The 285,002-nt window shown below is 46.8% G+C and overlaps 10 protein-coding genes and 1 long non-coding RNA gene across 21 annotated transcripts; 6 read left to right on the top strand and 5 right to left on the bottom strand.

The window, feature by feature from the left end:
• Positions 1–911: 911 nt before the first annotated feature.
• Positions 912–12,743, top strand: perp (p53 apoptosis effector related to pmp22). Its single transcript, XM_018749577.2, has 3 exons — positions 912–1,252; positions 8,160–8,300; positions 11,380–12,743. The coding sequence occupies exons 1-3, from the start codon at positions 1,048–1,050 to the stop codon at positions 11,589–11,591; spliced, it is 558 nt and encodes a 185-aa protein (XP_018605093.1). The 5' UTR covers positions 912–1,047; the 3' UTR covers positions 11,592–12,743.
• Positions 12,744–24,477: 11,734 nt separating this feature from the next.
• Positions 24,478–35,675, bottom strand: tnfaip3 (tumor necrosis factor, alpha-induced protein 3). Its single transcript, XM_018749643.2, has 9 exons — positions 35,361–35,675; positions 33,432–33,779; positions 29,305–29,495; positions 29,067–29,208; positions 28,807–28,977; positions 28,528–28,708; positions 27,428–28,221; positions 26,870–27,090; positions 24,478–26,616 (listed from the first exon to the last, which is right to left on the bottom strand). The coding sequence occupies exons 2-9, from the start codon at positions 33,736–33,738 to the stop codon at positions 26,356–26,358; spliced, it is 2,268 nt and encodes a 755-aa protein (XP_018605159.2). The 5' UTR covers positions 33,739–33,779; positions 35,361–35,675; the 3' UTR covers positions 24,478–26,355.
• Positions 35,676–66,202: 30,527 nt separating this feature from the next.
• olig3 (oligodendrocyte transcription factor 3) lies at positions 66,203–67,150 on the top strand. The gene has a single exon (XM_018749414.2). The coding sequence runs from the start codon at positions 66,365–66,367 to the stop codon at positions 67,148–67,150; it is 786 nt and encodes a 261-aa protein (XP_018604930.2). The 5' UTR covers positions 66,203–66,364.
• A 40,373-nt stretch (positions 67,151–107,523) lies between these two features.
• Positions 107,524–117,394, bottom strand: LOC114910433 (uncharacterized). 2 transcript variants are annotated; one of them, XM_029251340.1, is made up of 3 exons: positions 117,324–117,394; positions 112,644–113,591; positions 107,524–107,789 (listed from the first exon to the last, which is right to left on the bottom strand). In XM_029251340.1, the coding sequence occupies exon 2, from the start codon at positions 113,284–113,286 to the stop codon at positions 112,672–112,674; it is 615 nt and encodes a 204-aa protein (XP_029107173.1). In that variant the 5' UTR covers positions 113,287–113,591; positions 117,324–117,394; the 3' UTR covers positions 107,524–107,789; positions 112,644–112,671. The 2 variants fall into 2 exon arrangements, with proteins under 2 accessions (XP_029107173.1, XP_029107172.1); XM_029251339.1 differs by lacking the exon at positions 107,524–107,789 and having other exon boundaries at positions 112,370–113,591.
• Positions 117,395–122,385: 4,991 nt separating this feature from the next.
• LOC114910432 (uncharacterized) lies at positions 122,386–125,760 on the bottom strand. The gene is made up of 3 exons (XR_003797631.1): positions 124,650–125,760; positions 122,999–123,076; positions 122,386–122,856 (listed from the first exon to the last, which is right to left on the bottom strand). It is a non-coding gene; the product is annotated as an uncharacterized LOC114910432 (long non-coding RNA).
• Positions 123,708–141,196, top strand: ifngr1l (interferon gamma receptor 1-like). 2 transcript variants are annotated; one of them, XM_018749476.2, is made up of 7 exons: positions 123,708–123,995; positions 137,083–137,203; positions 137,394–137,575; positions 138,255–138,412; positions 139,295–139,457; positions 139,588–139,706; positions 139,790–141,196. In XM_018749476.2, exons 1-7 carry the CDS (start codon positions 123,926–123,928, stop codon positions 140,135–140,137), a joined length of 1,161 nt encoding a protein of 386 aa, XP_018604992.1. In that variant the 5' UTR covers positions 123,708–123,925; the 3' UTR covers positions 140,138–141,196. The 2 variants fall into 2 exon arrangements, with proteins under 2 accessions (XP_018604992.1, NP_001348133.1); NM_001361204.1 differs by having other exon boundaries at positions 123,761–123,995; positions 137,391–137,575; positions 139,790–141,194.
• Positions 141,197–141,281: 85 nt separating this feature from the next.
• Positions 141,282–147,025, top strand: il22ra2 (interleukin 22 receptor, alpha 2). Its single transcript, XM_029251306.1, has 6 exons — positions 141,282–143,076; positions 143,188–143,326; positions 143,660–143,838; positions 143,946–144,115; positions 144,992–145,148; positions 145,625–147,025. Exons 1-5 carry the CDS (start codon positions 142,953–142,955, stop codon positions 145,139–145,141), a joined length of 762 nt encoding a protein of 253 aa, XP_029107139.1. The 5' UTR covers positions 141,282–142,952; the 3' UTR covers positions 145,142–145,148; positions 145,625–147,025.
• An 866-nt stretch (positions 147,026–147,891) lies between these two features.
• On the bottom strand, positions 147,892–167,558 carry map3k21 (mitogen-activated protein kinase kinase kinase 21). Of its 2 annotated transcripts, XM_018749627.2 has the most exons (11): positions 165,874–167,558; positions 156,500–156,680; positions 155,822–155,970; positions 155,421–155,596; positions 153,335–153,575; positions 152,563–152,685; positions 152,347–152,451; positions 151,531–151,681; positions 151,312–151,406; positions 150,441–151,154; positions 147,892–149,837 (listed from the first exon to the last, which is right to left on the bottom strand). In XM_018749627.2, the coding sequence occupies exons 1-11, from the start codon at positions 166,664–166,666 to the stop codon at positions 149,449–149,451; spliced, it is 3,117 nt and encodes a 1,038-aa protein (XP_018605143.2). In that variant the 5' UTR covers positions 166,667–167,558; the 3' UTR covers positions 147,892–149,448. The 2 variants fall into 2 exon arrangements, with proteins under 2 accessions (XP_018605143.2, XP_018605144.2); XM_018749628.2 differs by lacking the exon at positions 152,347–152,451.
• A 2,607-nt stretch (positions 167,559–170,165) lies between these two features.
• Positions 170,166–202,234, top strand: pcnx2 (pecanex 2). 5 transcript variants are annotated; one of them, XM_018749459.2, is made up of 34 exons: positions 170,166–170,531; positions 172,847–173,052; positions 173,630–173,747; positions 174,252–174,288; positions 174,855–175,970; positions 176,542–176,686; positions 176,888–177,030; positions 177,168–177,246; positions 177,638–177,773; positions 177,978–178,120; positions 178,230–178,383; positions 178,680–178,712; positions 178,814–178,985; positions 179,120–179,230; positions 179,504–179,595; positions 180,105–180,214; positions 180,317–180,428; positions 180,576–180,668; positions 181,172–181,322; positions 181,624–181,765; positions 182,603–182,780; positions 184,235–184,343; positions 184,931–185,060; positions 185,885–185,943; positions 186,202–186,417; positions 187,164–187,417; positions 188,502–188,735; positions 189,256–189,359; positions 189,488–189,632; positions 190,617–190,847; positions 191,897–192,171; positions 192,391–192,563; positions 193,058–193,485; positions 193,774–193,944. In XM_018749459.2, exons 1-34 carry the CDS (start codon positions 170,379–170,381, stop codon positions 193,942–193,944), a joined length of 6,153 nt encoding a protein of 2,050 aa, XP_018604975.2. In that variant the 5' UTR covers positions 170,166–170,378. The 5 variants fall into 5 exon arrangements, with proteins under 5 accessions (XP_018604975.2, XP_018604971.2, XP_018604973.2 ...); XM_018749455.2 differs by having other exon boundaries at positions 180,317–180,668; positions 193,774–202,234; XM_018749457.2 differs by having other exon boundaries at positions 180,317–180,668; positions 193,058–193,149; positions 193,237–193,846.
• Positions 202,235–202,753: 519 nt separating this feature from the next.
• Positions 202,754–223,710, bottom strand: rgs17 (regulator of G protein signaling 17). Of its 4 annotated transcripts, none has more exons than XM_018749461.2 (6): positions 223,383–223,710; positions 220,389–220,758; positions 212,572–212,702; positions 207,918–207,992; positions 206,562–206,793; positions 202,754–203,066 (listed from the first exon to the last, which is right to left on the bottom strand). In XM_018749461.2, the coding sequence occupies exons 3-6, from the start codon at positions 212,676–212,678 to the stop codon at positions 202,878–202,880; spliced, it is 603 nt and encodes a 200-aa protein (XP_018604977.1). In that variant the 5' UTR covers positions 212,679–212,702; positions 220,389–220,758; positions 223,383–223,710; the 3' UTR covers positions 202,754–202,877. The 4 variants fall into 4 exon arrangements, with proteins under 4 accessions (XP_018604977.1, XP_018604978.1, XP_018604979.1 ...); XM_018749462.2 differs by lacking the exon at positions 223,383–223,710 and adding an exon at positions 223,305–223,373; XM_018749463.2 differs by lacking the exon at positions 223,383–223,710 and adding an exon at positions 222,225–222,389.
• A 38,215-nt stretch (positions 223,711–261,925) lies between these two features.
• oprm1 (opioid receptor, mu 1) lies at positions 261,926–278,345 on the top strand. The gene is made up of 3 exons (XM_018749592.2): positions 261,926–262,298; positions 274,739–275,091; positions 276,241–278,345. The coding sequence occupies exons 1-3, from the start codon at positions 262,045–262,047 to the stop codon at positions 276,771–276,773; spliced, it is 1,140 nt and encodes a 379-aa protein (XP_018605108.2). The 5' UTR covers positions 261,926–262,044; the 3' UTR covers positions 276,774–278,345.
• The last annotated feature ends 6,657 nt before the right edge of the window (positions 278,346–285,002 follow it).

The following is a 285,002-nucleotide window of genomic DNA, read 5'->3' on the forward strand; positions in this document are numbered from 1 at the left end:
ATAGCACTCAAAGAACCCAGATTTAAATCCCACTTTCTACTGTATGGCCCCTGAGAAGGGCACTTACTCTGAATTGCCACAGTAGGTAATAAGTGGCAAGTCACTTTGGAGAGAAGCATGAGCTAAATAAGTAGGCATTTTAAGAAAATGTTTATCCTCCAGAAAATGTGTAAAAAAAAAAAAAAAAATCAGTTTTATTTTAAATTATTACTTTCAATTAGAAATACCTGAGAAATGTTAGCGATTATTATTATTACTACTAGAGCCATTGTTATATACACATGGGGTATAACATCTTGTCCTGTGCATTTTGAATGTTATTATTATCAGTGTTGTTGTTGTTAGAAGGGCAAAATACAGGAAAGGGAGTGGCTCCCATGCTGCAATTGCAAAGCGCAACACTGGTGTCAAACTTACACTTCATTACCGGTGTGGAGAGTGCAAATTACTGTGAGAACCGATTAACTGGATTACTGTCACATTTTCATAACTGACACATACACTTATAAGTTGGCTAAGTCCTCTAACACCTTGAAAGCAAGTTATAAATTTGCAAATTTGTGGCTGGAGACTCTATATTTAGCATTTACCCTCTTTTTACTTTGCATACAACATTCCGAATTTTTTTTTTTTTTTCTTGTTTAAGCTTAGTATACTATTTCCAGTCGCCTTGTGTGGTTTTATTCAGGAATCGTAAAGGGTTTGTCATTTTAATTGTCTAAACGCCCCCCCCCCGGTCGCCATGGTAACAGTGCTCTACACTGAGGAGGAGCGCGCGAGCTCCCCATTCAATACTACTGTAGTTTATTACTACGTGCGCAGCCACTGGCGCGCAAAGGGTGCGTAACCTGAGCCCGCGGCCATGCGGTGAGCGATGGACCCACCCTGGCTGGGGCCGAGCCCACACCCCACACCCCACACACCCAGTCCGACAGGTTCCTCCGCACGTTCGTTCCCACACATAAAAACCCAAAGGCGGCCGCGCTGCTCGTCGCCCTGTTTCGCCGCAGCCTCCAGTCGTGCGAGTCGCACCGCCAACCACCAGCCATGTTCCGCTGCGGGATCTCGTACCCCCGGTGCAGGTGGATCCTGCCTCTGCTGCTGCTCTTCGCCGTGATCTTCGACATCATCGCCATCGCCGCCACGTCCGGCTGGGTGGAGGACGAAGACGCCAAGTCGCACTACGCGAGCATGTGGAGCCAGTGCCGCGGGCGCAACGATAACTGGGACTGCACCTCGCTCATGGAGTTCTGTGAGTTCTTGTCACTCGGTGGTAGTAATAATAATAATGATAATGATAAATATGTCGAGATCCGGACGATCTGAGAGGTAATACAAAACTTTGTTGGTCAGGTTAGTTCACTTTTGCGGACTCGGATTAGATTATTTTAAACGGCAGTCTGCCCCAGGACCGAATTTCATTCTCTGTGATCCTTACAAATAATAAGGACCTTTGCTTATGTAAACATTAACAAAAGGAATTTATTCCCCCGTCCCATTCCTATTAAGACTGTCGACACACGCCGTATCCCTCCGCTGTCTCTCCTTATCTCTCGGAATTCAACTCGCCCACCTTTGTATCCTTCCGCCATCCACGGGCGCTCTCCGTGCTCCTCCGCCTGTCTGGCAGTTGCGGCGGAAGGATACATCCGCTGTAACACCTTTATGTGGGACTATCAGCGGACCAGTTTAGTAAATAAAACCACAGCTTTGGGAGAATCATGTGAAATGTTTTTATTGTCTAGGGTGTCTACTGGATGTTTCCTATTGGAAAAATAGGATATTTCTTCACTGGTACCAGGTATGGGCACTGTGCCGTGTCATGTCTAAGGCATTTTTTGCGATTGTTTTAGCACGCGCCCCCCTCCGCTGCGGCCCATCAGTCGTTGCTATTGGTTACGGAGTAAACACGCGCGCCAAGTGCGCGTGCCCAGACGCGCAGCGCTGGAAGGACCTTCGCACTTTTCTGCAGAACTTGTCAACACCCGTCTGAGCTCATGAGTTGAGCTGCTCCTAAATTGGACGTTAGTCACGCATAATGACTGAAAAACAACAACATCCAAACCCTTCTTCCCACTTATTGGCCTTTCAACTAAAGTACGCGGAACTTAACAATTGAGTAAAATTTGAGATTCTAACGTGAGCCGTCTTTTGTACAGATTAATGCTTTGTTTGTGACAATTCTGGATATAATTCAAATACTTGAGTGAGCGGTTGTCATGGCAACGGGCAAGCACACATTTTACATTTTCATGAACATATACAGGTATTGTTAAGTCTTTTTATCAGCTCCGTGTGGCCAAGAATCACAAATACATTTTTATCTCTTGTACATTTCTCATAAAATGAAATTTGTTGCTCACCCATAGGATGTTCTTATTTTCTTACCAACTTCTTTAGTGGTTAGAAACAGTAAATGACTAAAGAACGTTTCCCTACATCTGTCTGCGTTGCCTTCTACATATTTTCTGAGATTTAAAATTTGCTGCTCTCTGACTACGACTCTCGAAACATTTTCAGTAGGAAGTGGAAGATGCCAAAGATGCAAAACATTGTTTGCAAATGATCACATTCAGTTTTTCCCATAAATCATTTTTAACTGCAGTTGTCTTAATGCAGCCAGTGTGCTGCAGTTTTTTCTATTTTTGTTTAATTTGAGTAAATGGGTATATTAATATGAGGAGCATGACTGATTTTGGCAGTACATCACATTGGTAAGTGTGTTTATGGAAACGTGCAGCTTGCCTCCGTTAAATACCCTGTGCAGCATTAACGGTCGTGCAGCATACAGCTTCGGTGATGTTTCGTTTCCATGAATATTTCAGGTGCCCACAGGCCATTAGAAAGGTGTTTTTCCTTTAGCAGAGGAATAGGTCAGCTGCCACGCAGTCATTGCCTTCATTTCTCTGTTGTGTGGCTGTTTATGAATAGAATGGCCAAAGTACAGCTTTAAAAATAACTTTTATAAACTATAGAATTCATCTGAAAATGCAAGAAATATTTGGTTGAGACTCTGAGCCAGTTTTATTTTCCTGTTTCTCATTTATATTGACTTTATTTTCCTTCCTCCACTATGATCTTTAAATATGACTCTGTTATTCATCTTAACTGTTGCGTATTTCTTTACATTTTTTTTTTTTTTTTAAACTTTTGTATTCTACGCTAGGCATGCCGAAGCGATCTTGTTGGGATGGGAGCTGTGCGGAAATGAATTGAACCGAATTATTTGAATGACAGGTCGGAGGACTTTGATGTTCAGCGTTGCTCTCGAGGAAGAATGAAATCGCAGGGGTCTTGAAAACTGCGGAAGGTCTTGGAAGCCGTCAGCATGGATGCGGCCACTTTCTCGGGACGTTTTACTCCTCAGCCGCCCATCCTTATGCGGGGAGAAGATACGAGAAAAAGAACAAATCTGCGAAGCGAAGTTTGCATAGGCAAAAGCAGTAATTGAGTATCATACAATTTGAGGCTGTGTCCACATGGCCGATTACATTATTGGCAAATGCTGGTTATTGAATCGAAATCAGGATGAGAGGAGGCAGAAAGAAAAAGAAAACGAGTAGTTTCCTTAGGCCTAGAAAACAATATTCTTGCAAACACATCCTCCTCATGGCACCGTAAATAATTTCTGCGTACTTCCGTGTTCTGCGTTTCGTCTGCGTGGTGCAGCGTGCCATTTTTTTTTTTTTTTTCCCAAAGTTTGAAAACGTTGCGTTTTGGGCGACCTGTTGTAGACGACCTGATTTAACCAGCTGTGTTTCGTATTTGGTGTTTCTGTACGCAAAATGAGCAGAAAAGCTAAATGAGGCAGTTGTTGGAAAGTTTCGCTTGGAAGGCTGTGTTTGTGTGTGCATATAATATATATACACATATATTTTTAGTAAAAAGCTTTAATACTGCGGGGCGCAGTGGGTTGGACCAGGTCCTGCTCTCCGGTGGGTCTGGGGTTCGAGTCCCGCTTTGGGTGCCTTGCAATGGACTGGCGTCCCATCCTGGGTGTGTCCCCTCCCCCTCCAGCCTTTCGCCCCGTGTTGCTGGGTTAGGCTCCGGCACCCCGCGACCCCGCGTGGGACAAGCGGTTTCAGGTGTGTGTGTGTGTGTGTGTGTGTGTGTGTGTGTGTGTGTGAGAGAGAGCTTTAATACTCGCCTTGAATTCAACCTGCAAAACTGTGGTTGCCGAGCCGCGAGTAGAAGAGCTCCGTCTCACCTGAGGGAAAACGGGGCCAGGTGTGTCCCCTTCTCCCGTTTACAGTATGCATTATATAACAGATGAAATGCTGTATTTGATGTATTGCAACACAGGGCGTAAGGACAATGACATGACATGACCTCACATACACTGTTGGGTATAAACTCTGTCTGTTAAATAAAGAAATTACAGCAGTCAGTGAATCTTTTTTTTTTTTTTTTTTTTTTTTTTTTGAATGCCTTTATTTGGATGAATAGTTTTAACATTTTTCCCCTCTAGCAGCATTTACGGTGGTATAACATTCCGAATTTTTTGGTCGCTCTGCTGCCGGCCGGCGAATGCGAACGAGCTCCAGCGGAGAAGAAATCCACGTATCCCGGAATTCCGTGGGCGCGACGAACGGGACTTGTACGGAAGGCTGGCCTGCCTCCGTACGTTGAATTTCACGGCCCCGTTTTATCAGTTGCTTGCGGTCGTGGAGCGAACGGGACGGGCTGCATCCGAGGCTCGGGATAAGATTGTGCGCGCTGGGTCAGTGTTACTCGAACGTGTTCCGATGAGTGTTACTTGATGCCGCTAACTCTACGTTCCCTACGGACCTTTTATTTATATGGACCCCGGGAGACAGCAGGGCCTCTGGGGTTAGTCCCTGCTTAATGATGTGCAGCTCTGGTCTACATTCCCCACGTTGCCGGGAATGTGTTCGCTCCTAATATAGAGCCCTCGGCAAGCGGAGCGAAAGTCGATAAGAAGCACAGGACCCAAATGTCGAGAAGGCGGAAAGACAACCTACGAGTCCGATTTGGCGCGACGCGTCGGAATTTCATCCAGGGTCGAGTCGGGGCCGAGCAAATGGGAATCCTTTGCAAGTTAACGCGTCGGCGGAGGTCGACAGCTGCGCTTTTGCGGTACTCGTCCTTCGGCGCTGAAGGGTTCTTTCAGCAGCGGCTCGCGTTCCAGTTGCGTGAATGAAGTTGCCGAAAGTTCGCTGCAAATTTAAGCCTTTCGCGAGCTGTCCGAGTGTGTGGAGCGCCACCGTAGAAATAGTTTCATTTATGGATGCGAGTGAGGCAGTTTGGATGTGAGATTTTTTTTTTTTTTTTTCCTCCTCGGATTCCCTCCCAAATGTGCACTGGCTACTGGAAGTCTGTATTTTATTTATTTATTTATTTATTTTTTCTTTCTTTCTAACTCGCAGTCCATAGAAACACAATAATGTAGACGCTCGTCAGTTTATTTACAGGTTACTTTCCGAAAAACTCTTGGATATAGCTATAATTATTAATCGGTCTTACGGGTATTTTTTTTTTATTTTATTTTATTTTATTAACTCCGAGATTCACTAAAACAAGTCTTAAACTTTCATTTAATGGTCCAGCGCAGTGTTCGCCATGTTGAATCGCGGCGCTACCATTCTCTTTGCGTGCATTTTACTGCCACCTACTGGCTCGGAGGGTAAGCGCAGGGAGCGTTTGGCCCGGAACACACAGCTATTTTAGGGATCACACACACTGTCAGAACCGCTTGTCCCATACGGGGTCACGGGGAACCGGAGCCAACCCGGCAACACAGGGCGTAAGGCTGGAGGGGGAGGGGGCACACCCAGGACGGGACGCCAGTCCGTCGCAAGGCACCCCAAGCGGGACCTGAACCCCAGACCCACCGGAGAGCAGGATTGCAGTCCAACCCACTGCGCCACCGCACCCCCTCATTTTAGGGATCAGATAAGTGAATATAAAGATATTACAGAGTTTCTCGTTCATTTATTTTTTAAGTCGACCGTTATTAACACAAGGAGCCAGTAGAGTTTAATTGCTTTATAGGAAATCTGCTGGACTGCAGCCTCTCCACCCTTTCCAGCTCCTCCCGTTGCGTACCGTCCCTCCGAGCAGATGGCTGTCTTTACATGGAAGCCTACTTTGCCCAGCCCTCTGCAGGAATGAAGTTGATCTCCTCCTTTGGGCGCAGTTTGTCCTTGCCCCCCCCCCCCTTTTTCTCCTCCGCTATGAACTTCACCCTGGCCTGTGTTGCTAGTGCAGCCTTTACAGTAATTGCTTGCAAGCTGTACTGGGAAACAGCAGCTGGAGTAGTGATTTGAGCCAAAAGCCTGCAGACCAAAGGACCCAGGTCCTCTTGCGGTACCGCTCGATCAAGGTAATTATCCTGAACTGACACAGTTTAAAAAAAAAAAAAAAAAACAAAAAAACTGCCCAGCTGCGTAAATATATGTATATTTGCAAGTAACGTAGTGTACAAACCCAACATTGTATGTTGCTTTGGGGATAAAAAAAAAAGCATCAGCCAAGCAAATAATTATTAAGGTGGCAGCTATCGATTGTCTGCCGAGTTAATGTCTCATGGGTGGTTTTGTTTTTTATTTTTTAATCATTTTGGAGCTTTGCGGGTTCTACATGTGACACTCTGACCAGTTAATATGTGGCCTCGCTGAACGTCCTTTTCTGTAGGCATCGTTTTGTGTGTTAAATTTCTGTTTGTAATAATCTGCCCTGTGTTCTCTGACACCTACCTTTCATAGTGCTATAAGTGTGAGGTTTTTTTTTTCATACCCCATTGTGTACTTTATTACACCCCCCCCCCCCCAAAAAAAAAAAAAAAAAAAAAAAACCTGTTTTTGCAGTTGATGGGTCTCACTCTCCTCTGAGGCCTGTGTGTTGAGGGCAGGGTTCCTGTTGTGTTGAAGGCGAGGCGGGGCTCACGGAACTCGTACCGCAGCGTGAAGTTTCGCCCAGCCTTCGGCGGCTCCGCGTCGCTCGTCCGCCAGCTCGCGCCTCGAGAGGGCCGTCTGCCGAAAGAAGCCTGGCCCTCGGACTCCGATCCCGGCGGAATGTCTGACTCGGGTGACGAGCGTTCGCGCCTTCGTGCCCCGGCTGAAGTCAGAACGTTAAAAATTTCCCCCCCTTCACTTGGAAGAATCGCATGCTATAATTTTCGAAATGACGGTGCTCCTGGCGGCGCGTCGGCTCCGGACGGTCCGAAAGCCGAACACCTGCTCAAGTCTCAATCCCCATTAATCCATTCGGGATGTAGCAGGTTTGGCAAATTCCAGCATAATTAGCGTGTTATTTCAGATTTAGGTGGTATTTGCAAAGGGGAGAAATCTCAGTACATGTATGTATGTGTGTGAGTGTATATAAGTGGGTAGACCGTGTGTGTGTGTGAGAGACCAAGCTTTCTTTTAAAAAAAAAAAAAAAACAAAATAAAGCAGATATGTTTTTGGGGGGCAATTTTATTGGTCCCGAGGGCCTCGGTCATGTTTTTTTGTCAGGTGGAAAAACAGTCATACAAATGGCAGCAATCATACAAATACTCACAATACATGATTCATGTTTTCGCTCATTGCCGGTGCCCGTAACCGAGGGTGGGGCGATTTCATCCGAAGCCTTACCCTTCTTCCCTCTCGGCTGTTTTGCGCTACCCGAGCGGGCTTTGTTTGAATTTGCCAGCAGGCTGTCGGGTCAGATCCCGATAACGCCGCGCCTGCGGGAAGGGTCGAGTCCCGCTCGCCTTACTTCGTGATTCGAGGCGTGCGTTGCCGATGACCGTGCCGGCTGCGGTCCTGCTCCTCTGTGAGAGCGCTCCTGTTCCGTGTCCTAAAGTGGCGCTCCGGCGTGGGTTCGACGCCAGAAGTCGGTGTAATCGGGTGCGTGAAATACCGGCTTCGCGCTCGGCCTCTGTTCGGCAGCCTTCCTTATTGTTTCCCTCCTCCTCCATGCACGGCATCCGCTGAATACGCTTCGTTACTAAACTGTATTTGGCATCCGAAGTGCCGAGAACTGGCGTTCGATGTAAAACCGCACTTTCAAGTCTGGGGTTCCGTCCTTTACTATGGTGAACGGCGCCGCGAAAGGCCTTTGGGAGTAATGGCACAAGTTCCGTCGGACGGAGGCCGGGGAGCAAACCGGTTTCGGGTGGTGGGAACCTAACGGCTCGGTTTTGTGTTTATTCCAGCGTGGGCGCAGGCGGTGGCAGCGCTCATGATCCTGGGCCTCATCTTCCTCATCATCGCATTCATCGTCTCCTTCCTGGCCCTGTGCTGCACCCTCAATATCACCCTGCTGCCCGTCGTGGGCGTCTTGCTCTTCGTCCCCGGTAAGCTTTCCGTCCGATGTCCGGTTTGAGCGCGAGCATGTTTGAAATGACAGCCGGCGGCGAAGTGGTCACGGCTGCTCCCTTTGGATCCAAAGGTCACGGGTTCGAATCCCACCTCCAACCGTAGCGCCCTTGAGCGAGGTAGGTACTTGCCCTATATTGCGCCAGTAAAATTACCCAGCTGTATAAATGGGTAAAACAGTGTAAGTTGCTTTGGGGAAAAGCGTCAGATGAATGAATAAATGTGGATGTGCCTTGTGCTACATTATCAGTTTAAAATAAAAAATGTACTCCTTACCAGTTCTATATATAGGGCATTGTGTGATGCATGCTGGGTAAACGGCGGTGATGGACTAAGCGACTGTACTGGGAAAATCACCTCTCCATCTCTCCGCCTGCGGGTGAAATGCGCTTTTGTTTACTCCGAGTTGTACGTCGTTTTGGTCGAAGCCCCTGAATGAATAAACGTAAAAGTAAGAGTGATACCAGAGTGGCTTTGCCATTGCGTGTGTGCAGCAGAGTTGCTGCAAAACAACGCGCAAACAAAATATTTTATTTCGGGTGCAGGATCTTGGAACACATTGTATAGCAATAAAAACATGGTACATTTTTTTTTTTTTTTTTTTTTTTTTAAAAGGAAAACTATAAAATGCAAAAGTGAGGTTCTATCAGACTCAGTGATATTAGTGCTTTACTAGGGTAGACTTTTTTAATGCTATTCTTCAATCGTAGCTGGGAGCGTAGTGGCGAATGCTTATGCCTTTGGACCCGAAGGTCGTAGGTTCGAATCCCAGCTGTGGTACTCTTGAGCGAGGTACCTACCCTAAATTCCTAGGTATCCAGGTGTGTAAATGGGTAAGTAATTATCATTTTGGAGAAAAGCATCAGATAAATGTAAGTTCGTAGCAACCAGCGTAAGAGCGCTTTTGACAGCTGTGCTTCGGGGTAAAGTTTCTACAAGGCCGAAGCGCCGCGGTTCCCTTTAAAGGAGCTCAAGAGGTTGTTTCAGTTATCTTTCGGAATTTTTCGGAGACGCCTTTCCTCAAAAATTAAACGGAAGGCCCGTCGCAGGGGTGCGCGAAGGCTCCGGAAGCTTCTCGGCAGGACCTGTTTGTTCGCGGAGCCGGGAGGCGGACGAGCGCCGGGGTGCGGCGCTCACACGGGAGCCGTTTCGGGCTGACTCACCTCGCCGGCACGGCCCGCCCGCACGCACAGCGGGATGAGTCGCCCTCGCTGCCTCTCCCTTCGCGCCGCCCCGCGCAATTATGCCTGAGCGTGCACGGAAACGCCGGCGCCTGCTTGAGCGAAGACGTACGCGTTCGGGACGAACGGTAGTTTCGGGCGTGTCGTAATGTGTCACGCGGGACGGCAGGTGGTGCGCTTGTTAAGGAACCGGCTTTGTGACGAGGGCGGCAAAGTTCCCACGTGTCGGAAAATGTGCCGAAATATCGTTAGTGGCGGTCGAACGCTCGGTATCGGTATGATTGGTAGGGGCAGCACGGTGACGCCTCGTCGCATGTCCCTTTTTTCCATTTATTCATCGAGCAGACGCTTTTGTCCAGAGCAGCGTACATCTGAGAGAACAATACGAAGAGCGCATTACGTAAGTGGAAGGAAATGTCTAAATGCAGACCGGTGATTTTTTTGAGTACAATTAATTTCTCACACGCTGTGTATAAACCAGCATAGAATATTACATGAGTAACTATATAGGATTTTTTTTTTTTTTAAATTTTATCAAGATGCGGGTTTGAGTCCCACTCGGTCTATGTGGAGTCTGCATGTTTTCCCTGTGCTTACATGGGTTTCCTCCCACAGTCCAAAGATGTGTATTTGGAGTGAATTGGTGACTCTAAGAGCGGGGGTGCGGTGGTGCGGTGGTGCAGTGGGCTGGACCACAGTCCTGCTCTTCGGGGGGCCTGGGGTTCGAATCCCGCTTAGGGTGCCTTGCGACGGACTGGCGTCCCATCCTGGGTGTGTCCCCTCCCCCTTTAGCCTTACGCCCTGAGTTGCCGGGTTAGGCTCCAGTTCCCCGTGACCCCGTACGGGACAAGCGGTTCTGAAAGTGTGTGTGTGTGTGTGTGTGTGTGTGTGTGTGGTGACTCTAAGTTGCCCTTTGTGTGTGTGTTGCATAGTGATAAAACATATCGGCATGAACACTGCAATCAAAGTCAAACTGCTGTCCCCAGGAGACTCTTCCCACCTGCGTGCGCACTCCGATTCAAAGTCTTCCCGACTCCAGGCCTGCGGGGCATCGCTTCGCTCGCCATTTCGTTCGCGCCCGTGTCTCCGAACCCTCTTTGTATGCGTCTTCGGAAACCGGTTTTAACAGGTTCCCGGCAACCGCAGATGCGAAACCCTTCCCACGCTGTCTAACTGCCCTGGTCAAGCTGTCAGCTCACCTCTCCCATTTTTTTTTACTCCCTAAAAACCCTTGAGCGAGGTACTTACCCTGAATTGCTGCAGTAAAAATGACCCAGCTGTATAAACGGGCAAATCAATGTAAGGAGCTCAACGCCGCTTGACCCCTGGCCAGCCGTGTCCTCGGAGTGCCGTCGGTCAGTCCGCGGGTATAAACGGAAGAATACCGCGGTACAGCGGCCGCGAGGGCCGGGTGTCTGTCGGCTTCCGGCCGAAGATGAAAGTTCGTCATGAACAAAAAGTGCAACCAGACATGATGTCATTGCGAAAACAAAGGCGAGAGTCGCATGTATTCATTCAGCTGACGCTTTTCTCCAAAGCAGCGTGCGCTGATTTACCCATTCGGGTGGTTTTACCGGGGGCACCTTAGGGTAAGTACCCTGCTCAGGGGTGCTAGAAACGCAGCTGAGTTTCGAACCCGCGACCTTTGCGTCCAACTGCCCTGATACCGAGATTCTGTTAAATGCGTATTTTCAACCGCGCCGCTTGGCGACGCACGCTTATGTTGAGCGTGCGGCCCCGGGGTCGAGCTTCGAGCGCCGAGCTAAGCTTCAGCTGTGGATCCGCTCGCCTTTGGCTGGTGTCGAATCCAAATTCCCAGCCCCTTCCCACGCGGTGCGAATGACCTCTCGCTCTCCCCCCCCCCCCCCTCCCCCAGTGGTTCTGCAGGTGATCGCGCTCATCATCTACCCGGTCAAGTTCAACGAGCTCATCTTCGAGGGTCACTACGACTACACGTGGGCGTACGGCTTCGGATGGGGCGCCACCATCCTGATGCTGGGCTGCAGCGTGCTCTTCTGCTGCCTGCCTCGCTACGAGGATGAGCTGACGGGCCTGGCCAAGACCAAGTACCTCTACAGCTCCGCCTAGAGGCCGGGGCTGGTCCTGCAGCCCCAAGGCTCACCGAGGACAGGAGGACGTCGCCGTTGCGCTTCCCAAATCCTTTCGTACTTACGCTGCACACATCTCGCAATACACGTTTCACCAGCGACCCCGTTTTATGGCCCTGCTATCCAGGGTCGAGGGAGTTTGTCTTAGTTTTTACTGAATGCGTTTGACCAAAGAAGGTAAACATGGTGAAAATGACACGGTGCAAACAGTCGGTAGTCGACGTTTCAGCTGTCAGAATTTTCCCGTCTTCTTTGGTTTTGTTGTCTGAGGGCCTGTTTTGGGTGCCGGAGAGCGCCTTGGGGAAAAATTAAGTGCTCTTAACCTCTACTTCCTTATACTAACCCTTTATACTTTATTATGCTGTATTTTTCAGTTCTCTGTTTTATTCTTGGATCGAAAGCAATACATATGTAAAGTGGCTCAGAGTGTGTTATCTAGTGGCACTCTGGGGATTTCATGATATTCCTAAATGTAACTGTTGAAAACCAGGAGTGCAAACGTGTGTATTTTGAAAAGCATTTTTTTTTTTTTTTTTTTTTTTTGCACTGCAATATATGATGAACCGCAGCTTTTAACGTGTGTGTGTGTGTGTGTGTGTGTGTGTGTGTGTGTGTGTGTGTGTGTGTGTGTGTGTGTGTGTGTGTGGCATTCCCTGCCGCGTCTTAAATTCATCAAATCATTAGTCCGTTGCTGATTGTTACACACAGGACTGTTCGTTAACTTCGAATTCATCGGTTTATCGTACGTTCCCTCCAAAGGCTGTCTGGGAATTTGTAGAAATATGACTGTATGATGCGGTTGTGATTTTTTTTTTTTTGGGTACTTCTTGTCAAACGTGCCTTACTCCCGCTAAGGAGCTCTCTGTTCCAGAAATGACTACTGAATACTATTTAAAATCTCACTGTAATGTAGATACCGATTACGCATAATGGAACAGACCCTTTTCGGCTAGGATTTATATACAGTATGTGGTCTTAGGGGTGACAGAATATTTCATACTTCCTGCTAATGCTTTAGGAACTTTGCAGATGTTAAATCGGAACGAAAACAGATTTTGAAATGTGTGTGTTTTTTGTTTTTTTTTTTTGTTTTTTTTTGTTTTTTCCAATAAAGTGCTTTTTCAGACAATGTCGGGATGTGCCTCATTACTCATCGTGGCTCAGCTCACACAAACAGGGCAAAAATCCAAGTGACTTGTATCACACACTGAACTAAACACGCGAGGTGTGTTTTGTGATCATTTGAACACACCTGGTCTGTATGCGATTAAAAACAACAGATGTGAGTTTGACGTGACGAAACGTCTTGTTCTGATGGTAATTTCTTGGAAGTGAAGCTTTAACTTTAGACGTAGTACATAACTATTACATTATGTACATGAATTATATTGCATATAAACGCACTGGCTCAATTTACACACATTTTGGACTGGAACGTTGTTCACAACATGTTCTGTTCATAGTTCCAACTTTTGGTTTTACCACCGAGTCATCATCAGGAATAATAATATTGATGTCTGGCAATTTAGTCACTGCTTAAGCTTCTTAACATCCTCAGAAATGGTTATAATGATAAATAAATGGTAAGACTAATTTGTAGTTATTATGGTAACTTTGAACTGTAATGGAAGATAAAACCATAATGACTGGAAATAAAAATGCCATCTCCAGAAACTCTTATTAAATATTACTGATTGTTGTGGTTTACAGACCTGACACTGGGAAGCACTTTATTTTTTTTTGTTTTTATTGAGAGGAGTCTAAACAACCATAGTGCCGGGCAAGAGAACACGCTCAAAGGCTTTAATTTAATTTGAACTGAACGTCTTTTCGTTTCATTTTCTTCCGCACCGAGATGTCTGGACTGATTATTAGCATCAGTCGGATCCGTCTCTCGAGTGTTAAACTAGTGCTGCGTAAAAAGCACCACGAACAGCGTGTTTCAGATTTAGCAGAATAAAGGAAGCCACAATAACCTCGTCAGTCAAACTCCTACCCAGCAGTTAAATTCTTGAGATGGATGAAGTTCCAAGTGTCATCGGGGTGTTTTTTTTTTTTTCTCAGGTTTTCAACTTTACTACTCTTTTATTTCCATTATTTAGGATATATCCCATTTTTAAAAACCTGTTCTTTTGCAAAAAGTACATTAAATTCCAACCGGTAATTATGAAGTGAAGTAGAAGTGACTCACCTGTAATACTCTAGAATATAATATATAAAATTTCAAGTTACTCTGTAACTACAGTACAATAATACATTAATTTATCACTTAATTGTGGCTCTGGAATGGCAACATTTGAAGGCACCGTGTCGCCTTTCACTCGCAATGAGTACGACCGGGTTTATCTCCACATCTGCCGCTTGTGACACTCCTGAAACGGTCACACCCATGGAGGGTTTGAACTTTGCCTAGTGAGACCGATGCTGCTCGGTGGGACCGAGTGAGGTGTGTATGGCCAGCTCCGTTGTTCCTCAGATGACTAAGAAATAAAAAATGTTTGCTTGCTTTGGCAGAAGAACTCGCCGGTGTGGAGACAGATAGTAGAAGCGCAGCACACTTTAGACGGTACGCTTCCCGCCCTCCACACGGCCCGAGATGGTCCCCATCAGTCATGTTTTACACTCAACGTCATTTATCCTGGAGCAGCTAAAATAAACTAAACGAATACATTTCTGACCACATTTTTCTGCGCTGAGAGTTCGGACCATTTTTAATTAAAAATATCAAACGTCTATTTGCAAAAACGTGATTTATCCACAAAAGATTTATAAATAAGGCCCCCGAAGCCCCCCGACACTCAATAACCTGCCACTCTGTGTCACCATTATCTCGGTGACACGGAGTGGCAGGTTATTATCTCGGTTATGAAATCTCGGCTGGAAAAACGATCTCAGCGTTTCTCGCAATTATCTCGGTTGGAAAAGCAGACAGACAGGTAATATGATGAGCACAGAGAGATTGTGCTCATTGTGCTTTTACTTCATGGCACCACAGGTGTCATGTGTCACTTCTGCCCTGTCACTTTTTCAGCACCATTCCGAATGACCACTAGATGTCACTCTTTACATACTTTTTATACCCCGGAGAGAACCAGGCAATGAGGCCAGTCACTTACCCCCTGTATGCTCTATAAAAGAGTCCCTCTTCTCATCTTGTCATTGAAACTCTTACCAAAATAGATAAATACCTTATCTTTTGATAAAAAGAACTGTATCATCAATCGGGGTGGCACAGCAAGCAGCGCTTCTGTCTCACTGCGCCTGGGTGGGGTGAGAGGACACGGGTTCGATCCCCGCTCGGTCTCTGTGGAGTTTGCATGTTCTCCCTGCGTCCGTGTGGATTTCCTCGGGGTGCTCTGGTTTCCTCCCACACCTCCAAAGATATGCTGTTCAGGTTCCCCCATAGTGCGTGAGTGACACAGAGCGAGTGTGTTCCACTGACGTATGGATGAGCGACCCGGTGTAAGTGGTGTATCTAGCAGTGTAAGTCACTGCGGTGAATAAGGTGTGTGGGCTGATATCACTACATAGTTCATTGGAAGTCGTTTAGGAGGAAAGTGTCTGCTAAGCAAATTTATCTAAGCACATATTTACCAATGAGTTACAGCAGTGTTTTATTTCGTGCTCCGTCATCGTGCCATTTGTTGAATTTGCACATTTCGATAGACCTGCGCTATATTTGTCGGTGGCCCCATTCGGACTTTCAGCCGTATCTGCTTAAAGGAAATAGGTCCTGAAACATCGCTCTGTTCGGTGACGGGGAGGGGGAGGCACACGCCACAGTTAGCATGACAGCCAAAAATAGCGAAACATTAAATGGGTCAAGGGGCGCGGTGGTGCAGTGAGTTGGACCAAGTCCCGCTGTCCAGTGGGTCTGGGGTTCGAGTCCTGCTTGGGGTGCCTTGTGATGGACCGGCGTCCCGTCCTGGGTGTGTCCCCTCCCATACGGGACAAGCGGTTCAGATGGTGTGTGTGTGTGTAAATGGGTGGAAGACAAACATACATGGAACAATATGCTTTCCTGGACAAGTTCCAACGGCACCTAAACCACTTACACCTTCCATTTTCGGTTGCTTTTACTGGAGAAGGAGTTCAGGTTACACCCAGCTACACCCAGCTACACCCAGTTTCTTGACCCTTCGACTCACATTCCTAGTAAAAATGACACCCGTTAGTATGTTACTTAATAGCAGGCTGCCCAGATGTCATCGGATTAAGCGAAGTTCCCTGTTTAAGTCCGATTTGGGTCTGCGGAGGGTTGCCGGGTGTGTACATATTTACATTCTTTGGCAACAGCCGGGTTACCAGACAGTTCTGCATTCAGTCTGATCACTTGCGTCAAACGATGTTATTCTGAAAAAGCACCTCGCAACTGCCGGAGAAGCATTGCCATGCGTCTCTTAAGCCATAGGCCACAAATGACACTTCCTTCCTCGTGACCCGCCGCAAAAAGAACATTTCGCATTTCAAAACATTTTGTGCCGTATGTCATCGCGCACCGCTGTTTCTGAGCTGCGAAAGACGGGCGGCAGGGTTGGCGGGTGAGTGAAATCAGACATCTGTCATGATTTCCCACAAGATCTTGCAAGGAAAGCATACAGATTAAAATGCGCCTTCTTTTGTAATGGCACTGACCCTGCGAAACGCAGCGGGGCCAAGTCATCTGTAGCGGACAACATGCGCGTAACAAAGAGTGCAACCGCGTGCATGTGTTTTTTTTTTCTTCTTTGTCATCCCTGTCTCCAGAAACACCTTGCTGAGGAACATATGACAGAAATTTACCGCCGCATAAATCCCTAATGGAACCGACAGATGTTGTTGGCAACAGTGACTCGCACGTCGTGGCCGCAGGGCCGGCGAGTGAGAGAAGCACCGTCGTTCTTGGGATTTTGGACGGCACCTTTACCTGCGTGCGTGATTTGTTTATTTCACGTAACGAGGCAAAGAGAAACTATTCGAAGCGCTATTAAAATTCACCAGAGTGAGAGCGCAGCGGCCACAGGGGCGAGTCCCGGGAGGGTGGCGTCAGGCGGTGGGGGGATGAGATCAGGGTAACACTGTCCACATGAATGGGCTTTGATGACTTGGTACTTTACTTTTTGGACTTTTAGGTGAAAGCCTCGGAAGAGCGGACCTACAACTTTTACTTTCGTTTAGGGGTGAGCGTGTTGCCAAGGAGTCACACTTCTCGCTCTGTCTGGCAGCTGAAGCTGAACCAGCGTGAACAGCCGAACGGCGCGGCGAGACGAACAGCATGCGGATTAGACCTCCTCCTTCTACGTGAAGATCGCGATCACGGCCGAAGGAAGACTGACCCTCCAGCAGAAGACGGACCCCCGTTCTCTCGATGTTGGCGTTGTCGAAGGGACGGTCATCGTCTCCTTCTGGGAGGGACAACCCCCACGCAAGAAAACTTACAGGCCACGCTTAGACAAGAAAACGGATGAGATTTACGGGATCTATCCCGCAGATAATTTTCCAAAAATGAGTCACAGCCCATGCTCGTGACTCGCGACTTGTTAACATTTGAATACCAACATGCAAATTGCACTTGCCCTTTTTGCCCTTTTTTTTGTTTCGTGTCAGATGCACACGTGACTGGCTTTCATTTTTGCTCTTTGAAAATGTCACTTCTGATAAGAATCACATTCAGGGGACCAGGGACCAGGAGGTAGGCTCGCTTAGAGCAATCTGCCACCGTTTCCCTTAAACCGCTTCATCTTCCATGTGATTTTTTTTTTTGATGTCTTGAGGAGTTGTGCTTTTGAGAAGGCTCAGTACGGCGAGTTCCAGATCACGGGTGCTTTCCGGTGCTTCTGAAACCCTTCAGGAATGTTGGGACATTTCCCTCGACCCTCTCGCAGCTCTTAACCCAAAGTGGTCCATTGTCACAGCGAGAAAGATCGATCAGATTTTCTGGGCAGGAGAACCAGTGTTTCAGTTTCAGCTTCACCTCAAAGACGAGGATCTTATTGACATCCATCAAGTTAACAGACATCATTTTCGGGGCAATTCCGGGGACAGTGGCACAGTGGTAAGGGTGTCTCACGGGTTGTGGGTTTGGGTTCAGCTCGGGCCGTATGGCGTTTATCCTGTTCTCCCTGTGTTCGCACTGCTTTTCTTTGTGCGCTCTGGTTTCCTCCCACAGTCCAGAGACATGCGTTTCAGGTGAAGCGGTGATTCTAAACTGCCCATAGTCTATGATTGCACTGCAACGGACTAGGATCCCATCTAGGGTGTACCCTGCCTCATGACCTGTGATTCCTGGATTGGTTCTGGACAAACACAACCCTGCACCGAACAAGTGCTTCTTGACAATAGATGTATTGGAGTGTTATACATTTATACAGAGGGTGCGGTAGTGCAATGGGTCTGGCTGGTCTGGGGTTCGAGTCCTGCTTTCAGCGCCTTGCGCTGGATTGGCGTCCCATCCGGGGTGTGTCCCCTCCCCCCTTGGCCCTGCACCCTGTGTTGCCGTGTTAGACTCCGGCTTGCCACGACCCTGTTTGGGATGAGCGGTTTCAGACAGTGTGGGTGTGTGTATTGATATGTAGTATGTATTTATTCAGCTGACACCTTTTTCCAAAGCATCTTGTATTTACACATTTAAACACCTGGGAAGTTTATACTGGAGCAATTTAATTACCTTTAATTTTACTGGGGGAGTTTAAGTACCTTTCTCAAAGGGACTACAGCAGGAGGAGGGATTCAAACCCAGGTCCTCTGAGTGCACAGGGATGTGATAGAGTGAACATTTTGAGAGTTTAATTTTACAGCAAAACCATTTGAATTACATTTATTCAGGTAACTGACAGTTTTTTCCAAAGCGATTTACAATTATTTGCCCATTTACATAGATGGGTAATTTTACTGGAGCAATTTAACATAAGTACCTTGCTCAAGGGTATTACAACAGTAGGTGAGATCTGAGCTGGCAACCTTTTGGACTCAAAGCGACTCTAACCACTACACTATCAGCTACCCCACAGTTTTTTTTCAGTTGACTATACATTTACATGTATTCATTTAGCAGACGCTTTTGTCCAAAGCGACGTACATCTCAGCAAAAGTACAATTTATGCATTACATTAAGAGAAGGGGACATAGCTGCAGACATGAAAGTCTCAAGCAAACCTAATTTGTTCCCTACCTCTTGCTGCACCGAGGTTCATCGTTCAAGTAGGTGCATAAAACACAGGACAGAAAAATCCCGATACCCACACCAATTTTTTATTTTTTTTTAAATTAAATATTATAAGATTCACAAATGAGCAGTACAATACCAGAGTAATGGCTGAATAAAGGTTGTATCTGGGGATGCTTCTGGAGTTACGATGCGTGAACAGTTACACCATAAATGAGCTGGAGAGATCTTGGGCGAAGTGGATCTGGAAAAGGTGAGTTTTCAGACCCTTCTTGAATATAGACAGAGTTTCTGCAGTTCTTAGTGACAGGGGAAGGTCATCCCACCACAACGGACCCAGAACCGAGAACCTCCGAGCTTTGCCTTTCGTGCGCGGGACCACCAAGTGAGCCGAAGTTGATGAGCGAAGGGGGCTGGTTGGGGTGTACCGGTTGATCAAGTCCTGTAAATAGCCGGGTGCAGTTCTATTGATACATTTGTAGGCAATAACCAGGGTCTTGAATTTGATCCGGCAGCTATAGGGAGCCAGTGCAGAGAAGCGAGTAGAGGAGATACATGGGAGCGCTTTGGTAAATCAAACACAACTCGTGCAGCAGCATTCTGTAGAAGCTGCAGAGGTTTGATGGCATTAGCCAGAAGGCCACACAGAAGAGAGTTGCAGTCGTCCAGACGGGAAGTCACCATGGCCTGGACAAGTAGTTGGGCGTAGTCAGTGGTGAGGTAGGGACGGATCCTACGAATATACTTGACAAGCGATGTTTGAGGAAATCCTTGGAAAAACTGGCCATATCCTATGTAATAGAAACCTGTTGTGAAAAATGCTCAGGGAACGACTACGATGGGACCATGGTTGAAGCTCCTCCGGCGTTCGGCGGTCAAGACCTTGGCATTTAGGGTTTCTAGGCAATGGGTTTTCTAGGCTCCCGTGTAAAGACACACATGACTGTTGAAACCAATAAAGTCAGTGGGAGCAACATACCTCCTCCAGGTATTTCCCGTCATGATTTTAAAGGTATTCGACACAAAATCGGACGTGAGCAACATAGGATCCTTGTTTAAAACGTCTGGCCTCTACAGAGCCCCGAGCTTGCCGACAGAAGTGAAAACGTTGCAGCCCAGTTCCTATTCTCACAGCCGTTTTTTCGTACCTGCAAACCAGCTGCATTTCTGCTGCATCACGTCTGGGGCCGCGGATTTTCCAGCTTGTACTACGGTACTGAGCACAGCGTGGGAAGCTCGTCCGCCTCCAAATGGATCCACTACAATAGCTTCTTCGGTGAACGTTGTCTGATGAAACTGAAGGAAATGCGGCGCGAAGAGAATCCCTAATATTTGTATGCGACGTTTTTAGTGCTACGGTCTGTCTATATTTAGCTTATTGTCATTTCCTTGGTGACTAAATAAAATGACCAGGTAAATTTAAGGTTCCACATGGTGAAAAACCCCGATGTTAAAAAGGGAAGAGGAACTTTGACCCTCTATAAAAAAAAAAAAAGACATACAGACGACAGGAGAAAAAAAAGCATATTAATCACCTTCCCCTTTCATAAAAGATGGACTTTTGGGAGAGAACCTTTTTCTTCCTTTTCAGTACGTGCCGCTGATCGTTGTGCAAATTCAGAGCTAACTTCCTGAAAGACCATCAATGAAATTGTGTGTGTCGCCATGAGGAAAAGCGGCAATCTGCAATGAATGTGGGCAACACTGTTTCAGCGGTGATGACATAATTTTATCTTGTGTGTCCCATTCATGCACAAATATAGAACCGTGCCAGACGGTGGGTACATGTGCTGAGAGACACAGTAATATCGCAAGGTTGTGAGGCGTGTGTGAGAATTTCAAGGACGTTTTCTTCATGACGATTACATTTTTATGCGACCGATGAATAACTTCTCGCGTTTCCTTAACGGAAAGCGTATCATTAGTTCAAGCATTTTTTATCGTCTAAGAGAAATAATTATTTCGTGGAAACTTCTGTCTTTTTGAAATGCATGATGTTTATTCGTGACTTGTTTTAGTAACATCTTGATGTCGAATTATGGTTTCTTCCCACAGTCCAAAGACATGCTGGTCAGGTTCACCCATAGTGTGTGTGTGTTCCACTGATGCGTGGATGAGTGACCCGGTGTAAGTAGTGTATCTAGCAGTGTAAGTCACCGCGGTGAATAAGGTGTGTGGGCTGATAACACTACATAGAGTTCATTGGGAGTCACTTTGGAGAAAAACATCTGCTAAATAAATATATATTTAAAAAAAAAATCACTGAGGGTCTAGGAGGGGGAGGATGGCTGAAATTTATTCTTCAGATAATTTCCCCAAATATGAATCTGTAAGACTTCCAAGTTTGCTATGATGATAAATAAATTAAATAAAGGGGTCACATTTCTGTGTTTATTTTCCCATGTAACGCAAACCAAAGGAAATCCTGTGTATTTGAATTCTTACTCACATGAAGCCAAGGCTTCTGTTGAAACTCACACAAGTTCACAAAGTTCATGTGGTTTTGTATTAAGCCTGCAGGGTACGATCAGTGACCAGCGATCAGGGGGATGGTTAAAATTATATACGCACACAAATTTTGTCTTTCATAGAAGAAATCCCAGCCAGCGACTGGAAGATGCACGCCGGGAGATACGTAGCCCGCAACACAATATCTCAATCCATGCATCTGTTCTAAACACACACTGGAAAGCACCTTTGATAAGCCAGGCCAAAAAAAGAAAAAAAAAAAAAAAATGCATGTCGTTGCTGAAAACTTATCAGCTCCCCATTCTGGATCGCGTTTGTTTCCTGGCCTCGCTGATCTCTGACTGACCGCAGGGACTGAGAAAGAGTTCTCTCCACAGCTTTTGCTCATCTGATGTGAGATTGTGCTCCCGATAAGTGAGAAATACCCGCTCGCTGCATTGCTGCTATATAGATATCAAACCCCTTCTTGACCCCAGTGGATCTTCAGCAGGTGCCCATAGAACCACTACCAGGCTTCAGGAATGCATCTTTGCTTAGGCCTGAGTCCGTAACAGTGATGCGCACACAGCCCCGTGTCTCCTTACAGCCTGGTCCCGGTGCACTGTACACCACGACTCCTGTGGCCTTGCTGTAGGAAGAGCTCTCCATTTCTTGACTTATTCGCTGGAGCTCTTGGTTGGACTCACCTCAAGAGTCCTTTCCCCTCCTGTTCAGCCTGAAGGTCTCGGGCTCCTGGAACAACAGACAGAACCGAAAGCGCGGCAGAAGAGCGGTTGAGACGGTTCAGGGGCCAACGGCACAAAGGCAAAAATCCCAGCGTGAAATGGTACGAAACGGTACGAGTGTTCAAACTATGAAAGTCAACGGGAAAAACGGGCAGCGCGGTGGTCACAAGAGTCACTTAGCAGTTGAAACGGCTGGGTTCGAACCTCATCTCGGGGTGTAAGTCCCTTAAGCAAAGTACTTATGTTGAATTGACACTGTAAAATTACTCAGTAATATAAACGGGTGACTCATTTTAACAGCCATGTGTATAAACCTACGGTCACAAGTGACGTTAGACACAAGAAAAGGGTCCGTTGAATAAAAAAACCTCAGATAACGACTCTTTCGATGGCTGCTGCCTTACCATGAACAGGCAGTAGATGGTGCAGTGTTTAGAGGCGTCACGTCACAATGGAAAGGCCCGGGTTTGAATCCCTGCTGCTGCTGCCGCTTCCGCGATACCCGTTAGCAAGGTACTTACCCTTAAAAGCCCCGATAACAATCAGCCAGCGATGTAAATCATCGCAGGCGGCTCGGCGTACCAACTTAATATTGTAAACCGCTTTGGGGAAGAGAAAGCATCAGCTACATAAAGGGTAAAACTATTGCTCTGCATACTGAAGCGAGCAAGTGTTGACTTTCAGATGCTCTGCAGCGAGAGCAGCTTTGGCTCAATTTCAGACTTCACCTGTTAATGATTTATAAGAGCCATTAATGACGTTTTGGGAAGTAACCGATCGGTAGTTCCACGAGACGTCAGGCGCGATCAAAACGCTCTTGGTGGTTTACGTTCGACAGCTTCGTCTGTCGGCGAAGTGTTTTCGTCGCTAACACAGACGGACTGACTCATACCGTCAGCGTATGTGTGTCAGTGATGCAAACAGAAACTCCCCGATTATTCACATTTCTAGCCGGGCTTTAAGGTTATTCACCCCGAGGGTCCGGTGCATTTTTATTCACAAAAAGCTTTCGAGAACGGTTACGCGGCGTAGTAGGTAAGAGTGACGTAACCGCTCGCGCTCGCGGCGTGGCGATGGGCGCCGGGAGGTTTCCCGCGAGCGCAGCAGAACGGCGCTCTAGGCGGCCCGGCGGGCTCTCGGTCAAGGTCAGGCCGCAAATCCGCTGCTGCGATTATTTTAAGGGGCCCACGCCTCCCTTCACCGCGCCCACGTCTCCAGCGCCGGCCTTCCCCCGCAATGGCAAGCTTCACCACTTCCCCGCCGCAAACATCCCCGCTCTCTGAACGCCGGTGACAGCGGCAGCGGCCTGAGGAACACTTTCCTCTCCTCTGCGTGATTCAGCGCTCTCACAAGGGGAGGGGGTTTGCCTGATATCACAGAAAAGGGCTTTCGGGGCTCGGGCCTCGGTGCCCGTGGGCGGACTCTCAGAATTACATTGGAGATGAGAAAAAATTACAGGTGAAAATGTCAAAAATGTCCCCAAAAAAAGCAGCCGGCGGTGAATGCCGTGGTCTCTTATCTGGCGCATTCGTCGTGCGTTACTAAAAAAGAACGGGAATTCTGACATGACTTCAGCTCCCCCACCGAGGGCTGTCAGACCGAGGCTACGAGAAGCCCGTCCGCCGTCACACGAACGCAGGTGACCTACTTTTAGAAAAAAAAGCGGTTTCCTTTTAGAAGAAAGGAAGCTCTTAGAAGAACAGGCACCGAAAAGAACGTCGGCCTTTGAAAGCAGAGACGAAGCCCTACGGCGGCGACACGAGCGCCTTAAAAATGTTCATTCGGGATGAACGATCGCACGTTCGAATTCCGTCGTCCTTCGCGTGTAGGACCGATCGATTTAAAAAAAAATAAAGGAATAAAATAAAAACACGGCAAAAACCTCAAGCCAAGAACAGAAATCAACATGACCCCGATGACATTATTTCGTCGATTCAGGCGAGCCATATATTTCACGGCCAGTTCCCGGAACTGCTCGTAAATTACCAACGAGAAAGGACGCGATGAAATTCTTTTAGCAGCGATCAAAAATCCTCCTTGGGCGTCTCCTGAGAAACATTCAGATTGTAGGGTTGACGATAATGAAGACGAATTGAAATCGAATGACTGAATCTCTGCATATACACGTAGAAACAGATATATAGATACATACGTATTGAAAATAATTGTGGCGTAGAGTTGAGGCCCGGTGGTTTTCATGGAAACCACAGAAGAACACTCACCGTGAAACCTCGCCGAACGTGTGACGCGGCGCCGGATGGAGATGTCACGGGTCGTGGGACGGACCAAGGGCTCCGCTTAGGACCGGCAAAGACTAATGGATTTAAAATACAGTTTAGGGATGAAAAAGCTTCGGATTTGCTCCGACTCGCAACTTCCTTCATTTCCGTTCCCTCTGACGAGCGAGAAGTTCATCCCGTCGCCCGTTACGGCCTGAAAATGCAAAGCGAAGCAGCCAGTCGAAAGGAAAGTCTCACATGTATTATTAAAAATAATTTATTTGAGATTATATATAAATAAAGTGGTGCATTACTGATATTTTTCACTGAATAAATACCAAACAAAAACAGCTTTTCGAACAATACGGTTCAAATATTTTGTCAAGAAATTAAGGTTTTTTTTTCCTTGTTTTTGTCTATCCATGGAATGTTCACACCGAGGTTAAAAGTAGTACCACCCTATATTCCAGAACAGCTTATAAAAGTACTGTGCAACATTGCAATTTGATGGATTGACTTCACATCCACAATGTGTATGTAAATACCTTAAATGTCTCTGTACAAGTTTGCGAAGGATCGCCCAGTTTGCGGCCACTTTCTAAACACCGATATCTGTACATAGGCGCTCTTTTACCTATCGACCCGGTTCAAAACGAAACTACAGACAGTCCAACTACTACTTTTTTCCAGAGATATATACTTTACAGGTATTCTTCTAAGTTGCCAAGATCGATCGTAAATGTAGACTTGCCTTTGCGAATATGCTGTGCTAACTGTATGAGAAAGGAAAAACGAAAAACAACCAGACTGCAAAACACACCGGACCAGTTTTTCAACGATCTCGGCCGTGCACGTGCGACACGTTATCGACGAACGCGACACGCCGCAGCGCTACGGACACTGTGGACTGTTGTGGAAGTACAGAAGTGAAAGCGAAACGAAGGGCTCGCAAGGGGGAGGTGAGAGCAGATGTTGGGTATGGGGTGCTGGTGGTGCTGGTGGTGGTGGTGGGGAGGGGGGAACAGCTGGATATGAATAGGACAGGTAGTGGTGGTGGTGGTTGAGTCACACAGGTGTGTTTACCTTCCACCTTCCAGCCCCCCCAACCCCCCACCCCCTCCACGATCCCTCAATCGAAGCATCAGACACACCAGGGATTTTCTCTCCAGGGTTTGTTTCCTCTTTCCTTCTTTGACAAAGGGACTTTTACTCTTCTTTCATGTGGGTAATTCCCTTAATGTGATTAAGACTTCATGGTTATAACATTAATTACACTGCGCACATGGTTCAAATAAAACATCTGCAAAACCGACTCAGTTATTACTTTAACTCCTTGCAATATGTAGCCAAACCCTCTTTGGATCCTCCTCGTCGAGGTAAAAGTTACCGTTTACGCGGGCCTCGTCACGTGCTGGGATCCATTTTTCTGGGGGGCGGTTTCCGAATCGGGGCCGGATGAATTCCGCAACAAAGAGAGGGGACTGCCTAGTAACGTTCTGTCTTGTGGACTACCCTGCACGGGACTCGTTCGCAGGTTCTCGCGGCATTCGCGTTGCCAACCTGGGGCGAAGCAGCCGACTCCGATAAAACACATACACACAAAAGAAGCAGGCATTTTAAAAAAAAAAAAAAAAAAAAAAAAAAAAAAAAGGTGTGTCTTGGACACTTAAAAAGGACGGCGGCTCTTGAACCCAAAAACGTCACAGAATCTCTGCGGTTTAACTGTTGAGTGTTAGGTTTTAGCACGATTAGCACCATCATCCTAAACGTGGGGGGTGGGGGGTGGGGCCGGCCCTGGGTTCGCACGCTCCGTCGTCGACTCCAGGCAATCTGACTGACACCTCGCGTAGAGCTGCAGGTCACCGGCCGCGCAAACGGCCACTCCTCCGCACGGGCTTTCGGTCCGGCAGGCTACGCCGAGGCCGGAAACACCTTTCCACGTTGCGATTGCTAACTTTGGTCACAATGTCATGTGTTTATATAACAAAAAAAAGAACAAAAAGTTATAGCCATTCATTATGCTGCACGTGGCAGTAAAACGCTAAGTCAGTTCAGGTAGACCACTCGAACCTGATGCGCTCCTACAGCAACAAACAGGTGGAAAGCACAAAGACGCCAGATTGCATGATGGGTAAACGCGTGGACCGCTCGCCCGGACATCGCCGGACGCCCCTCCCCCCCTCGAGTTCAGCCCCTGTAGATCTGCATGAAGTGGGCGCACTCGTTGCAGTAGCCGTGCTTCTCCTGGTTGGCGTAGTGGTCGCAGCAAACGGTCCGACAGCGCTGCTTCGTAGCCGCCGCCTCCTCGTGGGCGTGGCTTCGGTGCCCCTCCCTCTTCCCACGCGACTGGCACTCGGAGCAGAGTTCCACCCAGCCCGGATGGGCGTTCCTGCAGCCGTTTCGACCGCACCGCACCTGGCCCAGCGGTGCCCTGGGCTGAGCAGCTCTCTGAAACGGAAAGAGAAACAAAACTGAATCGATGCAGCGGAAAGAGAAAAGAACCTATGGAATCCGATCGATACGACGCAATCAGCGGCACAGAAATACAATCGAGAGAATAGAACCAGCAAAATGCAAACGGAACGGAATCTGTAGATCCAAGTGTGCATTTGCTTGGAAAAAACAACGAAGCCAAGTGAGTAACACTTGGTGGTGACCAGGGAGGGTTAAAGTTTGTGAAGGTTTGCTGGGGGGTGCTCACCATGGCCAGCGGTGGGGACTGGGCCCCCCGGGAGCTCGCCTGGCACAGACGCACATCCTGCTCCTTCACAAAACACTTCTTGCAGTAGCCTTCGTAGGAGGTGCGGCCGGCGGCTCCGCATCCGGCTCTCCGGCACCGCGAGGAGTTGTGCACGCCCGGCTCTACGCAGGCCCGGGTGGGAAGGGGCGATCGTTGCACGACCGCTGCTGCGGGACCCGGCCCTGGAGGAAGAGAAGAGCACGTGGTCAGCGAGAGAGTCCCGTGGATCAGCGAGAGAGTCCCGTGGATCAGCGAGCTCTTGCTTCCACCACGAAAACACCACAACGCCAAACTTTTATCTTGTGCAAAAGATGAGCTATTCTTCACGCGGTATTAACCTCTACACTAAAACGCTCAATGACCGCTGCCCCAAATGACCGTCGATGATTGTTCGATGTCAGAGACGGAAAATACGCGGCGAACTCATCTTGGACGTTAGAGAGGTAACTACTATGCAGCCCATCCGGTAAAAGCGCCCGTTTGCGGGAGGGCCATGCTCTGCGCCGCATCTGTACTTACGGTGATTGATCTGGTAGTCTTCGTAGCATATGGAGCAGAACCCCAGCTGCTCCGGCGTCCCGAAGAAATTGCACCCGGATCTCTTGCACATGCGAACCAGCGGCAGTTCCCGCTGAAGTCGGGGCACCGCGGATGCCACCTCTCTGCTCTGCGGCACCCATTCCGCCAGGGAGCGCTCCGCCCGGGGCGCCTGCGGCTGCGGCTCTGGCCTCTCCTTCACTGTCCTCTGCAGGCACGGGGGGCACAGTCCGTTGAAGAGGCGGAAGGCCTCCTGCTGGCACGCGGCGCAGCGCTCGGCCCCCCAGCTGCCCCGCTGGAGCAGGGCGCTGTGGCAGTGCTCGCACAGTCCGTCGTGCTCCACGCTGAGCGTGAACAGGCACCCAGGCGTCTTGCACTTCATGGCATGTGTCTCGCTGTACAGGCTAAGGCTGGGCGCCGTGGGGGGAGCTGAGCGGGGGCTAGTCGTGGCCACGGCGGCAGCGACAGGCGGCGTGGTGCGGGTCTTGGTCTCGGCCTCCAGGACACGAGGCTCCGGATTCCTCTCGGCTCGCCGCTTCTCGTAACATTCGTGACAGTGCGGCTGCGTGTCCACGGAGATGTAGAAGGTGCAGCGAGGCGTGGCGCAGCGGATCTCGATGAGCGAAAGCTGCGAGACGGAGAAGGGCGCGGCCCGCTGCGCTCGAGGCTCCCACGCCGGCTCCTTGTCCTCCTGCCAGCACTTGTACTCGTGGTTGACCAGCTGCAGGTAGTCCTCCATGAGGTTCATGTCTTCTGGAAGATTCCCCTCATCCAGCCTGCGAAGACCCCAAACGAGCACGTCAGTACCGACCCCCGGTCGATGATGGACACGCCACTACGCTGAAAGAAATGCCCGAGGGTCTTCACTTCGGGCTGCCCCTCTTTTGGCAGCAGCTTTTCTAAGATCCCTTAGCAACACGGAGCAGGCTATCAACCCTGGTCCTCTTGGACCTCCTGTAGGCCTTCCCGCTGCTCCACAAAGCCTTCGCACACTCCTGCGCGAAAGGACCAGGGCTGAGAGTCACCGGGCTAATCCCGCTGCCACGCGGAGCGACCAGCGCACGGCTCTTGCTCGCACTCACCTGGCCGCGTTGATCATGTGCGTGGTCCCCTGGCTGAAGCCATTCACGGGGATCTCGATCAGCATCAGGTACTCCTTGAGCAGCTTGTCCTTCTGCAGCTGCTCCTTCTCGATGAGGAAGTGGACCTTGAGCTCCTCAAAGACTCCCCTCCCCTGGTGGCACAGCGGCACGGCGCGAATCTCTGCGCGAGAAAACAAAACGGCCGAACGGTCAGCCGGGGCGGCGCTTAACGCGACGGGAACAGCACCGCGTCCCAGAAGCCACGGAGCTCCGACGCACCTGGGCCGCTGTCCTGAACGGTGATGAGCGGCGCGAAGTGCTGCGAGTCGTAGCCGAGCACTATGGGATACTTGTAGCAGTCTCCCGGCGGCCAGTGCAGCGGGAGGTATATTCCGCCGACGTTCAAGGGGGAAAAGGAAGAGCCCGACTTCATGCTTCTCAACACTTGATCTGCGGAGCCAAGAGCAGAACATTTCAGCCGACGCCGCGAGTTTGACCACACAAACGTCACAAAGGCGGCGGACCCGTCGGGCCAATACCTGCGATGACGATGATGGGTCGGCGCAGGATATTGCACAGGACAAAAATGTGAATGTCTTCCAGCGACTCATACTGGAGCCCTTGGGAACTGCTCTCTGGAGACGCCATCTCCACCACCTTCTCCCACTCCTCCTCCCAGTTCTGGCCACGAGGGAAGGACAGAAACGAAACGGTTGTCATTGGAGCGCCACGTGGCAACAGCGACTCGAGAGGCGCCGCCGCTGGGGTACCACTCACTAGTGTGTTGTAGCGCAGTCCTGTCTGCGTGAACTCCTGCGACTGCAGCAGTTCCGTCTGGTAGCGCAGGCGGAAGTTGCGAGTGTCCGTCTCCTTCAGCGCCCCGTATAGAGCCTTCCGGAGGACCAGGTCCGTGTCCTGGACTCCCAACATGTACTGGGAGGCGGCGTGAAGCAAGCAGTTCCCATCCCCTGCGAGACACCATGCAGAACACGGTCAACGAGGACCACCTGAAGATCATCCACGTACCCCCCTATTCTACGCTCCTCAACTCAGAGCGGTAAAGGCACGCACACGCGTAGGGACTTGAGCTTTCGGACAAGGGGGAAAAAAATTTCAAAACTGCCCCATCCGTTGTACGTTCCTGTTGCTCTGATAAAAAAAAGGACGACGGAACAATGGGGATCAAGACATGAGGATAATCGCTAAAGCAAAGGGACTTTCCACACGGCCGCTTCAGCTGTTTTATGGTACGGCCATAACGTGTGACCGTGTGGCACTTAATCGGCAAGTTAATGCCAAAAAAAAAAGAAAACAAACACGATTGCTGACGATGCGGCCAAGCGCGCTGCGGGTCAATCGGCCGAGAGGCAGATCTCCAACACGGGAATGTTGTTCGCAAGAGTTCTACCTTAGAAACCAGTCCGCCCTGGTCGCGAGCAAACAAGTAAAGGAATCCAGTTGTTCAGGATACTCAAGACATCGTCTTATCGGGCTAGAGGAGAGCCGTTTAGTCTGACGGGTCACATGACGCGTATTAACGCCTGCGAACCGACTGCTGGGCAAGGTTCGCGCATTTACAGCCCGACACGTCGGCCGGTGACGACGCGCGGCCAAAGAAACCGAAGCCCCGCGAAGCACGAGAAATCCACGGAACCTGACCCGACGGTCCGACGGCGCCTTCGTTTCGCGCTACGTCGAGCTGCTCGAAACGCGCAACCGAAACGCGAGCCGGCGGGCGCGTTGCGGCAGCGGCCCGTCGGTCTCATGCCTTCATTAAACGTTATCGGTAGAAATTTTGCAAGGTTCGACTGCTAGGCAGCGTCTGAAACACGCTGGCGTTTCAACTGCGCTGAGGAATTTCCCTACGTGCGGTTCGCTCTGACTAAGAACTGGGTGGCCGCCATTGTACTTTTCCTGCCTCCCCCTCCCCCTCCCGATCTCCCCAGAGACATAAGAGCAGTGAATTAGCGCTGGACTTTCCAAAGGGGCGGGGCTTGGCTCTGCTGGAATGCCGCTTCTTCTTTGCAAACCCGCCCAGGAACCGGCCAAAAAAAAAAAAAAAAAAACATCCCTGTTTCGTTCTTCCTACGGTCGAGGGTGAACCGTGAGAGCGCGAGGAGCTGTTCCAGAGCCCCGCGGACCCTCCTTCTTCCCCTTCGCTCTGCATCGCGAACCCTGGGGACAGATGCATACCCGCCACCTAGGCTCCTCGCCGTGCCGCAAGGACACACGGCACGCGGACACCTGTCGCCGGCCGGGCCAGGTGTAGGGGGGCCGGGGGGGGTTAGCGGGGAAAGCACCCCAAGGTGTCGGTGGCTACGACCCCGCCCAGCTGCTCACCCAAGTGGGACGGATGGAAAAACTGAGAAGACCGAGAGATAGCGTATCTGGGGGAAACACCCCCTCGACACTGAGTTCTAACAACTCTATGAATTACCAAAGCCTCTTTGTAGTCTCACTGCAGGTTTAATGTCCCTGCTCCTAGCCTGCGTCTCGATGTACGGCATATACGTGCTTGGAAACGAGCGCTAAAAATAAAAGTAAATGAAAAATTGCCAAAAAAAAAAAAAAAAAAAAAGTGCACGTTTACAGCAAAGGTAACTAGTGCATTTAAAAGCATTCTCATTATTAAAATTGGAGCCTTGTGCTGCCTAATCCGGGGGGGGGGGGGGGGGGGGGGGGTGCATTTTTAACCATTATAAACAAAGTAAATGGAAAACTTCCTCTTGCTACTTTGCTTTGTTTTCACTTTACGTCTGTACATATTCGCAGCATAACGTCGACAACAGGAACGTGGGGCGGGGAGGGAGGGGGGGAGGGGGGGGGAAGAGAGATTTCCACGGGTTAGAGGAATCTTCCGTTGGCAAAGAAAACACTGACTTCCGCACAGGTCAACCGTGTACTGCATGATGGAACATAAACAAAATCAAAAAAGGGGACTGATGTAAATTTGCTGTTGTTGCTCGCAGGATTAACACGAACGGTTACCGTCACGGGGGAAGGAAAACAGCCCGCGTCAAGATCGCAGGTACCGAACGCATAGCTAAGGCGCCGAAATTTCAGCTCACGTGGCGACTCTCTCGGGGAGGGCGTTCGATCCGAGTACCTTTTCCACCCCGACCTACCATCTCGAGCCTCAACCCACCCACCTTCACCCTTCACAAGGCTCTCAATCGCGGGTCGCGTCTCACCAGCTCATACCCACTGAAATACAGTACGACGTAGTAAAAACCGCGCGCGCTTTTCTAGACACCTCCAGTTTGCGGCCGACTGCCGAACGCACAGCTGGACGTCTTTTTTAATAACATTTCAGCGCGGTATGAATGCTTCCATGCGATAAGCGTTTGATGCATCTCTCCTGGATTCGAACCAAAAAGGCACCGACAATGGCCAAAAGAGAGACCGAGGCGACCACATGACACGCATGGGACACGAGTCACGGAATACCCCTCGAGGGGGTCCCGATTAACGAGCCCACATCGTTGCGACCGCAAACAAACGTTTCATTTGCAGCGCGAACAAAGAGCGGACGGAGCCCGGGACCAGAACGCCCCTTAGTCATCACGGTGTCACGAACCAGATGCAACCTATGAAGAGACGCACGTGTCACTGGACAGGGCTCTCGCCATTACTTAAAAAAGGAAATTCCAGGCTTACAAGGAAGGAAATCCGTGTCATATCCAGGATATTTCTCGATTTCACAAAAGTTACCGGACACGTTTTACCCAGTTTACCGGCATCACCCTGCGTGGGAATGTTTAAAAAGCACTGAAGAAGAAGGAGAGAAAAAGAAAATGGTACTTTACGACCATTATTCTGGTAATCGAACAGCAGCGGTCACTTTCTCACGTTACGTAAATATCCACCAAGGAGGGAATGGAAGGGTTTTCCAGCCACATTATTTAGCAACGCACACAGTCAGTTAAGGGTTTGGTACTTATTTTACAGTCTTCCAAATGACTGCGTGTCTTTCGCATCGTACATTCCCTCGCGACCCAACCCTCGTGGCGCTGAGATTTTACCGGAAAGCTCGCGCTCAGCTAACACCTGGCTAACGGAAATGAGATCTTCAGCACCGCTCTCTCCGCATTCGGGTTATTCGCGACGGGCAATATTCAGAGGGGACCTTCGGTTCTGAAACGTGGTTTGAAAGACCGTGCGAGTAAACGCTTTTCCCACAGTACCGATTCAAGGGCAAATCTCGAAGCATGGCGTTCGGCAGCGGCGGAGGGGGGCCGATGACGATATTGGGTTTTCCGCCCAAATAAGGAGGAAATGTACTGATGACACATGACAAAGGGGTCCGCAACAAACCTCTGCGACAACAAATGTGCGTGGGACTGACTCAGCAAAGGTCTCGGTCAAGACCTTGAAACATTCGCAGTTCCCCCCCCTCCCCCCCCCCTTTCAAAGGAGACAATTCAGAGTAGCCCACAAACTGAGCAGTCTGTGACTTTGCTGTGCAAATGTTCCGCAGATGTTCCACACAAGTCCAAGTTAAAACTTCAACCCAGGAAGGCTGTAAACCTTACAGCGGTGTTAAATGCATACAGTCGTGCTTCAGGCAATGAAATGATTTAAAAAAAAAAAAAAAAAAAAAAAAAAACACTTTGACTCACCGGCTAGTCAGAAACATACTCATGTCAGCAAAAAAAAAAAAAAAAAAAAAACCCGTCTCCTTTGCACAACTGAAGTTTTAAATAAACGAGCCTACGTGCGACAATGCATCATGGGTAAAGACAGGGATGATGGCACTTGTGAAATATGCGCGCTGGTTGTCAGTTTGAAATCAAGACAGAGCACGCTGACCCATGCTATTAAAGGCAAATTTTTTACATTAAATGATTACGGACACCCAGATCATGCTGCGGTGTTCTGAAAGGCAAGGAGAATGTCGGCAATACCGTTAGTCCTGAGGGGCACCAGCTTCCGGACCTCTCGGCACCAGTTGAGCCTCTTCTCCTGCTCGAGGGACATCTGCATGGCGCGGTCCAGAACAGCAGTCTGGACTACTTCGCGGAAGGCCTGCGGGAAGTGCCCCATGCGGATCATCTCCACCGTGTGCCGGTGCATGCTGCGCAGGTGGGGGATGATGCCGCCGGTTGCGGAGGGCTTCACCACGTCGTTGGGCACCCGCTCGCGGATCTTCATGGCCTTCAGCAGGTTGCTCACGAACAGGAACTTGGGCAGGAAGTTCTGGCCTTGGGACATGGTGCTCTCCTGGGGAACGTGCGCGGGAGCCTGGGGAAAAACTGGAGAGGGAAGATCCGACAGGCGTGGGTAAGCGGGCAGACGCCGGCGGCCCTCGACGTTAACCTGTCTTTTACTAAGGGCAGAGTCACCCGGTGGGTAACGCCGGAGCGGAGGGGGGAGTAATAACTAAAATGTAAGGGTTCTTTTGTGCTCTTTCCAGAGTAAGAATTTCCCTACACCCTCCGCCTCAATATGGCAGCACATGACGCCTTCTCAGACCTGGTGAATTCCAAGCCGGTTCGCAGAGGGACGGCTCGGCCAGCTAAGAGTAAGAATACCCAGGCCCACTCACGTCCACGCAAAGCAACGCAAGCGCTGAGAACAGCCATCCAGATGTTTCACCGAGCGAGGCAGAAGCCACAGAACTGACTCACGGGCCCTCGGGCCCATCTAAGGTTACAGTACAGTACTTTCACAAATCACATCTCGCGCCACCGAGCCACCCTGACCCCAGTGGGATTCTCATCCCTCCGCTCTCGATCCAGTCCCCCCCCCCAAAAAAAAGACTTCAAGTGCTTTCCCAGATGGAGGAGCTCAACTTGTGGGGCTGGAGAGGAGACGCTATGCACTTGGCAGTCCTCCTGGAGATGTGAAAGGTACAGCTAAGACGAGGTGTGGTGGGTGGGGGTGAAGGAAAACACTAAATGGGCATTTCTGCCCCGATACGTTAAGAGAAGGGTGGCAACAGCTATTAATAGACGCGTGTGCGCGCCGTGTCTGCGCCGCTGACCTAAGTGTTAAGTCACATCATCGGCGTAAAGCCCCGACTCACTTCTTTGGTGGAATTTTAATGTTTTGCTCTTTCTTTCCAAGCCATTCCCCCCCTCCCAACCCCAAGCGCTCAGTGGGAGCAGCCTCGAAACGGAAGAGTGACACGCGAGACCTTGCGATGCGGACAATGCCGAAAAGGAAAGGAAAGGAAAGGGCTACATTGTTGCATCCGCTGACTCCGACTGTCACTCATCATCATCATCCCCATGATCGGCGCGATCGTCGCGCCTGAAACGCCTCGCGAGGCGCGGCGCGGTTATGCGGAATCTCAAATAGCAACCGATGGATGGTGCACAAAATCATGAATAAATCAAATGCGAACAAAATAAACTAACAACAATAACAGCGGCGCCCATTGTTCGGGCGAGGAGGAGCCATGCCCGCCTCAAGCCTGCACAACACACGCGTTTATGATCCGATCCTCCCAGCGGAGAAATCATGCATTAGGAAAGGATGTTTACGAAGCCCTTTTTGATCATGTGTACCTGCGCGCGCTGCTGCTCGCGCTCACCACCACCAGTCCGTCTGCATTGTTGTTGTTGTTGTTGTTGCTGCTGCTGCTGCTGCTGCTGTTGCAGCCGCGCAAAGGCGGCAGACAGACGCCTCGCTCTCCGAACAAATCATGGCGAGAGGTGACGTATATATTGTATATACATCCCTTGTTTAATAAAAGCCCATCATCAATGGTAGTGATCCCGAAAGAAAAATACAAAAAATACAAATAATAAAATCCAAATGATGCCAGCCCGATTTCAGCTCTAAGGGTCGCCGCGTCAGCCGCCAGAAAAGGGTTCTGATTTAACTCTTACCTGTACAATATGTCCGCGTGAACAACACACACACCGCCAGTCCTTATAGAGACGCTAAGAAGACAGTCGCGCTGCCGCTCGTTTCGGTGCCGCCGCTGCGCTCCGCACCGCCATTAAGCTTCTGCCATAGAATCCGCTTCGTTTCACCATTTAACTGAAAGGACGAACCAGAATCCGCTCTCAGTTCTCCTCGGAAAGGCCGTGGGGATTTCCACAGCGCGGGACTTTCCGCGTCGGTTTCACAAGCCAGTCTGAAAGCGGCCTGCGGTGCCAAGTCACACCGCTAGGTGGCGACAAAGTAGAGGTAGTGGGCACTCTGTGCGCTGAGCGCACGTTGCCCCCCCCCCCCAACTTTATTAAATTCCATCAAGTCAAAAACACCCCAAAACACAAGACACTACAACAGATCGTCATCATACTTCATTAAAATGCTGATAAATTATTCACTCATTTGCACACGTACTTGTCTTTCCAAATACAGACAGTGAAAACTGGAGAGGTTAAAATGATTATAAATAGCCATTAAAAATAAAAATTGGGACTTTAAAACCCTTTGCCTTTAAAAGCGTTTTAAGAAAAACAATACAAACTTATGAATAATCCGTAAGTAAAGTATCCAAGCATAATCTTAAGAATGAACGCTCCAACATCATTTTCAATATTAAAATGCACAAACATTTCTATAACACTGAGACAGACACATTTAACACATAATTAAATATCAGATGCTGTAAAAACATTTTAAAATCAACATTCAAACAATTTCTACAAACAAAAATTCACCTCCTCTCCAGCTGCCAGGTGGGACTCTTCCGAAGGGCCCTGACGAACTGAACCTAGGGGGAGACACCACCCAGGACAGATCAATAACCAATAATCCCAAATGACTGGGTATCGCTATGAAGGAGCGGGGATCTTCTTGGTCCTTTTGGGGGGTTGCAGTCAAAATTGAGTTCTCCACTGCAGTACAAGTGACTGACCCGGCTTCCCTCCCGTGCCTCTTCTTTCTCTTCGTTATTCTGAAGAAGTCCTGTGCACTATGACGAGAAGAGAAGTACTTGTCTCTTCCTCGGCCAAGGACACCACGAAAACACCCAGCAAAGAAGACCCGGCCACAGTGGCCTCAAACAACCGTTCTCTTACCTCAGCCTCCGCTGCTGGTTCCTTCTGCTCCACTGTGCCGTCAGACGAAGGCACAGTTCCTCCACCATCCCCCATAAACACCGCTCCGGCTCGCTCCGCTCTTGCATAGGGTGGCTTGCTGCGGACAGCTGCAAGAAAAATGATACTCTCCCCTGCACCGGGCACAGCGGCGAGGGCCTGCGCAGTCTTTGGCCAGGTGGTCGATCTCCAAACTACACTCACACTTCATGTTTTTTGCAGTTTCTACTGCTGTGTCCCTGGCCGAAACACAAATGGCAGGAGGGAGGCTGACCCTGGTAAAATAGGTAGTTTTTTGCCTTGCCTAAGGTGAAGTATGCCAGAGGGTGGCTGAACCTATCCATTCCCAAAGGTCAGGATGCAGGCAAACTAAAAAGCTTCTGCGTCCATCCTAGATGCCCAGAATGTCCCGCTCTTATTCATCTCCAGGGAAGACATCAGCGAAGTCCGCCAACACCAAGGGGTCAAAGACATAGACAGTCACTACTCTTTTATCAGTCCTCCACTAGGAGCAGCTTAGCAGGCTACGTGTCTCCAACACCCTTCGATAATGTTCCTTGGTTGCCAGTATGATGTCGTAGAAAGACGACAGCCAGTTCCTCTGAACGCAGACAATGTCCTCCAGTCCTCCAGTCCTCCAGTGGAAGTCACAAGAGTCCGAGGACGAGCTCTCGAATGAAAGGTATCTGCTCGGGAAATCCATCAACGTCATCCCGGTTCCTCCAGCGGAAGCAGATGGTGTTCTTCAAGGTCTGCATCCTTCAAACCGCCATCCTTGCTGCAGATGACATCCAGTCGTCCTCCCCAGGGGTTGCCGACATCTCCAAAACCAAAACTGTTCTGGGTTATCTTGAGGTAAAGACACTAAAAATAAAATCTCTGCATTACCTTGCAGAGTTGGCGAGCCAGCCAACCAAAACCCTTCTCCACACACACATATACACACACACACACACAATCTGAAACCGCTTGTCCCATGCGGGGTCGCGGCGAACCGGAGCCAAACCCGGCAGCACAGGGCGTAAGGCTGGAGGGGGAGGGGACACACCCAGGACGGGACGCCAGTCCATCGCTAGGCACCCCAAGTGGCACTGGAACCCCAGACCCACCGAAGAGCAGGACACAGTCAAACCCACTGCGCCACTGCACCACCATGCTCCCGTGCCCCCCCCAGAACCCTTCACCTCAAAATAAAATAAAATCCTACAAGGGAGCAGAGTTTCGCCCCAAGAATGCTGCGGTCAGGCCACACACAATCCCATGGTAGGTTCCACTCTGCCCCCAGCTAAAATCTCTGGTACTGCACTTTGATCTTAGCCAAAAGGCAGAGAAGCGCCGCTTGTGTTTGTTTTTGTAACAGTGCTGCGCCCAAAACCACGGATACACTCTTATTTAAGACACGCTAACCAACGTACGTCACAACGACACTTGTAGCCATGGTGTTAATTTATGAGGCGAGGAAACAATATAACATGTTGGATTTTTCCCCCTCAAAAGATCAACGGACATATTTTAATTGAAGTGCAATAACAATTCCTGATTTTTTAGTTTTTAAGTTTTGAAATTTATTTAATAAATTGCCTTTCCCAGAATTCAACACAGACAAGAAGTTTTGTACAACAGCTTTGTACATACCACTGAATAGCACATCATTTGGATAAGCCTAATTTAAAATGGGAGAGTGATATTAAATTACATTGAAGGTAAAATGTTACTAGCATCCAAAACTATATTCCTATGAGTGAAGAGTGTTAGGCAAAAAATGTTGATTAGACATGTTTAATATTCCATTTAGGCTCATGATCACTGTGACTCTGCACTGGTTATGAGGTTGTCCACAATGGATGCATGGATATTATTCTGTTTTACTCACAATCATTAAATATTGTGATTAATCTTGACTTTCGAAAAATAATTATTATTTGATAAATTAATATTATATATAATTGCTTCAAACAATAAATTGTGTTCTGTTGTCCTAACTGACTTTATGTTTAGTCAAAAGTACAAAACTATATGAAAATATCAAAGTTCCTGGTATATGACACTATCATACTTCATGTACACTGCTTTCCATGCAGATGAGAAATTGTTGCTGTAATACCTTACTGGAACACTTGCTGGTCATCAACTTCTTCTGAAACTGTAATACCCCAGCGTTTGTGTATTCAGGGTTTCCGTGTAGGAAGTGCAGAACACTGCAGAGGATTTATTTCTGAGGCACCTATATTCATACAGGGTTATAATTTTACAAGTTTCATTCCAGCAGATTATGGGAAAAAAAACACTTCCTTGAAAGTGCAACTTTTTTATTGTCCTGGAATATTTCATACGCCTTAATCATTGATTTATATGGACCACAAAAAAAAAAAAAAAATTTAAAATGCACTCTCTTCCAGAAAGCCTTTCAGCAGCTTTTTTTCCTTACTCTTGGTGTTACCCATGAGTCACTTTTGAAATTGTTTTAATTACCAGTCATCAATCTCTTGTGACATCCCAAGGATTCCCCTCACATACACTCCCAGTAGCGAATTCCAGAGCACCTCAGCTACAGTTTCTGAGTAAGCATAAACAGCAATGCGTTCAACTTTCTAAATATCATTGCCATCCACACTGCTCTGCTTTGTGGGATCTCCTTGTCGGTGCTGATGCGTATATAAATCTCACTTCATGCGGGCAGCAATCTGACAGAGCCCTCTGGAATGTGTACACACACACTAGAAGCTTGTGACTCATCAGAACTGAGGAAGCTGAATCATTCTTAAGAAGTCTATACATCACACAAGCTATTCCAAGCATTCCATATGCCTATGTACATACATTCATCTTTTGTATATTTTGCTGTGAGGTTCAGTCTTGGAGTGAACACATTCATGTCTTACTGCCACCTGGTGGTATCTCATACTACCTACATTAAGTGTATCCACATGTAGTGTGTGTGTGTGTGTGTGTGTGTGTGTGTGTGTGTGTGTGTGTGTGTGTGTCCCAAAAAGTTACATATTATCAGCTGTCTTTTGTAGCCTCTTCCCCCCACTGCTGCCAAGAGACAACCTAAGTGGTCAGTGTTGAATACTCAGTTCTGGATATGCCCTTGTCAAGGAGGTGTGTGTGTGTGGTGCAGCATTTGGAAACCATTAAAATTCATCTGGAAAAAAAAAAAAACAGGGGACTTCACCATATAGCCTCAGACGAACAAAAGTGATTTTGGAGTGCAGTCAGGAAAGTCACAATGCTGGGAATTTAAATCGTGACACGTATCCTTACCGTGAGAGTGTGCCATGTCTGCGGGGTAGTCTTCCTGGTGAGAGGGAGATCGCGGGGGGGACTTCCTGAAGATAGTCATCCTGCAGATCTTGACCTACCGCATTGACTGACAGGGAGTTTCTCTTTTCTGGGTCATTGACATTGACACCTTTATGTTTCCGCTGGAGGAAAAGATGAATAGCTGAGAGGAAATAAGCAAAGAAACGCGAATGCATGAATTTATGTGGCAAAATGTAAAGGGCCACGAAAAAGAAAACGTTTAAATGGTGTTTTCCGGCACGTTTCCCTTAATTTATTTTAACTCTTCTCTTCAGTTTAAAATATCCTTCAACCACTCCAACAGTCAGACCACTTTGACTGCCTTACCGTGGTTAATACAGGGGTTTCAATGTCTGGGGGTTTCCCCGAGGTGATGGGCGCCTAATGAACGGTTGGCGCAGTCAGTGCAGTCAGGAGAAAGAAATACGGGTCTGATCTTTATCTCTCTGGAGATCACACTTTGAGCTCTGGCCACGACAGGAAGAAGTCGACTTTCAACATTTAACACCAAACCCCGAACTGCACCCTGCTTTTTATTTTCTACCAGCAACTATTGGTGAATTAGTCAGTGATGAAAGATCAGTGAAACATGAAAACTGGTGACATAAAATAAAGCTGCATGATAAAAGTTTTAATACTGAAATTTTCTATGATCTCTTCACTTCAAGGGCCACCCGTGGCTTTTAATCTGTTGTTTTGAGACATTTTTATGTATGGGGGTTTCTTAAAATTTTATCTGGATGAAAAATACTGCATATATCCGGTGTTTATATTGTAACATCATGCACGAGCTAAGGGCGCTCCCTTCGAGCGGGAACAGACATTGATTGTACATAGTTAATGTAAACAGGGGTTTCTGGGAAATGTACATAGTTGTGCAACCATAGAGGGGACTGCAAGGGTCTATAAGCAGTGAGCTTCTGTTTGAGGATGTAAGAGGATCATTTGAGATGCAGGTCCTTGTCGAAAAGGGAAAAAATGTAGTAACTTATTGTTTTAGGGGATTTGGTAATGTTTATATTGTATTTTAGAAGAAGTATTTTATATCTTTTAGAGATGCATGTATGTGATATGATGTTTCAGGTTAGGCTGCTAATGGGGGATGGTCCTTTCATAGGTGTGTTGGTGTGTGGAAGATGTAGGGCAGTTGCATTTTTTGAAGCCAGGAAAGGGATGCTTTTTTTCTTTTTCTATTTTTTTTTTTTTGTATTTTGACTGTTTGTTATTGGAGAGAGACTTTATGTGATTGTATTTTGACAATGTATTTCAAGTAAAGATCTCTTAGTAAGTTTTGTTGACCAACCGAAAGAAATTTAGTTGTTTTTAAATTTGTTCAGTCGTGACTTTGTTGAAACTTATTTTTAACTGTGTGTAATATTAATAACTTTAATCTAGTAAAGTTGAAGTTAAAAACAAAAAAAAACTCTTATTGTTTTATTTTAGATTTTATTATTGGCATGAGAGTTTTTAGAAAAGCAGGTGCGCGGTGGTGCAATGGGTTTAGCCGGGTCCTGCTCTCTGGTGGGTCTGGGGTTTGAGTCCTGCTTGGGGTGCCTTGTGATGGGCTGGTGTCCTGTCCTGGGTGTGTCCTCTCCCCCTCCTGCCTTATGCCCTGTGTTGCCGGGTTAGGCTTTGGTTTGCTGTGACACTGCTTGGGACAAGTGGTTTCAGTGTGTGTGTGTGTGTGTGTGTGTATGTGTGTGTGTGTGAGAGAGAGAGAGTTTTTAGAATTAAAAAAAAAAAAACAAAAAGAAAAAACTCTTCTACAGACAGGTTCAACCGTGGTTCAACTGAGACGCGACTACTGCTAGACAGCATTACTTCCATTGGCCCTCACAGATACCTCTGGCTATTTTCTGGTGTTCCAATAAAAGTTTGTGGAAAACAGCTTCTGTGCGTCATTCTTTGTCCCCATCAAAGTCCAACTCTGCCCTCGCTACAGTATGCACTTGTGTACAAAATAATGTGATATTTACTCACCCACTGACCTCAACCACTTTTCCTAGTCCGGGTCACGGGGGTCCGAAGCCTGTCCCAGAATCACTGGGGGCGAGGCTGCGGGCGCTACACGCTGGGCGACACGCCAGTACTTCGCAGGATATGATATTTATTCAACTGAAATATAAATACAGCACCACCCAGAGGATGAAATCCCAACTAATGTGTAATTCGTTGCTTAGCTACAGTTTTACCAAAAGTCACTTACTGTATTTGACCCATTGTTTGTACAGAGTTTGACCCATTTGGAGTATACGACAAGATATTATGGATCTTGGTGTTTTCAAGGAACAAACCGAGGGTAATTAGTTTGACCAAGGGTATTACAGGAGAAGAAGGGGGGGATTCGACCCAACAGCCTTCACGCTCCTCGCTTCTCGCTTTTCAAAAGTATTGCAGAAGTTTGTTCAAATAAAAAAAAGAGTTACACCAAGTAGGGGTTGCGGCGGCGCAGTGGGTTTGGCAGGGTCCTGCTCTCTGGTGGGTCTGGGGTTTGAGTCCCGCTTGGAGTGCCTTGTGATGGACTGGTGTCCCGTCCTGGGTGTGTCCCCTCCCACCTTGCTCACTGTGTTGCCAGGTTAGGCTCTGGTTTGCCGCGGCTTCAGCCAGGGTGCGTGTGTGTGTGCATGTGTGTGTGTGTGTTACACAAAGTAGCCTGCAGCAGTGAAGTCAACGTTAGTGTGTGATAGTCTTGCAGTTGTATACAGTAAATAACAGGAGGGGGCAGCTGGTGGTGTAGTGATCAGAGCTGCTTCCTTTGGACCCAGAAGATCGCAGATTCAAATCTCACCTCCAGCTGCAGTACCCTTGAGCAAGGTACTTACCCTAAATTGCTCCAGTAAAAATGATCCACCTGTATAAATGGGTAAATAATTGTAAGTCGCTTAGGAGAAAAGCGACAGCTATGAAAAAAGACATACTCTTGAACTTCGCAAGAAGCTGGAATCATGTCAGACTTTCAGCATAAAAATAACTGGCGAGGCTGTATTAATGAAATGCATTATTGGACGTATATACACTGTTTTTCGGTGGAACCAGCGCGGACTGATGCGATCCTACCTGTGGAGGTGAAAGAGAGGAGTTGCAGATACGAGAAAGTGCCACTAGGTGGCGGACGAAGCCTATTTCTAGGTATTGAGCGCAGGCGCCCAAAATTGCAAAGTTTTGCTCGACTTGGCGGGTGCTGTACATGGAGGTGTTCATAGACTCCAGCAAGGTGTACGAGGACAGATGGTAACAGATCATCCTCATTAAAAATCACAACGTTTACCGGCGTTTTTCGCGAATAAACCACGAGAGCAAGCACTTCATCTCAGTATTTAGAGGTTCCTGCGCTACCTGCTGTTTTACGCGCTGCACTTTAAACTCGTTCGTCGCCGAGTCGGTGCAGAAACTTCGCAGTTTGCCAAAAAAACAAAAAAAAAGTGTGAAACCCTCCTCTAAGACTGCAAATGGAAATAATGCACACACGACGGGCACCGATGAATATTAAACTGCAATTCTCCATTTAACACAACTGTTAAGAAAAAAGGAAAAAAAAAGTCTTAGCGTTTTGGAGCACGTGAGCTGTACGTAGTCTATCCACAGGAGGGTAAAGTAGTTAACGTCACTTCATGGGACGCTTCTCTCCCGAAAATACAGCAAGAAATAAGTCTCACTGCAGCGCAACTGAAAAATCGTACTCAGTAAAAATGTAGTAATCAATAAATATAATTTAAATGAGTTTTTTTTTTTTTAAAAAAAGAAAAGTCTTAGATATCCTCTCTTAATACCACATGGAGAGTGCACAAAAAGCTGCATATATCATATATAGGAAATTAAACATTATAGAGATGCTCCCCGCAAATTGACGCTCAGTTCTGAAGCCGCTTTGCGGGCGCGTCGCTGCGTATTTTTAAACATATTTGTGACCAAGTAGAAAATCATGTAATCAGTTTTTGGAATATCTTTTGAATTGTAACAATTTCTCGACGTCGACTGCAGAGAGTTGTATGCAGTCCGGGGAAAATGAGTAACAGGCTTGATGCGCATTAACGAGGTTTTCTTTTATTCTAGTGCGAGAAATTAATAATCCCCGCACTTTTTGCTCGTTTTGCGGTACAAGGGCACACTTTTCTGCCTGGATTTTTAAACTGTGATAAGGAGACGATCGCACAGGTGCCTCACTTTCCAAACTCTAAACTGCACATTTTTTTTTTCTTTTATTAAAACTGGAGGAGTCTATAAAAAAACCAGCCTTTGATCCGTGCTCAGTCAGTTTACTACTAAAACATTTTTATAATCAGACTTTATTGTTCATTCCCTCCTTGTAGGAGATGCGCCCATGTTCATTTTTTAAAAGGGCAAATCAGCCATAATTCAGTTTACAAACTGCGGAATGCCTGGATGAATATTCATTAGGGTCTCTCGAGCCGGCGCGCGCGCCGTGATTCATTAGGCACATGTAAATATCATTCACTTTAATTGCCCCTAAACTGACTCAACATAATGTTGTCATTAGCAAATTATTACTTATTTGTGCAACTAATGGTACAGTATGGCGTGCATGTTAAATCCCCCACATATATGATTGCAATTATAATCCCCTTTTTTTCAAGGCCCTTCTCCTGGTTCGCAGAGCCCTGATGGATGGCGAGCAAAAGGCGGTGGGATGGTAATGAGAGGATGCTGCAGAGGATGGTTAGGGCTGTCAGGCCTACAATTAAACAAACTGGCACTTTGATGGGCTCAGGGTCTCCGTGATCGCTCGCTCGCTCGCTTTCCCTTCCCCGCAGCCCCCATTACACACTTTACATGCAATCCACCCCCTTTATTTGCAGCAATTATGTATATTACTGTTAATAACTGGTGAGAAACAAACTTTGCAATCAGTTGCCTCCGCGTGGCCTCTGCTTATATTTATGACATCAGCCCGGCACAAGACCACGCAGGTAAATTCTCGGATATTCATGGGTTCGTTTTAAATAATCAGTGACTTGGCAGGGGACGGAAAGGCTCTATTCCTCAGCACACATACAGTACACAGTATATTAGATGTGTGTGAGTGTCACAGAAAGAGTGTGTTCCACTGATGAATGGATGCGTGACCCAATGTAAGTAGTGTATCTAGCAGTGTAAGTCACCTTGGTGAATAAGGTGTGTGGGCTAGTAACGCTACATAGTATCCGTTGTAAGTCGCTTTGGAGAAAAGTGTCTGCTAAGCGAATAAATGTAAATGTAAATGTAAATGTAGATGCAGTATTAGGACAACTGTCTCAGTTCAATCATATGTCTGAACATAAGTGTTTCATATTTGCAAAACCTCAATGACATGCCAGATAAAATCATAATAATACGTTCTTGATTATTAAAATAAACATTTCATTGATGTACTTTGCACAGGTTGACGGCACAATTTTACTGTGTTTCGCTGTAAAACTCAGGACCGGTTTTCTCGACACGGGTTCTTGTCATTCTTTTACTAAACAACATTGCAAATACTGTTTCTTCATTAAAAAGTCTTTTTTAGCCAAACACTAGACTTACCCAGTGTGGATAAAAGGAGTCTGCACAGTTATTTTTATACAGATGTGTCAAAGTTATATTTACATAACCTGTCCAAAAGTACTGGTGTTCATACAGGATATTGGTTTAATTGACTGTTAGTGTTGCACATATTAAAGTATATTATCAGTAAAACTTAATTAAGTTCCTGCACACTGGAGAAATTAATTCTTGCAATTAAGGGAGTTATTTTAAAAGTGTAATGATACTAACATTGTCCAACACTGTAACCACATAATTTCCAGAAAATGGGATTAGTACAGACACTCTATTCATGTATAAATCTGAAGAGCACATAAGCCATTGCTGAATAAAAATAAATAATATTCAAATCCAAACTAATCCTGGATTTTTATTTCGTCAGTAGACTTCCTTCCAAAGAAAGATTATCGCTTTTAACGACTGAGCGGAGGGCCAAAATAAATTATTTTAAGGTTTTGTAAACACTAGCGACTGAGAGGAAGTGTCCACAGAAATACGGCTGTAAAGTATTAAATTTATACCGTTAATTAAACATACTTTAAACCTGCACAAAGAACAGGCTACACATGTGCCCTCGGTGTGATTTATCTGCTCTGTTTACCCCATCCTGAAGACCGGCCACAGTTTCAGTGACTGAACAGATGTGAGCTAGTTAAGAGAATTGTTTGCTTTTCCCATTTACAGCAACAAAGAAAAGCTTTTGAATTAAAATTAATGGCCAACTCCTATTCATTTAACAGATATTTACTTACTTAAAGCATCTTAGAACAGTGACAGAATTATTTACTTAGCTGGCAAAGGATGGATGGCTGATGAGTGTCTTTGAAATACTGAACTGCTCTAGTTTCACTGTTTCTTCTTTAATGTAGCTGCTGGTTAAAGATTAATATTTAAGTAAAATCTGAAAATGGGCAGAAACATGCAATTCAAATTATTTTGTTCCTCTTTAAAAATCTTAACAATAGGCGTTTATAACGAGCAAATTCACCGGAAGTCATTAGTACCTGATGCATTTAAAAATTATACACATTTTTGGTTTAAATGTTAAAATGTTACAAGGCATAAGGTCACCTTGCATTGTGCATAAGGTTAAAAAAAAAAAACATTTAATGAAAAATCCGAAAGTAAAAATGAATAACACTTCAGTCAAGAACTCAAATATTTGTGATGTGTGACAGTTTCAGCACAGATATTACATCGAATATTTATTTGAAAGTGCAGTATAATAAAAGTAAAAAGTAACAGATTCATCGCCTTCAGATTTCCCATGTTTGCATTTCAAGTCTACGTCAACGTTTCACTGAAGCTCGAGAAATAAAAAAGAACTGATCTGTTTGTATAAGGATTTTATCACAAATTTTCACAGAATCAGGAGAAAATACACTGAAAAGCAATTTAGGCATTTTTTCAAATACCAAGGAGCAACAACAACAATAATAATAATAATAATAATAATAATAATAATAATAATAATAATAATAATATATTAAATACAGCGTCCCATGGTCCATCTATATGAGCTATGTGCAATTCACATTTTTTGCATTGCTTTTGCATCCCACAAGGTTATGTGGCAGAAGACAAGAGAAAGTCTACACAACTCTTGAATCTTTACTGTTCTGTGTGTGTGTGTGTGTGTGTGTGTGTGTGTGTCACCAATGGACAGCTTAGTGCATCCTGCAAAGCACATTCCCTGCAGGCCCAGGTTCCAGATTGGAGTTGAAAAAGGAGCGGAAATCTCTGAAAGAATTCCTGAAGATTCTTCGCCCTGGAAACGCAGGCAAAAGCTCACATAATAATATCACATATAAGTTGGAACTAGATTATTTTGGGTATTGCGAACTTGGCACAAAGAAGGAAACTTCCCAGCTAATATTTCCTCCTCCTCCTCTAATTCTCATCATCTGTAAAACAGTGGTAAATCTGGATATTATTTCTTCGGAATTTTTCTCCTTAAGCAAGATTTCTCCACTTCTTCCAGTGCCGAAACACACGTTACAGCCTTTTATCACGACGTGAGGTCAGACGACGAAATAAAACTAATAACTGCGTTGAATTCTGTTTCGGTTCAGTCTGCTTTTGTCGTTTCGCAGGGTTTACCGCGGAGCGCGTATCTCAGTTAACAAAAGGAGTTCATTTCCTTGCGAAGGTTTTCCCAGCTGGTGTTTTTTCACAGACGGATATTGTCAGAGGAGCTGAAGAAGAGACCGATACCCGTGCTTTGGTCGTGCGTTTTTGTTTTTCCGCCCCGTCTCGCTCAGCAGACCGAAGCATTCAGCAGTCCGGGCATGCAGCACAAGTTGGCGATAACAAGGCTGCGAGCGACCGCGGCAGAACCCGAAGTCGTAATTGGTGCAGGTTCCTGCGGTTCGGGAACGGGAACGTGTTCCGGGGACAGCGGCGACCATGTGCTTGATAAGGCTGTATTGTTAAATTTACTTTTTTTTTTTTTTTTTTGGTTTTACAGGCCTCCTTGCTCACGCTTCACCCCGCCTTCCCTAAATAACAAATCCTTCCAATTCCCCAAACCCAGTGTCACAAACATGCAAATTTTTACAACCCTGCAATTAAGCTGTTTGGAGTTTTTTATGGGGCCAGTTGCGCTTTGCACAACAACCATGACAAAACAGGCAAACAAAAAAAATTGGGGGGGGGGGGGGGGCATAGGGGAGGGGGGGCCTAATAAAGTAATGTGATGGATGAGGCTCTTTTCCCAGAGGGTTTGACACCATGTAAATTGGCTCAGACAATGCATTATGGATAAGGCGGTTGAGATTATTGCTTGTTAATGTGCACCCACAAAGCTCACACCACCCCCGAGCACTCTGCTTCTCCTCCGGCAGGGACATGGTCTCCTCCTTGTCGGGGGCACGCGGGTCTTTAGGTGCAGATGGAGAGCGTGAGGAGGCCGCCGCCACAATCTGCCGGGCGTTGGTGTGCGCTAGTGTGTTGGGGGTGGGCGGGTGGGGGGGACAGAGCTGTGGCCATATGCCTCGGTTCTCCCTCCTTCTGTCGCCGGCCCGGTGCGCCCCCCCACACGCACCCCGCACCCCACAGCCCACCCCCCCCACCCTAACCCACGAGTCCATTCTGTCAGGGGAGAGTTTAGGCCCCTGCAGGGAACAGGCCTGTTAATAGGCAGTTTTACTCTGGGATGTGGCAGCGGAGGCGAGCAAGCATCCTTCCTCTAAATGGCCTTGTCATTTCACCTGTGGATGTGCAGAGAGAGGAGGAGAGAGAGGGGAAGGTAGAGATCCTCCCGCCGCGGAGCGCATGTCTGAGAGAGTTCGGCTCTCTGCGACACACACGTGGCAAATCCTCCTTGGAGATGCTTTAATTATAATGAAAATACACATTAATATTGATAGCTCATTTCAGCAGTGAAACCGGGCGTTTATCTGTAAACCTTAAGACTTTTGGATTCTTAATGATGTAGAACAACTTCTTGATGAGAAAATGTTGCATTTTACAGATGGATGCTATTAGTGGTTCTGGGAGAGCAACCCGTGAGATTTTGATCCTTTTACGTGGCGGCACGATGGTGCAGTGAGTAGCGCTGCTGTCTCATAGCACCTGGGTGGTGTGAAAGGATGTGGATTCGATCCCCGTTCAGTCCGTGTGGAGTTTGCATGTTCTCCCAGTCTGCGTGGGTTTCCTCTGGGTGCTCTGGTTTCCTCCCACACTCCAAAGACATGCTGTTCAGGTTCACCCATAGTGTGTGAGTGACAGAGAGTGTGTGTGTGTGTGTTCCACTGACGTATGGATGAGTGACCCAGTGTAAATAGTGTATCTAGCAGTGTAAGTCACCGCGGTGAAAAAGGTGTGTGGGCTGATGACACTACACAGAGTTCATTGGAAGTTGCTTTGGAAGAAAGCGTCTGCTAAATAAATGCAATGTAGCTAATACTACTCAGAAAATCAGTTTTAATAAAGCTTTTGTTGGTTGATGTTCCTTTCATTCATGAATACATTTTGTAATAAGAATAGGAGTTTTAAATAACAAATTTAGGTATCCTGCTGCATGTACAAGAAAGGTCCTGTGCATGAGGGAAAAAATAACAATAATCATTGTTGGGAAAACTTATAAAACCAGCAGTAAATGATGCTAGGCTAAATTATTGTGCTGTAGAAAAAAATGAAATTAAGATAAAAATGTAGATGTATGCTTTAGATTTAGCAATTTTTGCCCGTCCGTCCTTCTAAAATAAGCGCTGAAACGGCAGCATCAGTTTTTTCCCATTAATGCCTATAGTTTATCTGTTTTTTTTTTTGTGCTTCTGTGGTCCAGTCCTCTGGTTCTCACACCCACGCGTACACCCACGCACGCTGCGCTCGCGGCAGTTTCTTCACCTGACGCAGAGCGACGCAAGGCCTCCCGCGACTCTCGCCTCCAGCGGTTCAGGTGACGGTCGGTGCTCACGGGAAGGCGACGCTCTCTGCCGCTCGGGAGCTCCGGTGTGCCGCGCGTGGCACCGCGAACGGAAGCCGTGTGCCGCATCACGTCTCGTTAAACGAGCAAACACAGAGCGTGCGAGGTTCCTCTCGCACCACCACCGCCACCACACCGGCCTGTCATGTGCAAACTGTTAACGGGCCAGATCTGCGGCATTATTCCACACCGAAAAGAGCCTACCTATATAATGGCTTAAATCTCTTTCAGCTTCTCCTTACGCCTCCAGAGAGAGTCGGGATTGTGTTGATTTGAGGGATTTTATGCACCATATGGTGCTAATGCTAGACACCTTCAATTACCCGTATGCAATACTGATGCAGGCCTTAATGGCGACATCATTTTAGCTTGTTTATCTAATGCGACTGTTAATGTAATTTATAGCGGTGGAAAAAAAGGCAGAGAGTCACGTTGCGGCAGTCCTAACGCCGCATGCAAAGGAGCGGGGCGTAAGATATGCCTGTGGCCCCGTCGACTCAACTTTTCAGCAGTAAAACAAAACATTTGCATCTGACGGAGCGGCTAATAAATGGATTATTAGCATTTTAAATATGTGCCGGAAAACTCCAGCGCTGCGCCCGCAGGCTTTTACAACGTTTGCTCTCCCAACACTGAACCCGCTCACTTTATGTCTTATTTACTGTGCTTTCGGGCATAGAAGTGCACTTTCGGAGGAATATAACAGAAGGTTGCGGGACAAAATTTTCTTGCGTGACATTCGTGTAACGGTTTGCGCCGTCTCATATGCCAGAACTGGCCGTGCCAAAATTGATGGGATTTTTTTTTGTTTGGTAACCCTGAGTTTTTGTACTTTTCATGCTGGCGTTTGCTTCCCATGTTGGTTTTGTAAAAAAAAAAAAAAAAAGAAAAAAAAAAAGCGACCAAAAGGTTGTGGGGGGGGGGGGGGGGGGGGGGGGGGGGGGGAATCTGCAGCCCCGCTGAGCATGAGGCCGCCTCCTTTTTTTTGCCTCGTTGCTTTAAGTGTGTTTAAAGCACGCACTGGGCCGATCTGTGAGGTTCCAGCGAGGCCCGTTCATCTGGCCGGGTTATGGATCTGCTGACAGACAGCTCTGTGATGGACGAGCAGGAACACAGTAGCGCTGAGAGCCCAGCGAACGTCCAGTACAGATGGCTCTGCTGAGAAAAAACAAGGGGAAAAAAAAAAAAAAAAAAAAAAAAAAAAAAATCTCAGCTCAGTTCCAACATGTTTTGTTTCCAGGAATTTTATTAGTAAAACAGCAATGTGCACAGCACACGTTATAATCAGAGAGAAAATGGGGAAAAAAAAAAAGAAAAAAAAATCATGCTTAAAATGCTTTGGAATTTGTCGTGTTGCGTTTTCTCCGAAGTTTAACACGACACCGACAGCGACAGAGCCGTGCCCACGGTTCCTTCTCCCTCGACACGGTCAGGATCCAGATTCTTAATTCTTGGGGGGGGTGTAATACATGGATAATTTAAAAGTGAGCACCTTTTAGATGGCCCAGCACCACTGTGGTTCCACATCCAGAACGTGGTACCGAACGGCTCCTCGCCGACCCGCGGCGACTCTTGGACTCCGTCTCGCGCAGCCGCGTCATCATCGACTCCGACCGCAGTCCTCCGCTTCTACAGCGGAGTGCGAACGTCTTGTGCCGGTGCGCACGTGTGAACGAGTGCGTGTGAGTGACAGCGTGAGTGGCTGGGTGCGTGCGTTCGTACGCGTGTGCGTGTGCGTGTGCGGTCGCCGGCGAGTCCGGTCCGGCGATACGTCGTGCCGTGCGTCTACGTGTGCGCGCGCGCGCGCGTGTGTTTGTGTGCGCGCTGTCGCTGGCGATCCCCGTCCAGTGCTCAGGCGTGCCGTCTATGCCACTCTCACCCTATTAGTATGGAAATGAGGCTCTAGTGTGACAGGTGGCCTTACAACCAACACAATTAACTTCCTCCATTAGGCGATGCGCTGACAAAACAGATGCAGCACAAAAACACGGGCGCCGAGAGGGGGAGGCGCGTCACACAAGGCCCCCCCAGCCCCCCCCCCTTCCCCATTAATTGGGCGGAGCAGCAGGATTTTTCAATAGCCCTAAATTATCCCCGCACCTCGCACCTCCGAGGGAGAAAGGCGAGAAAGGCTGGACATTCCACAATTTTGAGACATCTTCCCGAAAGTCTGAAGTTTCAAGAAAGCAGCGGCGGTCGGGGATGCGCCCCGCTCTCTCGATCTGTTCCCCTCTCTCTCTCTCTCTCTCTTTCCCCTCTCTTCCTTGCTGTCATTTAAGGGGCTCTCTGAGGAATCCATTTATTTATGCAAATGAATCATTTCTTTGAAACATTTTCCCCGCACAAAAAAGGGATGATTTTGCTTTGACAAGAACTGGCGACAAATGATCAGAGCGAAAGCCCAAATTGCACCAGTCCCTATTAGAGGCCTATTAGTTATTCATTTATGGGTGAAATTCAAACGGCCTGGGCCATGAATGAATTGGCAAGGCTTGTTCTTTGCACTTTTATTATTTATTTACACATCTACCCATTTGTTTATTTATCCGCGCCATCTGAGAGGAGCGCGGCTATCTGGGAGCGTATGTGAAACGCGAGCGCTCCGCAGATGCCGCGAAATAAAAAGTTTGCGACGAGATAGACCTCAGAAACAGCGATTTGGGGAATATGCAGCCGCATGCTCCTCTGCGGCCCGTATCGTCGTAAAAAAACCGAGCGGAGCATTCAGCTAGCACATGCTTAACTAGAGTCTAGAGTATGGTGCGTATTGCGTCAAAGTCATAAACTCATAAATTTTAATTTTAAAGGGTTCTGAGACCTTTAGGAAGAGCGCAGCTACTGGCAAAGCAGAGATATTTAACACTTTCTATACGCTTTTATATTCCGCACCTTCAACAGAGATTAATTCATCACTGCGGCTCATGTACGTACGGGATGAGCGCGTTTTAGACGAAATGATATTCAATAGGACATCGGGCATCATTTCATAGGCAATAACTGACCGTTTAAAAGAATATGCTCCATCTAATAACATCATTTACACTCATTAGTCACCAAGTCCTGGGAAATGCTCATTTACGCTCCTTTTTTTAAAATGAAGCCCATTTCCTTAGAACCGCGGTTTCGACGCCCACAACGTTGCTCTGAGTGGTGGGCAGAGCGGTCGTTGCGTCTTCCGGGTCAGTTGTTGAAACCCCGAGGTCATTCCAAGTGCCGTGAGCTTCGAACCTGTCGCCCGCGAATGGGGAGCAGCTTCACCGGTGCAGGCTGCTGGTCGAACGCGCCTACGGTCTGCGCGGATGAAGCCGGCTTGCGGGCGACTCGCTCCTTTAATTAGATAAGTATTAGTTTAAGTTTGCCTCCTAGCCACCCCACCCCACGCCACGTCCTGCACCCCTGCATCCGTGAACTGGTGAGTCTACCTGACAAGCTAATGGGCCGTGACAAGTGAGTGTTAATGAGGTGTAGTGACACAGTGGTGGGCAGGGGGCTCCCCGGGGACCAACGGAGAGCTGGGAGGTGCAAGGGGAGAGCTGGGTTCTCTCTCTCCCTCCAATGTGAAGGGTTCATTAGCTATAATGACTACATGATCCCGGCTAATGGTGCTCCGGGTGCCCACCATCGAGATTAAAGTGACTGACAGGGAAAAGCAGGGTTCACATGGCCTGATGTGGCCCTCCCACAAACCCCCTGCACCTCCCTCCCCCCCCCCCCCCCGTTACTCTTTGATGCATTAAAAAGCTGGGTAGCCCATCGCCGCTTATTTAGAAGACAGATTTACTGAGAAATGACAGCTTACTATCTAGCAGAAAAAGGCAAAAGATTCACTACAGAACTAATTATACAGCGATGGTGATGATCATACATTATTAATATTATTATTAGTATTTGTGGCAGTTATAGTAGCAGTAGTAGCAGACGTACTAAGAGTAGCGGCAGGATTTTTTTTATTAATAGACAGCACCGGGTCACGCCAACACAGAGAGAGGGGGAAACGGCGTACAGAGAAACTGCAAGCGCTCTACATCCATACGCATGAAACGAGGGAGAAAGGTGACAGTACGTCACAGGTACGATCACACAGCAGAAGTTCCAGAACAGCGTCCAGACAATCCGGAATTCCTGCAAACGATCAGATGGACGATATTTTAATGTTTTTACAGTAGAAGAAAGTTGAACGCTTTCGCCGTCCACGTATTTACCGAGGAACCTTCTAGCAGCCTGAGCTCCATTACGACAAAAAAAAAAAAGGAATACGGGTCGTGATTTAACAATGAAATAGAGGAAAACTGGATGCTGATTAAATAATAGTACGAGTTTTCACGCCTTCAGACACGGGCTCGGGGTTCTCTTTTCTTTCCGGCGTCGACTTTCTTGTCGCCATTGTTTGTTTGAAAACAGCCCCCTGAGTGAGGGGTGTCAGCCTCATGTGTATGAAGGTGACAAAAAGAGAAACCTGGGGCGGGGGGACATGAGGGCTAAAGGGGAAGACAGGCCACCAACACTCAGAGTGTATAATTAGGTGACCTCGTCGTGCCCATATTCAGCAAGAACTTCAGATAGACAAGAAGGCTCGTGTGCCTGTGTGTGTTTGTGCAGATCGATAGGTGTAGATATTCAGCATAGTTCTGGCCTGATCTCGGAAGCATTGGGCTCACGTCATGCGGATAAGTGATAAGTGATGATTCACTTTCAGATGGAGGAATCTGTAACCTATTACGGTCTGAGCGATGCTATGCAGGTGGTGAGTACTGCTGCTGTGCCCTTGAGTCGGGAACTTGAGCGGAATTGTTGAAGTACAATACATCTGTGAGTTGCTTAGAGGGAGAGCCATTAAACTGTGTTAAATAAAGAAATAAAAATTACAGGATCAGAAAACGCCGTGCCTTCAGGATCTGCGTCGGGATTGAGGGTGGTGATAAAAATGGGCAACTTACTGATACATCGGACCCCCCCATCGAATGTCCACTTCCACTGAACTGTCCCCACCTGCAGGTTTTACGAGGACGCCAACGGCAAGGTTAGGGGTGGGAGGCCAACCTTGGGATGGTGTGAAACAGCCCATAAAACAGCAACACTCCTCAAAGAAATGACTAGCGCTGCAGGATGACTCCAACGAGGGTTTTGCACCGATAAGTCCAGCCCCTGTAGCCTGTTCCTGTCTGGGATGGAGCAGGACTACGGCGGCTTTCATTCTCCGGCTGGCCCCCGTAGAGTGGCTGCAACAATGGATGGTCACTTCACTGCAGACGAGGGGCTGCGGCAGCGGAGGGGATCAGGACCGCCCAGCCACTCGAAAGAGCAAGGGAGCGAGAGACGGGCAGACGAGGAGAAGAAGGGGAAGAAGAAGAAGGACCTGGCGAAGCACTTTGATTGGAAGTGCTCTTTTGACAGGATCAAGAGCGTTTTCCTTTTTTTCCTGTTTCCACCTCTCGGAGAGAGCCGCCGAAACATCTGCATCTCTATCCCGCTTTTACCTCCCACCTCGCCGATCGAGCTAATGTGTGATTAATGAAACAACCTCTGTCGGATTGACTGGTACAATGGCTGGCGGGCATCCCCGTGGGCCGCGCCCCCGCTGAAAGAAAGACCCTGTCTGCCTTCCATACATGTAACCCCATTCAAGACCAATGCGCCCCCGCCTCTCACCGGCTTATCTGTCCGGCTTACATCTTAATCTCTTCTCCCTGGGCCTGTCCTTGGGGTGGGGTGCGTTGGGGGTGGGGGGAGGGAGCCTCCCATGCAAGCCTTCATTTTCTGGTCGTCCGAGCCCATTGCGAGGGAACAACCAGACACCAAAATGACATACAAAGCAGGAAAGAGGCCTGCCGGGCTGAAACGCGGTCTGAAAGGGGGGAAAGGGGAGACGGGCGATTGTCCCTGCTAAAAGGGACAGTTAAAACAAGGCGGTTAGGGGCTGTCGCTCCGTCGGTACCTTGGGTTTTTAGCCCTTGAAGGAAAGCCAGTCACTCTGGGGGGTGGACGGTGTCCTGTCAGACCTGAGAGAGTTAAATCCAACACCGAAGGGAGCTCATTTCGAAGACCCACCATATACACTCTCACATAGCACAGTAAATGTCACCGTTTTCGCTGTGCTCTTGAAGACTGGTGGGTCTCTCTCTGCTGCCGCAGCTGAAATGTCCTGCAGTGCGGAAGTTTGCAAGACGCTACTGTTGTCAAGTTTGAGGGCTTTGATGGCATTTCTGACACGCTGACATGAATTCTGAATTTACCGAGGGATCAATAAAGTTTCTATCTATCTATCTATCTAATCTATCTATCTATCTATCTAGAATGCGTTGTCATATTAGATGTGTTATGAGTTTTATGAGTCAGCCCTGCTAGGTGTCTGAAAATGAGCAATTTCACATTTTTTTTCAAGAGCTCAAATTAATTTTCCAGCGCTGACCCATTTCTATGAAGCTGCACAAGGAAATATTGAAACGTGTGCTGATTTTGGCTTAAGGTCAAACCCTTAAGAATGAGGGAGGACAAACGACCACTTACTAATGTCGGCATAAAAACTCTTTAAGCAATGAACTACATGAATCCGGAGACATTTTCAGAGACGCCGAGATCTTTGCTGTCGAACCGTAAGTCATTTGTCTCCTTGTACTGGTAGTTTAGTAGACAGAGGTGTCGCCGTGTTGTTGAAGGACCGAGGATTGAATCCCACCTCCTAGTGAAGTACCCCTAAGCACAGATCTTACCCTGGAGTGTAGTTAAAATTACCTTGCTGTATAAAGGGGTTAATCACTGTAAGAAGTTTAGTAGACTTACAGAGTACAAGCTACTTATAATTACGTAAAAAGTATGTGTAAATAGGTTAATAATAATAATAATAATAATAATCTGAAAGGCAATCATATTAACCATATTAAACAACTTTTCACTAACTGGCTCATCTTCAGATGTTACTATTACGGTAGTCGGCCAAAGCAAAGAAGGAACCATTTGAATGCATTCAAAACAAAATGTCTTGGAAGAGTATTTCCTAAATTCTCAGAACATCTTTAAAGAGTACTAATGGGTATAAGTTTGTATGGAAAGTTAGCAGGTGCCTTTGAAAACCAAATCGCAGCTAATGCTTCAGAGAGCTTAAGAGAGCAGGGTTCTGTCTGAACTTACGATTAAAAAAAAAAAAAAAAAAAAAAAAACAACATGAAGGTGCATATTTTGCACTGAAATGTTAATTTGCTTTGTTTTACCTAATTAACGTGAATTTATCCTTTAAACAAAACAACTCCCCAAAATATTAATTAGAACCTACATATTCATAGTAGATCATCTCTGTGTGCTGTCTAATTAGAGAGCTTTTATTGTTTGATCATCTTGAAGTTAATTAGATATTTCAAATTCGAAGGCTTGTTTATCAGTTATATAATGTAGTGGAGCATCTAGGAATGCAGCGCAGTATTGATATTTAATCTTCAAGCGACAAAGTTTTTCATAATTATTATGTCTGAATTCATAAAGTCGTTGCAAAGTTTACTTGGAATACCTTTTTTTTTTTGCTCAGAAAGTCTGAACCATAAAGAAATTATAAAAAAGTTTTCCTGCATAACTTAAAAAAAACAGCCGACAGAGCCCATGGTCATTCCACTTACAGTTTATGAATATGAAATATCAACAAAATAACTAGCTTTCCCTTCCGCCATGTCCTTTTTTCAGTCCCCTCCATGCACTTTAAACGAAACAGCTTCATAAATGTAAACTAAAATCTGCTTTTACGTGCATATCAAGGGAAGTGTTTCTACAAATGATTCCCCCCTTCTTCCAGCACAGATGACTAAGGCCAATGACCTTGACACCTGTCCAGCCCGACCGCTCGTATTGTTTATCATCCCTGACCAAAGCCCACAATTCAGGCCCGTGATGCTCAACTCTGTCTGCTTCCATCAATGAAGCAGCAGCCCCAGACAAAAGGCGGCCTGGTTTAAAATCGTGGTCGCTGCCAATTCATCCCCAATGTAACACTGCTGAGGCCCTTTGGGTTTCATAGTCTTGCCGGCCACCCCGAAGCCGGTGAAAGCATTGTTTAGGGTGCTGATAATTGCTTTGTGTCTCTCCTGAAAAGACCTTCAGTCTGACTAGCATGTTGGCATTGGATGAAAATGTGCTCACGATTCTACGGGTAAAGGCTGCGTCTGTACAAGAGGACAGGGTTCATTTGGTTACGTATAAATACATTTAAACATTTCTGTAATTAAAATGTGTAATTAGATGTAATTACAACCGCTTAATATTGTACTGTATTTAGAATATGGATATGTGTAACCCTCTTTAATGTCATACTCTGCTGTGATCGTCTGCCCCAGTTTGGCTTTTTTTAGTCTGTGACGTAGGGGAAAAAAATAGTACAAAAGTGAATATCTGCGGATATGCAATACAACAAATAAAGGAAAAAAAAAGTAATGACTAAGTGGAAATTCATAAATTGGAGGTACAAATCAAAAAGTCAAGTACATACTGAAGCCATCCCATTAGTCCAGAAGGTGGCTGCAAGCAAAGGCTGAACGCGTCGAGACGCATCTCGAAAGGAAGGGACATTGGGTGCTCGTCCACTCTTCGAGGGTACGTACTCAGCCGACACGACTTCGCAGCAGCTCCGTCTTTGTTCTCCGGCCTGCTACCGAGCGAGGCGGCCTTTTCAGCGTCTCACAGCACATCATTACAAAGACGCTTTGCCTTCCTGCTGACAGCACTAAACAAGGCCATATCTGTCAATAGCGGACCGCGTTCTTTTTTCAAGGACGTTGAAAAAAATCCACGGAACGACTGTTACCGCTCGAGGTTGAAGCAAACTGCCGTTATAAAAACCTTCCGCCTGTTTCCAGATGTGCGCCTTTCTATCTGTCGTCACGTTTCTCTATAAGACATTTTACCGCACTTATGCTTTGCTAGAGGGGGCGTGGTGGTGCAGTGGGTTGGACTGGGTCCTGCTCTGCGGTGGGTCTGGGGTTTGAGTCCCGCTTGGGGTGCCTTGTGATGGACTGGCATCCCGTCCTGGGTGCATCCCCTCCCCCTCCAGCCTTTTGCCCCGTGTTGCCTGGTTAGGCTCCGGCTCCCCGCGACCCCATATGGGGCAGGTGGTTTCAGACAGTGTGTGTGTGTGTGTGTGTGTGTGTGTGTGTGTGTGTACTTTGCTAGACCCGCAGGATAAAGTTCCCAAAATCCCAAAATGAGCATGGTTTAAATGTTCCTGTAAAAAAGGAGGAAAACATCACACCATGTAGTGATACCTTTTAAGTAATCTTTATGAATTATGATTTTCCATCTTTTCTTACTGGAAAATGTCCCCATGATACAATAGACTATATAGGTGGCTATAAGATGCATTTTTATGGTACATATGAGCGTCTTATAGGCACACTGTACAGAGTGTATTATTCACCCTGTCTATAAATGGCAAGTGCACACAAGTACCGTACCACAGTGGGCTGGTACTACGTGCCAAGAGGAAGACAGCATATGTGATCCCTGATAAGGGCGTGCTGTGTGTGTGTGTGTGTGTGTGTGTGCCCGCTCCATTCATCCAGTAGGTGCACATTCCACAAGCCCGACACCTTATTGTCGTTTGCGCGGATTTAATGCTTCCGCCCACTGGCTCCGTTAGAGGCGCGCGGAGCCACGCGGGTTCAGCTCCGCTTAGGCGATAATTGCGGCGAGAGTCGCTGTGGACGCGGCGCGCGGGCCCGCTCTCCGCCGCAGGCGTTTCCGTCACGTAGCCGCGTCTCGCGGCTGCCGCAACTTGCCAGAAAGCGGGGGGCGCGTGCGGTCCGGGGCCCGACACGCGCCGGGCGCCTCGCTGGGGAGCGGGAGCGGACGCGGGGTCACGAGCGGCGCGAGCGCCGCGTGATAGCGCGCGCGAGGCGGGTTAGAGTGGCGGAGGACAAGAGATTCTCCTCGGGGCGGTTTAGCGGCGCGCGTTAACGATGTGGGCTGCGCGCAAACGGACTGTGACGCTGCCTGCTGGAACCTGTGCTCAGTCCGTCCATCGTTCCATCATCAATAAACTTTTATCACTTCATTGATTGGCCAAGTACATCTGCACTCAGTTCCATGTGGTAGGAGCTCATTTTGACAGCAAAGATCAGATTTCAGACACTGAACAACATTAAAGTAACAGAGCACGCGCAAAGTCGTTTCAAGAAACAATAAATACTAGGCAAACTGCAAGAATTATCACAACAGTGTGTAGGAGTATCCAAGCCTTGCTGTATGAGAATGGAAGTGGAAATCGCAGTGGGAATAAATATTAACAGGTTTAACAGGTGACACTTTAATAGATAAATCACTTTAGCGTATGTACAGCACAATTATTTTAGCATATATACTATGCTACCAGCGTAAAATCTTAACTCTCAGTCCATTCAAGTGTTGTATGCATCATAATGTGCACCCCAGAGGTAGATAATGGATGTTGGAAAAGCTGTTTTGGTGCCTTTTTGCTTGAGTCCTGATGGCCCTCTGCTGCTTCCCAGAAGGGAGGGCCGTAATGGATGGGATCGGATGGATCTGCGATGGTCTCGCCTGCACACAGCATCTGCTCTTCCAGTTCAAGGTCCCGTTCGTCTCATATATATATTGGTGCTGAAAACACCTGTGGACTTCCTGTGAAATACGGTGGGTCCTTGTTGTATAACCTCTTTGGGGTGCCTTAACCACGTATGCTTCCGAAGGCATTCGTGTTCCCTTTTAGAGCAGGCAGAGGGCTTTCACACTATGCCTCGCAGCATCTGGATGGGCTTTCCTGGCACTGCGGGATGCCTGTGCACCTGTCACAGCCAGGCCAACCCAGTCTGAGTAGGTGAAGGGCATTCTCACTCTTCCTTACAACATCTGGATCAGCTGCTCGGCGAATCGTCTTCACACCCTGGGGGGTGCGAGAACGGGCCTGCTGGAGCCGGGCATACCCAAGCCTGTTAGCTTTCACTGCTGCTGCACTGCAACGCTGAATGGCGCCGAAGACCTCAATTGGGATGTTCCGCTCGACTGGTTCCCCTCCGGGCAGACGGGACCCTGGGCCGATGGATCTCTCACTGGGAGAGGGGGGAGAGGGACCCTAAGACCCCTGTCTGTGCTGAAATGGGGTGAAACTTTAATCACCGCAATCAACATGTAATCCAAACTGTTGTCATTGGTTTTCTTTTCATGCTTTCTTTCTGCTGGTCAGTAAGAGGACACCGTTGCCCAGAGTGATGATTATGTACATGATGAGCACATTTTGACTTATGATGGAAACGGGAGCTAAAGAGACAGTAAAGGATCATGCAGAAAACAGGGGCAGAAAGTCCTAGGGTCAAAACGTTCATATGACGGAAACTGGATTGCATGCATAAATTTCATATTAGGTTTTTACGAATATTGAATCTACGCGTTTTTGGCACACTCCCATGCACCTATTTGTCGGCTATCTTCAGAGGAGCTTCTCTGAAAAGAGAGAAAGCAGATTTCTTCCACTGCCGAACTAGACGGACCCAAAAAGACCACTGGCCCAAGACGGTATTGAGCTGAGCTGGGGAGAGCCGGGAGCGTGGGGAACACGGAGTGCAGGACAGGAAGAAAGAGTGAGCTGGGGGCTGCCCAAATGAATTCAGCACATTAAGGGCTACCTGCTGAGATGGTGTCGCTGAGTAAGAACGAATTAAAAAAAAAAAAACCAATTTCGGCCCACGTCCCAGTGGCGGTGGACCCTGCTGGCTGGCGGGAGGGTGGGAGAGAAGTTGGGGGGGGGGGGGGGTGTCCCACTGGGTGGGTTTCCTGCCCCAAGCCAGTTTGGGGTAGGTGAGCCCCCCCACCCCCTCCCTTGCACATCTCCACTCGCCCCCCACCCAACAGGACAATGACCCTCCCTACATACACATACACAGAGACACACTGAGACACACACTCCCCCTGCCCTTACCCTTACGCCCCCCTGCTCCTCGCACTGACTCCCTCCCTCTCCCCATCTCTCACACTGAGACATTTTTCCACATTGCTCGGATTAGGAACACTTTCACTTAGATCTATGTGTGCTGCCCCCATGGACAAAGGGACGCTTGGGGACGGGATTAGTAGGATTAAAAGGGATTCACATATGTCCAGTTCAAGCAATTGGTATTCAAAGCTTTACACTTTCAAATGCCACCAAGAGCGAGCAAAGACGACCAGGGCTTTTCTTTGCATTTCAGCACCTTTATGAGGAAGGAGTTCTTTTTTGTCCAAACAATGCCTTTCTGGATACACATTCTCAATATTGGGGTGGGGGGGGGAACTAAGGGGGGGGCGGAGGGTACTGCCACCAAGAGGAATATTAGAATCAGCTTTTTTTGTGGTATGGGATGCATAAAAGATTTTTTTTTAACAAAAAGGATTGTATTACATACACAATTTTATTTCTTTGTCAAATGAGACACAGGGAGAGGTTCTCTCACTTCATGCTCGCATGCAGATGGTTGAAAGACTGCGGCACTGAATAAAGTATGGGGACAAACATCTAGAAATCTGCATGATTACACTTTTGCCGCTGATGTTGCTCTCCAGGAACTTTCTCTGACCTGCTGTAGTCTTTTAAATCCGCAGGTGAGTCTTTGGAAACATTTCACCGAGGCCCTTTCACACTTCAGCAACAGGCACTGAGCGCAGTCCGACGAGAGAATGACAGTGACACCGACACACAGTGCGGTTGTGCAACTTTCAGCACTTTCAAAAAGTTTCCTTCTTGCCTTATGTAAAAACAAAAAAATCAACTAAATAATCGCAATTATTGGCACAAAGCTTAGCCACATCTTGACCGTCTCCTTTAACACAGAACTTAATGTTTGCATTGTTTACCTCTATTTGAACCTAAAGTACAAATTTGAAAAAAGCGATATATTACTTTATATCATTTACAAATGAATGTCTTGATGTTACAAGTTGGCTTAAATGTTACACTTCTGCCTTTAGCTACTGCTGCTACAAATGAAGGTTAATGAAACGGACCTCATTCTCGGCATTGACTGGGTCATATGATCACTGTATGTCCTTAGTTTTAACACGATCTTCTGTCCTTTTTCAACCACATGTTTATTACGTGATCTTCCACCCACATTGTGGTGAAAATCAGGTGTGTAAAGTTGCGTGGGATTGAGGAGCACTGAGGCTCCACACCTGACTATGTATGTAAACATGAGTACGGCAGCGCAGCGCAAGGGGACACATCTATGGCTGAGCTCTGATTTATTCCAAACACCGTGAAAAGGATTTTGATGAACTGATGATGACATGATGGCCTGTGAGACACTGAATGCAACAACATTCATTGAAAAACCATTACATCCCAACAATATAATTACAGAACACTTACTCTGAAACATTTTTGAAAGAACTCTTTTGTGGGATCACTGGTATTACAGCCCTGGGTTAAAAAGTAATTGTCTCATATTCAGGACTTCCAAATAACTCCATCGGTGGAGAAAAAGTTCATATGTGTGTTTTGCAAACTCATATATACTAATGCTGAATATAGAGATTTTCAGGTTTGGGGTTTTTAATGTAGCTGTTTTGTAATTGTTTTAATAGTTTTGAAATATTTTCATCTTTCAATTACACTAATCAATGGGGTTAAGAAATATTGTTGTATTGTGAATTCAAAATACGTATTACTATGTTCTACTGCATATATTTTCAATATATGGGAGGATGCAGTAATAGACTGTTCTGGACTATACTGGAGCAAAAACAATATCCCCCTTTGATGTATTATAATGCGATATAGTCAAATGTTTTGCATAATGTAACCGTTGTCCTTCCATGGTAAAATGTATTGTGCGACCCATTAAATTCTCTTTTAATATATGACAAGACATATTTTGTAAATTAAACTATGAGAACACTTTCTTCTGAAATATTTTAATTGAGACCAGCGCGTCCGATCGTGGTTCCGGAGACCATCAGTCCATCATTGACGAGCAGCGCGCGCAGCTCCTGCGCTGACACTGCTGCACGTGTGCATGGGCTCGAGCGTGGGCTCGCGGGCTGCCGCGGCGGCGGCGCTGGACTCGAGAGCTGGAGGCGCGCGGGGCTCTCCCGCGTGCGGACTTCCCGCCTTTGCTGGAGAGGAAGGGGGTCAAGAACGCAGACAGCGCGACACACACACACACACACACACACACACACAGATACACACCTCCGCGCGCGCGCGCGCGCACGCACCTCCTCCATCCACTGCACTCAAAAGACTCAAAAAGGTGGATTTAATGGATTTGCCCCGTATTGTGGCCGCTCTTTCCCTGTTTATGATGACGAATTTATTGCCCCTGGTCACAGTGAACATGGAGATGTGTAAAACAGCAGTTGGGGCAGTTGTGGCAGACAGGGCACCGCCGGGGGGCAAGAGGAGAAAGTGCTCTCAGGGAGAGGAAAACAGGGATCCACCGCTCAGTTTAGAAAAATCAAACCATTCAGCGTGAAACAATACATAAGTAATAGTGCTATTGTCTGTTAATAAATCAGAACCAACGATAAATACATGCTGAACGAACGGACCGTAAGCAGATTCAGTACTTGTGGTTACATCAGAAATAATAACATTATTATTATTATTATTATTATTATTATTATTATTATTATTATTATTATCATCTTAACTCTTCAAGAAACAGAATAGCAGATAGTCGCTATAAATTACAATGCTGTGCATACATTTTTTTTGGCAGTGCACGTGAATTAAGATTGAAGTTGAATGTGACAGTTCTGCTTCACGAAGCACCTTTGGTTTTTACCTTTTAGAGACGTTTCTGCAGAGTTTACCTGTTCGTGTTGGCACAACACCGATTATTGCATATGCAAATTCAGGCACGCGGCAGTTGCAGCTGCACTCAGTAAAGCAATGTGTCCCAACTGAGTTTCATCGGGATTTTCACTGAAACTTCATTTAAATTGCCTGTCCGCAGCAGATGTCAAAATCATAAACTTGGAAGCACGTAGATAAATCTTAAAATTGGTGGTATTGCCTTGGACACATAAGATTTTAAATAATAATAATAATAATAAGAAGAAGAATAAGAATAATAATAATAACAACACTTTTCCTGTTAATTATGATTTTCAACCTTTTAGAAATGTGTTTCACCATCAGATATCTTTTGCCTTGACTTCAGTTGTTCACTGGACAACTTTGAATTAACGCTAAAAATGATTTTACGTACAGACGCCGCGGTTATTTACTTGTTGAACCAACGTTTTCGGACTTCAGGGCTTCACCGCATGTGAATTTGATTCCTGCGCTGCAATTTGCGGCCTTTTCCTTGAACATAATGGCAATGACTCCCACCGAAAATATAACCATGAGGTGCACCGTTTAACCTGCTCATCGCCGGTGCAAAGACGACTTCAGAGCTGACAATTATTACAGATCATACATATGGCTTGTCATATTTATATGTATATACGTGTAAAAATGTAATTATAATGTATTTGCTTAGAGGAGGGCCAGATATTTGAAAAATGAGTCATAAAGCAACCCGTCATCTCTCACACCCCCTAAAACTATATGAACTTTCGAGCGTCTTGGTCAATCAATCAATGTGTCCATCTACCAGTATTACAATGCGAAAAACTGAGCTCTTGAAAATATTCTCATAAAAACACATCATTAAGAAAAGACTGTTTGCTTCCTTAACGTATTTACTAGGGTAAATCGTAATCCGGTTCGGTCGCAGTTAATACTTTAATCCGTGTCTTAGTTTATCGAAATTAAAGAGATCACTCGTGAGTTACCCAAAAAAACCAAACCTCGTCTTCCAGAACATTCTCATAGAAAATCTGCAAAAGCCATTAGATTACACAGGAACCACCTCGGAATTTTACTGCTATACTGTATAATACTGACTACAATTTGGATAACCTGCACACACATTAATTTTGCATCGTGAGCATGGAAAATTACAGAACAAATCAAATGTCATTTGAATAAGAGGCACTTGAAAGTCATAAGTCACACCTCATATCTCAGATTGGGTTTAGTTTCAGCACAAGAAGAGAAGAATAAAGACCAGTTTACCACGGTGAGTGTACTGCGTGGGCTCTAACCCGACATGATTATTTCTGCAAAGTGCACGAGTGTTTTCGAGTTGCCCTGGTTTCGCAGGATCCACGCCTGAAGTGTCCCCCCCACGGTGGGGGCACAATGAGTGTGAATGGACGCTCCTCGGTCAATGGGACAGTGAAAGCCCACCGCCCCGCGCGACGGGCACGTCATCCTAACGAGGCCGTTATGAATAGGGGGGCTCCTTTTGTTTCCGTGCTCTCGTGCAGCTCTATAAATAGCCGGATCCCCCCGGTCAACGCGACGCAGAGCGCGAGGTGCACCCGCGAGACACGACCAGGGGAAGAAAAAAAAAAGAAAAAAAAACAGAAAAAAGAAAAAAAGAAAAAAGGGAAAGGTAAACAAAGCGAGAGAGAGCGCGAGCCGGCGGTGCGCAGCGTCACCCTCTCGAAGCGCGAGGAGGGAACCTCGGACCCCAGACGATCAGGTGATCGGGCGGAGAGTGACTTCAAAACTAGAGGCAGAAGCAGAGAGAGAGGAGCGACCTCCTACCCGGCCGCGCGCGCTCATAAAATGAATTCAGACTCGAGCTCGAGCAGAGCGTCCTCGCCAGACATGGACGGGATCTATCTGCGAGAGCACCAGCTGCAGGACGCGCGCCTCAACTCCGTGTCCTCCACGCAGAGCGAGCTCGCGCAGAAGATGAGCACCGAGCACGTGTCGCGGAGCGGCGAGAAGACGCCCGCGGGCACCAAGTACAAGCTCAAGAAGCAGGTGACCGAGCAGGAGATCCAGCAGCTGCGCCTCAAGATCAACGGGCGCGAGCGCAAGCGCATGCACGACCTGAACCTGGCCATGGACGGGCTGCGCGAGGTGATGCCCTACGCGCACGGGCCTTCCGTGCGCAAGCTCTCCAAGATCGCCACGCTGCTGCTCGCGCGCAACTACATCCTGATGCTCACGAGCTCGCTGGACGAGATGAAGCGGCTCGTGGGGGAGATCTACGGCGGGCATCACTCGGCCTTCCACTGCGGCTCCGTGGGCCACGCCGGCGCCGGCCACGCGGGGCACACCGCGAACCCGGGTCACCAGGTGCACCCGCTGCTCGGGAGCGCGCTCTCCTCCACCACGTCGTCCACGCTCTCCACCACCTTGCCGGGACTTACCTCCATCAGAGCGCCGCATTCGCTGCTGAAGAGCACCCCCACGCCCCCTCTCCAGCTGGGCACCGGGTTCCAGCACTGGGCCGGGCTGCCCTGTCCCTGCACCATCTGCCAGGTCCCGCCGCCCCCCCACATCCCCATAACCTCCACGGGCTTGACAAGACTGTCCACGGAGAACAAGGACGTGATGAAGTGAAAGAAGGACACTTCGATTCGAGACAAACAGTCAGACTAAGAAACAATAATCTAAAACGCGCCCCCCCACCCCACCCCACCCCTCACATGCATTGTTCTCCGAGGAGTTTTTTTGTTTTTTTTTTTTTTTCAAATGGACAAGACGCAAAAAGTTGATGCATGCGCGCGACTCACAGTCTGTATGTTTGTTTTCCACGCGAAACCTACATGTTCTTCCTTGTAACAAGGATTTGGTTAAAAAGACATTTTCAAGGTAAATGTTCTGCTGACTATTTAGTGTATGAAAAACCTGCATTAGACGATGTAAATATGTTTTTTTTGTTTTTTTTTTTTTGTTTTTAACCATCCGAGAAAAGTCGCGTATATAGAGCGCACACACTGGAAAACAGAATAATTCCGTGGGAGAGAAGAGCCGCAAAATGAGTTATACGTGTTTTTCAGTGCTCTTGCTGTTTAAAATAAAGCGATACAGAAAACAGGTGAAACATTGTATTGTGTGAGAAAGGGGTTAAAAAGGTGCATGCAGGTTTAAATTCATTCTTTCTGTGACGGGCTAAAGTTGAGAGTGAAGAATACTCAAATGCTCCTTGTAACAAGGACTGTGATGTCGCATTCTCAACGAAAAAATGGGACGAGATGATTTATTTCCATGGTTATGTATAAATATATATATATTATATATACTGTTCCACAAAATAGAGTGAAATTATATGGGTTTTGTTCTGTGTTTTCGTTCGATCCTGAAAATAGTTTTATCCTAGACAAGTGACGTCATCATGTGTCAATTCATATTTTTGCTTTGATTTCATACTTTTACAGTTTTAGCATGGATTCGGTGGTCAAACGGTTATAAAGCATGTTTGTTTCGTTGGGAACATTTTGTTATGCTCAGAGATAACTTCGTGTCTTTATTTTTGTACATCCTTGATTATTATTGAAATATTTATTATTGCCCAGTGTTCCTGGATGAAATTTCAACCAAACTGTTATAATAAAAAAGAAAAATACAAATATTTTTTGCCACTAATGTGCCGACTGTCATCCATACCATTATTTTATAACATCTCATATATTGGTGTAGACAGTGTTCCTTTCCTACTTCCAGTGATGATTTATATACATATAGGTAATGACAATAATACAAACGCCTATATTGTAATTCTAAAGCATATTTAAAATTTTGCAAGCCGACAAACTGCTTGAACAATGCACTTAATTAAATTTACACATAGGAAATTTCAGCATTCCTTAAAGAAAACTGTAACTAATTCTCAGCAATACTACAAATACATAGTGTAAAAAATATTTCAGACATTTTTCTTTAAATCTTTCATTCTTATCTGGCGAGGGAATAGCTGTATTTAAACTTTGGAACTGTGGAGATCAGAAGTTACCTTGAATAACTAGAATATACTAGTCTAGACTTGAATAACTGTAATAAACCGAATTCAATATCTGATGCAGTTTTTACTGTACCGTATTGTTTACAGCTATATATCTATATATACACATATTAGGAAATTAGTTTTTTCTTTCACCCCAAAAAGGTTTAGTGGTAGTATTTTTGGCTTTTTAAAACAAAATAATTCATTCTGTACTACAAAAACTGAAAACTGACAACTTCTCAGCTGACTTTATAATGTATAAAAATAATATTTTGAGATTTTTCAGACCAGTATATGCAACGTTATAGACACGCTATGACAGAAATTAGATCGAAATTAGGATAAGGGCTCTACCGTGTATTGCAATATCTTATTCATCTATTTCCATAAATGCGGAGATATCTGAAATAAAGAGAAAAGACTTCTTACTTTTTATGAAATTCATAACAATCACGACGATTCAGTCATCTTTTGATAACATTTTTCGTTCGTTTTAAATCTCAAAAGTCAATATGTATGTGAGTTTTGTTTTTTTTTCTTTCTGTTAGCGGTGCTGTTAACGGCGGTGGCAGTTGTAGGATTGCTGAGGGTTATTGCAGAAATATTAATGAAATACATGTACTTATATTAGAATAGCATTCACACGTGATGAACAATACCTGTAAAAAAAAAAAAAAAAAAAAAAAAAAAAAAAACATTTTCCAGCAAAGTAACCATGCGAATTTGTCCAAGGGAGTCAAATTAAAAACACTATATTATTTGAGTTGAATTTATTCAGCGAAATGATACATAGGCCACTTGGAAGTGAATCTTAATTATTCATTAATTTCGACTGATAAGAAATGAGTTTATATGTGTTGATTAAACACACGTTTCAATCTGTGCAGCACTTTTCTTGCTATATTTAAAAAATATCTCTCTTTCCTTCCATTGTAATGGACATTATATGCAGTCCTGGGATTGGGAGACACATTGAAAACTGATGTGAGATGTTAAATCCAGAATGTAAAAGTTGAGGGAAATTTGGGGGACATCTGGGATCCTTGCAGTGTCCTGCAGCAGTTCACTTCGTCAGATCATCACTGATCCATCAAACTATCACATGGCCGCAGCAGCACATGGTCAGATGAGACCATCAGATCACATCATATCACCACACCGGCGCATCATCAGACCTCCATATCATCGCACCATCATGTCATCATATCATCAGATCATCACATCGCCAGATGATCAGATGAGATACGCAGCAGCAGTGTGTGTTTGTGGAGATTACAAGTTAATTGTTCTTGGGGGGGGAGGCGGGGAGCAGCACATCAGAGGCACCCTTCGGATTACAGGGCCTTAAATGCAAAAGATTATGCATTCAGACCTCATTCTTAAAACATGTAAATGAGTCCGTGGATTAAAAAAAGCCTTTTGTAAGTCTCTCGTCCCGAAGATTAAGTTCTTTCCTCAAAGTAACTGCTTTAAGTTGGCTCAGTGAATGGGGGGAGTTTGTATTACACTTTGTTTTAAAGAGACAAACAGTTACAGAAAGACCATCCCTGGCCAAAGAGAACGTGCCAGATGGGATGGAAAAACCGGGGGCAGCACAGCACCGAGGGGTCAAACTTAAATTTTACTGCAGTGGAGTTTGCCAGACGTGTCACAGTAGTTAATGAAACGAAAAGAAACAGGCCCCCCTTCAATGGACTACAAGTAAATTAGAACTTGCGTGGCTTTCCAGAAGTATTTCATTTTCCCCTAAGTGCGTGATCTGTTAATAAAAACGTGAGCGCATGCAATTCGCAAAAAAAAAAAAAAAAATGACACGGAAAAATGGAATCAACACAATGCTGCAATATTTAAACTGTGCGGGACTTTGGATGCACATTCGTGGCATCCAGTGCCAACGGCCGCACTTTTACGCTTCGGGTTTTTTATAATTATAATAGCAGAAAAAAAGTGCGCACATGGACGACACTCCAATGTGATACAAAGCAGGGCTTCCCGCACAATCCGATACTCAAAAAAAAAAAGAAAAAATGCTGCACATAAATACCATGTCTGAAAATGCTGCAGGACCAGGTACGAATTTTAAAGTTATATATATATAATTAGGTCTATACTCTGGGCTCCGTTTGGAAACCATCACATTTATAACTGGGCAATAATATGAATCAGGATCAGTGTGCAGCTCCCGCGGTTGGATTTGCTGGAAGAATCATGTATGTCGGCTTTGAACGCTCGAAATTAATAAAAGTGACGAAACGGAACGGCTGTAATGATGCAATTAATTGCGCGAATGCCGCCTTAGAAATAAGCATCAGTTGCGGCTCCGCGCTTCTCCTTCGGAGGGAGGAGCACGTGCTCGCGATCAGGTCCCCGCGAGAACGAGAACGACGCGGGTTTTTTTTTTTTTTTTCCACTCTCTGCGCTCGCAGATTATATTATGCGCCCGAAACACAACTTGTGGAGCGATCACGAATTCTTTTTTTTTTTTTTTTTTTTTTTTTTTTCTTTGCCCGGCGTCTGTCTGAGGAGCTCAGCGGAGTTCCCCGCTCTCATTTCCCCTCGAAAATAGTTTTGTTAAATTGTCAATGTAAACTGGGGCTAATTACGAATCCCTCATCGCGCATTTCTGCAGCTCGTAAAATGATCAGGTTGTTGGTGTTTTTCTCCCCACGTTCGTTCCCTTTGTTTCCTTTAATTACAGTTTTGTAGTTAATAAAGCGCGTCCCGGCAGGAGATTCATTAAAGATGCTGATTGCCATAACACCTCTGTGCACACAAGATTTGTTTTCTCCGAAAAGCCTTATCCCCCACATATAATATGACAGGTCTTCACTGTCGCAACAGTTTTGCTTGCAGCATCAGCGGCAGCGCACCCTAATTAATTTGCATAATCTCACCACGTGATCTCAAGGGCGACATCGGTGATTAGCACGCGCTGGACTGTTTTGCGAGCCTGGGTTTGAGCGCCTTCCTGCGAAAACATCATGTTACGTGGTGGTACAGCCAGCGACGGGCTGAACCCGGGTCTGCCTGTAGCCACCAGGTTTGCCTTTAATCCTTTAATAACCGCGTTTTCAAGGGAGTCCAGCACTGAGGGAGCACGAAAGGTATTAATTATGATTAATCAGAGTGCATTTCAAGTTTTCAGCAGTAGCATCAGTTGTCAGTGATGATGTGCATATTAATTAAATCGGGTCAGCTGGCTCTTGAGTTGTGTTTTTGAATCCCTTCTGCCCACCTCTGGAAATGATTATTTGTGAAGCAGAGTTTCCCTAGGCATCACTTCCATATTCACTTGCTTAGCTGATGCTTTTTTTCCAAAGCAGCTCACAGTTATTCACCCATTAATAATTATGCAGCTCGGTAATTCTGCTAGAGCAATTTAGGGTACATATATCACTCAAGAGTGCTATGATCAGAGGTGGGACTCAAACCAGCAACGCTGGGGTCCGAAGACAGTCTTTTGAACCACTATGCGACCAGCTGTCAAACACCACTCGCATGCACGTATCTCAGGCCCAAGTTTCAATGGGATGTCAATGCAGATTTTGACCAGCCTTTCTTGGCTTTTGTGGAGCTGATCTTTTTTCCATGATGGGAAACAAGAACAATGTCTGCACTGTAAGGAAGTTCCAGAGATGCACTTAGCAGAATATAATGGAGAAAACACCAATCCTGCCTTGTAATTACATTTACATTACATGTATTCAGTTAGCTAGCACTTTTCTGTAAAGTACCTTGCAATCGTAAGATACCTAAGAGATCTAGTTCAATGGGTTCAACAGGTGTACAGGCGTGAGGTGCTCAAAGTGTCATCAGCCCTGTTCTAAGGCTCGAGCCTTCCTGTGACATCATCAGGGTGGCTCAGTTTTTTACCCGATATAATTCAGTGCGCTAAATGTCGCTGAGGTCACTAAGTGGATGGAGATCCCCTCCACTCGGAGGCGAGCCCTGGCGAGAGGTTCCCCTGGTGAACAAAGGGAAAAGGCGACTCGATTAAAGTGACCCCCCCCTCCCCGAAAGGGGCGACAAATGGCCCGGCCGTGGTGAGACGACACACCTGTTACTGGAAACACTTTGGGGTTTACACTTCTGAGTGCGGCCTTGTTAGTCCCCGGGTCCCATCAAAAGGGGCCGAACAATGGACACGGAGGCCAACAATGCCCGGGGCCCCGGGCTAAAAGCTCCGGCGAGGGCCTGGCTTGTGCCCGGCAACACTGGAGGCAGCAATTGAAAATAAATTTCGCCTTGAATATGTGCGTCGGACGGACACCCACCCCCCCGGTCACCCACCCGAGGAACAAAGGCAGTTGTGGGGATAAGTTATTGACTCCTCTGACAGGCTGAATGCAGTCCATTATGCCTGCCAGCTCCTCTGTGCCCCGTGTCCCAGGCTGAATTAGGCGGCAGGTGCATAGGACGCCCCTCCAGCCCCTGCGGGAGCGCCCAGGGGCCGTCGTCAGCTGATTTCATAGACAAATGTTTGCATCATACAGCCAAAACAGAAAGCATATTTCCATCATCGACTGTTTTGCCACAGCAATTATGGCTGTGGCCAATTTGCATGTTAATGTTGCAGTTAAACTCGCGGTGTCTCCAGTTTTAGTCCAGGCGTGGATGTGAAAAGGTCATTTTTTTTTTAAAGGGAAAAATACACTTTATCGAGGTTCATGTGTAATAGTTCACTTAGCTTGGCCATTGGTTGTTCTTTTTCATATAACAATTTAGCTTTGTCTTCTACTGCAGCCAGAATAAAAGTTTCCTTAGGGATATTTCTGCATGATGATATTTCTGGTACAGTTTTTCGTAGAATCTTCTGGTGTTGGATTTATACAATAAGGGCAAAACGCAATAATGGCCAAAAGCTGCAACAGTTTTTAAGCTGATTTATTTTTCATATACTGTATCACTTAGCGCTGTAACTAGGTAACGTGTTTAAAGCTGTACTCAAGAAAGGATGATCACCTTCAGCGGATAATGTAAAGCTACATATGTGACACATGTCAATGTTTCCTTTTCATTTTTATCCCAGTACGTGTTGGCAAGTTCATTCATCATGCGGCTGTGTCTTAGACAGGGCAGTGTCAGCTGGAGCAAGCAGGTGCTTACAGTAAATATGCTGTAATATTAGAGTTCACCAAAGTCTTACAGTGTTAGTGAGGTCAACTGGCACCTTGTATATCGTAAGCTTTGGGTCTGGACCTGGGTTCAGATGTGCCAAAGGCTGTATGGTATTTACATGTTTGTGTGGGTAGGGGGGTGCGGTGGCGCAGTGGGTTGGACCACAGTCCTCCTCTCCGGTGGGTCTGGGGTTCGAGTCCCGCTTGGGGTGCCTTGCGACGGACTGGCGTCCCGTCCTGGGTGTGTCCCCTCCCCCTCCGGCCTTACGCCCTGTGTTACCGGGTAGGCTCCGGTTCCCCGTGACCCTGTATGGGACAAGCGGTTCTGAAAATGTGTGTGTGTGTGTGTGTGTGTGTGTGTTTGTGTGGGTTTCCTCCAGGTGCCCTGGTTTCCTCCTCCAGTCCAAAGTCATGCTTTTCAGGTGAACTAGCGACTCTCAGTTGCACCTAGTGTGTGTGAGTTTGAGTGAACGAGTGCGCGTGACAGCCGTAGCTGATATTAGAACCTCTGAGTCTCGGCACGTTTGACGAAAAATTTGCAAACAGCATCGTTCGCAATGCAGGTGAAATTTTTTCAGTTGCGCTATTAGCAAAATCCTGATTGATCGGGGGGGGGAAACCAATTTTAAAACGTTTCGCTTTTATTCGTCATTAAATTTGATCAGCTCGTAACAAACAGGGAGAATGATGTCGTATTCGATGGTGAGGCGATGCTACTATTTTTCGATCTTTAGCCCCTTAGGCTGTAGTATCACATTTGAAGCAGAAGACCTACAAGACACAGAGCGCAGAGGGGGGAAAAAAGGAAGAATTGACAGCCTGCTAACATATGTGTATTTCACTACATTCAAGGCAACTTTTGGTGAGAGAGTTTCCTATAAATACAAGGGAAAGAGTGTGTTGTTTATAGGAGCTGTAATGTCCTCCCACAGTGTCTGACAGATGGCGTCCGCTCGCTGGCCGTAAATGGCTGTCACCGAGTGTTTGTGTGTCTGCCAGTAGCCCGTGGCTCAGGGACTCCCTCGGAGAATGTTACTGTCCTGACACCCCTCGCAAACGCACCGTCCTTGATTGTCAACCGCGGGCGAGTACCTCCCTGTCCTCAGCCCTGACCCTTCGGCAAGCGAAACAGGTGAGAGGACCGTATACCCGAGGGTGAGAGGGGGTGGAGGGGTACAGCTATGAAGCAGGATGGGTAAAACACCAGGTGCTCCATATCCATCATAGTCATAGGCGACATCTTGCTCAAAGTTCCACCCAGAAGCCCTCTTTTAGGGGGGACGCTAAGTTTCAGGGGGTCTGTTCGGTGATCAATCACAATGCTTCGAGGAGCGGGCACATGGCAGGGCTACCCCTGGTATTTGCCCCCTTGTGTCAACCCAGAGCCCAGCTACCGATGGGCATGGGGCACTGCCACTCTCTCCCAACTATCAGGGGCCCTCGTGAAACAAAGAGGAGTGCAAGATATGGACTGGGGGGGAAACGAGGGATGCAGCCAAGAAGGTGGCAACAGAGAAAATATAGAGCGGACGTGAAGATCTCTGCAAGCACAGATGAACCAAAGCACATGCAGCAACATTACCAAAAAAGTACCTTAGATCAGCTCTGTTTGAGGATGAAGTGTCAGTGAAGCCACAGGAGACTGATGGGTTCTGGGATCGCTGGCTGACGCCGGTCCTTGTGGGCTCCGTGTTAATGGAAAGGATAAGCACATGGTTCAGTACCACAGTAACTCTTGTTAAGCATCACGCAGAGCAACCGGAAGGAGATATTGATGGTGAGTGAAGTTCTGGATGAAGTGAACATGGTTTGGGTGCGCAGTCCAACGGCAACTACCGCTCAAGGTTGAACTCATCGCTGTTCTTTAAATCGGCTCCCAAACTTGAGAACTTGGAAGCTCTGCTGCCTGTTCCCCTCCTTTTAGATCAGGGATCTTCACCCGCAGTCCACGGAGCCCTTGGAGCGCAGACTTTATATCCAAATAATGCTTTCTAACAAAAAAAAATACAATTACTAAGTAGGGACACTTTTTTTCTAATTGAAGGTATTTGTCTTATAATGATAAATCAGATGCAGTGATTTGCCCATTCTTATGGCAGGGTAATTTTTACTGGAGCAATTTAGGGTAAATACCTTGCTGAAAGGTACTGCAGCAGGGGGTGGGGATTGAACTTGGGTCCTTAAAAACTACTCTCTGTCTGGCACAGTCGATTGAAAATTAAATGGAATTTCTCCAATCCCGTTACTGTCTCTGTGAAGGTAATCCGCTCCGGAGTAATAAATTGATTGCAGTATTTTCTCGACATTTATTTATGGAATTTTTCCTTCGGGGGGGGGGTTGTTCACTTTCAATAGGCTAAGATCCTATGTCTTGGAGGGGGTCACGTTCATCCGAGGGCCGCACTTTCCCCAGAACGCATGGGGGACACTGGGCCTCTGGCGACAAGAAGGCACCTCGGGTTCCCCCGTCCCACAGCCACAAATGAGATGATTTCTGATTAGCGCAGCGCATGGCTTTGCCCCTGGGGGGGGGGGTGAGGCAGGGGGGCTGTAGGACAAATGAAATTGAGGAAAATTGATACAGTGAATACTTAATCGAAGAGACAAAAGGTAGTGCGGGCCGCTAATTAGGGGCGAATGGAGCGGTGTGTCTCGTGCGGCTCGTCCGGCTGACAGATCGCACCCAACCCCGCTAACGCGAAGCTGTTTAGCACCGCGACGGGCTGATGGGCTGACAGCTTGGCAAAATGTGGTTGCCGTAGCGCCACATGATGATTATGGAAATGAGACGGGCGCAGATGGGGCAGGGCGGGTCTGCGCTCCAATGGCGGCGCGGGGCTCGTCGTTGGGTCCGGGGCCCGGAGCGGCGCGCATGGTTGTGCGTTTCGCGCTCCGCTTTGGGATGAGGTGACGAGAGCTAGCAGACTTTTAAGGCCTTTAGGAAAAGTTTGCCGGGCTTCGCTCAACGCCCTCTGTGCCCCAGCGCCCTGGGTTTTTTTTTCCTTTTTTCCCAGATTCTTTTTCTGGCAAGGATGCAGTTGGCAAGGCTGGGTGACAGCGATCACGTGCCAAACGGAATCAGTCACAGTTGGTGGTTTTGATCAGCTTCACCCCTAAGCAGGACCCAACCGAAAGCTTGCGATAAAAACAAACATAAATAAGAGACAACATTTCTTGAAATGTAAGGCTTGCATACAGCGTCCCGCAAGCAGCAGTTTACTGACACACACAGGATGAAGCTGCTTGTCCCAACCGGGCTCGCAGCAAGCCGGAGCCTAGGCCGGCAGCGCGGGGTGCGGGGCTGGGGCGGGGGGGGGTCACACCCCGGATGGGATGCCAGTCCATTGCAAGGCATCCTGAGCAGAACTTAAACTCCAGACCCACCGAAAAGCAGGACTCGGCTAAGCCTACTGCGCCACCGCACCCCCCCACAGCAATTCACATTCACATTTACATTTAATCATTTTGCGACACACATCTCAGAGTAAACGAAGTGCATCACAGGTACAGATACGGTTCTTCACATCCAGCCAATGCACCTAAAGTGCAGCACTTTTATAACCTTTCAATGTAGGTTTTGCTCAGCCAGAATTCATAGTGGCCGGAATTCATCATGTTAAAACTTTGTCCATGGGTATACTGGAGAATATCGGCCCTGTTATGTCATTTTTTTGAGCTTCTGCTAAATGCATAACTTCAGCAGGGCAACATGGTGGCACAGCGAGTAGCGCTGCTGTCTCATAGTGCCTGGGTGGTGCAAGAGGATGTGGGTTTGATCCCCGCTTAGTCTGTGTGGAGTTCGTATATTCTCCTTGTGTCTGTGTGGGTTTCCTTGGGGTGCTCTGGTTTCCTCCCACAGACCTGCTTTTCAGGTTCACCCATAGTGTCTGAGTGACAGAAAGAGAGTGTGTGTGTGTTCCTCTAATGAATGGATGAGTGACCTGGTGTAAGTGGCGTATCTAGCAGTGTAAGTCACCTTGGTGAAGAAGATGTGTGGGCTGGTAACACTACATAGTATCCACTGGAAGATGCTTTGTAGAAAAGCATCTGCTAAATAAATAGCTATAAACCAGCCTTTCCAATCAAAACTTTATCTCAAATCTTTGCACATCAAAAGATTTTCGATTTTTTTCTCCAATTCTAAATTTTTTGCTGAAATCAAGCGTGTTTAGGCCACGTGCTGGGAAACGGAGGCCCTGCTTTGGGAGGTCGGGTGGCATTTATCACGTGTACTGATTTATCCAGCGTACTGCGCCGAGGTAACGGTGAACAGTTTACACTGTAGTATTTTACATTTACGAAGTGCTCCTGTGAGTGCGGTGACCAGCAACACGGGTTGTGTTTTTTTGGCAGGGAACGCCGCAAGGAGGCCGGCTTCGGCCCGAAGATGGGCGGGGAGCACCGGGTGTGTCTATGAGAGGACGCGGGAGGACGGAACTAATTACGGGCACGAATTAGCGGCAGTGTGAAAACAGAAGCGACAGCTCCGATGACCGGCCTGCGCCGTCGCCGTGGGCCAGGCCCATCATATGGACAAATCACAACTGATCTGGGGGCATAATGGCTGCCAGATGTTAGCGCTTTGTACTGCGCCGCTCCTCCGGGAGCTCGGCTAATCAGAGATGACACATTGGACAGGGGATGGGCAGGTTGCGCGTGTGCGTGCGTGTGTGTCCACGCATTCGGATGTCGGCGTAATCAATCAGCGCACCCACCGAAAGGGTGCTTATTCGCGCAGTTCTGCGTTTGTCTTTCACCCCGTAAGGAGGTGACGTTTACCGGTTCAAAGGGCGGTTCTGCTTACTCGTGCGTTGGGCTGTTGCTGTCTAGGTAGTTAAGCAGTAATTCCGATGCCCGATCCCGAGTTCTAGGTGTTTCGGCCACATCTCCCGGCCTGTCGCCCTCTGGGACGTGGCGAGAATCGGCCCACTGGCTGCCGATACCAACCCGCCCCCCCACCCAACCGGGAGACAGGCAGCAGATGCCGAGAGATCCGTGGGAGGCCTGTGACGGAATCCAACAGCTGGTCACCGGGACGGTTACAGGCGGGGGAGGTCCGCGCCGAGAGCCGGCGAGTCCCGAGTTCGGGAATTAAAACAAAGTCCTGTGTGCCGAGTACATTTGGTACCCCGACGTGCAGAATCCAGTCAGCTGGCGGAGGTGCGGGCGTCCCGTGTGAGTATGACTCCAAGAGCTGCCCGTTCTGCACATGTTACTCTAAAGTCACACAGTGAGATGCATTAACAGTCTCTGCCTTAATGCCACCACTTGATCTTCTTTCTTTTGTAAGAGACTATGGACAGTAGAGTGTGTCTCCCAGGAAAGCTTTTTGTTGGTCAGTTTTTTTTTTACTTTTTATTTTTTGTATCTTTTTGAACACTTAATATCTGTTAACAAGCCCTGTGTAAGAACTGCCCAACAAATGCCGTTAAAAAAAACAGTGGCGGTAATATTTTTGAAGGTAAAGCCCAGATAAGGGTGTTTTGGCAACAGGATGATAGGGGGGGTGGTGCCCTTAAGATAGGTGGTAACACTCTGGGTAGTGCTGTTCCCTGGGGATCCAGAGGTTGCAGGTTCAAATCTCATTTCTGCTCCTGTTACCCTTAACCAAGGTCCTTACCCTCAATTGGCCCAGTAAAATTACCTAGTTGTGTGAATGATTGTCTGTAGATCAACATTGTGAGCCACCATGGAGAAAATCATCAGCTACATGTACTGAAGAAGTACAAATAAAGTCATGAAAACCCTGACTTCATTATTAGCAGTAGGGTATTTAGGGGTAGCGTCCAGGGCTCGACTGTCCTTATTTTGGCTTGTTGATCCCTCCGAAGAACGATATTCCTGAAGGCAGACAGCCAAGCAAAGTGGAAGATGAAGATGCATCCCTGAGCATCTGTAAAATGTCCCTTTTGCTGACAGGACCATGTTTAATGTATAGAAAATGCTAGAACAGTTGAATACAAAAACAAGAGGATCTTTACGAATATTTGTCTGCAGGGTATCAACCAATGCTTTCACCACATAAGACCAGAATGAGTCCATGACTGGACGCGCGTGGTCCACCAACTGCCGAGAGGCGTCAATGACAGAATGGACCTCGCTCATTTCTTGCTTGGTGTAACAGATGTGGGGTTAAAACGGGCTTTTATTTTAAGATTGTAATGTAATCCCGGGTGAGCGCGGTTCTTTGAAGCCCAGAAGGTGTTTCCTGCCAGTTTGGTCTCATGTCCATGTCACGGCGTTGAAGACGTTCTCGTTTACTCGGAGTTGTACGTCGCTTTGGAGAAAACCATCTGCCAAATGTATGAATTGTTTATTGCGCTTTATGAAGTTCATTGTTTATTACAGTTATATAAGGCGGTTGGCTGCTGCGGTGATTTTGATCGTACCGTCAGCCTTCCTGCGGCGTTAGTTGCTCGAGCGGGAGCGATAGATCCGTCCTCGTCGGGCGGCTGAGTGACGTCGGCCGATCCCCCCAGCACGCTTGCATTTCAACTTGTGACGCCCCCCTGCGAGGACGGGTGGAGGGATTTGGGCGAAGGCGGAGTTTCGCTGTCATTCCCTGGCTGTGCACCTTCCACTTCCTCAGACTGGTCAGATCAATCAGATTATCAGAAAGGGGGCTTCCTCCCCATCTGGGTCCCCTCCACCACCACCAAAGTCTCTGGGACACGTTGAAGCCTCATTATCCCATCAGCCCACCACCGACAGCCTTTAAATGTACGGCACAGTCGCGCCTGGCTCTAGGGTTCTGGTCTGAATACCTGTGCGGAACTTTGTGCCGGAGCTCAGCCTGAGGAAGCCTTGGGTAAAAGCGAAAGACCGCAGCTGGCATGCTTCCCTTTGTCGAGTGGTCCGGCCATCCTGTCATCTCCTCGCACATCTGTGACACAGGACAATGCAAGAAGTTACCTTCTGCTGCCACCACACAGCTCCCTTTCACCAGAGAGAAGCCAGGGAGGTGTTACGTTACAATTAATTTTTATTCAGCTCACACATTTGCCCAAGGTGATTCCCAGTTTTAGATATGTAGGTTTACACTGATTTACACATATACACAGCAGGACATTCCTATTGGATTAATGCAGGGTAAGTACCTTAATCAAGGCTATTACAGCAGGAAGGGGATTCGAACCCAGGAGCTACAGACTGCGAGATGACAGCCCTAACTACTACACCACCTACTACTCCACAGCCAGGGTCTAATGAATAAAAAAGTATTTATCGCAGAAACAGTTTTCTAGACTATTAGTATCGTACACTTTGAACTCTTTGGACTCTGATTCATTTTTGATCCCGATGTCTTCTTCTTACCTTTCCTTTTTGTCATATTTAAATGTTTTGTAAATCATGTTTCAGATGAGTCAAAAATGTATTTCGTACATATAATTTCTGTCACTCTTATTTTAGCGTTAGACGTTACAGGTGCGCCGAGAAGCCGCACGTACGCCTGCCATACAGCTACCAGCCAGATAGATCAGTGTGGCCTGGTAGCACCTCTGGCGAGATCATAATGTGGGCGATAAAATTCTGGATGATGTCAAGATGGCATCAAGTTTGGGGATGGTGGACCCGGTGGATCAGAGAGATCGGAGGGGGTCTGCTGTCACTTTCCGTTCCGGTGGACAAACCCCTCATCACTCTCCTAACTGTACCCATCCGTCCATCAGAAAAGAGCTTCCTCTCCATCTGTCCCGCCGGCCCCCCCGCTGCAAGTCCATGGGGAGAAAAGAAAATTATTTTCCCATTAGCAACTCATTATCGGGTCATACATGTGCGACACGCTCTCCCCTGGATCCAGGTCTCATTGTTTGGCTGCATTTGAATACCTGTGCGGGGCCTTTGTCGGAGATCCAGCCCCTGGGCAGGCGAGGTCCACTGTTATGCACGCGTGCTGGGGTGTCTCCCGGGGCTTTCCTGTCGCCTCCTGTCACGGTGGCCGGCCCCACGGGGAGGACCCCACTCGGGGCTGTCGCAGGTCTCACGGCGTGTGGGGTGGGAAACAGGCAGACCCCGCCCACCCAGGTCCGGCCCTCTCCCGGTGGGGTCTCCCCGGCGTCCCAGTTACCTGCACGCTGGTGTGGCTGACGGCGCAAACAGATCTGGTGACGGGGACGTTTTATCGCCTGCTTTTCTCAACGGCCGGAAATGTTCCTTACAAACAGTACCGTGTTATTCCTCAGTTTAGTTCATGACACACTTAAGGTATTTCTTGCTAAAACGACACTTCAAGCTCATATGTACGTTGTACTTCGTAATGCTGAGCAATGATTTGTTTTCTACTATATTTAAAACAAGATTCAACCGAGAATCTAATAAACGATAAAAAATAGATCTCATATAAGCTTTCATCTATCTATCTATCTATCTATCTATTACATTATTTATAGATGTTGATCATGAACTATGTGCTCCATGTAGCTCCTCTAAAACCCAGCAAACAAAACGATAAAAGATGGAAAGGATGTCATTCCTCGGCTCTTCTTTGGTTACTGTGGGTCCAGAGCATTTCCACAAGGCGCCTTTCAAAGCGGGAAGTGTGAGCGGGGACCCGAGCGCACCGAATTCTCTGGCGCATCTCCGTGCCCGTCCTCGCACCCCCATCTGTCCGTTGTCTTGCGTCGGGGGGAGATGCGCTAACAGGGAATCTGTGCGGCTCCTGCCGTGCTGCCGAACTGACCAGGGGGGCCAGGGGCAGCTGGGGAAGATCCCCGACCAGGAACCCATTTTTCACCCACTTGGTTTTCACCAAAACAGAGGGAAAGCACACACACACACATACACACACACACACACACACACACAGTTCTAACAAATGCTCTTATATGAGAAAATCAGCAGCTGTGCAATACAGGAATATGAGGACGCTGCGGAAAAGCAGACATCTGTCTACAGGTCTTCTTTTGTGATAATTTGCACAGAAAAGTCGTTTCGCTCAACATTAAAAAGTTTAAGCCGATAGCCAGGAACACGTTATACATCCGCCGGCAGTGCGTCGGTTTGCGGAAAATATCGGAAGAAGAGCTCAGTGGATTGACACGCGTGGATGCTGTATGTGTCGAGGTGGAGCCTCGTGGTGCGTTTAGGACGGCGCTTAATGACTTGAACCTGAAGGTCAGCAGTTCGGGTCCCAGAATTGGGCCCTACTATAGTAAACTTGAGCAAAGTGTGTACCCGGAAGGGATGTGAACATAATCAGGACGAATAAATGTGGAAAAAATGAGTAAGATTCTGGAAATATAAGCAATGTTGCACTCATAACATTATAGTTACAAATTCACTTTTGTATCACCACATAACATGTTAATGTCATACCAAATGTGACACCGTGGGCAGTGGAGCATCAGGAGTTTGATGCAGGAGCTACGAGGCGCTGGGATAAAGGGGACCCCCTCTGCTCCGGGGGGCCCGCGGCGTGCTGCACGTCCATTGTGTGTCTCTCAGCGGTGCTGGGACGCGATCATCAAAGACCTCCGGCCCTCCTCGGCCCCGCGCTCCGTCCTCCTCCCAGGACGGGCTGCAGGCGCCAGGGCTGGCCCGCCGCAGAAGGCCCCTGCCGCACGGCTGAAGGGTGTGAAATCAGCATGATTAATAATTACAATTATTTGCAAACGTGCCAGCTGCTCCCAGGCTGCGAGCACGTTTGATTAATGGTGCTGTAAACTCTCATATCTATTATTTCTGTCTTTTAATTTGGGGGGGTTCAAGGCGGACGGGGGGGGCTTGGAAGGGAGTTGAAAGGACTGCCTCCAAATATTATTTTGTCTTTTCATTTTTGGGGGGGGGGACTGTGGGGTTGCGGTGGCGATGCTTTCGATTTTATCTCCCGTTCCCCAGCCCCTGTGAATCTCTCACCTATTCCCAAGTGCCCCTCTCTTAAACAGTGGCAACAAAAGCGCTAAAAACCCAACCCCCCAAAAAGAAGACAGGGACGAGGAGACCGCACCCCCCATTGTCTGAGGAGCCCAGCAAGCAAAACCCGACCCGCTGCGGAGGACAACGGGATGCTCGCAGGCTTGTTAGCACTTAGAGAGGCGGTGCAAGAGCGGCGGGACGCGGGGCATTACTCCCCCACCCGGCAGCGGGACACAACCCCGCCTTCTTTTCGACTATTTTACGCACTGAGAAGTATGAGTAAATGCGTAACTTTTCCGTTCTGGAAATATCACAAATATATCATAGGTATGGGTTTTCATTTTTATTAGAGGGGCATTTAAATCAGCACAGAAATGTCAGAATGATCAAAAATGATCAGAAAGAAGAGAACCAGCATCAGTAAATCACTGCAGTTAGCTTAGTATAAACACATTGTAAGGTGCTCAGAGGAAAAGAAACAGCTAAATGAGTAAAGGTAAATGAGCACTTTGGGTTTTTAATGCTGAGAGACACGGCCTTGTTACTTTCATTTGTGGAACAGTGACATCACACCTTGTACCCTGGTATAAACCGCATTAATGTCATGACTATCACTCATCCTGTGCGTGATACTTGTACGCAGCTCAGGAGAAGTTACCGATAATGACCTATAAATCTATGAGTCACTGTTTGCTTATGCACCACACTTATTGTTACCCATAAATTAGCAAGAAAGCGGTGAAGTAAAAACTGAGGAAAATTTTATTTCATTTTTTGCCAGAACACAGGACGTCTGGTCACGTGCACATAAATGAAGTTTCCTAGTGCCATCTTTGAAAAAGTGACTTCCAGCAATTAAGGCTTTTGGGACACAAAAAAATGCACCAAACAACAAACAAAGAGTATGAAAAATTCCAGATCATAGAGGAAGCTTCAGGCTGGAAACGCATTTTCAGAAAAAAATATTTTTTTCATTACAAATGGCTTTTGAAAATTCATTCCTTATACAGGAGACTCAGTGAAGAAATGTCAGAGTAATTATAATTTTGCAGTTAAAATATGTCTTTTTCTTCCAAAAAATATCTGTCTTTGTGCAACTTTGTTGTTGTTTTCATTTAATTATGTTTGTAACAGACTGTTCCTCATGCTCCAGGTGCAGGTCATTAATATTACCACTCAGCCTGTTGTCTTCCGACATCACCACTAGAGGGCGCCACCACAAATGCTGAGCACTCCGCAACAGGAGGCTTGATCGGAATGTTTCAGACACAAATTTAGATCAAAAATGGAAACATTATCAATAATAATCTGCATGAAGAAGCAAGTGTAAGCCACCAACTGATATATGACTGAAGGAGATATATAGTATTTATTGAGTGCATCTCTGAATGAACTGGTAGAGTAGTGGTTACTGCTGCTGTGTTTAATCCCCAAGGTTGCTGGTTTGATCCCCTTTCCAGCAATGTACTTATCCTAATTCCTTCAACGGAACTGGTAAAAAATTCTAAGCTGCTGCAGATAAAAGTGTCAGCTAAATGTAATTGAACTTACAGTGCTTTTACCCACTTACATTTAGCTGATGCTTTTCTCAAAAGCAACACACAATGTTAAGTTCCCTACAGTTATACAGCTGGGTAGTTTGCTGGAGCAATTCAGGGCAAGTACCTTACTAGAGGGCACCCAGAGGTGGGATTCAAACCCGTGACTTTTGGGCTCAGTGGAAGCAGCTCTAACCACTATGTTACCAGCTGTCCCAATAATTTCTCCAGCTAGTTGACTTTTACTAGAGTGATTGACTCTTACCCCACTGGTTTCCTGTCCAGGGTCTACCCCCCGCCCTCCATGCCTTCCACCCATTGATAGGCTCCAGACTGCCACGACCCTAACCAGGACAAGATGTTAACAGAAGCGAGTGTTGCAATTCAGGGTAAGGACTTTGCTCAAGGGCACTGCAGCAGGAGGCAGGATTCAAACCCAAGTCCTTCGAGTGCAAGGCGGCAGCGCCAGCGACTGATTCCGCATAAAACACGCTTTTCCGTTGGTTTAGCCGTTGCGAAAAAGGAAGGTCCCGCGCGCTCGAAGCCCAGTGCACACGGTGGCTCGGTGGTGCAACGCACACCCAATTTACCCCCATAATGCGTGGAATGAAAGCGGCTGTACTCACGCCAAGCGAGCACTTGGCCCAGAACCTGCAGGAAATCAGACGGTGCCTCGGCCAGCTGAGAAGGCCCCAGTGATGTGTCTATCAGCCGCAGGACAAAACACTTGATTAACACGGTCATTAATCACCATCAAAACAGTATTAGGCCTGATGATCTCCAAGCAGAGAGGAGCTGACAGCAAGTGGCCACAAACCTGTCCAAGACCTAATTTGATTACTATCCGACCGGCATCTGTGCCATTTCCGAGGGGTTCGCTTTTGACGGAATGAAACAGACAGGCCGCTCATGCGGATAATGGACATCTAAATAACATCCTGAGATCCGCCTCGGCAGGAGATGCCCGGGAACTTTGTCGCGTAGTTGGACGGGACGCTGCGGAGCTTGTTCCTTGGCTTTTTTTTTCCACACGTCGAAATGCGTGTTTTTTTAACACCCTCGACGCGGCACGTACTGCACATTTGAGCCCCGAGACGAGTGCAGAATTGTGGGGACAGATGAGATCTAAACCTGAAGCTTAGAAAAAGTAATGAGAGCTAGCAGATAGTGTGGAGGTCCTTAAATCAAAACCCCCTTTCTCCTCTCATACCCCCCAGCAAGGGACACACCCTCAATTGATACAGTAAGCACACCCTGCTGTATAAATGGGTAAATCAGTGTAAAGCTACTAATCTAACATTGTAAGTGAACTTGGACAAAGGAGTGAGCAAAATGAAGGTGGGTAATGAAGCTGTTTCTCTGACGCATATTTCTAATTCATTAAGACTTATTATTGGGGCAATGGGGGCGTGGTGGCGCAGTGGGTTGGACCGGGTCCTGCTCTCCGGTGGGTCCAGGGTTCGAGTCCCGCTTGGGGTGCCTTGCGACGGACTGGCGTCCCGTCCTGGGTGTGTCCCCTCCTCCCTCCAGCCTTATTCCCTGCGTTGCCGGGTAGGCTCCGGCTCCCCGTGACCCCATATGGGACAAGCGGTTCAGAAAGTGTGTGTGTATTGGGGCAATAGGTAGTTAGAACTGTCATCTGTAGGCCTTGGGTTCAAATCCCTCTTGGCGCCCTTGATTGAGGTTCTTACCCTGCATTGATACATTAAAATGCCCTGCTGCATAAATGGGTGAATCACTTCAAAGTTGCTTATGTAAAATGTTAGTTGACCTTGGGCACGGGTGCAAGCTGAACAAATGCCAATGATACTAACCACAGATTTTTGTATGCGTGACGGATAAAACTGGCGATGTAGAATTTGTGTATGTTTGACTTCGTTACACGGTCGTCTGGATCCCCCACATATCTGAACCGTTTCGCGGTCCCGCAGATTAGAGGCTGGAGCTGCGGGGTCTTGCGGCGCCGCAGACGCGGGGTACAGTGGAGGGAGGTGCGGAAGAGGTCCGGCGCTCGGCCCCTGGAACCCGTGGCAGACAGAATCGGAGCAGCTGCGACGGCTCTGACTGCGAAAGACTCGCAGAGTCGCTGACAGGTGACGGCGCTGCAAGCCGCCGCTCAGGACACCCGATGCGGTCGAGACGGCGCACCCGGGGCGGGCGGGAGGCTGCCAGTCAAGCAGCGGGTGCCCGCAGGCGTCCCCCCCATTCCTCCTGACGTGGCCTTGCAGATGGGCCCGTCCCCCAGGTGAGGCGGCTAAACACTTGCCATTAATCATTGCTTAATCCCAGCACAGGGGGAGGACCTGGGGTTAGCCATCATTTGGAAATAAATTGGGTGAAAAATAGCTCTGGCAATACGGAGCCTGTACCGTATTCCCCCGTGAGGCGCCGCAAAGTGTGAAAGCAGCCTCATCCGAGCCGCTAAGTAATCTGTCAGTTAGTTAAAGACATCATAATTCATTTTCCCTAATAGGAGCTAGAGTGATTACAATCGCGGCTGTTTGCTCCTCGCTTCTGATGTATCTATCTTCCTTATTTGCCTTTCACGCTTCGGGTGACGAGGATTTAGAGTCCTTCTGGAACAACAGGCATTGATGGGGATTTGGGCAAAGGGAATGTAAACTGGGCTCATTGGCAGAAGCAGATAATGAGGATTTTCCAACAACAGCCTGCAACCCAAATGAGACATTCAGAATATACTTCAGTATGTATGACTTCTGCTTTCTTATGTTCTTTTATTTATTTAATACATCTATGATTTTCCTACTGCCTCATTCAAACCGATATGATGCACCAGGGGATTCCGTTTCAATAATTATTAAACATCAGCAGCAATTTTAGCCTCATTCCGCAACAGCACACTGAGAAATTCGATATCTGGGAGCCAGCGTTTGCAACAAAACCACCGACCAGGGTAAAAATTAAAAACTGAAGGTTGTTCACAGCGTCTCCAGTACAGCTTGACATTTATTTGCTTTCTGTATTGTATTGCCATATCTTCCAGGGCCACTCCCTTGCCGGTCTGTCTGGGCTCGTCGCCGGATCAAATCGGGATTCTGCGAGTTGTCGCCTCTCACCCGGGTCCAGAGAGAGCCGCCGTGACCGACCCTCCACGCTGCCAGCTTACAGGAAGGTGTACCGGAGATGTCCGCAAGATGATTTATGACTGCAGGGACCCCGTGGTTCGTTGGCAGGGCCCACGTGAGTGTATCGGACTTCTCAGCCATCGTCCGTCGTGATGGGGGCAAAGACCTGGGGGTGTTTTTAATAAGGCTCGCCTTCATCGAGTTCGAATCTTGCAGCTAACAAATGTAGTAGATTTATACCAGAAACCTGTAATCAATAAACGTCTTTTGTCACGTATTAGTTTACTCGAACCATTAAGCCGTTGGTGTCCGTCGATGCCTTTAGTTCTGTGTCGATGGTGTGCGGAGTCGCACCGTACTACCGGCGTTGTGCACACAGGTCACACACACAGCCACATAAGAACAGCCAAACAAGCTGCTGGCCACCGGAAAACTGACCAAAGTAATGTTTTTAAAAAAAATCTCCCACTGGGGCTATGAATTTTTGCAGCTCAAACTTAAGTAGAGGCTATGTACCAAAAATGAAACACATATGTAGTAAAATGTTTGATTCAATAAAAAATAAATACATTTTTTGTATCCCTAGAGAAAAAGTGTAAATAAAACATTTTAAAAAGTTTGATTAACGTGTAATATTTTGGAAATATAAAATATTTCCACAGATTAAAAAAGAAAAAAAAGAAAGAAAGAGGAAAAATGTTTTGAGGAGTCTCACGTTCATACGAAAAGGTCATCATTTTTACATACCTACAGTAATTTCAATAAAATGCCGCACGGTGAAATGAAAATACTCAGATGATTGCAATGCTGCCAGAAATGCTGCATTTATGGCCCGTCTTTCAGCGTTTCTCTCACACCCCTAAAATGCTTCTTTGTCACTTTTTGTTGAAGACACGTAGACCCCCGGTGAAGAGTTGGTCCACATGACAAGTGGACCCACACTTTTCCTCTGATCTCCGCCCCCCTGTTGCTGAAGGCCTCTAATAAATAGGATGCGAAGGAAGAGAATACGCATTGTTTTCTTACCCCTGTCTGTTTTAGCCCCTTTGATTCAGCCAGTGTTTCCCCCCACAGTCAAGGGCACGTCGTGAGTCCTCATCTGTCACGGTGGGTGGGGGGAGGGGCATCAAGCTACCTGCTTTGCTTTGCTGTGATCCTTAAAGAAGCTTGCTGGACCCAATCTATCACCTATGACATGTGCTGACCCAACCGAGCCCTGCTGAAATACGGCCACACTCCCTCCTCCTAAAGGTGAAATAATCATTAATCCGCAACGATTGTCCAGCAGCTTTTCGGGTCGGTAGGGGTCAAACTGACCTCTGCTGTCCTGCAAAGGTCATCAAAGGGCAGCTCAGTGGGGACGATATAAGCACCCGAATGCTGTGAGAAAAAATACAGGGTCTGTTGGCCATACCTGCACTACAGAGCATTTATTCTCACTTTTCTCCTCTCAGGTAAACCATCTGGGGACAGAGCACGACTGTAAAATCATGATTTAAGGAAAACTCGGTGAAATGCTGTATATCTTCAAAGGTCGATCAATTGCACCCTAACAGTCAACCAAAGTAACCCTGATCTTGTCGTAAAACATCTGCAAAAATACACCAGACCAAATGTGAGTCGGGCAAAAGCTGAGTCAAAGGAACAGGAACCGCATGATATGTGCTGACATGTTACAATATATATATAACAGATATAATTTTGCTTCAGCAATTTTAAAGAAACAAATAAACGTCGAAAGAAGTGATGGCTTTGTGTTTTCGGGAACTGGCAAGTGTCCACAGAAGAAAAGAGAAAACATTAATAAATATAACATCCCTTTTCCTGGTCTCCTTGCTAGAACGAACTTATCTTTAGCCCTTTAATTATTAAGACAGATGAGCTACCCTCCTATAAAAAACATTTTAAAACATCAAACTACTGCTGGAGTATTCAAAATCCGTCCAGATAAAACTTGTATGGCATGAATTATCCATGAAGGATGTCATATGTAATGTAATGAACCACATATTGCTACGGTAGGCGACCATGACCATGACGAAAAAGGGTTTATTCCTCCTTCATCGCATTATCATTTTGTTAGCCACCTGCATAATCTCCCCCGCTGCTTCTATTACCAATCGGCTTATGTGGAAAACCACGACTCCTGCTCTTTGCGAGGATTTCCGGGAGCCAGCCGGGAGCCGGCCGGGCGCAGCGCGTGGACGTTAGCACGTTAGCGAAGCTGAGCGGGGAGGCCCGTGCTACACGACTCCGGAGCAGACAGAGTGAGTACGTAGGGCCTTCCATAAAAACTTTCCCATCGAACAGCGTCTTCTTTGTGACTCGAGAGGTCTTTGTCTGAAGACGTCTGATCTCGCGGCACGTAAATCTCTGTGTCGCGTCATCCCCGCCGCCGAATTCCGGGGCCCTCTCTATATCATATTCTGCTGGGTTGCCTGGATGGGACCGGTCGGAGTCGGAGGTGCGGCGCGCAGGCGGGTGGTCCAGACATAAGGGTTAAATGTGGTTCAGTTCAAAGAGGTCCTATCAACCCCAGGCATTAAAAGCACATAAGTTATGCAGGCTTTACGTCTTTCGCGGTGTCAGAACTGATGGAACTGCCGAGGCAAACCCTCCCTTCTGTCCTGCAATTGAACTTCATGCTTAAATGCTAAACTTGGAAACTACCAACCTTTCCCCTGTATCCCCACCACCCCTCAGCCCCCATCTGTTCTTGGTGCCATAACGTTCGCAGATTTAGCGGCGCTCGTTGCTCTCTGATATTGCAGTGCTCATATCCCATCCATTTTGCAAGACATGTAGTCAGGCGCCCGTGGTAAATTAATTTCTTATTTCTCAAACTCAGCAAAATTGTGCTGATGTTTTCTTTCTGGCAGTTTGTTAGGGATGAAGCGCTTCGTTGGTGTGTCAAGGCTTAATCGAATGTAGCTAACCGTTTTTCCGCTTTTTCTCGTAACCCGATGCTATGCAAAGCTAAACAAAAACGATCCTTCAAACCCCCAGTCCTTCAAATCCAAAACAGGAAGAACCACAGAGCTCGCTCAGTCGACCCGAAAGTCCAGTTTTAGGGCCAGCTGTGATTTTCTAACAAATAAGCAAAAAGGGTATCGCTGAAGTAGCCACTGGTGCAGATTCTCTATTTTGCCTGTGAAGTTAAAATGAAGAATATAAAGCTTTTAAAATTGCCAAGTAAATTTATAGTAGAGTTTAGCAGCTTAAGATACCACCCTTGCAAACTTGGCTGCTGGAAAATGGGATAGCTGGTAGCATAGTGTTTAGAGCTGCTGCCTTTGGACCTAAAGGTTGCATGTTTGATTCCCCTTTGGCTGTAGGACCCTTGAGCAAGGTACTTACCCTCAATTGCTCCGGCAGAATTACCCATCTACCTAAATGAGTGTCAGCACGTAATAATGGTGACCTTAACATTGTAAGTTGCTTTGAAGAAAAGTGTTGGCTAAATGGAGAAAATGTCTGATGCAAAAACTAATTCATTTTTTCTCATTAGTTCAGTTTAAGGCACTAAAAGTCAGAGACAGCACAGCTGACAAAATGTTTGAAATTATAAATAATTTTAGACCCTGCACTTGAGGTTTGCCCTATGTATAGAACACTGCTATACAAGGAAAAATAATAACTTCAATGCCTTCCTTGTTCCTTCATGAGAGAGACCCCTGCTTTATAATATGGCTATATGTCAGACCTCTTATATTTGGAATAGTAGTAATACAAACCATGATTTCGTATTTTCCTGACCTCAATCTGATAAAAGACAGCTGTGGAACTTGGGAAGAGCAGCAATGCTCCCTGTACATTTAAATGAAATATTCTCAGAATAAAAGTTATGAGCGCCTGCTCGCCGTGATGGAGGTAAAATTTGCACGTGTCCCACAAGCTTTCCCACAGGGCTTTAACCCTTACGGGTCGGTGGTATAAAACACGCACGCCTCCCACCCTGACTTGGTACCTGGTACGGCAGGTACGTCTCCATGGCGACGCAGAGTGGTCCCGAGCAGGCCCCCTGGTCTGTTCGGTGTCCAGCGCTAAAAAACACAGCGCTCACCTTTGACATGGATCCCTGAAAGGGAGTTTGTTTTCCGATTTGCACGGTTCATCCGCACGCAGGGGAAAACAAACACCAGTAAACAGACCGCTTGAGGTTCAAAGGGAACGCGAGAACCGGGGTCCCCCCCTCGGGCTGTGTTCACATGAGAATCAATCTGTTTTGAGTCTTTGAAGTGAAAGAAGCATAAAAGAATAACAGGGGTCGGTGTGAGACGGAGGCAAGGAATGGGGTTCAAAGAAATAGCGGAGGCCTGTACTGTACCTCTCGGCCTGTGAACACCCTCCCTGGCATTTCTCTTTCCCCAAAACTATATTATTATTTTTCATGAAACAAAACAATCAAGCAGACATCATTCATCTTCTTATTCAATGACCAGTAAAATTATTTAGAACGCCAACAGGTGCATTCTTGTTAAAACATTTAAAATGTGCTCAGTATTTCATTTTGGGAGATTATATACCGCGTGCGGAACTTAAATATATATATTTATTTAGTTATAAATATATTTTTCGAATTCTTTGTGAATTGTAAGTGTTCTGCATATGAAAATAATGTCTGAAAAGGGTACTTCCGAGAGTAAAATATATATACAAAAAATGCATGTGCAGGCGCTTGACAGTAGGATACATTTTTTTTCATATACAGGAGGTGTTTGTTTAATCATCATCTATTTAATTATTATATGTGACATTTTGCAGTAATCACATTTATGCAAATGCACCATGTTGTGCTCCAGGCACACAGACAAACATATACATACAATTAATAATATCTAAGTACGTTAATTACTGGATATGTTTTGTACAAGCATCAGGGGAACATCTAAAATATATTCAGAATTATTTAATGGGAAATAAATTAACTCTAAATTGTTAGTTGGAGATGTATCTTAAACTATATTTTCAATGCAGTTTGTGGAGTATTTACGTGGAATTGATTTTATTCAGATTAATTACCTAAAATAATATAACATCTTGGCGTAATAACATATTTTGTGGCGTGTTCTTAGGGTCAGTAATTCATAAATTCAGCTGAAATGCGTGATTAAAGGGCTGCTATAACGTGATGTATTGCTTTTTCAGAGCAGGGATTTTGGAATGGATGAATAAAAACGGCACACGCGAAACAGTTGCGCTTACTTTGTTGTCAGGCGCTTAATTCCGTCCGAAAGGAATGCTGTCGAATTCACGTTCCCCAAAAGAAGAAACCGAGATTTCTGACAAGAGACAACGAAATGGACAATGAGGGGGGTTGGGGGGAGAGGGTGTGTTTTTGTCTTTTTTTTTATTTCCCCACAAACATGCTCGAACAACACTTGGCTTTCTGCTAATTAAGCCGTTTTAAAAGGAGCTGGTTTAACAGTGACATCTTGGTGGGGAACGGTGGAGTCAATGGGCCGATACTGGGGGAGACACTTTATGCTGTGACTTTTGCCGTTGCCCCCCCCCCGACACCACACGTAGCCCCAGAAAGGTCTTTTCTGCTCGGTTGGCTCTGACGCGGTGACCCCGTACAATGAGAAGAATGCGGAGACCTGACCTCTTGGCTCCCAACAAAGGGGACAATCAGAGAATAAAATTTCACGGCGCTGTGCTCCAGGCCCTCCTATGCCAAGATTCCTCAGATATTTTTTTGGCTCCCTGGGACTGATACCCCCCCCCCAACCCGTGCAGCAATGCGGCATGGGATACGAAAGTAGCTAATGAAAAAACTCACATAAGGTTTCTTGGATCTCTCTGTTCTGTCCCTGGGTCAGCCATTGTTCCTGTTGGGTACCAAGGGTATGACGATGTTCACTGTCCTTGTCCCCATCCAATTTTCTGGCTTTTATATATTTTTGGGTGATTGAACATGATTGAGTTTAAACAAAAAAATTCAACTAACTTACTCATGGTGGAAATAATGGATGTTTTTTTTTAAACTTTGGCAGCCAAATGCTGAGGAGAAAAGCAATGACTTCATTAGTACCTTGACAAACCTAGACACTCGCAGTAAACTCAGTTTAGAGAACCTCTAACGTATTTCCTTTAGAGACGCTAAACAATCGAAACATTATCAACTGAAGCATCTGCATGCTGGAATGTCGACTGGATATTGTAGCTTACGTTTTATCCAGCAAAGCAGTTGAATTTTCCTATTATGTTATTTATGCTGATGTCAATTCACACACAAATTCAGCAAATGCCTGGAAACAGATTTTTTTTTAAAAAAATTGGTTGTAATCCAGCTACTATGGCTGGCTACTATGATGGAAGAGCTGTTTTCCAACTCCGAAATAAACATTGGTGAAAAAGCTGTCTTTAATCAGCCTTGATGAGCAGTTGCTTATGCTCACCGTGGCTCCGTCAGGCAGCTGCTCATCATTCTCGGGGATGAGAAAGGTGTGAGGGCTGGTAGGCAATTGGTAGCCTAGCAAACTCTCCTTTGCTAAATCTTCCACAGGCCACACAGCGTCTGTTCAATCTGACGCACGTCCAACTTTCTGTTTTGTTTGCGAAGACTCACACATCTCTTCAATGGACATACGAGGCCCTCACTGATGTTGGGCTCAAGTCTCCTGTGATGTGCAGTTGACATAACTTTTTTTTTTTTTCTCATCCAAACAGTTCCTTTTCTTTTCTCTCTCTCTTTTTTTTTTTTTTTTTAAAGAAACTGTCATCGCCACCTGCTACATTTTCGTGGCATCGCCAGGTTTTTTTTTTTCTCCCTCTTTTGCAAGAGCCATGTGTTGTCATAATGTAGCACCATTAAACAAAGTGTTTAGCGCAGTTTTAGCAGAGCCAAAACATGAACAACAAAGAATACCAATTATAGAGTCATTTATGTGTTTGTTAAGGCTTCAAATGGGCCCAGCTTTCTCTGGCTAGCCATATTGAGGAGGTCACGCCAAACATCTGAGATACAGTTTTATTACAGCGTGCGGAATGCCTCTCCTCTTTTTAATACATAAGAAGGGGGAAAAAAGCGAGTTCCTTGTAACAATTTGGCTCTAAATGTCTCCACACATTGCTCTCGCGTCTGTACCAGCATGTGTTTCTAGGATTGTTCTGGAAGGGAAAATGCCGAAACAGCAGGGAGCAGAAGATAAACAGGCAATTCGTGACTCATTAAAAAAGGCAATGGTGGCCAACATTGTAGAGGGTGCGAGGACCCCCGTTCCAACTGGGCTATAAACTTTTTCTCCACCAGCTGGGCCAAGCATCTGTCGGCCCGCGGAGCGGAGAGATAATCTGATGGAAACGACATCGGAGCGGGCGTTTAAGGAAGCTGACGCCTTACATAACCGCGCTGATTGGGCGTCCAGGGAGCCCTTCGGACAATGACACGGCGCGATGTCAGCCAGTTCTGGCTCGTCCCCGCGTTAGCCGCGTCCTTCCCGTTGGGCTGGGCCACGTCTTGGCTGAGTCGGACAGCTACGCTCTACCTTCTGTCTCAGAGTCCAGGCCATAGGCTCCAGACGTGGCCTAGGTGACCGGAGGAGGACGCTTCCGACCACGAGATTCCGAATACGTTCGTAAACCTTCCGTTTGGCCTTGTGCTGTACGCCGATAAAACATTTAAAACGACTGCAACTTCTGTGTAAATCACAGACACGTTATTAAAAAGCAATTTTCTATTTTATATAAAATGCGTTTCGTCCCCGCCGGGGTCCATAACGTCGGGCTGCGTGATGCGATGCTCCTTCCTGAAATCAGCAGTAAATGACGCTCACAAACTGCACACCACTCCCTCCCAGAAGAACTAAAGAAAAAAAAAAAGAAAAATCACGAGAAATTGCACCGGCGCCACTACGTGTGTGTAAATGCATACATACATTCATGCCGCATTTGTTTTTTCAACAGCTCATTAAAACTTCGCACTAACTGTGGGTCTGATCAGCGAGGAACCCTGACACCTGGCGACACCTGTTATGGGAAAACCTTCACAATTTCTACTCTTCCCCTTATTACAAACTTCAGCATGCTTAAAATGTCAGCATGACTTCAGAGCCAGCCTACCTTCCTCTGGAAGTAATGGGGATGTTTACAGCCCAATTAAGAGACACGCATACACCAAGGCATAAAAAATACATTATCCAAGGTAATGCCGTGTGCGGTTCCCCGCCAGCCGAGGAGCGCCTTACGCTTCCCGGGCTCTGCGGAGTAACAGTGGGGATCTCTGCGAATCTGCAGCGTCAGGGTGTAATTCGGAGTTTCGGAAACTTAACAGGTCCCCGAGCAAATCTTCGTGGAATACGAAAACATTAGCATATGGTTGAGGACAGCTCGGGGCTGAGAAGTCCATCTCCCCAGCGGGGCATTGCGGAGTGGGGTGACATTCACGTTCGCGTTCGCATACGGTTCCCCTCGGCCCTGTACTCCATTTTACTCGGGATGGGAGAGCGACGGGCGCTCGTTCCCGCCGCCGATTGGCTCCGGCTCTCCGTGACAAATGTTGCGGAGTGCAGCAGATCGGCGAAAGCTGCTTCTCGGCTGCCAAAGGTTGGGGCCCCGGCCGCTCCCCGGGCAGCCTTAAAAATCTGCTGCTTCACGCCCGTGAATTTCAATATTTATGGCGCCAGCCGAAACTGCCCTCTCCCCTGGGCGGAGCCGTGCCACTGCGCGCCCCTGCCAGCAGATGGGACGCAATATGGCCCGTTTTTCGGCGCGGACAGATGTGGAGAGCAGAACTCCCGGTGCCACCAGGGGCTGGGCGGAAGCTTAACATCTGGAGTTTGTGGCCGCCAGGGACACATTCCCCTCTTCTTCCTGGAGGGAATGGGCTCAAAACCACGAAGCCAAAGGACCGGCGAGCGCCAAGTTTCCGGGTCGGTGCGGACACCGTTGGGGTCGCACGAGTTTCCTCCGGGTTAGCGGGCGAAGTGGTGAGGCGGGCGCCCACTGAAGAGGGTGGGAGGAGGACGTGACTGCTCTGCCGCGCCTCCCCCCCCCAACTCAACCACAGAGTAAGAGAGTGTCAATCAGGCAAGAGCTGTGTGACACCGTCTGGTGCAACACGGGCCTGTAGCGGGCTGACGGACAAGAGCGTTTTCCCACCCTCTGTTAAAACTCTGCTCAGGACACAAAGACTGCGCTTCAGAAACGGCTCAGCTCACGAACACGTCCTTATTCTCCATTAAAGAGTTGCAGCGATATAACGGAAACAACGCTTCAATTAAATGCACCAGTATAGATGCAAGATTATCACTCGTCACGACATATCTATTTCATATACGTAGAATCGACTCCTATTAACCATTGGTTCAATGTTTAGTCTCCGACCCGTATGCTTTCAAGGCTTCTGCTGTTGATTAATTTCACACATTTGATAACTTCTGAAAAAAAAAAAAATCCTGATTCTTATAATAATAAAACTTTGCTGTCTAATTTGAACGCTTTTGAAAGAACTTGTTTGAGACACACGGGCCGTACTGAAAGTAAGCTCCCACCAAGAATGTAATGATGAATGTATTTTGCATTCTGTGATGTTTAAACATTGTACATCAGGCAAACATAATCATAGATGAGATGCTGTTGCCCAATTAAACAATAATGTGACAATTTTGCAGTACAGCAGGCAGTGGGCAATTACTGGACCTACTGATGCAATAACATGTTTTAAATGTGACTTGCTTTGTTTTGTTTTTTTTCTTTTTTTCTGGGCTGCAATGTAACACCAGAGCGAAATAGTGGCAGGTTATTGAGTTTGAGAGGCTGAACTCACTTGACCCTCTGGAGTGTGAATCCGGCGGACTGAAATTGGGTTACGCCCGCAAGTTGGAGACGCCGCTCTGAGGACTGCAGAGACATAATCAGATTGAGAAAGAGTTTGTGGTAATGGGACGTTTTACCTTCGTAATTACATCACGTTGTCACAAGTCCAGTCTCCTATTGCCACTGCATCCTTTCTGTCCTGTAATTTAGTATTTACAGTTACTATGCTGCAATGAGCCTCATGTATGAGTATTCTTCATGGCTATGAAATAATAAATAACAGCAAATCGAAACAACTCCCGAAAACCTTTTAAATTTCCACATGAGGGTTACTGAAGTATTATTATTATTATTATTATTATTAATAATAAAAATCAGTTATGTTTTCAAAGCTCACTTATTTATTCGCTTATTTCTCGTTGTTTTGTGGTTATTGAAATTCTAAGCACATCAAGTATTTGCCTCAAATTCGTTTTAGAGAACCGAAAGTGAAAAAAAGTATGTTTTTTATACGTGAAACTGTTATGGTTACATAGGTTTTTACTTTTTAACTACAAAGGGTAAAAAAGAAATGTTTTACATTTCGGAAGGTGTTCCATTAAATAACAATACGTGATGATAAAGAGAAGGAAAGGTGGTAGTGATAATAGCCTCAAAATGTGCAGTGAAAAATGTTAATGCATCATGCACAAGTTGCCTGCTTCTATTTTTCATTCTTTCACTCATCCGCTCATTCATTCATTCATTAATTAATTCATTCACTCACCCATTCATTCGCCTCATGTTGCAGATGTTAGGGGCATCAAAAATTTTCCCAGTGAAAGCTTGCAAACCCCCAGACTGTGAAAGTTTCCCCCCATTTTTTTAAAGGCGAGTCCAGAGGGAGCCCTGAGATTCGATGTCCAAGGCTGTGATGGAATGGTCCCTGATGGGAGCAGCGTTCTGCCCCCTCCCCTTCTTCCTTATGAATAATTAGTGATGTGTGTCAATATTGCGCCCCCATAGTAACCATATGGTTGGCCCCGGCAGACAGGCGATTGTTTGGCGCTGTGAAATATTGTGTTACCCCGCGAGTCGTGGAGCCAGAGAATGGCAGGGGCCGTTGTTAAGACTGACAGTTACATTGTGCGCGTGAATGGGGCAACTTCTGAGGAGAACATTCAAGTGGACCCAGACAGAATGTCCCGACCCCGGGCAGAATGGCCAATTTGACATGGTTTAGGGTCCCTTCATCTCCCGCCACTAGCCATTACACCTACCCAGAGGGACCCTCCTAACCTATGAATGCCTTTCCCATAGTAAAGAAGATCAAAAAAATCTTGTATATATATTTTATCATTGGAGGGGCGTGGCACGGCGGAGGGTAACCTTTGCGTGCACATTGCCATCGCGCTGCACACGAGGGGCTGATTTTACAATCCTTCCTTTGAATTAGCCCTAGGCGGCATTACCTGGACCGTATCGCACAGTAGTACACATCGCAGCAATGAAGAAAGAAAACCTGGTTAGGGGGCTAATTTACAGCTGCTTGGTCGTACGTCTGAATGGAGCGCCGGCTGTCTCTGTGCACACTTTGCATTTTTACCTATGTGGGTTTTCGCTGGGTGCTCTGGTTTCTTCCCACAATCCAGAGATGTGGTTTGGATGGATTGGTTCTGTGACAATGGAGCAAGTGTTTTATGATAATGGATGGATGGATGGGAAAGAAAGGAAAGAGATGTACCGGCTCCCAGTTCAATAAAATATGCAGACGCAAGGGGGACAGACGTAGAAAGGGTGGTAAACGAGAAATACTGGGCCGAACGTGGGAGATTGTCGACTCTGGACATCCCTCACGTCCTGGTTCAGTGAAGAGTGGAATGTTCTTCTCCAAAGTTCTCAGCAGATGAACATATGAAAACAGCACAAGCATTTCTGCTCTTAGAATAACCTCATTCTGCTGCCCAAACCTGTTCCAACTTACTCCAGTAGAAGGCGCTGTGCTCACCCAGAACTTCCATGGACCTTCTACAGTACCCCTGAGAACAAAGACCTCCAGAATGGGGGCGCACAACTGAAAGGGTCTCCAAAAGGGTGTGATGAAGAAGATCAGAAGAGAAAAAAGCAGAATCACAAAGACCCCATGTTCCAAGAAGATACAGACCGCCGTACCTGCGTACGAGCCTGCGGAGAGCCAAATTCCACACACACACACACACACACACACAGCTTCAACCCCATCCTGCATCCACGAACATAAATATGTTGACTCTTCCTTTTTGTCCGCTACGACTTCTCAGTTTTTCCTCTGAGAATTTTTTAACCACTTTTCCAAATGTGATTTGAAAGGCACTGCGATAGTTAAGAAAGTGGACCGACATCTAAAAATTGCCAAAGTCCTAAATCCAGTAAATCACAGTGCATTTTGTGCATTTTTTTCAAGTTATTTTAGCCTAAAGATGGCATTTTGCGTGCGGCACCGTATTGCAGGACAGAAAAAGCGCTCGTTTCGCTCTCGTTGTGAGCGTAGGTGTCCGACAGCGCTCGACTGCCAAGATCACAGCTCGTTCCGACGGGGGTGGAAGCGCAGAAGCGACAGGAAGGCGACAACACAGCGTCCCCCGTCGTCGCCACTTTCCCTGCTGCTTCCGTCGTCCGCCGCGTCCCGCCGGCCACTTCGGACTCTCACTAGAGCGGCCGGGTTGCGCTTCTCATTAAATGGCGCCGTGTGGTTGGAACGGCTACCGGAGAAGGATGGTTCTGATCCAGCACAAGGTGCTGGAAAGCTCCAGACTCTTGGTTTCTACTTCAACAGGCCTGTTCAACTGCCCTGCTTAAATCAGCCAGGGTTTATCCAGTCGCTTAACTACCCAGCCACGGTCCCCCGATAGGGCCGGCCAGGCCGTCCCCGCCAACCAACTGTTGATGCGACTGCTAAGGGTGTGGAAACAACAGTGTGAGGTCAAAGGTTATGCTCTTCTGACAGACCCATTGGCCTTATCCTCTCGCCAGTGGCCCAGGTTGTTGCCCCGGCCCTCTTGGATAAAAATGTCGAACACCCCTAACAAGGCGTCAGAAAGGGAAAGCATCCAGGGTGGAGCGGAGTGACAGGCCAACGCGCTCCCCGGAACAGCAGCCAATGACTAGGAGCCAGAGCTCCCGGACCCTGAAGGGCCGCTCTGGGCTGGACGTGTGTTGGAAGACTCCTGTCTAGACGGGCTGTTGTGTTACCTCACACAGGATCTACACACACACACACACACACACACACACGCACACACACACACACGCATGGACACCTGCACACGCACTCATAAAGTCTTTCAATTTTGATCCGAATGTGCAAGCGGAGAGCAAAGTTGCGCTCGCTGAGAGTCCTTTCAAATGCCAACCGCACCTTTGCGACGGGTTAAATGAGAACGCACAACAGCCCCCGCTGCCTTTTCTTCACCGTCGATATCGTCGAAGTGCTCGATGTGAAATAAAGCAAAGCCAATTACCAGGAAGGTGGTCTCTGGGAAATGAACATTGAAAAAAAAAACACCCAGCGTGATATTGGAGAATGCGTTCAACACGTTTGCTATTCAATTATGCTGTGTGCTTTCTATATGTTTTACGGTCGATGAATGATGGCGAAGCACGCCGGAGTCAAATGGAGTCGGAACCCGGAGCTGCTTGCGTTCAAACCGAGACCTTAAGTGGAATCCCAAAGCAGCTCCGCAGAGCAGCCGGCCTACTTGCGATATTCTCCAATGTGGAAAATGTGTTAGTAATCGCGCTTTTATCCAGACCGCTGGATTCTTTCGAGAGATCACCTGAAACGCGTGGGCAGCAGGATGTGAGTTTGAGTCCCACTGCTCTGGTACAGAACCTGTGTACAAACCTCACATCGTACGGAGGGGTGTGTCGATTAAACACCCACACGAGACAAGGCGACGCCACATTATGTGGTCCGCAGAGAGGATGGGTGGCTGTATCCTGCCCGAACCCCAGCATCTTTACGGAGCCTAACCTGGACGGGACGCCACTCCATTGCAAGGCACCCCAAGCAGCACTCGAAGCCCAGACCTACCAGACAGCAGGACCCGTCCAAACCCTCCTGCACCACCATGCCCCCCGCATAATAATAATAATAATAATAATAATAATGTGTGAAAGGAGCTCAGATCCAGCGAGGGCTAATTAATAAAACAATTACAGATCACTCCCTTTCCGAGAAGTTCTCACTCTTATTGGTGCCTTGCAAACAAGCCCCTGCGAGAACTTCTGCTCGTGAACCTTGTTTTTAAATCTCTGCCAATTCTTACGGCTGATACCAAACACTTTTCCTAATTGCAAAAAATCGTAATCCTAGTAAACAGCAAAAAGTTAGTTTCCCAAAAAATCTGATTCGTGCGCTTATAAACCTTCACCTTTGTCCAGCGTATTAATTATAGATCCGAAAAATGTCTAAAAAGAATCGAAAAGCTGCCCAGCTAAAAAATGTTTGAGCAATTAATTCGGCGAACAGAAAGCGAAAGGGCTGATTTCAAAATTCCGAAACGGTGTATTTTTCCCGTTCGTAATGAGTATGAAGGACATATAAAATGTACATCGGCAGAGAAGCGCCAGAGGGACGGTGGAGCCGGAAACCTGGCGGGGGCCAGGGTTGGCCGAACCCCTTCTGTAAGCGGTCACCTCGTGTTGACTGATGTCCAGAGCTCCGGATGAAGGCAAGGTGGACCCGCTCTTCCCAAGTACAAAAAGCCCAGGCTGTCCTGGAATGGCAGCAGTAGCAGCAGCAGCGGAGGGGGCCCAAGTGACCCCCCCCCCCCCCCCCCCCCCCCCCCTCACACTCCCAGCCCACACCCACCCCCAGCCTGTAGTTACCTGGGAGCCAGCGGCACGCAGTCTGAGTAATGTTCCCGTCACAAAGGGGTTTGACAGCAGAAGTGTGGAGAGAGTGATGAGCGCCCCCCCCCCCCCCCCCCCCTCCACCTCCCCCTACCCCCAGCAGCCCCTTCTCGTCCAGGCCTGGACACAGTGCCTCCAGGGCACGATCACAGCGGCAGGCCAACGGCGCGCGCCCGTTTTCAAAGTTTAACGAAAACGGAGTCCGGAGAATATTTCTTTTGTAAAGCACTAAAAGTACGAACAAATAAATGTTCGAACCGAACCGTATTCGTCATCCTTGCCCCAAACTTAAATAATGAGACCTTTGGGGAAATGTCAGCTCAGAGGAGCGGTGCACTTCCCGCCTTACCTCAATGGCTGTAATTCATTAGATCATATTAAAGTTCACGGGCGATTCGACGAAAGATACATTTTTCCGGAAACAACCGGGAAAGCTAATTACATCCATTAACAAATGAATCCATGGCCGTATTCCCGCAGCGCGTCAGAAATATTTCACTGCTCTTAACTCGAGCCGCGCGCTTCCCGACGCTCGCACCTTTCACCGTTCGCCGCCCACGTGGACGTCCAGCGGGATGATGAAACCAGACGCAGGATTCTGGCAAGCCCCGAAGCCCGTGAGCCGCGTGGCGGCGCGTTTTCGACGGGTCCCTCTGCGCTCCACCCTCAGCAGGCTTGGGCTCCGACGCCCCCGCGACTGCACCCCTCTCCCTCCACCCAGCAGCCCCCCGCAGGGATAAAGCGCCACTCTCGCCCCACGGGGTGAGCCGGCCCCCGGCCCCTTTTGTCACGCGCCCGTCCCCTGGCCTTGGGAACCGAGTGGCGGCGGTATACGCTTGGCTCTGAGCCGGACGCTCCCTTTGTCCACAGTCGGGCGAGGTTTGGGGGCGTGGGGGCGGGGGGCGATCCGGAGCGTGTCGTCCCGGCGCGCGCTCCCCGCAAGCAGCCGCAGACGGTGTCCGGCAGGAATGTTCCGGGCGCCGCCTGTCCGCCCGCAAGATGCAGAAAGCCGCTCCCCGTCGCTGTGGCAACAAGCAGGGCAGCGTGTATGAGCACATCCACCGAAAACCCCCAGCTTTGCGAAGCGCAGCCACGCAGGTTGGAGGAAACTAGGCTTTCGGACGGTTTCGAGGCCTGCTGGGAAATAAGCTGCATCTCCAAGCGCCTCCGAACATCAGCTGCAGAGTTTGTCCTACGTGACAGAACTTTCCGGAATGTGACACTGCTTCGCCCTGTGTATGCGCATGCACTGAGTAGCCGCAGCACTGCTCTGAAGGTCCATCGGTACGACTCGGGTTTTCACCGCATGGGAGGCACTTTTGAACTTTGTTACCATATTTACATTTATGTACATATACATTGTACGCACACATATACATTTATGTACATTTATTCATTCATTTATGTGATGCTTTTCTCCAAAGCGACTTACAATGTTAAGCGACTTGCAGCAACTTACCCATTTATACAGCAAGGTAATTTTCACCACACACATTCAGGGTAAGTACCTTACTCAAGTGTACTACAGCAGGAGATGGGATCCACACCTGTGACCTCTATGTTCAAATGCAGCGGCTTTAACTGCTATTCCATGCGCTGCCCCTAGAAAAAAGCCATGTTTGATTATTATTCAATTAAATTTAAGGGCTCAACTAAAGGGACACCCGGCGCTTTTAAATACTATTATTATTACGGTGTAAGGCTCATTCTGGATACACTACAAATGAACAACGGGCAGTGTTTGCTGGACGTGTTAAACTGATATCGGGGTGGTTTCCGGGTGTGTATTACAGTGCAAAGCGGATCCAGTCGCTCTTGATCCGGAACCCCGGAGAGAAAACCGCTTCACAAGTCCTTGAACCCATGAACACATCCCGAGAACTAAAGTCGGCACCCCACACCCACCCTCTCCCTGTCCCTTCGTTGCTGCGATAAAGATGTCACCAAGCGACCACGGGATCAGTTCAGAGCTGGAAACGGCGCGCGACACGATACCCAGCAGTCCTCGACCATGGTAACTAAAGAGGCATGTCGCCGGGCCTGCCGTTCTCCGAAAACGTACAAAATCACATCAATAAAAACTGACTTTCCGTCGCTTTGCGCCAGCGGGCCTGTGAAGTAGAGCCGCCTCCGTCGAAGGCGGCTTTTTCCTGCATAAATTTCCTGCAGTCGACAGCTCGGCGGTTAAGGGCCGCAGCCCACAAAAAAGGCCGATATAATATATAGCGGGAGGCTATGTGGACTGCATCTCCCCGGCACCAGGCCCTCATCTTCCCAAATTAATCACGCGATTTCAACAGAAAAACGTCAGCTTCCTGTGATGAAAAGGAAGCGAGGAAGAAGAAAAGAAAAACGCACGAGTGCAGGACTCCGCTTTGTTCCTCGTTCCCTTTCAGCTCGAAATCAGTGCGTCGTCTCAAAACGGCAGACGCGCACTTTCTGTCTCAGAAAAAAAAAGAAAGAAAGAAACAGTCAGAGTCCTTCTCAAGCGCTCCTTATTTTGCCAGTGTGTGAAACTGCGGCCAAAGGCGACCTTCCTGGGAGTGCGCGTGAGCAGCCAGGCCTTCATCACCGGGGAAGAGCGTCTCCAACGGGTAGCGCTGCTTCACCTAATGATCCGAGGCACAGTAATTAACCGGGCCATGAGCCTCGGCACCTCGGGACCCTCCCGGCGAACGCAGGCACCAGGGACGCCTCCGAGGCCGGATCGACGCGCGTCGTCTCCCGGAGCGGGTCACTCGGTGATGATTTATTAATCGTCTTACACGGGTTCCTTCATTCCAGGCTCTTCCCTCTGTTCCGTGCACTTTTGGCCATTTCCTTGCTAATTAAAAGGAGGGTGGGCCGGGCCGGGCCGGGTCGGGCCGCGGGGATGGAGAGCGAAGCGCGTCTGCGGAGAGGAGCAGCTGGCGGAAGGGACACACATGCAGGTTCACAGATCTGAGTCCAGAACGGCGCAGAGCTGCCCGTCTCTCTCCCTCTGAGTCTCCGCACTCTTCCGTCCGCCGTCAAAGCACGGACGCGCACCGCCCAGCTGAGCAGACTGCTTCCCTCTTCGCACCTGTACACTCAGGTCTCGGAGGCATCTACGCACCTCCGATAGGTTCGGTGTCGAGAGGGAGCCTGGTGAACTCGCTATTGCATAGATAGACCGGGCACCATGAGCCCTCCCTCTGCCCACTTCCTCTCCACATCAGAGACGGAAGCTGGGGGCGTAGTGGTCAGAGCTGTCAGCTCCAAGGACCCAGGCTGGAGTCCCCTTTCCTGCTGTAGGAAAGCCTGCTCTAGCAAGCCACTCGCCCCCAGTCAATACAGTAAAAATTACCCTGCTGCATGCAAATCATTGGTAGTAGCTTAACACTGCAAGTTGCGTTGCAGCAAAGAGTCAGCAAAGCGAATTAAAACGAGACTTTTCATGTCCAGCAACAGTTTTTTAAAAGATATAAATCAGATCGATTCATTTCAAATGTATATTTTCCAGGTATTAGTGGTGACACAGCTCTCCTTCAGGTCCTGAAACACGTGGAACAGTTTGCATAATGTCCTTGTTACTGAAAAATGCAGTAAAATAAAAGGCAGGTGCAAATATCAAGAGGTAGCTGGAAGATGGCGCATCCGCACTAATCCTCTTTGGTTAAATCGTGTGAGTTATTTCCCTTAGAAATGTACTGAAAGAGCACTTCCTAAATGCGTATTTATTGCATGCTTTCCTCCAAGGAAACTTACAACGTTAAGCTACATACAGCTATTTTCCCATTTACACAGGTGGGTAACTTGTACTGGGACAATTTAGGGTAAGTACCTTACTGAAGAGTATTACAAGTGGAGGTGGGATTCAATCTTGCAACCTTTGAGTCCAAAGGAAGCAGCTCTAACCACTACACCACCAGCTGCCCCATAATATATGGGAAAAATATTAAATAATAAATTATTTAAATACTATTGTTAAATATTACAATTATTAATATTAATATAACATCGATGAACAATATTTCCTATTGATTTTTATTATTATTATTATTGCTCTTGTTGTTGTAATAAATTCTTAAATAATTAAACACTTCTAAATTAGCACAGCAATATTGCTAAAATAGTTACAAAATGTATTTACTAGTCAAACTACATTAATGTGATATGTTCAAGACCTTTATTTACGGTGTGAGCTGAAGGTTATAATCCTTGAGTTTTAAAAACCCAAATGCATTTAATTCATGACAATAATCCTCATCTTTTGCACTTCTGGCTTTGGTTTGATGTAAATTAAAGTGAAAACAGAATTTAATTGTTTACTCTGCTAATACAGAGCTGCTTGAAAGCACGTGGACACTTTGTGTCCCTTTTTTTAACCACGAAAAGATTATTTAATAAGGATCACTGTTTCTGTGTGACCGAATAGGTGTCTAATGACCGATTCCATATGTTTCTTTAGAGCAAATGATGTTTGAAAAACAGAAACAGTGCAGGTGCAGAAGTAATATACATAAACCCCAAGTTGCATCGGTTAAACCAAGTAGTTAAGTGAAATCAGGCATGTAAATCAAAATAATTTATTCACCTGAAGTTTAAGATTTAAGATTTAGAATTATTAGCTTATTTTAACATTGTACATAAGAATAATGGCCATCCCAATGGGGTTCACATCCTTTCGAGCAGAGAATAAGAGAATATAAAATTTCATCCTGCTCATTTTTCGTAGAAGGGCATTAATTATAAGCCAGCTTGTTTTTAAAGTGTTTATTCAGAGCTATGTGTTACAGTGATGTGACCCTACAAGGTTGCTGGGGAAGCCTGTTGCTTCGCAGGCTGAGCTGGAAGCGCCGCGGACGTGGAGACGACACCTTCGCCCAGGTCCTTCACCCACGTCGCTTGGGCGGAAGATCAGAAGATGCCGCTGCTGAAGAATGGAGGGAACCGTAAGAGCGAACTCTGGATGAAAGCGCTGGCAAAGCTGCAAAACTGGAGCTCAAGGATCCGTTTACAGAACTGGGTTTGTTGCAGGCATGTTGGCTGGAGCTGTTGCAGTGAGGCCTGCGGGACATAGATGCGAGATCTTCAAACAAAGCTTATAGCACCACCAAGTGGCCGCACGTGGTACTGCACCTCTCGCATTTTTGTCTGGAAGCATCAGTTCAAAAATGACATTTCCACTGCTTTTTTTACTCCACGCTCAAAACAATTACTTCACATCTGTCAGTCTGTCCCAGACAAGGTCAGTTTGGCATAAAATTGCTTTACATAAAGAGCGACTTGGAAGTGGAACAAAACCTGACTCCTTCAATACCTTGACAGACAGAAAAATTGTTTCCCTCGTGATGCCCTTTAACGAAGAAGAATGACGTGCTCTTCAGAAGCGTACCGCATTAATCAGTACGCATTGTAAGCCTTGTTATTATTAAATTCCTTGTCGCTGCTTCTTTGCTGTCATTCTCTATAAAGGCACTACTGATGCAGGAAACACCCCGGCAATGTGACAGCTGCCATGAAGGGAGCGAATCCACACTGATTCACAGACAAGGAGAAAGGAGGCAGGATTTTTAGCTCTTCCCTTCCTCCGGCCAGGATATTTAAAACACTTACAGCTGCTGATTTCGGGAAGAGCGTCCCCTGCTTAGCCAGTTATTTACATAAGCTTATTTGCATATTCAACTTTAAGCCAGTGACTTACTGTGATTTACATATTTAGACAGCGGGGTAATCTTTCACTGTATCAGGTGGGTCCTTCAAGTGGAAGCTCTAACCACTGCACCACCTGCTGCCCTGCGAGCTGTTGATAGGGCCACAGCACCTGGGAAACAGGCTCAGCGGAGTCACAGATGGCTTGAGGGCAGCGTTTCCGTCTGCGAGGCCTGAACTCTCCGTCACTTTCCTTTTATTCTTCAACATGGGTGGGGGGGGAGTTTGGAAGCAGCGCGGTGAGTCCACAGAGGGACATCACTATCCCAATCTTCTCACCTCCCTCTGACAAAAACAAGCCTTTGTCAATCCTTTCTTTCTTTCATTATATATATACACACACACATACACACACAGTGACCCGCCGCAGCTCTCTCACACGCCATGTGCACGTCTTCGAATCATTCAGTGCCAGGGTGCAGCATGGGTGCAGGCTGCCATATGGGCCCCTCCCCAGGGAGGGCGCGCCGGACTCCTGGCACGAGCGGCGGTCCAAAAGGTCACGCCATGGCAGTCGGCCAGTTGCGTTCACCCATCTGTAGCACCCCCTCCGCTCCCACGAGCACCCCACACACGCAGTCATCTCCTCGATACATCATACATCTGTATGGTTTCTGTCGCCTCCCTTGTTTGGGATGAACGTCATCCAAATGGCGCTGCGGCGCTTTCGATGGTTACGGGAACTTTAGCAAACAAACAGAGGAGTCCTGGACTGGAACAGGCTCGGGAGACAGACGCACCTGTCCATTTGACAGAAACCAAAGCGAGAGCCTGCGTGTCCCAAGAGCGGGACCGACCCCGGTGCACCACGCCCGCGGCAAGCGACAAGTCGGTTGTGATGCAAAAACGCCCGTTTCCCACAGAGATGCCACAGTTGAGGCCGGACCGCAGGGACGACCCGCCGGGACACAAACTGGCCAGCTGCGATGAGGACACCGACGGTCCTGAGCTATGAGGTCAGGCCGCAGCGGCAGGAAAGAAAAACAGGGGGTTATAAACTGCAGTTTTATTGATCGCATATGGCAGTTCTTAAGCGGGGTCATCTGGGACTGATTTACCGAGACTCGGGCTGCTCTCAGCGTCTCACTAAGACCCAAAACAGGACTGCAGGGGTAAAGGGTGCAGTGAGGAACACAGGCAGTCCTGCGACTCACTCCAGTGACACCTAGCTGTCTCCGTACATTCGGTGCACCGATACTTAAATACGGTCACTTTATTACCCTTTAATAACGAGCAGTTCAGTTTTGCCTAAATTAATTCCATCGGTTCCAGCCTGAACTGCCCGATCAGAAGAGGAAAGTGGCTGAGCACATTTACGTTTTTTTTTCATTTAGCTGATGCTTTTCTCCAAAGCGGGGTATGGCGGCACAGCGGTCCTGGGTCTGGGGTTCGAGTCTTGCTTGGGCTGCCTTGTGATGGACTGGCGTCCCGTCCTGGGTGTGTCCCCTCCCCCTCCAGCCTCACGCCCTGTGTTGCTGGGTTACGCTCCGGCTCGCTGCGACCCCATATGGGACAAGCGGCTTCAGCCAGTGTGTGTGTGTGTGTGTGTGTGTGTGTGTGTGTGTGTGTTTCTCAAAAGCAACTTACAGTGTTAATATTCCTACAATTATTTTCCCATTTGTACACCTGGGTACAAATTTTTACTGGAGCCAAAAAAAAAAAAACTATGACTAATTAAGGTAAGTATCTTTCTCAAGGGGACTAAAGCCAGAGAGGGGATTTGGACCTATGACCTTTGGGTCTAAAGGTTGCAGTTTCGACCACTACACTACCAGCTTTCCGACAGAAACAGCTTCAGATCCGTTTTTATTTCACAGTTCGACGTGTAAAGAACCTGGCGCTAAGAAGCACATCGAACTTCAAACTAACAAAGTATAGCAGCCAGTTTGGCCCAATCTGACAAATATGGATAGAAAAAACTGTGAGTTGCAGTTGACAAACTGAAACATTTTTTACATGATCTATTTCAGTTCAGTGTATTTTTCACATATTTCAAATTATATAAGAGATGAGACAGTTGTTTAAAACCGTTTTACATGCTGGTTCATCTTAGTCTGGACACCTTTGTGTAAGTACAATATACGTGGCAAAGCCCAGATCTATTTGTCGTAAAAATGATGCAAAAAAAACTTCTTTTAAACATCTGAGAGAGTCGCTTTGAGAGATCCTGACTTCGATCGATTCGCACACAAGCTTCGTTTTACATTAGTTCTTTTCATTCGTAACCCGGCGTGTTTTGCGGACGACATCAGCGGAGGTCCCCCTTCGGTGGATGAAGTCACAAGCTTACAGCTCATGGCACGAATAATCAACATCGCTGTTTACATGCAGCCCGAGCCAGGGTCCGACTGGAAATACGCTTCCGCAAGAAGAAAGGGGATGTGTGCGGACGACGGTTCGCCGTAGCAAGAGGCTACGCTAAACAGGGCGGCACACCGGAGCGCTTGTCCCTTAACCGCAGGCCGCTGGAAGCGTGACTCCGAGGCAGACGGCGTCTCCATTGTCGGAGAAAAGTGCCTTTTTAAAGTAAATCCTCGCTTTTTGATAGCGCACCAGGGTGAAAGTCCCCATTCGCTGCCGGTCTTAATGTTTCGGGCGTTTATTACTCAGCTCTACTACGGTTATCTTTGACATGGCCCCTTTTTTTTTACCTTCCCCTAAGAGCCAGCATTATTTTCTGATATAAATTATTTAAATGCAGACTTAGTCCAAAGTAGTTTTGACAGGTGTTCCACGTTGCTAACCGGGGGGTATGAATAAACAAGTGAAGGGGTCAGCGGCTGCACAGAAAGGACAACGTGACGGTTGCCTTCATCTGCAACGGATGTTCGACAGCTGTAATGCGCCCTGCGGTGGAAGAAAGAAGGTACGCACGGCTTGCAGAGACACGGAGCCACACGGAGAGAATCGAAAATGAGATGCCTGGACCACGACCCCCTCCTATAGCCGGAGCACCAAAGCGAGCGAATTATTAGCACCTGAAACTCTATTTGGGCTAATTTACAATCCGACTTGAGAAAAGCTATTAGAAGCAGCAGTTTGCCTACCATGCAATGGACTGGCATCCCGCCCAGGGTGTACCCTCTTTAGCCTTGTGTCCAAAGCTTCTGGGCTAGGCTCCGGTTCATTCCAACCCCTGGTGGGGTTGAACAGTTATTGACACTGGATGGACGGATAAAACGATATTTTCCTATGGGGATATTTCTACAAGGAAAATGGATATTTTGCTATATACAATATATGGATTTTTTTTCCTTTAGGTTATTTTTAAAGAGAATTGGGATATTTTTTCACACTCACACATTGCCTGAACCTGCTTGTCCCAAGCAGAATCACGGCGACCTGGAGCCTAACCCAACAACACAGGGTCCAAGGCTGGAGGGGGAGGGGACACACCCAGGACGGGACGCCAGTCCATCACAAGGCACCCCAAGCGGGACCCGAACCCCAGAACCACCAGAGAGCAGGACCTGGTCAAACCCGCTGCGCCACCACGCCCCCTGATGGTTTTCTATAAGGGATATTTCTATAGGGGATGTCCTGTATGAATATTAACCCAATGGAAATTTTACTTTAGATATATTGTACTGTATTGCAGTGGTGTGAAACTATATAAACCTCTGATGATGAGGCAACACCTGAAGTCACACCTTGGCGTGTTCAGTGCCTTGTCATTACCTAAATTAAAGCTGCACAAATACTGGAGAGTCAGGTGTCTGCTGTTAACCACGGTAAACACGTGACATGAACAGAACGCCGCAGAGTAAAACAAACATCGCCACTCTGGTTGCATGACGGTTATTTTTTAGATTTCCTTCCACTTTTCCATAAGTACCAGGACATATTTTGGCTTCAGGAGAACTCTACCACAACACTTTTCTCCAACAAGGATTACAATGGTTTACCAATTTATACAGCTGGGTAATTTTCACTGGAGCAATTTAGGGTTAAGTACCTCGATCAAGGGTACTACAGCAGGGGGAGGGTTTTGAACCTAGATCCTTCAGCTGAGGGGTTGATTCAGTGGCTCTGCCCACAGCATGCCACCTTTCTGCCAGTCAGACTGAAGAACCTGGAATACACTGTGTACAACGTAAGAAGTAAACTGTAACGAAACTATGAAAGGTATTAAAAGAAACGCCCCTTTAAGAAATCTGTCTGCTTTGATGATTCCAGTCGACAAAGTCTCAGAAGGTGCAGTTTTGTTACCGTTGCTCGAGGTGACAAGGTGTGTTCTTCAGTAGAGAAAAGTCACAAACACGCTGGAAGCTTCCGGAAGCCTAAGCCGTGACATGCGAAGGCAGGGGAAAGGGAGGAACCCGTCGCTGTCCACGTTGGTGAGCACTGTGTACGCCTTCACGGTGGGCTTCCCTGCCAGGATGGACGTGTGGATGACGCCCACCCGCGACTCCTCCGGGTGAGGAGCCCCCAGAACGAGGTCGTGGCTCGGCCCTGCCCTCAGGAACGGGTACGAGACGGTCAGCCTCTCCAGCCGCTGCACGGTGAAGTAATCGTGGGAAGCAGTCTTGGCCGCGGAGGAATTGCATTTGACCAGCGACAGGTGGCGCACCTCAGAGCCGTCCAGCAGGAGGGCGACACCGAGCGCCGAGGTGTACCACACGGTCAGGCGCTTCGCGTGCACCAGGCCGTCGGTCCTCCACGACGCCGGTAGGGGCCGCTCCCTGCAGTCGCAGATGTTGGCGTCGAGCGGGCCGCAGGCGGGCGGTGCCCAGGCGCACGTGCACGCGAGCAAGCGGTCGTCCGTGACGCGGGCCAGCCGGAAGTCGGAACGCGGGAGGGCGGGGGCGGCCATCCACAGCAGGCAGGACAGCAGGGCCAATCCCACCGGCATCCCGGCCAGCCGCCGCTCGGCCCGCTTTGGTCGAGCTTCACTGACGGCCAGCCACGCCGGCGCCTCTCATCTCGGCTACAATGCGAGCTTCCTGGCGCCTGGCGTGCGGAGTGGGCCGGGGCGCTGCGCCGCGTAGGGAGGTGGTCTTTCAAGGAGGATAAACAGCTGTCGGAGGAGCCGAGCACAATGTCAAAGAAGCGCCGCCTGTCCTCCTTCTGCAGCCACCGCCGCGCTCCGCGGGCTGCTGGCGTCGAGCACACCAGCTGGGAAGGAGGGTCTTGGCTCCCTGACGTACACGTTATAATCTGGAAAATGGCAGAATAAACAGAGCATTCATTTGAAGTGCACTTTGTAAAAATTGTCAGCAGGCAATTTAAATGGATCTATTCAGAGACGATTCAGAGTTCCCGTTACTTTATATAAATATATATATATGTATATATATATATCTGTAGCTTTTAATGACAGCAAATGATGAGACAGCTTTAGTCCCAGTGGAATCTCGACAAAATGACCGCGACCGAATGCTGTATTACAAAGTAAAACGAGCAATTTTTAGTGGCTCTTAAAAAAATAAGAAAAATTAAGCAGCAGGTGACACAACTAAACAGGGTACAAGAATTCTCCAGGCGCAATCTGTAAGGCGAAAATGCGTGGTTAAACGGAGTTAAGGGAGTGTGCAGCCACAGTCCCGAAACTGCTTTCAGAGGGCTGAACGTTTTTAAGGAACAAGTGCGGTGCGCTGCTGGAAGAGGCTGGGAAGGTGACTTCCTGTTAACAGCCCACGTTCCTTTCTGTTCAGTCCGAGTCTGAGGACAGGGAGAGGCCAACTGGTCCCTGTTAATACACACACACACACACACACATTTTCAGAACCGCTTGTCCCTTACGGGGTCACGGGGAACCGGAGCCTACCCGGCAACACAGGGCGTAAGGCCGGAGGGGGAAGGGGACACACCCAGGACGGGACGCCAGTCCGTCACAAGGCACCCCAAGCGGGACACGAACCCCAGACTCACCGGAGAGTAGGACTGCGGTCCAACCCACTGCGCCACCGCACCCCCATCCCTGTTAATACACATTGCTGAGAAATAGGTGTGTCCGGTGTGCTTTTGATACATACTCCTATTGTTCTGGGTCTCCTCGACCGCACACACACACACACACACACACACACAGAGGCAGCCTTTTTCCATCCCTTGGCCGATACCGCAGTCGACCAGAGCGAGAAAATCAAAGTTCCACCAAGGACAACGTGAACAAGAACACGTTTCCGACCTCCGCGGTTACACGAACTCCCCTGTAGCGGTCGAAAAAAGTGCGAAGGAACACTCACTTGAACGAATGATGTCCCAACGCTTTGCCACTCGGTCTTACATAACTGCTGCAATAGAGTCCTGCTTTCATAATTCAGCCAAATAAATTTTAAATCCCTCCACCTAAAAACACCTCTTATGAGATTAAACATAACTGGATTATTCTTTTTTTCCCTTCGGTCAAATTTTGCCCTAAACCTGACTTTTATTTAATATGTTTATATATAACAGAGTAGTAAGAGAATTCTGGAATTTGTATTGGCCCCATCTGGAGTGAAAATACTCAGTTTTTTTGTGTATTCATACACAATATTCAATTTACTGTATATAATCAGATTTTTCATATCGGAAAACAGCTGCCAGTCAAGATCAAACTGGTAAACTACAGCTCGTTCAGCTTTCCCAAGGTCTGATGATCATGCTAGTTCTGAAACAGAAGACATTTGCTAAATTTAATATGGCCACGGCAATCATTTCTACCCACTTCGTGCTGTTGACACGAAAAAGCCTAAAACCGATTCGCACGATGTTTCAGTTTAGTCATTTTCACGTTTTCAAGGTTTTTTCTCCCAGTCAGTCCTTACTAGTATTGGTAACTAACGCAAAGTTTTCAAGGCTGAACAACCTCCCCTCTGCCACGCCCCAACAGACAGGAAGGCAGAGGTTAGAAGCTATTCCAAGCCACAGGCATTGTTCAGATTCGCAGGAAAGTCATTTCCTTACATTTTCATTAACCGTGTATTCTTTCTACATCGCGCTCAACTGGGACAAAGTGCTCAATGCTGAAAAAGTGAACCCTCTACTTCCACAAAAATAAAGATCTGAAAGTAGTATCGGAGCTGCCAGGGAGAAAAAAAACTTAAAAAAAAAAAAAAATCTCTATAACGGAAGAACAATGCGCTGACCTCTCCGCCATTGCAGAAGGGTGACTTTCCTCCCCGAGAAAATAATTCACGCACATGGGCTGAATTATCGTCCCGCTTTCCTAAATGATTAACACCTGCATCTGCTGTACGTTATATAAACGCAATAACGGCTACAGGGGCTGCGCTTCCAACGTTGCCAAGAATGAAGCAACGGCAAAAAGGACTGATCACCAGCCAAGGAGGCCTGGTCATGTCACGGTTCTGCTCTATTCTATCTGTTCCAGCTCCTTATATAAGAATTGTAGGCAGCTTCATTTTGCAAGCGATGCAGCGCAGCATTTAAGGTGTTCAAGGCGTTAGTTCGACAGTATTGTATCTGCTTTGGGAAACGGTTGACTTGAAAAGGCAGGGTCAGCTGCGGTGCGTGAAGACACACACGGTGCCGCCCGGGAAGATTCCAGTTCGACTTTTCTCAGGAAGAAGCTTTGCTTAAGGGAAATGATTCGTCGAAGGTCATCCCTTGAGCAAGGTACTCGCCTTAAATTGCTCCAGTAAACGTTACCTGGCTGCATAAATGGGTAAATAATTGCGGGTACCTCATAACTGTACGTTGCTTCGAAGGAAAGCATCACCTCAATGAATAAATGGAAGATGGAACTTGACCTTCTGCTGCTCTTGTATGTCTCCGCACAAAACTCACTTCTTTCCAAAGGTTTCCCCGTTTAATAAGGGTTGCTGCTGGAAACCAAAGAGCTCTTTTGCACTCTGCATTCTGCAGAATTATTCACATCTTACTCTTTAAGTGTGGACATTTAGAGTCTAGATCAGGTTCAAGGTCCTCAGCGGTTCAACAGCAGCCCACCCCTGGAGGAGTTACATGAAACCAGGCAATATAAGTTAACTAGATAAACCTGTGAAATTGTGTCATTTGTATTTTATTAAAAAGTGTAACAGTAATTTTCAAGTGTCAGTTTGGTTTTCTCTCTTCTGTTTGCGCACTTTCCCTGTTACATAATCACATACTAAACTGCTCTCTCTCTCTCTGTGTGTGTATTCATTTCCTTTAAAGGACTTATACATTTAGAGGGGTGCAGTGGGTTGGACTGGGTCCTGCTCTCTGGTGGGTCTGGGGTTCGAGACCCACTTGGGGTGCCTTGCGACGGACTGGCGTCCTGTCCTGGGTGTGTCCCCTCCCCCTTTGCCCTTTCACCCTGTGTTGCCAGGTTAGGCTCCAGCTCCCCATGACCCTGGATGGGACAAGCGGTTTCAGATGGTGTGTGTATGTGTGTGTGTGTGACTTCTACATTTATCTGATGCCTATTTACTCCTTCACACACAGCTGGCTAATTTCACTAGAGCAATTTACAGTAAGTACTTCCCTCAAGGGTCCTCCAGGCAGAGGTGGGATTCAAACCTGCAACCTTTGGGACCAATAGGCAGCACCTTCAACCAGTAAGCAACCAACTACCAACAATAAAACACCATCCTATCCTGTCCTACCCTGAACAAGCAGAAGGTCCTGCTACTGGACGAACCCCAAGTCGAACCTGAACCCTATGATCCCCACAGTATCATCATGGACCAAATTTACCTGTTCCCTCTTTAACAACAAACACCACTCCCTGTCTCGGGTAAAGGATGTAAAAGGACAAAGGTAAAAAGGTAAAAGACTGTAGGGATGAGGATTATACGATTTGACAGCTGTTTTTCAGCCTCCACCTGAAGCGCTGCAATTTTGCAATAAATAAGTCCCTCTGCGTCGCTCCGATTTTACTTCCCTGAATTTGCGATCGGTGAAGCCGGGCGCAGCCGAAGAGAGTGGAAAACTGTGAGAAGATTCCAGACATGGACTTACCCGTCGGCCGGAGAGGTCGGATGAGTCTGTTCAGCGCTTCTCTCCCTTCCCACGTCTGAAAAGCGTCTCTAGTTCTCAGTTGCGACTGGATGGAAAATGAAGTTTGGAAAAAAAAAGCCCTAATACCACTGAGATTTGTCATACGATACGAACGTCGTCCTTATTTGGCATTTCCAGCTGTAGTAAAAAAGCAGTAATACTACAGTGCGCATTAGATCAGTTTACCCAGATCATGCGGTCCAACACCACTCATCAAAGTTCTGGTATGAAAAGAATAAAAGAAAGAATAAATCACAGAAATCCATAAAACCAAAATATACTCGAGTGTGTCGACGCACTAATCCAGTCGTACTGAGTCGCGATCATGGTAAAGTATCACCGTGTGGACGCGGCACGGGTCAGACGCTCACTTTCGCTCACTTGTCTTTGTCAGGGTCCCGGTGGTGCGGAGCCTCTCCTAGAATGACTGGGCACCCCTCAGACAGTAGCTTTGAACTGACCAAACTCCCAGTGTCACTTTTAAACACATTCCTGTTATTTTAACACCAATTCTCACATCACATGGGTTTCATTTTCAAATAATTCGTTAAGCAGGCCTGTGAAAGTCTCCTAAATGTGTTCTTAGCCTTATAGCTGGTGCACAGCCTGGGAACCCCTGAGGATCCTCCAGGAGGAGCTGGGGAAGGGAAGGTTTGGGCCTACCTGCTCAACCTGCTGCCACGTGACCCTCTCCAGGTCAAGAGGTCGGCGGGACTGAGCGAACTCCAGATACGTGATGCATTTCCTGTTCGCTGCAGGTACGACTATCTCCTTGCACGCTTTTTCCATTGCGCTTGTTAGCCTGAAAACCTAGCGCGGTGATTTAACAGGCCTGCCGTAGGAGATTGTTACGTTTTATGTTATGTTATTATCATTGCTACTGTGTAATTGTTGGCGTCTTGTTGCCAGTGCTGCTTTCTTTTCACTTATTTGCATCTACTGTCTATTTTTTGCACTGTTCCCTAATTTATTTTTGCGTATTCCTGCATTATTCCAGTGTCATTTCCATCATTGCTTATATGTTTTGTCAAGAATTGTTGAATATATGCTGCTGTAACCTCATGCAATTTCCTCAGGACAGTAAAGTTTTTTTTTTTTTTGTCTAACCTGTAAATTACAAAGATGTGGCTTCAGTTGATACGATGGATGTGCCCTGAAGTGAAGCCCAACTCATAAAAAGCACTAGTGTGGTTTTCAAGACAGGAACCGAAAAAGTTTACCAGGGTCTTGTTCTGTGCGAGAGGTACAAACGCTGGGAGAAACATGCAAACTCTTCCCACCCTCAGCTTTATTTGAACAGTCATCCCTAACACTAGGAGAGCACCGGTTTCACCTACTGTGTCACCTTTACCAGACCGAAAGAGACGACTTTACTGGATAATTCTGGTCTGCTGGGCGGCACGCTGGAACAGTGAGTGGTGCAAGAGAACGTGGGTTTCATCCCCACTCAGTCTGTGTGGAGTTTGCCTGTTCTCCCCTGTCTGCCTGGGTTTCCTCTGAGTGCTCTGGTTTCCTCCCACAGTCCAAAGATGTGCTGTTCAGGTTCCCCATAGTGTGTGAGTGACAGAGAGAGTGTTCCATTGGTGTATGGATGAGTGACCCAGTGTAAGCAGTGTATCTAGCAGTGTAAGTCACTGCGGTGAATAAGATGTGTGGAATGGTGAGACTACATAGAGTTCATTGGAAGTCGCTTAAAGCCTGTGCTAAATAAATAAATGTATAATTAAGCAAGACAAGTTATGTAGTTCCATTCTTTATCACTAGATGTTGCAATTTCACAACTTCAAAGACACACACTCTTTCAGAACCACTTGTCCCATACGGGGTCACGGCAAACCAGAGCCTACCCGGCAACACAGGGCGTAAGGCCAGAGGGGGAGGGGACACAGCCAGGACGGGACACCAGTCCATCACAAGGCACCCCAGGCAGGATTCAAACCCCAGACCCACCAGACAGCTGGCCCCAGCCAAACCCACTGCACCAGTTAGTTTTGCTATTTACCAGTATTCCTATTATCCCCATCTATGTAATCCTGCTTATTTCTTCATATCACATCATTTTACTTTCATTCATGTTGTAACTTTTTAAACTGGCCTTTATTGTTCATCTATTCTTGTATTATTTTTGTGGCCCAAATTTACATTTTAAGATACAACCATTGGCACAGCTGGGTAATTTTACTGGAACAATTTAGGATAAGTGCTCAAGCATACTAGAGCAGAAGTGGGATTCAAACATGAGAGCTTTGCATTTAAAAACAACAGCTCTTGCCACTATGCTAGCAGCTGATAGTTATACTTTTTACTATAATAAGCTTTGAGAAGCTGCTTTTAAAGACAGTATTTAAGATAGTTTATTTCTGATATTATTATAAATATTCGTATATGTAGACAATAATTCAGTAATGATGGGAAAGGTAACATGTAAATTAATATAGATAGACATTATAGAGGGCGGTGCAATGGGTTGGACCAGGTCTTGCTCTCCGGTGGGTCTGGGGTTTGAGTCCCACTTAAGGTGCCTTGTGATGGACTGGCGTTCTGTCCTGTGTGTGTCCCCTCCCTCTCCAGCTCTGTGCCCTGCATTGCCTGGATTAGGCTCTGGCTCCCCACGACCCCGTATGGGATGAGCGGTTCAGACTCTGTGTGTGTGTGTGTGTGTGTGTGTTGGTTATCAGAATCAGAATCAGAATGAGCTTTATTGCCAGGTATGTTTGCACATACAAGGAATTTGTCTTGGTGACAGGAGCTTCCACAGCACAGACAGAATGACAGTGGCAAGATAGATGAGAAGATAGAGTATGTGAATAAGGGATAAAAAATATATAAAAATATAAAGTACCCAATATTACATACAAAAATAGTCACTAGTTACAAATGCAAGGGAGTGCGAGAAGAGATATGATGTGATAAAAAGTTATAAATATAAATATAAATAGCATTATGTATTGCACTGGTTTACTCTCTAGGGGGGGATTTTGCTGTTCATGAGGTAGATGGCTTGGGGAAAGAAACTTTTCTTGCGCCTGGCTGTCCTGGTGCTCGGTGCTCTGTAGCGCCGGCCAGATGGCAAAGGTTCGAAGAGGAAGTGGCCTGGATGCGAGGGGTCTAGAATGATTTTGCTCGCCCTTTTACTGAATCTGGACGAGTGCAGTTCTTGGAGAGCTGGGGGGGATGTGCCGATGATTCTTCCAGCAGTCCGAACTATCTGCTGTAGTCTTCTGATGTCTGACTTCGTAGCTGAGCCGAACCAGACGGTTATAGAGGTGCAGAGGACAGACTCGATGACTGCGGAGTAGAATTGCATCAGTAGCTCCTGTGGCAGGTTGAACTTGCTCAGCTGGCGAAGGAAGTACAACCTCTGCTGGGCCTTCTTCACGATGGAGTCTACGTGGGGCTCCCACTTCAGGTCCTGTGAGATGGTGGTGCCCAGGAACCTGAATGACTCCACTGTTGCCACAGTGTTGTTCATGATGGTGAGTGGGGATAATGCTGAGGTGTTTCTCCTGAAGTCTACGATCATCTCCACCGTTTTGAGCGTGTTCAGCTCCAGGTTGTTATGACCGCACCAGACAGCCAGCTCTTTAACCTCCTGTCCGTAAGCAGACTCGTCACCATCCCGGATGAGGCCGATGAGTGTGGCGTCGTCTGCGAACTTCAGGAGTTTGACAGAGGGGTCTTTAGCGGTGCAGTCGTTGGTGTACCGGGAGAAGAGCAGTGGGGAGAGCGCACAGCCCTGGGGGGCGCCAGTACTGATCGTGCGAGTATTGGATGAGAATTTTCCCAGCCTCGCTAGCTGCTGCCTGTCCGTCAGGAAGTTGGTGATCCACCGACAGATGGAGGCGGGCACAGAGAGTTGGGTTAATTTGGACAGGAGGAGGTGTGGGATGATGGTGTTGAAGGCTGAGCTGAAGTCCACGAACAGGATTCTCGCATAAGTCCCTGGTTTGTCCAGATGTTGCAGGATGTAGCGCAGTCCCATGTTGACTGCATCATCCACAGACCTGTTTGCTCGGTAAGCAAACTGCAGGGGGTCCAGCAAGGGTCCAGTGATGTCCTTCAGGTAGGCCAACACCAGTTTTTCAAGTGACTTCATGACCACAGACGTTAAGGCGACAGGTCTGTAGTCATTAAGTCCTGTGATTTTCGGTTTCTTTGGGATGGGGATGATGGTGGAGCGTTTGAAGCAGGAAGGAACTTCGCACATCTCCAGTGATCTGTTGAAGATCTTTGTGAAGATAGGGGCCAGCTGGTCAGCACAGGTTTTTAGGCAGGCCGGTGAGACGCCGTCTGGGCCTGGTGCTTTCCTTGTCTTCTGTTTGCGGAAGACCCGATGCACCTCCTCTTCGCAAATCAAAGGTGCAGGGGGGGGGGAGGTGGGGGTTACTGAAGGTGTTAATTGATTCGTGGAGAGAGGGTCTGAATGGGTGTAGGGTGTGAGACAGAGTTTATCAAACCTGCAATAAAACTCATTCAAATCGTCGGCCAGTTGTTGAGTTGACACGGTGCCGGGGGGTGGTGTCTTGTAATTGTGATGTCTTTCAGGCCTTTCCACACCGATGCAGGATCGTTGGCTGAAAACAGTTTCTTCAGCTTTTCAGAGTAGTTTCTCTTAGCCACTCTGATCTCCTTTGCCAGTGTGTTTTTGGCCTGTTTATACAAGACTCCGTCCCCGTTCTTGTAGGCGTCTTCTTTGGCCTGACGAAGCTGTCTGAGTTTTGGAGTGAACCACGGTTTGTCGTTGTTGTATGTTAAACGAGTCCTGGTAGGGATGCACATATCCTCACAGAAACTGACATATGATGTTAGAGTCTGTGAGCTCATCTAGATCGCTAGCAGCAGCCTCAAAAACACTCCAGTCGGTGCACTCGAAGCAGGCTTGTAAGTCCTGCTCTGCTTCCCCAGTCCATCTTTTAACAGTCCTTATTACAGGTTTAGCTGATTTCAGTTTCTGCCTGTAGGTCGGTATAAGATGAACCAGGCAGTGATCATAGATTATACATCTATAGATAGTGACAGAGATGCTGGGGTTAATAAATACTTCCTTTAGACAGTTACATAACAAAAAATAAATAAGGATGTATTTGGTACAGGCAGCCAAGTTCTGCTTGGATAACAAAGAGATTGACATCACCGCTGGCAGGAGCGACTTGGAACGCAGGTATGTGACCACGCCCACTTCCAGCATGATCTGCCACACCCAGCTCATGTGGGGCAGGTATTGGGCCATGGGAGGGCAGAGCTGATCTGCTATGGATGTAGATTTCTCGGCATTCCCGACTTTGCGGATTTATCTTTTTTGGGCAGCATGAGCCGAATCATCCAAGAAGCACTGATTTTCAAAAAGGGATGCGCGTTTATCGTCAACGTGTCTTATACTTTAAGTATGGTTAAAGAATAAAGAATGATCAGTTGAACAGGACTCAGATCTCCAGTACAGGGCATCAGGTGTGGGGCTTCAAGGGTTCGGTGGTGTTTCAGTGACCTCCTCGCTCTGCAGAAAAACACATTATTGAATGTAGAATTAATAAAGTGGACAGCTGGTAGCGTAGTAGTTAGAGCTGCTGCATTTGGGCCCAAAGGTTGCATGTTTGAATCCCACCTCTAGCTATAGTACCCTTGAGCAAGGTACTTACCCTAAATTGCTGCAGTAAAAATTTTCCAGGAATTCCAAGTAGCTCACTGTTGTAAGTCACTTTGGAGAGAAGCATCAGCTAAGTGAAAAAATGTAAATCCAACATTGTAAGGCGTGTTGAAAAAGGGCTTCAACAAAATTCATGTTGGACACCTGTACTTTTACTCCATTTCATCTGATGTAACAGTGGCTTGTCCTGACACATGTCACGTGATGTCAGAAACACGTCTTGGTGGCCTAGCTGAGAAATATATGAAGAATAAGTATGTAAATGATAGGTCTATACATATGATGATATGTGAATAAGGGAGTGTTTTAATAGACTGAGTGTAACTTCGGTCTATTCAATTGTACTGCGTTTTTAACGTTTTGTGTCCTCTTTTCATTACTAGCTGGCACATGCCAAAGAGCTTTCAACCAATTTGTAATGAATTCAATCACACATCCAGAAGTTGTGACTGAGATTGGAACCGAACACATTCCCGCTGTCCTTAACGACATTCTTTTTCTGATCGTGTCTCAAATACACTTTTCCTTCAAGGAAGCGATAAAAAAAAAAAAATAATAATCATCCACCACGTGTGTGTCCCATTCTGTGCGTTCGTGTTTGTACCCGATCCACCCGCTTCCTGGTCTCTCTCTCTCTCTCTCTCTCTCTCTCTCTCTCTCTCTCTCTCTCTCTCTCTCTCTCTCTCTCTCTCTCTCTCTCTCTCACACACACACGCGCCACCGCAGTCTGTACGGGGTTTTTCAGTGCGGGTAACTCCGGTGTCTTACAGGAAACACAGCGATCTGCCCGCTGTTCTCCCCGTGTTGTTATACTCCTATATAGTACAGTTACTGTACGACTGTCTGTTATACAGCGATCCCTCCATAAAACCGTTTATACGTGTTTGTTTTCGGAAGGAAAGAAAGCGAGGAAAACGCGATGGCCGCGAGGGCTGAGGCTCTCCTCGCTCTTCTCCTCCTGCTCGGTGTTTCCACGGCGTCCGTTCTCGGTAAGTGAGTCGGCGGCCTCGCTCGTTAATATCGTTTATTCGCGCGATCGGCGGCGTCGTGACAGCCCGTGCCTGGCGCTTTGTCCGTGTGCGGCGCGCGCTCGCCGTGCGATCTCGTGCGGCAACTCCTCGCACTGCGCCGCCGGGCGTCGCGCGCGCGTCTCGCCTCTCGCGGCCTGCCTGCTTTCGGGTTCGCGCGCGCCGTCGAGGCTGAGGAGCGGTCGGTCGGCGATGTTGGAGCTCGTCGTGGCCCTCGCGCCCACCACTCTGCGTGTGTGTGTTGTTTGCGCGTCAGGTGCTTGTAATAATGTTTGTGCGATACGATACGTGTGTGAACGATCGACAGAAAAACACGGTAGTGTACGACGACGGGTCGCGCTGTTACCTCAGACACACACGCGCGCGCGCTATGCGTGAAATCACACTGCCGCCAACACACACACACACACACAGTACACCTGAAAATCTCACTTTCACCAGCACACACTACATGTGTGAAGAAACACCGAGGCCTGAAATGAATCAGGTTGAATGACTGAAGGATCCGCGAATGAAACGGGACGTGTTGAAAACGTTCAGTGTCTCGTTCTGTTAATGACACACAGGTAGGTACAGGTGCGGGTACAGGTAAAAATGTAAATGTACACTACTCACCTGGTCACCTGCATCACTTCTCTCATTTCTGCAGTCAGTTTCATGAAGTACGAAAAAGGTTTTGTACAGTTTTTGGATTCCGGTTTACATTTTGTCACCTTATGATAATCATGATCTCAGGTTGATTGTAGCTTTAGGAATGGAACAGCTCTTCTTTGTTCTGCTTTGATACGGTTAAGGTTAGGGTAAGAGTCAGGGTTAGTTTTAAGGGTTAGGTTAAGACTAAAGAGTTAGGATTAGAGTGAGGGTAAAATTAAGGGTTAGTGTAAGAATTAGGGTTATGGTTAGTGTTAAAGGTTAGGGTAGAGTGAGGGTAAAAGTAAGGGTTAGGATTAGAGTAAGAGTCAGGGTTAGTGTTGGGGTATAGTGAGGGTTAGGGTAAGAGTTGGGGTTAGTGTTAAAGTTAGAGTAAGGGTTAGGGTTAGGGTTAGCCCACCCCTAGATTAACACTAAACTGAGAGGTTATCTCTGTGTTGTGTTGGACAAGGATGGGCTACTTTACCTTTCCCACATATGCTGTTTTGTATACAAGAGTTTCAAATTCCAGAAAGTGCAAGTATTTCCTTCATTTGAATGCCGTTTACTGAAATAAACATGATCAGTCTGTGCAGGTTGAACTGTAATTAGTTCCTACCCTGCGTTGTCTTCCGCTGCTGTGTTCAGTTACACAAAAAATGTATTTAGAAATTATGTTTTTACAATGACAAACTGCAGTATTTTGGTATGCGATGCCTTTGCATGTCTTTTCAACTATATTCTCACTATATTTTCAGTTTACATTTTGGGCTATATTTAGTTAAATTCAGTTTATTATAGAGTGCCCTTGTCACCCGAGTGACGGAGCTTTGAACAAGGTTCTATTATATTAATATGGCTCCTCATCTTACAAACGCAATTGGTATAGAAATTGTGTTCATAACCCAGTTTGTTTGTAAGTCTAAATTCACTTTGGCCACTAAGTCACAAGCCAATAAAGATACATAATATGGTTGTCCTTCAGTTTATTTCTATACTATTCCGTTTATGTATTTCTGATATTGCTTTAATTTGAGCAGCTGGTAGTGCAGTGGTTAGAGCTGCTGCCTTTGGACCCATAGTTGCAGGTTTGAATCCCCTGTCTAGCTATAGTATCCTTGAGCAAGGTACTTTCCCTAAATTGCTGTACTAAAATTACTCAACTGTATAAATGAGTAAATTGTCGCGTCAGCCACAAGCAATAATGAGATACTTGTAACCACCAGACGTCTGGGTCCAGATCACCTGGTAGAGCAGTGCAGCTGTTCCCAATAGTACAGTTGGGTATGAAGCTCTAAAAGGCAAACAAGAAGCCTGCAGAGTTATGGATCTTTGATAAGCTATTTACTGCTTTTGTTTGTGATCCTCTAACAGTCGTTCCCTGTTTACTTGCTGCTTTCCAAAGCTCTTGTCACAGTGTCACAAGTTTGTCTTGTTTGTGCTTGTCTACTGTACCGCGGTCCTGGTTCTGTCTCTCAGCCCTGTTTAGTCCATGTTTTGGTCTGCTTGTCCTGTTCCGTTCTCGGTCCTTGTTTAAGATGCCCCATGCTTCACTTTACTCTGTTTTACGTATCACATCTCCACTTTGGTTCCGAAGGTACTCGGTGCACTCATATCTCACACTCCTACATCCATATAGGAGGGTTACCATAATAAACATGTGTGTGAACAATAACAATAAGTGTTCCAATAACTGTAACCTTAACCTTGTAAGTCTCTTTGGAGAAAAACGTCAGCTAAGTGAATAAATGTTAATGAACACTGGATATGACATGAATAGCTGTAGGAAGCCTAACATCTAAATGTAGGGCATCATAATAACACGTCTCTTTGGAGGAAATCGTCAGCTAAATGAATAAATGTAAATAAATAGGACTTATTTGCAAGGCTTTTAATATCTCTTATCTACATTAAGATAAAAACTAAAAAATGTCAAATAAAAAAAATGAAAATGTTTTTCATCAATAATGACTTCACGCTGTTTTTGTGCGCAGAATTTATTATCTTGATATTGATTGCTGACTCTGACACTCGCCGGAGATTAGCCGTAAGCAACGTGGATGTGAGTGGAATCAAGTTGCTCGCACACCCCTATGTTGTTTGGGTGTGTTTTTCTAAACAAAAGTCCTTTGTTTGTTCAGAAACGTTAGAAAATAGGTACATGAAGAAAATGCAACGAAAATAAATAGTTGCCGAAATACACTTTCGTTTGCTCTGGTTTATCCGTTGCTTTGCCAAAAAAAGTGTCTGTCAAATGCATAATTGTGAATAAACTGGGTAAAAAAGGTTTGTGTCTGAAAATTCAAAACCTGACCCTTCAAAGTAGAGGATCCTGTGTATTTTAGAAAGTGTTTGTATGTCTGTGCACGGTTTGTAATTATGATGCCCGCGTTATTGAGCAATACATTGTGGACTTCTAAATTCTCGACAGACTCAGCAACAGGATGTCAGCCTGGTCATATTAGTTATGTCTCATATATTTTAGCACTAAGTATGAAAATGGGAGCAGACATCAAGAGGCTCTCTATCAGAGTGAGAAACAAGTTGCAGGGATCTTCTGCCTGGGCTTCTGCTAGGTTCAGGTCAGAGGACAAGAGAGGTATTTGCGTAGATATCAACATCTTTTGATGTAGGGTACTACTAAAAAACAGATGTTGGTTAAAGGTGTTTGTTCAGAATTACAGGATGTACTCGTACTGGGTGCGTGTGAGACGTCAGCGCTCGGAGAAAATAGGGTCATTGTGGTGTTTTCACATGTTGTGTCAAAACAAAGATCTGATGAGGGCTGCTTCTTCCAAATGTCAAGATTTGAACTTAACCCTCATGCTTGGTTTTACACTGTTTCATCACACTTTGTGTAAGAAGATTATGTGAATAATGATTTTCGAGACGTGTTAGAACTGCCCAAAAACATTCATTCTAGGTTCTTAGGAATTTCAGCGTTGAGGCAGAAATAAGCTTAAAAGGCAGCTTCATTACGAGTCTTTAGGATCTCCCTAGACGTACCCATAAGAGTCAGTCAGCTACACTGCGCCACACCTGTAGCTTCCCCCCTGTCCCCTTTAGGTGACTTCCACTCGCCTTACCTGCCTAAGCCATAAAACCGGCAGTCCACAGAGGAGCATGGTGTCCCAGAATTTACAGAACGCAAGGAGAAGAAAGGCATACAAGTGGAAATATAATGGAGTAAAAGGTGAAAATGATTACCATGTAGTGAATAATGTAATAAAAAGTAACAAGTGAAAGTAAATTAAAGTGATATAGGGAAAATATGGGGAAAAAAAACACATTAAGTACACTCCAGCAGTATTGCTTGTATGGTTTTCTGGCTTGATATGTGCTTCCAAAGTTGGGTCGAAAGTAGGATTGACACAATTCGTTGAGTAACTTGATCGATTTAACACTCTCAATTTGAATTTTCCGTTTTCTGCCTGGAACATGTGTTCCATTAGTTGACTGTGGTAAAACACCTTTCGTTGATCTGCCAATCATCCTTGCAACTTGTATGTGTGCATGGTTGTGTTCTCTGCCGATGTTCTAACTTCTTGGGCATCGGTTTTGCCTTCTACAGATCCCGAAAAGCCTTCCAAGAAAATATATTTACAGTATATTGTTAGTTGAAACCACGTGCCCTCAAGGTTTTCGTTATTCTGAAATGTAGTACTTACAATGATAACATTTGTACTTAAAATGATAAAATATGCAAAACAATGTTGATTTTATGATTTTTTTATTTATATAGTTTTCTTATCGTTTTTGGTTGTAATTTGAAGTACATTTTTAGTTCAGTTTTTTTTCTTTGAAACTCAAAATGTAATTATATGGCCTTTAATGGCTAAACAGGTTTACTTTGCTCCTTAGATTATATTTTTGTTTCTTTTAAATATGCTACTTGATTCAAAGGAACTGTTCACTTTAAGAAATTTGCCGTATTTTTTTCATCTTCTGTATATTCTTTTGTTATATTTTTATACGTGATTACTTGGATAATTGTTGGGACAATCTGTAGAGTCCTTAATTGAATGGTTTATTACTTATTATAAAATTACACTAGTATTATAAAATAGTTACAGCCCTAGACTGAAGTCACTAATTCCCTGTAGGTTAAAAGCCAAAAATCTGCAAGGTCTAGTTGACTTCAACCCTGGGTTTGTTGGGATTTGCAGCTCATTGTTCTTCATGTTGCTTTCAATGCATTTCTGTCCGACAACATAATGAGTTGTGTCTGCAGAAGGGGTCCATGGGTCCATATGTTTCACAATAGTACATTTCCTTTGTAAAAACCTCACTTCTCCGTAGCTGGTTTTCACCGATTGACACATTTTAGCATGAGAGTTTCACACACTTCTGCAAAGATTTATTTTCCTCAAAGCGGAAATGATCTTTTTAGTAGAATTACATGTTATACATGTTCAGCTAATACTTTAACCCTGTGGTTTGCAGCTTTTTTGTGTTTTCCTGATTTGTGTGTTAAAGGTCATTTAGTTTTTATTATTAATCATTCCTTTAGCTGACGCTCCTCTCCAAGGTGACTTTCACGGTTAGGTTTGTAGACTAGGCTACTTAGCCTTTGAGGTTAAATAGTTCTAATGTGGGATGGATTTCATACCCCGCTTCCAGTTTTTGCCACGTCAAACCTTCGTAACTAACCCGTGAGCCTTCGGATATTTTGTACCTGTTTTTTTGCATTTAATGACGTTAATTCCTCTTTTATATATGGTCATGTGACTAATTGTGACACACTTCCTGTCAGGCATTTTGTTGTTGCCTTGATCAAAAGGTTTTCTGCTGCAGAAGCTTCAGAACCCATTACAGCTGAATAGAAAATGATGACAGTGATGTTTCAGATGCTGAATTGGATTATATTAGTGATGTTTAAGAACAGGATTCTTCAGAAATAGGTGATAGCATGGAAGTGAACTATACCGAGATGCTGGTATAGATGGTAAGATGGTGAGGTTTTCACTTTGGAAAAATAAGTCGGTTTTTTCTATGTCAAAAAATGGTGACACTAAATGGAGTACCTGTCATGCTGGAAGACCAATTCAGTGGACTGAATCGCAAGTGCTGCGTCTGGTCAGGGAAAGATGAAGGCGTGATTGGGGACACGCAAGAGTGAGGCAATCTGCAAACGTTGTTCGGAGAGTAACGCAAAACTGCGGTCAGTGGCGCAAAGCTGTAGGTCGAAGAGCCGAGGATCATCCAAGACAAGGGCACTGGGACAAGGAGGGGAGAGGAGGAGGAGAGAGGAGTGTAGAGCAGCGGGGAGAAGAGCACGAAGAGCAAACAAGGGAGACGGGTCATGGAGCGAGTTGCGTCTTCCTAAAATGAGGTTCCGCAATCGGGTGTTTCCAGGCTGCTGCTTTTATACCCATCGTCCTTAATCTGCTGCAGGTGCAGTTGTTGGGCACACATTCAGGGGCGTTGCAGTACCATATAGCCACAGACACAAAAGCCACAATATAATTTCAGTCAAGATCGCTGTGCTTACGCTCGGTCTTGTACAGAAGCAGAGAAAATTGATGCCCACCGCTGTCTATTTACGTTCGTGCATTTGTTCAACAAAAACCACGTTACTTGAATCTGAAGCTTTAAAACCCACGTTATTTAATACGTGATTTCTTAGCGATTTAACTTCCAAAGGTTAACCATTTTGGCAATATGGGTAATACTTACTTCATCAGTTTGGCATAAATGTCATGTCAAAAGTGTCCAAAGACTGTTGTAGCAGGAATGGGATTTGAAACAGGGGCCTTCACAATGTAATGGTAGTCAAGAGAAGTTAAATACTGGTGGGAGATATTAGCATTGCTTGAACATGGGGGATTTGTTGCCTCTGTATTACAACTATGCTTATACAGAGCATAACATATGCAGGTGGTGCGTCTCATAATAATATATAGTACCTTGCTTCCTCAGCTTAAAATCATGGTTGGGATGGAAAGTGTTCATAATACATAAAAGCTACATAATACAGACATGCCTCCACTTATTTGCTGGTTAGCTTATTTGAAAACCATAGATAAAGCTATAATACTGTAATTAATAAAACTCTGGAATATTTCTATCCATCCATTGTGATCTCCTTTCCTCTCTGGGGTTGTGATGGTCTGGAAGTTATTGCAGGAAACGTAGGATGCAGCTTCGAACGGCATTAAAAGTAAACCTCAAAAATTCCTGAAAGTATAAAAGTATGATCTGCAGAAAGTCCTATTCAACCCCGATTTGCTGGACCACACATCCTGTAAGCTTTCGGAATGTTCGTCAGATTTTGGCCACTTGCAGTTTTCTTCGTTATCTACACAATAAATAAAAGCTCAATAGTAAATATGTCCGTCAGTTCACTTACGGTTTAGGATCTTAATCTTGGATATAGCTATAATCGACGAAAGTATCTTTTATGGTTTTTCGTTTTAAAATTTTAATTAACATCCCGTAAGCGTGCAACATTCTTCCTCTTGTTAACTGATCAACACTCAGGCAACCATACAGGTGCTGTAAACGCTGGGAAGACAGAATTAGCCTCACACTCCTATTGTGTTCAAGTGCGTTTTACTGCCAACTAATGGTTAGATGCAGAAATGCAGGTCGCCTCAGTCCGCAACAACCATGTTCGAGCAAACTGAACCGTGAAGGACGTACAATTGAAAATAAATTGGAAAATATTTGTATGTTAAATCCGAACTCAAATATTTTCAAAAGGAGTAACCAAGGTTCAGTTATAATTGTTACCAGTTTGGCATGTAACTATGTGATCCTATTCAGTATGCAAAGCAACAGTAGTCAAAAGGAGCCAATGAAAGCAAACTTTAAAACCACAAAGATGCCTACAATGTGGCGAAAAGCTCTGAATCCCCGTCTCATCGCGTCCTGCCCGAAGGTTGTGGTTCCACCCTGCGCTGAAGGTTCGGTTTGCATCTTCTAAATTTGACAGACGTGTTCAGGCTTGTGTACATCTCTCACGCCATCTGTCTGTTCGGCATGAGATGAGAAACCACTACGGTTAAGAGCCATCTGACTTGAATGGAAGCTTTGAGTCACCACTGCCTTTGAAATGAGCATCTGTGGACTTGTGACCTCAGAATATTCTTGTGCTTAATCCTTGGTCAGTTTTAGTTTACCGAGTGACATTTAAATTCTCTACGATTGTGTGCCCTTAATGGTTGTTGATAGCTTTAAGCCTGTTGAGCTTGAGCGCACCCCCCCCCCCCCCCCCCCCAGTGTTTCTGACTTTTCCCCCCGTGGTTTCCGTCTTGCCTTTGTTTGGCTTTGCATCCATTTGCAGGGCTTTTTTTGAACCGTCCAGCTGAACAGTTGTTCCCGCCCTTCCACCCTTTCTACAGAAGGCCTCATTGAGATCTTCAATGCCCCTGATTGACATCTTTTTAATGCCTAGCTGAGTTCTGTGTATGGACGGAGGGCTTTTCTAGAACAGAACCCAGCTGCTGCAAGCATGGGCTGCACCATGTTTGACTTTTTAAACAAAAAACAGAATTTAGCATTTGTTGGCTATTAACTGGAACAGCATGTCCTTCCTGGGAATCCCTGTGTGGTCGTTGTGGCTGCAGAATGGGTTTAAATCCTGGAAATTGCAAAGTTTCACAAACTCTTCGCACGTACTTCTTTCCTAATTTTCAGACTAAGGTCTCTGGACCCCGATACGAGCTCAAGGCAATATTTTGCAACCGCTCCAGGTTGACACATCTGCAGCGAAGTCAGCTTCCTTTGCACCTCCTTGGATGAGGACGTGACAAAATTTTTAAAATGACGTTTAAAATGAATCAAGGTCCTGTTCCTGTAAATTCACAAGTCACTGGAGCTTGTCGCTGCTCTTCCGGTGAAGTGTGAGCTGGCGGCACAGATGGAGAGATCTTCAGCGCAACGCTTTCTGTAGAACATCACGGTCTTTGATTAGAAGATACCTACACATGAGGACATGTTGTGAGCTAAAGCATAAAGAGAACAACAATGACATTTTTTTCCCCCACCTACTTATTTTACACCTCCGGTACAAGAGTAAAAAAAGAAAAAAAAAAATAAAGAGCAAAAAGAAATGCGGAGGGCTGACCTATATGAACACTGGGTTAACTTGCCTTCCATCTGATGTGTAGTTCTCTAAAGGGAGGGGTTTGGGTGTGAACCCCTAAAAGAGCATGGACTTCAGCGGAAGTGGTGTCCTGTGCTCTCATTTCCATTACAAATCTGGTGGGAATTCTTGACATTGCCGTAGCGGAGATCAGATGAGATACTGCCAACTTCAGCCGATTTGTTTTTTTTTTGCAGTGCAGAGATCGAGGGTGTTGTCATTTTTAATCAAACTGATGCTTTTCTCCAAAGTGACTAAATGTGAGGTTTGTACACTGACACCTACAATTATTTTAAGTACTTAGAACTGTGTCTGCTATGTCTGAAAAGGGTTTAAACGAAAAAGCTTGAGTGCAAGGACCTCAGCAGTTGAGTAGATCAGCTGCCCCCCCCCACACACACATCGTGTGCAGAGTTATTCTGGAGTTTATAAAGACGGCATTTATGTGCTATAAGTTGTAGTATACGGTACCCAGGTTTGACCTTAAGGTTGCTGGTTCACGTCTCAGACCCACTGCTGTAGAAACACGTAATGTGAAATAACCCAGGTGTCGAAATGGAAGTCTTTGGCTTTGTTGCACTGTCAGCAAAGTACGAAATAATAATATGGCACGTGTGTGAAGTAGCTCAAGTAAGTGTTTAGGAAGGATGGGATGGTCTGTCATACAGGTTGTCTCTGGGCTGAAAGAACTGGTGTTGGGGGGGGGGCTGATGGGGTGGCTATCAGTTTTGCGTCCTGGGGAAAACTGTGCATTAATGCTGCGTGTTGCTCAGCCGATATTTTATTTATTTATTTATTTTTTTATCTAAAATAACTGACATCTGAAACTCGCACTTCATAGTTTACTTGAGCAATTAAGGGTAAATGCCATGATTAAGGGAACTACAGTAGCAGCAGGAAATGAGGTTTGAATTGACAACCTACAGGTTTTAAGTAAATAACCTGACACTAATTTTTTATTTTTTTTTTTTTTTTTTTTACAGAGGTAGAAGTAGTGGTGGTGAAAAAAACACAGCTTTTACTCCAAAACTCTCAACACTATTTGTTTTTAGAGGTGATTGTAGTTCTTTTAAGTAGGGCCCTGTGGCATGTAAAGAATATGTTAGTAAAACAGTAATAAGCACTTAATACTCTTTAAGCCTTTTGGCTCTCATTAAATAAAAAGTGGTTTTTGAAAGTGAATTTTACTGACTTAGTGTCATAATGTCCAGTAAAGCGGTTTCTCAAATTGGGTGGATTCGTGACCTTTACCATGTTGCCCTCAGTACTACTTGTTTAAGGTGGTCAAGGTTATGTATGTGTTTGTCCATATTTACCGCAGTAGATTATGTTCCGAAAGCGTGGCTTGTTTGCATTTCCCCTTCTTTCCGAAGTCAAGTGAATTTTCTGTGCTGACTTGACTGTGTTTTTTTTGTTTTTCGTGCCAAAGTCAGCTGGACTTCCTCTCCGAATTGCACAATAACTGTAAAGGTGGAAGCAGCGTTGCAGCGGTGGTGTCCAAGCTCCAACACTCAGCAGTGCTGTCTGTCCTAACAGACACTTGAGATCAAATTGGCGTCTCCCGTTTATTTGTCCCCGCGTGTGTCGGCGCTTTTCAGGTTAACTGATTCCCTCCAGGGTACAACGGCAGCACCCTTAAGGAGCGCCTACTTTTGGCGCACACTCCTTCATCGCTTGGCTTCCTGATGTCCCGCTGCACCGCACCCCCCACCCGCACCCGCTTTCCCTTGCTGTAAGCGTTTAGGTGTGCTGGAGCGCGTAATCCACACCTCTCACCTTCTTGGGGGAGTTGGTGTTTGCGACAGGTTGCGACGTCTCCTCAACGGCACCCCTACCCCCCCCCCGGCGCTTCCTCTGTTCAAAGAAGATCGGTACCTTGCAGCCGCAGGCCAGCGTAGATAGGCTGGCACCGCACCATGTACTTGCGGTTCCTTTAGCAGTAGTGAAAATGGGACCTGCATTTCCTGTTTCAGCAGAGGCGCCTTGGTCAGCTGATGCGAACGCGGCACGTTGCACGGTGTCCCGTGGCTGCGGTTGTCACATCAGGCCACCGATGCCCGACCTGCGCCGCACTGTGTGGTTTCGCTTCTTGCTTTCTTGCGCTGAATAACTCGTAAGCTACATTTAAACAGGCGTTTGGGTTCAAATCTTTACTGCGTCTTTAAAAAAATCAGGTCGTCCCCTGTAATACCATGTTTTTCTCATGGGCTCGGCTGGAGCTCGCTGTGAACTCCTGTCTGTTAAGGAGCTCATTTTTGCATGCAGTGTAATCTGTGCATTTTTGCCTACGCTTTGGTTCACATCCCTTCTGTAGGAACTGGCAGAGTGTCAGGAGAGAAGTACATCAGAGCACTTATTAGCCGAAACACATCGCTTAAATGAAGCACTGCGGTGTAAATGTAAGGACACAGTGCTACAAAAACATTTTCCGTCACCTGGACCTGCAGCCTAAGTTTAATGTTCTGGTTAGGGCTGCTGCTTTTGGGGCTACAAAAGTTGCAGGTTTAAAAGGCATTAGCAAAATGTCATGTATGAGAGCATAATTTAAGAGTGAAACAGGACCTGTCTCGAGTCACCGTCTGCTCTCCATTACAGAAAATGCTGGACGTTAATCCATTTCTTCCAGATTAACATCGATTAACACTGTATTGCTCAAAGAGGAGTGAGGCCAAATGAAGTCAGTGTGTGTCCCAAGTGTCCATTAAGCACCCAGATTTCCATTTGCTGCTTTTGAGATCGACTTTTTTTCAATACCTACTGGTCATCAAAGCCTCTATTCACGCATTTATTTTTCTGCTTATGTGCATATCAGTGTGTGGCTTAATTTAAATGTTGTTGGACATAAATTATAGATGGCTGCTACAGTGTCCAGTGAAGCGTTTCTGAAAATGGACTGGGTTCATCATGTGGCACTAATAGGCTAAGAATTGAGTCTGCATTTTGCTGTACATTTGTCGTTACTGGAGTTACCGACAAATGTACTTTTTCGGTAGTGAAATGCATAGTGGTTAGAGCTGCTGCCTGTACACCCAAAGACCAGAGGTTCAAATCCCACTTCTAGCTGTAGTACCCTTCAGTAAGGTAATTATTTAATTGCTCCAATAAGACTGCCCAGCTGTATAAATGGCTAAATGGTTGTAAGTCGCTTCGGAGGAAAGCGTCAGCTAAACGGATCGATGTAACGAATGGAGAAAATGCCACGTACAAGTACAGCGATTCCGCTGCGAAATGCTGCCCTCTGGCGGAAAAATGCGGAACTGCATCAAACACAGCAGCCCACGCGCATAAGATGGCCTCTCGAGAGCTGCCGTTTCATACCCAAAATGTGCGCTTTGTTGCAAGCGACTCTAGTTATTCCCGCAGTATTAAGTTACACGAGTGGACGGAATTTGCCCACTTTCGTTGGTTTGCAGGATATTGAATTTGAAGTGATTTTTTTTTTTTTTTTTTTTCCTTTCTCCTCCCCCTCTTTGCCCGGGTAGATATTTATTAACTTCCAATATTTCAGTCAGGCTTTGTGATTTATGCATGAGATGATGCCTCTATAAATGAGATTTATGCATATGCGTATCATAAAAAATCGTATTTAATATCCTTAAATGTAACTGTTTGCTAAGGTATAGTAGAACATATGGTTTTTAAAACTACAGTATATTCAATTAATATTTTATAACAATACAACTGAAGATCATAGAGAATATTGGTGGTCTTCGTAGCTCAAGTGCGCAAGTCGTGTGGTTTGTGACATAAACCACTTGTGCAATGATGACGTCACCTAGACTGGTGATGAAACGTTTGCAACCTAAATGCCAAGCTCGGCGAACAACCGAACACCTCAACCATACAACTGTACAGACAGTGATTGTAACCCTACAGGTAATCGAATTAAAAAAAAAAAAAAAAAAGCCAAAAAAAAACTGATATAATGATAATCAGGAGGAGGTGTACTGGTTTGAGCTGCTGTCTTTGGTCTCGTAAGAACTAGGTTCGAATCCGAACTCGTACTATAGTACCCCTGATCAAAGTACTTACTCTGAACCGATGCAGTAAAATTGACCCGGCTGTGCAAATGGGTAAATGATCATTGCAAGTTCCTAACGTGTGGAGACGAAGAGTCACAATGGATGAATTCGTGTTAATGCAAAAGTAAGACTTTAGCGCCGCCTTGTGGCCGTTCTGAGTTATAGCCTTTTTAACTGGCCGTACGCAGCAGATGAAAATATTTTAAAGTAATTTCCTTTTATTCAGCTTTGAAAATGTCATTAAATGTCTGTTTTGTTTACAAGAAAATCAATACTTTTTTTTTTTTTTTTTTTTTTAATATCTCCTCAGCAATTCTGCCCCCGGTCAACGTGACGGTGAAATGTAAGAATTTTGAAAATGTTCTTTACTGGAACTACAGCGCATCGGCCCTACCCGCCTACTTTAACGTCAATGTCTACAGATATGTAAGGTAAATTATTTTATATATGCATAACACAAGTCTGTCCATCTTACTGTATGCAGAGGCCTAAGGCAGTTCCACGGGCCGCATGATCACGATGCCTGAGCTGGGAAGGGAGGAGTCACAGACTGTGATTGGGGACTTATTATGACCCCTAAGCTCATTTGGTCACCACTGCAACCTGTGTTTTGTGCAGCAGCAGCCCACACACAGTCGGCAGCTGCAGCAACACAACACAGCACTACTGCGACATCTCCGTGGAGACGAGGGAAGTGGAGGAGCACTACTACGCAACGGTGACGGCCACGGTGGGATCCAACGTGTCGTCGGAGGCCGACTCCACTCAGTTCACCTACTATAACTTATTTGATGGGCACCTTTGTGAGTTTTCGGCGGAAAGCACCTTAGACTCTGTGGACAAGAGTACGTACAGTGCTGCTTGAAAGTATGCAAAGCCCTTGTGTCCTTTAGTTTACCGCAAGACGGTTATTTGAGGAGAAGGATCCTTTCTCGTATCTATATACACTACTGTATATAAAAATATATTTATATTTTTATCTGATACGATAGGTGTGTAATGACCAGTTCCATATGTTGCTTTAGAGGACGCAATATGTGTAATAGAAACACGGAAGTAGCGCAGGTGCAAAAACAAATGAAGCTGCACTGGTTAAACCGAGTAGGTAAGTAGAATCAGGTTTGTAAATCATAGTCATTCATTGGTTATTAGTATTACTATTTAAGTTTATTTCAAGATTTAGATAAATTATACAAGAATAGTGACATCGCTACTGGATTCATATACTTTCAGGCAGCTCTGTATTTAGATTATTGTTATATAATTATTATTTAGTTTTCATGTTGTCCAAGGTAAAACACAGTGTTAGACACTAATACAGCTGGGTATCGAGGGTGTTAAAGCTGGTGGGTGTGTTGCCATCACTGAACACGAGTAACACTTCACGTTCCTCTAGGGTAGATGAGCACGGTTAAAAACGGGATTTGAAGACGAGATTTGTGGCAGGACCCTCTCCGACGGTGCGCGTTGTTCTCGTCCCAGGTGCAGTGGACTTCCCGCCCGTGAACGTGTCCTTCGAGGAGGACAAAATGGTCCTCTCGTTTCAGCACCCCTTCAGGTTCTACAGAAAGACTCTGAAGCATGTCAAGAACAAGGGAGAGTACAAGAAGTTCCATTTCTACATCAAGTACGGCAACGAGGTGAGGCAAACGGAGCTCTCGCGAGGTGTGAAGCCGTGTTGCTCCGTGCCCACGCAGCGTGTTCGACTGCGCTCCCGCTTTCTCCCCAGATCTTTTATTCAAAGTACTTCTGGGACATTAATTCATGTTACTTTGAGTTTAAGTAGACTAGTTACTGAAATGAGCAGCCGGTTACTATGGAGCCTTCATCGTCCAAAAGAAACACTGGATACTATCTAGTGTTACCAACCCACACACCTTATTTACCGCAGCGACTTACACTGCTAGATACACTACTTAGACTGGGTCACTCATCCATACATCAGTGGAATACACACACTCTGTTACACACTATGGGTGAGCCTGAACAGCATGTCTTTGGACTGTGGGAGAAAACAAGAGCACCCAAAGAAACCCCGCACAGACCCGGGGAGAACATGCAAACGCCACACGGACTGAGCGGGGATCGAACCCCCGTCCTCTCGTACCCCCTGGGTGCTGCGAGACAGCCGCTGATACACATTTATACAGCAGGTCGTTTTTAACTGAAGCAATTTCAGGGTAAGTATCTTGCGCGAGGGTACTACAGCCAGTAGCGAGATTCGAACCTGCGACCTTTGGGTCCGAAGCTCTAATGACTACGCTACCCAGCTGCCCAAACAGTTATGAAAAAAAAGTGTCAGCGATTGCATAATAAGAACAAAAAAAAAAAACACAAACTTCTAGCTTTATTTTTCTGGGAGCAGAAAGTAAAACTGCATTTAAAAAAAATAAATGCAAAAATTAAGAGTTGAGCATGAGGTTCTCTCAAACGTGCCTTGTAGGAGCAGGCTTTTCCACCCCTTGTGTTCAGAGATCGAGCATCGCGAGCGCACTGGAACGTCAACCTCCTTCCTTCCGCAGTCGACACACCAGACCTTCACCTGCGACCTGAGAAGCATCTGTGAGGAAGAGATTCTCATAAAGGACGGGGTGCAGGTTGTCCACTTGTGGGGGCAGATGAATACCATGAACCTCAGCACTTCCAAAGAGATCGTCGTCAACCTTCCCCGGAAAGAGAGAAACTGTGAGAGAGCCCGATTTTCGCTAACATTCATTGCTCAAAGGTGTGAAAAGGAAACTGTTCGCTGCACTACTGCACCTGTCCAGTAATTTCTGCAGTTCTTTCCCTCTCATCGTCGGCCTTGTTTTCACAGCTCTGATGATGCTCTACCTCATTCCTGCCATAATTACGCTCGTTCTGCTAATCGGCGGGATCGGCTTCCCGATCTACAGAAAACTGACACATTCCAGCACCTCCATTCCCAAGGCCATGGTACGTATCCGTCTCCTCGGGTGCCATTCGGACACCTTTGTGCCCAGACTGACTCGGAGTTTGTCTGCTCACGTTGTCGCCAGGCCTCCCTTCTCAGCACGTCGCCTCGAGGGGCGAGCATCCTCAGTCCCGAGAGGCCGAACACGGTGGTGGTGGTGCAATCTACAGACTCCCCATCAAGCGAGACCTTCCTCCTGCCCGACGGCGACTGTCCCCCCGTGGACGGCGCCCCAAAGGACGGCTCCCGCTTCCCCATCGGAGTGGGGATCGACAAGGACACGAGCGCGGGCTCCGGCGGTTCGGGTTCTGAGGCCGAGTCCTCGGAGGCGAATCGGAGCGTCTCGCAGGCTTTCGTTTCTGGCTACGACCGGCCTAAGCAGCTGGGGGTGGAGATGGCCCCGGGGGACACTGTTTTTGGGTACAGGGACTAAAAGCAGTCAGTCTTTTTCGGGAAACTTTAGCTCTGTCTGTGCTTTGCATGTGCCTCAAGTCCCACGTGGGGAGTTTTAGAGATTAGGAGTTTGGTTCTTGGGCTGCCACTGCAACAGCACCCCCTAGAGGAGTGACCTGGCATGCAGCAGGAGATCCCGCTCTCTTCAGATTTCCTTCACCATTGCTGTCATTGTACAAGATTAACAAAATTCCATTTCCGCCGATCCCAGAGCGCAATGCGACATACGCATACACGACATGCAGTACTGCAAAGCAGGGAGTAAATAGCACTGTGAATAGTAGCCAGTATAAGTAGAGGTTAACACTTTCATATTAAATGGGGAACAAAAACAGCTGAAATACAGAATAGTGACATAAGGAGAGAAATGTTGCACACGTAGGGATTATTGCTGGGAGTACATTTCAGATGAGTGCACTGTAACAGAGTTTATACACCTGACCGACCGCCTTGGGATAGAAGCTAAGCCCGAGTTCCGGTTGTGCGCTTCGGATGCGTCTCTATCGCCTCCCAGGCGAAAGGGGCCGACGTGGACCGCGGTAAAAGACGAGTCGGGTCCCCACGATGTTGGCTGCTGAGCTGTAAGCAGCGCCGCAGGAGGATGTGGACTCCGCATAACCTGGCAGGAGGGTCAAGCACGGGTTTGACCAACTGCGCTGTGAGGGGTGGGAGCGGTCATCGCATTATCCTGCATATCTTTGTGCTTCATAAGCCTGTAGTGTTTTACACTTCTATAACCGGCTTGTTAACCTGTTAACCACATGTACTTTTTCGTAAGTGTTACATATTCAAATGAGTCACTGTACAGTTGCCGCTCACGTATTATTGGACTTGTGACCGGAGGGTTATGGGTTCAAACCGCTGCTTCTAATGCAACAGCTCAGTTGCTCCGGAAACCGTTCAAATACGCATAACTATACCCTCTATTATGAGCTTACGTTTATTTGACCTATGAGAGTGTTGATACTTCTTGAAGTTTTGGAGACGTCAATGAGACTGAGAAACAATTTTCCACTGGTAATAAACTGGGAAGCTACAACTGTTTGCCTTTCTCTCGTTCATTTTTCAGATATTGGATTTTTTTTTAATGAAAATTAAAATGAAATGATCATTATAATGGAAGGATCAGGTTCCCCCCCCCCCCCCGAGGAAAATATTGCTTTGAAGTCTGAGAAATAAATGCTCAGAGTGCAGCATCTGTTCCACTTCCAGCACACACACACACACGACAGTTTTCTCCTTGGGTCATGAGGTTTCAAACATGGTGTCTTTGAGAGTTCAGTGATAAAGCTGTAAAGGGGCGGGGGGGGATCTGACTTCCAGCTTGTTAATTTGTATTTAAATGTTTCTCAGAATATCCTCGCACTATTTTCAGTTTGGCATTAATGCATTCAAAATCACAGTTCTTGCGGTTTTGTAGACTGGAATTTGTAGAAGTCCATTTCATTACAATGAGTTTCTGCTTCAAGCAGTTCCTTAGTCCCAGTCCTGGGTGTTGTTTACCCTGTTTTACAGCCCTTTAGAAAACAGCGTTTACTGAAGTAAATGTAAATATTCTGGATAGTTGGTGTTTTTAAATTTAGTTCCCCCCCCCTACTCATTTTGGCAGTCAACAAACCCCTTTTTTTCTGTTGCTTTTATTTCCCGTGAATAAATAATTAAAACCTCACCGTGTTAATAGGCCCCAGTCCCGGAACAAGTCAACGGTTATTACCGTTCTGCGATACCGACGCGAGGTGGGGGTTGAGTGTTATCGAGAGCTGCCGAAATATAAATCAGGAGGCCATTCTTCCCCGTAGGCTGTCGCTGGGCCGCACCAGCACGTCCCCCCCCCAGCGTTGAGTGCAAAACAGTAAATCAGAAGGGGGACAATGGCACAGCACAGCGGTAAGCCTCTCTGAAACAGTGCCACGGCAACCGGGTCAAAAGGTTGTCAGGGTCTGTGCCAGCGGTCCTTGTGACCCTTTACTCACCACACCATCATTAAACCCATTGGGGCTCCAAGAAGAGACGCGTTTCCCAGGTCTGAACGTCACCGTCCCCAATCCCAGAAGGCTGCGTTCCGACTTGCGCCGGCTGTTCGACGCACAAACGCATCTGGAACGCAAATATTTCAATGTGTGACTTCACTGTTGCAGACAGGAGGAGCCAGTGAATCAAGAGTGACATTTTAGCCCATTGCCGGATATTTATCCATTTTTGGCACCAAACCATGAGTCGCGTCTCAGAGAATACCGCGGTGCAGCGCGTTGGGATTACCGCGTGGACAACTCGTCAGTTCTTGAGCTCTTCTGAATGCTTACCGTAAAACTGAAGTAAGCGCGAGCGCAGACAAAGAACGAGGAACCACGCGAAAGGTCAGCTCATCTTCCGCGTCTGCGGGCTGCCGGGCGCGGTGGAAAAATGACACCTTTGACTTTTTCCCCATTTTCGGGCACGGCCGACCAACTACCCTCCGACCGACTTTCCTGGATCCCGGACCCTGCGAAGAAATCAGAGTTGCCCCCTTCCGCATCCCGCCGCACGTCTGTTCATCGTTCGGCGTACACGTCAAAGTCGAAGAAAAGGCGTGGAACAAATTACGAAGAAGTGTGAGCTGTTAAAATGACTGACGAAGAATACAGATGTTTCTAGTTAAACGGTATTGCGGTGAGCGGTGCATTTTACTGCATATGATTTCACCCTTCAGAGCTCATTGAGTAAAAATCTGGGTGCGAACGGTGCAGAGTCCTTGTAGCGGGTTGGGCTTATCCAGCGAGACTGGACTAGCTTCACCCTTTACTTCTGCTTTTAAGATGTATAAAGAGTGCAGCGGAGGTGCTGCTGGGCAGTATAAGCGCCCACACGGTGCTGCTGTTGACATGAGACCACTGACCTTCTGGCTGTTCTGCATCTCCATCCTCAACGCGTACCCCAGAAGTAAGTCTCCTCTCTTCTTCCTCCTCCGTGCATCGAATATCATCCCCGAGCGAGACGGTCTTGGTCACGTTCGCTCAACTGTTAATGGCGACAATGCTTCTCTTTGGCCAGTTTCCCACAGCAAAGATGCCTCGAGAGGTCTGATTCCGCAGGAAGTGAGGTTCCGCTCGCTGGACTACAGCAACGTTCTGCACTGGAAGCCCCAATCCTACACCAACAAGGGCCAGAAGTTCTTTGTCCAGTACAAAGTGTGAGTGATAAACACCTAGTGATGGAGAAGCATGGCTCTCCTTCAGATACTGATTTTCTGATCACATCTGTGGGTGTTCCTCGCTGAACTTTAAGTGAATAAAGTGGGGAGGGGGATGCTGAAGAACATTTTTGATAGCTCAGCCTAGCCAAGGCCTAAAGGTGGCATGGTGCTAAAGGACAGAGGTGTAACCTAGATGTTGCCCTTTCAAGTCCTGGCATCAGCTGTACTTTTCGGAAATGTGACCTAAATGAAAGCATCCAGATGTGCGAATGTGAGCTGGTGGGTAAACGCTGGTCAGGTAGTTAACGGAATACCACGCACTGGCCTTAGCTACGGGGACAAGCAGTGGACCGACGTGACCCAGTGCCAGGGAATCAGCCAGACCTCCTGTGACCTGACCCAGCAGACTTCAGACCCCAGGGAGTGGTACTACGCCAGGGTACAGGCAGCCCTCCACGGAACACAGTCTGGATGGGCGCTGAGCCCCAGGTTCAACCCCTACTGGGAGAGTGAGTACGAGTATTACGCCACAGCTGGATTAGCTCTGACAGCTAGACATCAGCTGGTTTTGGTTCAAAGCTCTTGCGCAGAATGACATCATTTAACGGTCCCACAGCATCAGTGAGCCCTCCCGCCATGAGGCTGAGGGCAACCGAGCAGGGTGTCGTGATCCGGCTCAGACCTCCGCGGTCGCCCTACAGGAGACGCCGAGGGAGCTTCATCTCTATGAGGAAGCTACAGAAACTGACCTTCAGAATATTCATTACCCACGATGGGGTCTTGCAGGCAAGTAGCCAGAACGGTCGAGATGCACTCGAAAAAGGTTTGAACGTCAAAATCCCCGACAACCTAGAATTTTGCTATGCAGCAGATCCCTTGTAGATGCGCAGATGTAAATATACACATTATGTGGACATCTGACAAGTATTCGAAATAGGCCGCACAGAAGCCAAGCACAGGAAACCCAGAATTAACTGTACCTAGCCACCATGATGAGTTCCAGTATAAAGTAGTAACAAAAAAAATTAAAATAAAAATGATGCCTCTAATATGGAGCATCAGCAACAAAAGCACCTTTAAGCAAGCCAGGCAGCTTTTTGAAAACGGCGATTAGAAACTAAGACAGGCTGCTACCAGTTAGGCGATGATTGCTCAAGTACCTCCAGCTGGTGGGACTCGAATCATCTCATTGGGCCGACTCTCCGCAGATGCGTCCGATGGGACGCTTTTCCATTTACGAGCACGGCTCACCGGTGCTCGCAATCACGCGTCATATCGCAATATCTGAAATGCCTGCTTCATTATGGCCCATTGTGTGTTTTTACCCTGGAACTGTGCCATACGTTAGCTGTGACAGCAGGTGTGTTGCAGGTCGGGGATCCACTAGTAATGAAAAGGACACAGGCTCAAATAATGCTGTACTGTTGGCCCTTCGAAGGGGGAACTACACATGTATGCATTTTAAACATATTAATATATTTTATAATGTATAATAACTAGCTGGGGTGTCAGAGAAAAGTGGAGAAAAAGTGTCAGCTCAAGTAATAAATGTAAAGCACGCAAACAGAAAAAAAACTCTGGTTTCAACATGTTCATGGAAGGTAACAGCTCTGGGTCAAAATAACGTAAAGTATTGAAACACGTTGGTTTTTGCACTCTCAGGAAACACTCGAGGTGGAGGGCTGTGTCACTGAGCTAGTGGTCAAAGACCAAAATCCAAGGACCACCTACTGCTTCCAGGTGGAAGCCCACCTCCTGCAACAGGGGCGCAGTGGCACGAGGAGCAATCCAACGTGCATCACCACTCGATGAGCCCCAGGTAGGACTTGGGTAGTCCAGCGTCACCCCACGACATGGGATGCAGGGGTACGAACGTCAGTGAGGTCTGTTGGCCTTAACACTTTGTACCCTGTGCATGATGCTCCAGTGAAGCTCCACCTTTGTCCTACCTTGGCCAGATCATTGTTGGGAAGGGGCAGGGTCTCACTGTTTGGTCTCCTAAGCAGCGATGCCCGATTGGCTCATTTGAAGGAACCAGAATCACTTCACCAGTGGCCATCTGAACGCCCTCTCACCGCTTACCCCAGGGGGAGCTCTAAAGGCACAATTGAAAGTGGCATAAGTACACAACACGGTTAATGCTGCCTCCCCAACTTATTCACTAGGATCAAAATTGTTTAGCTGAGCTTTTACATATTTTTCATTATGTATTTGTGCATTATTAATAATACTGGCAAAGGTAGGGCGTCGTGGGTACGTAGTTTTCCTCCTGACTGAGCGCTTTTCTTTTCGCAGCCGGGAGGCTCAGGCCCCACTTCCAGACGCCACATGCACAGGCCCACCTGAAGCAGGAACCGGGTACAGAGTATCTGTGGACAAATTCTGAATTACCTCAAGCTTTGCGTGCTCTGTGGTTCAACAATGCTTTACGGTGTCGATGTCACTGCTGTTCCCAGACATCCAGCAGCGTGTCAAAGTAATAAAAATGTGTAACAAGTCTGAACTAATTCTGTAAAAGATCTTTGGTGTTAGTCATATCAACACCCCCCCCATCCCCACAAGTGAAACATAATAAATCTTTGAACCTTTTTATTCAAGCTTTACACAGGGTAGAAAAATAGAGACAAGATGAGTCCTCAGAATATTTTTCTACAACAGGAAACAGAAGTAATGCAATATCGTTCAGAAGCCAACCATGTAAGTCCGACATTGAAGAACTTGTGTTCTTGTGACTGAGGAATTACTTTACACCTTGCACATGAAAATATTTAATCTGAGGTCACGATCATGCAAGTCTAACTGATGTAAAGCATGGAATCGGCATCGTACAAGGAATTAATTTCAGAGGGAAATACAATTCTTTTGGTTTTGATTTTCCAATATAACGTCAGGACTAACAGTTACTTGTCAAAGAAATAAAGAAAATGCTTAATAAATACACTGTATTTGGATTGTAGAAGGTAGAGAACCAAAACAATAGTGTTTTGAGATTCATGTACAATAAATTAAACCACTGCTGCATGGAAAACTCACATTTGGAGTTTGATTATACAGGCCACAGCATTACGTTTGCAGGGTTCGTGTAGACAGTACAGACACGAGGTACTTAAACTACTGAAACGATTTTACAGGAGTGAAAAAAGGATGTGTTGCCCTCTGCTTCTAGTAAAGGGTACTTAAGAGCTTCCCGTTTCCTTGGGTACGGCGGCTAACAACAACCCCCAGGGCACATAAACCTACGGTAATCTAGAACAGACACAAAGTAATGTGCATGAGGAATGAACGCATCCTGTTATAAAATAAACACACAAATTAAATGTCCAAGGAATTTAAAGTAACCAAAAACAGGACTATGTACACATCATTAAAATAGGGGTGAGGGAGTTTGACGTTTATGGTACACCACAAACTGCTTGCTGACATGTAAATTCTGCCCAAACTGGTAACAGAAGCTTTGGTGAAAAGGCATCAACAAACTATTTCTTGGGCCTTAAGATAATAGCTTCTTATTTACTGGATCGCACAGCATGAGCGCGAGTGACCCCGTTTGATAAAACTCAATACACGAGTGCACTGGACATCACGTGGGATACTCCGAAGGAAGGAAGGAAGATGTCACTGTTTTTCAACACAACTTTGCAGTCTGTATTCATGAAGTAAGACATAACATTGTAAATACTCATTGTTTTAAAAAAAAAAAAAAAAAAAAAAAAAAAAATTCCAGTAGTTGACAAGTTCTTGGACCCAAGTGGTTCCTGCAGCTGAAAGAACTTCATATTCTCAAAAATTCAAATAATGCAAATCACAAAATCATTCCAGAGTTCACCTGGAAAGCAAATTACAAAACTTTGTAGGCTGTGCACATGTATAGGTGACAAAACTGTTAGAAGTCAAACCAGTAGTGAATTACAAAACACCAGATTAACGATGCTTTTGAATGTCTATATGACATAGCAGTTCTATGCTACCCATGACTTCGTTCTTTATAAAATATACCACATTTCAGTGTTAACCCTCAGCAGTCAGCGTAAAATCAGATGTTGATGTTACAGTAAGACATTAAAAATGGTCAATGTGTAAAACCCGGAAACTGAGGTGGTTTACAGTGATACGGATAACCAAGGCATCATCTTCTGAACACGTGGAGAAACACCAGAGTTTCACCATGTAGTGTTTGTCAACACAACTTCAGTTACTCTCAAACGAAAGTGCTCAGAGGAAAATTACAGTACCCTTAACTATTCAAAAAACAAGCTTTTAGATTACACAGCTCTGTGTTCATTTTTAAAGTACACAGGGTATTAATGTGTTGCCATGTTCGAAGGCTGCTGATCATGTCTTTTTTTTTTTTTTTTTTTTTTAATTAAAAAAACCCCACCAGAGAAAACCTGAGATTACATTTAGAAATGGTCACGTCAAGATAATTATCACAGATTCCATTATTCCTTAATGGGTCTCACAGCAAACTTACAGTAGTACAGCCTGTTTATTCACCATGACGTAACAAAAAAAAAAAAAAATGGGACAGCATCTTTTTTATTAAAAAAAAAAAAAAAAAAAACTTGGGAAATTAATTTAAACTTGATTGCAACTTTGTCAAAGACATATTTCATGGGGAACCTCAACAGTGGTGAGATTTGGACAGTTCCAGTAAGGCCACTGACTGCACTTTGCATAGTTTTTTTAAAATTCCATCCTGGCATGAAAAACCAGAGCTCGGATCATCAGCACACGCCAAACCATTAGGCATTTTTGGTGGCCAAAAAACTACCTAGGGGGGTTGGGGGCTACCAGTGTTTCCAGTGTTAAGGAAGTAGAATTTCTAATTTTGTCAATTCTACACTTTAAAAACAATAAAAATAATAAAAAAAAAAACGGTATGGCAAATATATTGCAATACAACAAACACTGTGGAAGCAAACTGAAGGAAAGCATCTGGTAGTTCTGTACAAAATCCGCTTTCTTCTGCACTTACTATGGTGATAACTAAGTAAAGGTGGAAGTAAACAGCTTGTCGAACAGGAGTCCATTGTTAGCGGCACTATTTGAATACTGTCTAACGTTCAACTATCCTTATTAGGAAGGTGCATTGAGTTTCACAAAAAAAGTACATTTTCACTTCCATACAAATTCAAAATACAAAAATATAGTGGAATGAATCCGATGAGGATTAAAACTGGCTAGTCAAAAGCACAGAAAAATAAACACTTGTTTTAGCCCTTAACCATACTAAATTACTTTCAGGTCATGTCTTGTGTATTACTTCGAAGTAGCCGTATATAGTAATGGGCGGCTGAATAACTGTCTAATGGTGCTAAAATATTACTAAGAACCCACCAATAACGCGAGTCTCTTAGTGAAACCATACTGTTGTACCAATTCCCTTCATTTCAGTGATTTACCATATCTACCACTGCAGCCCTTTCCATTGTCTAATTTCACAACAGTTGCTATAGGATACTGGTTGATACATTTAAAAAAAAAAAAAAATGCTGTAAAAGTATAATTTACATAGTCAAGTTAACTATCATATATAGCAGCTGGAAGGAACATTCTAGGGTCGCAATACCCAACATATAAGCTTATGTTATTTGAACCCTAGAGCGCCGGTACCTTGTGAACAAAGCAAAATACCAGTAAAATGCCTTTGCGATGGTCTTTTCCGTAACGTGCCCTGACAGCGAACGACAACGAACACTGCGGCAGCTGCAAATCTTAGTGATAATACAAAATTACAAAACGAACCACAATCTTGAAATCAAAACAAAACACAAAGCAAAACATTCTATTTTGTTCAGTATCCTAAGAGGATGTGCATGATCACATAACTTAAAACTTAAAATTAAAACAGGAATGCAATATTTCTGGTACAGTGTTTGACCACAAAATGAAACTGGAATGTTTTCCCCACTGTCGCCAACAGGTTTCGGAAAGGCAAAACATCCTCTGTATGAAATTATCCATTGGGGAGTCAATGCCCAGCACCTAAACAAGTTGTGAATGCACCTTGTATACACAAGTAAAAATCAGTGGTCCACATACAGATCAAATACAGAAGGGTGTTTTTTTTTTTTTTTTTTAAACTCACAACAATGGTGAAACCAAAGGTGCAGCTTGTCTTAGGACAGGAACTCCTTTTCCAGCTCGTATACAGAGGGCCGGCCAGGTGTGCTCTGGATGCGGCAGAGGGGCACAGTGCAGTCCCTTTTCTGGCCCTCAGAATCCATATCGAGCAGAGAGCACCCTGCACCGGCCTCAACCGACAGCAGGGTTCCCAGGTCACGGGCGCTCCTGTCTCCAGAGTAGTGGCCCAGGGAGCAGCTTTTATTACGACCCCAGAGAAGGCCCCAGGTATGTGGCTTGCCCCGGAGCGAGGGAGGCCTCGGTCTTGATACGCCATCGCCACGATCTCCTGCCACTGTTGCTTCCCTGTCCAGCTTCTTTCTTGATGCAGAGCCGGGTGAGGAGGGAGCCAGGGGGCTCGTGTGGGAGCCTGCGGTACCGTTACCTGCAGAGAAATGAGAAAACCAGCTTTGAGATCCAAGGCGGAAAACAGATCCAAACTTCCGGCTCTTTTGCAGCCAAATTACAATCTACTGGGTCAGGTGTGGAATACAGTTTTTATTTCTCTACAAGGAACCCTGGTACTCCGGAGGTGACACAGATGATCCAAATTTTGGCCCGTGTCCATTCCAGTGCAAACGCAAGTCACACAATGCAGCTACATCCTCCTCTTTATACTCTCATACAAACGCTTATCTGTAATCCAAACACATTTTGCTAAGTAACTCCATTTTATATCGTAAAAGAAAAACACGAAAAAGATTTAAAGCCATCGCGAATAACCACAATCGTGCAACAACAAACATGAAAAGGTTCTGGTTACAGCTGGACACTGTCCTGATTTTGCTAACATGATGAGCGAAAACTACTATCTGAAGCAAGGACTACTTTACCAGATTCTCGGAGTTAAGCAGCTGAACACACCGAACTGGGACTCCGTTTGGGAACTGGGTTTCTCGCTGGTAGAGATACTGGGACAAAGACTAGTACCAGAGACAGACACTGAAAGCAATGGAGACCGGGTGGGCGAGGGGTGGGTCTCACTCACTGTTGTAACAGAGCGCCGGGGCTGACTTCTTTCTTCGGAGCCGTGAGCCAGCACCCTGTTCCGCGGTCGCTGGTTGCAGCTCAGTTTTGGAAACAGCGATGGCCTGAATGCTTAAGTGTGTCCGATATTCTGCCAGACCAACAGGGGGCGCCTCCTTCACAGGGCTGTGGTCAGCGCCCTCCGAGTCCGACTGCAGCAAGCACTTGGTGGAGTTGCACTCAGAGATGGAGGACATGGAGAGAAGGTTGGCAGGCACAAGGCAGTGAGTGGAGGCACAGATGGCTTCGTCCTTACGAGATCGGCCCCCGGGGGGACTAGTGCTGCGGCGGAAGCGGGCAGCACGCTGGAAAAGGCCCTCCCTCTTCTTTCTCTCCTCGCGGGGCTCGGGCTCATCGCTGGCAGGTCCCCGTAATGCCTCTCGCAAGTCAAAGCCCAGAGCCACCGAGGCCAGCAGCGAACCACAGCCGTAGAGAGCAGAGTCTGTCCGCCGTCGCACTGGCACCCTCTTAAGACTGTTGGTGGGAGTAACCTGGGGTGTGGTGCTGGCTGAGCTGGCTGACGTCCCTGGGTCTTCCAGGCCCTCAGGGGTGGCCCCGGCTTCACCCTGGTCATCACTACACAGAGGTAGATCGATGTACACCTGACTGGGAAACTTCAGCTGCTTTGGTTTGTTGTCAGGGCTTTCTGCAGAGTAACCCTTGTCGGCATTGGTCCCTTGGAAAATAAAATTTAAAAACAAACAAACTTAATGGAAAATGCCACAACGGTGTGCTTCGTGCAAGGGCCTGAATTCACACCATTTGTAGTAGACCTTCTGGTTCATTTGTAAATGATCACATAGGGCGATAAGTCCATTTGGAATTCCACTTACCCTGCTCTGCAAACAAGGAGGCAAGAGGAACAGACTTCTGGGCCTTGACCAGACTTGTGGACCAGGGATTGCTGCCATCTGACAGTGGTCGTACCCTGCAAAAAAAAAAAAAAAAAAAAAAAAAAAAAAAAAAAAAAAAAAGGGGTGTTTTTTCACTGGTGGTCTGTGTAAAATGGTCAACTGCACTGCTACACGCATCACAGGCATGCTGTCACACACCTTTCTGCACAGCTCGCCCGCTCCTTGGTCTGGACAGAGCTCGGTCCCCACGTACGTCCCTTCTTCTTAAAGCCCTTCTTGACATCCTCGAACTCTTCTGGTTTGTACGTCGTGCTCCGCCCCCACGTCCTGTTGCTCTCATCAAGAGTCACTGCATTTGAGAAGAACATGTGAATCGACAGTCATCAATATGGCTCCTGCACTGGCACTGACGCCATATTAAAAATGTTAGTCAAACAGCAACCATGAAAAAAAAGCAAATAAGCAACCTCCACCATCCACAGGAGAGGATGAAGCTCTGATTCTCAAGTGAAGTACAATACTGATGGTTGGGTTTAAAGTATACCTTGAGTGGTCCAGGTGAACACATTCCCCAACTTCACATATTACCCAATTTGTGCAAGAAATGCAAACATGGCCAATGGTGGAAGATGTGAATAACAGAAGCCAAAGAAAGCTCTGTCAATCACTACAATGGATAGTATTAATGTCCCACCAAGTCAGAGTTTTTCATTTGGTGATTAGAAACACGGTATCCTTTAAAATAAACAAAAGAATTGCCTTGTGTTTATAGCAACTGACCACCGCTAACCCATCAATTAAGGTTAACATGATTTCATAGGTTAAGGGTGACAGTTTTTCAAAATTCTCATTTCCCCTGAGTAGTAGACTGGGACCTGTGGAGGGAGAGGAAGCTTCTGAGTGATTCCTGAAGCGGGACAGCGGTACAAACTAGCTGAATCACAGCACATTTCGACTGGGCACAGCCAGCCCTCACACAGAATGGCCACGTCCCACAATGCACCAGTTCCTTGCCTTTTTTCCTACCCCCAATAGGGGGCTCACACTCGCTTGTGATATCCACTTCCTGGTGGTAAACATACATACTGCCCCGCCTGCCAGAGTCAACAGGTGAGCTCACTGAGGGGGAGAAAACATTTTTTACCAAATGATGAAAAGAGAGGTGACGGTCCTGTGTTCAAACAAAGGCTTAAACTACAAGCAGCCCAGGAAGGCAAATTTCTCACTTACGCTGTATGGCTCGGAGGCGGGGGATGAGCGTGGGGCTGCTAGGAGGGCTGGAACTGTTGCTGTTCAGACTCCGCCTCTTGTCCATGGTGGGCGAGGCCTGCACAGTGATCTTGTGCTGGAAATCTGAATCACACAGGGGAAATGCATCTGTGCGATTCCTCCTAATCAAACACTAAATGATCCAGGACAGCTGGTAGCATAGTAGTTAGAGCTACTGCCTTTGAACCCAAAGGCTGCAGGTTTGATCCCCACCTCCGGCTGCAGTACCCTTGTGCAAAGTACTTACTCTGAATTGCTCCAGTAAAATTACCCAGCTGTATAAATGGGTAAATGATTGTAAGCATGTAATAACTGTGACCTTAACATTGTAAGTCGCTTTGGAGAAAAGCATCAGCTAAATGTAATGTAAATGATCCTCACACTGCTGCTGTCTGAACTCATGGCACAGATTAAGGTTATGGAGGTCTTCTAAATTTTAAATGTAGCACAAGTCATCAGTGTTCCAAACAGCTGCTGAGACTAAACCTCTAAGCCTCTATGATTTTTTTTCTTTGGAAAGCATGACTGTTCATGTAGTCCGGAACGGTCTAAGCTCAGGTTGACTTTGCTCCAGATGGGCAGCCAACAAGAGTTTATTCATAAGAATTATCTCCTTTTCTGAGCTCTTAGTGCTGTAAGGAAAGCTGAGAAACCTGTATACCCAAAGCCCCGTTTCAGAGCTTTCCAGACCTAATATCCCGGTTCTGTTTCACCGAGAAGACTCACAACTCACCCGAGGGCAGGCTTATGCGGTTTCCGTCCTTGAGCTTGAGGCGGCTGCGCTTGAACTTGCCCTTCCTCTTCTTAACGTTGGGCTTGTCCTTGTTGAGCTGGAAGATGAGGATGTTGAGCTCGCGTTCAAGCACGTTGATCTCACGCTCCGCCAGCTGCTGCTCCCGCCGCTTCAGCAGTTCCTCCTGCGACTTCTGCTGCAGTGCAGCCCGAGTCAACTCCTCCTCGCGTGAGCGCAGCTCCTGCAAGCAACCAGGGAAACATTAACTGCCGATTTGCGGTGACTGAGGTTTACAGGTAGCGCACTTTGGAGAATCTGATACAGTGGTGAGTTACAGAAGGGTTCAGTCTGCAGTGAAAGATGTTAAAACAAGTATGACCGTGAGCAGCGTCAGTAACACGATATTATAGCATGAAATTCACCGGCCGGCAAAATCTACATAACGCAGTCTGTGATGACTGAATGGACAGTGAAGAGTTCTGAGGGGTGGAGCTGCCAGTACAACAAGCCTCTGCAGTGGCAGGATCAATGACAACTGTCATTACACTATGGAAGACATGGAGTAGAGCTGGAGGCACCACAACAGTATGTGCTCGGGGGGTGGTGTGCTAGCTGTCCATTACACACACCTGTCAACCTGCCACGTAATGACACGTACTGGCAGAACAGACAAAAGATATAAGTCCTTTGTGTGCAGGAGGAGGCTCGTCTTGCAGCCCCAAGGCCGATGCTTCTGTCAGATGTGAATGACTGTCACAAACACGAGGGAGGGTGGCGCATTAAGGAAAGTGGCCGGTGCTACACTTGAGCACTCGCACTTCGAGAGGACTTTGCCACCCAAGTGCTCCTGCCTGATCACTGAAAACACTCATTAAAACATAAGGGATGAGGCCTCATGGATCTTAACTGTCCTCTGCTTTTCCCTGCTATTACTTTTAAAATAATCAACGTTTTCAGTTAGATGCAGCACTCAAATCTCTCAAACTGGCTACAGGAATGATCAAACGATCCGGATAGAAAAATAACGTTGTTGCAAAAGTGAAGAAATTTGATGTAGTTATGAATTTCACCAGAAAAAATGAAAATGTAAAAATTAGCATGTTTATAAATTGCTTTTAAAGAAATCTTTGGAAACAGATGTAATATAACTGGCTTTTTTTTTTCTTTCTTCTAGGAAGCTTTCTTCATCTCGGCAAAACCAAATGATTGTGAAATGGAGACATCTTAAAGAAGGGAAACAGAAGACTTAGAAAAGCACATACAATGGTCCACAGTAACAAAACACCATAAACAATTTTTGCACAAGTTTGCAATAATGATAGGGGACACTTTCTCTCCGCTGCTTAATTTCTAAATGTGGTTTAAGGATGAAAACTAAAGAGTAAGGTAGTAGCGGTGTGTCCACAGAAGCTGGCAATGCACGTAACCAACGTTGGTTGGTTTGCCAAGCCTCATTCAGCTGAACTTGCGGGAAACCGCTTCCTCGATAAAGCAATTACAAATCCCATTTAACATAACGAGGAACCACAGAGAGGAAGCAGCTTATGGCATTAGGCTGGAGGTGGGGGAATACTTAAACCGTTTCACTACTAATAACTTGCTTTGTTACGATGACGATTAGCTCGCCTTTAACAGTAACCAATTAAAAGCAAAGGCAGTAACATTTTTTCCCACCTCTACAAGATTTGAGCGGTGCATTTTTGTTGGCACTTAAAAACCTGTTCCCGTATTTCAGATACATTTTATCAGAATTTAAAAACTGACCCCGATGCTTTAACAGGAAACATTTTGACTTGTGCAGAAAAATATGAGAAAATCTGTTGGGTTGTTGGGATTAGCTTTGGCAGCACGTGTTTCACCTACAGAACAAGAAAAGAAGATTTGAAATGGTTCGCTGAGAAAAACAGGATGAAAAAGAGTAGTCTGCTGTCTCCAGAGCTGTTTAAGATGCATGTTGTGCATTTCATTTTAAGTCCTTGAGCTGTTTTGCTGCTGTACCCTTAAGCAACCACTAACCTTCCCCTCCTTTGCCTGAGGAAAAAAAAAATTTAAGTGATAAAAGATACAAGCAGCAGCAGGAGCTAACCTTCTCCTTGGTGCGCAGCTCATCAAACATCTCCTGGATCTCCACCTTCCAGTCTTCCTGCATTGAGTGGAAGGAGTCCTGGGGCATCGTGGCCATTACAGCCTCCTCGATGGCAGTCAGTTGCTCCAGAATGGCAGCAAACGAAGGTCGAATGTGGGGGTCCTGCTCCCAGCACTCTGGAGAACAACAACCACCACCAGGCAAGTCAATATACACCTGCCTGTCTGGGACAGTGAAGTAGAAACATCTCAATTTTTTATAACGTTGCCAGTACTCATACAATTAAACAACTTTAATAGCTAATTTCAAATAAGATCTTTGCTGATAAGCCCTGAGAGTGACAAAGCAAGTTTGCTTTCACAAATCAAAAATGCTCATGTTATCCACCTGTCTGCACGTACCTTCCATGAGCTTGGCAAAGGGTTCGGGGCAGGTAGACGGGATGGGGAGAGTCAGCTTGTTGACAGCCACGCCATAGGCTACGGCCAAGCCGTCAATGCCCCGGTAGGGTACCTCTCCTGTCAGCAGCTCCCACAGCAGTACTCCATAGCTGGAGGAGAACACCAGTTTCAATCCATCAACAGAATGCCTGCCTCAGCGGCTCTTAGAGAGATATGGATCTTCCCCATAATGAATGACCCCATTCATTCGCAAAGATGAACATGATCACAAGGAGCTAATGTTAATGCTTGGTAGAATAGGGTAATCATCATGTAGCCAGAGGCATCCCTTTTCCCTAGGATAAAGCATGACCCCATGTCTACACACAATAAACCTTATCCTAAAAAAACTGATCTCAAGGTCAACTGGACCAAGGGAAGAAATCTGACACACCATCAAAGCACAGGTACATGCATGTATTTTTAACTTGCAGTGCTTCCAGGGTACAGTATCAGTACGTGTCACTCCAGGATGGTAAAATGCAGAACACGATTAGAAACATGCAATGGTGGATGCTGAACAGAATCAGGACTGCACCGTTTCAAAATCTGGAGCAGCAACTTCTCAATGAGAACTAAATTATCACAGGTGACAGACATGTCTCTCCATGGATATAAAGAGAAAAAGTTAAGCCCCACCTCCACACGTCGCTGCCCTTTGAGAAAAGGGAGGACTTTATGACTTCAGGCGCCATCCAGGAGTAGGTACCCGCCGCGCTCATTTTGGTGGTCTTGTGCCATTCTCGGGCAAGGCCAAAATCTGTAATCTTCAAGGTCTTCTTTCCGATGTCATCATTTTCAATCTGCTCAAGCAGCAGTACTGCAAAGCAGAGGTGTTCTATGTTACTTGTGCAAGAAACACTACAGTGCATTCTGGGAACCACATGAGTTTGTGTGTGGCTCCCAGATGTGTTTTAAGATAAAAATATAAATGGCCATGATAAAGCGAGTGAAAGTGTCCAAACTTTGCAAAGGATGTCAAATATTGTGAGCTGCCACCTTCAGATAACAACAGTTCATTGATCTGTTACAATTTAAAAATCCTAATCATACAAAAATTTTTACATTAAAAATAAAAAAATAAAAAAAACAGGAAAAATGCCTAACCTTCACTCAGCAATGGTGAGGAAAACAAAGACTTAAACGTCAACAGATTTCTTTTTTTGCAGCAATGAATAGCCTCACGCCGGAATGACCCAACATGAGTTCCAAGATTGCCAACGTGTAACAACTCAAGAACATATTTAATTCTTACAGCCGGAATTTACTCCCGTCTGTCCTTGAGTTCTGTAACGGTGGCAACCAACCCGACAAACTGCTTTATCTGACAACTATCGGCATGTTAGAGTTTACACAATATAGGCAAGATTTCATTGGACAAAAGAGCATGTCTTTCTTTTTAATTTTCACATGCTGTGTGGGCTGCTGGTTTAATATTAATCTACTACAGAACGCACAGCTGATAAAGGAGCCCCAGGTCTTGGCACAACGACCAGCACTGCCAGTCACTTAAGTGCTCTGTTCCACGGGAGGTTCCCAGTGAGGAACACCACATATGTAAGGGAAGTGAATCAGTCTTCCACCCACTCTGCCACACCTTGGCAGACCCTGCAATCCCTTAGGAAAAGGGAACGATAATTGCAGTGTATAACCTTGGGATTATATTTCGGGCACAAAAAAAGACAACATCGTTTTGATCTCCACAGTCCACACAGGACTTGTAACAACAGGAACCTTTCCACCACAGAAGAGTTTCTTCAGAAGTTTGCCTTGTGTTCTGTCAACGTCATGGAGCGTTCCACATTTTAAAGCTCTCACAAGGCTACGTGTGGTTCATCTGACAGTTCCTTGTTGTATACACACGACTTTGTGCCTTGCAGTTTCATTCTGAGAAAATGTGAACTGCATTCCATCACAACAGGTTTCACAGGGTTAATTCCAGCAGTTTGTTTACTGATATGTGAGATAAAAAAAAAAACTCCATTCTTGGGAGCCCTTCAGGCTTAACCTAGTTTGAAGTCACAGAGTCCACAATACGCTGAAGATGTTTCGTTAACATCTTTAATAACCTTATTTACTACGCACTGGGACAGCTGGTAGCATAGGGGTTAGAGCTGCTGCCTTTGGTTGCCGGTTCGATCCCCACCTCTGACTGTAATACTTCTGAGCAAGGTACTTATCCTAAAATTGCTCCAGTACAATACCCTGCTGTATAAATGGGTAAATAATTGTAGCCTTAACATTGTAAATCACTTTGGAGAAAAGCGTCAGCTAAATGAGTAAATGTACTAAATTCACAATTACATACAGCTGTATTTACTATGCATAATTTTGTGCAATTGGTTATTTCTCCTATAATTTAGTGCCCGGTAACTTTTCCATTTAAGTGTCATTGCTTTTGTAACAAACAAATGTGTTGACAATATTAAATTCCATCAAGAGGGTTGTAACAAACTTTCAAAAGACGGCTTTGGCCATTTTCAAAAATGTGTCGAACGTCCTTGAAAAAACACCACCATTCATGACTGTAACCTTAACTTCAGTTTTGTTTATTTTTGCATAGAACCTTTTAACATACGCAAGTTGATAGTTCATAAACATTTTGTTCAACCTCTGACTTGACATTACACAAGGAAATTAACGGGCTACAAAACAAGCCCTTTTTGTTTACCTAAAACGCATGTTTGGATTAGATGAGCAGTGCAGCTGTGACAAACAGCTTAGCAAATTCCCATTTCTCTCCGTCTAAAGACACTTCTGTCCTCGGCACCTCCTTGACTATCTGATATTTATGTTACAGCCATTTAACGGGACGGCGGGGTTGTTGGTCAGAGACAATAGCCATCGTTTAGACGTGGCTGATAATGCAATGCTGTTTTCTGTTTGAACAGGACACCTTTGTTCCTGATCCTATCTCCAGTCAATGTGCAGCCGCCTGAGCACATGCCTGAAATTCCTCCACCTTTGGAGCTGCACACCCGAAACTGCAAAATTAAAAGTATGTCGAGAGATATGGCGCGTGGCCAAGTTTCAGGGCAACTACCAATAAGGGGCAGCTACCTACAGTATGGCTGCATCCCCATTCGCAATCAGGAGGAATCTCCCAGCCTTTTTTTTTTTTTTTTTTATTGAACAGCAGGCACTGAGGAGATTAAATATAATGAAAATAAGCCTTTCAGGACTGGGAGCTGTAGCATTCTTGCAGCTGCAGTCACCTAGCAACCAGTTCTTGACCACTCCATTGTGTGAACTTATGTTAAGCTTTTGCCCCTCATTAGCTGCATTCCTTCAAGTAAGGTATTAAAAGATTAGGGAACACAAAGGCAGACAATTTCGGTGACTTCTTGATATTTCTTTAAGGTAGAAAGTTTTTGCCATGACAGCAAGTGAGGGATGCAGGCAGAAACATGAAACGCAAGGTGATGGTCCGAAACGATTCAGCGCCACCACCCCTTCCCCCCCCACCCACCACCACCACCACCACCACCACCACCAGCCGCCTCATAGTAACTGAAACCAGCACTCATCCCTTCCCTGACAAAGCATTCCAGAGGCAAAACTTCTCACAAGTTATGCACCCAGGAGGAACTGCAGCGCGTGGTGAAACTGGGGTCTTGTCAAACCGCAATTTCGATCCCAAGACAACTGGAGGACACCTGGTGTCGGTGCCAGAGTCTGTGTGCAAGGTGGGCTTGGACAAACAGATGTTACTGATTCAATTAACATCTGCAAACTAGGGTTGTTTGTCAGGGTTGCGTGGAAAGACGAGCTGCTCCTAACCCAGCAGCCCTGCAGCTAGGCCACTTGAACCGGGGGTGGGGTAGGGTCGTAAAGAACTGGAGGACCCTAACTGGGACAGCTATAAGGCCATCCAAACTATTAATGTATTTCACACTAAAACTCACAATGCCTCTTGTACTGAGTGTAAATCTCAACCTTCCCCAGGCTCTGTACCCTCACCTTCACATTTTAACTACCAGTTTCACCAAATAATTTGCCCTACAAAGCATTTCAAGTTTTTGTTCTATAGGAACTCTTAAAGACTTGATAGTAGAAGACAGAGATAGTCCTTGCATGAACCATGTTTTCTACGCCTTCACCTTTGTTACGTGCCTTGGGGACAAGGGAGTCAGCTGCTTTCTCCACAATGACTAGTTCAGCTTCTGCACAAAACATTATCCTCCTCTTTGTCTAAAAATAAACCAGAATGTAACTGGCTCTTGACTTGAATACACAACCCAAGTGTAGTCGAAGATCCAAACACAACTTATGCCGAGGTAAGAACGCAAAGTAACTCAAGACCACAAATTTACTGATAGTTTCAAAGGTTCTTTAAAACTACGCTGTTATTTTTAATGAGACGATACAGGAATTGAACCCATAAGAGCTATAATACTCAAGGTTTTGAAACATCACTCTGGACTCTTCTATTGAATGACTGCATTTCTGGAGTTTTTTTTTTTTTTTTAAAACTCACTTATGACCGAAATGCTCCGACTCTAAAATGAGATGGCTAGCTCTATTTTTAGACCACTTCTTTCACCAGGAACTTGATGAATCGGACAGGTTTTTCAGGTGGTCCATGATGAAACAAATAAATAAAAACAGCACCATTTGTGATGAACAAGTGTCATAAAAATCATGGAAAACAAAGACTAGTTACCATTATTGAGTTAAGAAAAACCAAGTTTGACGCAAGTTCACCAATTCAAGGCAAAAAATAAATACTTTTGTTCAACTAAATTTCAGCAGCCGCTCACCAACATGCTTAGTACTCAGTGCCTTCAGTGCCGACAGCACATTTTAAGAGGTGAGTTCAGCTGAGTAAACCCTGACCCCAATTCACATGCTCTTGAAGGTCTTTCCTAAAACACACACATCTTAAGAGGACGGGGAATTCTATAAACTCTTATAATGAGGAAGAACAGACAGACGTTTAGAGTCCCTTATGCTAAACTGAGTCTTGGCTTGAATACCATAATACCATTTTGGGGTGAAGAGGAGCATGAGCAATTTGTATGTATTTGTAAAGTCTATGTATTTATGTGAGGAGCTTATTTCAAAATACAAATTGCTCATGCTCCTCTTTACCCCAAAATACCTTTGTGAACTACTCAGATCCCAAGAGCAACAACTTAGTATTGCATTGAGAAATGCCCTGGAAATGCTCAATAAGACAGTTATTCTGCAACATGTGTTATTTTATACTTACAGTATATAAACACATACCAGTGTTGTTCAGAAGTGGAGGACTGGACTTTGAACATTAACATATCACATCAAAAGTCTGAAATAAGAGGACACAAACTATTCAACTGAATGTTTACCGTTCTTTTCATTCCCCCATCTGCACTTCGCAACACACTTGATTCAAATGCAAATCTAGGCGTAAATATGATATGGGGTTTCTACAGCAACAAATCAGGAAAAGGAGAACACACTCAGCTAAATAACAAGGAACATCCCGAACGCTGAAAATGTTCAAACATATCCAGGCTAGAGCATTATTAAACAAAACCTTGGCCGTTTTGATAAAGTATGACCAAGTAGAAAATGCAGATGTTTGGAGGTCTCTAACACAGAAGTACAGTAGGTGACAATTTTTGCCTTTTGATAATGATCAAGCGCAATCTAAGAATCAAAAGACACGTCGCATGTTTAAACATGATGGAAATACCAAGAAAGATCCTGAGAAGACAGGAGTCTGTTTCCACAAGAACGAAGATACGTAGTTCAAAGCAGTAATATTTTCTGTAACATTATGCATGGCAAAGCTGGAGTCTGAAAAACAAGATGGGAAAAATATGGGTTCCTTTCAACTTTGATGCTGGAGAGGACTTGTAAAGATACCATGGACAGACAAGACAACCAACAAATTTTTTGATCTAATCAGACCTGAAAAGACAAAATGCTTGGAGAAGTTCAAGGGAACAGCAGAGGATAACCACTAACCTGAAGGATGCACTCAATCACAACTAAAACGGAAACATCCCTACGGAGCCTAAACAAGTGAAAGAGCATACTGAATGTTCTACCTATATACGCTAGTGTGAAGAACTTAACACAACATTTACAGCAGCTGAACGTATTTAATTAGCACAGTGCATCTAGTTAAACAGAACTCTGTTAAACCAACTAAAAACTCCACATCTGGAGGAAAAAGTTCGTTTATACCTTCATCACATCACTGTAGTCTGAAGAGCCCAGTTATGGAACCACTTTGGCTGCAGGGACTCTGTTCGGGCTCAGTACTACACAAAACCCGTCTTTCCTACACATCCGGTCCAAGTAAATGAACACATATAACTCAACCTTTAACGCCTGACATCCTCAGGTCTGAGAGGAGCAGTTGAGGCAAATTTAACTAGCACATCTAAAACGCAGAAAGGACTTATGAGACCAAACCCAACAACTGCACAAAGCACATTTAGCAAGAACAGGTGGGCCCCGGTTTACAATGGTGAGCTGGCGATAGACATTCAGTAGAAACTGTACTTCGAATTTTGATTTTTTTTTTTTCCCCCCCTCGGGCAAGCAATACTCGTTCGCGATGCTGGGCAGCAGCAGCAATCCACATCTCCCAGTCTGCTAGCCAAAGGTGTGTTTTAAATGCATTTTCAACTTACAATATTTTCAACTTGATGGGTTTCGCGGAACATAACCCCATCGTAAATCGGGGACCATCTGTACACTAAATTTCTGAGGTTTAAGGTTCATGAAGCAAGTCAAATGGAACTTTTTGGAGGCAAAACTGAAGGAAGAAAAATCTGTTGTTATAAATACTGACTGAACAGAAAACTAAGACCTCTTCTCCAAGGCCACTGATCAGAGTAATCTTCCACAAATCAAGTCGCTAAATTTTTAATATGCTTGCACGAAAATCTGACAGTTTGAACATAGTACCAATGTTTTGTTTTCACTATTAACGAAAATGCCAGCATTGTATTTCAAACTGAGCATACCGGCTTATGTTAAGACAAGACATACCCCTGAGGAGTTTAATTACAGGATGTACGAGAAGTTCCTCAAAGCAACGGAGTCGCATTAATCCTTAAAGTGCAACCAGAAGGCTGCAGAGAAATTTCCCTACTGAACAATGAAGATTTTCAACATGACAATATCCTAAATTATATGGATACTTACAGAGATTATATTTCTAAACAGTAATCAAACTTTCTTAAAGTCTGTAAACACTTTTCTTCTAACAATACCATCCAAATGTTAATATATATTAATTGTTTAAAATTTATAACTATTCCTGACATTATGAACATTCATAGTAGTTAAAACTAAAATCAAAATGCTGGACTGGGTCATATGGCCACACCACTTATGTCAGTATTGATGAAAATACAGCTGTGTATATATGGACTTCTGTTTATGATTTAGTGTCTTTAAAGCAATTTGTACTGTAGAAAAAGAAAAAATAAAACAGAAAGCATCTTTCCATATTTCAGTAACTATACCTACAGTTAAAGAACATAAAGCCAAGGAAAAATTATCCCAGACATGCAATAAACTGATCTTAAAAATGGCACGTGACGCAGATGCTACAACAAGACCCAGATTCCTTCCCTTGGCGAACACACCCAAAAATCTCCTTGGTTTAAAGAAAGATTCCCATCCCCAAAGATTATGGTTCCACAATTAATCTACTCCTGAAATTTGGCAGAAACAAGTTAACAAATAACATGTTTTCACACTATGAACTCAGGCATCAAGGCAAGAGCAGCCCAATTCCAAATAAAGCTTAAACATCTAATGAGCTTTGTGGGGTGGGTGGGTCCATGCAATGATGTTACGTATTCCTTCACAGTACTACAGGTCTACACAAAGGCCCTTTTCATCAGTTGTACCCCCTTCCTAGTAGTATGACTGCTCTTATATTCATCAATTGCATTTTTCTTTGTGTGTATGTATTTAAGCCCCTTCCAAAAAAGTATAGAAATTCATGTTTTATGTTAAGCTTGAGTGTGATGTTCCCTCCCAAAACAATTACCATGTAGTTATAAAGAGCAGCTCTTTCATCCCAGTAACTTCTGACAGAGATAGGAACATGCTTACGCAACCTGTAATACTAATAGTTACGTACCTTATTTATCTTTTTTTAATATGCCCTGCGCTCTCCCTCCTGCCCAAACCCCATTTAAACCACAACTCCGTCCCTCTCCCCACCTCCCACAACATCTGATGAGCACATAGCAGCCCAGCCCCCAAAGGCCATGAGGTGCTCTTGAAGATCACCTCTAATCACTTACTCACCCCAGCTATGCGGTGGATGGAGCGGTGCCCCCCCCCGACAAACATCACTCAAGCCCCCAGCCAGCTTCTAATACAGAAGAACAACTAACTGCTTTTTCCTCCTTCTGTATTGTTTTGTGCCCTTTTTTTTTTTTTTTTTTTTTTTTAAAACCCATTCTTTTCCAGAAGTTTTAGATGACCACCTCTATCTGCAACTGGAGAATAACCCCCATTTTAGGGATATTCAACTCTCCCCTCACTAACACATTTAACCAGTGGCTTTGTCATTTTAGTGAGCTGCTTCAAAATTAGTTACATGCCTGAAATTCACTCTTCCCTGCAATGCATCTTCAGCGACATCCCAGCTACAGGCCTTGTGTACGTACTGACTGCTGTTGCATCATGGGAGTGTGGCACAGATAACCATGTGCTGAAGCCCAAACATTGTAGAGGGAATTGCTGGGGAAGGTGGAGGGTGAATGGCTCTTCACCCACATATCTGTTTGGCAAACGGGCTACTGCTCCCTGCAGTGTCCAGAGCCGGGTGTCGTCCTATGGTTTCATTGCACCAAAATTACATGTTAGGCTCACAATGACAAGCAGCTACCTGGTTACCAAGCTCATAGAAAGAATACAAATAAGCCCCATAAAAAAATAATTGGGACAGCTAGTAATTTAGTGGTTAGAGCTGCTGCCTTTGAACCCAAAGGCTGCAGGTTCGAATCCCATCTCCAGGTGTAGCACTGTTGAACAAAGTACTTACCCTACATTTCTCCAGTAAAATTACCCAGCTGTATAAATGGGTAAACACTTGCACACGTTCTACCTGTCCTTGAAAGCTCCACGTAGGCTGCAGAACATGGTAGGAACCCTCAAACAAAAGCCTGAGATCATTTCTATGCAATATCTGTGGTAGTCATTATTGAGTAACAAAGTAAAGTTTGATCTACCAGCAACATAAGGGTGGAAACAGAGTGGCAAAGGGTTTTATTTTGAGTCCGGCAACTAGTTGCACCCTAAACGCTTGCTACCAAGTCCGGGTGATGCAAAACCATAAATTATGTATACAGTTTAATGCTCAGGCAGTTTTTCTGTGACACTGCCAAAATGTACCCTGATAGGGATTATGGTAGTTTTTAGGAAACACTCCACATTACAACACAGATGAAAAACAGTCTTGGGAAAGTGTTTAGGCCCGTTTTGCCATTTTCACCTTTTAGTCAGGTTTTCCGAAAGATTCGTGTTCAGTTGGTCAGGCTGCCCGCAGATAAGAAAATATTTAACAGAAATGTTTTCTCATATCTGATGGAAATTTAATATTTAATGCACATAAACAGTCCATATTTTAACACGGTCTGATGTGCGTGTTGTCTGTGGTATACGAGTAATCACCCTAATAAATTACTACAAACCCAACAATGACTACACCACCACGTGTTTAAAAAAACTAAAGGGGTAGAAAAGAATTCCCAACTACTGAAAATTGCAACTGAGTAGTTATAATCTTATACTGAAAATGAAGTCATATTTATACACAGTATTAAAGTTTTAACTTGTTGCTTGACTGCCACTTATCCTAAAAAACTTAAGTGTTTTGACCCCCTTAGACATCTGGGGGAATTCAAGATAAGTGCCCTGATCAAGGGTACTACAGCAGGAGTGGGACTCGCACCAAGAACCTCTAGGCTACAGGTACCTTAACCACCACCACAACTGCCGTGTTTTCCACACGGTTCCATACAGGCAGAAGGAGATGGCGGAGACCCTCTTACTGTTGCTGGACTTGAGGTCCCTGTGTATGATGGGCACCACGGCCTCCTCGTGCAGGTACTGCATGCCCCGGGCAATCTGCACGGCCCAGTTCACCAGGATGTGGGGCGGGACCCTCCTTCCGGCCAGGGCCCGGTTCAGGGTGCCGCCTCGAGCGTACTCCATCACCAGGCACAGGTTGGGCTCCTCCAGACACACCCCCTCCAGCCTGATGATGTTGGGGTGCAGCAGCATGGAGAAGAGCTTGGCCTCCTGGCGCACGCTCTCCGCCGTCGCAGTGATGTCCTCGTCCGGGTCCTGCCTCGCGGCCTTCACGGCCACCTCCTGGCCCCGCCACGTGCCCCGGTAGACCTTCCCGAAGCCGCCGACGCCGATGATCTCCTCCAGCACGAGCTCGCCGAAGTCGACGTGCACGGGCGCCCCGCCGTCGTCCTCGCGCGCCCCCTCCGCCGCCCCGCTGCCTTGGGGAGAGAGCCTGCGGTAGATGGCCGGCTGGTAGCTCACGTAGTTGGAAGGGAAGATGCCGACGCGGCGGTTGATCTTCCCGGTCCACCAGCCCTCGTCCCCGGAGATGGCGACGTCCTTAGAGAGCACCTCCACCACGTCGCCCCGCCGAAGGCTCAGCTCGTCCTCGCCGCTCGCCTCGTAGTCGAACACGGCGGTCCACAGCGAGCGGGGGCACAGCGGGGCCGAGTGCGCCCATGGCCTGCCCGAGGAGGGCTCCCTCCCGGCCGCCTGCGCGCTCACGCTCGGCCGCTCTTCACCGGTCGGGAAAGCGGCCTGGGAAGCATCCATGTCCCGGTGGCCGCGGTCGCACCATAAGGTGCCGATGTGTGGGGGGGGTTGGAAGTCAGAGCCGAAACGACCACAAGTATCTCTTAAAAGTTCACGTTTTATAACAGTGTTCCAATTAAGTGTGACAGACACACGGCGCTCTGAGTCTGTTTTCAGTCAGAGCTCGCAGGCGCCAACTCGTTCCCGACCTCCTGCTGAGGGCGTTTTAAAACCGCATTCCGACGTCCTGCTCGCGGGCGCTCCGCGGACTCACTGCCCACGCGACGCGGCGCGAGCTCCCGCAAAAAAAAAAAAAAAAAAAAAAGGTCACTACGAGATGAGGTGGGAGTTGTGGCCGCCGCGCGGCGCAGAGCTCCCGAGCGCGACGGCGCGTCCTCGCGCCCAAACGGAGTCACAACTACGATAAAGTGTCATAACGGCGAAAAATGTCGCTCTTTCTGTCACATTTATATTAAATTAATCTCTTTTCTTAACGACACCTCAGCTACTGCACGTACGGGACGTACCGAAGTTTATCCACACACAGTGCGTTGAGTATGTCGATTTTAAAAGTGTGAATAAAAGTTTCATCTAACTGCCGAAGGACTCCCTTTATAGAAATACTTTTTATTAAGAATGGATAGTTTAGTTTCAGTCGCTGTCCAGGCTCTGGCCCCTCTTCGCTCCTGCTCTCCATCGGTTCTTGACACAACTTCGTCAGGCGTCTCGCTCCTTTTCCTCAACTCTGCTTTTCAGAGGGCGGGCACTGCGACCGTTTTAAATCCGCCGGCGGAACACCTCGTGGCCCTCAAAACTAGACACAAATATAAATAAAGATGGAACTTTTAGAGACAGACTCGTAGCGCCAGTGAAATCGGTGAACGCGACGAGTACGCCGCCGCCATCGCTGCCGAACTCCTCCGATTCGAGTGACCCACTCCCCCCCCCCTCTCGGGGGAGACGGCAGAGCGCTCCCCGCTGATTGGTGCGCCCTGCGCACGTGACGCGCGCGTCCCCCGAGTGAAAACAACGAGAGGAGTCGCCTTCGGGAGCGCGCGAGCGCTGCCCTGGCGTGGCGACTCGGCACGTGACGGCTGTAATGCCGAAAACTTTGCCCGGGAGCGCGGACCCGGTTTCCAGCAGTGTTACAGTGACACTTTCGATAAGAGCTTGTTTCGAACTCATTCATTTAGCCCCCCCCCATCCGGTCCTCAAATCGTACAGCGCATCGTAGTGTAAAGGTCTACGTGCGTTTGCGATGCGTCAGCGCCGAAGGCAAATAGAATAAGGGCAGGGACACGCTGGTTATTCCAATATTTAGTGCAAATTAATGTTTATTTCCGCTGCTCTGCCCAAGAAATCACGTTTTGAACTCGTTCGGAACTCCTCTGTCCTTGTCAGTCAAGTAGTCGCCCTGCCGGTCGCGCCCCGACACCGGCGCTAACATATTTTTGATAGTTGCTGCTTATTATTAATCTTTATTGTGTAATCGAGGCCTTTGCGTTTCTTTTTTTTTCCTCCCAATTAGCTGAAGCTTTTCTCTAAAGCAACTTACAATGTCAAAAAACTTAGCACAATTACAGATTGATAAATGACTAAGTGCCTTCCTCAAAAGTACTACAGCAAGAGGTGGGATTTAAACCTGCAATCCCTGACTTCAAAGTGAGTATCTCCTAGCTCCATGGTACCTGCTGCCCTTTCACAATACACCTGCGAATACACACACACACACTTACACTGCGAATACAACAACCTGCTGGGTAAGTGCCTTGACAAAAGGTACTCAGAAACAGGGCATGTGAACCAGGGATCTTCAGATTTCAAGTTGATGGATCTAAATCAGTACAGTACCCACATTTCAGGATTCCCAGTATGGCATTCAGCTGAAGCATGTGCACAGAACTGGTCATGTGCCATTCTTACTGGATGGACGTAATGTAACACGTAATGACATCACACACACATAGACTGAAACTACTTGTCCCAAGCAGGGTCGTGGCGAACTGGAGCCTAGCCCGGCAACACAAGGCACAAGGCCGGAGGGGTAGGGGACACGCTCAGGACGGGATGCCAGTCCATCAGAACGCACCCCAAGCAGAACTTGAACCCCAGATCCGCCAGAGCAGGACCAGCCAAGCCCACTGCACCACCACACCCCCTTATGTAATGAGATTCAGAATACAAATACTAGTAAATAAATATATTCAAGCAAGTTTAGATTTTGCAAAGCGAACCATATGTCACTAGAATGCAGTTTCTCCCCTTTTTTTGCCCCATGTAATATAGTGAAATATTTTACTTAACCAGATCTTCACAGAAATAGAGGGCACCCAGAATAATATGAAGTTTGGTAAATAACGTCGCACCTTATTTCTGATTGAAATCGAAAGTGACAATAGCAATGAGTTTATTTAAAATTCTTCTCTGTTTGTTTATACAAGTGTTTTAGAATAAAATGTTGCACCGGTATTCAAATTAACAGACGCTATCTACTAATTGTGGGTGTCCAAATCTCTTAAAGTGACAGTACACTGTTTTATCATATGTGTAGCAGTGAAAACAAGAATCCCTTACACTAATACAGCCCCCACTTTCAAAAACTAGGGACGTTTGATGGGGCTCTCGGTGGGGTGAGGTGGGGTGAACATTTTCCAGTTCTTAAAGTGTTGTGTATAGCAAGAAGTATTTGTGACTTCCTCCTACTACCATAGTCTATTCACTGTAACTACAATAAAACAGTAAATTACCAAAACGTAATAATGGTTATCTATTATATCAATTAAATAACAAAGAATAAGGAAATAAAGTCATCAAAAAGTAGTAATTATTAGATCCCCAGGGTATGGTAAATATGAAATGTAGTTGATGAAAGGTTTCAGCTCAGGCTTTGTCACCTGCTTTGTGTTTTTTGCACAAAGGTCTAAACGACGACCTTTAAATTTTTAACAAAAATATTAAATTTTAACCAAAAAGAATACAGTTGTTTAATCATTAATTAATAACGTTTGACGTTATTTTTAATGGGGGAATAATATCTGCTCCACAGGTTGGACCGATACACTCAGCATTTCCTCTGGTTCGTATGGAAGTTATATATGTATATATGATCTCCTATCTATGAGATGCCCGTACGAGTCATTTATCAGCGATTCCTCAGGTTTAATTAAAATATTTTCCTGTATTTTCCTGATCAATCATTTGCAGTTGCTGATGAACAATGCAAGGGTCACCTGACCTGTATGAATGGAATATGACCGCTACACTGTCTATGAAATGTGATACTGAGCGCTCGGTTTAGGATACATATCGTAATAACCGAGCTCTATAAAAGCCATATATATATTACAATATATTTAAAAAAAAAAAACAAAAAAAAAACGTCGGACTCTGTCCAAACTGTGCGTGGACATCGCGAAGCCAGGAGTGCGAGCCCCTCCAAGGCAGGGTGTGATGTGTTATTTGCGGAGCTCTCAGCATCATCTGAGCATCATCCGGGCCGCGCATTGGTCCGTCCCCGTTACCGACTGCATTAGCGGTGATGTGTATCTGCAGAGCCGCGCATCTGAGCAGAAGGGGGATGCGAGAACTCGAGCCCCAAAACGCGAAGGCAGCGCACCAGAGCCGTCTATAAGCGGAATAAAGGAGACCCCCCGCAGCCACGGCATGACGGCGCCCTGACTGAACACCGCAGCCCGCGCGCTTCTCCCTCCTCCATTCCGTCACCTCTGAAGAGATGGGCTCTCAGGTGGTCCAGACCCTGCGGCAGGGGGTCTGGGCATCACTGACCGGAGGCTGGTACCACGACCCGGAGCAGAACAAATTCAACAACTCGTGCCACCTTTACACATGGATGTTCCTGCTCGTGCTGCCGCTCTCCCTGCATTTGGTGAGTGTGTGTGTGTGTGCATTTAAAATGACAGGATGAAAATGGTGCGTGTGTGCGCTGCTGGGCGTGAATGTCTGCACTCGGGAGATCCCCGTACTACACTGTACCCCACGCATAACCCGGAGGAGACGTCAGCACAGGGTTCAAACGGCTGAGCGTGCGGCGCAACGGCTTTGCAGCATGCGCGTGTCTTAAAATACGTGCTTCACCGTCTCGTTTTGGACGCGGGGTTTAACTGCGGCTATTGCCGCATTATTCCGCCGCATGCCGACGCACGGCCACGGGGAGGCAGCCCACGAGCCCGAGGCGCGACTGCGTGCAGCGCACGGACCGACACGCCGGATGCGCAGCGCCTTTCCATACTTCCCCCCCGCAAATCAGGATATATGGAGGCAGCACGCGCAGAAGGTGCACGCGGGTATCGGTCATCACCATGACGATGCCAGCATCTGTGCGCACTGTTTGTCAGGTTTCCACACCCACTGCATCTTAACAGGTTCCGCTGGATTCTGCGCGTGGTGATTTTGCGATTTAGAAATAGTGGGCGTGGCACTTTTTTTTTTTTTTTTTTAAATATCTGGCGCTTCTTTCCATTCAGCCCTTTCCAAAATCGGGCTGGCAGTCTCACCTCCTGCACCTTCATTCTGCAAGGAAAGGCTGCGCACCCCTTTGTCCCGCAGTGAGACCTGCAGACATTCTGACTCAACAGCGCCCCTCACTGGAAACACCTGGCGACGAGCTCTCACCGCTATCATCTCGTTCAGACATTTAAATCAGAATTTTTCTCATTCCTACAATCAGTGGAATAACTGACCTTAATTGGTTATAGGCTTGTAGTGACAGAAGATCCACTTGATTTCAAACACAGAATATTCTTCACATGTTAAATAATTGCAACCCGTTTCACTTTATGAATATCAATTGTATTTTTTTTAGTCAGTTTTTTTTTTTATTATTTTGACAGTCAAAAGTATCAAAACTCTTCGTTGAAAGTCTGTGAAGGTTTTTCTTTAGTTAGGCTAATAAAAATAATAATGAGGTCATATCACACTTAGGCCTACATAATGGATAATTGTGGTTTCAGTAACCTATTTTCAAACAGACATAAGGTTTTAGCTGAGAATTTTGCAAGTGTCTGCCAGGAAAAATGTATGCACTATATGTATTAATAGTGACAAAATAAATTTTGTTCTACAAGGCTCTTTGGGGAAGAACTTAATGGTAAGTATTGAAATGACTGCCCGGACACTGGTATAATTTTTTTTCTGTTAAACATCAGTTATGCATAATTTTCAGTTAAAGGACATCAAGCACCATTTTTTAGTTAAATGAATTTGAATTGTAATTTAGCGTTTCTAAATAGTTTGCATCATTTTAAAAATTAACATTTTTTCGGGTACACATATCATCTAGAGCAAAAACTCCTTGTGAAAGAAAACTGATGTCATGAAGAACGACTTACTGATAAAAATAGAGGAACGGTTCACAGTTCTTTCATATAAATTATTTAAGAGCATTGAGTTCATTGTAATTCCAGCTGTTAAATAGAATTATGTGCAACAAAGCAGTTTCATTTTTTATGTGGATGGTAAACGTGAAGAAAATGATCACAGATGCTTAAAATTTGAAGAATAAATGTCACTTACAGTATCCATCCAGCCATTATTAATAGGGACTTGTCCAGTGCAGGGTCAGGGAGGTTCAGCACCTGTCTTGGAATCACAGGGTGTGAGGCAGGGTACACCCTAGACAGGGCACGAGCCCACACAGGGCAAATCGCATACACCAAAACACACACAAAATCATAAACTAAGGGAAATTCAGAGTCACCAGTTCACCCGCAACGCATGTTTATGGACTGTGGGAAGAAACCAGAGCACCAGGGGGAAACCTGTGCAAACACAGGGAGAACATCCAGACACCATACAGGACGCCCAGGGTCTGGCGGGCACGAATGCCACACACTGTACCGCTGTGCCACCCTTATAATATGTGCCATCACTTGCAATATATTTTTAAATATTTTTCACAGAAAGCATCAAAACCGAGGAACATAGTTAGACAGGAAGATCAGCCAGCATGTAAAAACATTGATGATTATCATAAAATTAAAACAGACTTGAATATGAAGCAGTTGCGTCTTATCTTGTTTTAGAGAACCCTTTCCCTGACTTCAGTGGCTCACAAAGTTGTGCACTTGTTAATTATAATGTATGAAAATTTAAATTTGCCACATTGAGAAGCCTTTTCCCTTTCGGAGCATGGTGTTTAGAGTGGGCGTGTGTGTGTGTGTGTGTGTGTTTTTTTTCCCCTAGGCCCTACCACCCACTGCGCTCGCCCTCAGTATTTACTGCACCGCGATCACAGTTTTCTTCATCCTGGTAAAGATGGTGAATTATCGTCTGCACCTGATGTTTGACAAGGGAGAGCTCGTGGCTCAGAGCAGTCTCTCGGACGTCAGCAAAGGCGTAGAGAAAAAGAGCGAGGCCTCGGACTCCTGCCTGCCTCACGTTGGCTTGAGGTAAAATGCCACGAAGACGCCTTTCTCGCGACTTCCTCCGTAGGTTGATGCTCAAACTTGAGGGATTCAAAATAAATGTATTCTAGATCGAGAAAGTCATTTTTTCTAGAATTATCATATTTTTGCACTTGAAAAAGTACAGAATTAATCTTGGTTCAAATTGAAAAAATATCATATAAATGGTTTATATGATATTTTTCCATTTTGAACCAAGATTAATTATGTACTTTTTGAACACATCGCTGCTGCTCGCTGATACATATAGTTAAAAATTAAAATTTCAAGAGGTGATACCTCATAGCTGCGCTCACTTAAAATCTGACAGTATGAATTCTGCGATATGTCTTCTTTGTGCAGCGTGTTCCATCCGCCACATATTTGTTCTGTTTCTTTGTACTTCCTAAAATTCAGCATGACCATAAATTAGTGTTTCGAACATAAATCCGTAAATCCTTCCTCTTTCTTCCCACAGTCGCGTTTACCAATCACGGCGTCCGCGTTTCACGCGTGCGTTCGGTTCGGCTCCTACTCGAATGCCGACGTGAACATCTGCCGTCTGACACGCTCTTTTTTGCAGGAAGAGCAGCACGGCCCCTGACGCCGTTGCCATGGCGGCGCTGACCAGAAACCGTCCCAGTCCAGTAATCCAAGTCACCGTGAAGCAGACGGAGACGGACGCGGGCCTCATCGGCGTGGTCAGTGCATCCCCCTCTCCTGCAGGGAGCAGACGCGAGAGTGCAGCGGTGAAGGACTTGTCCACGAGGTCCTCTGTTGCAGCAGCTTTGAGCGAGATACACTGTATTACCTGAACCGCTCCAGTTACATGTGTAGGTGTACAAGCAGGACAAACTGGAAAAACACGTCGGCTAAGTGACAAAATAATATTAGTAATATGCCCGCTGTCAGACTGACGCATGGGATGTTTAGCAATTTTCCGAACTGCAATTTGTTCTCTCTCGATTGCGCCGATACAAAATCAAGCGGAATCCGTATATAATAATGCTATTGTTTAAATAACGGATATGTTAAAATAAGAATGTGTCCTCAAAGCTAGAACCGAATTGAAACGGAACGTCGGAAAGAAGTTACGAAATATGTCGGTATTCTCGGAGTCTTCTATCGTTTTACGTGTCCTCTGGCCACGGATGAAACTGCTGTCGTCGTACTGCCACTGTTCACTCAGCTTCTTGTCCTTACAGGAGGCCCCGACGTCTGAGGTCACGAGGAGCAATGAAGGTATCCAGAATTTCTCCCAGATGTTACCCATCCCTGCTCTAGTGCTCCCGACGCCGTGCGGTCAGGAGAGGGCCGCGGGACGGTGTTTTGCGTGCGCATCAGCTCTTGCGGAGATGCTTAGCTAAGCTGGTGGAAGTCTATCTCTCCCTCTGGAATGCTCAAGCAGAGGTTCTGCGGGGAAGCAGCCAGCAAGGAAGTCCGCCGCTGGGTTTGTAGATGCAGCGAGGAGAGCCGGAGAGACAGAGTACAAAGAGCTGAAACAGGGTACAAAGCAAAAGGAAACAAGACAATACAGTAGTGGTATAAAAGTGAAGCGTCATTGCGCAGATTGATTAGGAATGTGTTGGGTAGATAGGCCGAGGACACAAATTCCAGTCCGGCATCCTGAAATTTGTCACTTCGAAACTTTCAGATCGAGACGCTCCGATTCGCCCTTAACGCACAGATTAAAGAAAGTGTAGTTTAGAACGTTAAGCGGAATCTGAATTTGGACAGACTTTAGGCGATAGTGCCGTTTGTTTCATGAAACAGACAGGTTTTCCCTGCTTTGTATGCGTCCTGTGCAGGCCAGAGAGACACTCCGTGTCAGCAGAAGTCTGGTGGAACTCCCTCTCCTGAGAAGAGAGCTGACTCTGATGACCGCTCGAGGCATCGGTCGGGCCCACAGATCAGCCCGCGCGAAGACTTGGAGGGGCAGAAGCCAACTTCCGACAGAGACACGGCGGACGAAGGGCTGCCACCCTCCAAAGGCAGCGATGAGGAGACTGCAGGGGAGTCTGAGGAAATAAAGGAGGCTCAGGACCCCAATAACAATGCCCCGGAGCCCATTCAAGAGACAGAGGATGCTCTCAAGGCCCCTCAGGACAGCCAGCCAGAGGAGAACTACTGTTCTGATGAGATTGCCGTGGTCCTGGTGGACAACTCTGGACCCGTGGCCTCCCTGGACGAGAGCGACACGGTAAAAATTGTCATCACCATGAGCTGCGATGCCCAAACTGCTGCCGAGCTGGAGGAGTCTGTCAAGCTCAGCATCCTGGAGTCAGCACAGGCTCGGATGGACGCGGGCCGTGGCTCTGGCGACTGCCCCGTCAAGATACCCGTCATTACCTTCGATTCGCCTGAGGATGACGGATCAGCTGCTGAAGAAGAGAGTACGTGTGCCTGCAAGGATGAAGCCACCACACAACCACCACCCACGTCAGATGCTGACCCCTCCAAAGTGGAGATGAGCATCGACTCAGCCACCCAGGACCATCAGCACCACAGAGGAGAAGAGGAGCTGCTAGAGCCACCGAGCCCTCAGCTGACTAATGACAACAGCTCATCGGGCATCGATGTCCAATCCCACCTGGACGAGAGTGACCCACCAGAGCTTAAGAAGGACAAGGATGGGTTTCTGCGGATCCCATCCTGCTTGGGAAGACATGGCTCGGGGAGGATGCACGTGAGGGGCCTGAGTGTGGACAGTGGCACAGACGCGGCCCTGGGTGCCGACGCAGCCGAGGATAAGCATCGAACAATGACCTCCTCCAAGTCAGACCTGGAGGCCAAGGAGGGCCAGATCCCCAATGAGTCCAACTTCGTGGAGTTCGTGTCACTGCTGGAGTCCATCAGCAGTACAAGGGGTGGGAGTGGAAACCCTGCTTTGGAGGGAACAGCGGAGGCTGAGAAGGTCACAGAAGGTTAATTCCTATCTTGCTGACGTGTCTTTCAGTCAAGGCTTTGTGTTAGGTGCTGGTAGAGAGCATGTTGGTCAGCCTCCGTAAATCTCTAGCACATTTTCTCACAGCAACACAGAGGCCCAGTGGGTACAGCTGGTGCATCACAGCTCCTGGGCTGTGGGTTTGGTTGTATGTTCCAGTCCAGCTCTGTCTGAGTTTGCACGTTCTCCCCGTGTTTGGGTGGGTTTCTTTCATGTGCTCTGGTTTCCTCCCATAGTCCAAAGACATAAGCTTCTGGTGCATCGATGACTCCAAATTGCATGTAGTGTGTGTATGAATGAGTGTGCTTTACATTCTGGTGTTGGGTGGATGAGTAGATAATTGAAAGTATCGTAGTCTATTCTGCACTGCAAATCACCTTAGACAAAGGCGTTGGCTAAATGCAAACTAATAATAATAATAATGAAAAGGCTGATTTGGTTAGATTTTGCCTGTTATTATTACGCAACCAGGAATAATGCAGCACATGGTTGTTAACAACTTTGATTTACTCCCTACAAGATCAGATGACCAAAGTGATCTCATCTTCCAGAAGACAACGAGACAGGTGTTAAAAATGATGAGGAGACAGAGATGGAGAGGAAACGTGAGCACACAAATCCCCCAAACAGCCTGACCACAACCGAGATGCCCCAAACCATTCCCGAAAAACCGATCCCGATCGTCTCTCCGGACAGGTAGCTTACAGTAGCTCCTCAACCGAAATGAATCAAGGGCAACATTAATCTTACTGTGGCAACCCCATTACTACTTCATGCTTTTGGAGAAGGAACATCATTTGGTATTTGTGCAAGATGCGTGACTTGAAATCATCAGAACAGTTCACAGATGGTCATATGACCAAGACTGTTGAACTTTTCATGCTTCTTCTTCTTCAGCCCTCAAACAGACAAAGATAAGGATCCAGATTATGACTCCCTGCCATCCCAGACCTCTCAATCGGAGAGTTCCATGCTACAGGTCATATGCCGACCAGAAGCCACTTCAAAAGAAGAAGCGTTCACCTTCCACACTGTCCACCGTAAGTAGGCGAGATTTCCGATGGTCACCGGTAATCGGTACACCGGTGTCGAAATCAGAGCAGATGGACAAAGCTCTGGAGTAATTTGGTGGTATTTGCTCATGTGTTTAGCTATGGTGCACTTTTTTCAACTTCAGGAGACAGGCCTCGCAAGCTTTACGCAGAAAGAGCTCTGAATTTGCCTCTCGGGGCAGAACTTATCACCGGTAACATCTGGTAAGACATCGCTTCTCTCAGTTAAGATCAGTTCGATTTACATGTCCTTCCCAACAAGGTGACCCATTGCAGGACAAAAGAGCACATACGGTTTACACAAAAGTGACATTAAACGAGAGAAAACAAAAAAATAAACAAACAGGAGGCTTTTTGTAGAGGTAGCAGTTACTACATCTTTACATGTTCGAGGTGGAATGGAGTTATATTGCAAATCTTTTCTTGCCTCTGTGTAAATACTTTCTTTGAATGGGCAAAAGCAGTGGTGGAGGAAAAATATGATATTACACGTTTGGACGCATTTCAGCGGATGATTGCACACATGGATGTTACACGATGCAGAGAAACACTGAAAACAGATTCAGTGTTGGCTTCTTGTTTCCCTTGGGCTCAGTGACCTCCTGTCCACATCGTCTAACTCCGAGTGTCAAGACGGTCCAGTTGGGGGCCGGTCGGAATGCCCATTCCAGCGTCGTATCATCCCAGGCCACCGGCTGCGGCCTCGAAGAACACACCCTGAGATCTTCCAGGTGAGACCCCAAGTTCCTTTGTCAGCCCAGTGGCTCAAAACCAGCACTGATGGCCTTCGTTTTCAAATGGAGGATGACAGAACTCAGTTGGGGTGGGAGAGGGAAGTAGGATGATAGAATGGTCATGGGGTGAAATGTCTCTTCTGGTTGGAACGCCTCCTCAGAAATTCACTATTAAATCCCTCTGTCCACATTGTACGACAGGAAGAAGACTCTATAGATGAATCCTCAGAGACTACCACTCAGGAAAAGCCCTCTCGCAAGTTATACTATAAACTGAAGGTTTTTCCTGGAAAGTGGATCAACGTTTTGTATGATCGCCTTACTCTGTTGGCATTGCTGGACAGGTAAAAGATGAAAACCTCCCTGGTGCTCAATCTGCAACATCTTTGTCCTTGAGCTGTAAAGGAAGAAGCTGTCATGAGGAAGTGACTAACGAGTGTCATTTTCCACCAGGAATCAGGACATGATGGAGAACCTCCTAGCCGTGGTCCTGGCCTTCCTGGTGTCCTTCCTGGGATTTGTCCTTTTGAACCAAGGATGCTTCAAGGACATATGGGTCTTCCAGTTCTGTCTAGTCATTGCCAGCTGTCAGTATTCCTTGCTGAAGGTAAGGACTACATTCCCACTTTGTTAGTTTCCATATAACATCTGGTAAAACCTCGACGGATCGTTGGTAGACTAGATCTGTGTTTGACATTTATCGTAGCGGCAGATGTTCAGTAACCAGAAATGAATCACAAATATACGGTTTAATGAGGAATTTCAAGCACCGGTCAAGTTGCATCAAAGACCTGAAAATAAGTAAATAAATTGGCACATTTAAGCAGTACTAAGTGGTGTATATCACACAGATGCCTCACACATTTATTTAGTTAACTATTTCAATGTCGTTTTGTGTTGCAGAGCGTCCAGCCCGACGCCGCTTCCCCCACCCATGTAAGTTCGACAGCAATCTGTTAACGGCTTGATGCCAGAGGAGGAAATGACTGACAGCTCACTTTGTTTCCATATTCTGACCTTTGTCTATCCCCGTTCAGGGACACAATCCGATTGTTGCCTACAGCAGAGCTGCGTACTTCTGCATTTTCTGCAGCCTGATTTGGATCCTGGAAGTGCTGCTTATGAAAGTGCACTTTCCGGTGTCCACAATATATGGCATAACAGTTGTGCCGTCAGACGCTCTTAAAATCCTCAGAGATAGCTTAGTTGGTGAGTATTTATTTCATGTTTTTTTTTTTTTCTTCCTCATTTCCTAATTAAACTACATTAAAAACAGTGCTGGCATCTGGAAGAACAGTTTTGAGAAAACTGAAAAACATTTGTCCCACTTAACTGTTTTGTAGGTATTACATACTGCTTTCCAATTATATTTCTCATTGGCCTGCTGCCCCAGATCAACACGTTTACAATTTACTTGCTGGAACAAGTGGACATGCATCTGTTTGGCGGAACTGGTGAGTGGATGTCCCGCTCTCTGGTGGGCCTGGGGTTCGAGTCCTGCTTGGGGTGCCTTGCGATGGACTGGCGTCCCGTCCTGGGTGTCTCCCCTCCCCCTCCGGCCTTGCGCCCCGTGTTGCCGGGTTAGGCTGCAGCCCCAGTCAGGACAAGCGGTTTCATAAAGTGTGTGTGTGTGTGTGTGTGTGTGTGTGGTGAGTGGATTTGCACTGAACTTGGCGAAGAGTCCAAGCTTGTATAGAAACGCACTCAGCTTCCTTTTCTCCATGCAGCCGCCACAGGGCTCCCCTCGGCACTCTACGGCATACTGCGGAGCCTGGTCACCCTGGCGCTGCTTTACGGATTCTGCTTTGGCGCTCTGAAGGTGGGTATGGCTCACCGGGTAACCAGACATGTAAATGCGACAAAACGAAACGAAAGTGTTTGCACTGCATCAAAGCATATCATCCCACCCCCCCGTGGAGCATGAAGCAGTAATTACTTCCCCACCCCTCTCCCGCTTTCCCTCAAGCTGACGTTTTATTTGGAACCCTTGTTTTCTGCTTGGATGGAGACTTGACATTCCACACGTCTCTTCAAAGTGCGGAATATCAAGTCATGGCGTTCTCACAAATATCTTTGGTGATGCTGTTACAGAAAAGAAAGATAGAAACAAGGGCAACTGAAGGCAATGGCATCCTTATCCATATACTGTGTCTGTTGGATCAAATGTGTTTGATGTATCCAACCAAAGTCTTTTTGTCAAATTACTGAACTGTGGAGGATGAAGGCATTTCGTTTTGTAATCTAGGTTTGATTTGTTCCGCTGCAGTGGAAATACTGACTCCGTCTATTAATCGTCATTAGCCATCGGTCGATTTCCCCAAACTGCAGGAACCCTGGGACGAGCAGCACATTCCTGCACTCTTCTCTGGTTTCTGTGGCCTCCTGGTGGTCTTCTCCTACCACCTGAGTCGCCAGAGCAGTGACCCAACGGTCCTTGGGTAAGACTCCTTCTTCTCTGTTCATCAGACACTGGGTTGGTGGTGGGGCACTCGGGCACCCGACAGCGAACGCTTTTTTTTTTGTTGTCTCATCACGGGAAGGTCTTTGATAAGGTCCAAACTGGTGCCTTCCCTGGAGTGCAGAGCAGAAGATGACAGCAGTTCCTCTGAAGAGAGCCGGGACCCACTCCCAGAGAAGCTCAGGAATTCGGTGGTAAGAAGGCCAGTTGGCACATCTGCGCACAATGTGAGCCCCCAGTTGGCACTCGCCAAGTCCTCTGGAACAAAGTACGCCTCCCGTGGCTCTCTCGGTCATAGTGCTTGGTCGCTGCAAGAAAAAAACCTTTTGCTGTTGTTGCAGAAGGAGGTTCTACATTCTGATTTAGTGGTGTGCACCATTGCTTCGGTGCTGACCTTTGCAGTGACATCCAGCACCGTCTTCCTGTCCCTGAAGGTGAGAAGTCTTCGACCTGCTCGGTCCCTTAGTGGTTTAAACCAAATGTTTTGTAGCGTTACTGTCATGATTCTCACGTGCTTTTTGCAAAATGGTCATTGGCCGATGATATTCCATAGTCCCTTTAGATTTCTACGTTCACGGTCTCCTTTAAAGCATCTCAGAAATCTGCCGAAATATCCAAACGCCTTTACTCCTGCTTTTAATTCAGCAACTAATCACCCGACCGGAAGTATGGAAGCCACATTCGGAATTCAGCATCAGTTATTTATCCATCCGTTGGCCTTGATCAATATCGGTGACCGGAATAATTGCCATTCCGCTTAGATGGGAAGCTCAACAGCCGTAATTGGGCATACAAATACACGGACGTGAGGCGTGACATTAGAGTTACGCGCGGAAACATGCGGAGGGTCAAAATGGGATGTTGTAGGGTCTGTGATCAAATAGGAACTTGTTTTCTTCTAAATAAACACTGAGCCCTTCTTTCTCATGTCACCCAGCCCTTTGTCACCATAGTGCTGTACGCCCTGGGAGGAACGGTGGGGTTTGTCGCCCACTACCTGATCCCCCAGCTACGGAAGCACCATCCCTGGCTCTGGATCTCGCACCCGGTGTTAAAAAGCAAGGAGTACTCCCAGTTCGAACCTAGAGGTCAGCTTCCAGTAGAGCGTCCTCCTGGCGGCCGGGCCTTCCGGTCCCGTCGTCCTGTACCGAGATGATCCAAGTCCCACAATCCCTGAACCACATTTCGATCTACAGAGCCGTTCTACCCCAGCACTGCTTTGTTTAATCTATGAAGCGATTTCAGATTTATTGCTTACACCACAGCGCACGTTTCTGGATCCTGCTCATGCTGAACTCTAGAGCTGCGTTTCATTTTCAGCATTAAACGCCCCTGCGGAGCGTTATGTTAGTGGATGCCGAGGCGCTGACCGAAGGGTTATCCTTCCAGACGATGCCCACCTGATGTGGTTCGAGCGCCTCTACGTGTGCCTGCTGTGCTTCGAGAAGTACATCATTTACCCGGCTATCGTCCTCAGCGCTCTCACCAACGACGGCTTCTCCCTGAGCCACCGCAAGCGCATGGGCATCCAGTAAGTGCAACTTTCCTTCTAGGCTGCAGCTGCATGCACATGAATGCATTTCTCCGCAGAAGCCGTACGTTAAGCAATTTGGAAGCCCCCCCCCCAGATCCAGCAGAGCCAAATGCTATTCCTCTAAAACTGGAAGTTCAACAGACTTGTTACCCTCTTCAAGTTCACTTCCTTTCAGATACAAAAATTTACGAACACAACGAATGGGGAGTACCTGCCTTACTTTAACCTCCGCAAGACTTTGGTTTTCAGATCGATCCTATTTAACCGGTCTCTGGTAGAGCGGCGCTCTGAAATGTCACCCTACTTCTGCACGCCCGCATTAAATCACCGCAGCCACGGAGCAAACTTCTGCCACGGCCCACAGCAGCCGCTTGTGCTGCTGTCCAGTTACGGTCACCGTGGTCCATGGCACTTAGTGCGGTCAGCCAGCGGGCAGCCAGCAGCGTGCGATGCGTTACGGCACTCGCCCGCAAGCGAATCGTGCAAACGACTACCTGCTACAACCGCTCTTTAACTACTTTTTTATCATGGTCCAGGGTGTAGCAGAGCATTGCTCATCTGACACCTGTTTGGGCAGTTATTCACAGTTCATCTAAGTTGTGGAGTCAAAGCGCTGTTGTGGCAGCAGGTGTGACATTGAGAGCGACGTGAATACCGAAATGATTCGATCCAACTCGCGGTGCATTTATATAAGTTGTTTTTTCTTGTGCTGTCAGTGCTTTTCGGCATCATCATCGTCATCGTCATATTTAACCCCCCCCCCCGACCTCTGCCCCCTGTGCCAGCCTAGTTCCGGCCAGTGCGAACCTCTCAGGTGTCTGTGTTTCGCTCCAGCTGTGATGTCTTCTTGATGACAGTTGCTGGGATGAAGCTCCTCCGCAGCGCCTTCTGCAATCCCAGCTTCCAGTTCGTCACGCTCGCCTTCACCATCATCTTCTTTGAGTTCGACTGCAGCAGGGCCTCGGAGACCTTCCTGCTCGACTTCTTCCTCATGTCAATAGTCTTCCACAAGGTTGGTGGCTTTCTGCCAGGCTGCGGGGATGCAGTTCGCCGCGGAGCTTTAACCTTCACGTCCGCAGAACCTATCGGACTCGATTAACATGATGGAAAGCATATGGAGGGTGGGACTTGGACAGAAATTACACTTTGTGACTCATTTTCGAGCATACCTACCTCTAATGTTTGGCCGGGTCCTGCTCTCCGGTGGGTCGGGGGTTCGAGTCCCGCTTGGGGTGCCTTGCGAAGGACTGGCGTCCCGTCCGGGGCGTGTCCCTTCCCCCTCCGGCCTTGCGCCCCGTGTTGCCGGGTTAGGCTCCGGCTTGCCGCGACTTTGCTTGGGACAAGCGCTTTCGGTCAGTGTGTGTGTGTATATACCTCTAATGTGTTATATTCTTCTGTTCTGAAAAACAAAAGCATTGAAGTTGGGCCTCGAGTGTCATACGGTAAAGCGCGGAGGTTCTCGGTTCTGGCTCCGTTGTGGTGGAACGACCCCCCCCCCCCCCCCCCTCTCACTCAGAACTGCTGAATCTCCGTCCACATTTAAAAGGGGTCTTAAAGCTCACCTCTTCCGGACTCACTTTGTCAATCACCTCTTAAGTACATGTATGGTGTAAATGTTCATGCACCATAATTTTAAGACCATGCCCGGATAAACCTTTGCACAGCTTCTCCTGAAATGTACGTAAATGTTTGAGTAACTCAAAAAAAAAAAAAAAAGGGAAAAAAAAATTAGTAGGAAGGTGATCAGGGATCGTCGATATTCTGAGTTTTATGCAGCTACTCGTGTGATTAACGTTGGTTCACAGGGTGGAAAGAAACAAACTAACTGCACTTAAGAATCGCACGTCTGCATCTAAGTGTCTCCTTCTAATGTAATGAACACGCTATTTTCTGAGATGTACGTCGCTTTGGAGAAAAGCATCTGCTAAATGAATACATGTAAATGTAATATACCCGTATAGGGATCCTAAATGTGAACATTACGCTTGACTTGAAATATCCTGAATTTTATGGTTAAATTTACAGTATAGTGAATGTGTGCTACCTTTCTTCTTTCAGGATTCAATATAACGGGGGCACGGTGGCACAGCAAGTAGCACTGCTGTCTCACAGTGCCTGGGTGGTGCGAGGAAACGTGGGTTCGATCCACACTCAGTCGTATGGAGTTTGCATATTCTCCCCTTGTCTGTGTGGGTTTTCTCTGGGTGCTCTGGTTTCCTCCCACACTCCAAAGATATGCTGTTCAGGTTCCCCCACAGCGTGTGAGTGACAGAGAGAGTGCGTTTCACTGACGTATGGATGAGCGACCCAGTGTAAGTCACCGCGGTGAATAAGGTGTGTGGGCTGATAACACTACATAGAGTTTGTTGGAAGTTGCTTTGGAGAAAGTGTCTGCTGAATTAATGTAACAGGACTGTTATTCTTTCAGTGACTCACAGCAGGTCTTTCTTTTCTCTTCTCTTCTAGCTCTGGGACCTTCTTCACAAGCTGCACTTCATCATGGTCTACATTGCACCTTGGCAGATTGCGTGGGGTAGTGCTTTCCATGCCTTCGCCCAGCCCTTTGCTGTACCTCGTATCCTTTCCCCTGTGCCGAAACGCACGTGAACTCCGGTGACGTTCAGACATGGATGGCTGCGGTATGTTAAGCTCGAGTTCATCCGTGACCAGGGAAAATTCTGGGAAATTCAGACATAAATGTAGCAAAACAGGATTTTTATTTATAAAGCAAACTAAAGTGGTTCTTAACAGATTGTCATCATCATAAAAAACTTAAAGCCTAAAGCCACTAGATCCAGTAGCTTCGTTTTTTTTTTGCAGCTTTCTTTTTGATGATGTCCCTCGAGAAGTCAGCGGAAGATGGAGAAAAGGAAGAAAAAGACCAATGTTACATAATTAATGTTAAGTTGCTGGTTTTAGTAAAGTTATCCAGAAATAGCATGTTCCTAGAGAATGTATGAAAAATGGAAGAACGTACTCCCATGGGCGGAATACGAACAAAGAAAACGCAAAACAACCAAAAAAAAGCAAATCTCTGCAAAATTCCCACCGGTCCAGCAGCACCGACAGTATTAAAACCGAAAACGATTAGCCGAGATATACGTCAGCGTTCAGGGAGCGTGTTCCCTTACAGCCGTGCTTCTCCTTTACCGAGCTGCTCAGATTCGGCCATGCTGCTGCTGCAGACCCTCATCACCACGGTGTTCTATGCGCCCCTGAGCCCCTTCCTGGGAAGCGCCATCTTCGTAACATCCTACCCCCGCCCGGTCAAGTTCTGGGAGAGGAACTACAAGTGAGCGGCTCTCGCTGGCTGGCCATCTGAGAACTAATGAAATTTGTACAGTCCGTCAGACGAGAAGAGGCCACTTTTAGTCTCCGTTAATGGTTTATAAGCGTCTTTATTAGAGGGGGAAAACTGCTCTTGGACAATTTCCCAACCGTTCTGGTGGTGTCATCATTTACATTTAAATTTATTACATTTTGCAGTTAATTTACGTTTAATTTACGTAGCAGATGCTCTTTTCCAAAGTGACTTCCAATGAACTCTATGTAGTGTTACCAGCCCACACGCCTCATTCGCCGCAGTGACTTACACTGCTAGATACACTACTTACACTCGGTCACACATCCATACATCAGTGGAACACACACACACACACTCTGGGTGAACCTGAACAGCATGTCTTTGGACTGTGGGAGGAAACCAGAGCACCCAGAGAAAACCTATGCAGACATGGGGAGAACATGCAAACTCCACACAGACCGAAGGGGGATGGATCCCATGTTCTCTCGTACCACCCAGACGCTGTGAGACAGCAGCGCTACTCACTGTGCCGCCCAGTTATAGGATAAATATCTTGACTATTGCAGTTATTAAGTGGTCATGACAACACACTGGATGGCACCTGTTGTCCTGACACGTGATGTCAGAAACACGTCTTGGTGGCCTAGCTGAAGAAGATAAAGAAGATCCACGTTATGACAGCGAACAAGCTGTTTGGTTTTAACACTGGATATCAGGGTATCTCGAGACTATGGCTGATTTAACCGTTTCGAATAATGATTAAAACGTGGGCAATTACAATAACTGAATAACACTTTTTGTGCTCTTTCCAGCACGAAACGTATTGATAACTCCAACAGCAGACTGGTGTCGCAGGTAGACAAAGACACAGGTATTGGCTCGTTTCCTCTCATTAACTTAATTTTCAGCTCTCTCTCATTACATATGCATAGCTCTCACTAGCCTTAATAAGAACCACGTATTCATATTTTAAACCAAGAAGTAAAATCTGGCAAAATTATTCTCCTGAAGTATCTTACAGTTTCATTCTGTTCTTTTTGCCTCCTCGGCGTGAAATATTCCTCTAGAATTGAGGTTTATCTCCCGATCCGAACCCACTAATATCCTCGGTGGTCCTCGCCCCATCCAGGCGGCGATGACAACAACCTGAACTCCATCTTCTACGAGTACCTGACCCGCTCGCTGCAGCGCTCGCTGTGCGGGGACCTCATGTTGGGCCGCTGGGGAAACTACAGCGCTGGCGATTGCTTCATCCTGGCCTCCGACTACCTCAACGCCCTGGTGCACCTCATTGAGATCGGCAACGGCCTGGTTACCTTCCAGCTGCGGGGCCTGGAATTCAGAGGTAGCCCCCCCCCCCCCCCGCAACACGGAGTACCACGACGATTGCGGAAAGGGAGCGTTTTTGTACGATCGCTCCGCAAAGCGCATAATCGTGTCTTTGCAGTAGACGCAACAATTGAGTCATAAGTCACAATTCTTGCAGTTATTTTGAGTTACTGGTTACATTTGACTTCTCTTCAGTAATATAGTTAGTCTACGGTAGTTTCTGATATATTCATCTGTAGGGAGGGGGGTGCGGTGGCGCAGTGGGTTCGACCGCGTCCCGCTCTCCCGGTAGGTCTGGGGTTTGAGTCCCGCTTGGGGTGCCTTGTGATGGACTGGCGTCCCGTCCTGGGTGTGTCCCTTACGCCCTGTGTTACCGGGTTAGGCTCCGGTTCCCCCCGAGAGGCTTCGGATGATGCGCGCGTCATCTGTACCGCTATAAATCGAACACTTGCTTGCAATCCCCCCACTGGGATGATGACCAACAGGCAAATGATCTTCTATCTCCGGGTGTCAAATGAGGAAAATTTTTGTAATAATTATGAGTTCTAGCAGTCTTGGCTTTTTCGGGAATTGACATATGGGGATATTGAGATTTTTTGAGTTCGAAAGTATGGGATGGAAACCCGAGAAACTGGAATTATCATTTCAAATTCCAGCTAAGCCATGTGATGAAGACCTGGAAGCGCTCTATGTGCACCTGATACCATGTTAGAAGCGGCCGGTGCTAAGAGTAACCCTTCCTCAACAACCTGTCCTCCGAAGGCACTTACTGCCAGCAGCGGGAAGTGGAAGCCATCACCGAGGGCGTAGAGGAGGATGACGCATGCTGCTGCTGTGAGCCAGGCCACCTGCCTCATGTGCTGTCCTGCAACGCTGCCTTCAACCTGCGCTGGTTGGCCTGGGAGGTCACCACCACCAAGTACCTGCTGGAGGGCTACAGCATCAGCGAGAACAACGTCACCACCATGCTGATGGTGTACGACCTGCACAAGCTGCTCATCACATATTACCTGAAGGTAGGAGGATCGGCGGGAGGCGCAAAGCATGACAGTCGTACGCAGACGTTCGCGCACCCTTGGTTAAAACGTACATTTCAGGGAGCGTCTAGTGAAATGAAGTTCACAGAACCTCTCTGTGGTTCAAAGTTAAGCCCATCGTCTTTTTGAATTTGCACAACCATTTTTTTTTTTTTTTTTTGCCAATTTTAACTCTATTAAAACTAAAAAAGTGAATGGGGCATGTTTAAAAGTTTCAGCGTCCTCCCTCGTGATTCATTACAACGTTTTTTCCCCCCAACGTCCTATAAACTTAATTGACATTTTAAGCAGTGAACTAAAAACTGGTCGGATCAGCAGGAGACCTTTTGAAAAGTTCAGATCACAGCGAATGTGGAAAAAAAAGTGCGGCGTGAAGATATAATTCTATACTAAATTGTATTATTACGTTTACATTTATTCAGTTAGCAGGTACTTTTCTTCAAAGGTGCATCTCGGAGAGCAAGAGAAAAAAGTGGAGCAACACAAAGAGAGATTCGGATGTAAACATATGGTTCTTGGGAGTACAGTCCAATCGCTGTATGAACCAGTGTACACACATGATGTGACAATTATTCTATTTTAGTATAATTTTAATATGAATAATGTATGACACTGCTAAAAAAAAAAAAAACAGCAAAGCCCTATTAAACAACAGGGAAACAGTTAGGTATGTTAAAACAAAATTATTTTGTAGCTGTTTTATTTCCCTCCTGGACAAGAAATAAGGGATGCGTCCCAAATGAGGAGCAGCTTAGTTCAGACGCTCCAAACAAGCTCGGATGACCAAATGTCTTCTTTTCGTATTGTTCCCGGGGATGTACGTCACTTTGGAGAAAAGCGTCTGCTAAATCAATCAATGTAAATATTTTAAAAAAAAAAAAAAAAAAAAAAAACACTCTGCCTCCCACTTAAAAATGTAATAAAGAAAAACAAAAAAACTTAGACTGTGCAACACCTTTTATGGTATAAATGAGGAAATTCGATGACAACGGAGGGATGGATGCAGGAGCCTGGGTTCAGAGTGTTCCAAGTTTCTCTTTCTGCCCTCTGTTTCGGCTCGAAGAGCATCATCTACTACTTGATCCGCTCTCCGAAGCTGCGCGACTGGCTCAAAGATCCATCCGTTCTGGAAGCGCTCCAGGCGTACACCAAGTGGCACCACATTGAGAGGGACCCGGCTGTGTTCAGCGTCAAAATCGACGAGGATTACGTACACTGCCTCCAGGGTGTGACGCGGGCCAGCTTCTGCAGCGTCTACCTCGAGTGGATCCAGCACTGCGCCAGCAAGGAGGATGAGGTGGGCAGGGGGCGGCTCAAGAAAACGTGGGAATTATCGATGGCCGCCGACACCCTTTCGAGCCTTTTCCATCTTTTCCGTGATGCGGCACCTTAATTTCGCTGCTGAATTAAAAGCGAATGTTGTGATTTCAGCACACTAAGCAATTAAGTCTAAGCGGGGAGTACGCGCACACGTGTGTGTAGGTTGTTATGGCTGCAGCGTCTGCTGATTTGACACTGGGGATGGTAGCGTGTTAGATCAACATGCGAAATTACCGCATTGTGAAGAACGGCGGCGCGAACCGATGGCTTTTTTTAAGGTGAAACGTATGGAACCGACGCATAGAGATGGCTCAGAAGCAAGACTATGACGCATCGGTTACTCAGATATAGCATCAGCTCGGATGAGCAAATCATCAAATATCAAGATGTTCTCAGGGACCCACAGCTACTTGAAGTACAGGACAGTAGTTACTGTAGGAGTTCTTCAAATGATGAGGATGATGCGAATTAAGGAGAAATCTGGTGGTGTTCTCCAGCCTGTTGAGTTCGATGAAGACTCTACGCTGGTGACTCTGTGCTTCGCCCTGTCAGTGCTGGGTAGGAGGTCCTTGGGGACGGCCTCTCACAACATGTCCAACAGGTAAGCGTTCGGAAACGGATCTCATTTCGTCTCGTGGGCCGAATATCGAACGTTGAATTGTTTGGGGTCTTTATGGAGGTTCTGCCGCTCACTATTGATATTTCGATGTGTTTATCGCAACATTTCAGCCTGGAGTCCTTTCTGTATGGCTTCAATGCCCTGTTCAAGGGGGACTTCCGCATATCTGCCAAGGACGAGTGGGTATTTGCTGATGTGGACCTTCTCCAGAAGGTGGTCTCCCCAGCGGTGAGGATGAGCCTGAAGCTCCACCAGGTAGGCAGTTTGGACTCGAGCCACATACCATCAGTCACGGTTCCAAATGTTCCCGAAGTATATCGCACAAGTTAACTTGCGCCATCAAAATGGCATGTAAAATATGAGCGTAGCTTCGCTACGACACGTGCTCCCCTCGTATAATGAAAGATCAGTAGAAAATAACCACACAATAAAAGGAGAAAATCAAGGTATGACAAACGAGTGAAAGAGGAAAGGGGATAGAAAAAAATGGAGCATGTATGAGTGCTGTGATTTGGCTACATATATATCTATCCTAAGCCTAGATTTAAAAGTGTCCAGAGCAGTTCTTACATTCCGACCTTGATTTTAAATTCGATTTTCTCGGTATTTATGAGAATTTTGCGCAGGAAAATTAGGTGCACGTTTTGCGACTTAGTGACGCCTTATTTTTCGCATTTAAATTAATGCGGAACTAATTTACAAGCACATCTTCGGGCGTGAATTATGAACATATGCAAGAAAATTCTGTATTTTTTACCGATGTGTTATATTTAACTATTTAAATTATTTACAAATTTCTTAAAATGACTTTCAGATTATACTGCAAGGTGTGTGTTTATTTAGAAAGGTAACACAAAATGCATACAATATGAGCTATAATACAAGCTCTGTTGAAATTTCCTCCTTTACTACTAGTGCAATTTAGTGCGTAAATACTGAGGACGTCCCTGAATGCCCAGGTCTACAGTCTGATGCTGTACACTCTGAACTTGGGAAAAGTCCCATCAGTGTTCCCTATCATATTACAACTCAAGGATAGCAGAAGTGCGTTGATTGATGTTGACTGGTGTTGGTAAAAAAAAAAGAAAAAAAACCCCAACTGGGTAAATAATTGTAGGTAACTTAACACTAAGTCGCCTTCGAGAAAGACGTTAACTAAATAAATGTGAATGTAAAGATGCTGATTGGTGGATAGGCTTGAGTGGCCGTGATTGTCAGGCATCAGCATACCGTCCTCAGGACCACTTCACTTGCCTGGAGGAAACGGAGGAGCCGGCCGTCTTGTACGAAGCCATCCGAAGCTACGAGGCCAACCTGGTGATCTGCCACGAGGGTGATCCAGCTTGGCGCCGTGCAGTGCTGCTAGGCCGCGACACCTTGCTCACGCTCAGGCACATGATGGAGGACGGAGTTGACGTCTACAAGATACTCATGCTCTATAAGAGACACCTGAGCTTCAAGGTCATCAAGGTGGGTGGTAATGGAGCCGCACAGCCAGGCCTGTGAGGGCTTGGAAAAAGACTATGGGATGTGCTTAGCAGAGGAGGCAGATTGAGGAAAATTGGTTTCTTAGAAGAAATGCGTGTTACGAAACCAAAAGAAGGAAACCGAGCGAGGTCGTTGAGCACTTATGGAAACAGAGTGAACGTTCTTGGCAAAACATCGGTTTTCTGGAATTGCAGTGAGCGTACTCGGGACAAAGTGATATTTCTAAAATTGAGCAATCTTTTCGGTAGATCCTGTGGATGGATCGTTAATTTACTAGTCCCAGGAAAACTTTTTTGGCGGTAAACTGACAAGAGCACCATAATTTAAAAGCCATTAACAAGGTGTAAGGTCACCGGTGCACGTTACATTTACACTTGCGCATGTAGCAGAGGCTTTTCTCCAAAGTGATTTGAACAGAAAGCACCATATAAGAAGTGCATTACACCAATAGACAGAATGATCTAGATGCAGCCACGTGATTCTTGAGTCCAGTCCACTGGTCTCATACCACCATATAAAGCAGTGTACCCTACCTTTAACTGTAGTACCCTTGAGCAAGGTACTTGCCCTGAATTGCTCCAGTAAAATTACCCAGCTGTATAAATGGGTAAATAATTGTAGGTACCCTAGCATGGTAAGTCATTTTGGAAAAAAGTGCCAACTAAATTAATTAATGTAACGTGATCTAAATACAAAAGTAGTTGCATGTGAAGTTTTTTTTAAACATAAATTAGCACTTGCTCATCGAGCACACAGGAGATCAGGGCAGAAGCTCCTTGAAAGAGGTGAGTTTTGAGACCCTCTGGAATGTTGAGAGAGATTCAGCAGTTCTGAGTGAGAGAGGGAGGACATGTCAGTTACGATGGGGCAACAGCACAATGAGCAGAACAGCTGGAACGCTGTTTCTGCATGTAGCAACAGAGAGCAAAGAGGCAGTACTACTTGAGCTATGACGGCAGTGGCAGTAACGTGCTAAGGTTCTACCTGCGGGTCGGTGACCCCTCCGCTTCTGCTCCCCCATCCCCGTCCAGGTCAACAAGGAGTGTGTACGAGGCCTCTGGGCTGGCCAGCAGCAGGAGCTGGTGTTCCTGCGCAACCGGAACCCCGAGCGGGGCAGCATCCAGAATTCCAAACAAGCGTTGCGCAACATGATCAACTCTTCATGCGACCAGCCGTTGGGCTACCCCATGTACGTGTCTCCACTCACCACGTCCTACATGGGCACACACAGGCAGCTGAGAAGCATCTGGGGAGGCCCCATCAGCCTGGAGAACATCAGGGCCTGGCTGCTCTCCAAGTGGATGAGGTGAGTGCCGGCGCTCGGCCCAGGGAAGCATTAGCCGGAACCGTTGGGTTCGGCCAACGTTTCGCTCTTGGAGGCAAAGCCGTCTGATTGGTTTGGCGACCCTGCGATCGACAGCGCACCCCAGACCGAAACGCCGAGCAGTTTGTAAATGGTCACCCAGTAATCCGCGCAAGGGCCCCCCGACCAGTAACGCGACGGCGGCCTTTTTGTGGGTTACAGAGTGCGAAAGGACAATCTAGCCAGCTGCAACAGCGGAGTCAACATGGATGACGTGGACTGTGGAGGAGGTTCATCCACGCTGAGTCAGAACCACAACTCCATCACTTCCCAGAGCCTGAGTGGGTACCAGGCCCGACCCAGAACCTCGCAGGCCAACCGGCAGCATGCCGCGGGTATGACCTCAGCTCCATTAGCTCCCTTCAAGCTTTCTCCAGCAGAACTTAATGGTCCCTAAAGGATGACTCATACATTCGTAAGCAGATGTGTTATTTCCTGCATGTGTGGTTATTGAGTTCAGCACACGCTCTTCCGAAAGCTAATGAAACTCGTCAGCACGACCACGTGCCTAAAATCCAATCGGAACTCGTTCGCCACCAGCATCTCTCCCCCTTTGACTGCTTTGGCTTCACACGACAAACGTAGCTACGAACATCTACTGAACAGCCGTGATTTAGCGGTAACCAAACGCGTCTTTACTGCGGCCGAGGTGAGGTTGCACGCTAACGGAACCGGACCGTAACCTCCCGATCTTCCCGTCCAATCAGCCGACGGGCCGAAAGAATTACCTTCGTCCGTCTTGTCAAATAACAGCCGAGCGCTACGACTACAAATTATCATGACTTATCTCAGCTGTAAACCACCGCCTGGTTTTTCCGTCTCCCCGCAGCCAGAAGAGAGTACCGGAGCCGGTCCGTGCAGCCACAGCCGCAACGGCCCCCCGTCACCAGCCAGTCAGGCCCCATCCTGGACAGGCAGCAGGTGTCCACCACAGCCCAGGGACTTGTCCAGCGCCTCTCCAACAGCCAGCTCTCCTTCAACACCTCCATCGCCTCCATCTTCTCCCAGGTGCCCCGGCTGTCCACCGCAGGCCAGCTGAGTTCCCAGGTGCAGGCGGCCGCCCTGCACCGTTCCGGCCAGGCCTCGTCTTCCAGCTCGACCCTCAGCCTGCTATTCGGCAAAAGGAGCTTCTCTAGCGGCCTGGTCATCTCCGGCCTGTCAGCCGCCGAGGGGGGCAACACCACCGACACGCAGTCTTCCAGCAGCGTTAACATAGCCGTGGGCCCTTCCTGCCGGTCCGGGAGCCGCGCTACGCAGGTAGCCTCGCCACGCCCTCGTGTTAGGTCACGGTTCACGGTCACACTTCATCGGTTCGATCCGAGCTGCCTGCGGCACGCGATGCGCGACGCTATCCTCGCTCCACGAACTTGTCCCTTTGCAAATGGTTTTTTAGCAAGGAAAATCAGAAAATGGTACAAACGTAAAGCTGTTATATAAAAAGGTCCACGTTTTAGCAGTCATGCAGGTATACGTCGTAGCTCTCCGTCGCATTTCTGAACTCTGTGCACGAACCATTGCAAGCCTCTCTCTCGTGTTCCCTTCCAGTGGACCACCGAGGCCTACGAAAGTCTCGATGCCACCCACTCCAACGTAGCCGCGGGGCTCAAAGGCGCCACCCCGTCCGCGGACAAAACCTGCGGTGCCGGAATGGACAGAAGCCAGGAGGAATCCGCCTCCTCGGCCTTCCACGAGCTGCCGGAGCAGAGGACCATTTGAGGCCGTCGGATCCTGCTCCGCTTGCCAGCATGCTGGGTGAAAATGTCCCATCATCTGTAGACAGTGATCATGTCCTTTACACAAGTGTTTTTTTTTTTTTTTTTTTTTTTTTAAACCAAAAGGAACCGACAGCTAGAGCGGAAGGATCAGGATTAAGGCACATAGAGATGATACCCATGACCTTCTTTGTAGCTAATAATAACAACATTAAAAGTTCACACTAATCTTTACATCTTTGTATCCTGTTCTAATTGGCTTGTGCAAGACCCAACCGAAAACCAACAGGATTCTGCGGTTCGAGGACCCTGGTTCATAAACGTCTCACGTTTTTTCCGTCCGAACCCTCCCATGAACAGGACGAATTCTTCACGTATCTAAGGCGGCTTCCGTTTGTGCGTACAGGTTTCTGTATACCTGGAAAATGAAAACACATCTGTGGATCTAAAGCATGTCGTCGTCCTCTCACCTGACGTTTAGTGTTAGTTTTTTTTTTGTAGAAAGCAGTCGTATCAGGAGATTCAGCCTTGAGCCATGTTTGGCATCACTGGATGTATGTTTCTCACCTGTCTTGTTTACCAGGGTAGAGAACACAGAGTTACACATGGCTCTGGATGAATGCTCTCCCCGAGGAACTCACATGAGACGTGTGCAAAAGTCTAAAAAGTGTTTATTGTTGTAAGGTGTTACATTAAAGTTCAGTGTTTCTTTTTTTTTTTTCTAGCAGCACTATTGAAATACACAGAAATATTAAAAGGGCAGTTACAACTTTTTTTTTTTTTTTCCTTTTCTGCTGGGTATTGTTGTGTAAACAGTTCAACAACCAGACAATTTCTCACCAAAGGTTTCTAAAGTGGTTGTTTTCCAAGCTGATTTTTTTTTCTTTAATAAAGCAAAAAAAAAAAAAAAAAAAAAAATCTCATCTTTGATTAATAACACCATTTTTCAGAACAGCTGGGGGGGGAAAAAAAAAAACTAATGAAATCAGAGTAAAAGAAATTAATTACATCTCAAATGACATTTAATTTCAAACATGTGGCGTGAGATATTTTCTTCTGGGTCGCAAAGAAGTCCTAAATCATTCAAGACATTTGGACAGCATATGGCTGCTTTGAGGAGGAAGGAAAAAAAAATTACTGGATTTATTACAACACAAGGACATCGTGCCTCTAGTTTTCCTGGAAATCTGTGATCATTCCTCATAATGTGCCTCAAGCGTAACTTTTCACATGCCAGGTTTGTACAAATTTGCATCTCATCTGAGTACCAAACACTGGATTTATTAACATGGTAGCATGGAGAATGAGGGTTATTCAGGAGAGTGTATATGGTTTTTTTTTTTTTTTTTTAAGTATACACTCACACTTTTTCCCACTTGAGCAGAGCAGGAAACTACAGCTGATGAACTTCTTCCAGCTGTGCACAACCTGAACACGGCGACCTCCCCGGGAAGGTTCGGCACGGTCGCAGTAAGAGGCCAGAGGCGTAAAATAAAAAACTTTTGGCACTTCCCCAAAACATTCCATCACATAAAAGAGTTTATTCAATTTCCATCAAGTAAGTAGGAACTTTTTTTTCTTTTTTTTTTTTTTTTAATAGATCATTGAACGAGCCACACACGGTTTCCATACTGCAAGCGCCGTGTCGGGTTTTTGTTTTCCGTGCGAAAACACGAAGACTGACATATTCTGAGGGAACCAAACTGGTACTATGCTTGCCATGCATTATGGGTACGGGTAAATGCCAGAGAGAGAAAATATTAATTCTCCAAAAATACTTTTCACAGCCAAGAGTCTGGCGAGTGCGAGAAACACTGGGATAGAGTCCGGCTCCAACAGCCACCAAACGGTCACCTTGTCGGAACAAGTCTCCACCGCGATACTCTATAACGTGGTTATGTCTTTTCCCATCATTTAACGCTAACAATTAGAGACCCATCCAAACAGTCTGGGTGGCGCTCGCATCGCGGTCGGCAGCGGCTGCTACCCGGGGCCAACTTGGTCGCGTTCACCTTTCTCGAAAGGCACCCAGCCAGTTCCCACACAGACCCTGACCTTCGTGAGGCTTCGCTCTGAAAAGCCTCCCACCGTGCTTCTATACAAGCTACAAATGATTCGACAGCCCTGACGCTGAAGGAACAGGGGTCGACTTCACTTGTACCTGGAGCTGCCAGCCAAACAGCCACGCAATAATGGCAGTGACCTGAATGACGAACACCAGGCTTGGTGTCCCTCATCTGTTCACTTCAGTTTGCATTAAAAATATTCCTCACATAACTTTTCCCATTCAAAGTTCCCTCAAAAAGGGACAATGACGTAAATTTAGAAAAATTCCCATATATTTACACTTCCAGAAAGTTGCTCGCGCTAAATTGATTTGGCAATAAAGTGAATAACCAAATCGGTCATTAAGTAATTCGGCAAACGGTATCAGAGAATCATGCAACAACTAAGTGCTCAATCTCAAAAAGACCTATTATACCATAATCTCATTAATATAAAGAGGATTGAAATAATTCAGGTAATTTTTCCAAGAATGCACTGGGAAAAAAAAAAAACAAAAAAAAATCATATCCTTTATATCACCCAGACAGACTCGTCGAGTAAAACCTCTGCCCCACCAAGGAGTTTAAAAATTACTAGTTGTCTGCATATTGCAGTACTTGAATACATACTCATACAGTATTGTTTATGATAAATAACTTTATTATTCTATTAATCAGAGGCATGCTGAATATAAATATATTTTTCAATTAAATTTTTTTCCACTGTCCCAAAACCCTAAAAAGACTAATATTTTCAATTCTTAGTTGACAGCATCAACAAAGACTGTATTCTTCAAAAATGTTTGGCATTTAAAATGAGCAGGTCTACATAGATCAGATTAAAGAGTTTCCAGCAAATATGAAATGAAAAGTAAGCAATAACGGTTATCAAATATACTGGCTGTGTGATGACGACAAGTCTGGAGGGGGGGAACTGCAGGGATTGAAATTGAGAAGAAAAGAATGTAGGGAACAGTTATTTCGTTCATTTATCTGAGCATGTCATCTTTCGCCATCTGTGTATGTTTATTCAGAAGTGTTAAATCTCATCTCGACCAACTCAAAACTATCCTTTATACCAAAGCCACGTCTCTTGAAGAAGGGGAAACGCATCAGCTCGACTTCTGTACGGTTCTGTAGAATCCTAAGACGCCACCAGGTTACAATTTAAGATCGTTTTTCGGGAATGTTTATCCATGGCAACAAATTCTTGCCCCCCCCCCAAAAAAAAAGATGTAGAACTTATCACCATTGTTAGAAAGACCAAAGATTTAAGACATTTGCCTTCAAAACCTTGCGCAGTATACATTGTCTACAACTCAGCACAAAATTTGCTACAGAATTTGCTATGCTGGACACATAGAGGTCTGGGGTCTCTTTCAGGGGGCTTTTCCCTACCCAAGGAAAGTTGTGTCACTGGGTCCTTCTCAGATCTTTCTCCTTGCTCCATTAAGGTTTTGCTCTGTGGGTGGAAAACGGTGGCCACTTGCCACTTCCAGGGGTTGAACATCGGTGTCGGGGACCACGGAATACCTTGGTTGCCTGGAGTCTCCCAGATGGAAGAACCAGCTGAGGTCCGACCATGGAGCAGCACATTTTCAGGCTGGCTGACTGGGTTGAGCAGAAGGTTTCCAGGCTCTACAATAGCATGACCATGGGCTTTCATGCAGGAAAGGCCCCTTGGCTCAGCTGAACTTCAGACCAGGCTTTCAGTACCTGGAGAGCCTGGCATAAACCCTACTGGTACAAGGCACTGTGGGACGCCTCTGCTGGGTATGCTGTCCAACGGTCTAAATTTGGCTCATCATACACTACCCCTTCGGCCATTTATGAAAATCCGCTTCTAACGTGACACAAATAATCAGTCCTGTTTCCCCGTGATGTTGGTAGTCAACTTGAATTCAAAGAGTTGTGTTCGACTTCCCTGAAGTAGATTTTAATGTCCTTTCCTCCCCACTACAGAAGTACTAAATGCATTCAACAAGACAATTTGATTTATTTACATACTATATAGTTGCAAACAACAACAACAAAAACTGTTTGATGCACTTTCTCTACTTTAAAATTGTTGCCAGGAAACAGCAAGGCATACCAAGCCACGACCTTGTCTATTTGTGGCATTACTGGAAATACCATGTAATCTCAACAACCTCGAGATGTGTCATCCAAATGTCATCCGCTTTTATATTTTAGCCGACGGGGGCTCACTTAGCCGTGGTGCAACAGCTGAAGCTACGCTAAATCTGGATGAGCCAGTAAATCAATCACTGCAGAAAAATTGATACAATATTCAGTGTACAAACACCATCAGCACTCACTTTAAAAATGTTAATCTGCGCAGCATTCTGCATGTTATTGTAGCATCATATGTCCCATTGTGTACCTAAGGAGTTCTTTTCATTTAATGTTAGAGTATAACCAGCAACGTGACCTTCTGCGTTACTCAACCAAAGGAAAACACAGTCTCTACCACCCACCGGAAGGCGCTTTGTAGAAATATGGCAGGTGGCACATCTGGATTATATGTAAATATGAGCAATATCTGAATGGAACAAAGGTAAAAGATGACTGATTCAGGATATACCGTAAATGGGCACGCTATCGGAATATTGAGAGACGGTGCCCCCCGTGAAAAATCTGAGACCCCATGTTCTACTAAGTGTCACCAAGCTCAGTGCCACAGAAAAATCCGGATGGAACAAGGTTGTTGCAGTTAGTGCGACTCATTTGAACATCAAGGCTTTAATGGACATAATTTTACGTAGTCCTCTTTTTGTGTATTTTATGACAACAGTGAAAGGACACTTGATGGAGACGGCTCTTTTGGTGCTTGATTTCTTTGATTTTTTTTTTTTATAAGACATTTTGCAAAGATCAAAGGGTAAGTTATCAAACTGCATTAAGAAATCAGCAATATTACTAAGGTTGCCTGTAAAATGACCAGCTGTTATGATGTGTCCAGCTAGTAAATTTCAGCACACCCCTTTGCAGAGGCTCTCCAAAGAAGGACCTCACATGTGTCGTCAGCCAAACCACTGAGCGACTAACGTTTCACCGCACCAAAGAAAAAAAAAAGAAAAAAAACTACAGCTTGCGGATGGTGGCGGCACAGGATTTTACCCCCCCCCCAAAAAAAAGTCAATGTGCATAATGGGATTAGATGACAGTCCAGAGGTAGATATTTCTGTTCCCAGGATTTTATCTTTTCTATAGAAGTGCCCCATGTAGCCCTTCAGCACAGCAAAATCCTTTGTGAAAGTCAAACAAATGCACCTTGGGAAGGAAATTTAAAAATAAAGATAAATAAAAAAATTTTTTTTAAAAAAAAGGACAAACACACCAAAAAAGAGAGACCGTGTCACCATACCTTGATTGAACAATTGTTTTTGAACTCGCTAATGTCCCGACAGCAAACAATAACACCAATAGCTGCTTTAGTTACATCAAATGCCTCCTTACGTTAAATCAATTTTCATGGGCCTGAAAGAAAGTAACGCACACAAATCAAGCGGCCATGAATTAAGGAGCTGGTAAACACTTAGCATCCATCCAAGAGTGTATTTTACATTTATAGTGATCTGTCCTACCAAGATGTCATAACACAGCCACAATTGAGACAAGACATGAATTTATTTAAACTTTATAAACTTTTTCTTCTTACCATCACGAAGGCATATACTATGTTCTCTATATATTACCTTGATATATGTATATAGAAATAAAAATAAGAATACATTTTTGCTGAACAAGGTCGAGTATCAGCAAAGGGCAATGTAAACCATGTTCCGCTCAACTTAGCCAAAAAGCTCCCAAACCCTTAACCTTCCCATTTTACAACAGTAAAATATTTGCATAGGCAAAATGAGTTTTAGCCCTTAAACAGTATATTTCCTGAATTCTTTATATATCTAAAAATCTATTTCAGCTGAACACAATAAAACAAACAAAAGAAAAGTCAGCTACTTTTTTGTCAACTCTCAGTCCGTAGGGTTTCGTTCCCTCAAACAAGTTTCATTTACAGTGTTAGGCTTCAAGTAGGTCTAAACAGAAATTTTACATTGATAACTAGATGTGAAATAAATAAATCGACATGAGAGGTAGTGGTATACCCTAGTGACACTCTCAGAGGAGAAGCTATGTAGATAAGGCCAGTATTCTCAATATTGTAATAAATACAATGCATTAGTTCAAAATTGTACTGTTTGTCAACAAACATCTAGCACAGCATTGTGTTTCATTGCTGCTATAACCATTACTATCTTTTATTTTAACAAAGTCAAATGAAAAAAAAGTCAGAAGTAACATCAAGGTGTTCAACCTCTGTAGTAATAAGAGGAAAATATCCGGGAATTTTGAGCACTGGCTGGAAAGGAATCGCTATGTGAAAAACCCAAATTCCTCCACCCACATACACACATATCCACGAAGCGTATGTATATATGATGCGTCGTCGCTTCTGTCAGGGTAAGCCAGCGGAGCATCGCAAATCTCAAGCCTTTCCACGGGGTGAAGAGCGCTCGGCTTCCGATGCCAGAGTGGTTTGTAAACACGTCGAATGTAAACAAGAGTTAAAACGTGTCCGGACGGCGGAAAAAAGCGAACCGCTTGGCTGCTTTCACAACCCAAGGCTTCGTAGCTAATACGTTTCAAAAGGACCTCTAAACCGAATGAGAGAGACCGTCAACGCAGGTCGAACGTGTCATCGAAAAGCAGTTTCTGAAAAATGGATCAAGGCAGCCCAGCAGGCTGAGAGCTCAACATCAATCCGCATGCATTTCGCCGGCTGCAACCGAAAAAACTCGGAGATGTCTATAATGCCAACGTTTGCCTTCTAGCTACATACATAACGAAAAAACTAGGGTACCGTGCAAACCTGTACGGCCTGAAAACGAAACGTAAGGTGTCTAGAATACTATTCAATTGCACTTAAACGACCCACAGGTTTCCATCAATCTTCTCGAACGCAAAGGTACAACGGACCACAAAATGTTGTCCAGCGGCATTTTAACAGAGAAATACGCCAACGGTCGCATATTCGGACAAAGCTGATATGTCAGCTCGAACGACGCTCCTCCGATTGCTTGGATGAAGCGTCATTCTATCGGTCCAGTTGAAAGACTACTGATAATGCAGACTATATTCTTTGAAAAATTGTTTACTCATGCATTGCTATTATTATCATTATTACCGTTATTTTAAATAGCACAGGAAACGACAGGTAGAGGCCAAGGAACTCTAAGAAACATTTAAGTTCAGTTGGCACATTTTTCTACACTGTATAAAAAAAAAAAAAAAGTGGCCACCCCCTTCCCCCGAAAGTAAGTCATCTTTAGCTCATTTCTAAAAATTTTCAACAAGCTACAAGATCAATTTAACGGCACGGCTAACGCGTCGTCCGGGGTGGCCGCATTCCCGGCGCGGAAATCGGAAATCCGTGGTGTAAACCGTTCGTTCTCGTTTAACATCGATGCATGCTGGCAATAGTAAATAACTCACAACTCTGGAACAACTGTTTTAAAAATAAAAAAAAAAACTATCTTTCTGCACAACGTTAATGTGTTCGGAAAACCCAGATGCACTTTTTTAAAAAAAAAAAAAAAAAAAAAAAACAAACCGCATACCCTCAGGCCTTGCTTCGACGTGTGGTTCTGTCACAGAACGCTGAACCACGAGGCCCCCGGCTGAGACTGTCGCCTGGGGTCAGATACTGCCACGAGCAGCACCGCGAGCGCTGCTGGTGCGGAACTGTAACAGACACACCTTACACATCTTACACCTTCGCTAACAAAGCCTTCCGATTGCTACTTTTCATTTTAAATGTACACCGGTACGTATCCAAAACGGACACTTTAAAAAAGTCCTCTAAAGCATTAAAAATTTTCGATTTATTTCAGAAATCAAAAACGTAGCGCTTCATTTCATATACTAACAACGAACACATCCATACTACACCTGTGCTTCTTTCTTTGTGTAAAACGTGGTCAGGGTGTGGCGGTGGGTAAGGACGCGAGTCGGAAAACTGCGGTTGTGACCGGCATGTGAACGCAGCTCGAGGCTTTGTCGTTTTTGCAGTGGCGAGTGATATCGGTAACATAGGTAGCTGCACAACCACTTTGCAGTGCTCTAGCCCTTACTTTCCCCCCGGTTTCACCCATAAAAAAAGGAACGTGCTTGAACAAAGTCGGAGTACGGGCAACACCGTGATGATAACACTGTGCCACCTCACCTACAAAAAAAAAAAAAAAAAAATAAGAAAAAATGAAATATTAATTCCCTTCACTTACATTAGCATCGTAAGAGGACAATCCAAACACAAAAAACATCTATTATCACAATCCCCACTTCACTCCACCCCGCCCCCCCCCCAAAAAAAGTAGCCCACCAGCAAAGCGGCCAGTGATTTCATAGTCTTGTTACATATGAGGTCAATGGCCCTCTTGCTTGTTAAGGTTAAGCTCTTAAATGTTATCAAGAAAATGAGGGAAAAAAAATTACAAATTTTTTAAAAAAAAAAAAAAAAAAAAATTTTTGAAGCTGGGTTCAAATGTGTGAGATGTGAGAAAAAGAGCGTAGATAAGAGCAGAGATGACGGAGAGAGCGAGAGAGTATAAGGAGGAAGGTGGAAAAAGTACAGTACAATAACTACCGGTATGCCTTTTCGTATTTCTCATTTTCACAGTCGCCTGAGGAGTTCTTAAAGGCAGTTCACCAGGAACTGAGCATTGGGGGAAACGAGCAGGCTTTTAAAATTGCTTTACTACTCTTTGCTTTTTTTTTTTTTTTTTTTTTCTCCCTGAAAGGAAACAATCAAACCTTCGAGTTTGGACCCGTTTTCGTTTCAGGGTTTCGTTTCGTTTCGTCGGTCGCTTTGCGTTCGCGCGGGGTTCGTCGCTTATGTCTCCAGGCAGGTGCTCCTCTTGCGCTCCACAAGGTCTCTGTAAAGGGAGGAGTTGAGGAAGCGGGGGAAGGAGTCCCGGTGCATGAGCGTGTATATCTGCAGCTGGGCCTCCTCGTACATGTGGCTGCTGGGCTCCTCCAGGCTCTGGTTAATGCCCTCCCGCACCCGCGAGTCCAGGCTCACCTGTGGAGGATTGGGGCAAGGTGCAGGTGAGTCGCACATACAGACCCACCCTTCGAACCTCCTTCACCCTTTACTGATCTAAAGCCCACCAGAGTCTTCCGTTTCTTCTACCTAAGCACATCCATGTGAACTCTGTTGGTACACACCCCCCTCACCACAAGGAAGCGCATAAACCTCGGTAACTTGCAGGATTCCGATGGCTCCAAGAAGCAAGACTAACTGTCGAGAACATATCTGGACCTGCCCTCGAGGAGCGACATACAAGCTTCTCCTGCTCTCCATTACTCAACAAGAGCGCGATAAACAAAAAGGCGCCGAATGAAACATCATTGCGCTATTATGGAACGATTTCCCCTAATAACCAACATGATAACAAATAGGCTTTCATCACATGCGACAACGGAAATCGCTGTCAAAATCATAGCAGCAACCATGATCGTACTCCCAGACTTGGCGAGACGGTAAATCTAATTTGCACAAACACGGGTGCGTTTCGGCCAAATGCCTTCATCAGCGCGTATGTGCTTTAGGCAAAGGGAGACAAATCCGAGGCACGTGTGACATTTTACAGGTTATGTCGTCATAGTTGTTTGACCGAACCTAAGCTGATGGGCAGCACCTGGGCTTATTACCCCATTACCCCACAGGAAACACCCACGTGCACCTGTCACTCTTTGGGTTAGGCATGGCCAGGATTGAGCCTGCCCCAAGTTGACTGACCCGCAATCGCTCATCAAAAACACAACCTAGGACTTTGTCTGCACTTCTCTGCTCGGCACTCTGATTCCAAACCGATTCAGAGAAGCTGCCTCTTTCGAGCTGGTTTGATTCTCTTGCAAACAAGACATTCATCAGAACAACGTGTCGATGGCCCATCCTGACTTTCGCACGATCCATACAGGAAACCAACGGATCATCTCCTATAGCTAAGGAAGAAATATATCACGGCGACGTCCGTGTCACGAGAGGTCAGTGGGAATTTGTAGGCGACAGTCTTCGGAACCGCGTATCACGTTTAGCTAACCCGATGACCTGGTTTTAAAGCCCCGCCACTGATCTTTACCAGCACGGGACGCCGGTATGACGGACGCTTGAGCTGCGCGCTCAGTCAATCACAGCTGTCGGGTCAGCTTCCTGAGAGTTAACGACTACATTTAATTACACCAGAGGGATTTGGATATTTTTTTTAGATGCAAACCCCATTACCTTGATGAGGAAATCGGATTATGCCCGCGGTATTAATCACATTACGTCTCTTTGGCAGAATACTAGCAGATGATCAATATATTGGCAACAAAGCCGAAGGCTTGGGGTCATTCCCTTTCCGAGACGGCTCGAGTCACAATCGCTGCTTTCAAACGTGTCTCCAGCACGCAGGCCAACCCGGCTCCATCGCCCGCGGCCTTAGCAAAGAGCACGTGGATCGCATAAATATGGAAACGTCCCGACCGCAAGGCAGCCCCGCTGGCATTAACCGATTTCGCCAGCAGATGTCAGGTGGACACCAAAATCACCTCCTGCTCAGGAAGCACGCGGCCGCCTCGCCCTTGGATATTGCGGCCAACGGAGCCACCGGCCACGGTCTGCGGAAGCCAAGCGGGTCGCAGAAACGGCAACCTCGCATCTCCTGTGGGCGGCACGTCGGCCTTTCGTTTACTGCGAACCTTTTGGTATTTGAAAACATTAGGAACAGTTTGTGAGAAGCTTGTTATCACAAAATCAGTCACAAGATGAGACTGTTGCCCACACTGGGCCTACTGAGTGCGGCTTTTTTGCATCCCATATATGTGACTGTTCTAATAAGATCTGCCCCCTACAATATACCATGTGTGTTGGCATGTGGCTTTCAAACCATGTTGACAATATTGGAAAAAAAATGCTCCAGTACACAAATGCAAGAGTATAAAATGGTAAAACATTGAGCCACTCTGGATTAATGCACCAGTCAGAGCACATAAAGTTCTGAAGACAAATGTTGATTGAAAAGATCAGCTGCATCCCCTACTAGTGGTACGGTGGCGAAGCAGGCAGTGCTGGTGCCTCGCAGCTCCTGGGCTGTGGGTTCGGAGATGGCTTTGAATCCGACGCGGTCTGGGGGGAGTTTACATATTGTCCCCGTCGAGTGTGGATTTCCATCGGGTGCTCTGGCTTCCTCCCACGCTCTAAAGACGTATTTATTAGTTGAACCAGTAACTACAAATCACCTGTAGCATGTGTGAGTGAATGAGTGAGTCCAGGTGTCCTGTGATGGAGTAGTGTGTCGCCTAGGGTGTACAACTGCTTCTCGCCCTATGATTCTGGGGTAGAGACCGGACCAATAAGACAGACACACAGATGTACCCCTAAGCTTACCCTTCAAGAATGGTGAAGTCAGTAGGGCGAAATATCGGGCGAAAGTTACTTTGAATTTGAATACTCCAAATTCTGTTTATGCACCGAGATGCAGACGTTGTTAATTATGATCGTTACAGTTTGTCATAGGCAAAAAACTTTGTTTACTGCTTATAGTTAGAAAAAAAAGGAATGGGTGTTTGAGGCCCCAGAGGCATCTGGAATAATCTCGCCTGGTTTAAGTGCCAGGACACTGTCCCCAGGTGCCGGGTCCTCAGCCAGCTGTCCTTTTCCACGTCCAACGTTAAAGATCGGGATGTAGGCTTTGGAGAGCTGGCCTTGGAGCCGAGCCTGCCAAAGGTTTGTACCTCGAGCCGCCTGGGTCCAATGGATCGCTGTGACGCACAGCCGCGGCTGAAAGGAGAGACTTTCTAGGAAACACCCACAGTCCTATAAGAACTGGACAGAGCTCCACGCCACCTTTCTTAGCTATTTATTTATTGAATGCCAGCCAGGGTCTCCGCTAATGTTCTCAGACCTCTTGAACCGGTGCTGTGTCACAATAAGGACAGGAAAGCGAGCGCACGCCCGACTACGTGGGGAGTGGGGTTCAACGGGCCGCCAGAGAGCCGCCCGACGGTCCCCCTGAGGACTTCCTGCTAGATGAACGTCACCTGGCACCGCACCCCAAGCAACTCGCGGTGACTGTCGACAGGTGACGGGAGGAGCACAGAGCAGGGGGGAACATTGTTGCTCCCGTAGAGCACACACAGACAACACGTCATGCAGCGCGACCTCAGAAACGGGATCCTGAGAAACACGGTAAAGAGAATGTAAGAAAAGAATATCAAATTTCACTACGAGGAAGATAGGTGTCAAGCTACTGCATAAATCGAATTTCAAATGATTCTTTAAATAAAACCTGATCTCTTTGGTCTTTTCTTTCTCAGAGACAGATCAAGCTATCAACATTTGCTGCGGTTACCCACCATCTGATCTAACGTCATGGTCTGGTCTTGGGAAAGGAAACCGTACAGTTAGGTGACAAACAAAGAGCACCGAGACCATGAACACGATAGAACGGATGCAAGATGAAGAGCCGAATCAAATAACCGACCCCGTTTCGTTAACGGGCGTCACGGGTGCGAGCGGAGCGTACCGTACCTCCTTCGGCGACAGTATGGAGACGTAGTCCTCGTAGATGATGCGGGACTTCTCTTCGATGGCGGTCGGGTTGGTCTCCTTCTTCAGGTCCTCACAGGCCAGCCAGAACATCAGGTTCTCCTCGCTGTACTCGGAGCGCAGGAACTCGCGGAACACTTCCCGGCCTTCCGGCGAGTGCATCATTTTCTCAAAGCTACGGGACCACGACAGGACCTCCTCCAGCGAGGGGCGCCTTCGACACGCAATGGAAGGAGAAAACAGAGATGTGTGCACAGGGGCTACAGGTGGCCTAGCGGTAAAGGACATGGGTTTGTAACCTCACAGGCTGCTCATTCAGGGTTAGGGTTAGAGCTACAGCTAACCCAACCCTAACCCTAACCCAGGGCCCTGCTGTTGGACACTAGCAAGATATCTGAACTGAACTGTCTCAGTGACACATTTAGCTGCATATATTTAACACCGAGCGTGATTAAAAACACTCAAACAGTGATGAGATCAACGACGACAGCAACGATAACTGCAAGACAGCAAAGCAAACTGCTGCAAAAAAGCACACAATCATAATTGCATTCCACTCGCATAATTCCAATAGCGTATTTGTAAATTCCATCATGGAATTTATGCGAACGTTCTGGCTGCTTCAGGCGAACAGACATTTTGCCTTCAGGTGCCGAGACGCAAAAACGTCTAAGAGCGAGCAGCTGTTTCACTCGACTTGCCGGGATAATGGAAGGGGTGGGGGGTGGGGGTACAACCTCATGCTCTAATTGGCTAATACAGCGAGAGCGAGCGAGCGTCGCACTTTCGAACCAGACGAGCGTCGCAAGGACAAGGAAAAAGGAGGGAAACCAAAAGAACCAGCCTACGAACAGATGAGAGTGACCCCGATCTCCAGTAATTAGTTTGCTTCATCACACGGTTCTCCCATTTTTAGAGCCGAGGTCTCGCTCCCATCACCCCGTCCTCTGCTTTTCCCCCCGAAAAGAGTTACATAACGTAAAACGCTTCACGGAGAGGCCGAAACATCTCGTTTTTTTCCACCGATATTCCGATTTTTTTCCTTTTGTGGGGACTAAAGGGGGCACAAGTGCTCGCACGCAGGCAACGTGACGGCTGCCGAAAGCCTATCGGCCGCAGACGCCACGCTTCCTGACATTCGCACCCGGACACACGTCCGCATCGCGCCCGACGGGCTCGGGCTAAATGTCGGCCGAGTGCGCCAGAGAGCAAGACCCCTTTAAAAAAGAGCCGATTTATCATTTAACATAAAATCAACTGGTCAACCTTAAATGTCAGATCACCCATTATTCACGGTATCACACCGTGACCTGTGCGAATCAGCTGCCGGCAACTTACTGTTCCTCGGTCGCTTCAATACTATCCATTTTTGTGCACGTCTGCCGCTCCGCGTGTTCCACTCTGTCCTGGTTCCTGACAGAGGGGGGGGAAAAAAAAAAAAAAAAAAAAAAAACACGGTTAAGTTCGCTCGCCTTTTCCGCCCGGCACCCTACGCATGCAGCCTTTACAAGCTCCGTGGTGCACATGACTGCCGCGTCCAGCTGCGCGCACAAGGGAACATCTGGCAGCAAAAGAAACGCGAAGACTGATCTTTGCCGGCTTTTCGAACCCCAAACGATGGAGAGGAATGTGGAGAACCCACAGCGCAGATGCTAGGAAGCTGGTATCAGAAACATTTATACTACGTCTAATAAAGTGAGACTCAGGGGCGGCATGGTGGAGCAGAGGGTAGCGCTGGTGCCTTGCAGCTACTGGGCGTGGGCTTGGATGTGTGGCTCAATCGGGTCAGTGTGTGGAGTTTGTATCTTCTCCCTGTATTCGTGAGGGTTCCCTCCAGATGCTCTGGTTTCCTCCCGCCGTCCGGGGATTCGGAGGGCCTCGGCGTTTCCCTCCATTTTCGACGCGGTGTCTTCCAACAAGGCCTCCCTCACGTGCGCTCACGCCACCTTCCATCAACTGCCACTCGTACGCGTACCGTCGCCCGCGAGCCGACTCATCTCTTACGGCTCTCCATTTCCCAGGCGAGACGGAGCCCTACGCGGCCCCGGCTCAGTCGCCGTACACAGGAAGCGCGTCCGACGCACGTACAGTACACGCGAGCCTATTTCAGTCAGAGTGCCGAATTTATCCCCCCTCCGCACACACACACCCCCCTCCCGAGAAGCTCCATCAAAGTCTCCATTGTACTGTGGTAATTGGGCCTGCTAGCCAGAGGCCGACACATGCTGAGAGCTCTAAATATACAACATGTTCGACACAGCTGTTTTGCATGTGATATGCGGCTGGAAATAGTCCCCCCCCCCCCACAGACCAGATAACCCCACTGCGTAATTGGGGAGAGCTGTGGAAATAGTGCTTTACAAACAAAGAATTGTCCTGCTTTCTCAATGTTTTCATTATTTCACGCGGCGTTTGCATTCGCACCCCACCTATAAATAGCGCGCCGCTAGCTTGGCGGCGGCGCCGCCGTCTTTGTTTTTTCCCTTTCCCCCTCCACCCCCACGGAACAGCTCTTCCCCACCTCCGATTCGACTCTGCGGCCAACCTGAGGGTCCCCGCCGCACGGGGCGGAGCGCCCTTAGGAGAATAGCAAACGAAGGCGTGACGTTTAAACTAATTGGATAAAACGGAATATTTAACGTCCGCGACAAGGAAGCTCAAAGCTACGTTAATATTTTATCACTGAATATTTTACGATGGCGCGTCACAACGCCGTGCCGTCTTCAGCAGGTCGACCCTTCGCCAACGGCCCTCGTCGAGAGCGGCAGCAGAAAAGACGCGGTGGTTGTACCCGGCCTAACCGCATCTCGCCGGACGGCTAACGACACGCTAGCGCTAATAGCTACGCAGGAACGCCACACGAAGGCGACTCGGCACACCGGGACGTTAACAAAACTCACGTTAGCTAAATCACCGACTCCGGCCTTAAAGGTAGCTCTTTGCACAAACACCGATAACTCCTCCACCGTACTTTTTGTCAACGCAAACAGTCGCACCTTGTGCAACGCCTGTTCGCCGAACGCCATTTTGAAAAAAAAAAAACGTTATCCGTTCCCTATTACGCCGTACAAGCTATTATTGCCACAGCTATTATTTTTTCCTTTCGGAATGTGTTCCGCTGTCATTTTTTCAGCGCTCAACATGTAGTTTGTTTATTATTAGAAGAAGTTATCCTTAAAGTGTACGCAGTTAGCGACTGTTACCGACCAAGTGGGGCTGTAACGTACGCATTTATCGAAGGCGAATATCCGTGACGTTCAAATCATGTAACGTCCTGGTCGACATCTACATTTATTCATTTATCTCACGCGTTTCTCCAAAGCAACTTACAATATTAACCTCCCCAAAATTATCTACCCCATTCATACAGCTGGGTAATTTTTTAACGATATTGCATGAGGCGTATCTGTATTTTGGGGTATTCTGCTACCTTTAGTTAATTACTTCCTAGAAAACACCGAGATTGATGAGGATCTTTAATTTCTTTAGAGATAGCTTAAGATTTCCAGAAATATTCTGGTCTGGTCAGATGTCCCTCCCTGTTAAATGTCTTTTACAGCCTGACTAACATCCATTTTTTGACTCTTGTGTTGCCGCTGGCTCCTTGGCTTCGTGTTTCAGGTTCTCTCAACACAAAGGGTTAAAAGGTCGCCTCTTGCACTCTTTCTTCTATCACAATTCAGTACTTCAAGGGGGCCTCTACTGGGACTCAAACATGCACGCCTAGATCCCCCGTCAGGTTCCAGTCCCCTGGAGATCACAGGGCCCTAAAACCTCATCCAGTGAATTCGATCATTAGTTTCTATAAATTGCATACCCAGTACAGCATCTGGAGCCAATCCCGGCACGCACCAGGCCCCGGATGAGGTTTGCCCAGAACGGAACGCACACTCATACGCATCCACCCACAAAGTCCCACACTGAGCACTAATCGGACCTGATGACACTGTGAAACTGTATCTGCAATTACGATATTTCACAGTTCTACCCATTATCCATATTACTTAAATTATGAAGATAGCATTATATAGCATTACACGTCGAGCACATCCCAAAGCAGCACGTCACTGGAAAGAAATTAAAAACTGAAAATGCCACTGTCTTCCAACTCCCGGTTGAAGAACACGTTTCAAATATTTTCACCGAAGTTACGAAATCATTTAATCAAACCAAACCACAGTCTGACCACACATTTTTGACATTCTCTTTAAATTTTAACTGTGGAAAATTACAGCCAGCGTCATATTTTCGAGGAGATACTCCCATTTGAAGGCGAGGAGTGCCGTGATGTTAATCGGGCACGAGGTCCCCGCAGAACACGGCACACTAACTGTACTGGGCCGTGTACACTATAGACTCCTCACAATTTGCATGATAAAAGTACTTTACAAGTCCTGCGTAACTGCGTAGCCCTGCATATTGGGCTGCCCAAACAGAAAATGCAAATACAGCCAAGCAATGTCTTTCAGTATTTGCATAGCTCCAAAATATGAAAATATGTGAAAAAGAACGTCAGCAAGGGGTTTCAAAACATTTTTGTTTATACTCCGCGAGCATCGAAAGCTTTTCTGCGACAGTGCTCCCCTCCCAAACCAAAATATACACTAGCGACCCCGTGATTATCACCTCACTCAATTTCTTTGGTGAATTAAATGCAGGGGTGCGGCATCACGAAACAGCAAGAGGGCAATGCCTCGGATTTATTCTGAAGCGGTCGGTCAAGCGTACGTTTGGGCTGCAGGTTCGGCCACGGGTTCCACTCTCTCGAGGCAGATCGCACCTGAGCAGGGATCTTCCATGTGCCCGCAAGCATTTCACAACGCCTGATCTGCAGTGAAACCAAAGTCCGTTTCTAGAGCTTGTTCCAGAAGTTCCACGCTTTGGTAAGGGAATCGCTCACTACACTTGTCCATCTTTCGCCGCTTGGTGGTCCCAACACACGAGAAGTCCAAACTCAAAACCTCGAAGGTTCTCAGTTCTGGCTCCAAAGTGCTGGAATGATCTCCCTCTGTCCCTCAGAACTGCCGAATCCTTCTCAAAATTCAAGAAGAGCCATAAAACACATTAATATTCATTCATTTAGCTGACGCTTTTCTCCGAAGCAACTCACAATGTTAAAGTTAGAAAATAATTACAGTTACAAGCTTACAATTATTCACCCATTTACACAGCTGGGTAATTTTAGTGGAGCAATTTTAGCGCAAGTACTTTGCTTAAGGGTACTACAGCCAGAGGTGGGGATTGAACCTGCAACCTTTGGAGCCAAAGGCAGTAACTGTAACCATCTACGCTACCAGCTGTCTCCACATCTTTTTCAGACCCACTTCTCTCTTGATCCCCTATGTGCTCTACAAACCTTTGCTGCTTACCTGGTGAAAAAAAAAAATTCCTTAATTCTATAGACAGTCATGTAATGTACACGGGCAAAATGGCAGTATTAGACTAAGTGACTGTACTTCATCAATCACATGTCTGTAGCTCTCTGTCTGTTGGTGAAATGTGCTTGGTTTGCTCCAATTGTACATCACTTTGGAGAACAGTGTTTGCTAAATGAATCAGTGTAAATGGCAGGAACCTAAATCCAGCAAGTGTCTTAATTCCCATCAGTAGTAAAGTGGTTATTTCACAGTTCACTGTTCGGCGGCTAGACTGTGTCTCATGTTGACATATATATTGTTCTATGAAACTGATCACATCGACTGTAGACACATCCCAAACTGAAAAGTGTAGAGAAGATAAACTGAACTCTCCACATATTTCCAGCACAACGTCATCAGAATCAACTGAGTGCAATGATGTCATCGCTGACAGCAATGATGTCGCTGTCAACTGGGAGAGCAATGATGTCATAACTGAGAGCAATGATGTCCCTATTAAGCGACACTTTGCTGAACAACAAAAAGACAAGAAAAGAAATATCAAAATTTCCAAGATGTCTGTGAGGATGAGGACTGCGAACACACAAGGCAGCGGGATGGCGCCCAGAACGTACCAGAGACATTTACAGCATCCGCACCAGCAGAGACAACAGGTGCTAGGCCTTGGGGCGCCGGGCGGCTCAGAGGGTCCTTCGATGTGTGGTTGCTGCCGCTTTCTCATTTCCACGCCGTTCAAACTGCAGGGCTGTGGAAACAGGAGAGGAACACGACCGTCAGGAACCTGAGCGCTTAGAGAGGAACTGAGGCTTTCCTTCACTCGATAACATACTTCACATCCAGCCAAAGATTTTTTTTTTTTTTTTAAATCCCACAAACAAATGCTGACAAAGTGCTCAGGGGATTTTCTACGTGCTGCATGCTTTGTGTCTTCAGAGAGGCCCAGAGCTTCCTTCTGGCATGGAGGAGACATTCTCATCTTATCTCACACATGGGTCTTCATCGAGCTGAAGACACGAGGAGGAGGAGTCCTGCGTCCCAGGGCAAACGCAGCACCTCTGCCCTCCACCAGGTCAGGATTCTTCTCCAAGGAAAGGTGTCACACACCAACATGTCCGGCAAATTGCGATATCGCACTCTTTCTCAAAACCACGGAAGCACTTTTGATCGGAAGAGCGTCCAGCTAAATGTAAACCTCTCTTCACAAGTCACATTGCAGCTCTTGCAATGTACAGCCCTACTGAGGATGCCATTACTTCTCCCTTTTAATCATTACCAAGGACATGCAAACCATTTTTTACATTTCATGAGAATCAAGTCATATGATTAAAGCTTTTTAAAATATATATATATTTTACAAATTCCATAGGTGTAAGTGAAAAAGTACCCGAAATACTTAAAATTCTGTCAAATACAAATTATAGTGGATACTCTTTGATTCAGCCTTGTAATCACTGCAAACAAGCATAAAAAGAGTTCCAAAAAAAAAAAAAAAAAAAAAAAAAAAAAACACAATAATTATATTTAGCATGTTACAATAATTCTCGCGCTTCTGTGCCGGAAAATATACTATAACCACTTCTTTTACATCTACAGAACACCTGCTATATGTGAACCTATTCATGAGCAGAAAATAAGGAGCAAATGCAGGGAAAAAATTTAAAAACGATCAACAGAAAACTTCTTCCCCCCCACGACAGCAACTGAGTAAACGGTGAACAGAGCAGCTCCCACATTCACCGAGGCCCTTCGTTCGAACAAACGGACCAAATCCAACCCGTGACATTCCGCATTTCTGTTAAACGCTGCCGGGGGGATAAGGACGGCCAGGCCGCAGGTAGAGATCCAGTGCTAACTAAAGTCAAAGGCAGTGTGTGACCCAATTCACCCCAAAGCGAGCTTCAGGTCAGCGCTTCCCCCCCCCCCACACACACACACACACACACACACACACACACACACACACACACACACACACCCTGCGTGTCACACCGCAGCTCTGAGTCAGAACGCACACCGAACTGCTTTCTTACTGCACACAACATTCGAAAGGTCTCACTTCTCTACATCAACATTCATCACGTAGCTGATGCTCTTCTCCAAAACGACTTACAGAGTGACGCCTTTCACACTCCTTTACCCATTTATGAACCATGGTCATTTTTACCGTATCAATTCAGGGTAAGCACCTTGATCAAGAGTACAAAAGCGGGTGCTGGGATTCGAACCCGGGTCCTTCGAGTCCAAAAGCGGTGCCTCTAACCACTTCACCCTCTGCCGCCCAGCTGGTAGTTGAGCTTAAAGTACAGTCCTGTTGGTCCTGTAGGTTGTGGGGACGCTTCCCGTCTTCCTGCTCCTACTGGCTACTGGGGGAGCTTCCTGCCGCGCATCATCCGCTCGTAGCTCCACGTCGCCGTTCCTCTGAACTGTCCACCCGCTCGACCTTCGCTCTCTCACCTCCTCCCAGCAACCCCCCGCAGGGCTCCGCCACACGTGCCCTCCCGTCTCACACGCGGCACCATGCGTCCACAAGGTTTTCCCTTCTACGCGCAACTTGCACGTGGCCGGAACCTAATCTGACCGCCACCTTGTCTTCCTGACCAGAACACGTGCGCAAACCCCCTTACCTGAGCAAACATGGTTCAACCTGCACCGCTGCCAGCCTTTCCGGCAACATGTCAGGCGCGGCGGGCGAGCGGCCGGCTGGTCCCCGGTGTCCCTGCGCACTGCGACGGCACCCCGGCGAAACGGCTCCCCGCAGGAATAATATGCAAAACGGCCGGGGCCGCGGCGCGGCGAGAGCTTTGCGCTCGGCCCTATCGATGAGTGGAAACTGGGCACGCCGATGCAAAACACGGAGACAAACACCTTTGTCATTCCTCAGCAGCAGGGAGCATTCACAGCCGTGGAAAAATGCAAATGGGGCGGCTTCCAAGGGAGAAACCAAAACAATGTCGTATTTAAGGGCCAAACCGTAACCGTAAGCAACACGCGTCTCGTTCAGGATGTCGCGTTTGACGACGCAACCCGGGGGCATCAGGGGACGCAGCGGTTAGAGTGACCGCCTCTGGACTCGAAGGGCTCGGGTTCGAATCCCACCTCCTACCCTGACAGTCTCGATTGAGGCCCTTACTCTGTAGAGATACTGGGAGTTTCCCAGCTGAATAAATGGGTAAAAATTAAGGTAAGTACCTTAATATTTTAAGTCAGTGGACAAAAGCAGCTGGTAAATTAATTCCCACAAATGAATGCCCGAACTTTGTCTATGGTGGGGGGGGGGGTTTACAATACTAAGGAAACCATTTATTCATTTAGTCGATGCTTTTCTCCAAAGCGGCTTACAATGATAATCTACTTAGAATTATTTACCCATTTTATAGAGAAAGGTAATTTTATGTACCCAATTTAGGGTACAGACCTTGCTCGGGGGTACTACAGCTCGAGATGAGATTCAAACCCGCGACCTTCGAGTCCAAAGACAGTAGCTTTAACCATGACGCTATCCAGTTGCTGCATTCCCAGTGTATATTAGGGGAAAAATTTCCATTTCTCCTGGACCGATTCACTACGGTGCAGTCAACAATAACCCAAACATACATCACCGCTAACGATATTATCTGCAGTCGCTATAAAGAACATCCCCCTTATCAGGTTTCATAAGGCTCTGCTACCACTGTATCTCTATGTGACTGAAGTACTGTGAAAAATTAATTTCCAACACCGTTTGTGAGGGATTTAGGCAGCAAAAGTGAGCAGGAGACAGACATTCTCACTGACATGGCAAAGCAGAAACATTTTTGTTACTTCATTTATCAAAAACTTTTCTCCAAAGCGACTTCCAACGAACTATTTGTAGTGTTATCAGCTCACACCTTATTCACCATGGTGACTTACACTGCTAGATACACTACTTACACTGGGTCACTCATCCATATATCAGTGAAACACACTCTCTCTGTCACTCACACACTATGGGTGAACCTGAACAGCATGTCTTTGGACTGTGGGAGGAAACCAGAGCACCCGGAGAGAACCCACACAAGACACGGGGAGAACATGCAAACTCCACGCAGACCGAGTGGGGATCGAACCCACGTCCTCTCGCACCACCTTGTGCCACTGCGCTGCAGCAACGGAGCCGTGAAGCGAACAGTGTACAAATGGCCCGACTTTGGCTCCGACCAAACGGTCGTGCAGCACCCTGCGGGGTCGGTACAAGTCCCCGCCGCACTTTTGTTTCTCTCAGTGTGCTCCGGCGCCGTAATTAAGGATATGCACACGAGAACACTATTCCACACAAACACCAACTCACACGGCACCCGTTCCCAGCATCCTCTGCCTGTACACACACACATCTGTGCGTTCATCTCCCGGGATCGATGACGAATGCGATCGGGCGCCGCTCCTGGTTTCCTGCGGTGCGGAACGTTCCACCTTGTAAACAGCACGGCTACAAGACCGAAGGGCCAAATAACTGGGGTCAGCCTCATTGCCCTGGGTGACTGGGACAAACTCATAGTGTGGATAAGCGAAGCTGGAGAGTGGTTACATGGTTGCGGTCTTTGGTTGAGAAGGGTCACAGTTTTACAGAAAATATAGTAATAAACACACACGTACATACATATGTACATATATCTATACTTGTATACACACACACCCACACACACGTAGTATACACATACACATAGGGGTACTTGGTATCGCAGTGGTTACAGCTGCTCCCTTTGGACCCAAAGGTGGTGGGTTCAGATCCCACCTCCACCTGTACTACACCTGAGCAAGGTACTTACCCTGAAATTGCTCCAGTTAAAAAAATAAAAAAAAGAAAAAAAAAAAATGACACAGCTATATAAATGGGTAAATAATTGTAACATTGCAAGTCACTTTGAAGAAAAGCATCAGTGAAATGAATAAATAATTTTATATATGGTATATCCATCATTTTCATTAACCTCCTCTCCTGAACCTATATAATATACTACAGTATAAACTACAACATATTACTAGTATAATATAATCGGTGCCTGATTTTCATCTGCGATATCAGCAGGGTCCAAATTTCTAATTCAACAAAACGTTCAAGTGAGGTCGGACGATAAGCCACGCACACGAGCGACCCTTGACCTGCCAGGTGTTTTCGCTCTGTCCGTGTCAACATTACCCCCTGTCCGTGCCGTGTTGCTTAGCCGTGCGTTAAATCGCGACGAAAGTTAGCGGAGCTCTTCATTCCGACTGGTCGTTTTCTCCGTATTGCGTTTCCCACCTTAATTTTCCACCCTAACATTTTGGGGAGGGGGGGGGGGGAACGTAATGCGGTAAAAGCGAAGCGAAAGAAGGAGGGTTGTTTCCTCATCGCTCGTGTCCTGACGCCACTTCCTTGCGTCAGGAGTTTGGTATTGAGGGTTGCCAACGGCCCCGGTTGTCCATACGGTCATTGCTTTCCTTCGAAAGCCGTCTTGGGGTAAACAGGGTAACGTATGGCGAGCAGCAGCACCGTTTACACACGAACACCGATTGATACCGATGCGATTCCCCTCAGGATCGATCACCCTGCCGGGTCCCTCAACACACCTTACACACACACACACACACACACACAGTGGGGTCGTAACCTACGCAGCGATCGACGCGGTACGTAAAGTCAAAAATCACACGTAACCCATTTACCGCATGAACACTATGGGATACAGTACTGTACGCTTGTTCCCGCGCAGAAACAGCAAACATGACAACAAACTCTTCAAAGTACAGTACGCACGGTAAAACATGTTAAAAAAACACACCAGTGGAAAGGTGGAAACCAGCAAAGCTTCCATCTCTCTCCACTGGCTTCCTGTAGCTCCTTGCATCAAGACTGAAACTCTGGTTACTGAGATTCTCAAGATGGTCAAAGAACCCATGCACCTACAGAACCTGATCACCGCCCCCCCGCAAAGGTGCTCAGTGCTCCCACTCACAATGGACCCAAAATCAAAGCTCCGCACACCCTCAGTTTTGCCTCTGATGTGGTAGACCGAGCTCCCTCTGTCCCTCAGAGCTGCTGAATCCCCACATGCCTCTTCCTAACCCACTACTCTCCTGATCTCCCAGCACCTCCTTAAACGTGAGTAAACTGGCACTGCACCGTCTGACACGCTCGCCTTTCTACATGCTCAGTTGCACAGGTACGAGAGCAGCCGGTAACCCGCACATATCGGTAACTCAAGTTTCGTACAAAAAAGACGCGTTTGGTTATGAAGGCAAATTTAAAAGTGCAACCAGCAGACCCCCAAATGGGTTTTGACATCAGGGGTTACACATACACAGAACTCAGGGACAGCAATTTGGTAATGTTCAAAAAAAAAAAAATCACTGCTGTGACTGGTTCCTTTAAACAGCGGTGCACTGGAGAGGGCAGCCGACTGTGAGCCTAAACTGGTAAAACTGCAGAGTACACCCTGTAATTCTATTCTTTTTTTTAAACTGGTGTGTGAAGACACACACACACACACACACACACACATTGAGAACATACCCAACACACACCTCGGTGAAGTGACCCCAAACCCAAACCAACTGATTCCCGACAGCTCAAAAAACTACAAAGCCTGGAAGTTGGGAAATAAAGGAAAAAATAACAAAAAACATTAACAATACATGAATATTGTTCAACAGAATATTTGTGATATTTACATTTATTGCCGATGCTTTTCTCCAGTATGACTTACAATTATAGAGCAGGGTAACTTTTACTGGAGCAACTTGGGGTAAGTACCTTGCTCAAGGGCACTACAGCCGGAGGTGGGAACCAAACCTAGAACCTTTGGGTTCGAAGGCAGTAGCTTTTACCACCACCACCCCACACACACACACACACACACACACACACACACACACACACACACACAAAAAATCTGAAACCACTTGTCCCATATGGGCTCATGGGCAGCTGGAGCCTAACCCGACAATACAAGGCGTAGGGCTGGAGGGGGAGGGGACACACCAAGGAGGGGACGCCAGTCTGTCGCAAGGCACTCCAAACAGGACTCGAACCCCAGACCCACCAGAGAGCAGGACTGGGTCAAACTCACTGCGCTACCGCACCCACCCATGCTACTAACAGGAGACAGGAAATTAGTGACAAACAATAACTGGGATATTACAATATAATAGAGAATATAAACGCTGGGATACAGAAAATGAGGGACATTGATGAATTGCAGGTAAAATAAAAAAAGGGAATATCTCTTTAAAAAATTTAAGAAGAAACGCCTATTTAACGGCCAGCTTTTGTGAAGGCAGTCGATTTGTAATTTCCCCTCCGAAAAGCTTCCGTTTCCCATAATGCTGTATTATCACACCAACAGCGGTGACAACGTTCGACACGGAGAAGCGGCTCCGTCAAACTGCCCCGCGTCACCCGGATTCCGCCGCTGCGCCTTACAGGAAACGCGTCGCATCCGCTGTGATTTCCTCCTCATGCCCCCCCCCCCCCCCCAAGCCTGAGAAGGATGTCAACCCCACCTTCTCAGTCAGGTGCTTCTCATCTTTGGCGCATCAGCACTCAGCAGCGAACCCGCCGTCCTCATATCCCACGTACGCGAGAGTCAATAAGGCACCACATTCCAAATCGGGGCGAAAAATTCAATTTTTTAGCATCAAATTTTAGCTGGACGCTCAGGTGATGCTTTTACCCAGAGCGGCCTGCAGTTTTACCCACGAATACCGCTGTACATTTTACAACAGCGGCTCACGTTAAGTACCCTTCCCAAAGGCACGACCGCAGCCTCTCCTGCGACTCGGATGACAACTCAGCAGATGGGCAGCAGGTGGCACAGTGGTTAGCGCTGCAGCCTTGAGACTCGGAGGTTGCCGGTTCAAATCCCGCCTCCTGCTCCAGCATCCTTGAATCAGGTACTAACCTTAAATTGCTCCCGTAAAAAAATAACCCAGCGCTCTAGACGGGTGAATAAACACAAGCAGCTTAACATAAGTCACTTTGGAGGAAAGCATAAACTAAATAGATGTATATGCAACTATATGGGTTTTAAACCCGCACCTTTGTTCACTGTGGTACCTGCTGCCCTTCACATGTTAAAAATAGACATCATACTAATATTGCTAATTATTTAACCACATAGAGCCCTTGGGGTCCTCCAGGCCTGCAGGGGGCGCTGTACTAATAGAGTAGGAACCGCAGAGCTCTACAGATACATAAATATTTGCATATCGTGTAGCGTACATAGGTAATACTGTAAGGCAGATTGAAGTATGGTGTCATAAATAATATTAATTTCTGATCAGTCTCAGCTTCCGGTGGCTGTACCACAGGGGTCACCAGCATGGTAATTCACCTCCCCTTGTGGGTCTGTTACCATCTGGCGGAGCTGCTCCGACTGAGTTCTCTAAAACCCTCCAGGAGGAGGGAACATGGAGCGAGGGAAGCCAAACGTACCAGACAAGTTAGTGGGAATCCTCGGACGGGACGAGCAGCGGAGTCATGGCGTCGAGGTGAGCGGGTGAGCCAGGAGAGGACGGGAACGAAGCAGAGGGCAGGGGGAACCTCCGGCTGCCGCGCCCCTCACCATCCCTGACCGAGGGGGCGGGCAGGGCAGGGATCAGATGACAGAATCGCAGGCTGCACCCAGGATGCTCTGGGGTGGGCGGGGACAGATGGCGGGAAAGGAGGGGCGGGTCTTGCGTCGGGTTCCGACCGGTGGCGGGAGCAGAAGGCCCTCTCTCCAGCGCGTCCAGGCAGAAGTCAGCGCTCGGCGGACGGACCGTTCATCAGAGGTGGACGGGATCAGCGGCTCAGAACATCACATCTGGAAGAGAGGAAGCGGCCAAGAAAGGAGCACATTTGTGAGTCCGCGTCAGGAGACGTTCGTTGCTATGAACAATGAATCAAACAGAAGAATGAAAGTATCGTTTAAATCTCCCGTTTGACAGATTGATCCTTCCCATCCATTATCAGCAACTGCTTGCCCAGTGCAGGGTCAAGGTGCTCTGGAGCCTGTCCTGGAGGGAGGCGGGGTACACCTTGGATGGGGGACCACTACTGGGCAATTTGGAGCGAACAGTTCACCACAGACACATCTTTGGACTGTGGGAGGAAACCAGAGCACCCGGAGGAAACCCGCACAAAGACGGGCGAGAACACGCAGACCGCACACGGACCGAACCGGATTCGAACCCGCGGCCCAGGAGCGGCGAGGCACCGGCACTGCCCGCTCTACACGAAAGCGGCGCGGGAACAAAACGGGAGTATCGCGCATGTGACAGTAATTAAAAATTCATGCGGAGAAATGAGAACAATAACGCAGAGCGGCGCACAGGAGTCGAGATTCTGGCGAAAACGACTGTCGCTACAGCAGGTAATTTGTCCTCCCTTTCACGTTTGGCGATACGAGAAATACTTTCTCGGACATATTCGATTAGCGGGAGAGCGATGAGGGATGTCAGCAAGCACCGAGTGTACAGGGCTGCGCCCACAGGGACCCTCACTATTCTTGTATAAAACATCAACTTATAAAACCTAAATGTTAAATCTTAAAATAAACTTGGTAAATAAATAAAGTGCTATGATTTACACCCCCGAGTCCACTTACCTGCTGGTTTTTGCACCTGCACTGCTCGTGTGCTTCTACGACACACACATTTTCCTCTAAAGCCACGCATGGAATCCGTCGTTACACACCTATCGTGTCGCATGAAACACCGATTCTCAATCACCTTTTCGTGGTAAAACCGAGGGACAGAAGGGGTTTGCATACTTTCGAGCAGCTCTAAATGCTGTACCAGTTAAAAACCCTTTAAAAGCCTGAAAATTAATTTAAATCGTTCCAAATGACACTGCGGATTAAGGGTCTCGAACACACACACCTTCTGGGTACGGACACGGGTACGGATCACAACTGCAGCGGAAAAATACGATTCTCCGGTGACAAAGCAGCATTTCCTGCACATAACGTGTCCCCCTAAAGTAAAACCATAGTAAAAACTCTGAAAAGGAGAGACCAACCGGGCTGCAATTACACATCTTTCATATTTCGGTCACACGCAGCATGACGTAGTAAAGTTACCACCTTGCGCTTGAAGGACTTGGGTTCGAAACTCAACCTCTGTATCACCTGTTATCAAGGGACTTACCCTGAACTGATAGAGTACAAATCACCCAGCTGTATAAAATAATAGTAAATAGCTTAGTGTAGTGAGCTAATATATAGTAAGTCATTTTGGAGGAAAGTGCCTAATAATAATAATAATAATAATAATAATAATAATGGGGGACCTGTGGAAGTGTCAGTGCCCTCGGACACGATCCTGTGGCAGGTGGTGCAGGAGGAGGCTTTCTGGAACATGCTGCGTTTTAAGCACGGGCCCTTTATCATGTGAAGGTCCAGGGTTCAAGGAAACGAATCGTTTCGGGGAAAAATCCAACAACCATCTGGTAACATTTGGGAATATCCACCAAAAGAAAAAGAAAAAGAAAAAAAAAAAAACAAAAAAACACAAAAATCCAAAACAAGAAGGACACAGTGGAGAGACAGTGCGGTTTCTCTCTCTCACACACACACACACACACACACACACACACACACACACACACAGGTAGAAGAGCACCTCCACCTGTGACAGATCCACCTCCACTGGACCCACTCTCACTGGTCCTGGCACGTAGGGGAGGAGCTGAACATTTCAACACAAACCATCAGCATCAAGTCACGGGAGTAAATCAGTGCCACTCAAAACTCTGTGGCTCTGGATAAATGGCGCGCGGCGGCCACGGACCTCCGTGTCACTTCCACGCACCCTGACCGCCAAACCCCCGAAAACTGGGGGTCTTTGGTGTAATATACCCGCTCGTGCTCGTCCGACACCACCACCACCACCACCCGCTGCACTCAGCCCCCGTGCGTGCAAAGGGCCGGGCCCACTCGCCGGACGCCGTGCCCGGCTGCGTGCGCTGCTGCAGCGCCGCGTGCTCATCTGTGTCCCCCCTGCTGCGCACCTCCGCACCCCCCCAACCCCGCACCCAGCGCGAGCCTGGCCGTCGGTGCGAGGACCCGGCCGCCCGCATCCGCCTGCATCGACCTGCGCTCGTGCTGCGGCTGCGGCTTCGCCTTCGCGAAGGGATGCGCGCGCGCGCACCCTGCATGCGTGGAGAGAGAGAGAGAAAGAGAGGAAAACAAAAAAACAAAAAACACACAGAAAAACCAGAACAAAACCACTAACGACGCACGGATGGGCTGCGATCCGTCTGCAGCGACCTGTGTGTGTGTGTGTGTGTGTGTCTAGACTAGGTAGATGCTAAAACACAAACCCCCCCCTCCTCCCCCTCTACACACACACGCTAGTAACTGCATTTCACCTTCTCGCTCCCCGCAGCCGCCCGTAGGTTGTCACGACACGCGGGTTCTTTTCTCCGTGGATCCCCGCGTTTCCTCACCTTTTCCCGGGGGGAGGGGGGGGGGCTCCGCTGCCGCGCTCGCGCTGGGGCTCTTCCTCGAGCTCGTTCACGCCCGTGTCGCGCAGCTCCAATGCACGCCGCCGCCGAACGTCCATCAGGGGTGTTTTTCCTCCATCCGCCCAACTTCAGCACCGAGCCAGCGGAGCCGCGCCGCGCATGCGCCAAGCCAGCGCGCTCACGAGGGGGCGTGGGGTGCGGGCGAAAGGCGGAGGGAGGCGGAGGGGGGGCGGGGAGCTGGTGACGGGAGCGCGCTCGCGGAATCCGCTCGTTCGACTGTCGCGCGTCACATTGATTTCGCGCCTTGACCGGAACAGTGTGAAACATATAGTGTTTATATATGTACACACACACACACACACACACACATGCGAAACAAGTGAAGCCCCAGACCCGCGACTTCTGCAGCTCAGTTTCCATTTTCGTGTGGAACGTGAATTTTTAATATTTTAATTTTTTATAATTGAAACGATAAACATGTAACACAGATTTTTTTCTGTATCTAAATGCTCAGATGGACGAAGCGGCACATTTCACTTGATCCGTTTCTGCTTCAGGCGCGACCTACAGGGAACCACACACACACACACACACACACACACACACACACACACACTGAAACCGCTTGTCCCACGCGGGGTCGCGGGGGGCCGGAGCCTAACCCGGCAATACGGGGAAAGGCCGGAGGGGGAGGGGACACACCACGGGACACTAGTCCGTCGCAAGGCACCCCAAGCGGGACTCGAACCCCAGACCCACCAGAGAGCAGGACCCGGTCAAACCCGCTGCACCGCTGCGCCACCGCACCCCCTCTACAGGGAACCAGACTCTGCACGTTCCTGAGGGTTTCCTCCAGGTCCAAACATGCTTCAGGTGAAGTGGTGACTCTAAAAGTGTGTGAGATGGACTCGTGTCCCTCCAGGATGTGTCCTGCCTCACTCCTATGCTCCCAGGATAGGGTCCAGATCACCATAACCCTGCACTGGACAAGTGGCTATTGATAAAAGTTGGATGATTTCATGGATGGATGATTCAGAACACACACACACACACACACACACACACACACACAGAGTCAGAAACCGCTTGTCCCAAGCAGGGTCGCGGTGAACCGGAGCCTAACCTGGCAACACAGGGCGTAAGGCTGGAGGGGGAGGGGACACACCTAGGACGGGATGCCAGTCCGCCGCAGGGCACCCGAAGCGGGACTCGAACCCCGGCCAAACCCGCTGCGCCACCGTGCCCCCGATTCATAAAAAATTATGCAAAATCCATGCAATGTTTTCAGTCTCACTACCACTTAAGGTCATTTAAGGCAAACCGAAACAGGCAACCTGCTTCAACAAGGGCCCAAACATCAGCTGCCTCGCACCCGGTCACCATCCTGCACAAACACTCAAACTAATGCTCTTCCAGCAGCATCTCTGTCAGTAGGAGAAAGCAGCGAACGGAGAAAACGCGGTCTCGAAAAATGCTGTAGCCGAGACTGTCGCCCTCAAGCATCAACAACCCTAGACAGGGTAAAATTACAACAGCTACAACAAACTGACTGAATATTTCAGTTTTAATTCCAAATGGAAAATATTATTTTATAATCATGTGACTTGGCAATACTTGGTCCGATGATGAACGAAGGGGTCCGGCAAGCGTAAGTGCAGCAGCGCGGTGTGTGAAAAAGTGGGGCTCTTACACTGAGGGAGAACAAAAAGTCAGTTATGGATATGATTGATGTAAAGATGCTTCTGTACCAACATCTATACAACTGACCCCATTTATTTTGGGTTGAATGGAAAGTGTCCTGTGAGGTGTAGGGGCTCAAAGGGCACTTGATCTCTGTCTCTCTCACACACACAAGAAGGCGTCTTTGAGTCGTCATTTACACTGATCATTGAGGCTCTAATTTACCAGATTTACCCATAAGATCAGTAAACACAAGAAAAGCTGAAAACTGCACCCAGACAGCATAGCCGCCCACTCTGAACTCCCACAATCCAACTCTGGACCTGAGGAACCACAGCTGACGCCCCCCCCCCCTCAGTGTTTTAGGATGCTCTACTAACTAAACAGCACATCTCAGTATTCTACACATTACACTACTCATAGTGATTGTTTTCCAAACAAAACCAAGAAAATGGACTTATCTGCAAACATTTCTCATGTAATTATATTTTGACCAACACATATATTCCATTTTTCTTTTTTGCATTTAAAGTACATAGTTTTTACATGGCAATTGCCAGTGTGCACCATGTAGTGTGTCACATATTAAAATGGGTTATGTTTTCCTTATTAAACCATATTTGGAAACACTGTATTGTTCAGAATCTTTTTCAAGGTATTTACAGTATAAACTGGTTATTCAGAGTACAAAATTACAGAATTTTCTGTAAAGAAATTAATTAAAATCAAGGTCAGCCATACAAAGCACCGTCAAGTAACAAATGAAATGCGACGCACTTCATGTAAAAAAAAAATATATATTGTTTTTTAATCGAAACGGAATAATAACTCATCTCTGAACTCAACGCACCTTTCTGCGGAGACGGAAACCTGCGCTGACGCAACAAGCTGTAATTCTCTGTGCTGCCAGCAGGAGGCGCTGTCACCTTGTTGCCACTTGGTCTAGTTTCTAGTTTCAAGTTTCTCGGCAGGAACCGTTGACAGCTGGGGCAGCAAGATCCTTCTCGCTCATTAAAACTCTGTGTTTGAAGGGACCCCAAAACCATTTGCGCTGTAATTTTAACACATACAGCTTTAAAAAACACACAACGAAAAGATAGATATTTTGCATACCTGGAATGGGTATTAGGGCAGCACAGCGGGTAGCACTGGTGCCACACATCTCTTGGGCTGTGGGTTCCGACATGGGGTTGAATCCAGCTCGGTCTGTGTGGAGTTTGCTGTGTGTGTGTGGGTTTCCACCAAGTGCTCTGGTTTCCTCCCACTGTCCAAAGATGCGTTTCAGATGAACTGGTCACTCTATATAGTCTGTGTGCGTGCGTATGAGTGAATGATTGTGTGGGATTGCCCTGTGATGGACTGGCGCATCATCCAGAGTGTACCATGCTTCACACCCTATGCTTCCAGGATAGGCTCCAGACCACTGTGACCCACCATTGGACAAGCATTTATTGATAATGAACGGATGGATGAATATTAGGTTTAGAACACTGACATGTTCTGAGTTTTGAGGCCTGTTGGTCATGTATGTTAATGTGAAAAACAAAGTCCACGTCCTTCAGGTGTACAAGGGCTATAAACCATGTGGGCTCCTTCACTCCACAGTGAGGAAGATCTCATGCAAATGCAGTGCATTCAGGACAGGTGAGCCCAGAAGTGTGTATCAGTGCATCTGTGTGTGTGTGTGTGTGTGTGTGTGTGTGTGTGTGTGTGTGTGTGTGTGTGTGAGAGAGAGAGAGAGCTGTGACCTCACAAGTCCCACTGCAGACCCCTGAAGTTTTCATTACCACTCATTTAGCTTCACAACGTTGTCTTGCAAGGTGGTGTCTGAGCGAGATGCCGGGGAGGGCGCCGCTACGTGACAGGTTCTCCAAGGCTGGGGTTTCAATCCCGCTCCTCATCCCACCCCAGTGACAGGATGCCGCCTCGGCGAAATGCTGCAGTTCTGCATTGTCATAAAATACGAGGGCTGGATCTGCAGCATCTGGCAATAACCTCACGGTTCGAACCCCCCACCCTCCACCCTGCCCCCGGCATAGCAGTTCCATTAAATCCTGAGTGTTTCTGCTCAGGCTATCGAAACGGGGTTCTCAGAACTCCGCAGCGGGGGTCCGGCAGGACGTATATCAGCGCAGATGCTGGAAAAAGACAGACAGAGGTACCCGGTACACACATTTCCTCCTCTTTACCGCAGCGGAGCGGACAGGCCTGACCTTTACATCGTTTACCTTGATATTAAATGAGGAGGTTACCACTGATTTGCATTCTAAAGGTTCGTGGTTTGCTGTCATCTGCAACAGGCGGGATTCCAGACCAGAAAGCAGGAGCACAGAGGAGTTCTTAACTGTCATGTATAGGCCTCTTATGAGATGGATGAGAGGGTGGGGGTATCACAAAGGGGGGAAACCACAACACCCTGTGCAAAAAAGCTGATAATTTCCATCCATCTTCAATAACTGCTTGTCATGGTGGTCCAGAGTGTACCCCGAAGGACAGGCTGCCAGTCCATCACACACACACACACACACACACAAAAAAGACACACACACATTTTCTGAACCGCTTGTCCCATACAGGGTCGCGGGGAACCGGAGCCTACCCAGCAACACAGGGCGTAAGGCCGGAGGGGGAGGGACACACCCAGGATGGGACGCCAGTCCGTCGCAAGGCACCCCAAGCGGGACTCAAACCCCAGACCCACCGGAGAGCAGGACCCGGTCCAACCCGCTGCGCCACCGCACCCCCCTCACAAAATACACACTAAGGGCAATTTAGAGTCACCAGCTCACCTGAGACGATTTGGACTGTGGGAGGAAACCAGAGCACCCGGAGGAAACCCACGTGAACACAGGGAGAATACAGAGATGGCGCTCCATTCACACCCGTATCCAAGCTGGGAGGCGCCAGTGCTCCCTGCTGTGCCACCGTGCCGAACACGTAAATACACATAACACGGCTGGTGCAGCGATGTCCGCGAGCAGAACGCGTACACACAGCACGCGCTTTCGCAAACACTGAAACAGCCGCCGGCGACGTCACCGCCGCGCGCAGGCCGCGCGCCACCGCCATCTGTCCCCACCTCGGCGCTTTTCACACGTTATCAGACGTTTCGCTGCCTTTGTTTGCACTCCGCGGCCACTTCATTTTCCTTTAACGAGAGCCATTTGCAGTTTGCGCGTTCACGCCTGACACGAACATTCGAGCCACGTCCAACACACACACACACACCGAGAGACAGACACGCCCTTTTGCTTTCAGCATCGCGCGGTTATTTCTGTTCTGGGCGCCGTCCGCGTCCCCCGGAGCCGCCGCCTGTGAATCATTATAGAGAGAGTGACCAGTTTTTTGAAACGTAATACTTCAATATTTTGCTTTGGACTGCCGGGTGACACATGAACGTGTTGGAGGTGCTGCGCGAGACACGGCTGCGCGAGCCGCGAGTGTTGTCGCTCCGCCGCCGGGGGTCATGTGACCATCTGCTCTCTTCCCCGACGCGGCACGTGCCGCCCGGCTGACGTAGCCCGCGCGGGAAGGCGCCGTTAGAAAGAAAGAAAGAAAGAAAGAAAGAAAAAAAACCCCACGAAAACACGATTAATTCGCCTTAACGGGCGAGGTGTGCATTTCGGCGAGCATGAAGTTCGTTCCCGGATGAAATTTTTACGTGTTTTTTATCCATTTTCTCCCCCTCTCCCACCACTTCAGTGTGTTGTTAGTCAGTGTCTTGACTAGAAGGTTCGACTTGCGTCCTCATTTACCTTCGTTTCCAGGCAGCTCTTATTGCAGTTATTTTTTAACCATTCTTTTCATTCCTCATCCTTTTTGTTCCCTCCTCTTCGGTGCTGAATTAAAAACGGGCAGGCCCCTCGTTGAGCCTAACTACAGCTATACACTATAGTTGGCAGAGCATAGGGGTCGCACCCCCCTTTCTCCGGTGAAGGGTCCTCAGATGTGTAGTGCTGCCGCGGGCTGTGTGTGTTCCGGACGCCGAACCGAGAGGCCAAAACCCACACGCTGGTGCCGAAACAAGAGCTGCCACCCAGTTCGCCCCTGGGGGGGGAAAAAAAAAAGAAAACAAGCCCAGTAAATAAAACACAAATGAATAATGCAGCTCTCAGTGAGGTGGGGGTCGTGGGATCAGCGCCCGAAGCCTGTGGAGCCACCGTTGCCTGTGCGCTTTGCACATATTTATAATTTACCATGTTTTAATGAACTTGACACCAATTTCCTGTTGTTTTTTTTTTTTTAAGGCTGCTTCCTTTTCATGGCATCAGTCTTCGATTTGTGCATCTAGGTTTCCGTCAGTTTTTGGTGGGCGGTCGGCGGAAAAAACCCAGCCGCTCGCTTTTCCGGGATTCGGCAAACGTTTTGGCAATATCGATAGCCAGAAGTATATTCCCGTGAATTATTTCTTCTGCTGTGACTCAAAAAGGGGGCAAATTATTACAAATTAATATTTGAGTTTTGGTCATTTTTGGCAGAATGACATGAAGGTGCACTAATAAAAAGGCATTAATACTATGACCTATGAAATACTGTGTTTTGATGTCCGGACTGCCACAATTCACAGTAAATGGAAACTAGTTTTTGTTAAGACTCGTAACAGAAACACGTGTCCAGTGTCCTCACTCCACTCGTCCTTGGAATGCATAAAGAAAAAAATATAAGTGAACTAATGCAGAACATCAGAGCACAAGAACAGTAACAATTTTATAATCCAATAAAAGTCAATACTCAATATATTATACTTGATGTTTAATATATTTTGCAGCGGCTGTAAAATTCTGCTAAATTAATGATGTGGTCAAATCAAAACACTTATTTCACACCCAAAAGTTCTCTGGCAAGTTTTATTCCTGACACAGCCCCAAAGATGGTAAGTGTACGCCGTCACCTTTTCGCTCCGATAGTCATATATAATTTATGGGAAATTAGGCCATAAAATCTCTGTCTTGGAAAAAAATAGGAGAAGCACTGAGGAGAGGGTGAAGAATCCTATCCTTTTCTTTCAGGCATAAAAATTCTTATTTTTTTTTTCCACAGGTTTGCTGTTAGCAATTACCTGTCCTTTTTAATGATGGTACGTGGGGGGGGACTTGGCATCTTCTGCGGACGACCTGAAGGAGAGCCTCGCTGCGGAGCAGAACGGGCCGCCGAGCACCGCGGCGCCTTGATAAAACGCTGCTATTTTTACGGTCTGTTTGGAGCAGAGCCGCGGCAGGAGGAGCCGTCAGCAGAGCGAGGCTCTGGCTCAGAGAGGCCTCCTCCACCACCCGGCCCAGGGATGGCACTTTCATCTAATATTCATCTAATATTCCCTGCAGCCTCCCAGATCTCACTGTCAAATACTTGAAAAAACAGTCCTTCACATCACACCCCCATCAAACTGAATTACATGCTGCGAACACAACACGGAACGCTCATGCGGCGTATATTAATAACTCCTCATATGACAGTCCATGAAACGTAAAGGCCATTGGAATAAACGGGTGCGTTAATCGGAGGAGGGTTGCCGAATTAGTGCTTTATTGACAGGTCTGTTGCCTGTGTTTACCGAGCGATACGGCGATGCGCCGCGGGGTGGGGTGTGCGGGCGAGGAAGGTCCCTCATGGAAAACACAGCAGCTCCGCACTATGCAAAGTGAGCGAGGAAGTAAAACACAACCAAACATGGTAACAGGGAAACCACCATAGTGGGCAAACAGCAAGTGTAACAATTCTGAACAGATTTCTTCAAACATGCTGCTGGGGCTCTTCCCACAAATAAGCACTGCAACGCTACGTGTTTAAATGCATTTTTACATGATTTCATTTAGCTGACACTTTTCTCTAAACCAACTCAAAGTGTTAAGCTACTTATAGTTATTTACACATTTATATAGCTGGGTAATTTTTTAATTAGAGCAATTCGTTATAAGAAGTACCTTGGTCAAGGGTGTTACAGCTGCAGATGAGACTTGAACCTGCGATCTTTGGGTTCAAAGGCAGCAGCTCTCATCACTACACTGCCAGCTGCTGAAGTTAATAATAATAATAATAATACGTTTTGCTCCAAATCTATTTCTTTTTTAAGCTAAGCTAATTATAAAACATCAGTCTCATCATTATTAATTTATCTTCATGCTTTTATCCAAGGCGACTCGCAGTGTGACGTTTATACACAAAGCTGCTTGCCCATAATACCAACCCAGATAATTTACCCATTTATACATCTGGGTTATTTTTACTGTATTAGTTCAGGGTAAATGCCTTGATCAAGATTATAAGAGCAAGAATGGGAATTTGAACCCAGGTCCTTTGATTACAAGCAGGTGGTTTTAATTGCTACAGTTCCAATTACCTTTCCTACAACCTCGAGACAATTACTATATATGCCTGGGTATTTTACTGTTATTATCAATATTTTTCTTTTAATCCAACACATTTTTGAAAGCAGCTTACAGTTTTACCCATTTTACCCAGTTGATTACTTTAATGGTGTGGTGCAGATTAAGTACCTCTCACCAGGCTACTAGAGCCGGGCTCCTACTGATGTTTCCACCAACGACCTTCCACCACAGATGTTTCACCTTAACCACTGTCCTACCTGCTGTCCTGTGTTGAAGGTGGGTCTGAGATACCGCAATTTAAAGATAACGGTGACAGAGCTTCGGATTTGATACCAAGGTCTAATTTTCTGCCCAAGTGTCCTTCTAGTAGCACTACAAGCGGACGCAGGGCTTGGGGACACTGCTAAGTAGGCGGGGATAAATTAACTCAGAGGGAGCTGCTGGGACGAAACACAGTGATGTAATGCTTCTGTCTGTGGTGTGTGGGAGACAGCTGGAGAGGGATGCAGACAAGCCCCTGGGACAGACGCACAGTGACACTTACAAAATCGGTCCGTTCGACTGGCGTCCTTAGAATGTGTTTCCTCTGCAAGGTTGCCCCATTGCACATCGTGGGTTGAGGTCTGAGGGACATGGCATTAGAAGTGTGGTGTCTTGTAGTGGATGATGGTTATTTAGCTTTGAAATACCTTTTCCTGTTTTTTCTGGGACAAGTAGTTAGAAATTCCATTAGAAACACACACACACACACACACACACACACACACTGCCTGAGGCCGCTTGTCCCGAGCAGGGTCACAGTGAACCAGGGCCTAACCCGGCAACACAGGGCGTAAGGCTGGAGGGGGAGGGGACACACCCAGGACGGGACACCGGTCCGTCACAAGGCACCCCAAGTGGGACTCAAACCCCGCACCCGCCGGAGAGCAGGACCCGGACAAGCCCACTGCCCCACTGGACCTCCCCGTTAGAAACAACGTGTTAAAAATACATTCACTGTGCAAATTAGACATGGAAACAGAGCAGCACCAGAGCTGGCCGTGTGATGGACTGGCGTCCCACCCAGGGTGTGTCCTGCCTCACGTGCTGCATTTCCAGGATAGGATCTGGTCCACTGCAACCCTTTATTGAACAAACGGTTCATGAAAATGGAAGGCAAGCAGCACAAGAACGGGACTGTGCCCCAATCCCTGCGCTGGGTAGTACCCACAATCCCCTGAGAGTGCATTGGCCAGCATCCAGCATACACCATGCCGCTGAAATGGCTTTCTGGAAGAAAGACCCTGCGTCCAAGTCCGTGTCTTGTGTCACCCAGCCTTCGGAAGTGGAACGTGGTAAACCCCCTGGGGCTGAAAATGATGAAGGGAGAGCGGCACCCATCCAGGGAGCATCCAGGACACTCATGCCTTGGCCATGGATGCTGCAACACTTTTCAGGAGAAGCACGCTGTGCTGCCGCAAAGACGTGAATACCCCTCCCCAAGAGGGCGGCTTCTTGAAGTGGAACTCCAGCACGGCGCCACTGAAGCCTGAACCTCCAACCGCTTGGCTGGTTCTCCTGAGCAAAACAAGCCTCCTTGAGAAAAAGCAAAGATAAGACGGGCTCATTATCCCCCCGATTTCCTTTGTAAATTTCAATTTGAGGAATCCATAATGAGAGAGACAAGAACCATAAACTCATTAAAAAGGCCTGTTGAATATATTCATGCTAAAGCTCTCCGCAACTGGCCCAGTGCATAGTCCGCTTGCCTTTTCCAGGTTTACTTTTTCAGTTTTTCTTTTTGCTGTTTAATTTGACTGAATATGATGTCCAACATCTAAACTGTGGTCTGCTATGTCCTAAAAGTGGAGAAAAATCTTGGAGTTTTAGCAGTGGCAGAGCTGGAGATTTGCAGCAAAATGATTCCGGTTCAAATGGGGGGGATTTCTGCTGTGCCACTGAGCAGGGCTCTTATGCGTCAGTGTATATATAATTATGTCATTATAAAACCATTTGATACAAAGTGTCTGATAAAGACATGAATTAGAAGAAATAATTGTCCTTGCTTATCCATCCTGAAACCCGTGGCCAGATGTGCATTCATTGCAATGTAAAATGCTCTCTGGAAGCAATGGGTCCAACACGGGACGCGGGCAACTGGAACTGCGGGGATGTGGGTACCCATGATGCCCCAGGTAGGGCGTGTGCCTTAGAGTCAGACAAAACGGGACCGTTTGAAGCATCTGGTCTTACGGCTCCAAAGTGATCATCAGCCCTGTGCTATTCTGCGGTACCCTCATAGGCATCATTACACCGTTACCTTGGATACGGAAGCGGGGGAGGGGTGGGATGGGATGGGATGGGGCGTCAGGGATATAACAGATGCCAGTACAGTAACAAACAGCAAAGAGACCTTCAGGAATTTAATCTGTGGCAGAAATAACTTCCTGCCAAGCAAAGCTGCCTATTATCATACATGATACTTTGAGCATAAATAGCAGTTGCCTGCACTATGATCAACAACCCACACACACACACACACAGATCATCTGAAACTGCTTGTCCCAAACGGGGTCGTGGCAAGCCGGAGCCTAACTCAGCAACATGGGGCAAAAGGCTGGAGAGGGAGGGGACACACCCAGGACAGGACACCAGTCCATTGCAAGGCACCCCAAGTGGGACTCGAACCCCAGCCAACCCATGAACACATCATTCAAAACCGCCTGTCCCATATGGGGTCACGGAGCCTACCCCGGCAACACAGGGCAAAGGGCTGGAAGGGGAGGGGACACACCCAGAACGGGATGCCAGTCCGTCACAAGGCACCCCAAGCGGGACTCAAACCCCAGACCCACTGGAGAGCAGGACCCGGTCCAACCCGTTGCACCATCGCACCCCCCGACCCATGATCAACAACCTCCAATCCATATTTTATTATTTGTTTTGGGTATGTCACCTGTAAGCAGTGCCACTGGACTGGATTTCTCCTAAATAAATAAATAAATAAATAAATAAATGAATAAAACGAATGTGACATATTGAATATGTGAACTTCCCCGCAGAGCAGAGACAACAGATGTCGGTCATCAACGAACGCCTCTCTCCGTGGCAGTCGTACCACGAACAGCACTTGTTGCGGTGAAATATGTTACTATTTACCGTTACGTTAACCGCTAATTACATTAATTATGGCTGAGCCTTTAATGTAGAGCATTCAGCTGTGATTGGAAGATAGATTTCTCCTCCGAGTCATTAGCGCAGTCCATTCGGACTCTTTCCGGGCTCAAGAGTCGGTCCTTTCAGCTGCTCGTGCTCCTTCACTGTAATTAAGCACTCAGAGGAAGAAAAAGGTCCATACAAAGTACCGCACCGATGCAATTCGTCAGTGGGATCATTGCAAAGAAGCGCGCCAGATGGTTTATACATTTAATGGATTGTATATCTCATGCCGCATATGGAGGGAGAGGCGGGGTGAGAACAAGTCACCTCCTGTTGTCAGTGGCCTGGAGCTGCTCTTTGGGCTTAGTTTTTTTCTTTTTTACTCTTTTTTATTCTTTTATTTACTATTTTTTCTAACTCCATGCCAAGCACCCAGTGCCATGATGAATTATTCATATCTCAATAAGGGCATCTTAGTCCAAGGGGATTTAAAACAATCGATAGAGTGATTTACCCATTTACACTGCAGGGTATTTGTACTGTATTGATTAAAGGTCAGTACTTTGATTAATGATTACTGTGTGACATTACTGCAAGTGGAGTCAGCTATGGACCAATAACCATCGAACTGTATGTCACCAACCCCGAATATCTGTACCACCTGCTGCCCCAGTGCCTTCGTTTTTGTTGTTTTTTTTTTTCAAACTCCATGCCAAAATGCAGTACCGCAGTAAAGTATTAAGGCTGCAGGTAGTACCTTGATTAACTGTACTACAACTGGAGTCAACTGCAAACCAGGAACCATCGAAATGAATGTCACCAACCCCGAATACTATTCCACCTGTTGCCCCTGGGCTTTTGTTTTTACCGTGTTTTTCCAACTCCATGCCAGACATGCAGTACCACAGTAAATTATTAATAGCTCAATAAGGCTGCAGGTACCTTTGTCTTTGAATCGGCTGCTTTGCATTGAAAGGAGCCAGGTTCACATCCCACTTCACGTTGGTGTGCCTCAGAGAACGGTGCTTACCCTGAAACGATACAGTAAAAATTACACAGGTAAATCATTGTAAAGAGTTTCATGTAAAAACCTAATATTCTAAGTTGCTATGGAGGAAACTGTCAGCTAAAGTAAATAACAAAATTTAAAGCGTTCATTTTCATGATCAACCCTTCGATGGACTGGTGCCCCATCCAGGGTACCCCCCCACCCCCCCCACAGCTTTGTGCCCAGTAATTCCAGGATAAGCTCCAGTCCACTGCCACCCTCGCCAGGACAAGCAGTTAATTAAAATGAATGGATTAAGGATGATTTGCACTAGACATCATGCAACTTTAGTGAGGAATCTATTTAACAAGAGTATTGATCCTTCCAGCTTGCAGTGATTGGTAAGATTAAAGATGACATATTAGTTTCCTTTATGACATTTACCTGTAAGTACTTAATCACTCCTGAGACGACCATCCTTCAATTTAACATTAAATAATGGTTCTCTGAACGCCCATTAGACTGGTTTGGTTAATGCTGAGGATGGATAGAAAAACATGTCAGAGCAGCCGTAAAGTCGACAGACAACAGTATGGTAAGTCATGAAAAATCTGTGACATTCTAATGAGTAAGGAAATAATTGGCCAGAGCCACCAGCTATGGCTTGTCTACCATCTGACGAACGATAACCCGACTGGTAATACCACAGCGCTGCCAGTACTCTACTCTAACTGCTGTATTACTTGCAGGGTCTTGATTGCTTTTTTCCATTGGGGGGAGGAAAATCATTTCATTTTTATGTGTATTTTGAGCCAGATGTTTAGCCTTTGTTTAACTGATGTATTTATCAAGGTGATCAATTTTACAATGATTTACCTATTAACACACCATCTGATACTGCTTGTCCCATGCGGGGTTGCGGGGAGCCAGAGCCTAACCTGGCAACACAGGGCAAAGGGCTGGAGGGGACGGGGACACACCCAGGACAGGACACGACACCAGTCCAGCACAAGGCACCCCAAGCAGGACTCGAACCCCAAACCCACTAGAGAGCAGGACCCGGTCAAACCCACTGCACCACCATACCCTCCTACCCTATTAACACCACTGGGTCTTTTTACTGTATCAGTTCAGGGCAGGTAGGAAGGGGGATTCAAACGAGGAACCTTAAAATTATATGTTGCTCTTGCTGTTTGTCCTGTAAAATGTGCTATAAATCATATTTGATGCCTTCTGAGCAATGGTACCCTTAAACATGTACTGTATGTGTCATTGGATGGAAGTAAAATGTTTCCCCTATAAAAAAAGCGATTTATAAATGTATGATTATAAAATTTATAAAATAAATTAAAAATCTGTGATGCAAAGGAGGGAGCGGCAGCTGAGACGTGAAACTATGAAGAATTTCAATTGCTGCCTAAAGTATTTTACATCTTTTATTACCCTTCACCCAGTTTCTATCTCTTCTTTTCCATCTGCACATTTTTACAAGACTATTACTTTTTATAATTTAATGCGAGGTGCATATACACAATATAGCCTCATTATCCTACTTTTCATTTTCTGTCTGAACAAGGGCCCGTTTTTTTTCGGCATTTTTACGCGTTCGGAAAATTTAACTAGGAATATCTCGGAGCACGTTTCCAGAAGCTTTCCCGCATTATCCGTTTTATCTGACTTTCGTGAGCAGACGTTTCAAACGCAGTGACGTACTGTATCCTGGAGGGTTTGGTATCCACCAAAGCAGACTAGCGGTGTTAAGAGCAAACAGCCCACTCCGAATTCTGTGTGTGCTCACAGTATATTACACTGCTCAGGAGGATGCTCGGCACGTTGTTGCCCCTGGCAACACAAGAGTCATTTTCGTTGCATCAAAAGGAATTCCAAAGCAGCAGCAGCTGCAGTACAGGTTCAAATCAGTGGCCAGCCGATGGGCTTTCTGAAATACAACATAACATCAGGGGCGGTTATGAGTCTCCCTTGGTGCCACAAATGACGTACATTCACAGGACATGTTTTTACTGTGGTACATGGGTTCAGTGAACTAAAATGGGCTCCGAAACAGAATGGTCTCTCCTACATTAAATCGCAGAACCCCATTTGTATTTTTCTGTATTCATCAACTTAGATTTTCTACAATGTGACTGGCAGTGATTTACCCATTTAAACAGCTGTGTCATTTCTCAGTTAGAATTTTTGCCAGTTCAGAGTCATCAGCGGTGCTACAGCAGGAGGCTGGAGTCAAACCACGAACCCAAAGATTTTACAAAGCAAAAGGGCTGAATGTCTTCTCAGTTCCTTCTTGTTTAGAATATCATTAATCGCTTGTTCGGTGCAGGGTTGCTGTGGTCCGGATCCTATCCTAGAAACACAGGGTGCAAGGCAGGGTACGCCCTGGACAGGTGACAGCCCATTGCAGGGTAATGACTCACACACACAGTCTGTAAGAGCAAGTAAGAGCCACCAATTCACCTGAAACATGTCTTCAGACTGTGGGAAGAAACCAGAGCACCTGAAGGAAAGCCATATGAACGTGGGGAGAACTTGCAAAAAACACATCTGATCGAAGCCCACATCGACGCCCACAGCCCAGGAGCTGCAAACCACCAGCGCCACCTGATGTGCCACTGTGCACTTACACTTTTACCTGTACAGTAATTCTAGTTAATTGCCTTTTTGAAGGGTAAGTCAACAGAACCCTTCCTGGGACTCGGACCGGCGACTTCAAGGTTGCGGCTACTTCTAGTGTTGACACGTTCACTCATCCTTGCTGAAAGCTTGTAAATGACTAGACGACTGATTTAGAGGCACAGATTATACCGGAACGCACTTCCACAGGTGAGCCTCTCTCCAGTAGCTGCTTCTGCGTGACATTCCCCTCTTCCACCCCAACAAGAAAAGAAGTACAGTGATGTCCCGTGTCTCTTCGCTGAGTACTTTGAGGAAACGTGTAAGAGCAGGAGCTTTGAATGGATCCAAAGTTCTTCTGAGAAAAGCAATGAGGGAAATGAAAGGTCGGCGTTTGATCAGTCAAGTAAGCCATGCAGAGAGGAATTTGATTATTTCGTGGTAAAGTCGAGCACATCGTGCGGCCATTAAACATGAACGGACTGGGTCGGGTTATACCTTTACAGGTGTGTTGTCTCAAGTTATCGTTTGTTTTGCATCGCGATAAGATTGATGATGACGCACACGGCATAAGGATCATCATTACAACCAAAGGTGCATCATTTCCCTAACATCTGATCTGAAGAGATAACCTCTGTATGAGGAGCATATAAACGCTCCAAACAGCACTGCTCGTGCTCTGGTGTTCGGATCCAAGCGTCTGTAACCTCGGGTGTCTTTTTGGAGATCCGTGGCCACATCATGGACCCGCAAGAGCGAGCCTTGGGCATCTCTGGATTGTTTACCACAGTGGGAATCCTGGGGCACGTGTACATCATTCTTTGCTTGATTCTGCCAAGCAATGGAGACGGAGGCGAGAAGATGACTCGGGCCATCAACAGGACCATCAGTATCTCCTCCTTCATCCACAGCTTCAGTTGCTGCTTCTCTTTCCTGTTGGCTTTGGTGGGGACGGACAGGGGGAATGACTCGACCCCCTACGTGATGATGCTCTACTTCCTCCTTTGCTTTGTCTTCTCCAAGGTCTGCGTAACGTCCTTCCTCTTCATCCTCTACTGGGGCAGGATCGTGCCTTTGAGGAACACGGCGCTCACCAGGATCCTGGAAAGTTTCTCTCGAACAATACACTGGGTGATAGGTGTCTCGGTGCTGGTGTGTTTCTTACTCTGTAGCTACATCTTCAAGGTGAACGTGACCATCAGCAACAGCAGTGATATCGTGAGTGAAAAGGTGTTTTACAGAGAACTGGCCACCCGAGACTTTATATTCTTGTCCTTCGTGTTCTTTCTGTTGATATTCCTGCCGCTGGGCCTCATGACCTTCTCCAGCCTCTCCGTCCTGATGCACCTCATCAGACACCTAAGGAGGCTGCGCAGCGAGGCCTGCGAGATCAGCAGCCCGCAAACGAAGCAGCAGAGGAGGGTCATGACCATGCTGCTCGTCCAGCTGCTGCTCTACACCTGCTACCTCTCCACCCTCTTCGCCTTCCTCCTCATGGAGAGCAAAAATCGGGTCACAAACCACCAGCTATGGGCCACGGTGATTCCCAGCGCGTACTCCTTTTGCACGGCGGTCAACCTGATCTCCCGGACAGGCTTCCTGCGAAAGCGAACGGCAGCCTTGCTGTCGAGGCTGCGAACATGTGGGTAAAGTGTGCCATGAGAGCCGTCGATATTTGCTGTACGAGTACGTATGAGTAAACCAGGGCTCCGCCGCCTCGTCCCGTGACTAGAGAGTAGTGCTTATGTCACTTATAGGTCTCCTGAAAGCATCTTCCTCGCCATTAAATGGTAAAATTCCTAGCTGGAAACAGTAACTACATACTGTATGATTAGCTGTGTTTTTGAAAAGTTCCCGTTGTTTCGTTGTTACCGTGAAATGCATTCCGAGAAATATGTCGTTAGCAGCTTTATTCCTCCAGCGAATCTAATTAGTTTGAACTACCGGTTCTCTTATTCAAAATATAACACAAGGCAACAGAATTTGTCAAAGTTCTCAGTTATGTCGATTTTTGCGTTGATTATGATTAGCGAGAGTTTACTGATTGCAGAAATACTACTAGTTCTTCTAGTGTCACTTTTAGTTTGGTACTTTACAGCCACTAGAAGATTCTAGAAGGGAACAGAATATTCTAGAAAGTGCCTAAACATTTTACAAAGTGTCAAATCCTAAAAGGGACTGGACTATTCGGTGTTTGGAACCCGGTGCCAAAATTCGCCAAAATTTGCTAATTTCAAGAATGTGGAATATTTTTCTAAAAACTGATATAGGATACAAATTAACAGGAAAAGTATGTTTAATTTTACAAAACTGAATGGAAAATGGAAAAAAATTGACATAGTAAAATTTTTGTTACATATTATTGTAATTTCTCACATACTTCTTGCCATGTTTCAGGTTGATTTACTACGTTAACTCTGTGTTCCTCTGTGAGGTTAATCAGGACCTTGGATTATGAGGGGTCGTAATTTCTTGCATTATCAGTCACTATTGGGTTAGAGCTGCGTTTTGACAATGTTTATAATGAATGGTTATTCTTCATCTTTAATTAGTACTCAACTAATGTAAGATTAACTTTGATTAGACGGTGCTGTTCAATTTGCCGCATGAGAAAGCCAAAAGTACTTTTTCACCGTGCCTGGTAAGCTGCCCTGGATAAATGTCTAGTAACATAATAAATAACTGTAATAGAAAACGTTAAAATAAAGTGTCGGTCACTCCTAAAAAAATCATTTTTACTTGGTTTTTTCAACTTTAATTGAATTTATTTTTAAGTTTAATATTTTTTTTTCTGTAATTTTCGTCCTGCATTTGGATTTGATGAGTTCACGTGCATTTTGCCTCTTAACTGCGGCACATAAGTCAAAATGAGGATGGCATTTTAAAAACTGTTAATCACTTTTCTATTTTTAAGAGCATTGCTGAGAGTCCCCCTCCTACCCCCAATAGATCCGTTTGGGACTTTTTAATGCTAAAGAGTGAGTCTCGGCACAACTGTGTGACATTACTTCTCTACACTCCAATGGCTCCAAAGTGGTGCTTCCCCATCGGTTGCCATGGATACCCCTCCCTCCACAGCTGGAGTAGCAACACAATTACAAGCATCTAATTATTTCTGCTGCACAGCCACCAAGTCTAGTCAAAAACGGATCTGGGATGAAGCTCCTTAACGACCGAGCTCGTCTGGGGAGGCGCCGGTTTTCGAAGGCGCAAAATTAATGAAAAATGGTTTAAAAGGTTGCAGAAAAAACAAAACGAAAAAAAAAACAAAAAATAATAGCCAAGAAGATAAAGAAATCTGTGTGACTACTTTGCCAAAGATGTCAAGGACAAATACAGTGAACTCCTTTGAAGAAAACACACATCTCATCACACATTTAATGAGACGTAGTTTAAGGAGAGAATGAAGAACTTCTTCTCTAGCTGTTTTGAGGTGTGTTCTCATTTCACCAAAGGGCTGCCTTGAAACACTTTTGATGTCATGCATGGCAGCGGTAAATACGAAAAAAAGTACAGTCAAACTCGCGCCCAATAAGCAGACGATCATTTGAAGGAAACCCACGCATTGCAGCAACTCTTCTTGACTTTACACGTGGAGCCACACGAGAAGCGTGTCGGAAATGGGGTTTCCGCGCGCACAAATTCCCCTTTAAAGTGCGTGGTTTGTACGTAAAGACGTCGTTCTCGGAAATCAGCCTTGAGCGATCAAACGGAGACATGAAAACTCCACCGCTCTTCCTTCTACAGTCAGTCAGACGGAAAACCGAGAAGCGCCAGGAGCGGTTACTCTCACACCTTACATGGACAAAACCTACATATGACATTTTTAAGTGATTTAATGAGCAAATCAAGTCAGCAAATTAAAAATAAAATAAAAAAATTCCCCAGAGTGTTTTATTCAGCAATTCATAAAGCTTGAAAGGCACTTTGATAAACATCTGTTGAATAATTTACACAATGTGACCTACAATACAACCCTGGCAGTGTAAAATCATCGGATATCTCTCAAATATACTAACGGAAAAGAACACAGTCAAACTGCATCCAAGGATTCCGAGACAAACAGGGATGCTTGAATACGATGGCCTTTTCTGTCAAGGACTGGCTTGTTTTAATTGGCTATCTGTGATAGATATATTTTTGGGGAGATGAGTCACCCTGCAGAAGATCTTTGTTACCATGGATTTTTTTTTTTCCGGTAGCGTCAAGGCTCCGCCGTTCCAAACATTTTGAGAACACTATAAAAAAAGGTAAAAATAGTTTTTAGAAAATATAAATGTTATGTTTCTGTTCTGAAAGTATTGTAATTTAAAGGGAAAGTAATCAGTCTGAAAGCGGAGGAGCAATCCATTACTTTACCTAAAGCACAAGCTGAATTTATACGAGTGGACCCGAGTGAATCCAATTTCCCTCGTATGTACGCCAAGAGGAAAAATACAGGTAGACGTTGCATTGTTCAAATAGGAGCCCCATATATTCCTGTCTTTGGCTCGATCCTTGAAAAAATATTTCATCCGCTTATCATTAGAGCTGAAGCTGTTTTTGGAGCAATTACTTGGGGAAGCAGAAGAAGCAGATGGGTGCTGACACTAGTTGGCCTATATTGACGGCCGCGGCACAGGCAGGTAAACACGGTCAGCACGGCGCTCCAGTTACCACGCTGGTTTGCTGTGATTTCAGCACCGTGCTGTATTATATTTTATCTATCCTATTCAAACTGGGTGATCTCGCAGGAGAGGAAGCATTTTAGCATTAAAAAATTTGGCTCAGCTGTTAATGTGCTACGGTTCATATGGAGGTGTGTGACAAATGGACTGAATTCAAGAATCGCGTGTCTGCATGCAAATCTCTCCTTCTGTTGATGTAGTGCACTCTTTCCATTTTTCTCAGAGATGTACAACGCTTTGGAGAAAAGTGTCTGGTAAACAAAAAAAAAATGTACACAATTCATTTACATTTATTTGTTTAGCAGATGCTTTTCTCCAAAGCGACTTATAATGTTAATTTCCCTACAGTCATTTTCCCATTTATAGAGCAGGTAATTTTACTGGAGCAATTTTAGGGTGAGTACTTTGCTCAAAGGGGTGCGATGGCGCAGCAGGTTTGACTGGGTCCTGCTCTCTGAGGGGTCTAGGGTTTGAGTCCTGCTTGGGGTGCCTTGTGATGGACTGGCATCCTGTCCTGGGTGTGTCCCCTCCCCCTCCAACCTTACGCCCCGTGTGTTCCTGGGATTGGGATAGGCTCCGGCTTGCCGCGACCCCACTTGGGACAAGCGGTTTCAGACAGTGTGTGTGTGTACTTTGCTCAAGGGTACTACAGGTAGAGGTGAGATTCAAACCTGTGACCTTTGGGTCCAAAGGCAGCAGCTCTAACCTCTACACTAAGAGCTGTCCCCCTGGATGTAAAAGTGCAATAAATATAGTGTATTAACCAGTGTCTCGCTGAGCCCAAGGTGACTTACAACCTCAGTTTTGAACACTAAACTACTTACAGTTATTCGCCCATTTATACAGCTGGATAAGGACCTTTCATTTATTCATTCAGCTGACACTTCTCTCCAAAGCCACTGACAATGTTACCCATTCACCCAGCAGGGTAATTTTAGTGGAGCAATTCAGGGCAAATACTTTGCTCAAGCATATGACTGCTAGAGGGGGATTCAAACCTGCAACCTTTGGGTTGAACAGCAGCAGCGCTAACCACTGCACTGGCAGCAGGAATGCGAACTCGGATCCCGGGCTTTTGCAATTTTACTACCTGCTTCTCAACATCAAGCATCATTTTGGATCCACAGACTAAAGTGCGGAGGTAACTGTGGGCATTAATCCACAAGCGAAAACTTTGTTTTGCAAAGACGTCTGCTTTTTGCATGCATTTACTGTCCTGTATGCTGGACTGGTAGCTACATGAAGCTTGGCCGATGTGCCCACTTGGTGAGGAAAACTCACGCCAGCGACATTCGGGGCAAAAATCCGCACTGTTCTCGCGGACAAACACGTCTCTGCAAATGAACAAATTGACACATCTAACCGTACAACGCTCTCCTCTGAGAATCAATTGTCGAAAAGCTTGCGTTTATAGATCGCAAAGTGACACTCTCTCCTCTTTCCATTTGCACCAGCGTGACAGAAACAGACTTTCATTGTGTTTTCTTTCCTTGTCAAAGTGATTGGTGCGGTCAAAAATATGGTATAAGCTGGTAAGTGTGTGGGGGACACAAGGAGTTTTCTGCGGAAAGCAATCATTCAAGAGCATCACAACACGCTGTAAAACGATTATCTACCGCCCTTGACTCTCATCGATTGCAGGGCAACAGAAGTACAAAGAATGATATTTGAATTCCACAAACGATAAATGTCATCTGGTGCTCAAACCTACAGGGAAGTGCGGTCAGACACATTTCTGCAGAGAAAAATGTAGAAAAGTCCACGTCAAACTCTGAAAAATGTCGAAAAAATGTGGGGAAAAAAAAGAAAAATTGTGTTTGTCTAAAAATGAGAAAAAGTCGAAATCAGAAGGAAAAGTTTTAGGCCCAAGTGGCTGTATTGCTTTAATTTACAGATGTTTATTGGGAACCTTCCACTTTATAAGCTACCATAACAGGCATTAAATGGTAAAAGGCTAAATATAAGATTAAAAGATTATGAAAAGATAAAAAAGCAAAGGTTTTGGAAAAAGCAAAAGGTTTATAGGTTTTTTTTTAAATTTAAATTGAAAAAAAATCTAAGCAAGTAAGTAGCCTATCTATGGTGGGATTCTCTTACCCTCAAAAGCACTTTATGATCCAGTCACTCCAGTACAGAACATCAACAGGTATTTTTCCGCCCGGCACTGCTATCTTTCTCATTAAAAATACGCAGCGCTAAAAAAATCTCGGGTTCAAATGGAATTACTGGTTTCATTCTGCCGCTCGGTGAAATGCGTCCCAGATTCCCGGCCGGCTCGCACTCTACTCGTCCTAAATCTGGCGCCGTCTTTTCTCCTGACATATTATGTTTTGCTTCAGTACGGCGCAATATTGCACAGCCAAAATTTGAGCAATGCTGCAGTGTGTAATTATTAGTGCATAAGGCTGTCTTTATTCATTCTTTGTTTTTACAACCATCCGCAGTTTGACGCTACAGATGCACAAAAACCCGTTGAAGCCTTACAGGCGTTACTGAGCATTTCTTATTAATTACGCCTAATCCCATATGGCGGCCCACAGGCCGACACTGGCAAACGTTCTGCCATCCTAACTACATGTCGAGGGAAACAAAAGCAAACATCCCTTCTCGTCTGAAGGCTTCGGCCACTCAGAACCCGAGAGCAGGGCTCGACGATCGCAGTCCCCAGCCAGCCCGACGAAACTGACAGGCGTTCTGCGGCTTTGCGTCTCTCCTCCCCGGTGGTACCGAAGCCAGGAGCCGCACGGTGTGACGGATGCGACTCTGAGTAATTAAAACGGTGGCAAAATCCCCGTGTCTTGAGGCCCACGGAGCCGCATCCGCCTCTGACAGCCAACTCCCCCCCTGGGGAGCCTGCTATATGGTGCCGCGGCCGGCGCCCATCGCTCCTTCATTCGACCGCGGCCACTTAATACAAGGAATCACCAGGCAGTTGCAACTGGCGCCTCTCTCTTCTGAGCTGTCTCCGGGGCTGTAAAGAAGTCAGTCGACATGTCCGTTCCAAATAAATTGCTTTACGTAACGAGGTCGGCCGTTTCCACCTTCGCAGAGCGTTCGCCGCTCCTGGTAGGCAGCTCAGCTCCGAAAGAGCGAGTGACACACTTCAGCACTTTGCAAAGTCGCAGGACAACTTGCACCCCTTTTTCAGCACTTCAGTGAGCGATCACGAGGTTTCCAGAAGTTCACAACACTGTAGAAAAGTTTCAAACCGGCCTAGGGCGCGCAAGTCTTTTCCTATGGGGAGCTTTTTTGTACGATGTCAGAAAACCTGCACAAACACTCAATGATAACAAGCAAAATTATCACCCAGGCTGATATGAGCAGCCGGAACTATGTGTATTCCATTCAGCACTTAACGGACACAACGATACGGTAGGTTAAACGTGTTCGGGGAGCAACAAGTTTACATCCCCAACATGGCTTTTTAACCACTGGTACAGAAGTGCCTTAGAACAACTCAAGAGCCTCCTTAGAACAGCAATAAAATAAAGTATGAAATCACTTCCAAAATTAATGGTGTTGTTTTCCTTCTCAAAATCATTGTCCTGTAGAACGGTTGTGTTGAATTAGCCAAAAATCACAAATTTCACTTCACTAGGTCAGAAGCCAAATCAACGTCGTACCGTGTAATTGTTTCTGAGGGCTCGCTGATGGCCTTTAACAAGGGAACGGTAGTTAAAGTCAGCGCAACAAACAAATCGGCGTCTTTCTAATGTGACTTTGCCCGTAAAAGCCTAAAGCCTTGGCGTTTGCGATCTTACGCCAACATCGATTACAGCTCCATTTGAGGCCCTCTCGTGTGATAACATTTCGCGGATCGCCTCCACGGACTCGCTGTCTGATTTTCTGCAGGAGCGTGACCCATCACGATTCCGCGTGTTGCCGAAATCCTCTGCATAAATTAACCTTGGAGTGAAGAAACGGCGCTGCTTAATAATTAAACTGTAAAAAAGTCACGCTAATTAAACACCGGAATCACCGCGGGGTTTAAAGGTGGGGCACGAAGGGCTGAAGGAGCGATAGCACTCCTGTTTGAAAGAGCACTTCATTAAGAAGCCTTGATATAAATCAAAGCTCAGCTTTTTTTTTTAACTGAAAGGAGGACAGTTCTTTGCAGAGGCAAAGCACAGGGGAACTTTTGGATTGTTTCACCGTAACGGGCCGTCTCTGGAACTGCCCAGCGGAAGAGCATGAAATTTATTCTGAGTCTCAGAAATGAGGCTATTGCTGAGCGAGGAGACAATAAGATATAGTGACTATTGAAGCACAAAAGCAATCCTTTAATAGCCCAAATAATAGTACCACTAAGCATCTCATGTTGGCCTTCGAACCACACTGGGCCTCATTCCCCGACAGAAATGGCACTGGTGTCAGAAGGGGGATCGATTTTTCCCGGATTCTACTTATTCATTTAACTGATGCTTTTTTTCCAAAGATCCTTGCAGCGTTACATTCGTACACAAGGTTACTTACAATGACTGACCCATTTACATAGCTGGGTACTTTGAAATGAAGCAGTTCAGGGTTAGCGCTTTGCTCAAGGGTACTACGACAAGGATTCAAACCCAACCCACGTCGATTCATTATGAGGCGACAGCTCCAACCACCATGCCACCCTTGCGTTTCGGCCTGGTTTTCTAAATCCCGAAAATATCTGGGAACAGTGTAGGACACATGGTTTATAGCCTCTGCGACATATAACCTTCTGACCTCATCTGTCAGCGAAGCTCTCTTTCCTGACCCTTAACGCAGAACACACAAACACACTCGCCTTTCTTTCGAGATCATACACCTTCTCCCCAGAAGAAATATGTTGCTCTTACAAAGCACACAATGCAATTTTCAGCAGGCAATCTTTCACAGCCGTATAAATACAGTATAACCGATGGCGCCGCGAACCAGGGACCACGGAGCGGAAAACGGTCTATACTGTCTCCCCCTGGTGGAAGGCTCAACATAATCGATGTCGAGTCGCGATCCCACGTGGCAGCTAACAGCGAGAGGGCCCAACTGCGAACCTTTTCGGTCGGCGCCATTACTTCACTTTTCACCGAAAAAGTCCACAATATTCACCCAGCAACCACAGCCGCCATAGTCTTTTGCAATGTATGAACCGTTTCGCTCAGATAATTCCGTACCGTGGGAAAAACGTGGCGGAGAAAGGCCACGCCCATGGAGCGTGAGCACTGCGACGCTCTCAAGTTATCATATTTCAGAGTAAAATGTTTAGAAACAGGATTTGTGCAGTCCTTTGCTATGCTTGTCGAACGTGGTCTAATGGGATAATGCGTGCGTTACGAGGAGAAAAATATATTGAACAGAGCCTTGTTTCCATGGGGATTCAGCATGATGAGCACAACAGCTATGAAACTGCTGAGCTCTGCATCATGGGGAGGGAGGCTAATTGCTGGGATGTTTTGCCAAAGCCGATTACTTTTAACAGACCGTGTGCCTTAAGGCAACGTGATTAGTTCTCTCGGCCAAGACGGCCGGCGTCTTAACAATCGGACAAGGTATCGGACAAGAAGTCCTGCAGGGAAATCTTTGCGATTTTCCGTCTTGCTTCCGCACTTCTTTCCCCTCCTAAAAAAGCGCTTGCAGGTTTTTGAGTTAATGTGTCAGTCCGTGATTATCGAGTAAAGCGCACCGAAAGCCCAGAGCACACACAGGCACACGCGTAAACAGTGTTAAAACGTCGATTAGCGCCCGCACAGACCTCGACAGGGTGCGAAATTTCGGCTGCTTAGGATAAGAGCTGCAGCGCACCCTCAGCCATGGTGTAGTGTTTTGTGTTTGCATTAAAATACACCAGAAGACGGTGTGGGCGGAAAAATGTTTGTCTGGTTTTCCACACACGCACACACACACACACACACACACAAAGGGCAAGTTAGAATCACCAATTCACCTGAAACAAATCTTTGAACTATGGGAGAAAACCCTCATAAACATGGGGGGACCTTCAGCTTGATGTTCATTGCAATAATGTGTACTCTAACTTTACCATAACTATTAATATAACACACACACATTCTGAAACCGCTTGTCCTGAACAGGGTCGCTGCAAACTGGAGCCTAACCCAGCAACACAGGGCATAGGGCTGGAGGGGGAGGGGACACACCCAGGACAGGACGCCAGTCCATTGCAAGACACCCCAAGCAGGACTTGAACCCTTGACCCACTAGGGAGCAGATTCCAGCCAAGCCCACTGTGCATGTACATCCTTTATTTATTATAATTTATTAAACATAAAAGGAGGAAAATGATCATTCTATGAATATAACAAGTGTAAATAATATGTAAACTCTGAAAATATAGTTACAATCCACAGGCTGATGTGACTTAAAGGCATAAAACTTGGGGTAGCAGTGCTGCAGCAATATTGCGTAAAACTGATGTAATATATTTATGGATATTATGGATTTATGTATTCAAAACATATGCAGACATGTAACAAGCAAATATGTTGCAGGTGTTGTTGTGCTCCCACAGCATGCAGGAATGTCCAGAAACACATCGGTTTACAGGCGGTCCAGCTCTCACTTCTGCGCGCAAACACACACACACACACACACACACAAAATATGTAGCCAGCTGAAATAAATTGCTTGCTGATTACACCTGTAGCACAGTAATCCTTCCTACGCCTTGCACTCATTCCAGTATTGACATTCAACAGCCCATCAATTAATCATACAACTAAAGGCAAGCACTGATTTAAAAGGAAGCACTGAGAGGTAGACAGTTAACACATCCCACATGGAAACGCTAAACAACAGCCAAAGGTCTTTAGAAAATCAAAACTGGGTGTAGATGGACATTTGTGGGGGGTGCGGTGGCGCAACGGGTTTGGCCCAGGTCTGTCCTCCCGTGGGTCTGGGGTTTGAGTCCTGCTTGGGGTGCCTTGTGACGGACTGGCGTCCCGTCCTGGGTGTGTCCCCTCCCCCTCCAGCCTTGCACCCTGTGTTGCCTGGTTAGGCTCTGGCTTGCCGTGACCCTGCTTGGGACAAGCAGCTTCAGACAATGTGGGTGTGGGCATTTGTCCTGATCATAAGGTGCACATCAGCGGATATGAAAGAGCCCAAAGGAGGACGGATATATTATTGCGATAGGGTATGGAAACGAGATTTTGCGCTGAACAGGAACCAGTCTGACCGTCCGCGCTGTTTCGTGGAAATGTTTCTCGTCACCGTGTCATTTTTAATTTTCCCAGTTTAGCAATTTTTCGGAGAATGTGAAGAAGCAGTATGAGATTTCATGGGCAGGTCATTTATCGAAAAAAGGCAGAAAAGAGTGATGGGGCAGCTGGTAGCATAGTGGTTAAGGCTTCAGCCTTTAGGGTTAGCAGCCTGACATTCAAAACCCATCTCCTGCGGTAGTGCCCTTGAGCAAGGTACTTACCCTAAATTACTCTGCTAAAAATGATCCAGCTGTTTAAATAGGTGAACAGCTGGGGGCAGCTCAACTTCATAAGTTGCTTCAGAGAAAAGCGTCAGCAAAATGAATGAACACGAGAATTCATAACCTTGAAAAACAGGGAATGTCACCAAAACCCAGTGACAAATTGACGGTCCCGTGGTTACATAAACACTTGAAAAATCAATCTTGCAATCCAGCGTCATTTGAGACGCAGACGCAGACGCAGCCTGCTTGTTTCCAGCCGAACAACTTGTTCTGCGGAGGTGGAGAAGTAAAAATGCGGCACTTCAGTGAGCATTTCCCATAATGCAATATTTGACAGAGGAAATAACGCTTTGAGTGTGTTTGCACTGACTAGGTACCAGGAGCAACCAAAGACTTCATGTGAACTGTTACCATTTTCGAGGTCTCCAAATCCAAGCGGGAGCGAGGCCTTAATGGTGCGTGGTCTCGTGCATCCATGGATTCTCAGATTGCTTTTCTGGTCTGGTAGAAGACATGAAGAACCGCAGAAATTCAGGTTCACTTAGTTTGTGCCTTCAGTCATCTTCCCTTACTGCACAAGAGACCAGTTCGGCCCAGAAGCTCTCAGCCTCTTTGCTTTGTTCGTTTCCCATCTCACGTTTCCAAAATCCATCCCCATCAAGGTCGTCCTGACATCACCGCTCTCTGTCGTTTTAAGATCCTGCTTGAATTTAAATCAGAAGTTGATCAGGCCAGTCCTAGCAAACGTCAAGGATTATCAAGGATTACACAATCGTTTAAAGTTACGGATGTGTATGTACACTATATATATACTGTATACAGTCCCCACGTACTTTACGAATAAAGGCATTCCCGAAAAACCTGTCATAATGCAAACTCTCCACTCAAAGACATAATTATCTTTATTTCCAAAGGTAAAAATTTCTATGCCTTCAGTTTATGCTAAAATATCACCAAGTCAACAATGGATCCTTCGAACAGTTATTAGTTATAATACCAACATATTGCAATAAGGCAGCTTTCCTTCAGTAATTACTCTGCAACAGTGTACGCTTGTTTACCTGCGCTCGTTCACCTCTACCGTACCCATTACACACTGTACACTTATGAAACGCTCTCAGTCAAAACATAAGTTCGTTTAGCACTCACCGTTAATGCGTTGATTCAACTTTTAATGCAAAAAAAGAAGAACAGTAAAGGCAAAAGAAATCAGGCTGGTAATATTTACACAGCGAGTGGCTGTAATTCGAAATTCTGCACAGATGAAATGACAATAATGAATCACAGCACTTGTAAGCATCTTATACATCTGCATCTTCCTAGGAGATTATGATAGATAGATAGATAGATAGATAGATAGATAGATACCATGATGACTGAGAATCCTTGTCCTATTTCCTGTGCTCTACATCTTCTATGCTTAGAAAGAACCATAAAAGTAGATCTTTGGAAGACCTTGAGTATGTAATAAGGAGGGACTGTTTTTGTATGACAGCTGCACACAGCAAACAAGAAATCCAAATCACATAGCTTATGATTTTAGATTTTTTGGATATTTTACTCCAGGCATGGTAAGGTACATGGAAGGTTTTCAGATGCGACAACTGAGTCAGGTGGCTTACGAAAAACAACACCCTCCTGACGAAATAAACACGCCGCCAGGACCGGACGGTCGTACTTGAAGGGAAAAATGACACTAAAAGCCAATTAGCAGCGACAGAATCCCTCCGAGCTGGAGTACTCACGGCTTCCATCCACTCGGGGCCCGTGACCCTGAGGATCATGGGAAAAGTGGTCCCATGATCCCATGGAGGCGGTCGTCTGAGGGATCCCTGGGGCGGTTTTGTGTCTTCCAAATATTCCCTCATACATAAAGTCAGCCAAGACCCAGTTTAGCACAGCAATAAAACCTAAGTCAACACCTCTTTTAATATTTATGGCAAGGTTTTCTTTGCCAGTTATGTGGGTTTATCCTTACACAGTCTCCTATGCGCCTTTTGTACACTGTAGCTCAGTCTTGACAGTTGTACTGCTCTTTTTCTATCATCCCCATGCACACAGGTGCCTGTCACCACAGTAAAATGCCAAAGGGGGGTGAGAAGCTAGTAGTACTTGGACCCCAAGAGGTTAATTTTTCTCCTTTTGCTTGTGACTAGGAGTTTTTTGTTTTCCTCTCCACTGTTGCCGGTTGGCACTACTTATACTTGTTACAACTGATTTTGAATAATTTTGTTCAGCGCTCTGTGTAACTATGGTGACAAGTGTGCTCTACCAAAAAATTGAATTGAATTGAATTGAGGGGGGCATGATGGTGCAGTGGCACAGTAGGTTTGATGGGGTCCTGCTCTCAGGTGGGTCTGGGGTTCGAGTCCTGCTTGGGGTGCCTTGCGACGGAGTGGCATCCCGTCCTGGGTGTGTCCCCTCTCCCTCCGGCCTTACGCCCTGTGTTGCCGGGTTAGGTTCCGGCTCCCAGGGACCCCGCATGGGACAAGAGATTTCAGACAATGTGTGTGTGTGTGTGTGTGTGTGTGTGTGTGTGTGAATTGAATTGAATATATGAGCTGTCTGTTGCTTTGGAATCTGCAAAATACATATTGTGTGGTAAGACAGCACTGCCAACTGTTAAAGCGACTCATGCAGCCCAGATTCCTAGAATCAGACAAAGTAAATATACAACAAAAATGATGCCTTTGACAACAAGTCTGACTCCCAGGAGTAATCACGTCTAAGTGTGTGACAAATTCAGGCCAGCAAAGTGTTACAGGTGATATAAGGCAAAATCAGGATATGTAGAGGTAAAATAACAAAAAAAATACAGTTATCTACCTAAAAGAGAAAAATTCACACAGCTGTTATTAGTTATAATGCCAACATATTGCAATAAGGTAGCTTTCCTTCAGTAATAATTTGCAAAAATCAAAGCACCAGGGCTTGCTACATATTGGTGTATCTTTTCTTGTACTATATAAATTCAAAAAACGTGTCTATAATTAACATTGCCTTTCGGGAATTTTAACACAACAACACTGCAATGGAAGCAAAGCAAAGCGCAAATTAACTGCCTTCTGTGTCACATGATTCCACTTGTGCGGCACTTGTACAGGACAGCTGGTAGCGTACTGGTTAGAACCACTGCTATTGGAGCCTAAGGTTGCAGGTTTGATTCCCACCTCTGGCTGTAGTAGTGATGAGCAAGGTACTTACCCTAAACTGCTTTGGTAAAATTACCCAACTGTATGAATGGTTAGATGCTTGTAACTGTAATAATTGTAACCTTAACATTGTAAGTTGCTTTGGAGAAAAGCATCAGCTAGATGTGATGTAGGTAAATATAATGGAACACAGTTCCTGTGAATTAAACTTCACACACACTATCTGGAACTGCTTGTCCCAAGTGGGGTTGCAGTGAACTGGAGCCTAACCTGGCAACACAGGGCAAAGGGCTGGAGAGGGAGGGGACACACCCAGGACAGGATGCCAGTCCATCACAAGGCACCCCAAGCCGGACTTGAACCCCAGACCCACTGGAGAGCAGGACCTGGTGGCCAAACCCACCGTGCCACTGCACCCCCTGTGAATTAAACTTCAATCTATGGTTATTCTACAGTTAACTCACTCAAACATTTTAGGCCCATGAATGTGAGTCTTGTATACTCAGCAGATGGAATGAAAATCAATGTAGATATTCCACAAATCCAGTTTGAACCATGGGCTGCAAGCAGGCTAGCAGCCGAATATTAATGACTTTGTTATTTTTATACTCTCAATTATTATATATACTGTATATACTGTACATAGATGAATCAGAGGTTGCGGTTAATAAAACTCCCCGCTCCACATTACACCCTGGATTAGAACGGGACCGTCTCCACGAAGCAAGACACGCCGGCCCGGCTTCGGTTTGCACACGCCTTCCTGAGTGCGGAACTTGCGCTCGCTTATCTACACCACCTTGCGTTACGCACAAAATCACTCGTACCGATAAGGTGCTTCTGTGGACTTAGTCGCCCAGATGAAGTCAAGAAACCCTGGCGACGGAAAGCGGTCGAGACCAAACGGGCGGAACGGGGAAGGAGGTTCTCCTGAGCAACGTTTTAGAAAAAAAAAAATGACACGTCTCGAAACGGAGGTAAATATTTACCTTGGGAATCACGGAACGGCCAACAAAGAGTTTAAAGAAGAGCATAACAGTTGTGAGCAATGTGGTGCGGGGCTGAAGAGCGATGTGCCGCTGCGGCTCCTCTCTAACGGCCTGCCGCTGTTGGGACGCGTGGGAAAGAATGCCTCTGTTTTCCCTCACCGACTGGACTCGAACCCGGGGTGAGAAAGTCAGGCCGGGTGCGGCGGATCGGGAAGGGAAGGCGCCGCGTTACACACCAGATACCGAATTATTAATTGCTGACGAGATGCAGCGCAGCGCCTGCGCAACATGGGTCACGTTCCCTGCCGGGGCCCTTCGCTCACCTTCCTGCCGCTGCGTTTAGGGGGATTTATTTAACATCCACAGCCATTAAACAGGGACCGGCCGTTCCTAACGCTGCACCCGTTCCACTTACATTCTCGTGAAAACAAACATATTATTGATATGAAGCCCGCTGACGTGACGCGAACCTCGGCGTGAAAACCCCCCCCAGGCCTCACCTTCGGTCCAAAAGGCGACGTTCTGTAGCCGCGCCGCGAACAGGTACGCGGTGAGAGGGGTCACCATCCGCCAGAAGGGATTCGTGCGTAACCACGGTAACCGGCCACCGGTTGATCAATGGATCGCCAACGTACCCTGCGGCCTGCTTTCACCGGGATTTGATACCCTGACGATGGACCGGGGGGTCGAGCTGCTCCAAACCACAGCGGAACGACGTGATTGATGGGTTTTTATTTTTACTTTGCAAGGTAGCATGATGAGAGGGAGAAGCTCATATGGGAATAATGGAATAAGAGGGAGAAAAAGTAACTAGGGGACTATAAGGCGAGGCCTGCCCCGGACACGAGCTCAGCTCTGCTGCGAGCTCAGATTTTATCAGTTTTATTTCCTCTGTATCAAGGGGGGGGGGGGGGGGGGGGTAAAAATAAAACAATGATCTGGGGCCGCCGTTTCGTCCCCGCGACAGGATGTCCTTCTGGAGGCTCATTAATGAACACTTCATACTTGGAAACGAACGGCTAAATATGCCGCATTTTAAGCCACCCTTCCCACCCGCACTCCCGCCGCCGCGACGCAAATTAAATTTGCGAAGATGTTATGAACTGACGGCAATGAAGACAAACCCGGGGGGGGGGGCCGGGAGAGGTGTTTACGGCAACGCGGTCGCCCGGGCTGCAATAAATCCGCTCTGTTATTGTGAATATTGTAACTCCCCGCAAACATTTATTAGCGTTGCTTCTTCAACGCTCTGCAGAATCAGCCAGATCCAAATTACACAGCTTATGATTTTACATTTTGTGGATATATCACTCCAGGCATGGGAAGGTACTTAGCTAATGCAACTGGGGCAGTAAGTCACGAAGCCCGTTCGAACCCGAGCGGCGAGGTCACCGTGTGCAAACGCTCCCGGCTGCCGCTGTACTCGGGGATGCGGCGCTGCCCGTGTTTGTTATCCTGTCACCGCTGTCAAAATTACAGGCTGAATCCATTCATTTCAAAAGATCCCCTCCGTACTGCAGCGCTTTTGTTTTCAGTATTTCGGAGACGAGAAGCCAACGCGCGAGTTTTCCTTCAAGCGCACGGCGAGTCGCGTCCTGTCCGTAGAGACCTTTTTCAACCGGAACGGCGTTCGACTTGCTCGAGAAAACTTGTCCGAAAAAGTTACTCTTCCGCTGTGCGCCGAGCGAAGGCGAGAGGTCGCCATGGCAACAGCATGCTCAACCGAGAGGGCCGAGCGCAAGTTCGGAGCTGTGGAACCGCACATCGGCGGGTCTTCCGTCCTGCACGGCGCCTTCCTCGTCACCCCTACGCCACCACGATGTGCTTTGAGTACGAAATATGCAGACGCGATCCTACATACACTCTAATTCTAAACACTGAATGCAAACAGTTGTTTCGGACTTAGGCAGCTCAATGCAAAACCACATTTCAAAATTTTAAAATCCTTTAAAATATTATATTGATCCCGGAAGCCTTTCTAAGAGGCTTTGGCCTCCCGCCGATGCGGTTGGGGCCTTTAGGGTCGCCGCTCTGCTTGCAGCCGCGCCCGTACGCACCGTTCGGCAGAACGGCGTCGCCCGGCACACGTTTACTTCCAAATAATTTGTTCAAATGCGTCTGCTGTTTTGCTGATTTCGTGCATACGTTCGCAATAAGCACGGCTTCCTCAGCTGCTGCGTTTTCTTTTTTTCTTTTTGCGCCGTTTTGTCGTTACCGTACTTTTAAGAGGAAATCATCCATTCAAACTTTATATTTGCTGGAGATTTTCCAGAGCACAGACCTTGCAGCTGTTGCTAGGATGTGCGAATCACCATAGCAACAGTCAAACTCCCCCGGCACTAATAACTGATGTAAATTTCGATCCGCCCTAACAATACTTCTTCTTGGGATGATGTTTCAGAACATAACCAGTAATTGAAAACACATTTTAATAGAGCCTCCTCGACTTCGTCACCTGAAGGAAGCCGAATCCCAAATCTCTGCAATTCTACAGCTCGCCTAACGCCTAACCACGCGCTCGCACACACACACAAACACGCTTTCGTGTATACTGCAACTCTTAGTGTGTGCGAGCGTGTAATGATGTTGATGGATTTTCATTACTATAAAAAACTGTTTTTTTTATACATTACCAAAACAATTTAATATTCAACTTGCCCTGCTAGAAAAGAGCATTAAGAAGCGTATCTGTTGTTTTTAATACGTTTTATTGGTGTTTATTGGTATGGAAGTGTTCTCCGGTGTTTTATAACGGTTTCCGCTGATGATGTGATCTGTACTGGATAATTTTTTACATCTCCAGTGGTTTTCAGAAGGGTCCATATTGGCATCCTGTTGGATTTTATTAATTTTATCGTGGCCTGTGGTTTGCTCACGTCTCACTTGTGCCGTTGGTGTCTGACGCGCGTTCCGGAGTTCAATCGGAAACAGCAAAGCTGACAGATGTTCATCCGCGGCCGATTTACGCGACGGCCTCCGTCACGTGTTGAAACGTGACTTTTCTCACGGGAAACGTGTCACTTGCCGCCGCATGCATCAAGGTCCGATGGTGTAATTATGATGATGTATGCTGGTGTAGATGTAAGGATGCAACCTTGCTCTGAAAAACCGCTGCACTTCCCATCTCCAAGGCTGCAACCTCCCACCAGGGTGGCGATTTCTCAGTCCCCCGAAGGTCAGCCGTGACTCACCAAGTCGTACCAGCAACGCGCCGGAACCCCCGTTAGATGATAAACTCCTCATTTCTTGTTTTTGTTTCTTTGCACAAACCGATAATTATTGCTCATGATTATTATACCGCATTATCTCAAAAGCTGTACATCATCACATTATTTCTCGGTTAACGAGCAGCCTTCTCTGGTCTCCTTTGATTGTCTGCAGCGACCTTTAAAAACATCCTTAAACAGACCCCGACTGAGTCTGCGTCCTGGATGTTACATGTTAAAAACTTTTATAAAAATTACTGCACCAAATAAAAGGGCAACACGGTTAGGACGCTCTGAGATTTATTCATCTCCAGCTGCGGGAGTCGCGAAAGAAAAGGTGCAGCGCGTTCGGCAGCCGAAACGGCTACTGTTAGTGAATTGGACTAAGAGCGGGAGGCGGAACGCGCAAATCCATCGGAGATCAATGGCTGTAAATCAGACTTTGTTAAGAAGTGTAATGCCAGTGGCAGGGAATCAGCCGCCTCGCCGGGTTTCTCCGACCTCTGGCCTGATGAATTAACACGTAGATGATCCCGCTGCAGGGGTGGGGGAGAGGACACCCGAAGGGCATCGGATGGGCCTTCGTCTCTCCGTGCCGACGAGGAAATGAAGCTGCCCTCCCCGTTTACTTTTATGTGTCAAAGCATTTGACAGTAATTGTCATAAATTACCATAGAAAATCACTGTAATTCACTGGCTATAAAGGATGCGAACGTATGAACTTCTCAGCCACGTCCAGTGAAGCTGCCCTCGTCGTGAACCTGCTTCCTTCTGTTTTGCAGGGGTGAAAGGGAGGACTAAAAAAAAAATCAATATATCCAATATCTGACACACCTCGGTTAAAATGAGAAGAAACGTGTCAATTCTTCAGCGCTGCTCAGCAGTCAGGAACGCATAATGCCAAGGTATTTCTCTGGAGCAGATTAACCCCCCGCGCACCCCCGCCAGCCGCGGAATAAAAGCGGGCAGATTTGAGCGCTAAGACTATGGAAAAATCAGGTCAGCAAAAACCAGGATATCTGTCATGAGTGGGACACCGAGCACAAGAGGAGGGTGTGAAAAGTGTCTTCTTTAGTGTGACATGTGCTGAAGAAAGGGCCCATGCCCGGGACAGCTGGTAATGCAGTGCTTAGAGCTTTTGCTTTTGGACGAGAAGGCTGCAGGTTTGAGTCCCACCTCTGGCTAGAGTACCCTTGAGTGAGGTACTTACCCTAAATTGTTCCAGTAAAATTACCCATATGGATCAATCATTGTAAGTTGCTTTGGAGAAGAGGGTGAGATAAATGAAGAAATGTAAGCCAATTTGGTGGTGGGGGGGGGGGGGGGGCGGTATGTTAATTACTGCTAGACAGCTGAAAGCTTCTTCAGCGCGAAAGAGGCGAGATGCCATCTGAGGGCACCGAGCGACGGTTCGGAGACACCAACAGGGGGACATCGCTCTGACCGCTCGTTAATGAAGAAGCTTTGTGTGCGGCCGTAGATTCGGTTGCCACGCCGGTCGCTAGGCCACCGTTTCTCCTGAGTGCATCATCCCGATAACAAGCATCTTTCTCAGCCCGGCCAAACCCTCCCCTCCCCCCCGGCTCAGCAGAACTGCCCTCGCTTGCGTTAACAAAGTGGGAATGGAACGGCGACGGGTGAGGCCCGGCTGATTGATCGACTGGGGCGGCCCCTCCACCACACGTGTCTCCTCTCCTCTCCTCTCCTCCAGCTCCCCCACTGCCGCGCTCACACACCGAGCGTGACCTGCGCAGCCCCGTCTCTAGCAACACCAGTGTAGCACGCCGAGGCGGCCCGGGGAGGGTGTGGAGACGGGGGCAAAGCGACCACAGCTGGGGCTGATTACACTCCCTATTTCTTCCCCGGTGCCCAGCGGTAGAGGGAAGAGATCGAGGAGGAGAACGAGACGGAGACGAACCCGAGCTCGAACCCCATCCCAGAGACGACGCCCGCGTCCCGACCGACCCGACTCTCCCAGCCCCCTGACCCGCGCGAAACCTCACCCTACCTGTTCCCTGGTCCCCCTTTTCCATCCCTTTCCTTCTCCCAGCAAATAAAAGCCTTCATCAACGGGCAACCGCACCTCTTGTCTCCTGCCTCGTCTCTTACAACCGCATTTCCCCTTAACTACCTCGCAACCGGGAAACAAACACACACCCTTAATACAAACCTGGCTGCTCTTTTTTTGGCCAGGCGACAACACAACCGTCATCAAGCCTTTCGCTGGACACAAGTTTCTTTCGGAATTTTGGTGCACCATTATTAGAAAAAAAATGTACGTCACCCTCAGTACCGCTCATAAATTTCACCCTCTGCCCAGCAAGAGAAAACAAGGCTTTGGGTGCCGTAAAAGAGTAGGGCCTTAGCCCAGTTTAACCAGGTCCGGTTTAAATTGGCACCGTAAGAGGTGACAGGGTGTCGCCCCGTTAAATCAGCCCCGCGAAGAAGAAGAGCAGCTAATGACGCCTCTGCGCGTGATCCTCGCCGCCGAAGGGAAACAAAGCGGGCGGAAAGTGAGAGGCGGCAGCCAGGAGCTTAAGGGCAAACAAACCCTGCAGCTGCGGGTGAAGGAGCTCAGGTACCTGTGCTCAAGAGAGGGCAGCTTTTCGTTACAAAACACCCAATTAAATACCGCCTCACTAAAAATAATAATTAAAAAAAAAAAAAAAATAGCTGCCCATGACACTGAGATGAGTCACCACTGCGGCCTAACATCTACCGCCAGTTTAACTTTTGTAAACATTCTGCCGCTTCCGTCTTCTAGTGTAACTGTTCATCACTCATCGCCTGTGTATCCATCATGTACCGCGGTGCTCTACACGCTCGCCGGCTGCACGCTGTGTGTTGTGACCAGCGGGGAAGGGTAATATATAAAAAAATAAACTGAATTAAAAACCAATTCACAGAATGAGGACACGGTACACAGGAAATTATGGCAGTACGCCTGCTGTCTGGTAAAATGGAATATGCATTTTTTTATTACTTGATATCACAGTTATAGAGAAGCGTGTGGCTTGGAAACAACATGGACCTGAGCCAAGTGATGACTTTTTTTTTTTCCTCCCCACCTGATGTTTAAACACGTGGCCTGATTAATTTCACCTCGAACCTGCAGGCAGCCAGAAATATGATGGATCTGGTTTAAACTAAAGTTTGTCTCCGCGATGCCCCGGTTCCAGAAGCAAAACATCTGGAAACATTCAGGCGGATGCGTCGCAAGGTCGCATCTCCGCGCGGAGAAGGACAGGAGCGACACGGGTGACCCGTGGAACGCGCTCCTAATACCATCGACGAATTAATTTTACCCGCGCGACGCTTCCCGGAAGAGCGCGAGACACGAAAATCGCATCACCGTGACTGACAACCCCGCGCGCCGGATTACGGGCCGTTGAGTGGCCGCTAATTATCCGACTGGGCGAGAAAAATAATATTAATATAATAATGCACTAATACTATAATAATAATCATAATAATAATAATAATACTTTTTCTTCCACAGGGGAACGTGGATCAGTCCCTTCGTGCAGCTCGGGTCCGACACACAGGCACGTAGTTGCACAGGAGAAAGTGAAAGACGTTTAACAGCCGCTAATTGACGCGCTTGATTGAGACACGTGACCAGACCGCGCGCGGAACCGCGGCCGCGCCGCTGGGCCGATAGGGGGCGCCCCCGATCCGGAGCAGAGCTGCTCCTCGCCTCTCATTTTTCTTCTTGTGATTCGCGGCAGATGGTTGGATTAAATCTCAGAAGTGGTCATTTGAACACGGCGCGTTTGTCCCCAACGTTACACGACACAGTTTAAATTTCCAGACGTGTCTCTCCCGCTCCGACCATTTATTAATCGTCGGTATTTAATGAATCCCCGCAAAACTAACGTGGGCACTACTGGGTTCCCGCGGGCGTTAGGCAGCACATCACCACGGTAAGGTTCTCACACTGATGATCAATAAGTGGAGTAACCCCCCGAGCCTAATGATACAATGCGACACGTAGGAAATGCATGCAGAACTATTAACCACTGTAACTAGTGTTAGAAGATCTAATAAGTTTTAAAAACGTCTTCATGATGCTTCTGTCAAAAAAACAACCACTTATTAATTTAATCATTAATGCTGTACTGTTTCACACCATGGCATTTCGCAGAAGAGAACAGATTCCACTTCAGCACCAGACAAAGTCCCTTTCCGAACAGCACAGACAGACGCGTCGCGATAAAGGCGCACGTTGATAACGTTAGAAATCGGCGGCAATAAAAACTCCGCAGCGCGGCGCGCGCGCGGACCCGCGATGCGGTCACGCGGCGCGCGAAAGTGAGTGACGTCATGCGGGGTTGATAAAACGCGAAAAGTCGGTGTGACGGTGATGCGCTGCAGCTCCGCGGACCCGCGTCGGGCAGCAGGAACGCAGCGGCGCAGCTGAGGGTCCCGCGAGTTACGGAGCCTTAACCACTCTCCCGCGCGCACCATGGAAAGCGGGTCCAACGCGTCGGAGCCCGCGTGCCTGTTGGCCGGCGGGTTCGCCGTGGACAGCGACGCGCTCTGCCGCAACCTGAGCGGCGGCGCGAGCCCCGCGCGCGCGAACAGGTCCGAGGCGGAGCACGCGGACGCCGCGAAGGGCTCGACCCCCATGGAGATCGCGATCGTGATCACGGCGCTGTACTCCATCGTGTGCGTGGTGGGGCTCGTGGGGAACGTGCTCGTCATGTATGTCATCATCAGGTAAGGGTCACTCACTTCCACGCGTGTCCCTGCCCTGTCCTGGGGCTGCGCTGCAGTCCAGAGGCACTGATTTCCATGGCAACGCTGAAACTGAGCTGAAACTTAAAGTGCGTGTGTGAGTGTGAGTGAACATGTCCCTTCACGGACACGCGTGTTGCACCTCTTGGCAGCGGCGGACGTGTCCTGTGATTGTTCCTGGCCGGGGGGGGGATCTGCGCTGCGCTGCGCTGCGCTGCGCTGCGCGTGGAGCGCATCGCTCCAGGGTCACCTAGCATGCATAACCCTAACAGGGCGCGTGCCCGCAGTGTCCAAGTAAACCTAACGGACCCCGCCCCCCTCCCCCTACCAGCACTTGCGTGTAACTCTAGTAAGTGCTTCTGCTGGTGGTTTTGTCCCCCGAGACGGACAAGTTCTTTCCCCGCCGCCTTTTACTTAGTGTCACCTGTTATTTTTTTTTTTCCTCCCACCCGCGCATCTCCAAGTGGTGCCGAGAGGAGCGCGAGAGAAGCGCGAAGTGTTATACAAATTATAGAAGCAGGTGCACGATGGGCAGTACAGTGTATGTATGGTTTCCTAAGAGACAATGAACACATGTCAGCTGAACGGATATTTACATTATTTTCCCCAGACGGACCGCCCATTTACTTCAGTCAGTGTAGGACAAGACACGAAAAATCCTTTTTACTCGCAAATGAATGTGCAGAAATACTGCAAAAACTAATAATTTTTGAAAGGTAGCGTGAGCCGTTCTGGCAGGTCTTGAAGGGAAATGTGTGGCCTTAGTAATCGAATGTAGATCAGATGCTGATTCTACACGTTCATTTATTCTGGGCGGTGGGAATGAAACATTCATGGGATTCCAGCATAACGGTGAGGTTGATGCTGAACGGCTGTATTTCTGTGTGAAGTGTCGGAACGGCATAGCCTGTGTGTGCTTTTTTTTTTTCCTATTAATTTTGTTTTTTTACACTCTTCCAACCATCAAAAGGCAACACTCATTCTGCACATCATGCCTTTCATACAATGCCACCAGGATGAAGTGCTTCCTGACTCAGACAATATGCTGTAACTGAAAAATAGGTGGTTGCATAACTGTAGATAGATGCCAATGTCTGCAGACATGAAGGGAAACAAAGAACAGGGACATGAAAATAAGTTTATATCTTGTGAAATCTTAACATTAATTGGCTTTGGAGGACCTTGTCTGGACCCAATTTCCATATCGGGTCCTCACCGAGTCCGTCCAAAGGATAAGTATAACCTCCTGACACAAAAACGCACGGATTTCACTCGGTCATTATTTGGTCAAAATAAGCCAACGTGCAGAAGCTGTATGTGGAAGAAATAAGTGCCCCCTGACTGAGTCCACGTGGATTAAGAAGGTCATGAAGACCAAGAAGACCATTTGGAGCTCTTTTCACCTGTGAACAAAAGCAGAAACTTTGACAGTTTGGTGCAGTGTCTCCATGTTTATCGTGACGCAGCATGTCAAGGACAGAAGAACGACATCTATGATGACGTCACAGAAGTTGGTGCCCATCGGACCGGTACCAATGGAGTGCGTTCGGGGAAGGTACCGGGGTACCCTGAAGTACTTGTTCCATCACTGTCGCCCCAAGATGGAAGCATAATGCTCAGAGAAATTTAAAAGTACTCAAGAGCTGCATCAGGGGATCTAAAAGCCTCTGTCAGCATGGTCAATGTTGGAGTTGATGATTCCACTAATAGGAAAAGAAAGAACAAGTATGGCTTCCATGGAGGCGTACCCTTCAGGAAACCCTGTTTCTCCACAAAGAACATTCCAGCAGGGCTTTGGTCTGCATAGCTGCACCTGAACGAATCACGAGACTTGTGGACCACTCCTCTGGACATACAAGACGAAAGAGGATTTGTTTGACACTAACACACAATTCCATTGTAGAGAAACCAAATGCCGCATATCACAAGAAGAAGCTCAAAGCAACGACCAAGCGTGACGGTGGAGCTGTGATGGTTTGAGGCTGTTCTCTCAAGTCATTCAGTCCACCAGGAATTCTTCTCTGTATCAGTATTTTCCAGATGAAAATGTGAAACCTTTTCTCTGACAGCTGAAACGAGGCTGAAAGTCAACCTTGCAACAGGACAGGGATGCTCAGCATACCAATAAGTCTGCAGTTGAAAGGCTGAAACAGAGAAGAATGTGGGCTCTCAAATGGATGTCAAAGTCCACACCTCAACCCTACTGAGATAGTGTGGTGGGTCTTCAAGAGAGCTGTGCCAAAGGAAAGCTCTCACTGGAGGACTGGACCAGAACTCCTCCAGTGTAATGTGAAACTAATAAACTCATACTGAAAATTAGTAGCTTGGATTATTAGTTCTAAAGGGGGTACTACAACCTACTGAACCATTGATCTGCTTTCTACACTTAGCTTCTTCATGTTGATTCTTTCTGTGGTTGAACAAATAATGACAAATTTAAAACCCCTTTTTTTTTTTTTCTCTCTCTCATGAGGTTGGAGTCAACTACAGTTTGGAGATGTGAGGGTCTGTAATGTCTCAATATGTAAACCCCTAGAACTATAGGACCATAGAGGGAAAGAGTTGTAGTTTTTTTTTCCTATTTGCTGTAGAATTATTCATTGGCTTAATTTACTTAAGTTTGCTTCATATGAATATCTCAACCACCATCATGAACATGCTGGATACCTGAAATGATGAGGATGATGATGTTGTCCTACAAGAAGTGATCTCGTTCAATAAGGATTCCTAGCCATCAATGCCCACAATGGTGCCCGACGTTGAACGACCTTTTCCCAGCGTAGCTGCTCTAGTTGATCTATTTCTACGCGAGTCACCTTGTTTTTGATTAGTCTGCAGTCTGGCTATAATACATAACACATTAATAAGGCTCATTTGTGCAGAGAGCCATCTGCAGTGACAGTAGACCTGCATGAGGATAAAAGCGAGGCATGTCCCGAGATGGGAGCAAGTCACACAAAGCGTCCAGCCAACAAACGCGTGAAAAGGGGCCTCTGGAGCAAAACCGCGGTACAAGATATATGCTCAGCTATTAAACTGCCATTGACTGTGTGCCTGACAGCTGGAAGTATTGCCCTGATGAACATCACCAGCTTGCCAAACAATGCACACATTTCACCTTTATTATTCTCACACTGGTCACACCTGCAGTCACTTTTCAAATGACCATCTGGCTTTTTCAAAAATAAGGGGGGGGGGGGAAGTCATACATCCAGTATAGGTGTAGGACACACATTTCCTGCTTTTAAATGTAGTTCCATCTTCTCTCTCAGCGTAGTGGTTTGAGAGCATGGGCTTGGAACCTGAAGGCTGTCGGTTCAAACCCCCTCCCCGCTACTGAAGTAGTTCCCTTGATCAAGGTACTTACCCTGAATTGCTCCAGTGAAAATACCCTGTCGTATAAATGGGTCAAATACGCTTTGCATGCTAAGTCGCTTTGGATAAAGGCATCAGCTAAGAAACGCATTAATAGTGATGATAATAACATACCGCATCGTTTAATTCCGCAGAAACGAGATGAAATGTACGTGCATTCTTCTCAGAACAGTTTGGCATTTTAGCTTAAATGGGAAATTAATCTTTAAATCTGAGTTTTCTCTCATAAGTCATTTAAAATGACATTTTCTAATGCATTTCCAACAGGGGACAAGTCCCGAAGGCCGCGTTTCTCATCTGAAATGTATAGCGCGCCCTGCGCCGTGTGCTTCATCCGTGGGAAATGAATATTAATGTGGGCAAATGTCTCTTGGAGAGCGAAAGCACCAACGTTTTGCTTGAGGTGCTCTTGTTTTGGCCGGCGTGCAACCATACTAATAAAGAATTATGCTGTAGAACATTAGTCTGCTATTGGTATTAATAAATTTCTTCTTAAATACAGTCACAGACATTTAGTATGTCTTGTTAATAAAGAAAGAAAAAAAAAAATGGATAATATGTGTTGTCTCTCATCTCACGCTCCGATGAGGTTCTTCCACGGCGGCCGTGTTTATCGTAGCCTTCGCTTCGTTATTGAGCGTAATGTTAGTGCGGTCCTATAGCTGCAGAAGAACGTCGATATGTTTCCGCTCCCCTGTCTCAGATGTGTGATGCCTCGCCCGGTCCTCCGTGACGGAAACTTCGTCCTAATCTGTTATAAGGGAGGCCGACGACCCTGCCTGAACTCGGTCGCACCTCCTTCTCGAGAGCCATGAAATTTTAATGTCCTCAAGCAGTATTTAAATTGGAAAATCGAAATGATATCTTAATTGGAAATCGCCATCATTCCCACTTTGTCACCATTCTTAGCCATTAAAATTGTTCTTTCAGCGGCTAAATATAATCTTGTACAATACACTACCATTAGAGTCCCAACCCAGAACTGCATTTTTACGTCTCACGTCCGGTCTTCAATACATCAGAAACATTTGATGAAACATTTTCCTACAGTAGGCTGGAAAAGAAGAAGTCCCCGTGACACCGTTTTCCGTGAAATAAAAACGATCGGCGCGCTGATTGTTTCTTAGAATCGCAGTGCTGTAGATGCGGTTTTAATAGGATTATTAATTTCAGAGTCACTCCGAGCTGCCGCTGTCAGAGGTGGTTGGGAGCAAAGAAATCGTCCTTGAACAACGACGGTCCACAAAAGGGGTTAGGGGGACCTGGACGGGGGTTGGTGTCAGTAATGCGTTGGTCACCTTAACGGATGAGGGGAACAGGAGGCAGAAGGCTGGGAAGTGTATCTTAGAAACGTGGAGCAAAGCATCCCAGGGTCATGGTGACACCCTCAGCCTCCAGTTTTTCACCTCCACCGCTGCACATCGGTCGTATTTGGAACCGTGCTGCTTTTTTAAAACAGGACAGCGACGCATTTATCACTTCCCGATGGGGAGGGGGCAGGGGCCAACACTAATTCCGACCGCCGATTTAGAGAACGAGGACCATTGGAGGTGAAGACCGTGTCTCCTGTTGCCGTGGCGACGCACGGCTTAGAACCCAAGTGTCTCTCAGGGGGTCTCCAGCTCGGGTCCGAGCTGGCCGGCGGGTTTCCTTTACGCCGCGGTCGACAAGCAGGTGACCAGGCCCAGAGCATCACGAGTTCCTTTCCACTTAAGCACTTAGCTGAACAAATGGTCTCTAATTGGACTAATTAGGCTCATTAAATGCCCCTTGGGCCCCCCGAGGTCGGCAGCTGGTGGGGGGGGGGGTGCAAATGCCCCCGAGTGTAGAGCGTGGGGAGCTCAGCCTGAGCAAACAACCAATTGACGGCACATCGTGGCGTCTCGCCACCCCCCCCACCAACGCGCTCTTCTGACTCAGTGCCGCCGCCGAATGTTTGCTTTCGCCCTGTGTTTTCCGTTCGCTTTCGAACATCATGTGTTTCCAGAGCAGGAAAAGCGTGGGCCGTACCCTTAACGGGCGACCGCTGATAAAGGGGCCATTTCTCGGCAGCAACGTGAACGGCGCATTAGAGCGGCGTTGACCCGTTTCCTCCCTTTTTATGGATCTCGCAGGTGATTTGGTCAAACAGAGCAGAGTTATGGCGAGTTATAACTTTTGCCCAGTTACATCCCTCCATCCATTCATTGTGACCCCCCCCCCCCCCCACCCTTTTTATGAGGGCCACGGCTCTTGGGGTGGATGTGAAGCACCTTCTTGGAGATACATAAGATGCAATGGACTCGAGATTGATCGCGACACAAGTGGGGCAAGATCCGACCGCTTGGTCAGCTGTTGAACAGGGACATAATTTCTCTGACTGTTCGCAATGTTCGGAGTTTTACAAGACAGACGGAAGCGAGGATGTCGAGACCCCAAAGCCGGTCATGTGACTTTTTTTTTTTTTTTTTTTTTTTTTTTTTTTTTTTTTTTTCTTTTTTTGGACAGATTCCTCAGGAACAACAGTGTTACATCCATCAAGGTGCAGTGTAGGGTCATGGTGTTCCAGAGTCTATCCCAGAAGCATAGGGTGTGAGACGGGGTAGACCCTGGATGAGGCATCAGTCCATCGCCGTGCAATTAAACACACACACACACACACACAGAGGGCAATTTAGAGCCGCCAGTTCACCTGAAACACATTGTTGGACTGTGGGAGGAAACCAGCAAACAAGGGAAGAACACGCAAACCTCACTGTAGACTGCGCTGGATTCACACCTGTTTCCAAACCCGCAGCCCAGGAACTGAGAGCCACCAGTGCTACCCGCTGTGCCACCAAATCGGTTATGGTTAATGGAAAAAATACGGCAGAATGAAATCCTTTTACAGCAGAGCACATAACAATGGGTATGCAAAAAATACTGAGCACATGAGATGAGTTATTCATCTCAGGTTCCTACACCCAGACTGATGCGGGTCGCTGAGATCATCACGGGGGGTGGGAGTGTATCAGTCATGCATTTGCACCACAACGGGTGCTGTCAGGAGAGCTCATCCCAGGGTCAGTCGTCGGGGGGAGCACAAGGCATCGCTCATCACCATGCCAGTTAACACTCCTGCTGCCCACCTCTCTCACCCGTGCTCTTTTCAATATTTCACGTGCAGGGAACGAAAACCAATTCCGGAAGCAAAAACGGGGGAAAATTTTGTGTAGGTTATAATTAAATTTGAATACTGTGATTGGGAACTAATTCTGTCCCCAGACTGAGCCATGGAAAAGTTATTCAGAGAGGAAAAAGAAAACTTAATCATTAGGGATCCCTCTCGCATCCTCTGTCCACACCTGGCATCTTCAGATGGATGAAGACTGAAAAAGTTCCACGTCATCTTATGGGATCTGGCACAAGTACAGTATCCCCGATTCGGGACTGCGGTACACACACACACACCACAGTTCCCTAGCAACAAGTCCATGCTTGGCGTCTGTTCAGTTTTGATCTTCTTCTTTAGTCTTACCAGCAACACTGTTCAATAATGGATTTGCCTGCTGTCAATTTACACTTCAAAGTCATGCGGCTGCTGATGGAGATGTAACGGACGAAAGAAGAGGAATGGGCGTCTGCGACAGCACCTGCTCATTGTCGACAGGGTGTGAAAAGGCCCCAACTGTTACCCATCTCCCTGCTGTCGTTACCCAGCTTGATGAGTCTCGGTTTGCCCAAAAGGCTGTGCTGTCAAGGGGTGTCACCTCAACCCCTAGAGGCACCGTTGTCTATATGTTTACAGAAACTAAACTATCCACCAACAAGGGGCGGCATGGTGGCAGGGCGACACGGCGACTCAGCAGCTAGCGCTAGTGACTCGCCCTTTCTGGACTATGGGTTTGGACATGGGTTTGACTCCAGCTCGGTCCGTGTGGAGTTTTCTTGGGTTTCCATCCACAGTTCAAAGATGTGTTTTAGGTGGATAGATCGCTCTAAACTGCTCTGTGGATGAGTGTGTGCGATTGGCCTGCAATGGACTGGTGCCCCGTCCGTGGCGTTCCCTGCCTCTCGCGCTATGCTTCCAGAAAGGGCTCTGGAACACTGAGACCTTGCACCAGACAAGCAGCTATTGATGGCGAAAAGACAGATCCACCAACTCGTTGCCTATCGTGTGTGTGTGTGTGTGTGTGTGTGTGTGTGAGCCCTGCTACAGGGACGCAGCTGGGCTGCGCGGTCTCCACCGTGCCAGCTGGCTTCAGACCTAACGGAGCCAGCAAATGGGCTGCGCTGCTCTTGACTCAGCGCTCCCACACTGTCTGGGTCCAACAAGTACAGCGGTCTGGCCCCTGCACGCACCCCTCTTGCCGCCACCTGCTATGAGCTTAATAAGTGGACGAGCATGGAGAAGAACCCAAAAAACAGGCTGCATCCCCCTGTCTGCGCTCCCCTGGTCCGCGAGAGGAGCTGGTCGCAGGCGGTGCCGCTTGGCCGTCAGCCGAGAACGAGCTCAATCGATGGAGGTGCCTTGCGGTCTTGCAGCCGCACGCACGCACGCACACACTGGGGACACAGCTGAACACCAATACATATTTAATATGTGCTCTGTGTCTCGGGGCTTATCAGCCCTTTGATCAAGGGAAGCAGGACTCCGCTTTTACTTTTTTTTCCTGCCGGGGGGGAGGGGTGGGTGTATGTTCCTGCTGAATTGTGGGAAATCTATTTATTTAGGAACATATTACATACTCGGATATCCCGGATGCATCGCTGACGTTTCGACATCGGGAGGAAAGCTTTCGATATGTGTCCCGTCTTCTTCCCGAACGTCTCGCCGCGTAAAGAGCCCCTGCCCTTCTCCACCATCCTGAGTGGACGGTATGATCCGCACAGCAACGCGATAAACGACACAAATGGGACAAGAAACGGAGAACAACTGCCTTCCACGTGCAGTCTGTGGTTATGAACCTACTGGCACCGGTGAGGAGTTGGACATTATGTCTCCATCAGAGTAGGTGATGGTCGAAGCGCGTGATCGCTGACTCCTCGGCCCCTTGTCACTGTGCCTCTCACTGATGCCCTGACACAAAACAGCATCAGTCCACATGTGCTTCTGCCGTCACTTGACATCCCATGAATTGCAGCCAGTGCTCATTCGCTAAACACGGGTGACTGTCACTTATCAGCCGGCAGTGAATTCTTCATGGGTCCATTCAGTCGTAAACAACTATAATAACCAATAACCGACATTAAGGGATCCAGCAGTCAAGAGGTGCACCAGAGATTAGCGCTTGGCGCAGGCGCAGGAAAAGATCTAGAAAAGGTCCTCGATGTGCCGACATCACCACAAGACTGGAGTGTCAATTGTTCAAACTGGTATTTTCTATAAAATTACAGGCATGAGAGAAGAACTGGACTTTGGGAAAGCGGGACGGGAAAGAATGTGGACTCCTTTGAACTGTGGTGCTGACTGAGACTTTTAAAGAGACCACGGACAGTCCGGAAACAGACAGCTGGATCTTGGGTGAAACCGGGCCGCAACTGTCATTGGAACCAAAATGATGAGGCTGAGGGTATCGCGCTTTTCGGACTCTCTCGAAAGGACCGTGACGCTCGGGAAGGCAACCAGAGGCATGCACTCAACCACAGTGACAATGGACGCTAAGGACACAAGTTGAGGACAGAACTGTCTAGAGCCACTCTGCATATGTGGTCCCCAAGAGTTGACTTTGACTTGATGGCATTTAACAGCAACACAAAAATCCATTGCACAAGACATTAAAAATGATCGGTGCCATAAACAAATTATACGAGCTAAAGGCATCCGTTGGGCTGAGTCGTTCAAGTGAAAAAACCAATCACCAACACAACATGATACGAACGTCTTCTTAGCTCATCCAGAACCACCTTTGTGTCCCTCAGAGCAACCAGAGAATCAAAACAAGTCTCCTACGTGGGGGTCGAACCCGAGTCAGCGGGTCTCACCCAGCGGGAGGGCGGCTCTCCGGCCTCACAGCTTCTCGACTTGAGGTCACCGTCAGTTTATAGCTCAGCCCCAGGGCCAGTCGCTTTGAGAGAGGTGCCCATCTGGATGTTGGGCTCATAGAAAACGCACGCATTCTCCCAAAATTCCTAAATCTCATATTCTGAGCTCTTGAGAAATGTATTTATTTTTAAATATCGCTGCCGCTCGACTGCTTACATTTTCGCTGCCAGATCGTGTCTTGGTCCGACAGTTGGCCGGACTCTCCGTTGGACTGAGCTGATATGTTCCCTGCTAGTAAAATATTTATTTTGTTTCCAGTTGGAATAAGACTTGTAGCCCAGCTTTGCCACTTATCAAACTAACAAACTACCGTTAAAGGGTCCCGTGGGGTTACTGATAGTGTGCTGGTTACATCTGTTGCCTTTGCATTTGAAGGTTACCGATTTAAATCTCACCTACTGCTGTAATACCCTTGACCAAGGTACTAACCCTAAACTGCTCCAGTAAAAAGAGATTTACCGAATCGGGTAAATAATTGTAGGTAGCTTAATGCTGAAAGGTGCCACTAAATGGGGAAAAAAAAATGTGATACTGTGTCTTTCGTGAACATCAGACAAAACTGTGGAACAGGACCTTTTAAAGAGCGTCATAGTGGGGGGAAAAGATTTTGCATTGAGTATGTTTAAAAAAAATAAAATAAAAAAAAAAAAAAAACAAGATTCAAATGGAAGATATTCCTTTAGAATTGTTAATTGTTAATTAAAGAAGGGCTCATAAAATTAAGGGCGTGAAGGATAACGAAAGCCCAACGGATGACTTTTGCAGATGTACCGGCTTTCTTGAAACGAATGACACATTTTTCTCATCGAATCCAAAAGTGAGAGGCATCAACTCGCCGAACAGCATTCGCATCTGGGGCTTATTTATCACCTCATCAGAAGTGGGCTGCGAAATTGAATTCGAGCGCCGCTGGATCGGGTGCCCGACGCCCAGAGTCCCACTTTCACAGGTTGCTCCGTTCCCTGGAGGATGACCCGTAGCGACAGCTGGGGGGATTTCTCTCCCCTTCGTAACCCGCCCCATGTTTCAAAAGTTCATGCCTGCCATAAGCACGGTGGACAGGCGCCAGCGCTCACTGTTGGCAGCGAACAAATGGAATAATCTCCTGCGCGGCTTCGTAATAGACCAGAGGCCTGAGCCGTCGCCGCGCAAAGTAAGGGTAGCGGCCTGTCCGTTTGCAATAATCATTTTAAAAAATTGCAGCTGCCGCGGTCAGCCGGGAAGCACAAGGGTGGGCCGCGAACTCGAGAGACTGCCGCAAGAACGCATACATTATTTATTTCATTGATGCTTCCTTCCAAACAATTCACCATATTAAGGTATTACAGTGATTTACTCATTTAACGGGTTCTGAGGGAGGGACAAGCTTGTATACTTAGCCAAACATAGTATACAATCATATATTTATGTTAAAAAAAGAAAAAAAAAAATGAATGAAAATAGTTTACTGAGATCATAGTCTGTATACTGTAAGCACAAGGAGGAAAAATCATCGGTAAATGAATGTACCTCTTAACCCATTATTTTAAGATAGGACAAATCTAATAATGTATAATTACTGTTATTCGTAACTTGAGTAACTTACTATTAAATTTATTTAAACTGCAAATAAATTTGAAGTAGAAGCTGGTACAGCTATATGTTTATTGTTTCAATAAAGGCTTTATTCATAACATTCAATTATACGGCACAGGCCTTCCTTGCATAACAAGGGCAATTCATTCCTGACAGTCTTTTTTGTAAAGTGAATTGTAAAAAGAAATTGTTCATTACTATTATTTCAAAACGAGGGAGTGAACAATGTGTTCCTGAGCCGCAAAGAGATTCACTTTTTTTTTTCCTCACCAAACACGCAAACAACTGTTTTTCTATTTTTTTTTTTTTTAAATTTTATTCTGTTGTTCTTCGGAGGCACAGTGGTGCAGCAGGTAGCGCTGGTGCCTCACACCTCTTGGAGCTCCAGGTTCAAACATGGGCTTGAATGTGGCTCAGTCTGTGTGGAGTTGGCATGTTCTCTCAGCGTTTCTGTGTCCAAACATGTGTTACAGTGACTCTAAATTTTGTGTGTGTGTGTGTGTGTGTGTGTGTGTGTGAGATTGCCCTGTGATGGGCCGGTGCCCTCAAGCATGTGCCTCACGACCTATGCTTCTGGAATAGACTCTGGACCACCGCAACCTTGCATTTCAGAAGTAGTATCATATCATGGATGGATTCTGTTGCTCTTTTATTGTTGTAATTTCGAGCGATTTTTAAACTGATACGTTCTTTTATTCCTTTTTTCTTTAGGACTAATTATTATTACAGGTGATGCGGAGTCAAGAGATTTGAGATGTCGATCTGAGATGTGCGGGGGAGGGGCGTTGCCGAGGCTCATACTTTTGCGTTGGCATTTCCCATAAGCACAAACCGACAGCTCGTTCTACGAAAATTAGGCTACGAGCTCCAGCTGCTCGTAAGTCCGGAAGGAGCCTTAGTCGTACGGGGGAAGCCTGCGGTGGTTAATTTCCTGAAAATTCATCCTAAATGCTCTTACTCCTGTTTTACACAATAAAGTAAACGTGCGTTGATCTCTAAAGCGTCACACAGCAAGTGCAGATGCAGCCACGAGAACCCCCACAAACGGAGGATCGACTTGCCTTCCTCCAGCGGCACGAGTCCACGGAAATCTCACATGAATGACTTGATCCTCACGCCATTGTTTCCGACGGCGGCGGATTCGCATTCAGTGAAATATGTCGGGGATTATGCAAATGCGGGCGATTATGCAAATCGGGAGTAATTAGATAATATTCCTACAATCAGCATTTGTGTCAGTTTGCTTTTGCTCCGAGCTGTATTATGCCATTTTTTAGAAATCCCTGGAATGTGCATCAAAGCCCACTTTGCTCATTATACTCTGTCTTTGTCACGGCTGAAGTGTCCCTCTCATCGCCGACCTGGAAGATGGTGCGAGCGCCATTGCTCGACGATCAGACGAAGCGCCGCCGATGCTTCCTAATGACCTCAACATCCACTCTGCGCTTCGGTTGTGTTGCCGTTGCAGGTACACGAAAATGAAGACGGCCACCAACATCTACATCTTCAACCTGGCCCTGGCGGACGCTCTGGCCACCAGCACGCTACCCTTCCAGAGCGTCAACTACCTTATGGGCACCTGGCCGTTCGGCGACGTCATCTGCAAGATCGTGCTCTCCATCGACTACTACAACATGTTCACCAGCATCTTCACGCTCACCACCATGAGCGTGGACCGCTACGTGGCCGTGTGCCACCCGGTCAAGGCCCTGGACTTCCGCACGCCACGCAAAGCCAAGATAGTCAACATCTGTAACTGGATCCTGTCCTCGGCCATCGGGCTGCCCGTCATGGTCATGGCGTCCACCATGGTCGACCAGGGCAAGTACCGCTGCTAGCACAGAGGGTAAACATGGAGCTGTACGCTCAAGGTTGCTGGTTCAAGTCCTGAAGGGATCCTCTTGTAGAAAGTCACCTTCCCTGAATTACTCCAGCGAAATGCTGCCTTGAAAAAGCAAGTTTATTTAAGTATTAACTTACAGAGCAGCTTGAAAGAATGTGAACCCCTTGTGTCCCTTAGTTTTACCACAGTTGGCTTATTTAATCCGATCCAGTCTGTCCCATGCGACATAACAGGTGTGTAGTCACCAATTCCATGTGTTACATTAGAGGAAATTATGTGTAGCAGAAAACCAGAAGTAGCGCTTGTGCAAAAGTAAGTGAAGCCCAACTTGCATTGATTAAACCAAGAAGGTAAGTAGAATCATGGGTGTAAATCATAGCTGATGCTTTTCTCTGACACAACTTACAATATTATGTTTACAAGTATTTACCCATTTACAGAGCTTGGTAATTTTACTGGAGCAATTTAGGGTAAGCGCCTTGCTCAAGGCTACTACAGCCAGAAGTGAGATTCGAACCTGCGACCTTTGGGTCCGAAGGTAGCGGCTGTAGCCACTACATTGCAAGCTGCCGCTGCCCATTTGTTAATTTTATACATCTAAGATTTAATGTTTAGATTTTTAACGTTTATCTTAATGTTTTATACAGCAACAATGACCATCCCTGTAGGGTTCGGGCGGCACTCTGAATAAAATGTGATTTTTTCCTTCGGTGATTTGCCAGTTAAATCTCCACCAAACAGAGCCGCGAGTGAAATGTTTTCTTCTTGTCGTTTTCAAAAACAACAAAAAAGAGTACCGCATACTCGGAAGAGCGCGTTCCAAAAAGTCGGCGGGGAAGTTATTTGATTCATTATATCTGTGCTCCCTTTTGGCAGCAAGCGACGGGTTTCCAGCTGCCGAGCGGCGCGGTGGAAACAGGCAGCATTTGCTCGGCGCGCAAACGGCCCTAATTGACTTTCTTGCAGGAACCAAATAATAATAAGGCTGTGAGTCACCAAAATAGTAAATAATTGTTTACTCGTGAGGAATTGTGCCAAAGCTTTACTGATGTTTCTTCTCCTATGTTTCATTCTGTTGTTAACCCTGTATTGCTGCTATTATTATTAATAATAATAATATTATACAGCTTCAGGAATCATCGACTGCACGCTGACCTTCCCCCACCCACCCTGGTACTGGGAGAACCTGCTGAAGATCTGCGTGTTCATCTTCGCCTTCATCATGCCCGTGCTCATCATCACCGTGTGCTACGGGCTCATGATCCTGCGCCTGAAGAGCGTGCGCATGCTCTCCGGCTCCAAGGAGAAGGACCGCAACCTGCGGCGCATCACGCGCATGGTGCTCGTGGTGGTGGCCGTCTTCATCGTGTGCTGGACGCCCATCCACATCTTCGTCATCATCAAGGCCCTGGTCAACGTGCCGCAGTCGCTGCTGCAGTCGGTCACCTGGCACTTCTGCATCGCTCTGGGCTACACCAACAGCTGCTTGAACCCGGTGCTCTACGCCTTCCTGGACGAGAACTTCAAGCGATGCTTCCGCGAGTTCTGCGTCCCCTCGCCGTCCAGCCTGGAGCTGCAGAACTCGTCGCGCACCCGCCAGCTGCAGCGGGAGCACAACTCGAGCGGGCACACCCTGGAGCGCTCCAACCAGCAGGTATGACTAGCCATGGAGATGTCGTCGGTGGACTCCCGGGGGCTGTCCCACGTCGACATGAACTCGGAGATCACCCAGGTCACGACCGGGTTCTGACCGACCCATCCATCGATCGATCGCGGCAAGCAGAGCTTCTCAGCCAAAGGGCCGCATGGAGACGTCGTTCTCCGGGTGCCATCCAGAATGTAGCGCCAACCCCCCCCCAGCTGTGTGCCACCCTCCTCGACGGAGGAGCCTTTCTGAGCTTTTACATATCTTGCCAAACGATGTTGTCGTGTCACTCGTGCTCAGTTATATCCAACTGTATTTGGGGGCGGGGGGTGGGGGACGTTCCGGTTTCGTACTGACGTTGCCTTTAGCTTCAAGCGACTGAAAAAATTACCCGCAAAGCCCTCGTTCCCCAGTTTAGAGAGCCAGCGCACGCGACGTTCATCGGTCAGCCTTCGGACGACGAGGCTTTTCCCACGACGGGAGAGGCCGGCTGAAGGTTGTCACCAAAGCACACGGGACAGACGCGCACAGAACCGCGTGCTCCTTCGCGCCGTCGGACTTGTACAGAACTGGCGATTCTCCGCTTCCGATTTTTGGCAGCACGCAGTAACCGGGCCGGGGGCCGATCCGGCGTTCCGGCCCTGCCGAACGCGTTCTCTTTCGACGATCCACGTGCTGTAGCAGCGAGCTGTGCCATTACTCATCCCGCCTTGCCGCCCAGACAGCGTGCCATGAGAGCTGTGTACCACTGCACCATAACGCCTCTGTAGTAATAAACGAAACGGACATTTCCGGATGGATTTTCGAAGTTACCTGGATACGCTGCGCCAAAACGTCAACATTTCTTCAGAGCCGAAATACGAGTGAGCGGTTTCAGCAAAGAGCGTCGATACCACCGCTTGTTTCGGGAGGTAACGCTTACAGCCAGTAGGGGGTGCAGTGGTTAAGGTTCGTGCCACGCAACCTGAAGGTGACCGGCTCGAACCCTCCTTCTGCTGTCACACCCTCGATCGAGCTCCTTACCCTGAACTACTCCAGCAAAAATACCCAGCACAGTAACAGGGTAAATCAGTGGGAAGGTGATGTGAAAATCCCCTTAATAAACACGTGATGATATCCAGTTTTGTCGGACTTGAATTTCAAACAACTGTCCGCTCACAATATTTTCATACATCGGTGTTTATTTTTTAGAACAAAATATATTGTCTTTGTTTAATCTCCGTATTGTTTTTGAAATACTGCAGTCGGTGTTAAATGCCAGAAACGCGTCTTTTTAAAAATAAAAAAAAAAAGTACCTGCTCACTTTTCTTTTGTTGGCGATTTGTGTGCTATAAAACAATGGGCCTTTTCTAGAGAAATTAAAAACTGACGCTCGTATAATGTTATAATGGTGATATTGTAGCTTGTTTGTGTAGCTTAGCAAATATTAAACTCCCCGTTACTCCTTATTAACTTTGTATGTGCATGGATCTGCATATTGGCATTTTTATATATTTGCATATTGGTACGGTAAGATGCATTTCTTGGGAAATGAGAAGTTTATTTATTAAGTCTTTGAGGTCATCTTCAATGTGTTTTTTCTAAACCCACCCAAATAAACATCGTATTAATTGTTTTGTCTTATTGAAGTTTTTATTATTTTTATTCAGTTTTCACTATTTGTATAAAATCGGTGCATCGACTTCACCCGATATGCACACCTTAATCGATTTTTATAGCGGTGTTGCCGTGTAGATAGTTCTATTTTTGTAAAATGCACTGGTTGTGGTTTTACACTTTCACTTACATTTATTTAGCAGATGCTTTATGAACTTTATGTAGTGTTATCAGCCCACACACCTTATTCACCGCGGTGACTTACACTGCTAGATACACTGCTTACACTGGGTTACCCATCCATACATCAGTGGAACACACTCGCTGTCTGTCACTCACACACTAGGGAGGAATCTGGCCAGCATGTCTTTGGATTGTGGGAGGGAACCAGAGCACCCGGCGGAAACCCACGCAGACACGGGGGCGAACATGCAAACTCCACACAGACTGAGCGGGGACCGAACCCACGCCCTCTTGCACCACCCAGGCACTGTGAAACAGCAGCGCTACTATTTAAATATACATCGGTAAAGAACAAGTACCCTTTCAAGGGTACAACAGCAGGGACCCTCCTGATATTTGCAGTCACTCATCCAGGATCCTTAATCACTATCTAAAGATGTCGAGAAAGGGGATTTGATTCCTGAGTCAGTGGCCTGTTCTTTATGACTTTTATCTGTCTAATCCGTAGTGGCGTTATAGCGAATCCGGAAATTTCCTTCTTTAATTTGGCTGAGGGTGGGAGGGCCGTCTGGAAGCAAGCCCACCGTGAGGCATCGACATGCCTGGAACGGCTCTGCGTCGTTCCTGCTCCAGTGCGTTCGCTGCGTGCTTCCAACGGCGCAGGGCCGCGGGGGCCCGGGGAACGGCGCCGCCTCGTTACGGATGAAAAGACGCAGGAAATCGCCCCCGAGCGTGGCGGACGCGTGCTCGTGAGGCCCGCGCCCCTTACAGGCGACATCGCGCTTGGACACAAATGAACGGCGCGGCACTCGCCGGCCCCTAACCGTCCGACGGGAGACAGCCGGAGCGGGACTCGTTCGATTCCGTAATACCTCCTGAATGAAATAATGAGGTCTTGTGTTGGTTCCCGTCTCCTGGCATAGGAAAGAAGAGGCACGATGTTCTAAACCATGGCCTGGGGGAAATTAACCGGGAGTGCGCGGCACAGCGCGGGGGTGGAGACACACTCCAGGCCCCTCATTAAGGGGGGGGGGATGCGCAGGAAGTAATAAACACAGCAAAACGACAGCGAACCGGCCCATAGTTGCTCCTCCACGCAACGGGGAGGTGGTGGTGGTGGTCGGGAGGGGCGGGGCAGGGGGTTCGGGTTCCGGACCACATCCATCCACATCACTGAGATGTTCCTGACAGCCGCCTGATCTTGTCCAAGATGCAAGCAATTTAAAGGAAATATTCGGCAGAATAGAGATCAGAGGACGATGGACGGGGGGGGGGGGCGTTACAACCAATGGTTTCTTTTTTGCTTTATAAAATATGAAATAACTAAATTGTCACTTTGAAGGCAGTAAATCAGGCAGGGAGTGTATCGTGCCAAATCCCTCAGACAGCTGGCTTAGATAAACATATATGATGTACTGGGAGCTGCTTCAACTAACCCTCATAAATCAGTCATATAGTGCATTAGTCACACATATAACGTCCATTAACACTCCAGAAAGTTCTGAGAGAACCGCACCGTCTATAAAAGGGGAAATAAATAAATAAATAAAAAATCACAGACGCAAACACATGCTTTTGCTCCCGCCAGTATGCGTGCCAGTGTATGCCGTCAGTTTTATTACGGTTACATTGTTTTTATAGTTATTCTCTTTATTTTTATTATTATTCCTCTGCTCATTTCCACGTGTCAGTGTGTCTGTAAAAGCACTTCCAGCGCGTCGGTATGAAAGGTGTCGGAAAAACCGCAGTTGTTATGATTATTAATGACACAGCGCAACAAAATTTTCCAGAATCCTTAGCTATATCGAATTTTGACTTGATTATGATTAGTGAAAGTTTACCGATTACAAAAGTACCACTAGTTCTTGTAGAGCGTCACTTTCAGTTGGGTACTTTATAGCTGTTGGAAGACTGTAGAAGGCACCGGAACATTCCGGAAAGCCTCAGATCCTAAAAGGTACTGGAATATCCAGCGTTTGGAACCCACCCGGTGCCAAGAATATGGAATATTTTTCTAAAAACTGATACGCAGTACAAACTAATAGCAAAAGCGTGTTTAATGTAACAACACTGCAATGGAAAATGCAAAAAAAAAAAAAAAAGGACATAATAAAATATTTGTTACATTGTGCAACCGCAGTCCCTCCGGTGCCGGGGCCGAGGGAGGACGCGAATGCGATCTGAGGGTTACGTGATGACTGAGATCATTAAGGAAGGATTTCCGCATCACTCTCCCCACTAATGATGCTGACTGACACGCAGGGTTCGCTTGTTGCCTAACAATTAACAAGTTATTAACAATTACAATCCTTTTATTTCTTTGTTTACTCCTTTTCTGTTTTCCCACTCCCCCCCCCCCCCAAGCCGTGTGTCCAGCCATATCCCTCTATGGGGGGTCGTGTGTCTGTGACAGCTGTGCAGCGTGACTCAAGCTGAGCGAATTTGCCTGCGAGAGATAAAACGGGGAAAAAAAAAATATATATATATATATATATATGCATTATCTTCCAATATTAAATTAAGTCCAATTAAATTTGTGGCACGAAGCAGCCCTTTATTTTTAGGCCGAGGGAGCACTAAAATATGCAAATTAGTTTAGGAGGAAGCCGTGGCGTTTGCTCCCAAACTGAGCTCCGCACGCGGCCCTCCGTCATGCGCGTTTCGCACATTTCCCACGTGTCGGGCAGCTACTCTGAGGCCCCGGAGAAGGGGGACGCCGAGCTGCCCCGCGTCCCGTCCTAATGAGACACGCGATACACGCAGAGATGGACGGCTAGGGCCCCGGAGCCTGGCGCACTCCCACGGCAGCGACGCACACTGGTGCGTGGCGCGCGTTTGCCGAGACACGCTCTCGAGGGCCCGCGTGACACGTTTCTCAACTTTTCGGACTCGTCGGGCTTTCAGGGCGCCGCAGACCTCCCTCTCCTGGCAGAACCATCCATTGAAAATAACCCCCCCCCCCCACACTGTCCTTGTCCCATAGAAGACCATTTGGGCCATTTTTCAGGCAGCCTCCTTGTCTTTTGCTCCTGCGTCTCCTGAAAGCTGACAGTAGGGAAGGGGCTCAATCAAAGGCCACCTCCACTGCCGTTGCTCACGTGCGGAACGTCATCGTTTAAAGGGTACGAGTGGCGCCGCGGAGGCCGGACCGCTAACGTGAGAAGAACGATGCGCGATCCCTGGAACATTCGTCTTGCGCCCGGCCTCAGTGGACGGGACCGGTGTTGTTTGAAGACAGGGATTATAAATGATACGAAGGCTTTTCCTCCGATGACTTCTAGCGCACGCTGCTCTCTAATGGCAGCGCCCCCTCCGAAGGCACTCGGTTAATGCGTCTCGGGTGGCGAACGCGGTCAAACTGAATCGCTCGCGGGAGAAACGCAGCTCTCCGTGTACAGAATGAGAATGCGGCTCTAAGTAACACTTGGGTTTTATAAGATGATTGCAGTGTGGAAAGAAAATGGGTTTCACTCAGTTTGGGGTGGGGGGCAGGCACGCACGCTACACAGCTGCTGGGTTTCAGGGCCGAAATGCGGTTCTCGTCGAAATGGGACAACAATACCTTTTACTGCACAACATTTCTTCTGAGAAATACTGTTAATTACACGACTGACTAACCTGTTCTATCTGCCTGGCTCCATCGTGGTGGAACGACCTCCCCCTGTCACTCAGAACTGCTGAATCCCTCTCTACATCGGGTGAGACATTTATGCTGAGCGATGCTTTCTAAGCCCTACACAAGACAGCTTCTTCCTCGACATCAGAGCTTCCAGAATTGTTCTGACTTCACATTTACATTTATCGGTGTTGTATTTTTCCGCCACGTGATTGCGTGTATGTACGCAAAACACGCATCGAGATCTGATTCTATTGAGACCTGAGATCTGATTCTACCGGCCATTAAAAATGTTAATATGCCTTTGGTCATTGCCGCCTGTACTTCGTTATAGCTCATCATTAATACTTAATTCCTGCCTTTCCCAGCCGTTTATTTTATCACGCACATCTGGTTCAAGCCGCTGAACGTGTGACGCAGTTCGAGGGCCAAGGACCGTCTCTGGCGACGGGACTGCATTCGAGACGCAATCGGCAGAGGAAATCTAGTGTGGCAAAGCTGGTCCCCTGCAGAGTTAATCCCTACTTCCTCCAATCATGTGATCCTGAGCAAAAAGACAGTGGGAAAAGGGAGAGAGCACGCGGGTTCGGGAAACACGGTACAGTGCCGATAGCACGGGAGGGAAAATCATTTTATACTTCCTTTAAATCAAAGCATGAAAATCACAAGGGACATGGTCAGCATTTACCGGACCCATCGGCCGTCCTCTCAGAGGACAACGTCATATTTTCACACACAGAAGCACAGCACAAAGACAATTACCGTGAGCTTTTTCTCAGGCTCAGGGAAGGAAAGAAATGGAATATCCCGCCCGTGTTTCGGCCACGTTCGAAGCACTCGGCTATAGAGTTAGGGCTTTTACAGCACAGCTCATTCCGCGCTTTCACAGGCCCCTCAAGTGCACGTACAGTGGTTTAGGGGAGCGATGAGCAATGATTTCAGCTCACGAGGTGAATTATGCTGGTTTGAGATCTAAGACACCTAAAGAATTAGCAATGAACCAGCATGAGAGAACACATTGTTAGTACATTTACATTTTACATTTATTCCTTCAGCTGACACTTTTCTCCAAAGCAGCTGACAATGCTAAGGTTGCAGTTATAATCTTAAAATTATTTACCCATTATACAGCTGGGTAATTTTACTGGAGCAACTTAGGGTGAGTACCTTGCTCAAGAGGGGATGCAAACTTGCAACCTTCGGGTCCAAAGGCAGTAGCTCTAACCACTACACTGCCAGCTGTCCTGTAGCATCATCCATCCATCCACCCATCCGTTGGCAACAGCCGCTTGTCCCAAGCGGGGTCATGGCGAGCCAGAGCCTAACCCGGCAGGATAGGGCACGGGGCCGAAGGGGGGACGCTCTGGACGGGATCCTAGCAAGGCTCGAACCCTAGACTCGCCACACAGCAGGCGCTGGCGGAACCCGCCACACCACCGTGCCCCTCATCGTATCATCACACTACAGAAATATGGCTACAGCTTTGGTAGGACCATTAGGTTGATGAGTTCATACATATATAGTGCACATAATGATGATATTTCATCATTTCATCATATTTCTGTCAGTGTTATGAAAATTGTTCGTTCGTTCATCCGTCAGTAACCAGGGTCAGCATTGGTCCAAGAGTCCATCTCCAAAGCATAAAGAACAAAACAGAATACACCCTAGATGGGACATCAGTCTGTCACAGCCCAATGACACACACACACACACAGAGCAATTATCCTGAAACACGTGTCTTTGGACTGTGTGTGGAAGCGGGAGGACCAAGAGGAAACCCACGCGAACACGGGGAGAACATGCAACCTCCGCACAGACCGAACAGGATCGAAACCCACAGCCCCAAGGCTTTGAGGCTCCAGCCCCACCCACCGCACAGTCGTGCCAATTTTTTTGAAAACTGTTATTAATCCTGCGCAATAACCGACTCAGCTATTACTTCTTCATTCTGAACAAAACATCTGGCAAACAATCACTGTCAAAAAAATATGCTGCTTGGAACACTAATTTCCCCTTAAATCTTTTTTTTTTTTAAGTTAATTTTGCTTAATACTCGTGCCATATGAATATTTTAGGAGCCACATTTGAGAATTATCTCAACAGAACCCTGTGCTTTATTGCTCTTTTGCGGACCTATTAAAGACCAGAGCTCCGCACTAATTATGCGCAGACCCCAAAAAAGCACGTGGAAAACAGAAAGAGCTCTAATTGCATTTATTTACAGGGGCGCAACAGTTCTTCTTTGCCCTGTGTATCAGCGGAGACAAAGGCCCCCATTGGAAAATAAATTATATTTGCTGCAGTGGTGGAAAGGCCTGTGGGAGAACACAACCCCCGGACGTGGACAGACCGGGAAGGTGGAGCGAAGGGACCGGTCACGGGTTCCGAGAATCTACAGGTAATAAATGGTCCCTGCATCATTTGCTCTGCCATATGCCCTTTCATTTTTCATCGCTATGGCAACATAACCTTGATACAAACACCAATACTATGTGAAATGTTCTCTACATAAGAGGGCCACTTCATCCGCTGACAAAGCACCCCGACATGCAAGTAATGGATTTATGCACCGCAAATAGGATGCTGAAAAAGGCGACCACGGGAAGAGGTTTTTTTAAGAAACAGCATCAGAACCGACGAGAAATTCGGCTTCTTCTTATTAATTAGGACAAAAAAAATGGACATATTTACAAGGAGACGGAACAACACCGCCCTTGCAAATAATACTTTCCGTACTGACATTCAACATCTGATATAGCGGGCGAGTGACGGTTAATAAAACATAATGTTTAGTGGTACAAATTATTTCATTTTTGAGCAGCACAAAAATAATGGGGGGAAAAAA

Source organism: Scleropages formosus, chromosome 4 (genome assembly GCF_900964775.1).
Source record: "Scleropages formosus chromosome 4, fSclFor1.1, whole genome shotgun sequence".
Classification (NCBI taxonomy): domain Eukaryota; kingdom Metazoa; phylum Chordata; class Actinopteri; order Osteoglossiformes; family Osteoglossidae; genus Scleropages; species Scleropages formosus.

What these genes read in the sequence shown, in the direction of transcription:
- perp (XM_018749577.2), top strand. Translation starts at nt 1,048, where the DNA reads ATGTTCCGCTGCGGGATCTCGTACCCCCGGTGCAGGTGGATCCTGCCT. An exon ending in CACCTCGCTCATGGAGTTCT is followed by an intron (nt 1,253 to 8,159) that starts GTGAGTTCTTGT and finishes TGTTTATTCCAG; the next exon opens with CGTGGGCGCAGGCGGTGGCA. An exon ending in CGTCTTGCTCTTCGTCCCCG is followed by an intron (nt 8,301 to 11,379) that starts GTAAGCTTTCCG and finishes CCCCTCCCCCAG; the next exon opens with TGGTTCTGCAGGTGATCGCG.
- tnfaip3 (XM_018749643.2), bottom strand. Translation starts at nt 33,738, where the DNA reads ATGTCCCAAGGCCAGAACTTCCTGCCCAAGTTCCTGTTCGTGAGCAAC. An exon ending in GGTGCCCCTCAGGACTAACG is followed by an intron (nt 29,496 to 33,431) that starts GTATTGCCGACA and finishes GGTGTCTCGCAG; the next exon opens with GGGATGGGAACTGCTTGCTT. An exon ending in AGACTACCAGATCAATCACC is followed by an intron (nt 27,091 to 27,427) that starts GTAAGTACAGAT and finishes CTCTTCCTCCAG; the next exon opens with GGCCGGGTCCCGCAGCAGCG.
- olig3 (XM_018749414.2), top strand. Translation starts at nt 66,365, where the DNA reads ATGAATTCAGACTCGAGCTCGAGCAGAGCGTCCTCGCCAGACATGGAC.
- LOC114910433 (XM_029251340.1), bottom strand. Translation starts at nt 113,286, where the DNA reads ATGCCGGTGGGATTGGCCCTGCTGTCCTGCCTGCTGTGGATGGCCGCC.
- ifngr1l (NM_001361204.1), top strand. Translation starts at nt 123,926, where the DNA reads ATGGCCGCGAGGGCTGAGGCTCTCCTCGCTCTTCTCCTCCTGCTCGGT. An exon ending in CTTATTTGATGGGCACCTTT is followed by an intron (nt 137,576 to 138,254) that starts GTGAGTTTTCGG and finishes TTCTCGTCCCAG; the next exon opens with GTGCAGTGGACTTCCCGCCC. An exon ending in CCTCCATTCCCAAGGCCATG is followed by an intron (nt 139,707 to 139,789) that starts GTACGTATCCGT and finishes CGTTGTCGCCAG; the next exon opens with GCCTCCCTTCTCAGCACGTC.
- il22ra2 (XM_029251306.1), top strand. Translation starts at nt 142,953, where the DNA reads ATGTATAAAGAGTGCAGCGGAGGTGCTGCTGGGCAGTATAAGCGCCCA. An exon ending in TTCTTTGTCCAGTACAAAGT is followed by an intron (nt 143,327 to 143,659) that starts GTGAGTGATAAA and finishes CACTGGCCTTAG; the next exon opens with CTACGGGGACAAGCAGTGGA. An exon ending in GTTCAACCCCTACTGGGAGA is followed by an intron (nt 143,839 to 143,945) that starts GTGAGTACGAGT and finishes ACGGTCCCACAG; the next exon opens with CATCAGTGAGCCCTCCCGCC.
- map3k21 (XM_018749627.2), bottom strand. Translation starts at nt 166,666, where the DNA reads ATGGATGCTTCCCAGGCCGCTTTCCCGACCGGTGAAGAGCGGCCGAGC. An exon ending in CCGCCTCCGAGCCATACAGC is followed by an intron (nt 152,452 to 152,562) that starts GTAAGTGAGAAA and finishes TCTCCCCCTCAG; the next exon opens with TGAGCTCACCTGTTGACTCT. An exon ending in CTCCTTGTTTGCAGAGCAGG is followed by an intron (nt 151,155 to 151,311) that starts GTAAGTGGAATT and finishes TTATTTTCCAAG; the next exon opens with GGACCAATGCCGACAAGGGT.
- pcnx2 (XM_018749454.2), top strand. Translation starts at nt 170,379, where the DNA reads ATGGGCTCTCAGGTGGTCCAGACCCTGCGGCAGGGGGTCTGGGCATCA. An exon ending in CTTATCACCGGTAACATCTG is followed by an intron (nt 177,247 to 177,637) that starts GTAAGACATCGC and finishes CCTTGGGCTCAG; the next exon opens with TGACCTCCTGTCCACATCGT. An exon ending in TCTGCTTTGGCGCTCTGAAG is followed by an intron (nt 179,596 to 180,104) that starts GTGGGTATGGCT and finishes CCCAAACTGCAG; the next exon opens with GAACCCTGGGACGAGCAGCA.
- rgs17 (XM_018749460.2), bottom strand. An exon ending in GGATGCTGTAAATGTCTCTG is followed by an intron (nt 207,993 to 212,571) that starts GTACGTTCTGGG and finishes CCCCTCTGTCAG; the next exon opens with GAACCAGGACAGAGTGGAAC. An exon ending in ATTGAAGCGACCGAGGAACA is followed by an intron (nt 206,794 to 207,917) that starts GTAAGTTGCCGG and finishes TGCGTGTCGAAG; the next exon opens with GCGCCCCTCGCTGGAGGAGG.
- oprm1 (XM_018749592.2), top strand. Translation starts at nt 262,045, where the DNA reads ATGGAAAGCGGGTCCAACGCGTCGGAGCCCGCGTGCCTGTTGGCCGGC. An exon ending in GTCATGTATGTCATCATCAG is followed by an intron (nt 262,299 to 274,738) that starts GTAAGGGTCACT and finishes TTGCCGTTGCAG; the next exon opens with GTACACGAAAATGAAGACGG. An exon ending in GTCCACCATGGTCGACCAGG is followed by an intron (nt 275,092 to 276,240) that starts GCAAGTACCGCT and finishes AATATTATACAG; the next exon opens with CTTCAGGAATCATCGACTGC.